General features: G+C 32.4%; 29 protein-coding genes and 1 long non-coding RNA gene across 71 annotated transcripts; 18 read left to right on the top strand and 12 right to left on the bottom strand.

Annotated features, from left to right (window-relative positions):
• Positions 1-573: 573 nt before the first annotated feature.
• On the top strand, positions 574-47,019 carry cic (Putative transcription factor capicua). Of its 4 annotated transcripts, none has more exons than XM_069115302.1 (23): positions 574-852; positions 919-2,278; positions 23,887-24,173; positions 26,392-26,784; positions 26,896-27,460; positions 27,566-27,829; positions 28,082-28,193; positions 28,291-28,497; positions 28,576-28,691; positions 28,777-29,642; positions 29,724-29,940; positions 30,274-30,354; positions 32,721-33,004; positions 33,149-33,559; positions 33,640-33,949; positions 34,055-34,350; positions 34,948-35,176; positions 35,383-35,586; positions 35,736-36,002; positions 36,150-36,348; positions 36,444-36,661; positions 36,765-37,244; positions 37,331-47,019. In XM_069115302.1, the coding sequence occupies exons 3-23, from the start codon at positions 24,093-24,095 to the stop codon at positions 37,399-37,401; spliced, it is 5,871 nt and encodes a 1,956-aa protein (XP_068971403.1). In that variant the 5' UTR covers positions 574-852; positions 919-2,278; positions 23,887-24,092; the 3' UTR covers positions 37,402-47,019. The 4 variants fall into 4 exon arrangements, with proteins under 4 accessions (XP_068971403.1, XP_068971404.1, XP_068971402.1 ...); XM_069115303.1 differs by having other exon boundaries at positions 575-852; positions 26,392-26,778; positions 34,037-34,350; positions 34,987-35,176; XM_069115301.1 differs by having other exon boundaries at positions 575-852; positions 26,392-26,778; positions 34,037-34,350.
• Positions 47,020-49,095: 2,076 nt separating this feature from the next.
• Positions 49,096-50,290, bottom strand: LOC138180940 (GRIP and coiled-coil domain-containing protein 1-like). The gene is made up of 2 exons (XM_069115309.1): positions 49,796-50,290; positions 49,096-49,716 (listed from the first exon to the last, which is right to left on the bottom strand). Exons 1-2 carry the CDS (start codon positions 50,137-50,139, stop codon positions 49,551-49,553), a joined length of 510 nt encoding a protein of 169 aa, XP_068971410.1. The 5' UTR covers positions 50,140-50,290; the 3' UTR covers positions 49,096-49,550.
• Positions 50,291-50,292: 2 nt separating this feature from the next.
• On the bottom strand, positions 50,293-54,735 carry Dtd (D-aminoacyl-tRNA deacylase). 3 transcript variants are annotated; one of them, XM_069115307.1, is made up of 9 exons: positions 54,514-54,707; positions 52,786-52,928; positions 52,124-52,326; positions 51,928-52,040; positions 51,676-51,840; positions 51,434-51,579; positions 51,118-51,352; positions 50,725-51,034; positions 50,293-50,651 (listed from the first exon to the last, which is right to left on the bottom strand). In XM_069115307.1, the coding sequence occupies exons 3-9, from the start codon at positions 52,176-52,178 to the stop codon at positions 50,308-50,310; spliced, it is 1,368 nt and encodes a 455-aa protein (XP_068971408.1). In that variant the 5' UTR covers positions 52,179-52,326; positions 52,786-52,928; positions 54,514-54,707; the 3' UTR covers positions 50,293-50,307. The 3 variants fall into 3 exon arrangements, with proteins under 3 accessions (XP_068971408.1, XP_068971407.1, XP_068971409.1); XM_069115306.1 differs by lacking the exon at positions 52,786-52,928; XM_069115308.1 differs by lacking the exons at positions 50,293-50,651; positions 50,725-51,034; positions 51,118-51,352; ... (3 more) ...; positions 52,124-52,326; positions 52,786-52,928 and adding exons at positions 53,378-53,566; positions 53,722-53,957; positions 54,045-54,135 and having other exon boundaries at positions 54,514-54,735.
• A 37-nt stretch (positions 54,736-54,772) lies between these two features.
• Positions 54,773-61,950, top strand: LOC138180938 (putative leucine-rich repeat-containing protein DDB_G0290503). Of its 2 annotated transcripts, XM_069115304.1 has the most exons (12): positions 54,773-55,157; positions 55,301-56,171; positions 56,244-56,332; positions 56,427-56,627; positions 56,905-56,944; positions 57,153-57,388; positions 57,514-57,686; positions 57,778-58,239; positions 58,335-58,657; positions 58,759-58,862; positions 58,931-60,244; positions 60,338-61,950. In XM_069115304.1, the coding sequence occupies exons 1-12, from the start codon at positions 55,041-55,043 to the stop codon at positions 60,539-60,541; spliced, it is 4,134 nt and encodes a 1,377-aa protein (XP_068971405.1). In that variant the 5' UTR covers positions 54,773-55,040; the 3' UTR covers positions 60,542-61,950. The 2 variants fall into 2 exon arrangements, with proteins under 2 accessions (XP_068971405.1, XP_068971406.1); XM_069115305.1 differs by lacking the exon at positions 56,905-56,944 and having other exon boundaries at positions 54,774-55,157; positions 57,149-57,388.
• A 4,364-nt stretch (positions 61,951-66,314) lies between these two features.
• On the top strand, positions 66,315-68,885 carry LOC138180669 (lysosomal Pro-X carboxypeptidase). Its single transcript, XM_069114732.1, has 7 exons — positions 66,315-66,735; positions 67,006-67,146; positions 67,231-67,511; positions 67,589-67,746; positions 67,817-67,989; positions 68,095-68,444; positions 68,612-68,885. The coding sequence occupies exons 1-7, from the start codon at positions 66,568-66,570 to the stop codon at positions 68,823-68,825; spliced, it is 1,485 nt and encodes a 494-aa protein (XP_068970833.1). The 5' UTR covers positions 66,315-66,567; the 3' UTR covers positions 68,826-68,885.
• Positions 68,883-73,186, bottom strand: Klp64D (kinesin-like protein 64D). Its single transcript, XM_069114731.1, has 9 exons — positions 73,050-73,186; positions 72,381-72,799; positions 72,076-72,266; positions 71,781-71,920; positions 71,504-71,701; positions 71,039-71,430; positions 70,556-70,973; positions 70,352-70,477; positions 68,883-70,270 (listed from the first exon to the last, which is right to left on the bottom strand). The coding sequence occupies exons 1-9, from the start codon at positions 73,062-73,064 to the stop codon at positions 70,133-70,135; spliced, it is 2,037 nt and encodes a 678-aa protein (XP_068970832.1). The 5' UTR covers positions 73,065-73,186; the 3' UTR covers positions 68,883-70,132.
• Positions 73,187-76,562: 3,376 nt separating this feature from the next.
• LOC138181134 (uncharacterized) lies at positions 76,563-106,511 on the top strand. Of its 4 annotated transcripts, XM_069115739.1 has the most exons (20): positions 76,563-76,774; positions 76,865-76,966; positions 87,355-87,524; positions 94,140-94,390; positions 96,598-96,683; positions 97,458-97,647; positions 98,062-98,429; positions 98,812-99,040; positions 99,158-99,306; positions 99,648-99,742; positions 99,835-100,008; positions 100,398-100,595; positions 100,696-100,965; positions 103,156-103,329; positions 103,404-103,602; positions 103,701-103,924; positions 104,136-104,355; positions 104,523-104,643; positions 104,734-104,948; positions 106,029-106,511. In XM_069115739.1, the coding sequence occupies exons 3-20, from the start codon at positions 87,462-87,464 to the stop codon at positions 106,181-106,183; spliced, it is 3,381 nt and encodes a 1,126-aa protein (XP_068971840.1). In that variant the 5' UTR covers positions 76,563-76,774; positions 76,865-76,966; positions 87,355-87,461; the 3' UTR covers positions 106,184-106,511. The 4 variants fall into 4 exon arrangements, with proteins under 4 accessions (XP_068971840.1, XP_068971839.1, XP_068971838.1 ...); XM_069115738.1 differs by lacking the exon at positions 76,865-76,966; XM_069115737.1 differs by lacking the exons at positions 76,563-76,774; positions 76,865-76,966 and adding an exon at positions 82,482-82,657 and having other exon boundaries at positions 100,717-100,965.
• Positions 106,512-106,673: 162 nt separating this feature from the next.
• Positions 106,674-108,902, bottom strand: Svip (small VCP interacting protein). Its single transcript, XM_069115758.1, has 3 exons — positions 108,688-108,902; positions 107,935-108,102; positions 106,674-107,674 (listed from the first exon to the last, which is right to left on the bottom strand). Exons 1-3 carry the CDS (start codon positions 108,751-108,753, stop codon positions 107,660-107,662), a joined length of 249 nt encoding a protein of 82 aa, XP_068971859.1. The 5' UTR covers positions 108,754-108,902; the 3' UTR covers positions 106,674-107,659.
• Positions 108,903-111,901: 2,999 nt separating this feature from the next.
• LOC138181139 (retinol dehydrogenase 11) lies at positions 111,902-113,357 on the top strand. The gene is made up of 4 exons (XM_069115757.1): positions 111,902-112,276; positions 112,369-112,604; positions 112,681-112,978; positions 113,083-113,357. Exons 1-4 carry the CDS (start codon positions 112,004-112,006, stop codon positions 113,254-113,256), a joined length of 981 nt encoding a protein of 326 aa, XP_068971858.1. The 5' UTR covers positions 111,902-112,003; the 3' UTR covers positions 113,257-113,357.
• Positions 113,358-114,864: 1,507 nt separating this feature from the next.
• On the top strand, positions 114,865-116,792 carry LOC138181141 (uncharacterized). The gene is made up of 2 exons (XR_011173446.1): positions 114,865-116,067; positions 116,160-116,792. It is a non-coding gene; the product is annotated as an uncharacterized LOC138181141 (long non-coding RNA).
• Uvrag (UV-resistance associated gene) lies at positions 115,662-121,781 on the bottom strand. 4 transcript variants are annotated; one of them, XR_011173445.1, is made up of 10 exons: positions 120,871-121,781; positions 120,367-120,571; positions 119,625-120,212; positions 118,717-118,889; positions 118,400-118,626; positions 118,169-118,339; positions 117,145-118,092; positions 116,981-117,047; positions 116,380-116,904; positions 115,662-116,226 (listed from the first exon to the last, which is right to left on the bottom strand). XR_011173445.1 is itself a non-coding variant. In XM_069115742.1 (10 exons), exons 1-10 carry the CDS (start codon positions 120,973-120,975, stop codon positions 116,713-116,715), a joined length of 2,607 nt encoding a protein of 868 aa, XP_068971843.1. In that variant the 5' UTR covers positions 120,976-121,781; the 3' UTR covers positions 115,662-116,712. The 4 variants fall into 4 exon arrangements, 3 of the variants coding, with proteins under 3 accessions (XP_068971843.1, XP_068971842.1, XP_068971841.1); XM_069115742.1 differs by having other exon boundaries at positions 115,662-116,904; positions 117,145-117,880; positions 117,950-118,092; XM_069115741.1 differs by having other exon boundaries at positions 115,662-116,904; positions 120,871-120,992; positions 121,072-121,781.
• A 98-nt stretch (positions 121,782-121,879) lies between these two features.
• LOC138181136 (FYVE, RhoGEF and PH domain-containing protein 4) lies at positions 121,880-127,469 on the bottom strand. 4 transcript variants are annotated; one of them, XM_069115745.1, is made up of 8 exons: positions 127,406-127,469; positions 125,548-125,696; positions 124,997-125,437; positions 124,192-124,907; positions 123,803-124,008; positions 123,285-123,650; positions 122,648-123,099; positions 121,880-122,278 (listed from the first exon to the last, which is right to left on the bottom strand). In XM_069115745.1, exons 3-8 carry the CDS (start codon positions 125,428-125,430, stop codon positions 122,173-122,175), a joined length of 2,280 nt encoding a protein of 759 aa, XP_068971846.1. In that variant the 5' UTR covers positions 125,431-125,437; positions 125,548-125,696; positions 127,406-127,469; the 3' UTR covers positions 121,880-122,172. The 4 variants fall into 4 exon arrangements, with proteins under 4 accessions (XP_068971846.1, XP_068971844.1, XP_068971845.1 ...); XM_069115743.1 differs by lacking the exon at positions 127,406-127,469 and adding an exon at positions 127,250-127,383; XM_069115744.1 differs by lacking the exon at positions 127,406-127,469 and adding an exon at positions 126,087-126,951.
• LOC138181138 (zinc finger protein 76) lies at positions 127,396-132,651 on the top strand. 9 transcript variants are annotated; one of them, XM_069115748.1, is made up of 10 exons: positions 127,396-127,528; positions 127,781-127,979; positions 128,687-128,865; positions 128,950-129,130; positions 129,352-129,719; positions 131,153-131,422; positions 131,496-131,687; positions 131,756-131,974; positions 132,061-132,171; positions 132,284-132,651. In XM_069115748.1, exons 3-10 carry the CDS (start codon positions 128,791-128,793, stop codon positions 132,383-132,385), a joined length of 1,518 nt encoding a protein of 505 aa, XP_068971849.1. In that variant the 5' UTR covers positions 127,396-127,528; positions 127,781-127,979; positions 128,687-128,790; the 3' UTR covers positions 132,386-132,651. The 9 variants fall into 9 exon arrangements, with proteins under 9 accessions (XP_068971849.1, XP_068971852.1, XP_068971857.1 ...); XM_069115751.1 differs by having other exon boundaries at positions 127,455-127,576; positions 128,771-128,865; XM_069115756.1 differs by having other exon boundaries at positions 127,455-127,576; positions 132,287-132,651.
• Positions 132,652-133,139: 488 nt separating this feature from the next.
• On the top strand, positions 133,140-143,121 carry Ork1 (open rectifier K[+] channel 1). Of its 5 annotated transcripts, none has more exons than XM_069114441.1 (13): positions 133,140-134,626; positions 135,027-135,442; positions 135,558-135,702; positions 135,799-135,947; positions 136,038-136,149; positions 136,278-136,434; positions 137,757-137,933; positions 138,227-138,604; positions 138,939-139,201; positions 139,337-139,495; positions 140,227-141,417; positions 141,573-142,280; positions 142,359-143,121. In XM_069114441.1, exons 6-13 carry the CDS (start codon positions 136,293-136,295, stop codon positions 142,518-142,520), a joined length of 3,180 nt encoding a protein of 1,059 aa, XP_068970542.1. In that variant the 5' UTR covers positions 133,140-134,626; positions 135,027-135,442; positions 135,558-135,702; positions 135,799-135,947; positions 136,038-136,149; positions 136,278-136,292; the 3' UTR covers positions 142,521-143,121. The 5 variants fall into 5 exon arrangements, with proteins under 5 accessions (XP_068970542.1, XP_068970544.1, XP_068970543.1 ...); XM_069114443.1 differs by having other exon boundaries at positions 135,799-135,960; positions 136,043-136,149; XM_069114442.1 differs by having other exon boundaries at positions 135,799-135,960.
• HisRS (histidine--tRNA ligase) lies at positions 143,053-146,567 on the bottom strand. 4 transcript variants are annotated; one of them, XM_069114445.1, is made up of 6 exons: positions 146,117-146,567; positions 145,471-145,779; positions 144,751-144,966; positions 144,449-144,670; positions 143,870-144,371; positions 143,053-143,759 (listed from the first exon to the last, which is right to left on the bottom strand). In XM_069114445.1, the coding sequence occupies exons 1-6, from the start codon at positions 146,210-146,212 to the stop codon at positions 143,296-143,298; spliced, it is 1,809 nt and encodes a 602-aa protein (XP_068970546.1). In that variant the 5' UTR covers positions 146,213-146,567; the 3' UTR covers positions 143,053-143,295. The 4 variants fall into 4 exon arrangements, with proteins under 4 accessions (XP_068970546.1, XP_068970547.1, XP_068970549.1 ...); XM_069114446.1 differs by lacking the exon at positions 145,471-145,779 and adding an exon at positions 145,103-145,250 and having other exon boundaries at positions 146,117-146,563; XM_069114448.1 differs by lacking the exon at positions 146,117-146,567 and adding an exon at positions 145,103-145,250 and having other exon boundaries at positions 145,471-145,610.
• Positions 146,568-151,757: 5,190 nt separating this feature from the next.
• Positions 151,758-153,112, top strand: LOC138181132 (uncharacterized). Its single transcript, XM_069115733.1, has 4 exons — positions 151,758-151,971; positions 152,471-152,659; positions 152,741-152,902; positions 152,973-153,112. Exons 1-4 carry the CDS (start codon positions 151,912-151,914, stop codon positions 153,072-153,074), a joined length of 513 nt encoding a protein of 170 aa, XP_068971834.1. The 5' UTR covers positions 151,758-151,911; the 3' UTR covers positions 153,075-153,112.
• Pfdn2 (prefoldin 2) lies at positions 152,973-156,424 on the bottom strand. Its single transcript, XM_069115734.1, has 3 exons — positions 156,204-156,424; positions 155,852-155,975; positions 152,973-155,746 (listed from the first exon to the last, which is right to left on the bottom strand). Exons 1-3 carry the CDS (start codon positions 156,347-156,349, stop codon positions 155,552-155,554), a joined length of 465 nt encoding a protein of 154 aa, XP_068971835.1. The 5' UTR covers positions 156,350-156,424; the 3' UTR covers positions 152,973-155,551.
• Positions 153,113-154,396, top strand: LOC138181128 (polycomb protein EED). The gene has a single exon (XM_069115726.1). The coding sequence runs from the start codon at positions 153,113-153,115 to the stop codon at positions 154,394-154,396; it is 1,284 nt and encodes a 427-aa protein (XP_068971827.1).
• Positions 156,425-156,787: 363 nt separating the features above from the next.
• On the bottom strand, positions 156,788-161,842 carry Vang (Strabismus domain-containing protein Vang). The gene is made up of 5 exons (XM_069115725.1): positions 161,752-161,842; positions 161,089-161,615; positions 160,412-161,003; positions 160,186-160,344; positions 156,788-160,103 (listed from the first exon to the last, which is right to left on the bottom strand). Exons 2-5 carry the CDS (start codon positions 161,217-161,219, stop codon positions 159,267-159,269), a joined length of 1,719 nt encoding a protein of 572 aa, XP_068971826.1. The 5' UTR covers positions 161,220-161,615; positions 161,752-161,842; the 3' UTR covers positions 156,788-159,266.
• Positions 161,767-164,289, top strand: Snr1 (SWI/SNF related, matrix associated, actin dependent regulator of chromatin, subfamily b, member 1). Of its 2 annotated transcripts, none has more exons than XM_069115729.1 (6): positions 161,767-161,895; positions 162,362-162,825; positions 162,988-163,115; positions 163,189-163,501; positions 163,861-164,037; positions 164,126-164,289. In XM_069115729.1, exons 2-6 carry the CDS (start codon positions 162,374-162,376, stop codon positions 164,163-164,165), a joined length of 1,110 nt encoding a protein of 369 aa, XP_068971830.1. In that variant the 5' UTR covers positions 161,767-161,895; positions 162,362-162,373; the 3' UTR covers positions 164,166-164,289. The 2 variants fall into 2 exon arrangements, with proteins under 2 accessions (XP_068971830.1, XP_068971829.1); XM_069115728.1 differs by lacking the exon at positions 161,767-161,895 and adding an exon at positions 161,946-162,072.
• Positions 164,290-165,094: 805 nt separating this feature from the next.
• On the top strand, positions 165,095-168,162 carry sea (mitochondrial citrate transporter scheggia). The gene is made up of 4 exons (XM_069115730.1): positions 165,095-165,392; positions 165,785-166,219; positions 166,633-166,853; positions 166,971-168,162. Exons 1-4 carry the CDS (start codon positions 165,242-165,244, stop codon positions 167,151-167,153), a joined length of 990 nt encoding a protein of 329 aa, XP_068971831.1. The 5' UTR covers positions 165,095-165,241; the 3' UTR covers positions 167,154-168,162.
• Positions 168,163-168,655: 493 nt separating this feature from the next.
• On the top strand, positions 168,656-176,946 carry LOC138181126 (tetratricopeptide repeat protein 28). Of its 2 annotated transcripts, XM_069115723.1 has the most exons (16): positions 168,656-168,815; positions 168,955-169,020; positions 169,736-169,993; positions 170,054-170,456; positions 170,536-171,093; positions 171,181-171,476; positions 171,563-172,028; positions 172,113-172,520; positions 172,593-172,970; positions 173,063-173,843; positions 173,924-174,594; positions 174,685-175,187; positions 175,260-175,622; positions 175,705-175,942; positions 176,019-176,237; positions 176,309-176,946. In XM_069115723.1, the coding sequence occupies exons 2-16, from the start codon at positions 168,997-168,999 to the stop codon at positions 176,944-176,946; spliced, it is 6,204 nt and encodes a 2,067-aa protein (XP_068971824.1). In that variant the 5' UTR covers positions 168,656-168,815; positions 168,955-168,996. The 2 variants fall into 2 exon arrangements, with proteins under 2 accessions (XP_068971824.1, XP_068971825.1); XM_069115724.1 differs by lacking the exons at positions 168,656-168,815; positions 168,955-169,020; positions 169,736-169,993; positions 170,054-170,456 and having other exon boundaries at positions 170,468-170,644; positions 170,728-171,093.
• A 144-nt stretch (positions 176,947-177,090) lies between these two features.
• LOC138181131 (peptidyl-tRNA hydrolase 2, mitochondrial) lies at positions 177,091-178,525 on the bottom strand. Of its 2 annotated transcripts, XM_069115732.1 has the most exons (5): positions 178,493-178,525; positions 178,205-178,388; positions 177,934-178,113; positions 177,650-177,849; positions 177,091-177,563 (listed from the first exon to the last, which is right to left on the bottom strand). In XM_069115732.1, the coding sequence occupies exons 2-4, from the start codon at positions 178,364-178,366 to the stop codon at positions 177,667-177,669; spliced, it is 525 nt and encodes a 174-aa protein (XP_068971833.1). In that variant the 5' UTR covers positions 178,367-178,388; positions 178,493-178,525; the 3' UTR covers positions 177,091-177,563; positions 177,650-177,666. The 2 variants fall into 2 exon arrangements, with proteins under 2 accessions (XP_068971833.1, XP_068971832.1); XM_069115731.1 differs by lacking the exon at positions 177,091-177,563 and having other exon boundaries at positions 177,629-177,849.
• Positions 178,526-179,016: 491 nt separating this feature from the next.
• Sbf (SET domain binding factor) lies at positions 179,017-187,916 on the top strand. Of its 3 annotated transcripts, XM_069115592.1 has the most exons (22): positions 179,017-179,336; positions 179,569-179,709; positions 180,077-180,162; positions 180,232-180,519; positions 180,599-180,818; positions 180,894-181,135; positions 181,215-181,520; positions 181,605-181,782; positions 181,857-182,061; positions 182,149-183,750; positions 183,819-184,012; positions 184,089-184,487; positions 184,561-184,777; positions 184,863-185,064; positions 185,141-185,286; positions 185,361-186,206; positions 186,277-186,424; positions 186,517-186,662; positions 186,741-186,967; positions 187,077-187,283; positions 187,351-187,433; positions 187,508-187,916. In XM_069115592.1, the coding sequence occupies exons 2-22, from the start codon at positions 179,610-179,612 to the stop codon at positions 187,598-187,600; spliced, it is 6,135 nt and encodes a 2,044-aa protein (XP_068971693.1). In that variant the 5' UTR covers positions 179,017-179,336; positions 179,569-179,609; the 3' UTR covers positions 187,601-187,916. The 3 variants fall into 3 exon arrangements, with proteins under 3 accessions (XP_068971693.1, XP_068971694.1, XP_068971692.1); XM_069115593.1 differs by having other exon boundaries at positions 179,017-179,709; positions 184,092-184,487; XM_069115591.1 differs by having other exon boundaries at positions 179,017-179,709.
• Positions 187,917-188,608: 692 nt separating this feature from the next.
• On the top strand, positions 188,609-194,811 carry AP-1-2beta (adaptor protein complex 1/2, beta subunit). 3 transcript variants are annotated; one of them, XM_069115595.1, is made up of 12 exons: positions 188,609-188,784; positions 189,160-189,323; positions 189,930-190,100; positions 191,368-191,394; positions 191,495-191,740; positions 191,820-192,080; positions 192,168-192,590; positions 192,661-193,345; positions 193,430-193,688; positions 193,812-194,163; positions 194,241-194,432; positions 194,511-194,811. In XM_069115595.1, the coding sequence occupies exons 2-12, from the start codon at positions 189,216-189,218 to the stop codon at positions 194,583-194,585; spliced, it is 2,799 nt and encodes a 932-aa protein (XP_068971696.1). In that variant the 5' UTR covers positions 188,609-188,784; positions 189,160-189,215; the 3' UTR covers positions 194,586-194,811. The 3 variants fall into 3 exon arrangements, with proteins under 3 accessions (XP_068971696.1, XP_068971698.1, XP_068971699.1); XM_069115597.1 differs by having other exon boundaries at positions 188,609-188,806; XM_069115598.1 differs by lacking the exon at positions 191,368-191,394 and having other exon boundaries at positions 188,610-188,784.
• Positions 194,812-194,983: 172 nt separating this feature from the next.
• On the bottom strand, positions 194,984-196,033 carry RpS27 (ribosomal protein S27). Its single transcript, XM_069115602.1, has 2 exons — positions 195,885-196,033; positions 194,984-195,333 (listed from the first exon to the last, which is right to left on the bottom strand). Exon 2 carries the CDS (start codon positions 195,330-195,332, stop codon positions 195,075-195,077), a length of 258 nt encoding a protein of 85 aa, XP_068971703.1. The 5' UTR covers position 195,333; positions 195,885-196,033; the 3' UTR covers positions 194,984-195,074.
• A 360-nt stretch (positions 196,034-196,393) lies between these two features.
• Ubr1 (Ubr1 ubiquitin ligase) lies at positions 196,394-205,686 on the top strand. 3 transcript variants are annotated; one of them, XR_011173433.1, is made up of 4 exons: positions 196,394-196,714; positions 197,017-197,234; positions 197,442-205,010; positions 205,273-205,686. XR_011173433.1 is itself a non-coding variant. In XM_069115594.1 (3 exons), exon 3 carries the CDS (start codon positions 197,474-197,476, stop codon positions 202,784-202,786), a length of 5,313 nt encoding a protein of 1,770 aa, XP_068971695.1. In that variant the 5' UTR covers positions 196,394-196,714; positions 197,017-197,234; positions 197,442-197,473; the 3' UTR covers positions 202,787-205,686. The 3 variants fall into 3 exon arrangements, 1 of the variants encoding a protein (XP_068971695.1); XR_011173432.1 differs by having other exon boundaries at positions 205,113-205,686; XM_069115594.1 differs by having other exon boundaries at positions 197,442-205,686.
• LOC138181060 (CDK5 and ABL1 enzyme substrate 2) lies at positions 205,664-214,522 on the top strand. 3 transcript variants are annotated; one of them, XM_069115599.1, is made up of 10 exons: positions 205,664-206,085; positions 207,126-207,503; positions 207,599-207,722; positions 207,949-208,067; positions 208,325-208,363; positions 208,934-209,019; positions 209,095-209,201; positions 209,287-209,393; positions 209,484-209,688; positions 209,794-214,522. In XM_069115599.1, the coding sequence occupies exons 1-10, from the start codon at positions 205,664-205,666 to the stop codon at positions 209,932-209,934; spliced, it is 1,728 nt and encodes a 575-aa protein (XP_068971700.1). In that variant the 3' UTR covers positions 209,935-214,522. The 3 variants fall into 3 exon arrangements, with proteins under 3 accessions (XP_068971700.1, XP_068971702.1, XP_068971701.1); XM_069115601.1 differs by having other exon boundaries at positions 209,777-214,522; XM_069115600.1 differs by lacking the exon at positions 208,325-208,363.
• Positions 214,523-218,978: 4,456 nt separating this feature from the next.
• Positions 218,979-229,616, top strand: LOC138180673 (T-box protein 2). Its single transcript, XM_069114736.1, has 5 exons — positions 218,979-219,326; positions 220,971-221,121; positions 225,707-226,016; positions 228,134-228,280; positions 228,425-229,616. The coding sequence occupies exons 1-5, from the start codon at positions 219,221-219,223 to the stop codon at positions 228,959-228,961; spliced, it is 1,251 nt and encodes a 416-aa protein (XP_068970837.1). The 5' UTR covers positions 218,979-219,220; the 3' UTR covers positions 228,962-229,616.
• A 514-nt stretch (positions 229,617-230,130) lies between these two features.
• Positions 230,131-234,038, bottom strand: LOC138180934 (phospholipase A1). The gene is made up of 2 exons (XM_069115296.1): positions 233,582-234,038; positions 230,131-233,041 (listed from the first exon to the last, which is right to left on the bottom strand). The coding sequence occupies exons 1-2, from the start codon at positions 233,895-233,897 to the stop codon at positions 232,290-232,292; spliced, it is 1,068 nt and encodes a 355-aa protein (XP_068971397.1). The 5' UTR covers positions 233,898-234,038; the 3' UTR covers positions 230,131-232,289.
• Positions 234,039-243,793: the final 9,755 nt, after the last annotated feature.

The raw sequence follows: 243,793 nt of genomic DNA, 5'->3' as shown, positions 1-243,793 counted from the left end.
TAAGGCGATGACCAGAAAGCGAAACGAAACGAAATCTTACCGACGTTGCATTAAAGTAAATTCGAAAACATAATGCACCGTTCTTTAAAACAAACGAACAGACACATGGAGAAATTCCTTGAAACGAAGGAAGAGGTAATAGGAACGTGAACCTACGGGTCCGCGGGGAGCGTGACGACGGTCCTGAGGCTACAGACCGTCGCGTCGGCGGTGTAGCGCGCTCGCTGGTGTGCGTAGGTGTGTGCTCCGGGTTAGAGGCTCCTACACGTACACGAGGCTGGTGTGTGCCTCTGTGAGAGACCGTTTCGTACAGCAGGCTCGCGTTGGTGTGCGAGCAAGCCAGTCAGAATCCGTGAAGTAGCGGATTCCGAGTGTGTGAGTGAAGTAGCGGCTGTCAGTGAATGTGCGCGCGCGCCGTTCTGGCTCGTTCGAACGGTTCGGTGGTGTGTACGCGACCATGCGCGTGTATACGTCTATACGCGGTCGACAAGATATGAAGTAAAGGCGGTGTGGTGGAGAACGAGGAGAAGAAGGTAGTAGTAGCAGTGGTAGCGGTAACGGTGGCGGTGGTGGTAATAGTAGTAATGGTAGTAGTATAGTAATTGAGTGTGTGCGTGATGCCCGGTTGGTTATATGGCTCGACAAGTCGCAGGCAGTTCAGTTGAGCAACCGAGCCTGAGCCCATACGTGTGCATGTGATGAAAAAGAGCGAGGCAAAAAGAAAGAGAGAGGGATCGCGTGTATGTAATTCGAGTGAAAAAGAAAGAGAAAATCGAGGACGAAACACGTATACTTGACGGGGAAGATGTCAATAATTCGGTGGTACTGTGATTCGCGTTTCTTCAAACTATGGTAAATAAGAATATATCATAGAGCATGCATCGATGACGACGTCATGACCGTGTCGTGGTTTTGTAGTCACCATCTCCTCTCGGTTGGTCGTTCGGTCTACTGTGACGGATTTCCGTGATGCGAGTGCACGCGTATTCACTCGAAAGAGCCAACGACGAAAATTACAGCAACGGCAAGGGCGGTAGAAGCCCGGCACGTAGCGACGCGGCGCGCCGATGCTTCCCGGGAATTCGAGTCGATCCTTACGTTGATCGTCGATACTCACGGCACATACCTAGGTGACACGGTGGAGTGGCAGTCTCGAGACCACGACGATGACGACGACGGCGACGCACGGCGACGGCGACGATGGCATTCATAGCCCTGGTGTATATACGTGTGTTGCTACGCGCGCGTGTGTAAAGTCGCTCCGCGAGAATATCTTTTTGTGTGCGTGCTATTCGTTTGCTCGCTCGCGCCCGCTTGTGAGCTTCCTTCTGGGAACATAGTTGCGTACGGAATATATATGTGTGTGTGTGTATGAGTGCGCGCGCGCGCGCTCGCTCCACTGTATATACATACACGTGCGCGGACCTCTTGCATTGTGTGTCAGTGACTCTCCATGCTCTTGGTGGAAGTAAGTGAGGTAGTTCCATCGCTGTCACGAGCATCCACTACCTGCCCTAGGAGTCTTACTATACGATGCCTATATCGTCTCTCGTCTATTTATACGACGACCATACACGACTCGTAGTTGCCTCTTCTCCCTCACCTTTCCTCAATCACTCCTTTAATCCTCTCTCTCTCTCTCTCTCTCTCTCTCTTTCTAATAAACACATACACACACTCTCTTTCTCTCTCTTTAACTCTCTTCCCCTTTCTTCCGTTTCTCTCTTGCTCTCTATTTCTCTCTCTCTTCCTTTTTTCTGCTTTTTCTCATAGTTTCTCTGTCTCTTGCTTGCATTCACTCTGCTGCCCCACCAGGTTTCCTCTTTCGTATCGGCTCCCTTTCTCCCACCTCTCTCCCCACGTCTTTCTCTTCTTCTGCCTCTCCTCTCCCCTCGGTTCGTGACGACATCCGCGAACGAGCAAGCGACTCGGCTCGAGTCGCCTCGAGTCGAGCCGAGAGAGCCGCGCGCCGAAGTCCGCCGTACACCCTCGTACTTACGTACACGCGGAATGTGCCGCCAGGAATTCTCTCTCACAATGGATTTATTGTGTTAGTGAGTAATAGCGGCGTGTGCGCGATAGTGTATCGTGTGAGACGACCAGAAGACGCTGACCAGGACGACAACGACGAAGACGACGATTACGAATTACGATTCCGACTACTACGACTACTACGACGCCTACGACGACTTCAACGACGACGACCAAGAGGACGACGAACAGAAAGAACGTGCGCGTCCGGCTTAACTCACGAGTCAAGATGGAGCTAGTAGACGTGGTACGTGAATTTCGCGAATTCAGTGCGATTTTTACTAAGAATCGTGCGCCTAGTGTACACCATATAAAACCCGATCTCACGATCTCTCCTCATGTTTCTTACGTATTATTTGTGCTTTGCTCTTCTCTTACCAGTTTGCCTGTTAGTTTTGTGTCTCTAGTTCGACACGCGACTTTTATATTTTCGTGTATCACAACAGATTTTGCGGACCTCTTATTTTCGCTGGGCCTCGATTCGTGTCCTAGGCTCTGTGCTTCCATAACCTTTCGCGATCCGTTACGCGTACAAGGTTTTCCATAAATTTGATCAGTCGCTTTGTATATATATAAATATACATATATACGTCACATACATATGTACATGCACACGACTTTCTGTTACTTTATTATGTTCACTCGCTTTTCCCTCAAAGTGTTTGTGCTATTGTTGAATGCATTTCCAGAAACCAGACAATAGTTACGAATAGTGTTCGAACGTAATATGTATATCGGATTTGCGCGGTATGGTTGATCATGCTGCGGCGGAATTAGCTGAATGGAAAGTAATTTTCTCGATTTGGAATAATAATTAAGGAAAAGTGCACTAAATGAAACCAGCAGCAAAGGATTATCAATTCGCTGTAATTCTTAATGGTGTCTAGTAAGTGTCATGCAATTTTATCCATTTCCAATTTATATCTACGAGACAAGATGTAACTGTTGGTATCGTGTGACATGCTATATATATATATATATATATATATATATATATATATATATATATATGTATTTTTCAACGGTGAAATGTTATGCCAGTTCACCATAGAGATTCACTGTAGTACGTCGACTTTTGTACAGTGCATCTTTTCCGTGTAACCTCTATCCCACTTTACACATTATCGAAGTCTTTTGTCTGTCAATTTCTATATTAGTGTCTTCTTTAATGTTCGCCAAAAATAACGTTTATCGATACTCTATGACCGAAATGAAGAACCATTGCCATAGAATGGTTCATACAATGGTATACATATTGGAAAAATGCACTGATGCTTTTTCTTCTTCTTACGACGAATCGAGAAGGTCAATTCCTATCTTTTTCACTAGCACGTAATTTCTCTATTTAATTTATTCTTATGAACTTTTCTGTTTACAACGTTATCTGTAAATATTATTTATCGTTCGTTACTACAACGAACCGAAGATCGAGTTAACTGATATCTTTGGCAAATACCGCGTCGAGGTTGTTACAAAAGCACTTTTTCCACTTAATGTAAATAATTTTGACCGGTTAACTTAGCTAGCTTCGCGCTTTCGAGAAATATCAGTCCCGTGGTCGATTTCGTTTTTCAATGTTGTAATTACTCGTGTTTCGTTTAAGTGAAATAACATGTCAGAGGCGTTAGCTAGAGTTACGCTGTTCGGTTATGCATTTATATCTTGAATAGAGTTGTTGGAATTAGACGTTAATTGGCTGGCTCCGCGTATCGTAAGCGTTAAAAGGAAAGTGTATTACGATAGACTGGCCGCGTTCGTTAACGATACTGTCCCGATATTTGCTCGAGCTACTACATACGCTAGCGACAAACATACATACGTTTCCGAGCACTAGGATTATCTCTTTATATATATATTTTTTAATAACCAATGAATTAAGATAATAGTATACTACCATTTTTAAGTATTATATCATTGTATCTAACCACTTTATTGTAAACGCCTATAACGGACAAATTTGAAAAAAAACTGGCTTAAATGTAATTTTTAAAACGATTGCCCAAAACCATCGATGGCAAATATCCCGATAGAATGTCTCAACGACAATACAAGAAAAATGACAACTACCGGCAATCTTTGTCAAATACATCTTGGAATGTATCGCTGTACCAGTTTCGAAAGGATTATTTAACGCTAACAGCTCGAGAATTTGGATTACCTAAAACATGACTAATCATCATTTTCATTGCATATGAATTATAGAATTATAAAGAAACGACGATTTTTAGGTAGTTTCTAAGGACAATTTAGCTGGAACAGATACATAAATAATGTATTCTTTTTTTATATATGTTCTAGCGCATTTTGTACAAATGAAAATTCATATAAATTTATATAATAATGTTTTAAGGAGTACACGTATAGCTACGAATATCAAAGTCCCTAAAAAAGGAAGATCATCTATTTAGAAAGTATCAGGAATTAGCAATATCATTGAATCAGCCTAACAATGCAACTTTTATGGTAAAACATTATTCTATTGTCATTTTACATTTATTTTACTCCTATGTTATTTATATCGTAACGAAAAAAAAATTCTTTACTCTTCGCTTAAAAAGTAAAAAGATACTAGAGAATGCTGGCATACGCAAATCTTTCGTCGATAATGTTTGTTTTATCGAATAACGAGGCGACGATCAATTTTTAAAGAAATCCGTTAGAGATGATGTTACTCTATCGCTAGATCGTTGATGCTATTCTATCCGTACTAATTCGAAGGATACTTGTATTTGTCGTTCGAAAGTTCAAAGTTGATTTGTATAATCGCTGATAAGATTACAACAATACACACGTGTACCGGGTTTATTCTTCCGTAACATTCTTCAGAAATTCAACGCGGTTTTTGCGAATGTTCGGAAACTCTTAGTCGTTTCGATTCTCCTCTTTTCTTTTCTTTCTTTTTCTTTTTTTATACAGTTACGTGCGACTTTCCACGATATATGCATTATTTGTGAAAGTTCGTGGCACAGTTATTTTTTACTTTGTAATAACAGATTGTAATCGCGTTGCGACATTTTTACAAATCAATTGACTTACGACAGTGAACGATTGATTTTGATTGGATTTTAATATGATCACACTGTTTTTCTTGTTTCTACATAAGTATTTACGCGTGTCGGGTTTATCATTTGTTTGAGTTCGATAGTCACGGATTGGAACGAGACTATTAAACGTGCGTATTGCATACTTTTGTTATATCTCTTTGCAAATGTTAAAATAGAAGCAAGCGAAGCATAGTTTTGTCCTTCATACGAGTACAACAATTGCAAAACATTGCAATTAGGGAACTTATCCTACTTGGTTTTTTTTTTTTTTGAATATTTAGAGACTGACAGATTGTATAAATCAAATAAGGAAAGTAAAGCAGGAGGATCCTAGAAAATATAAATGTAATTAAAAAGGATCTATGTAAATAGAAATTCATGATACGGTTAAATGCAAATTTACAAACCTTTATAATTATAATCATAATACCGTTACTACATTATTTTTAACGTAATAACGTTGACAAAAAATTGAATTGATTATTTGTAACGTACCTGTTAGGAATATATACTCTAATCGCGGTTAGCAATAAAGAGGCATTTTTGGATTTTACTGGATTTTACGCGGAATAAGATATAAATGTGAAACAAAAGTAAATTTCGAATACTGGACATGAAAAAGGGAAACTCTTTTACTATTCGATAATCGTATTTGTTTACGCAGATAAAGAAGCATTTCAATAGATATTAACATTAACTTTACTAGGTCCGGTCAAATGACCAGTTTCAAAATTTAATATAAAATTGTACATTCGTTGTTATTTCTCTTGTTCATCTATTTGTAAATTCTTATATTAAAAAAATTGAGAAACTGATTAGGTCAGATAATATAAGAATTCGCATAAAGTTAGATGAAGAAGAGAAATAACAATGAACGTACAATTTTAAATTAATTTTTGAAACCGGTCAATTGACCGGACCTAGTAAGATTAGTGTTAAAATCAATAAATTCATCTATTTCACGCTTAGCTTACTTCATCGCAATTCGTCGACATTCGATATTCGATTATCGTAAACAATAGCAACAGGCGCGAAAATGTTGGACGAAAGGATTCACAAGAAACTTGTACACTTCGTATTATTCCGAAAGAAAAAGATATGTAAAAAATATGCCTCGCGATGTATGTTGCGGGAAAAATCGGTATCTCTGTTGCGTAGGTCACGATAACACTGTGGCTAATGTGTTAATGATTTTTCAAGCCAACTGTCGATATACACATTTATATTTCTTACGTTATCTAAATTTTTTCTTGCGACGGCATCTATGTAAAACATCTGTTTCTCGAACTTCGTATTTTGATAGATCATTTACATGGTTGCGTCGTGTTGTATCGCGTCAAACTGCCGCATTCTTCTAGCTATAGTCGGAATGCAAAAGTTCGTGATTATTTTTGCAAATAATATCAGTCGAAAGGAGAGGACGTTCTACGTTCGTGGTATAGGAGAAGGAGAGTCCTTATCGGTTTCAGAGTTATCGGTCGATGATAAATGCACGAAATATCTGTTATTCCTTCCGGGTTGTAAATCCTAAATATCTGTAATCAATTATTCAATTAGTCTGAATAATCATGGTACTTATATAATGGGAGAGATTAATAATTAATAAGATCAAAGATCGTTATAACTTGCGTTTCACCAGTGCGTTCTGTTAATACGACGCTCATCGTTCGTCATTACACTAGCCGCTAAACAAAAATGCCAGCTATTCGTGAAATTAATCCGGGAACACGAAATTTCTTGATTTTTAATAAAATGCAAAATTCTCTCTCTTTCTCTCTCTTTCAACGTATTATTTCCTGTGATTGATTAATTCTTCCCATTCAATTCCGAAAAATTATTATCGTTATTTTTCTTCTATAAACGAAACTTAGCTTATGTTCGAACAATTTTTTAGCCAAGATTTTGCTTTAACCTATGAAATTAATCCAAGTATCAGCAAATATATAATACCAACATCGATACAAATACAGGATGACATCTCGCCAAATATGTATCTACGAAACAGGAATAATTTTTCAGACTTTTAATGCAGATAACATATATCGTATGTAATATGTGTGTGTATGTGTATGTGTTTGTATATATCTTTAATATCCTTACTATTTAGATTACTGGAAAAAATCAACATTAGATATTTGGTGTGACGAACAAAGCATTTCAATAGAATTCGACTCTTCCCGAACTTCTTACCCATAAATATAGCAGACATCGATTTCTTTTTAATAAAATTACGTATACGCTTGTTTCGAATTCATTTCTTTATTATTTTCAATTTCACAACGAATTTTTGCATATAAGATGTGCTTTCGATCACACCGTTTTTAGAGAGACGTTATTCGTTAATAACAGAAACAAAGGAAACATGTTACTCTAATTTAACTTTTTATTTAATGTGTCCGACGATCCTTTAATAATCTTTCCTAGAATATCTATCTCTTGAGAACAATCTTCATGATCGTATTTCTAATCCCTTTTGTAGCGTACTAAGCGGCATACGTAGTAAGGTATCGTATAAAGATAATAAAGATGTCTTTAACATTTATTAAACTACCTTAGACAATAATAATATCACGATCTTTGCTATTGGAGTTTAAGGAACTGTAGTTTATCAAACGAACTTTCAAATCTACAATTTATTTAGATAGCTAAAGTTACTTGGAAAGGACGTATGATAAAACAGAGGTAAACTATTTCAATTAGTTAGCAAACTTTATTATTGACATTTCTAAATCATAATCATTATTATTCCGGATTCTATGAATCTGTTCCAGCATCAACAATCTAAACCACAATCAGATTCATCGATATAAGAGTGTATACATTTTCTTTTAAACGAATAGAATAATTTCTTTCGACGAAACTCCCGTTTCCGAGGTTACTCATTGATATATTCAAATATCGCGGTAGTATACATGTAGCACGATACAGTAACAATGAACGCGATGGCATACAAAAAGCTTTTAACATATTGTATTAATAGCGTGGTTATCGCGTATAATACGCTACATACACTTCTAAACTTGCCCACTTGCTACGCGCGTACGTATTTGTTTTCCCCCGCTCTCTATTCACACCTATATGTTAGTTAATTCGATGCAGCAGCATGCATGCGCGTGCGCGCGCTCGCTATTGCTAGGATTTCTTAGCCGGTTGCCCCGTTGATGAAACCTCGCGATACCTTATCATTGCGTTTCTTGCGCCGGAGCGTCGTGTTAATGACTTTTCTTCTCGCGCAGCGTCGTTTTATATTTTCAAGCAATATCGATAAGGCTAACCTCGACTTGTGTCGAATTCCTTTTATCACGGCTCGTCGTGTCGCCTCGCGTTGTTTCCTTTTGGCTACGGCGACCCGATGCTGACCCTGTTGCCTTTGTAGTTTAACTTTGCGACCTCTAGCGACTTCCTAATAAATATTGAACTGCACTCGAGAAAGAACCTGCCCTCTAACAATAAGCTTTAAACAATCGTGGTCGGCTCGCACGCGCTTTTATTTCACTACGTACTATGCACGCGTCCTCTTGGTTGCATGCATCGCATTCGACACGTAACAGAGCCGCCGCCACCGCCGCCGACGACCACCACACATCGCGACATAGCATTTCTACTTCTGTTTGTCTTTGGGACATTGTTCGCGATAGACGGTTAGATTATATTTCAATAGTCGGAAAGAACAAGTTGCATCTTTGTTCTTCCTATCAAGTGTAGTATACTATGTTTCAGTGTTTTGAATTGATTCGATAGGCGAAATTGCTTGGAGTAATTGGAGTAGTTTAACCCTTTGCGGCGCTAATTGGATTTGTATGGATTTTAATTCGCTTGTGTTCAAATGGCACCTACCTTGCAATTTGGTTGCGTCGATATATATATAATATATATATGTATTTATATAACACACACATATATATATGTATTTGTGGCGACTAATCGTTTACCGTATAAGAATCTCTGCGGCTAAGTGGTTAGAGGAGATACCTCTTGATATTTAACGTGAAAGTAGGCCATATTTTTCCTAAAGTAGTAAACAATGCTTATATTTGTCCGCTACTTATCATTTTTTCCACTTTATATATGTAATAAACGATACAACTGCTTCTTAAAATATTCGTTGCTATAATTTAAAATAGATTGCGAATATTTTACCCTAAAGTGTTTTTACATGCAATATCGATTTTCCAGGCAGTTTATTTAGCTTTGAAACTTAATTTATCACACAAATTATGACACCCTAAGAACAACCCAATTTTACTCTGATATATCTTACAAGAAAAAATATAGAGTAGTTAATGCAAGCATCTAACAGCTCTGGTTTCTTCACCGATTCGATAAAATAATTCTATCGATATAGAAATATAACGGAAAGTACAATTCGAACATATAATTTCAAAGTTGAATCGGACCATGTTTTTCATGTTGCCTTCATCGAGTCCGAAATATTCGATGTTATTGAATTGCAACGAGAGCACTAGCGCAAGGAAAGAAAAAGTTTCGGACCGAAATATGGCTAACTAGAGCGTTCTTTAATCGATTCGAGTATACAACGGAACTAAGCAGCGTGTTAGCGGACAAGCGGAACAAAAGCGATTGCAACAATAATATTCGAGATTATTTGAATTTCAATGACACGTATCTTTCCGATCGACGGTTTCGACTTACGCCACTGGTCTGTCCGGGTATACAAAGCATCGCTGGTTGTGTTCACATACGATGCAATTTAATGTTCCATACATAGCATTCCATGTGTACTGGCTCTCGCAGAAAATGTGACGTCATATCAGAGTGGTTCGTACCGACTTTATATGCTGTATGTGTTAGTCAATCTCTTTATGGAAGGAAGAGGATGCTTTCTCGCGTGTAACTCTATTGTGGTGCGCTGGTGAACCCCCCAGTCGCCATTCTGGCTTCACTGTACCATACAGTCTCTACCTTTTCTTTCTCACAAAGAAAAACAGTTGATTCCTTCTTGGCTCGTTGTTGTTAGCTTTAAAAAGTTTTCCGTTTTCCAAAAAGGAACAAACCTACAGATAGATAGGAAGATACATATTCGAGAACTCTTATGTGAGATGTTCGTTAATATTAGTACGTTATATACCTGTCTTGCTTTATACATGTGTTAGAAGAAACACGCGAAAGTTACAAACGCACGAAATCGTGTTTTACACGATATCCAAATCGCGTTAGTATTTTCTCGACTTCGATTTACATTTGAACAAAGCGTCCTGTCAAAACAATATAATAGGTAAAAAGCGTATCACGTAATCGAGTATAAACATGCGAATATCGAAAGAATTCGCAGAATATTCGAAAAAATCATAGAAAATCTGAATGATGTATGTGGCACACGAATCTGTGAATTAAAATTAAAGAGTAACTTCCCTATTCGTGTTATTTCCTTTTTAAATCGTATTTGAGCGATCTGCGTCTAATACGTTTTTGGTGTTCCACGAGGAAACGTACTGCACTCAAGTTTAAAGTTTAAACGGCACGGTAATATCGCAACGATTGAACGAAAAGTACAGAATCTGTGCTGGCTCATCGGCGAAAAATCACAACTTAATACTACGAACAAATTATTATTACGCAAAAAGATTTTGATAATAATGACACGTGGTTGCATCCTATGTGTGTGTGTGTGTGTATGTAAATTTAAAGATTATTGGAATACGGCAGAAGAAAATACTACGACAAATCCTAAACATGGATTGATATATACCAATAAGGCATAAATCGACAAAGAAATTGGAATATTACCAGGTTGAGGAAAAACAGCACGCGTTAGAAAATTCTATCACAAAAGGCTTGATGCCTAAAGTACAAACTGTCCAACAACGAACCTGATATATCTTCCTAATGAAGAATACACACTACGTAAACATCGCTTCTTACATGTAGCAACTAGGTTGAGTTAAAACAACAAATTAATATATAAATTTGCATCGCTTTGTCACACGCCATTGGACCTTGTACATGTTTAGCGCCACATACCGTATGTCAAAGTTGGTCCCTAATATCTTCACTCGATAGATTGCACAGCAAGAAAGGGAACGAAAAAAAAAGTAATTATCCATTAACCCTTTGAACTCCTTTGTCGAGTGACTCAGCATTGATTTTATTCACAGGTACTCTCTTATGTCGAGACACACTCGACATTTTGAAAGTGCCAGTTTAAATATGTATTATACTTCACAAGATTTTTTTTTTATTTACAACAGCAATATCACATATTCGGTATAATTAATAAGAAGGATTGTTTAAATTAGCTCCTGTCACCTAACTGCCTTCTAAAGTATATTTCAAATAAGACGCTTGGAATAGTAGGAAACGATTGAAAGGAAAATTGGAAAAGAATCAGGAGTGGGAAGAATTCGAATTTCATTTGCTGCGTTTACAGTTTCTTTCACAAATGTATATTTCGCTTTGTACAAATCGTGTAGATAAAACACGATGTCAAGAGCAACATCTTATTACGTGCTGTGTCCATCGCTATTACACAGTTTGCATCTTTTTCAGCTAAATTTTGCTGAACTAAGTTTGTCTTAATTTCTACGATATTACCATAAGTACTGTTACTCGTACGAGTAATTTCACATATCTCGTACATACCTTTGCATTTGCACATTTGTTGCATCGGTTCGAATCAATCTACGATAAACTATCCGATTTACTCGATAGGTAAATTTTAATGGAACTTTTCCTTGGTTCCCGGTAACCGATAACCGGTAACTGGTAAACTGGTGGTAATCCGTGGGTGCGAGTCCTGATGATGAGGCACTATCACCATTGGGCGAGATGGAAACGTCGATGGTATTAAAATTCATTCCTCGCGTGCTCGACGCAATATACTATGGTGGCAATGGTACGACCAACGAAATGGTAAATGCCTGCATATACATATATAGATATATTTAGAGACACGAATAGCGCGGGACATTCGTAATTAGATTAATGCAGGTGACTGAACACTCGGGCACGAAGTAATCGTTATCGGCTTAGCGTATTTTTACTCACCTAAGCCGTGGATATTGATTTTAGTTAAATGAGTACCACTTGAATTTTTGAAGTACTAACCGGAGGGGAGACGAAACTACAAATCGATTTATAGTTCAGATATCTTTATCGTTCTGTGTTAATGAAAAGAACATACACAGCGAGTGTCCACTAACCAACGAGTAAAACACAATCGATTTCATTTAGCTGAAAATCGCATTATGTTTCGTCGTCACTGTGACCCACTTTTATCTTTGCCGCGGCCTAGCAATTTTTTAACAATAATTTTCAATAGAAATTTGTACGTTGAATTAAAGACGGACGTATTTGTCTTGCATATATGAATCTGTTCCGGGATATTTCGATCGAAGAGATGAAATCGAAGAGAATCTTACTCGCAATGAAGAATTGCCTATAGCAGTTTTTGCTTGGAACAGTTTCCTCTATTTATCCTTATCGCTTTTTACCAATCTGCAATATCTATACACGTATAAAGATGTTGTCGTAATTACGTTTGATCTGCGCGACCCGCGATTACAAGTACAATCTGCCTTCCTTTATTACAATTATTTGATCCGAATTTCCAAAACGAAGTGAGAAATTGCAATCGATTTGATTTATATTATTACGAGCAAATAAAACGTCGGATATAGAGATTGCGATTGATCGTATACAACAGTATCTGAATAGAACCGTGCCCCACTACTGCTCCGTGTCGGAACGGATAATATAAACCAATCTTTACGTTCCAATCATAGAATTTACGATCGAATTATGTAAGCGTCTATAATATCTTGGTAGAGGGGAGAGAGAGAGAGAGAAAGAGAGAGAGAGAGAAGGAAACTCTATCTCCCTGATACTTACAATTAGATTCCGTGTTCTTGTACTGGGTCGAGGCAGGATCTGGTATGACATAATGTGATGTGGAATAGTTTATGTTTACACGTGTATAATACATGGGCTTCTTACCTGACAAAGACACAAATTTGTTTTCGTGAGTGGGCACACGTACACCGATGAAACATTAAGGGGTAATGTCGTGCTGTTACGAGTCCGGAAATTTATCGATACCTTGTTAAAAAGCTTTTACATGTCACTTAATGCACGTTTTACGTCTCTTCCTTTATTTATTTATTTATTTATTTATTTTTCTTCTCGCTGCGATATTTTTGTGCGCGGTATTAACATGAGATTTTATAAAATGCACATACAAAGGCACGTGGATGACGCATCCGATGTGCTAGTTCGATATTTTTTTTCCTATTATTTACTCCTCATCGCGTAATTTTCAATGCCCTTGTATATAGATAGTCCAGTCAAACTAGTCTTTTACGCAACATTAAATGGTATGTGAAATTTTCTTGCGTGAACTCACAGAAATCATGTTCAGGAACAAAAATCCTATTACGTTTGCCACTCGAGATTTCTTGCACGGACTTGGTAAACGATCTTCAAAGTTGTTGAGAACAGGTTTTCTGTATATAAAAACGAACCTAATAGTCGGATCACAGAAGGTTTCGAATAAAAATTGTACATGTTCAGAATATCTATCAAATGAGACGTCACACGTTAAGATTGGTTAATCCGTTGTGCCGTAAATAAATAAACACCGGCCAAAATCGCGCTGTTTCTAATTGTCCAATTATTCGAGCAAAAGTCTAGTTTTCGTCATTTTCGAAAAGTTTGCAAGATTTCATCCCCAAATGTTTACTAGTGTAAGCTATTTAACAATTGAAATACTTTTCGCAATTGGCGCGGGCTTTCTCCATTCTCCAAGAGTTAGTCTTTCACGTACAACTGGAAGCTAATCAATTTTTTAATTGTAAGCTATTAAAAAATGGCACCAAAAACTGCACATCGTTTTACTTTTTATAAGTCTATTAATCCTGACACGTTTACAATATGAAGAATATAACGTTTATGGTTAATATCTATGCTAAAAATGTAAAAATTGTTAGAATTCAATAATATAGATAAAAATTAATGCATAATTATAACGACCATTATTAAAAGTTTTTAATTATTTAATAATAAACCAACAATTCCATTTTTCTTAATGTTCGTTATAAAAATATACAAAGGCAATGCTAATGATTATGATTAACAATAAATCAACGACAAAAGTAAAAAATTAAATGTAAACAGATAAAAATATTGATTTGGAAATCAATTTTGAAATTATGTTTGTGAATTTTTTAATATTCCAATGCTCCATATCCCAAACTTAAAAGAACCTCTCATTTCGACCATTAGTTGCTGAGATGATCAACGTCGATTCATTTTCACTGCGCGGATTCAATTCCTTGCGCTGTTCGCGTCTGTCTCCAGTTGAGCCGCCACGCTCAGCGGGTCATATTTTTGATCGATTTTATTAATATTTTACTGACTCGGTTTGTGTTCGATATAGTTGAACCAAATTTTTAATAGTTATTCCCAATAATTCTTATATTTTTAACGTACATATTAACCATAAATATTATATCCTTTATATTAGAAAAATACGTTATCAGTGTTAATACAAATATAACGAAGTAATCGGTTAACTAATTCAGTAAAATTTTCCGTACATCATTTGTATGAATTTTTCTGTTTCCTGCGAATTCTTATGATGTTGGTACCTACTTGAAGAAAGAAGTAGAAATTACACTGAAAGTACAAGTGTAGATGCTGTTTGATCGAAAAGTTATTTTATCGAGAATACGTGAAAATTGAAAAAAATGATATTTGTTACTGAACAATTTCACACTGGGAACTATCTCTTGCAATAATTTAATAACTACATAATAATATTAGCGAATCGGCAAGCTACACGATATAACTACGATACAGATTTCTATTGCATAGATAGCTTCTACAATTTCACGCTATTATAGTATCTCATAATCGTAGTTACTCGTAATCGTTACTAGATTGTTACTACGTCGAAACATCAGAATCCTCAAATGCAATCGACTCGGTTGCAGAAGTGGTGTTTGCATTTTCCAAGTAGCTGTACATTCCACCGATACTATTATCTTTAAAGCAGAACGGAAGTCGCGGCATACTCGTGTGTAGGCTCAGGCTGCCCGAAAGTACGTTCGTTGTCGTCTCTTTCGCTGTACCAAATATGGCGTATTCCTCTGTAAATATAGAAGATGATACGTTACGTCTCGCTATTTATCATATGTGGAGAAACAAGCGCGAAGTAAAAGAAATAATTAAGTTGATCGATATTTAACAGTTACTTTACTTAAGACGATTAATCACCACGATTTATTCCGATACGATCTACCGTACGATCGATGTATCGTTATTTTTGATGTCACGAGATTCTGCTATCTTCTTCCTTTTACCTTGATAGAACGGTTTTGCGTCTTTATCAGAAGAGAAAGAGGAATTTTTTGCGCTTCTAACTTATCGTACATTGCGCATAATACATATATCGCATCACCTATAATGGTTACGATGTTGGCGGGTGTAACACAGGAAACGACGTGATTCGAATGGATTACTTCCCGTTAAATCTTCATTTTGCAAACAATAATCAAGTAAAAATATTATTGTCTGCCGCTGTTCATTAGCCGTGATTAACCTTCGGTCTTTTAGATTATTCTGCTGCGACTATGCTGCTGATGATCACGCATCGTATTAACTTGTTAACCGGTTTGTTCTTTCACAAAAAGCTTGTACAATTACAGGAGTCAAGCTGATTAATAAAAACGAATCAATTTTAAAGTTTAATCGAACGAATATAAAGAGGACATTACGTCTGATTGAAATAAATTCGTATTTATATATTGTATAGAAGTAAATAAATGAATTTAGATATACAGGGTAGATATTCTAGGTAGATAATACTCGCCAAACGATGGAAAAAGTCCGAAAAAGCACGAGGTTGAAAAATTAATATTCTCAAAGTTAGAAACAATTTCTCGTTTCGGTTAAGGCGACTGACTTGTTTTCTATAACGTACTCTTGAACGATCAACAAACATAGACGAAATACGTCGTATATATATACGATATACGTGAACAGTTGAAACACGTGTAGGATTTTTTGAAAGAATACATAATTTTCTAATAGAAGAGTGTGATGAAGCGGTTGTGGAAATGGAAGGAGGGAATGTTAGAGAAGTTGCTGTAACCAGGAAAAGAAGGATCGATAAGGTAATGCGTTATTTCCATATGGCATGCTTGTTCCCGAAGCGAGAAAGTCGATCGTTTTAACCGCTTAATGATATAAACGAATAATCGTTTATAACATTGAAAATATTAATTTTTCGACCACATGTTTATTCGGATTTTTTTTCATCATTTCACGGCTACTATCTGTTCTAGAGGTTATAAACCCTTTTTTCTTATCAGTCTGTAGATACAATTTTATAAAACAATGTACATAATGTATAGGTACATTCGACACATGTGAAGTCACATTCTTTATTTTTTCATGTTAGACATTAATATAATGCAATCGATGACGTACTTACATTACATATCACTTACATTATAATCATATGACAAATCACTGGACGTAGTAGCTCACTTTTATGTCATACGTGATCAAGGTTTCGTAAAACTTTTATGATGCTCGAACGTAAGCTTCTCGATAAAGGCTTAAATTTAGTAATTGATGTCATCTGTACGATATCGTTCAGTGACAGTACGATACCGATTTCGATCAATACACACATGAATAGTTGTTCTCCTAACGACATTAAGATTACGTTGTAATATCAACGACGATGAAAGTTCTCTTTACGGTAAAATTTAGTTTATTGCAACCGAATTTTAGATTCTAGAGAAGGAGCTACGAATATTAAGGTAATTTAAAGGAAGAAAGAGAGAGAGAAAGAGAGAGATGCACGACACTTTTAAAAGCAAACTTCGATTAGAACTAAAATACTTAAAGAGTATTTAATCTACTTATCGACTAATATGGTGCACTATCTTGTCTAAAACATTGCGTGTAATAATAATAATCGTGTATAAAGGAGAAAATAAATAATAAAATAAATCTTTCTTACTATTGTTTTCTTACTATTCTCTATTAAGAGATACGCCGTTTCTTTAAACGAATAAAAATTAATTTTGCTATTACTGTCATTATTAAACTAATTACTATATACCCTAGTTGATCAATTACTATCGTGTAGCTATAGCAAGTTGCATTATGCCAAATCGCATGATATAACAAATTATTACTCAATTGCAATCTGCCACAATATCTAACAAAAAGAAGATACTTAAAGTAACGTGCGATATATAATCCGACAAAATTTCGTTGTAATTCGATGATGCTTCGTTCTATTGACTCGTACGTTAAGAATCGTCTTATCGATCGCATTTTTATCGCATACTTCCAAGGTCAGTTGTCGGACCAACTTAAAAAGTTCTACTCACGCATTATCTCGAGCATATGTGCAGTCTATGTTACTACTTGCAATTAGTAAGACAATCGTAACGAAACCACTCCGTGGATGTACGAGAGCGATGATGTTAGCTGGAAAAGCAGGTGTTTCAAAAGACTGAGAGGCGGGGATGCGCGTAACAATAGCGTAGAAAACGAATAGACGGACAATTGTCAGGGAAGATCGCCTTTCTACCTGTCACGGCGTTGGTAGTACCGCCGCATATCTGATTTATGCCTGAACTAACCGAGGTCGAAGCACCACAACCCCCCTGGTCTTACGTTCCATTGTGGCGAGGTGCCTCGTAGATTGGTCGAGAGGCTACGTATACAATATTCGCGCGACGATTTGTCTCCTTTCATTCAGGCCATTCACCATAGAGGGAAGTAAAGAAACGATACGGGGAAAAAAGAAAAGAAAAAGAAGAAGGAGACAGAGGAAGGGGCACAGGTATCGGTTACAAGTTGTTAAGGCCCGTTAAAAGGAAAACTCCTCGAGGTCCTTGCGAGTGAACGGCAGATCGGCGGGTGGTATACTTCTGACGACGATGGTCGAGGTATCATCCACTGTTTTCTTTTCCATGCGTAATTCGTATGGCCGATTCTCTCTTCCTCTCCCTCTCTCTCCCCGGAGACTTCGTTTTAAAGTCAGGAAACTAATACCGAGGCCATAATACGCCCGGGGTAGTCCCCTTTAGTATACTTTGCTTGAACTTGAATGGCACCTGAACACCAGTAGGTATACCGTTTCGGGAATAGATATCGGGGAAAAAAGGTATTGGTTGCAGGTTTGACATTTTTCGTGGATGATATACTTTAACGCTGGGACGTTGTTCCTTGTAGTCGTATTATGGAGTAACGTAAATGAAAAATTAGATAAATCTACTTTCATTTCTTGGGGGTTTTCTCTAATTTAATCATCGTTCCAAAATAGAGAAACATCGTTTGATTGTGTATGGTATGTATCGCTTGTTTCTTAGAGTTTGAATTTTTATTTTGTTACTTACTGGGTACGCTATCTAAAATCTCGCGAATCTCAGAAGTCGCGGCATTGAAAACAAGATTACGATAACACTATACTGTGTAATTGTTCGTTTTTGTAAATTTTCTGGCGTAAAATAGGTCATCGTTTATTCAGCGTCGAAGATAAAATAGTAAGGTTAGCATATTCAAAGAATAATAATAATTGCGTTGTGTTTCGAATGTACCAGCATAAATATAAATATCAATGCGCGTGACAGGTTGTAACGATTCACTATATACTCGAGTTTCAATCCCCCTTTCCTTCGCGTAAAAGTACTCTCATAATCTCATTAAATAACCTTATCTATAAAATACAATAAGTATATCTAATCTTCGGTGCCTATTACGCCTATAAATATTATAACAACCAGCGCTGTCTGAATGTAAAAACTTATATTTCTTCCGTTTGCAGCGTATGCAATTGTTGGAAGTATATCGAGCAACAGGCTCGGCGTATGGAACACCGAGTAGAAAGCTGCTCGTGGACGAGCGACCGTGTAGTAGAAATTGATTAATTCTCGCTGGATGGTATAATATTATGATCGCGATAAGTTCAAATGGAAACGATTTTTTTCTTTTTTTTTTCTAACAATAAGCTACGACTATTGCACAGTGGGAAAGCGGACCGCTAATAAAGACGTTACGCAAAGTACTTTTTGCATAATACACAAGCGTATCGCGTAGGTATTCCTATACAACTTGCATTCGGATTTCCACGTGTAGCAGAGTACGCGCGGCATGTTGTAATCTAGTCTGTTCGTGCACACTCTAGTTTTCGAATTTCCACAGTCTTACGGAACATCTACCTGACATTTCAGAAATGTGTATACTGATTTCATGCATTGTATCACGGGATTTCACGTCGCACGCCAATTGTTTTAACCTACCCCATTTTCTCTCTCTCTCTCTCTCTCTCTCTCTCCTTTTTTATTGTGAAATTTGTTACAACTCAAAGGGATATCAATCGGTACGCTTACTTACAATTAATGCAACGAATTGCTTGTAAAGTGATGTACTGTTATTAACCGTACTAAAATTACGTTTGCATTGCGAACATTTTTCTGAGCAAGTTCAATACATTTTTACAGACTTCTTTCTTTAGCTACTTTTCATCGATGAGAACGATACAATTACAAATAATTTTTACGTCATGAAATGTTTCAATAATGCTAGTAGAATTAGTAGAAAGAGTTTAAGTATCATAATATCACAGCTTTCGTTGTTAATTTAATCGCCTTCAGAAATATAATTCTCTGAGTACGTGGTATTTTGGTTCGTACATCGAGTCCACCCTACTCTAATTCAATTAGAACGGTATTTTCGGTAGGCTTTTTCGATCGCTATTGGGGTGACTTCATCCCTCGGTTGTCTTTGCTAAAGAAGTCTCCTGTTTTGAGAATATCGAATGACTAGTAACGCGACACGCTGCTGATGTCGACGTAAACAAGTATACCAAGCAGATACCTGAAAGTTCTTTAGACTTTACTTTCTACGTGTCGCTATTTGTTTTTCTTTTTCTTCCTCTTCCTTTTGTATTGCTTTCATTTGATCGAAAGAAGTGGACAATTATATACAAGTATTAAACACATTCGTCAATGTTCACATTATCCGTTGCTCATTCATGATGATTATGTAAATTTTTTGTATTTATGAATTATTTATTAATTTATTTAACTTGGTCAGAACGTCGACGACGCATCAAGATACGCAACTAGTTGAATTATTTCCCTTTGTTTGTACATACCGCGTGTGTGCGTATACTATTTTACAGTAGTAGTATGACTATATAACAATTAGAAACCTACTTTTATCATATTACTCACACTCGATGACTCATTTTTGCCTTGATGGTAGCAAGTTAATCTCGACGATACACTCGTATATCAGTGCCACACATTCACCGATTTACGTGTAACGCTATTATACAAATCGTTACTAACCGTAAGTGTTCTGTTTGCATAACCTGAACATCTTTTTCAAGCTTTCATTATTTCGGATATTATACTACGTGCACTAATACTCGAGATACCTATTTGTCTCGAAGATAATTTCAGATAATAACGTAATATTCCTCTTTAAGAGATTCTCGTCTTTAACTACAGTTGGGATACGGTATTTTATTTCTCCAAAATATAGAATGCATATCTCAGTGAAACAGACAGCCGATATTTCACGATATTTGCATCCTTAAAATGGTATAACGTATCGATGCGAAGTAAGATACGTTTGAACGTCGAACGGAGTCGATTTTTCATGGTAAAGTTGAGACGGTGAGAGATCCGTTTTTGCGCGACATTCGAATGATCGAAAATAACGGCGAAAAACAGATCGAGAATGATTTTCTTCTCGTGGTAGAATGCGATTCAAGCGGAAATAGATGATGAGAATTTCGAATCTTCGAACGAACAAGTTCGGCTTGGCCACGTTATTATCTTCTGAGCGGCGTCACGTAACAGGTTTTGAATTTCGTCCCGGTACACATGTAGACATTTGACCACCCTCGCGTACCTGTAAACGCGTCTCCACAGCGTTACGATAACGTTGTGAGAGAAAAAGACGGAAGCAAGGAGGGGAAGAAGAGGCAAGAGGAGTAGAGTAAAGGAAAGGGAACATCGGTAAGAAAAAGAGAAAGAGCGTGAGTGAAGGAAGGGAGAAAGGGGGAGAGAAAGAGTCGACCAAACGACCAACCGATACGACACAATGGCGAAGAGTTTCGGAGCAGGCAAGACAGGCACATCGTGAGTCAGCCTCGTGGTAGGGAGCGTAGCGAGGTTAGTACTTACATTCCCCTTAACCACACACAGACACACACGCAACACACACAGAGGCACACGTACTTGCATACACACAAGGCGTCGATCACGAGAACGCGTGTTTTCCTCCCGAGAAGCCAGGCCACGGGGCGAACTCGGCTCTCTCTCGTCAGTGTCGAAGGTGGTAGGACGCGAAGAACCCCGTGGTAACATCTCTCTTTCCTATCTCTTTCCTTCCAGTTTCCCCTGTGTTTACCGTCTCACTCGTTTAAACGTGAGATAAGAACGTCACGCATACGCGTCTCATCCTCGTCCCACCAAACCAGACTAGCAACGTCACACCCTTTTCATCTTTCTTCCCCGTGTTTCTTCTCCGTTCTTTTTTTATATGCAGAGAGCCGAGACGTGATTGGGATAGACGTACTACCGTGCTCGGTGCGTTGCGCGTTGCGCGTGATTTCCAATCGATCCGCAAGATCGATTTTGTCTCTCATCTCGTATCGAAACTTTTCTATCGAGCTCTCGTCTCACGTCCGTTTCTTCGCTTTCGTAAGTGCGCGTCTCTATTTTGTGTGTGCTTTCTTCTTACTGTAATAGTTTGTATATGCTCGTTTCTACTTCTCCCGTAATCCGTAATTCGTAATACGTAATTTGTAATTTGTGATTTGTAATTTGTAATTCGTAATTTATAATCTGTAATTCGTAATTTGTAATTTGTATTTCGTAATCGGTAGCGGCTACGATCAAGTAGATCTGTTGACTACTAGGTACTTGTTAGTCACCCCTGGAATCTTCGTGTTGGGTACTGTTGCGGAAGTGAGAGTCGGCTTGAAGTGCGATCGTTTTTCTCCGATTTGAGAAAGAAACGCGATCATTTCTTGAATAGGTTATGTCGCGCGTGCCAATCTCCGCTTCTCGCTACGGCTCGCACACATGAATCGTGGCTTGTGTATACCTACATTTCTGTCGCTCTGTGTTTTTTAGCACGATCCCTGTCAGCCTGAAGGTCGAGGTGATATTCCAAGCTTGGACATTTTTCGTCTTTGTGATTTTATTCCGACCCTGACTGACTGAATACATTCTAGTACGTACTTGCTCAAAATGCGTGTACCATGGTGTCCTGCGCGAACTAACGTATCGATAAAGTTTGCACAAATATCCGCCGGTTTTCCAAACGGTTAAACGTCCGAGAATCAATACCTTCTTCGTTTCTTCGTTATAAGTATTATTTCAAAACATTTTTTTACATATTGCCGTGTTAATGAGTCTATCGCATATACGGTCGATAATAGAAACAAAAAAATTACTCTACTTCTCTACATTTATCGATTTATTATTAAACATTGCCAATTATTATATTATTTCATACCGTGTGACCGATTACAATAAAATATTGTGCAAAATAGTTAGTCGAACAGCAACAGAACAATTTCGCTCCTTTTCAATACCGGTTCGATAATAACTTTATTACTGAATATTGATTATTTATGCGAAAAAAAGTTAATTCAAAAACACACGTTTTCTCTTTTAAATCTTTAAATAGCGTTTATCACCGATTATGAAAAACTCCACTTCATTTTTTTACACTCGCGTATACAAGTCAAACACATTTCGCATCAAACGTAATTTCATATTTTATTTGTATACAAAAGCTTTTTTCACGACAGCGATAAAAATACCAAACATTTAAAATCGATATTTAACATTTTCTCTTTCTTTCTTTCTTTCCTTTTTTTATGTTCACCCAGGATATTTGATATCTGAATTTTTTTCATCAATCTATTTACGCTTAATGTTTCTTTTACACCATCATCGGCTCGAATACTCGTAATAACTTTTTTAACGTTAATTTTCCATACGCACACGTATGAGTCAAGTTTTGAAAGAAATGTTTGGAAGAACGCAATCAACAGTTGTTTCATAAGCTTGGCGATCGTTTTGTAACAGCGTGCGTAAAATCTGATTATACAAATTGTATACTTTCCGTCACGTGTCCTTGTTCGATGCGTCGAGCCACGCTACCGAACGCTCGCTACTGGAATGTTATTTGGTTCCGTAGCAAGTGGACCGATTATGTTCGATACGATTTGTCGATTTCGACGCTATCTTTTCCCTCACGATGATGACGAGGATGATACACCGCGTGGCCGAGTGCCCGCGGTAACTCAAGAGAAAATTGCTCCCCGCCGTGAACGATAATCCAAATGCGTATGTAATTCGAGAATGATTTCTATTATAATCTGTTCAGAAACCGTTAAGTGGTCTATCGTTTGAATGTTAATCTTTCTTGTTATCGTTACGCGACATGCTACTCGACAGAACAGCTATTTGCCACGCTGTGCATTGTCATTAGGACGAGATTCAAAAGATTTCGCAGATAAGTGTAGCTGTTTAACGTGGATTAAGATTCAAATTAAGGAAATAAGAGGTATCAGATGGTGCGTCGAAGGTGCGTCGTCGATGTAGGATAATGTGGAAATAAAATAACGGAGGAAGCCATTGTAGAGCAGAAATGTTTCGGTTTGGAGGCTGCCGTGGTTTTCTCGATTTTAAGAAAACCAGGTTAACATAATAGTCGCAGAAACTCCAAACCAAACGATGTGAGAACCGAACATTCGCGGAATCCTATAGTAACCACTTTGAAACACGTTCTTTGTTGTTCTCAGGACATTGACTAGAGTTACAAGAGAATTAAGAAAGAAGAGAAAAGTGTTCGCCTAAGAAGAGAATTTTCGGAGGAGGATGCTCGGCAGTTGGGGCTGGGAAGAAGAATTGGAGTTGGGAGAGGGAACAGCAACCCTGTCGCAAGATAGACAAAGACGAGAAAGCCCAGACTCGACGCATCCTGTCCCCGACAGCCGGGTGCTGAGGTATGCACCCAGCCGGTGTCACCACCCTCCCAGCTTCAACTCGCCACATTTCAGCACACAGCCTCCTCTCGACTGTACGGACTGTGAGTATAGATACATACTTACATGTATACGCGTATATACACTGAAAAGTTTCCGATCGCTTTTAATATTCGCCTAATCTAATTATTCTGACCAATTCTTTTTTAGCTTTCACTCCATTGCATACCCGTCTCTTAGCCTTCAAAGTAGTAACGTTTCGTTATTTCCTTTTTTTCATTCATCTAAATCGATTGCCGAATAACTGTGATGATTTTGCGATGGTCAAATCAAATATATGGATAGTAGAAAGAGTAAAAGATAATTCTTGCAATATATAGATAGATGGATATGTAATGTTTGAAATTACACGACGTTATAGAGGATTAATTTATACACTTCGCTTTCCCATTGGATAAATAACTTTCTATGGTATTTACAATTTTCAAGGTTTGATACGATATATCAGCTAACTAGCAAGACTATACTAGACTAAATATAAATTAACAAGTAGAATCCAACTCGTTTCTATTGCAGCTTTTTTTATATATACCAACCTAAGAGAAATCATTTCGTGAAGCCTCCATTGGAGATATTAATATTTACCCTTGTGCATGATTCGATGTGCGTAAAAAACTCGAACACAAGTATACGAGAGATCGTAAATTGAGTCTCAAACGGGAAGTGAAATTTATACGTGCGAGGCATCCTTTTTGAGAATACTGACTTTGCGCTTGTATCCACGCTCTAATTGCATATGCCTTCGTGCATACGAATTAGGATAAGTTGGAAATCATATTATGTAGTAAATGGTGTCTATCGAAGAAGGTATCATTTCTGCCATAAAAACGAACTAAAAATGTATAGCATGAAAGTTAGAGATAAGAAACTCGATCTTCGAAAAAGTAGAATTTGAATTAATTAGCCATATTCTGATCGGACATTTTCACATTTTCCGATAATAAAATATGCCGAAATTTTACTTATTCATCTTCTTTTGTTTAAAAAATAAAACGTGGATATTACGAATCATTCATGTGCTCGTAATATGAACGTCCGTGGGTAAGAATCAATGAGTACCTGTTCTTTCTCATCCTCCTCCTCCTCCTCCTCCTCTTCTTCTTCTTCTTCTTCTTCATCTTCTTTCTTCTTTGCCTTTTTTCCGTTCATTTCGAAGTGTAATGACTCATGGATTTGTTTGAATAACACAAACATGTTCAATCGTTTGGATTATGCATTTCTTCATTTTGCATCTATGTATATAGTTTCTTTTATTAAAATCGACGAAAGTTAATGATGATTGCAAAAATGTATTACAAATCTATTTCTCCCGTTCGACGAATATAGAGATAACGCAATTATTATTCTGTCGTACGTTGTATGTGAACGAATCTATGACTCATAAATTTATACAGCCGTGTATAGCGAAATACAATATATTTGATTCGTGTCCGATGAGAAAAAAATGTGTGGCAATTTTTGTCCTCTCTTCGTATCAAATACTTCACATATTTACATAGTAGTGTGCAAGTAATTGCTGACTAGTGTGATATTTAAAATACAAATCTGTTATTGCTTAGATGCGCTTTTTCTTATTAATATGCATCTCCGGAAGTTATGAAATGGGGATTTAACGCGGCAATAGTTACATATCGATTAACAGTAAGTAACTGCTACTCAGGTATTATGAAATCGAAGATGGAAATGCTTGCTGCTCGTTAAGATTCAACGTTCCAAATGTTTCAAATATCGAGCACTAATGTGTAAAAGGTGTGTAGAAGAACAAGAGAGAGAGAGAGAGAGAGAGAGAGAAATGAAACTTGTATTTTAATACGGGCAAGTTTAGATAATTAAAGTTTAAACAATTAATCCGCCAAACAATAAAATCATCACAATATGAAACTAGATATTACCGTACTATGGAAAGAAAAAGAAAAAAAGGATTTGTAGAATGTAGATATATGCAGTTAAGGAGAGTATAACAAAGATAATAATTATATATGATATTTTACTAAATGACACTTTTTTAAAACTAAAAGCTGTAAATCTAACTTAAACATTGAAATGACGGGAAATTTCCTGAAACTCTGCACTTGCTTTCTTGTATACGATATTTTCTATGATAGAAATTAACTTTTTCTGGTGCTTCTCTATATTTTATTCCTTTTTGCCAATTTTACCGATTATATGTTAGAAAAATAGTTGTTAGACGTTCACGAATGACTATATGAAGTCCTTATGAAAGTCAATTGTGTAACGTCGTATTGTTAATTCGTAGAGCAGCGTGAGGTGGTCAAAATGCTGACTGCTCATTCTGAGATGCACGAAAAACGGGATCCCCTTGGAAGCGGACAATATGGAGCAGGCGGGGGTGGTGGAGGCAGTTTGATCGAAGAAAAATCTACTCCGGAACAGCCACCCCCGCCGCCGGCGCCTCCTCAGCGGGATCCATCGGATCCAACGATCAGTGCTAAGAAACTTCCAAAGAAACGAAAGTTTGATCCATCGGAGCTCGAGGAGATGGATAAAACCAGCAATGTAACGAGAACCATAAATAATATAGTGAACATACGGGCACCGAATATGCCACTCGGTCAATCAGGTTTAGTTCAGCAGGCAACCTTAGCAACTCGGCAATCGCCGCAGCAGCAAGAATCCGATTGCTATCAGGTACAGGTATATAACACGACATTATTAGATAATTAGTTCTTACTAAAGTTTGATACTTGCTCAAATAATAATAGTACAAGCTTCAGAAATGAATTAACGCAAGGAATACTTTAATAGGTATCCTCGGCACATTCGGTGGTAGTTTTACCGCCTCAAAGTACAGCAGTGGATTATTCTGTTCGAGAGGAATCTTTACGTTCTCGTCCTCGGCCTGCTACTGTTGCTATTGATCTCAGTGAGTGGCGCGACCACAGAGTGTTAGCTTTAAGGGATTCATATTATTATCCAGGTGTTATTCGTAATGTTGTTCAAGGAGAAATTTACATAGAGTTTGACGGGGAAAGAAAACTAATGCGTTACACTGACATTTTGGGCGCGGGGAGGTACGATGTGATAGGTGATGCGAGCCCTTCGGTTGGCCAAGTGACTTTAGATGCGAAAGTTTGTATTAGGTGTCCAACGTCAAACAATCATATCGATGCTGCTAAAGTGTTTGTAAAAGGGACAGTGTGCAAAATTTTAACCAAACCTAAGCGTTTTGTTGTTAAAATACCAAGGGAAGATGATCAGAGTGATAGTTATGTTGTGAAACGTGCGGATCTACGGTTAGTGCAACCCCCATGGTGGGACGAACTAGAAGAAGGATTGGAAGACTGTGATTCTTCGAGGGTCGAAGGAATTGGTATGGAATACTTCTGCGCAATACATGCATCTGTAAATGAATATCTTTTAACCGAGAAACTTTACTTTCATTTATTTAAATGCTTTGCGTCCTTTATTTGCGCAGAACATGGCTATCGAAATTCTTCAGAACCTTCAACAGCAGTGCCAATTTTGCAACTTCATCACACTTCTCATCATACATCTCATATATCAACTCATAGCGACACAGGTGGTTATTACAGAACTACTGGTACTAGCCCTCTCATGACTCTAGCCACCTCTGCACATCCTGCCACTACAGCATTAAGTAATGGAAGTCGACCGTATGATGATTTAGAAAGCGAAGATGACTTGGATAGGGAAGATATTACATTCCCTTCGGATGCAGGTTAGATAAAATTCTATCTCTTGTATGATTTAGATATAGCACATTTTGTTAATGAAGATACACAATCATTAAAGAGATGAGCATTTAAATTTCAAAAGCTACATATTATAGTTATGGTTGTAATAAATGTTAACATAATTTCATTTCACGATAATATTGTATTCGTCATATTTTCTCATTTTTACCATAATCGTGAATTATCGAGTATAAAACTAGGAAAACACAATAGTAACGTAATTATTCAATTGACAGATGCAAAATTGTCAGGCAGCAGTAAAAGAAGCAGCATGCAAAGTCGGGGAAGTACCAGTAGTTTAGTCGAGCAACGCAGCATAACTCCTCGTTCTCAAGCAGCCACGCCCAGGTAATAACGATAATTAAATGATTTTCCTTACTTGCAAATAAAGTATATAGGGAACAAGCATAACAATCTATCGTTGAATTGTTAAATTGTTCGATAGATCTCAGGCGGCAACGCCACATAGATATAAAAAAGGTGATGTAGTGGCTACACCAAGTGGAGTTAGAAAAAAGTTCAACGGTAAACAATGGCGCAGACTCTGTAGTAAAGAGGGATGTTCTAAAGAAAGTCAACGAAGGGGATACTGTTCTCGTCATCTTAGTTTGAAAGGTTCTTGTCTTAGAGGTCCAACCAATACCTTTCCTGGGTAAGAAGACATGGAATAATCCGCAATTAAATATCATCGCATTTAATAATATTACATATTAATTAAGAATACTTCTAGTGGTAAAATGGATGGTGAGGAAACATCTAGAGATTCTGACACTTCTCCAAATTATGGAGATAGAAGAATTGCTGGTCGATTTGATCAAGACGAAACTGAAGCTGCTAATATGCTAGGTAACTTTCCCAAATTTTTATATTTTACAAGATATTTGAATTGTTAACTTATCGACTTAATTCACGTAATATTTTATTATTATAGTTTCCTTGGGAAGCTCTAGATCAGCAACACCAGCCTTTTCCTCGCCAACTGGACAGTCTTCTATATCTCCTTGTATCAATCAGTCTCCAGTACCACCTTTGGGACTGAATCAAAACAATGTGTTTATGCCTATTTCAAGCCCTGCTCATCATGCAACTCCATTAATTTCGCCTGGTGCAAAATGGAAACATTCACCTACTCAATCTACTTTCCTTACTCAGTATCAGCAGCAGGTGATAAAACCTGAACCCAATCGGGTGGTTAGATCAAATCGACCAGCTCCGACTGCCCCAGTCCCTGCTAGTATAGGAACAAGCGTGATAAGAATCTCTCCTGTGAGTCGTGGAATACCTGGATCTAATTTAACTTTGTCATGGTCGGAACAAAGCCCACCGCCGCGGCATCCATCAGTTGTGACGACTATAGCTCAACAACAGCAAGGCATAATTCTTCAGCATGCACTCACAACAAACAATGGCTTTTCCAGTCACTCTGAAATATCTGAACAAAACCCGCAAATATTGAAACCATCTCATTCACCTCATATGCCACTGTCTGCACCAACACCACAAAACTTGACTCTTTTGCATAAGCCTTTAGAACAACCAGTTGATTATGCTCAACCACAAACGCAAAATCAACCAATATATGTAATGCAACATCAACACGAAAAAAAGTATCTTGTGATCAAAAATAGTATGGATGTATCTGCAGCAGGCCATATAAACAATCAAGATGATAAATATAGACCAGCATTAATGAATCACTTAGGTCAGCTTCCAGCAACGTTACATCAAACGCAATGCCAACCTCCACAGTCACCTGCTGTTTCGTCCGTCCATGTTGATAAATTATCCGTTTTGCAAGTAAGTAGCTTTAGTATTGCTTTAGTAATTTTACTAGTAATTCTTTTTTTTTTATCACGAATTCTAAATAACGATCATTAGGCGAGTAAAGTAGCTACACATGCATCCTCTCATATGGATATGCAGAGAGCGCAACCACCACCTACGAGCGTTGTGATGACAACCACTACTGAAGCTTCAAACCCGCCTACCCCAACAAGTGTCTTCCAGCATGTAATTGTACAACCCGCGCACTTGGTACAAATTTCTAAAACACAGTCGTCTAGGGAAGAAAATTCTAAAAATAATGGAGTTCTGTGTAAGTATATCAACATTAGAAAATCTATTATCATCTTATTAAACGTTTATGTTTAGCTTTCAATATGACTTATAGTTTGCGTGAAATCTTACTCAGTAACAACTGCGTTAAAAAATTATTTTTCATTTGTATATTTTGGTCGAGCATAATTTCATTATGTAACTTGCTGATAAAAGCCTGATATCAATTATCAATAGAAAAAATTGACACCTTATACATATGAATTAATCTTATGAGATGCTGAAACTCAAATTTACGTTCACATTATTTTATTTTATCATTTTGCATCAATATCATAACAGTGAATTTGACTAAACGGTAAGACTTTCACAGATGGCAACCATGATGTACCTCCTGCATACCAGCCCCATCCCCCATCATTACTGAACAATGCAGTGCGCAACTGGAAAAAAGGTTTGAATTTTAATTGCCAAACAAAACGTGTGACTATCCTTACATTTATTGCAAAGTACATACGTTATCAATGGTGCATAAGATTACACATGCCCTCTAACATTCATTAAATAGTAAAAAATGTAAGCTTTGCTTAGTAAATCTTAGCAAATCTTATACTATAAGGATATTGTTATATAGTTATAAAGTTACTGGAAGCAGATATTGATATTTGTTATTTTAGTTTGCATACTAGCAATTAAAATTATAGCATAATAAAATATATAAAATACTATATTTCTAGCGTAAAAACGTAGAGATATAATAATAATAATTTTATATATATACTTATTTATGTTTAACGAAATATACTAGAATTGAATCATGATATTATAAAGAGAGTAAATTCATGTATATGTATATTTTGATAATTTTATAGTTTCTGCAATTTATTTTAACACGTTGATTGCCACGACACCCGTATTCGGGTGTCAGCAAAGTTTCTGGTCAGGCCGCGTAACCCATATTCGGGTGTCGCTTATTTGACTACTTGCGAAGGATCCTCGTAGGTATTTGAAAAGATATCCCATAATAATAAAACTGTTGAATTGTTATAAAATAAAAATACGAAAATGGTTTATTAAAAAAATTATTTAGAATGTAAAACTTTAAAACATTCTATACATAGCTGAGGTTGGTCGGGACATTTTGGACAATAAGTTGTTTTCTTCAAATTCATTTGTGCCTTTGTTTAGTCCATTCGACGTCTTTTATTTGCATAACATAGTTTGCATGCGCGTCTAATGCTTCTTCCGGAATCGTTTTTCCGAACGGCGATATTATGCTGACTCCGTCGAAGACAAGGATTTTTTGTATTTTCAGACAACCCTAATAATTTTGCAACTAATAATTGTCTAAACATTCTAGTATTTATATTTTTTCTTGTTGCAATTTTGTAAACCGTCAAAGCGTTTACAACAGAAATTCCCAGAAGGAATTGAATGCCAAGTTTCCTGTACCATTTGATTCCTTTTCTAATTGTGGTGGCATAAGAAACCATTTAGTCGGAATAATCTATACCACACTTTCCTTCATTATATTCAACAACAGCTAGTGGTTTTAATGTTGCGAACAAATAAAACGAAAGATCATTCTTGAGACCACCACGTGACCGACTCGCATTACTAAAATATCATAGCATAAATAAATAAAGTAAATAGCAGAGAACGCTTGGTGCTGCTGTACGCGTGGCCTGACGGAAATTTCTTTGAAAACACGCGTGGCAGTCAACGTGTTAAAGGAATGCTTGTGAAACATACAAAATGTATTGTTGTATATTTTACAATAAGTACTATCTATTAATCTTTTGCTCATGTTTTAACTGTGTATTTTGCCTCATTTTTTAAAATCAGAATACAAATTATTATCATATTTTATGTTCAATGTTACTTTAACATTGTCGAAGCGTGACTAATAACGTTCGCTTATTGGATCTTTATTAATGCAAAAGAAAATTATGTTAAATCCTAAAATGTCAAAAGATTCAGAGTATGATACTCTTTTGCTATTTGATATCTTTTTGTTACATTTGAAATCTATATTATACTTAAGGATAATATTAACTACTTTGCTAATTTCATTAATACAATTGTTTTCATGATACACCAACACATATTTCCATTGCCCTTCTCACATCATTATTAACTCTTTGCGGACGGGGCCGCTCGACGAGCGAACGTCGCTGTGGACGAGAGGTATTAGCGTGCGCAATTGAGAAAATATACACGTTAAACGTTTGCGTTATTCATTGTCGAGGCTTGTATTATTTTCATCAATATTTAGTTCATCATCATTGTCACTATTACTAGAAATATCCAAACGTCTGAGACAATTCCTTGTTGGACGGAGTTTGTTCTCACTGTCTGAAGCACTGTCGTTGTCTTCTATTTTGTCAGGTTCAAAATAATGTTCGTTATCACTACTATCACTATCGAACATGTTCTTTCTGGATCTTTTAGGCATCGTGTATAAGGTATTATAAAAAATATATAAAATATATAAAAAGCTTGCTGATTCGTCTGGTAATGTCATTGAAAGATTGAAATTCGTTCTGACTTGACCATCATCTTGCATCGCGAGTTTACGTTAAACGGAAGATAAGATTTCTAAAGATCTATAATTTTCTTTCACCAAAAACATAATACTGTTTAGTTTACTATACCCATGCGTAAATACGCATAAGACTATCGCTCAGAAAAATAGACGTATGCCAGCCACTTCAAAATAACTGTCCGGAATTGTGAACAGATTCGGGCGGCTATTTGCCGACTCTCGTCCGCAAAGAGTTAACCAAAGTGATTGTGATTAACATGAAAATATCATTGCAGCTTTCCCTTGGCAGACAACGGTACTGGATCAGTCAGAAGTAAGTCCTCCACCATCTGCATTAAGTCCACCTTTGAGCGCGCCTCCAATTCCAATTGGCATGAGTACGCCTGGTGAAGATGGATCTGGACCAGGTCCGGATCCTATAACTCCCGCTGAAGAAGAAGATGACGATGTTTTTGAAACAGAACCGACAACTCCCGTAGAAGTTGAGGCTAATGCTAATAAGAGACGCAGTCAATCTCTTAGTGCATTGCATTCTAAAGAGCCTCAGAGTCCACTTAAAGTAAGTACTATACTTCAAATAAGTAGATGGTGAATATATTATTATTTTTATCTCAAAGTAATATCATGTCCTAAATTTATTCCGATATAATGTAATGGTTAGCCAAACACATAAGCATATCTCATTCATAATATAATTTTACAGACTAAAGACAGAATACGCCGACCGATGAACGCATTTATGATTTTTTCTAAACGACATCGTGCAGTGGTGCATCAAAGACATCCAAACCAAGATAATCGTACTGTGTCTAAGATATTGGGAGAGTGGTGGTATGCCTTAGGTCCAGAAGAAAAACAAAAATATCATGATCTTGCATCGGAGGTGAAAGAAGCACATTTTAAAGCGCATCCAGATTGGAAATGGTGTAGCAAAGATAGACGGAAATCTTCAACGACAAGTTTCAAAGGTAGCGAATCCCGAGGGAAATTGAACAGTACTGGGGAAGAAACAGACACGGGACCACCGGTAGACGATGTACCATTAACGCCAAGAGCTACAGACGAAATTACTGTTCCCGTTACTACTGTATACAATGAAGCTCCCACGATCGATGTAAATTTTATTTAAATCACTTACAATTTTAACATTTTATTTTTCATTTTATAGAATTAAACAATTTTATTCATATTTAGGTTATCAATCAGTCGCATACTCATAGGATAATGGAAATGCCTCTGCCACTTGAAAATACAGAACCTGATTTAAAACAGGAGGAAGATGGTAATGCATCAGACGAAGATCAAATGGTAATCTGTGAAGATCCACAACCTGAAATAGATTTAAAGTGCAAAGATAAACTAACAGATAGCGATAATGACGTACAAGATGACGATGCTGAAAAAAAATGTTACACACAATCACGGTTTTCACCTGTAAGCGGTCAGAAGAGGGAAGCAATGAATGTTAAACAAGAAGTAACCTGTAGACCTAAACCGATAAAAGGTTCGCTTTCATATCTAATAAAATAAAAACTATAATGCATTAGTTATGTAGTATAGTATAGTAAAACCAATTTCTCCGTTTGTCTAGCACGAATACCTTCAACAGGTATTGAGACAACAACAAAGTATCATCATACTTCTATGGATAAAGGAGGAAGCGTTTCGGTTCTATCCAGCACATATCCTTATCATAGCCCCGTCAATCCGACTGGAGTATCAGGTTTTCAACCTACTGGTGGTGCTTTTATTACCATGCCAATATCTCCAAAAGTTGTTAAACCAGAACCAGTGAAAAATGAACAACAGTATAGTACCCAATATAGTATGAGCAATTTGGTGGCAAGCATTCATGAGAATGGAAGAAATATGCCTAAATTTACGGCTGCTCCGGTATTACATTCCGTAAGTATTGCAGATAAATTATTGAAAGTTTATGATAGTAACATACATACCTAAAATAGTCCAGACGAAGTGAACCTGTATATGAACGTAACTGAATTTAAAGACATGTAAAATGTTTTGTTTCCTTGAAATCCTCTGTAAAATGCTCCTTTTTGTCCAGGCATGTGTGAATACTTAAAACATTTCATGCTCATCGCTTGAATGAAGGATGAGTGGTAACTAAATAGCTTGTTTTAATGGTTAACACTAATAATTACAAATAATACTTTTAATACAAGCATAATTATGTTTTCTACATTCAAACGATTACTTATTTATTATCTTGAAAATGTTTACTTTATGAACTGTCTGAATACAAGGTATGAATAGTTACTATAATGTTTAAGTATAATTCGAGTGCTATTCGCACGTGCCTACTTACCTTGCTGCCTTATTATTTTTCTTTTTCTTTCTTTCTATTTTCTATTTTTTTTTTCTCTCCAATGTTATAACCTGAATTGAGGGAGCAGCGAACTCTTGGATTTCTCAAAGAGTTCTATGTAAACACATGCGAATAAACTCAAAGATTGAACTACAAAAGTTTAACAATACTGACAGATTGGATCGAAACCTATGATGGCTCTGTTTAAACAACAGCAGCCGTTGCAGTCTTTAGGCACTATTCTTCGCCCCCTTACTTCAGCTGTCCCTTATCAACCATCGTTCACTCTAACATTGCTCGATAACGATTTGGTGGCTGTTTCCAAACCGCAGCAGGGATCGCAGTATCTTGGTCCAACATCACCTCATCCCCGGATGTACTGTGGATTCAATATACCAATCTCTGGTAAGTTTCTATAGAATGTAACCACTTCAAAATTGATCTAATATTCGTATAGTCTATATATATATAAATCATACAGCAAAACTATGTTTATAACATTTCCATATTATCTTTTTACCAGTTTTTCTTGGAAATATCTTTAATTTGAAATCACACTGATTCTAAAATTACAAAAAGGATATAAAGTAAATGCATGTTGTTAATTATAGACGCTGGCAATCGCAACATATCTTCACAAGGTTTAGTTACTGGTAATAAGATGGAAACCCAAAGTGTCATAGTGAGCAAGCCATACTCGGTTTCAACAACTTCTACTACGTCGACTTATCGAGGAATTGGTCATTCAATAACACGTCTTGCAGAATCAGAAAAAGGCGAAAATCAAGTAGGGAATAATCATGCTCAGTTTTATGGTATGTTATCATTGATTTCTTTAATAATTTCCGAAAAACTTTTTTTAATATACATAGATTATTTTCAATATGGGATTTATAATATATAACAATAACAACATGTGTATTTCGAATGGGAACTATTAAAGGTTTCTTCTATCCCTTTTCAGTAACCAATGTAAAGTCTGATCAGGAAAGAAAAGATACCGTGAATATTCTTCTGCCTACTACGAATGATAAACATAAACAGCCATCTACTCCACATACTCCCCATACACCACTCAGTAACCATGGTAGTACTGAAATTTCCACAAATAAATCATATTCCATGGATGAAACACAGCTTAATGATATAGGCCCAAGTAAGGGTCCTTTTATGCTTGCTCCAACTCCAGCACAACTTGGCCGAGCACCGTTACAAAGGAGACAATCAATGGGTACAATTTTATCGATCCCATAATATTTCTACCGTAACAATAATCTATTTAAATGATGGTATAAATATCAATTCTTTTTAATAATGAAATTGAATTTGTAAGTTTTAAAGATAGAGTTTTTGTATATTTTTTTCTGTTCTTTCATAGCAATGCCTCCCACATCAACTGCAGGAGACCATGGGCCTCTGGTGTCTCAACATTGCGACAATCGTCCACAAACGAACACATCTCAAGCGACAGAGCAAATACAGCAACAACAAAATTTTTCAGAATCTCATGCTTCCCCGTCACCATCTACTAAAAAGGGTTCTTTCTTCAAGAAAAATGTAGAAGATGGAATGGACCGGTATGTCAAATTAACAGTTGCTTGAATTTTTTTATAATTATGTCACTTGTTTACATCTATGACAAGTAAATATGAGAAAATATAATTGATTACAGAGTTCTCGAGCAAGTGAATTTCCAAGAAAAATTTTCGTCCTTACCAGAATTTAAACCAGAAGATATACAAAGTCCAAGTGCAATCAGTATCAATACAGCGGGTTCCTGTGGTCATGGTTCAGTAGTAACGTCTGGCTTACATGCTTCAAATTTACAGTCGTCAATGCAAATACAAAGTTATCGAAAAAAATCTGCACAAGCACCTCATAGGCCCACAAGTAATTATTTTATTAATATGATATCATAATGTGACACCATAAAAGAACATTTTTATCTTTCAAATTTTTATTGTTAATTTAATAAAAGTATCTTTTGAAATAGTGAATGAGGACGACATCGAATCAGATACGTCAATATCTGCTACTCCGAAATCAACTTCCAGTGTCAAATTGACAGGAAACACGTTCTTTGGTCCAGATTTCAATGTTGATGCATATAGAACTAACACCGATCTAGTGGGAGATGTTGATGCTAGCTCTCCTAGGACACCAAAAACGCCTGGAGGAGGTGCTGGAAACTCTGTAGGAATTGGCAGGAGCGAAAATGACCGAGGTCATAGGAAAGTACTAGAGCAACGTCGACACCTTGTAATGCAATTATTTCAAGAACACGGTTACTTTCCTTCAACGCAAGCTACTACAACTTTTCAAGCAAAACATTCAGATATATTTCCTAATAAGACAAGTTTGCAATTAAAGATTAGAGAGGTCAGGCAAAAATTAAAAGCTAACTCAACACCTATGAGTGCTAACAGTCTAGTGAGTCCACTACCTGTCTCTGAACCTTCACCTAACATAACTGGTAATTATTTCATATTTTTTTTTATTCCTAAATATAATAATTGTAAGAGATGATGTATGTTATAAAATTTACGACCATTTCCATAGGACCATTGACTGCTCCCCCTACGTCGATGGGAGCTCCACATATACTGCCTGTAAGCAGTAGTGGTAGCTAGCGCCCACGTGCCAACTGTGATACTATGCATCCACTTACTCCACAGCATGAGTACATCATTATTCATTGAAAGAAGGAAAGTTTTTATCGAAAAAATTGTTGATGTACAAGTTTTAGCGAGTTGTAAAGTGCTGCAAGGCTTTAGTGCAATTCGAACTTTGATGTAACCTGGTGCAGGTAACTTAGACAGGCATATCAAGGTGAGTTTGATGTACACATATCAGTAAAATCTTCTTATTGTATATAAAACTGAAGAAATATTGAGTCGAATGTTTCTCAAGATTACTAATGTTGACTTAAATGCGTGTTCGAGTATCTGTGTTCCATTGGAATAATAACATGTAAAATTGTAAAATGTTAGTGTGATAAAGAATCTACTGTATTTTAGCAACGATATAACGTTCATTAGAAAGTTAAAAGCTCAACTTACAGGCTTAATCATATTATCCTGTTTAATAATGAAACGAGGAAGGAATAATAGAATCACATAAAATAACTGTTTCGAAATATGTAATTCGAAAAAAAAGAGCTTTCTTCTACCAGAAGAAAAGACAATACTCTTCTGTATTCTAAATCTAAAGATGAAATGGTAATATAGAAGTGAAGAAATTATTTTACTACATTATAAAATCACAACTCATAGTTGTACAGTACCAAACGTACATAACCGATATTTGTACATCGAAACACCTTGCAAGGATTATGGAAGGCCTAAGCCATTGTTAAACATTGTTAAAAATACTATGAGATCCAAGTAGAAAGAAAGAAGGAGTATGCATGATATAGAAAATGAAGTTTCGCGTGAGTGTAGGATGTGTGTGGGTGTTTTTGTGAGAAAGAGGAAGAGAAAAACGTAATCAGAGAGTATTAGAATTAATGAAGCATTATAAGATGAAATCAGAGTTTATATACTTTAGTTATACTTTATATATGATATAGATGAAAAAGAAAACTATAGAAAAAAGAAAGAACTGCGATAAACATTGCACAAAATTTATGTAATGCAGTCTGCAGATATGTTTATTTTACTTGTAAATACTATGGCATGACTTGGAGTGGAAGATATCTGGAGAGTTTAAAGTATCTATGATGCTGTGTCTGACAATTTTAAGACGGAAGCATTCTTTTGGTGATTCATAGATTATTATAATGGAGATAAAAATCGTGCCATTGTGCGGCGACAAACAAGGGAATGCATGCGTAATAAAAAGTCCCTTAATAATAAAGAATTAATTGTTAGACCCCATTTGATAGGTAATATGTAATATGTTTACAATATTCTCGAAAGTACTTATCTACTGTTTTTAGAACTCTGCTTAAATTCAACGCGTTTGATTTACGTTTTATAAGCATTTTAAAGTCAATCTGCTTTTTTCTTTACTTCTTTTCTCTTTTTTCCGTTTGGCCAATTTAGATGTAAGCGGTTTTATGAAGGCCGTATTTTTTTTCTGTTTTTTTTTTCTTTTTTTTTTTCTCTTTTTTTTTGGCCATGACAAGTTATTTGCTTTTATCTTTAGCATGCCCTAATTAAATGCGTATATGATCTAATGGAAAATATAATTGCAAATAGATCAAATTTAATACTAATATCAAGCACCAAGCTAAGAACAAAGGTGCAGAGGAGGTTTATTGAATATGTTGTTGCAATTCAAATTTTGTTACTACGCTTTTAACAGAAATCGTTGTTCATTATGAAAATTATATATATATACATATTTCGTTTATTTTAGCGCATTTTATCGGTCAAATGTATTTTTACGTTATAGAGAAATGTTCATACCTTTAGAGGAAACGCGTTGAATTTCAACAGAAATTGTTGAATTTGGCTGTAAAATAGATTATGTAATTAGTGATATGTTTATAAAAAAAAAAGCGCACCTTGAAAGGTTTAAAAGTCTCGCGCCACGGCACGCATATTGTAGTTAGGATAGGAACAATGTCTATTCTACATATTTTGTAAATAGGAAAAATATACAATATACTGAATATATATATATTATATAAAAATTAGGATACATCCGAAACGGTAGAGTAGAGCATTGTAATTTGTAGAATAATAATTATAATGAAAACGCAGGCAGGATTAGGATAAAACAAAAAAAGAAAAGATTTATAGATTGTGGGCCTTCAGATATGAACTGTTGCGCACGGAATGGTCCCCCAACCCTTCTCCAAAGTTAACCCTTTCCTAAAGTGTTAGGATATTATTATTTGTGTACACACACGCGCCCGTGCGCGCGCACGAAATTACATTACTCTCTTACCATTTCTTGATTATTGTTTTTTTATAGAGCGTTAAACACACTGGTGGCAAGCGATTACCGAAGAGAAGAGACACTTGAAATCTGCATTGGTCACTCCTGTGAACAATACTTTGAAAAAGTTTTGATTTCTTTTTAATATGAAGTTTCTTCTCTCTGTCTGTCTGTCTCTGTCTGTCTGTCTTTCTCTCTCTCTCTCTCTATCTCTATCTCCTTAAAAGTATATTTATTGTGTAAAAAATGTAATTTAGCGATGTTATTTACACATTTATTAGACGGCTTTATTAGAAATCATATATTCCGTGTTCATATCACATCTTTTAAACAATGTTACTCTTCTTATTTACCGCGTCACTTTTATCAGAATTAGTACTCAGAGAAAAATTTTAAAGTCGTTTATAATAGCACAAATTATCTCAAATTCAATATCTTTTAACGTTCGTTTTATAAATACTACATTATTTAATCAATAGGAATATTTTAGGTATAATAGCTTTACCTTTTTTTAAAAATATCTTTGTTTTAAAAGTTGTGGTTTTCACGATATTTTATATGAATCATGTAATCTAATTTATAATTTACACAAATGAAAGTGATAAAATATTTCTCACGTTACGGATATTTAAAAAAAGAAGGAACATTTTAATATATCTGGCTTTTTCTGGAATGATCACATTGTTTTTTGAATAACTTCTTCTTGTATACAGGAATGGACGTTAACAGAGATTGAGTGTCTCTAAGTACTTGCCCCTTTCAAAGAATTTAAATGAAATATTATATTTTGTACTTGTGTAAACTAGTGAACTATCTTTCCAGTATTGATAAGATTTTGAAGTTACTTTTCATATTTTCTTCCCCTTTCCTTCTTTTCTCTCTTTTTTTGTTAAAAAATATTGGTGATGAAATATGTTCCGTGATTTAGCAGCCATACATGTGACTGTGATTTAGGAAAACAGAAGTAAAGTAAAGTGGCGGCTACTCTACTGGCATTTTCTTCACCACATTATATCTATCTTCCCAATTCCTCCCTCTAAATACTTTCTCTAACATTGTGTAAAATGAACGCACTTGAACAAATCCTATGTACCTACTTCCTCATTTTGTTTTCCTCTCTTTTTTTATTACGCTCATTACTTGTAATAATGTATTTTTATTATGTTCTAAGTTGCTATTCATCTATTATAGTCATTCTATTATTTCTTGTTTAATTCTGAAATATTTTTAAATCTGTTATATGGTATATAATATCAGTCACGGAATAACGTTATGAAACATAATACCGAACATAGGAAAAATAATAAATGATACACATAGAAGCAATTAAAATGGCTCTGTGTAGAAAGCATACCATGAATCTTTGTTATGTACAGCATCGATGCACTGTACCGAGGAAAATACATACCATGTACGTGCGTAGGTAATAAAATGTAATCATATGGAAAAAAAAGGAGAAAATATTAAAGACATAGTGAAATATTTGACAATTTGCAAGTGCAAACATATACACGATACATATGCATATATATATATGCATATATACATATATATAAAACACATTATAGGAACAATTGGCTGAGGCATTAAAATCTGTCCGAATCTGCGTATTGCCGTTTGCAAATAGCAGACATATAAAATTCTAAAAATATTCTTCTTAGTACTTTCGATACGACCGTACGTTTGAAAATTAATTTTCAACTCTAATCGGCGAAATACAGGAACTAAGCTATCTTCTTAAAAGTATCTTAACGAAAAAATAACGTTATCAGCACCATATTATAAATTATACGTTATGATACTCGAGATATAAATATTGCATTTTCAAAATCATAAAATCGCACGAATGAAATTCTGTAACATATTTAATACATGTATAATTATATGTGTAATTGATTTTCTCTCTGAATTGATCTCTCTCTCTCTCTCTCTCTCTCTCTCTCTCTCTCTCTCTTTTCGTTTCTTAGTTTTAAATTAAAAATATTCCCACATTTTTCGAATATGCAGAAAATATTGGTAAATAGATATTTTTCTGCTACAATAGATCAAATTATATCTTTTATCAATTTTTAAGTAATTATCAATTTATATCTTTTATCACCTAATTATTCTTGAAAATTGTATAAAAGAGGAAAATGAAAATACATAAATGAACGTTGAAAATGAAAATAGCAATTTTATAAGTTTCAAGAGAATGCATTCAAATTGATTTATGATTGAAATTATGAAAGAAATGTTAAATAATTCTAAGTAACAAACAAATAACAAATTTTAAATAAGTTATATTACATCAACTATAGGGAACAGTTGCATTATGCATATTTATGCATATTTATACATATGGTGTTTTACATATTAATTATACTTAAATTTGATCAATTCCTATATTTAACAATACTAAGTAGTATTTGAAAATTGCAAGAATCGACAACGAATGCCATTATCAATTTACCGTTTGTATCTATTTCATTAATTTACAGAAGAATAAAGAAAGTAAAATGCGCTTGTTATGTAAAGAGTGTGTAAAAAGTAAGTGTAAAATCCATCATAGTGTTATAGCACGCGTTTGGATCGGCGGAGATTTCTAAAAAAAAGTTCGTGCAAAATTCACCTTGAGCTTGAAATTCAAAGTGAAATTTCGTTATTGCATCATATTCTACTCATCACGAGGATCAAACGTCTTAACAGTCAACGAGCATCAATATGTATATATGTATATATATAAAACTGATCTTATTTATTATATATTTACGTTTCATAGTCAAATACAGGATAAATGGCATCTACCGTCGTACGCAGATATCTTTCTTTCTTTCTTCCTTTTCGAATCTGCATAATAGCCGTGCTAACTTTCTTATGGCCATCACTTTAACACGTTGTTTAAACAGCGCCGGACTCGCATTTCTACATTTCGGCCAAGTTTCTTCCTAAGATTACGCGTTGATTCTAGACGATATTCGATTTGATATTTTAACTCATCGTTCAATGGATATAATCCGTTCACCTGAACTGATCCACTGAATTGATGCAATCGTAAGAAATCACGACGAACTGGAATTTCCGAACCGCAGTGATCTTTCATTATTCTTTGCCGATTGTCGATCTGTTGTTTCACGTGCTAAAGAATAATTGACAGCGGCTTCGCCAATAGCGCGCTATGTAAACTCTGCCTGATCGCAAAATGCAAATATATTATGAGTAATATCAGTTTTATATAGGATGTACCGAAGATCGTGGTACAGAGTATCACGCGTAAAGTTACAATTTTTGATACAAGGCTTCGCTTTCGAGAAAATCAGCTATGAAGCTGCATATACTTCATTCTCGTTGCTTTTCAAGTGCACACGATGAAATTTCATAGTTGGTTTTTCTCGAAAACGTAGCCTTGTATCAACAATCACCATTCTACATTTTCGACTTACCTTTGCATGGTGAAACTCCGCCTCTCGGCTTCTATCACGATTTTCGGTACACGATGTATATACATATGTATATACATACACGCGTACATATATGGAATTAATAATAAAACTTTAATAATCTTCTCCAAGAGAACAACCGAGTGCGACTCGTGGTTCCCTTGAGCCGTTTGATCCTCGTGACGAGTAGAATACGATGGAATAGAAAAAAAATAATCTTCGACTTCAACGTTAGGGTTCAATTCTGTAGGAATGATTTTTTTCGAATCTCCACCGTTCCAAAAGTGTGGAATGCCGCTATGGTATTTTCCAAACTTACCTTTTGTACATCCTATACAAATTGTTCCAAGACGTAAATTTAGATCGAACAAAATTCCACAATATTTTATGTTTCATATTTCTAATTAATTTTTATACAAGAAATTTTTTCTTTCAATTTTCAATAGGATCGTGTATACTAAAAGATATACATAAGATTCGTGAATTGTAAATATATGAACAAAGAGTATGCAAACGATCTGGACGCGATTGGCAGATTTTAACTCCGATGCCCTTATACGAGAACCACGTACGTGTTGGACCAAATTTGCCAGTATGGCCACATTTTGTGTTACAAATATGTTACATTTCCTGAAGAACGATATGGACGATATGAGACGTTAATATAAGAAGAAAGTAAGACAGAATTTGCAGTGTAACATTTGCGACGGACATGTATTTACGTGGCGGCGAGCTTTTGAAAAGATATACACACGTCTTTGACGAGAATATCCTTTAAAAAGATACGTATGTATATTGTATATACGCGTATTTAACACTAAAGGAATAACGAATCAGCGCGAACAACAGTTGTTTGCCATTCCTTTTTCTTCTTTTGATCATTTAACGAATTATGGTATCCATAATAGTTTCGAAAGAATTACGTGAATAAACGATATCATTTTTCTAGAAATATGAATAGCTCATTGACAACAGCGTTGAATATTTAACAAACGAAATTTCCTATTTTCACTTCACTACAAAATTTTCCAACTTGTCTATAATCTGTATAATGTCCTGTTTACAAGAATAAAGGAAATTGAAATCGGGCATAGTACGCAAGAACTAATAGCTACCGTGAAACTTCAGAAAGCACAGTCGGTTGTATCGTCTCGTTAACGAATCGGTTAATGTTATTATTTTCATAAACGAGTATAATTATTTGCAAATTATTCGCTTTTTAAAGAGGAACGCTTCCCCATGTTTCGTTTAAAACGATAATGTGTTGTTAAAAAGAATAGTAAATCACGGACAAATTTTCTTTTTTTTTTTTCTTTCTTTCTTTTTTAACACGGTCGTTTCGTGGAAACTGTTTATTCATTTTTTTCCAAGATAATCTAATATGAATATCACTTATGAAAAGGTAGTAAAGGGATCCATGACTTTCAACACGATTCATTTTTAGCGCAAGAGAAGATATAAAGATGTCTTTAAATCTAGGAATATTTATTACTTATGCGTAACATATTGTGCAATGTTACATCGTTCTAAGGTGTACAAAAAATGTCATTTATATATTTATGGCATTCATGCTTCTTCGAAGAATTCGTAAGTTCATTTTGGCGATGATATTTCCAAATATATATTGCTGTATTTAAAGCAAACCGAGACTGAATCTCATTTTGTTCAGCGATACAAACCGAATTACGAATCGACGATATAACGTTCACTGTCTGCGGCATCCTCTATTAACCGTACAAGAACAACACGAATAAACATAAACACTGGCTTTTTATACACGTAAAGTGTTTTGTATTGCTTTCCGTACGTACATCTCAGGAAACTTGAAGAAAAGTCGACTAGCATCGCAAACAATTATATTAACACACCCCGTAAATAATGTAATTTTCTGCCAATATATTTGGTCAATCAGTAATATACTCTCTCTTATTTCTATTATATAATTGTTGGCGTAGTAGATATCTTTCTACTTGAACTTTTCTATCCTCTTTTCGTAAAATTCTTAATGTAACGATAACTTCCTTCGCTTTAAACTTAACTGTCAGAAAAATCGCATTATTTATGGGATGACTGACCTACAATGTCAAAGTGTAAAATATTTTTATCAGACATGAAAATTTGCTGTATTTGTTTCGAAAACGAAAAGTGAACGCAAATGGCAAAAAAGAAGAAAAAGAGCAACGTCGATGTGCAGTCTGACATTGTATTGCCGAAAAATTATATATCGTGCTTAAATGAAAAAAATTTGTTTCTTTGCACGCAGCAGCATTGATAGACTGTATTCTACTCTCTTGCTTTTAAAGGCTTTGCATAAAAACGCGTTAACAACTAAGATTATAGTAGGGTTAAACATCGATAGAGAACATTTGATTTCTTACAGGATAGTACCGTCAAAAAGAGAGAAAAAAGAAAAAGAAAAAAGGAAGAGGAAAGGAAGAAAAAAGGGAGAAGAAAAAGTAACTCATGCGTCAGATTTAGATTTAGATTTATTATAACTTTAATACAAGTTGTAAGATAATGTATACCAATGCTATAATATTTATATTGTCACTATAAATATTATATAATAGGTATGATATTATTGTTGTATAAAAGAAAAAGAGATTAAAAAAGATGAAGGAAGAAAGAACGAAAGGACACTTGCAGCTAATACAGGAAATAATCTGTCTAATCCAATAGGATGAAATCCTTCGTTAACACGAAAGAACTTAAGAATTGGCTTTTTCCTTCTTCGAGTAAATTTGAACATTATAACGCAAAAGATATTTTTCGATCAAAGAAGACAGATACTGTTCCAACGTTTACACGGAAATATACACTTTTCTCGGGGAAATGTTATTTAAGGGCCTCTGTACATTACTATTGCTAACATCATCATATATGTAAAGAAAGAGCAAGCATATAAGAAAAAAAAAAAAAAAAGAAAGAAGAATCTTAGCAGGTTACCGATTACAAATTTTCAGAAAGCAGATAAATAAGATAAATAATTATTCGCAAGAAATATTCTTCACGAAATATATATATTAAAGAATCATATATATTATATACCGATGTCTAATTAATAATTAAAACTATCGAACAAGTGTTATTAAATAAAATGTTGTAATCTGTGTTGACAATCGCCGACATTCTGAGCCTGAAATACAACCATTGAACAGGTGTACATCGTCATGCCTTGAAGATACTTAAATAAAATGTTTTAGTCATGCATCACGAGATGATAAAGATAAAGAAAAGGAGGAAAGTGGTAAAAGTTGTGTATAAAAATTGTCAGACTGAAATCATGTGCAAAAATCGCTCATTCTCGGCAAGTAGACAGCCCGTGATTTGCAAAAGTTTATGTGATCACAATGTCGAACAATGTCATGAGAACGACGTTTAGCGAGAATTATTGTAAAATTGCAAACCGAATAATGGATATGATGCGGTGATCGTTTGATAATCGTTTGCCTGTATTTTATTAGTAACTCGAGATTGAAAGTTCGACAATGTTTAAACGATTGTAAACGAAGCGTGGATTTTTAATCTGTATATAGACGATATGATTTTTGCTCCGAGGACGTGTTATTACCGGTGAGAAGAAATGGATATATAAACTGAATTATACGTTGTTAGAGAATTATGTGGGAGAAATATTTAGCAGCTTTCAGATGTACAGATCTTCGATAAAAATGCGTACAATCACAAGTATATTAAAACTTATCAAAGACACTATCGATAAGTTGTGTTTAGTTCTTTTTTCAACGACAGATTAAACGCTAAATATATAAATATATGCCAAACGTGTCGTCACGATTTAGTCATTCGTTTTGTATATAATGCACGTAACATAAACCTGGAGTATAAATAAATACGACGGAATATATACGTGATGCGTATTGAATTTTCTGTTACTAATTTCACAGGATAATTACACATCTAAAAGTAACAATAAGAGAATGTAAACGTCGCATTTAAAATTATTTCTTCGACAACGTAAGTTTGAGCATATAATGGCAATGTTATTAATCAATATACTGAAATGTACATCATACCTTGTACACATAAGTAAGTACTTGCATATGTCGACAAAATGTTCCGTTTTTCCCCCTAAGTTGTTCACATTTGCTACATAATATATATATATATATATATATATTACGTAGCAAATATATATTATATATATATTAAATATATATTATATAATATATATATGTAAGATTTTAAGTAATATAAATGGATCGTAAATTTTATATTTTATTTCTTCCTCCATATACTTACAAAAAGTATGCATGAAGATGCATACAATTGTATGACAATTTTACTTCAAATCGATTTCCGTTTCAATATTAATGTTTTTTTACCGTCACCCTTACTATTACATAAACAATAGTGTCCTTTTGAAATAATAATATACGTTTGCTTAAAGTACAAGTTATAATTTATTTACATATCTCGATTAAAAATCTAAACATCTTCAAACTATAAGAGTCCTACAACCCTTCTTCTAGTTGTATCATTTTATATATTTTTCAAATATCTTAAACTCATAGAACTAACGCGAGGAATGTCTTGCAATGATTTCACATCGTTTCTTATAATGCATAGATGGTTTAACATGAATCTCAGAAGATAATTATATATGTACATATACATACATATACAATATATAAATATATATATATATATATATATATATATATATATTTATATATTTATATATATATATATATATAACTGATAATCATTGGATAGGGTAATTATTTACAAAGGGGTATTACTGCCCACCGATTTCGATGACCTTGAAATATGTTGTCAAAATCATTATTCTGAGCAACTTTACCTTACACATATTACCGTCGCTCAACCTTAGTTTCCGATATATTAAAAAAAAAAGCTTAAACTAATTTTAATTTTTGCTTCACTCTGATGTAAGCGACCGCATTTTTATATTACTCTCCCAAACTTAATTTTTATTTCGTTTAATTTTGTAAGTATATCGTAAATTCAACTATTGTTTATGTATATGTACTACCAAACGTGCTTTTGTGTATATAACTAGAACTAAGAGCATGCGTGATTATCACTAGGTTGCATGTAAAGCATATATATAGGTACATACATATATTATATATATATTATTATTTATTACATGTATATATATATATATATATATATATATGTAATATCGTAAATATAATATTATAATGATGATTTATTTACGATGAATGGATTGTACAGATGTTGATTAATCACAATAACGTATTATGGTCTAGACAACGCAATAGTTAATTTGTAACTCTCGTCACAACGGATCTCTCTCTCTTTCACGCGGACTACACTCTCACGACAACGCTGGCAACACTCTCACTTCTTGATTTGCACTTTCCGACTCCTCAAAATGGTACTGCCCGCCCTTCGATCTTTTTTGTCTTCTCTCGGAGATGACTCCCCACTACGCTTGGGTCACGTCACCGTTCGCGCCTATGATCGCGTATGCACCTTCCTTGTGTATGTGAAAAAAAATGGGCCGAAGGCGACGTTTCTGGAACTATGGTCGCTACATTGTATGCATTTTGCCGGTCCTATACGAGGGTCTGTCTGCGGCACTGCATTATACTATCCCGAGAAACTCGAACTTAAATATATGATGGACCAAGCGTATGCCCCCCCTTTTTTTGATATTACATATATATATTATATTATATTATTATATTATATATATATATGTAAAACAAAAGTAAGAAAATTCTTCAATCAATCAAGAAAATTCTTAACCAATAGGTTTATTGTTATTGTTCATATCAAAATAAATAATTTACTTTATTTTAACATTGAATTTATCATGCTTGTTTTATTTAACAATCATCGAAAAAAGAATGAAACCTCGAAATTTGCAACTTAAGCATTCATCATTTTGCCAATCTTCGACATAAATTATTTATTTCAATACGTACGTTAAAGATAGGCCTATTGATTAAGAATCTTCTTGATTTTTTTGTTTTAGTATATCTAAAGTTCCAATCACCTACGTCAGTGAGTAAGATAAAACCAAGAGGCAATTAATTAAAACTGTATACAAAATGATTATGTACGAGGAAGAAGTAACAAAGTAAACTACGAAAAAAAGTTGCAGCGTTGGACTAAATCTTCAACTTAAAGAATTCATAGGATAATACCCCCTTAAAAGCACATAGTGATAAAAATACTTGTGCGTATATCACCGAAACTAAGGCCGAGCGACGGTAACATGTATAGGGAAAAGCTATTCAGGATTATGTCCCCGACAATATATTTCAAGGTCACCGAAATCGGTCGGAAGTGCCCTTTCTTAAATAATTACCGATAATAGATTTAACTTTTATTTATGAACACATTATTAGTATAATGTACTCAAATATCATTTGCGATAGTACCGAAAATATAACAAAATAAATAAATTTTATGATATATATTAGATCAGCTACTAATCTTTTTATACATTTCCATAATATGAATTAGTGCTTTACCTTACTTAATTCTTCTACAGTAAAACGCAATACTGTAGAAATAGCGTTTAGCATATGACGTTTACTAGAAACATCGCTTGTAGTTAAATAATTTATAAAAACATTTTTCAAATATTCAAGATTTGCACCTTCCCTAGACTTGCAAGCTTCGAGCCTAAAAATCGAATAATATAATCAAATATAAACGTATCTTTCTTCCAATTTTTTAATACATGCATCACTTTGAAATTTACCTCGCAATCTGAGCTTGCAAAGCTTTTATATTTTCTTTCTGTTTCTCCTTTATATATATGACTTCTCTTTGTTTTTCCCGTAATGTTGCTTCTAACTCTAAAACTTTTTTTCTAGATGCTGATACTTGCACCTCTTTTCTTGCCAGCTCTTGACTGTAATGCAATATTGGAGGACTGTCATTTGTTAATAATCCAGTTACTAAATTGGTAATAGGCTCCGTTCCATTTTCACATTTTGATGCATTTAGCTTCCTTTCTGCAGTATTTTCCTTTTTGGGTAATAATGCGTGAAAAGATGTTTTTAAAGTTAAAATTTCTTTATCCTTTTCTTCGATGAGAGCCATCGATCGTTCTCGTTGACGTAATAATTGTTGTTCTAACGTAGATATTTTATTACGAAATTCATTGTCCTTTTGTAATAACAAATGTCTCAATTTTCCATGTTCTTCTTGAGATGACTGTAAAAATAACCAATTGTTGTTTATACCACAATTATTTTAAATATAGTTGATTTAATTTGTCACCGAGTGATCAAAGAAAAGAAAAAAATTTGCCTTTTCCTGATGCTCCAATTTTAACTTCAATTCCCTTTCCTTATTCACAATTTCGTTATTTAAAACACGTATTCGTTCTTCTAGATTATTATTATGTGCTTTTAAAATATGTAATTGCGTTTTGCTATTTTTATCATAAGATGATGCAATATTTTGACTCTGAATATTATACGATATGTTTCCAACATTACTATACTTCATTTGCTGTTTATAATCTTCGAATTCTTGTAACAAAGTTTCATACTTTTCTTTATAATCAATAACTTGTTGTTTATCATATAAATCTAAGCAATGTAGTAATGCTGAAAACCAAATTTGCTAATAATTATACAATGTATTATTCATATAAGAGAAAAGTATTTTTAATTAACTAACATTTAACATGTGCTGATTCGCTTTTTTTATTATCTAAATCTAACAATTTGGTATACAGGTTTTTTATTCTAGAAATGATCTCTTCAGGTTCATTATTTAATGTAATATACTCATGTTCAGAGTCTTGTAAATTAATTAGTTGGTCTTTCAGTTTCTGTATGGCTTGTTGATCTTGCTGTCTGAGTCTATCATATCCTCCAACAATTTCTGAAAGTTCAGCTAGTCTTGCTTCTAGACCAGCTACTCTTGCCTCATGAGTCATTGCTAATGCTCTAGCTTGCTGTTCTGCAGCAGCAGCTCTTTTTTGTTCCTGCAAAGTTAATTAGCCATTCTCATGCCTACAGTAGACAAAACAATCTCATACAAATACATATATATTTTTTTTTAAATTACTTCATGTATCGCATTTAAATGTTGTTTCTTCATTAGAGCCATTTCAGATTGGAGTGATAGTAGAATCGGGGGTGTTTCTTTAGCTGCTTCTTCTGCCTGTTTAAGCTTATTTCTAGCTATTTCTAATTCAGCTTCAAGTATTTTACATTGTGTCTTATGTGCAAACTGACTTTTTACTTGTGCTTCAAGTTGTTCTTTGTTTCGTCGTTCATCATGTAATAATTTTTGTAGTTCTCTAAAAAATAAAGAGAAATTTTAACAAAATTTCTCTTAAAACTACAAATTCTAAGTATATTTTTCATATCTTACTACGTACTTTATCATTTTTGCATGATCAGCTTGCTCTCTTTCCCTTTCGTGACGTTCCATAATTAACTTACATTTCACATGCTCGATTTCAGAGTAATTCGTAGTTTGCACTTTGTTTAATTTTTCTTTCAAATCCTTGATTATTTTTTCACACTGTAAATATTTTGTATTTAACATAAAGAATATAAATGAATATATATTGATATGAATATAAATATGTATACATATACACATATAGTGTAAACTCACTTCGTCTCGTTCGTTTCTCAACTGCTTCTTATCCTGTTGAAAACTTGCTTCCATTTTAGATTTTTCTGCCGAAAGAGTAGCTAAAGAATTCATCAACGTATCTAGCCGATTTTTTAATTTTCCTACTGTTTCTGTATACGCAATATCCGTTTGAACTTCGCGCGACTGAAAAATGAATACATACATTTATTTAAAAATAGTCGCTATACTACTATTGGTAGCAATCATATTAGAACTTTTATATTATTATACTTGTCGCGAATGAATTAATTCATCATTTCCAGTGTTTGTAGTATCAGATTTTTGAGGCTGCACATTCTTTGTATTTCCCATCTTTTTTGTTTGTGAAGGAGCGTCAGATTTTTCTAAAATATAATTATCTATTATTATTGAATCGCTAGTAATATTTTAAAAAATTCATAAGTTAACAATGATATTAGATATGTACCTTTTTCATTTTCTACAATTATTGACTTTTTATCCTTTTTTTCCTCGTTCTCCATTGTGTCTCAATAAGAAATTAATAAATTAATAATTAAATATTTCAGTTCAAACAAGTAGAGTAAACAAAGTTAATATTCCGAATCTTTTAAACGATCTTTTATTCTGGATGACACATACGTTTACACCTTTATACGATAACATTTATCGCTGAAATAAAAACGGTTGTTATAGGTTTATTATAAAATAAAAACCTGTAATAATTTTGATATATGTAGATATAAAAATATAAGTAATTTTTATGCATGAGTTATTGTATTATCTGCAATAATAAGTATTTTCAATATAATAAAAACTTTCGAAAAAAAATTGTAATTACATAGCATATTTGATGCTGTTGATGATGTTCAAAACATTTAAATGTGACATAAAAATTAAAAATGTTAATGTAATGCAAAATGATACCCGTATAATAATTCCGTATATAATAATACACATGTATTTGCATTTATTTTCAATTTCTCTTATTTGTACACGCTGACTGAATTACATACTATATAAAACTATTATCTTAATTACATAGAAATGTGCGTAAGTTTATTATTATAATACAATATTTGAAAATCACTTTCTTTATTTTAACATAAGGTACCTCGCTTTGTCACTTACCCTGATGATATCAAAATCTTTTCTAGACATACTATTTGTTTTTTTACAACGATGTATCCGACTATTTTTAACGTCAAGTATTTTATAACGAAGTTATAGTTTGATCAAATCGAAGAAACGATCTTCTAACAATATATGGAATCCTATATGACGAATAACATTTATGAAACGTATTATAAACAATATTTGTAACAGTATTTCGCTTAAAGACAAATTATCTGCACATCTCTTCAGCTGATTCTATCTATATTATATTTGTTAATATGACGACAATGTGCATTATATAAATTTGTAAAGATTTTACCTATCAAAATTATATAAAAAACTCAAATAATTAAAATAAACAAATATATATATATATTTGCAATGTGTACATCAGACAACATTCTTAAAAGAAGTATTGTATTTATATCACCACATTAAAAATTACATTTATAAAATTATATAGAAATTAATTGGGTTCAAATTATATCACTCAAGAACAATGTTTATTAAGTATAGAAAGGGAATGAATTTATCATAGAAACTGTTAAACGATAGAGAAACATATCTATATATAAATAGAGGGAAAAAATTAGAAAAATATATAAAATTATGTATTTAATAACATTTATTGTATGTTTAATTAATATTCATATATTTTCATTTTGATTTTCCATCAATATTCATTGTGTATCATTACATTGGTTTGATTTGTTAAGTTTAAGTGGAGATTCTATTTCTAATGTTACAGGTCCACTGTTTTTTATATTAACTTCCATCATTGCTCCAAATTTACCATCTGTAGAAAGTATTTGATAGAATGAATGTATTACTTGTCTGAACAAACATCTAATAACGATTTGATAGAAGTTAATTTTATTTTCATTCTATTCAAATGCAATAAATAACATATTTTCATATGAAGTTAATAGCTTATAGTTATTGATTATTTACCTTTAATTAATTCTGGTTTATAATTTTTACCAAGTTCAATAAGAAAATTATTATAAAATGATTCAGCTGCTTGGGCAGGCATGGCTTTATGAAAATCTAATCTATTTCCTTTCAGGGTATGGTACAATGTAAACTGACTAATACATAATATTTCATATTCTTTATCCATAACATTTTTACTCCATTTTTTATTATTATCATCATCAAACATTTTAATATTCAGTATTCTTTTTACTCTAAGAAAAATAAGATTTTATTTTATATTTTACACTGAGCTAGATTATTTTGTTCAAAATATGTATTATAATAATATTATATATTACATATATTTCATGTCTTCTATTGTGTCATCTCTTTTTATACCAATTAAAATGCAGAGACCATTTCCAATACTATTAATAATTTCACCATTAACTGAAAAATTATTTCATAGTAGTATCAATAGAGAATAAATTGAGTATATATAATGATAATAGCAAAAAACGTTTTATATGTTCTAATGAAATTAAATTGAAATAAATGCTAATGCATCACTTTATAACTTTATATTCTATAGAGAATTATACTGTTCAATACATCTTACATGTATTATTATGTACATATGCATCTCATGAATTAGAAAGGAGAAACTGTGTTCTGACCATGTTTTATTCAATTTAATACAATATATAATACATATATAATTTTTATTTTATAGACATATGGTAACATTTAACATTTCTTTTTGATTCTGGTTTCTTAAAAGACGACAAGTTAGTTATTACAACAAAACATATATAACCTAATCATTACCTGAAACACTAGCTTTTGTCACACGTTGTATTACTGCTTTCATGTTGAAAGTTGAGGCTAACGTTATTTTTTACACCGTTGAAATTATTGTTATTAGTACTAATATACATATATCCACGTAAATCCTTTACAGTTAAATATTTCTTGAAGGAAATACGCTACTATCATCGCTAGTAATGCTCTATGAATGAACCAATAGAAAAGCAGAGATAATCAGAAAGCTTACTTCCGCATATAGACTTCCTGTAATGCATTTTGACTTTTCAAAGATTGTTTACAAGCAAATTGTAGAGCGTATAATCATTCCAAAAATTTAATAATCTCGGAGTTGTTTGTCGTGGACTTATTGAGATTAGTAAAAATGAGCTTATTAAGACTTTGTAATGTATTGTTAAACCTGGGATTATAGTTCAAACTAATTTTCTGTGACCCACTTGTTGCGTTTAGGTTATGGTGTTATAAACAAAAATATGTTGGCTATAAATGTTTGGTTTTTATGATAAATTCGTGTATGCCAGACGATAGGAATGGAGGGTCCAGGTCTGAGCTTATTTTTAGGTTCAGAAAATATCCAACTAAATACAAATATACAAGACTTAGAAGAAGATGAAGAACAAGAAGATGCTAAGCAACGTAATAAAGAGGTGCATCTTCCTTTACTTTATTCCTTCCTTTATTTTAACTTTCCAATTTTATTGCTTGATTTGCGGTTTAATTAAAAAGTTCCATCCAAAAGAGTTTATTCTTCAATGATTGTAATTTTAATAGATAACGTTTAATGTTTTAGATCAAGGATCTCTTGGACAATGCATTTGATGATTTAGATGATGAATCTGACACTAGTTCTATTAATGACAGCCATTATCAAAATAGTACTAAAGGATCAGAAGTTACTAATACTATGTTAAATTCTCCTCAGAGAATTATATCATCCAAAGATCAAACTGTATCTCAATTACAGAAAGAATTTGGTATTTATGATCATGTCGAAAATTCAAATAACTATGATAGCACTATAATAAATCATAGGTCGGAGATGGAAATTGCTCCTTCAATCTCCAATATACAAAGAGATTTTGATGTATATGATCAAACTAAGACTCCATATTCTAAAAATAATAAGGATAATGATATGCATAATATTATTGCTGAAACACCTTATGAACTAACAAGATTACCAAACTCTACATTTCCTAAAGATTTAAGAACCCAAGTTGAGGAAGATTATACATTTAATGAAAATTATTCGTATAATTATCACACACCAGCTAATCATTACGATGCTCAAGGTAAAAATTATTCAAATAATGGTTATATCGATGGATATGACAATAATGTACAATGTAAGCAAATTCATGAGTTTGGAGGTGGTGACAATGTTACATCTGATCATATAAATCATTGTTACAAAACAAGTCCAAATGGCAGATCAACAGATGATGGTGTAGCTTATAAAATGGCCGAGTATGATAGTAAGGAACAATTAGAAGTTTTATATACAGTGCGAATGAAAGAAGTTAAGCGATTAACAGAAGAATTGCAACAAGTTCGGTTGGAAAAAGAAGAAGAGAAGAATCAGCTTAGTAGGAAAATAACACTTTTACAGGCTGATATTGAAAGATCAAACATATCTAGAAATCAAACGCAACATGCTTTGGGTAAGATTTAATGAAACATGTTCATAAAATGTTATCTAGATAAAGGATTATAAAATTAAGTGTTTCTTGTAGTTGATGCAAAAGCTGAGATTGCTGATCTTCATAATCAAATAACATCATTGAAGGAGAAAAATGCAGTTTTAGAGAAAACTAATCAAAATGTAAGACTTTCCTATACTATTTTGAACAATCGTTTTATCGTTACAATAGCATTAGATGCATTAATTACCTAATTATAAAAATTACAAAATTTAGATGACGGAAGAATTAAATGTCGCAAGAGATTCTGTAATAGAATTACAACAAAAAATAGCTGTATTAGAAAGAGTACAAGCATTACAAGCAAATGATAAAACACATGAAAAATTTTTGAAACAAGCGCAAGAGAAACATGCTGTTGAAATGAAGAATATGCAAATTCAAATAGATGTTCTTACTGACAAACTTAATGCAAAGGTATTTCTAGTATTACATTATGTATTACATTTTGCTCATATTTATTTATAACTTAATGTATATTGATAGATAATTAGATTTTAGTGTATATCTTTTTATTATAAATTATTATAATAAAGACACGCTAAAATATTGTTATTTGTTAATATTCATTAAGTTACAAATATAATAATAATAATGATTATGGTGGTGGTGGTGGTGATAGTGATGATGGTGATGGTGATAATGATGATGATGATGATGATGATAATAATAATAATAAATATTTGTGTCATAGCTGTTCAATATGGATTCCAACAATCATTGTATTTGGGCAAGTTGTTGATATTGTATTTTTTGAGAATTATAATGCTCTTGTAAAGAACATATTGTATAATTATATAAGTTTTTTGGTTTTCATATATGTACTTATTTTCTTTGCATGAGAGTACTATTAAAAAGTTATATTTATACCAGAAAAATTATATTTTAACTCATTAAATTATTGTAATTTCATGTTTGATTTTCTTGAATTTTAATAGGAAGCATCTTATGTCGCTTTGGAAAATAAATTAGCTGATGTAAGAAGGGCGAATGAAACATTGATGGTAGAGAAAGGAGATACAATGAATCGTTTAGCACAAGCATTAGAAGAAAGTCAGGCGCAGTGTCGAAATCTTATGGCTACGAATAATGCTCAGCAAGTAATGCAGCTTCAAGCACAAATTAAAGTTTTAACACAAGAAAGAGAAGAAATGAAAAAAATGATTCAAGAATTACAGGTACTTAAAGTATTAATTTACATTTAAGGAACAGCCTCAATCCACTATATATCCTAAAATATGTTTAAAAAATGTGCAAGATTTATATTAAAAATAATAATGTATTTATATATATATATATATAGAATAAATTAGAGATAGCAAAAAATGATGCTGCACAGTATGATTCATTGTTAACTACAACATTAGAAGAAGAATCTGATTCTATTAGACAAATGAAATTAGGCGATTTTCATAATAAAACAAAATCAAAGCCCTATGATGATATCACAAATAAATTAAGGGGAGAATTACAAAGGTAATTCATTTTAATTAAAAGTAATTTTATATTGCATGAAATTATTATGTGGTAGAATATTAATTTTATTGTTATCTTGTTATCTTTGTAGATGTTTAGCTGGACAAGCTGTTAAAAGGAAAGAAATAACTCGATTAGAAAATACTTTATCACAAAAAGAAAAAGAAGTTGATAAAGCTTTAATTGTAGCAGATACATGTCGACAAGAAGCAGCTCGATACGCTAAACGTGTTAATGAACTAGAACAAGAATTGAAATCTGTACTTACAAATGAAGCTTTGAAAGCAAATGCTCAAATACAGAAGTTGTCCAATCATCTCAGTGATGTAAAAAAACAATGCGAATCATTGAGAGAAGAAAAAACAAAATTAGAACAGAAATTAAAAGAAACATTAGCAATTAATGAAGAAACACTTATAAAATTACATCAAGAAAACATAAATCAGCAAGAAAAAGACACTATTGATGAATACAATAAAGAATATTTAGAAATACATGCTAAAGCTGTAGAAAGAGTTAGACAAGAAACACGAGTTGAAGTAGTGCAATTATCGTAAGTATCAACATATTTCTGTTATTGTAAATATATCTTTTGCTTGCTAATATCATAACGTTTAAAATGGATGAGATAAATGTTTTAACTTACAGTGTGCAATTGGAACAAACGCAAAAAGAGTTGGATCGTGTTAAAGAATTGTATATAGATATCTGTAGTACAAAAGAACAATTAATAAGTGAACACAAATCTGAAATCAAAATGTTAAGAGAAAAATATACTAGCTTAGAAGAACGTGAAATAGATATAGAAAGATACCAACATGATTTAAGGGCACAAGTAAAGATAGCAGAAAAATTAACGGAAGAGTGCGACATGTACAGAAATAAAGTAATTGAATTAGAAAAAGATCTAAATTGTGAAAGGAAAAAGAAAGATGAATACACAAACAAAATTCACCAAGAAATTGAAAAAGGTAAAATTGATATCGCTTAAAACAATAAAATTTGGATGTCTTTTATTCTTTCATATGTTTAAAAATTTTACTAAGACCTATCATAAATTTAATATTTACAGCTAAAGAAGAAGCTTTAAATGAATTACGCAATGCCCACCCTAACCAAGAGATAAGTGTTCACTTGCCAGATCATTGTTCTGAACATTTAGAAAAAATAAATCAGGTATATATATCTTGTTTATTATTGCTTGTCTGCTATATATAAATTCATCAAACTTAATACATTTATAGTTAGAAGAAGATTGTAAACGTTTAGAAGATAAACTACATGCTGCAGTTAAAGAACATAAAAAAGTATTGGAATATCAATCTGCCTTAGATGATGCTAAATTAAAGACAGCACAGATGGAAATATCTCAAGAATCTTGGAAAAAGAAATATGAAAATGCAATTAGTGAAAGGAATAATCTTATTACTAAAATTTCTAAACTTGATTCTGAATTATCAAGTATCAAGCGAAATTCAAAGATTGAAGACTCTGATGATGTAAAATTAAAAGTATCTCGGTATCAAATAGAAAATGAAGATTTAAAAAATAAATGTGACAGTTTAATTAGTGAAACAAGCACTTATAAAGATAAAATCGCGCAGTTAGAAGTAGAATTATCAGAAACGAAAAATATAATTGAAAATTTCGAGGGTAGGTTAAAAAAAAATAGTGAAATATCATTAAATTCAAAATGTGTATTGGAAAAAGAACTTTCTCACTACAAAGATTTAGCGACACAATTAAGTATTAAGATAAATCATCTGAAAGCTGGAAGAAAGAGTAATCATGTTATGGAGCAAAGAATCAAACAATTAGAAACAGATTTACAAGGAAAGGAGGAGGAACTAGAAAGATTAAAAGACTTCGACAAAATAAAAATGGAAAGAGATCAATTTGTTTTAAAGTTAAAAAATCAAGCTAAACAATTTGAACAATACGTTAAGCATCAAAAGCAAGTATTTCCTGAATTAAATTTATCACCAGGTAGTTCAAGTGATGGCACAGATTTTCTAAAAATAAGGGAAGTTATGGTAAAAGAGTTACGCGAAGAGATGGAACAGAAGGTACATGAAGAACTTAAACGTATAGAGGAACATGATCGAGAAAAAAGGAATGAGTTGGAAGAAACATATAAAGCAGTTTTAATACAGTTTTCAAAATTAAAAAACATATGTCACGAAAAGACGCAGGAAGTAGAAAATTTAAAAGTGGCGAAGGAACGATTTAGTCAAATGCTTGAAACTTGTTATAAAGAATTGGTAGCAAAACAGTTGGAAATCGAAAAGTTGCAAGAAGAATTAAAACAAAAAGAAAGTGATGTGGATGAAGAGAGAAATCTAATGGCTAAAGTTATGACTAAATGGGTTAGAGAAATTTGGGAAGTAAAAGATAAAGAAGTTGAAATGAATGAAAAATTACAGCAGTTACAGGAAAGTGAAGAAAATTTGAAAACAGAGATAAAAACGTTAAAAGAAAGAGAAAAAGAAATGAAAAGTAATATCGATACGTTAAAAACTAAATATCAGTCGGCAAAAAAGACTGCGAACAACTACAAGGTAATTTTGTAATAGAAAAGTAAATCATATGTATTATACCCATTTTATTAATTTTCCTCTATCTTACAAATTTAATATTTAAAAATTTTTTAGGAGTATGCAGTGAATCAAGAGAAATTTTCATTAAGTGAAGGTAAACGTATAGAGGAAGGATACAAAAAAGCCATGAATCAACTACAACAAAAGCTTGATGCAATAGTTAGTACTCAAGAAGAAAAACTTAAAGAAATTGAATGTCAGTATACTGAAAGAATAGAACAAATGCGACTTACACAGAAGTACAAAAGTAAATGTTGAAGTATATATTAATATTTAGTTTAAAAAAAAATATATATATATATATATTATATATATTATATTTAATATATATATATATATATTAATATTTTAGTATGCAATATAGTTTAAAGGAAAAAAGTAGTTAGAAGAGGCTAGATATTTTTTAATTTAAAGCACTTTATTGTACAACACTCTATTAGGAGATTTTTGTGTTAGGGACCAATCACTTAGAAGTGGCAGATGTATATTGATAGAATTAGCAATACTTATTTACTGTACCTTATTTTAAGGAATAGTAACATAATTACAAACAGTAATGTCATCTAAACGATAATACTAAAGTACAATTTCCAGTTAATTAATAGAGAATACTAATTATAATTACTGAAATTTACTACTAAAATTTACATATTAATCGTGGGTGAATTTGTAAAAAGTGAAGAGAATCATTTTTACATTCATTAATATTATTTCGTAATTTTATAAATTGTCTATATTTAAACCATAAACAAGTAAGTCCTCCTATCTGTATAAATGAGACGCTCAGTCACATGTTCTTACTAAACATATGACATAATATCATAATGCAAGACTGGAATATATAGATCTTTTTCCTTAGTAAAATAAACATAAATTCATTGTAATTGAAAATATCAAAGTATACCTTTGAGTATTAAACAATTGTTTACGATTTATATGTATATCCTAAAAGGAATTAAAGATATTAATATTAAGATTGTACAAAATAGACAATGAATGACATTATTCACGTTAAATTCTGAATTAAAGATTCACGTTATAAATAAAAATTTTACGTTTATGTTTGATGTGCAAAGTCGAATTATTAAATGTAACCAATATGTTGTACATTGAAATTGAATATTCATCTGACATTTAGGACAAAGTTGTCTCAAAGTTGATGTTGTTTAATTTTTGAGCACATACGTATAAAATGTTTTGTACAAACTAATACGTGTAAACATTTCTGTAAATGAATCACGAAGCCATAATTCTTTTCTAATCTTATAATTTATAAAATAAGATCAATTTAATGCGTGTAACATACTCTTAATTATCAAACCACAGACTGTTGCGATTAGTTTTCTTTATAAAATTTTTATACAGATTTTAAAAGTAATTATTAATAAGCGTTTTTTAATTCTTAAAAAAGAAAAATATATATTTCAGAAATTTTTATCACCTCTTAAGTATGGTTTATGATATTTGTGCATTATATGCCATACATCATAAACTATTAATTTTACCGGTGTCATTACTGTCATGCTTTGATAATGATGATTCTTGATAATAATATAATTATTAAATCATCACTAAATAGAGAGTATTATTAATATTAGTTGTATTTTTGTATGTAGAATGAATTAATTTATTTTTTGTAATAAAGATTTTATGTCGGTGTCTATTAATTAGTCAATTTAAATTAACTGAAATCCTAAATATAATTATATTAACATAATTTATTACTAATAAGAATAGAGACCAGAATAATAAGAGCCATGAAGTTTGAAAACAAAACAGGGAGAGGTAACAGTTTAATGGAACAATGTTTGAAGGGGAAAAGGATAAAATCGGATGTTACATTAAATAGTAAGGAAGGAAGAGAATTATGTGGAAGATTGGATGGAGTCAGAAAGAAATAGAGCAGATGAGGAACATAGAAAGGAAAATGGAGAAAAAGATTATAAGGGAAAGAGATAAGGAAGTGCACAGTTAAAAAGAGTACAACAGAATAAATAGAACAAGATATAACAGATGGTATAAGTTTACCACTTGTTTCTGTCTACTTAAGTTAAGTGCTTAGAAAAAAAAGGATAAAGGGTGAGCTAATTGTTGGTTGAACTGTTGGTTGAGGTGTGGGAATGTTGAAGTGAACAACAGATTTTGGGAAAATAAAGAAAGAAGGAGGTACATTTTATGTGAGAGAGACTTGGAGATTCTAAAGCACTGGAAGACTACACAGGGATGCAAGGATTGGGGAGGGGGACAGAACATGCAATATAGAAAAATTATTAAATGAAGAAGGAAAAAGTACCTCTGTTAACTGATTAAGAAAACTGGATAGGACAATAAAGAGGAAGGGAAGGACAAAAGAAGTGCTTAATCTGTAGGTTATAGATCATAGTAATATATTTTAGGATAGTTTAGATTAGCAAAATCAAATAAATAGGCTTAGGCAAAAGTTTAGATATAAGTAAAAAGATGTTTGATGCTCTCTCTAACATTAGCAACAAGAATAGACATTAAGTTCCAAAATGATATCTAAAAGATAGGGGTATGTGCGGATACAAACTAGGAGTGTAAGGCCAAGAAAGTATGATATGGGATGGAAGGCTGTGTGATTTTATATGTTTTGTAAATCAAATCCCATTCTATGTCCCCTAGGAGTGAGAATTATATAATAAATAAAAAAATATAATTTATTACTGTACTATAAATTTATACATATAGTGACTATAAATTTTTCTCAGTAAATATTTACAAACATAACTTAACTATTATTTTTTCATTATGATTAACAAATACAAAAATATGAAAATTAATTATATATACTTTTATATATATTTGTTACATGTTTATGTATACAAACATGTTTATGATACAAATGAAGCAATATAAAATGAAATCTATATTATAGTCTTTTACATTAGCTACCAAAATTTCCAAATAAATTACAATCCTCAGTTTAACAATACTCGACGAGGAAATGTTACTTAATGTTATTGTAAAAAGTATATCAAGCGTCGTACTTGAAATTTTTTCTTGAAATATAAAGAATAAAATAGAAAGTCTCTCTCTCTCTCTCCCACTCTCTCTCTCTCTCTCTCTCTCTGTCTCTTCCTATAGAAAGATTGTTTTAGAAGAAATTATTCAAATCATAAATTGTCTTTCGTTGATTTAGAGAAGTTTAATATACTACAGCAGTAATTACCAGAGATTTATTCCTACTATTATTTATTATGCCTAGTCCTCCCTTTTCCGGTTTGGACGGGCTTCCGAATATTTACAACATCCTATACAGGATGTTCGGCTATAGGTGTAAAAAAATTTAAGAGATGATTCTTCATGCTAAAATTCTTGAAGACAATTCAAAATCGGCCGAAATATCCCTATGCGCGACCAAACCTAACAAACCTCTTTACTAAATTCACCCCACAGATCAAATAATGATCAGCTACCGTAAACAGTTGTGTGTCATTGTTCCTTTCGCTCGTTTACCGGGTAGATATATCACAACCAATATTTGTGACCGTGATATATTATATTATAGGCTTCATCTATGACCAAGATATAGATACAGATTGAGCGCTATCGTATGAAATATCTGAATTGCGAATTTTGCGAAGCTTAATTTCAATTCCATGAGAGCGTCTATATATATACCGATACTTTTTTCTGTACCCATAAAAAGATTATTTAGCAATGTGTCGATGATAAATTTTATTAAAGAACGAATATCCCTAATTTTATGCATTAAATAGTATGACATGAAATTATAACGGTAGACAAAAATATAAACGCATTTTAAAAACTTTGTAATAACTTAAACCAGTTTAACGAAACATTTAATGAAAGCCTTTAAAAATCATTTCAAATGCAATTACAAAAAGTTTCAAAGAGTGTAAACTCATAATGTAAAAGATATTCAGAGTATTTAGACAGATAATTAAGCATTCAAATCAAGCCATGTAGGCATCTTCGACAGAAAGCAGCACAACAGACTCTTTGTACCTACCTGGAGTTATAAGTTTTATGGTACTTTTTGGTAATTTTAATATGGTTATTTTTAAAGACTTTTGTAGGGCTTCTATGCTTATTTGATGATTTCTATTTAGAATAATACTGCAAATCAGCCTGTAAACTTTTATTTGCCTGTTGGAAAACACCGTGCATGAACAAATTTCAGTAATAATTATGTTTGTTAATTTGTGAAAAATTAATGATCTATTTTATCCATATTTACAGTTTAGATGTATAATCTACAATCTACACAAACACTTTACGTAAAAATCGATAAATATTTACATAAAACATTAATGAAGAAGTATTAGGTTGTTGCGTCCGGTGACTCTCTACATAAACCAGAATCCATCCCGTGGTCAAAGCGGCTACTAGATGTGCAAATATAATTAATCGGACCGCAATAATCCTAAGGAACTGTCATAAAACTAACCAATTTTACTTTACCGCCAAGGCCCTTAATTGCTACAAAACATCCTTCAAGTCGAGACATTCCTTAGGGTTATTGTTCAATCAGATAAAAAATGGGAAGGTCGGGTCTTTTCCATGTTCAACGGTTATTTCCACCCACAAGTGACTTTTGGTGGGGCGACCAACACCCAGCAAAATTCTTTCTCTGCGACAGCATCGTCACCGAACTTTACTGGTTTTGTATTTGTTGACCAGACAATATCTTGACTGGTTTTTCATCCGTTGACCAGTCAATATCTTGACTGGCTTTTCATACCTACGTCAGTCACCATCTTTTGACTGGTTTTTCGATCGTTAATCAGTCATCAGTTTAACTTACTATTTACACTTCGCTGAAAATACATATGCACGCACCACGCGTAACTATTTATATCTACAAAGTTGTTGGAATAAAGTGCATATTTTAATTTGTTAACAAAGTGTTATCATCAGTTCAACCACCTCTATTATCCTAACCGAAATAGGGGATCGACCAATTCGTGGCGTCGATTATCAAATCGTAACGAGAATTTATGACCCTCATTGACGCGCTTCTTCGCGATCGCGTCTCTCCGCGAGCGGTCGAACACAGATTGTAATATATTCTTTGAACAAATGGACTTTTAAAAAATCTGTTATATCCCCAGCGGAAAAAAATTCGTCTGGATTAACACCATTCCTCTACTTCGACTAGTTTCCGAAATATTCCAGAAAATGTTTTAAAATATAGCTATACTAATAAGTTTTAAATGAATTGTATAAAGCGTCTTAGCTGTATCTCACATTCTTCCTTGTTTTTTATTTTTACACTCAACGTATTTATAGCAAAACGATCAAAATCAGATAATAGCGGTCAGTTTGTAGAAAGTGATCATTAATATATTTGGATAAAGTATAGTATCTGGATTGCAAAATTTGTTATCTGAATATGTCTTTTCAGGGATATTTTAGATTGTTAAAGCCGTTATTTTTAACAGTAATAAACAGTTTTGAAAATTCAGCCTTATGAATATTTGACCGACAAAAATCTTAACTCTACAAATCCGTGTAAGGCCGTGATTATACAAAGCAGTAAAACAAGCAATGGCACAACTAATGCCAATGCATCAAATGTTAATTTTACCGTTTACCGCTGTTTGTATAATCACAGTCTAACCGGCCACCTCACGGCATGATGGCCGGAAAATAAAAAATAATCCAAACCTAATCTAATATTCACAATTCAGATGCATACAGAGTAAGCCATACAGTAGATTAAGAGTACCAAATTTTTAAAAAGATCTCAAAAATTTCTAAAGATTGTCATTCTAGTCCAATATTTTGCAGTCCGGATACTATACAAAACTCACAAATTTTAAATTATAACATAGAAAAAATGTTCAAATCGTTAAAAATGAAAAATGCCGATCGACGTAAAAAAGAGTTGTATTATTTGTAAAAATGCGAATATACATGAATATTTTTCAAATAAACACCATGCGTGTAGTAGCCGCTGATACCAGACTCCCTCTGTGTTCTCGTTTATAATTAGCTCTAGTTATAGTGGTAACTTATAGGTGGTGTATGGCATGTTTTGACTGTAGTGTTAAACGTACGTGTGGTCATGTGATCATTTTCCAAGTTTTTGCATGCACGGGTTCAAAGTTAATACACTGTAATACATATACGACTGTGGATAACCCTGTATATATGTATACAGATATGTGTGTGTATATATCAGTGCCTGATACGGAAATGCTCTGAAGACAGTTGTTGCCGATGTCGGTTTATCATAAATTAATTTAATTAATGTCAATTAAAAGTTGGAATCTGGAATTCATTGATAGTGTATTGAGATGGGACTGTACAATATTTTACTATTCATTTTTATTGCATTATGGCAACCTACCATGCAATATATCCTTTTAAATAAATTTTACGGAAACTATCAAAATCAATTACGCACTCAAAATGAGTTATACAGCGGGAAATACAAATATGAGATTAAAACAATTGATATGCCAGTATGTGATATTAAATTCCTGATGTAGAACTTTTATCGGTGACATTCGTTACGAATTATTTTTATATGTTTACTTTTCTTGCCTATTTAATGTACATATATTCTTACATTTATAAATTATCGATTATTGCATATGCCTTACGAGAAAATCTCTCAATATGCAGAGATCTAAACTTATTAAATTACTAAAGTTCTATACATTACATACGTGTATGAATCTTATTTATATTTTCTTTTGTTTAAAAAATAAATTATTTTAAATATATCACAGGTGGATCACTTTAGCTTTTCAGTGCCAGATACATTTAAATTACGATATCTTGTAAATAATACTTGGCAAATCAGAAAAGATGCACCTATTTTCTTTTATACTGGAAATGAAGGTAACATTGAAAATTTTGCTCAAAATACTGTAAGTATACAACCAATAGGATAATTAACTAACATTACATTTAAACATAATTTAAAATTCCGACTTAATTCTTATATTTTACAGGGTTTTATGTGGGACATAGCTCCAGAATTTGGAGCTTTATTAATTTTTGCTGAACATCGTTACTATGGAGAATCTATGCCTTATGGCAATAAATCCTACATGGATTTGAATCACTTAGGATATCTAACATCTCGACAAGCCCTTGCAGATTATGTCGATTTGATTCATTATGTGAAATCTAAACCAGAATATAAGTATAGTCCTGTTATAGTTTTTGGTGGTTCATATGGTGGTATGCTTAGTGCATGGATACGTATGAAATATCCTCATGTTGTACAAGGGTTAGTGAAACAGTACCAACTAGAAATACAATAAGAATGATATATATAATATAAACAAAAATTGTATAATATTACAGAGCAATTGCATCTTCAGCTCCAATATTACAGTTTAGTGGAGTTACAGAATGTGAAGCTTTTGTACGCATAGTTACCTCAGATTTTAAAACAGCTCATACAAACTGTCCAAAACTTATTCGTAGATCATGGAATACTATCATCAATATAACATCAAGCGGTAATAGAGTAACCTATTATTTATATTGTCTTTTTATATTTTTAAAATTATTCTCTATTTTTTCTAATAGACAAAGGGAGAGAGTGGTTAGCAGATAGTTGGAAATTATGTCAACCATTAAAAAATTCAAGTGATGTCGAACAATTAATGTCTTATTTGGAAGATATTTATATAAACCTTGCTGTAGTAAATTATCCATATGAAGCTAACTTTTTGACCCCATTACCTGCTTACCCTGTTAAAGTAAGTATCTCAATTTACAATTAGTTTATTGTTCAATTAATTTCTAAATAAAATTATTTCATTTATGTACATTTCATAATTTACAAGATATTGTTGTTATTACAGGCTGTATGCAAACATCTAACAAATCAATCACTCGTAGGAACAGAGTTGTTAATAGCAATACACAAAGCAATTAATATATTCACTAATTATTCTAGTGAAACAAAGTGTTTAAATTTAAATGATTCTGTGCCTCAATTAGGTGCTGTTGGATGGCCTTTCCAAGCTTGTACAGAAATGGTAATGCCAATATGTTCAGATGGAATAAATGATATGTTTAAACCTCGTTCATGGAATTTGGATAGATATACCAATGACTGTATGAAACAATATTCAGTAAAACCACAGCCAAACTTAGTATGCGAACAATATGGATGTAAAGATCTGTCTACTGCAACAAATATTGTTTTCAGGTATATATATCGTCAAGTAATATCAATTTGTTTTACTTGAAACAATTGAAACAAATTTGAGATTAATATATGCATAATACAAGTCTACATATATATACTAATATTTCACATGAAATACAATTATCATTTATAATGTAATCTTTTATTCATTATTTTGTTTCATTTAGTAATGGTTTAATGGATCCATGGTCTAGTGGTGGAGTATTACAAAACTTATCTTCTTCAGCAGTAGCAGTAATAATACCAGAAAGTGCACATCATCTTGACTTAAGAAGCAGTAATGCCAATGATCCATATAGTGTTGTTTTAGCACGGAAATACCATCGCTTCTTTATTAAAAAATGGATTCAAGAATATAGAGATAAAAACAAAATTTATTAGCTAAATTTTTATACTGATGTTGTGATGGGAAACTTTAATAAAAAACGAATATGCGGAAAACTATATAAGTACATAATTATTTATTTTTATTTCGTAAATTATATATAAAAAAAAGCATAATATACACACAATAATAATTACAAACATCTAGTATCCTTAACTGCTTTAAGTAATTGGTAAGGAATTGAGAATAATAAGAATTTTTATTATCACAGTACTTAATGTCGTAATAAAAAGTTAAAACTCAGACAAAATTTTTAAATATTTTCGATAATAGAGAGCAAAAAATAATTTAAATGCAGTTAAAATCCTATTCTGTCATAGAGATGTGCTTTGTTTTCTCTATAAGTTTATTGACATAAATGATTAAGCAAGCATTAGTACACGTTAAATTTTAAACAAAATTCAAGTTACTTTTGCGTTTTTTAAATTATCATAAATGTTTTAGTGACAAAATTTAACGTTATATAGAAATACTTATTGTAATACTATTATTAAGCTAAAGAAAATCTGGTCTTTATCAAATTATAATACATAAACGACAATGAAAAAAGACATAAGATTGCTAAGTTTTTGATAAAGATTGCGTTCCTATTGTTTTCAGTTACATTTAACTCTAATTTCCTATATCGAGCTAAACGGTCTTATTTCTTATTACACAGGTACAGCACATACTTTTTCCTCCCTAAAATCTTTATATCAATTCTCCATTTAATAGTAACTTGTATAGCATGCTATTAAATATGAAAATGTAATTTCTGTGGAAGTTGATATTCATTGATTTAGATTTCATCATCTAATATTTCATAAACATCGCACAAAAATGTATCTAAATACATAAAACATAAAATCTTACTGTTATAATTCTTCTTTAAGTATTAATGGTGTGTACAATATAAGAAAATCATCCGAGTTGAAATAATAATAACTCTATCGAACTTAATTCTAACTTCTGCAATTTATGTAAATTAGCAGAAATTAAGTACTTTGTATAGCATGTAATTTTAAATTGTATGATCATACAACACAGAAATTGTAGTTCTTAATAAACCGGCTTTGTTAATTAGATATTGTTCTATTATACTGTATATACCCTTTGCTTCTATGCAGTACTTAAGATCAGTGTGAACGTACCTAATTCAGAATAGAAATAAATGTATAATTGCAGAAAATACTCATTTTCTCGTATATATTACATAAACAAAAATAAATTAGAATAATGCTTTAAAAAAAATTCTAAAAAATTATAGAATTGAATACTTTGTGAAATATAAATATTTTTATCATTTTATAGATTAAACATAGCTTTAGTGTGGTGTACGTCTATGTGCTGTAGTTGGCCTTGGAACTCCAGATCGGCTTCGTATTTTTTTTGGTTGCACGAAAGTATTGTCAATTCCGTTATTGTAAGAGAGATATATGTTTGACATATCAGGCTGAATTTGCTAGGAATAGACATTATTATAAGTATGATGATTTATTACATAAATATGATTTATTGTTAATTTTGAAAAATTAATACGTACATCCTTGTTAGTTCCTAATGGTGGCGTGATTTGTGCTTTGCGCATATTGTTACCTGTATATGCTACACACTTTAATTGCCATTCCCCAATATCTTCATTCCAATGAACATATCTTTCAATCGTTGTCTAAAATAGGATTGGTACATAGATCTTTTGGCGAAAATATTTATTTTTTTAAATAAAATATTACACTGTCATAGATACCTGATATTCAACAGGAATGTAACTATTTACTATTAGCTCTTGAAGTTGTAATTCCCGCCCAATACCTCTAACTCCTTCCAAAAGCCCTTCCATCTCTCTTTGATGTTCTTGCTGTAAATCAGATAACTCTGCTTTAACAGACATTAACATTGTATGTACGCGGCTTAATTTCTTAGTTTTCCCTGCAGCTTCTTCTTGCAAGGAAGAATATTTCTCTTCTATATCAATACGTTCAGCTTCCTTTGCTTCAATAGCTTTTTTCAACTGTTCTTCTCTGCTTTTACGTTGCTCAAGTTCAATTGCAGCTGCAGCCAATAACTGTTCTTGAGCTTCTGCTTTTTCCAACAAATTTTCACCTCCGACTAAAATCTTATTTTGTAGATTCTGCATTTTCTCTCGTAATGCTTCTTTCTCGCTCCTAGAATAATTAATATCTTATATACTCTTCAGCGATATTCTTTAACCAATTCTCTAAAAACTTACTGAGTTCTTTTTAATTCGATAACATCTTTGTCATCGGGACTTTTATCTTCTCTTTCAGCTTTGTCAATTTTTTCATTGGAATCTATATCCCTATCTTCTAATTCTTCCATTGTTAATATTTGACTTCTTCTACGTCGAGCTTTCTTCTCATGTCTAGTCTCCCCTGTTTCTTCAGAATCTTCAGATTCGTCTTCAGATTCAGACATTTCAGCACCATTTTCTTCCAATTGTTTACGTAATTGTTCGATTTCAACTTGAAACTGCCGAAGTAAAGCATCTTTTGGATCTTCATTAATTCTCGCTCTATTTTTAATATTCTTAGCACGGTTCGCATAACGAAGTGTACTGATAGTTTCGTCATAGTTTATATCTGCTGGACTTATATTTGCACACTAAATTGAAATAATTATTTCATGAATAATGGAGAAAGAAAACGTAGAAAGGAAAGAAAATGAATAATGTTACCATTAAGGTTTTTGAGTTACCACCCAAAGAATCTTGCAACAATCTCGTGAGTTTGGAATTTCTGTAAGGCACATGTGAACTCTGACCATCAACTAATGCAGATATTACGTTACCTAGTGTCGAAAGTGATAAATTAATTTTTGTTGCTTCTCTTAAACGAACTCCAGAAGCTTTTGTCTTGCTTTGTCTTTCCGAACCCTAGAGAATATCAATGGCATGAATTAGAAAATATGTTAAACTAGAGTACAGTAGGATAATGAGAATAAGAATTTCATACAGCTAAATCAACTAAATGAAGCTTCCCCATTTTTACATGTTGTTCGCCATCCTCTCCAAGTTGACTAGATTCAACTGTGATTGTAAATATTACATGAGACCTTGAACTCAATACGTTCATTGCTGTAGCTCCAACAACACCTATGTATTATATAAGAATTATATATCATATGGTTGTTTATAACAATTTATTATAACATTAGAAGCATGGCTGTTTCCATTATCACAGATATTAATATTTAAAATTATATATGTAAAATTATATATTCTACAAAGGTACCTGACAAGATACTTACGATTCTTATTACCAAGAGACATTATTCGATCTAAATCATCAGCATTATTGACAACATAGCCACTGAGATCTTTTACAAATACTCCAATATCAGGTCTTTCCTTTACTTCTAGTCTAGTATTTTGATCTTTACCAAGTAAGTCTCTAACTTCTTCATTATAAATCTCTAAATATGTTGCACGTACAAGGAATCTATCAATCAAACATTATTTCTTTATATGTTTAATTCACACAAAATACTTAAATATAAAATTGACTATACTAATGAAATTTTGATTTATTTCCTTTTCCATAAAAAATACTTACTTTTGGTTGTCATGAGCCTTAGCTATGTATCCAAAAATATGTGCAAAGGTATTAGGAATGATTCCCCTAAGTTGTGGAGATGTCTTTGCACCTGACATAGTATATGTTTTACCAGTGCCTGTTTGTCCATATGCAAATATAGTTCCATTGTATCCTTGAAGAACTTTATCCACAATAGGTCTCGCAGTTTCATTGTAAATATCAACTTGAGTTGAATCAGTATCAAAGACAGCGTCAAAGGAAAATACTTTTGGTGGTTCTCCTTGTGCAGCATTAGGATTTTCAACTGTTATTTCACTATTTATTGTATCCACGCGTACTATATTCTTACAGTGCCCGTCCAACTCCTTCCCATTTAAAGGTCGAACACGGACCACAACCCTAACATTTTCTATTTCTCCGAGTTCTGCTGTATTGTCCTAGATAAAGGATTATTATATTATTAAAAGTAAGAATATTAAATGATGAAAAAGTTATACGATACGAGAAATAAAAGAGTAAAATATCGACAAAATTTAATTTATATTCATTATTATATTTCTTTTCCCAAATTTCTAATGAATAATACGATTACGATAATAATACGATTTGACAGCTAGAACTGTCAAAAAAATAATTCAGTATCTTTCATTTAAATCGCATGTTTTTGTGATACATAAAAATACTAACTTCAGTCCCCGGCATTGCAGCTTTATTTCCTTCTAAAGTCACATAAACACAGGATTTAAAGCATAATACTATTTAATCTAAAAATACTGGTAAAACGCAATGGACTAGCAAACGACCTCCGTAAACAAATGGATCGATTTGTATAATTATATAGCATGAAGATAGATGCAAGCAGGTCACGTCATCTATAGTCCATCAAATTAAGAACTCAATGAGTAATTTACCGATATTTTATTAGACATTTTAGTCAATGTTACGAAGTCCTGTAGTTGTATAAATAAAATATTTCTTTTTTATTTTATCTCCATTTGTACTTACGTTTTATCTTTCAGATATTAGACTATTAGACAATAATATAAATAAAATGAAAATTCATAAACAAAGGACAATGTACATATAGATCTTGATTTTTTGACGATAAACAACTTTTATATTTACCTTGTTGTATTATTTAGTTATACTATATCATATTATAGTATGAATAGGTAAGATGATTGATTTTTCATTTATCTTACTTATGAAATATTCTTGTATATGTACAAATATAATATATATTATGAAACAAAACAGTTTGATAAAAAATAAGAGAATAAATGAAATTAAAAAATATAAGGTTACAAAATGTGTGTCTAAATGTAAAGATTTATTGAATTAAGATTGAATTCTGAGAGTGTCACCTAAGGTCAGATTAAATGTTCAAATCAGAGTATATTTTAGATAAAGATATGTACATATATCTCTTGTTGTATAAAATAAGTTAATAACTATATAATTATTGAGCTAATATTTTTTTTCGTGCAATTATGTCATTGTCGGTGATTCCACTTTAACACTTTAACTTGTCATTTATACATATGTGTTATTTATATATATCAAGATACATGCCATTATATGTATATCATCATATATACAGGGTGGTTGGTAACTGGTGGTACAAGCGGAAAGGGGGTGATTCTACGCGAAAAAAGAAGTCGAAAATATAGAATAAAAATTTTTCGTTTGAGGCTTTGTTTTCGAGAAAATCGACTTTGAATTTTCGCTCGGTACGCGTGCGGTAAGTTATAATGGATCTCACTGTAGATCGTTGTCTCGATGGAAAAATTAAAAAAAAAAAAAAAATAAAAACAAAATTTTTATTCTATATTTTCACTTGTACACCCCCTTTCCGCTTGTACCACCAGTTACCAATCACCCTGTATATATGATGTTATATTATATTATATATTGTATATACATAATACCGAATGTCAAAAAATATATTTTAATTTGTGTTATTAATAATAAACAATTTGGCTTCCACGAAGCTAAATTTCACCTCCGCGGGGCTACATTTCACATTAATGACTCATATAATTCTTTTATACAACTATCAATAATAATATTCGTGTATCTGTATCTCTCTTGTAACAGGAGACAGAAGCGAATCATGATTACATTTACAAGTAATAAGAATAAAATTTACCAGTTTAAAAATTTTATATAATATCATTATAACATTATTATAACAAAATGAATGATATTGAAATAAAATGATAATAATTAACTAGTAGGAGAAAAGGTATGAACGAGGAAACGTACGAAGTACGCTCAAAACAAGTACTTATATACAGGATAAGAGTCACTGAGATTTATAAAAAAAAAAAAAAACGGAAAAGAAGGAAACGTTAACCTTAGAAAAGTTCCATAGGCGACAAATATCCAATTTACAGTGACAATCGTTGAGCAAAGATTGCATGCATATGCAGTGCGAACAATAGGAAACAAATCCCTCTCCCTGCGTTCTAGTCATTCCCCTCTGTATGTCGTACCCTGGGACCCTGATGCATATCCCCACCTAGAGAAAGAGTGTACTCGTTTGAAGCGAAAGAGCAGCTGACGACCGTAACAATACATTTTCTGCACGCGAGAGCAATACACCCTACGCAGGGTTACGTTATAAGAAAAGACGGTGAACTTGGTGATACGCACGCCACTGTCTGCTAGCTGCTAGATATACCGGTGTTACAGTGATGTAAAGTTACCAGGACGCGTAGGCTGCAGGTAAGGACCTATTCGCTTCGACGAAATATCGATCTTCCTATTCCAATACATATATGAACAATCAGACACATTAATATATGCCTACAAAAAATACGATATAAATACATAGTGGAAAAATAAGGACTTACAATATGTATGTTATGTATTTCTGAAGATGATTAATCTCATTTGTTTTGGATTAGTGAAATGGAACTAATAAAGAACAAATTATATATAATTTGTTTAAAATTGATATTTATATTGGAAAATGTAATTCCGACGCTGCAGGGTGGCTTTACGTTAGCGGTAATTATGGAGATAAAAAAACACAATTTAAAAATTATAAAATGAGATCATATTTTAATGATTTTCCTCGAAAATATTTTTTATATGGTTATTCAGTATGTATTTAAATAGTAGTTTAAACGATTGTATCTGGTGTTTGTTGATCTTTTTTTCTATTCATATGTAAAGAGGGCGTTTTATCAAAAAACCAGTTATTTCGAATTAGGCTTAGCTTTAGGTGTGTATGTTTGTATATATTTGTGTACGACAACATTTTCAGTTTTATTCTAAAACATGAGCTTTTCAATTTCTTCCATACAAGGAATGCAAAAATTGACCAAAAGATTTATTACATTGTTATATCGCAAAGTATTATATCGATCTTTTATTATATCGATCGAATATATCTACTCGCGGAGATCTTAATCGAAGTGGATGTTACTCATTTCTCATTCAGACATATGTACATATTATTTCATTCATCTTTCTAAAGCGTGCGTATAAAGAATGTTCGCAAAACGTAAACTATGTATACTTTAGTCTTACCTATACATAATTAAAATATCGTTTAAATATAGCAAAAATATAATTATATAAATAAAATATAATTACAATATACAGCAGAATGGAGCATGTCTGTATACTACAACATTTATAAATTACAATAATATTTTATTTTAATTTAGAAACCTAGAAACTATTAATTGCTATAAATCGATTAGTCAGTGTCAGAGAATGGTACACCAAAAAAAAAAAAAAAAAAGAAAAAATAAAATGGAATAGTGATTAGTGCATAGATAGAATGAGATTTAATATATTCTATTTTCGCAATACACCTGATTTCTTGCAAAAAAGAGATAAAGAAGGGAAAAAAGAAGAAAGGAAAGGAGGGAACGAAGCGATAGAAAAGATCTATCAAAGCTGTGGAAATAGGAGAAAGATAGACCCAACAATTTTGTGAAGAAAGAAAGACAGGAGATGCAGAAGAGAGACAGGGAAAGTCAGAGGAAGTATGAAATACAGGTGTAAGAAAGAAAAATAAGATAGGAAAGGCGACGAGAAAGGATAGAGGAGATTAAGGAGGGAAGAAAGGAAAAAGGTGGAAAAGGAGGACGGAGAGCGAGTGAAGCAGAAAGAGAGGACAGGATGGGAATAGTAGGGAGAGGTTCTGTTACCTCTTACCTGGTTTGCTCTCCTCTCGTGACGGCAGGTCAGTGTTTCTATACGCGTGAACGAGGACGGATGCGTCGACCGGTTATGCGTGGTCATTTTCACGCAAGAAAGTCTGTCTTCCAGCTCCTTGCTTGTTGTCGTCGAATTGTGTATGATCAGTGAGATCGGTTTGAGGATAGAAATGTGGAAACGTACGCAAACGGAGCAACAATTTCTCTACGCGATAAGATAGATAATTTTGACATAGGGTATGTATGTTATCGTTTCATTCTAATTACAACTCACGAAACTCTAATTACACCGCATGGAAGTTATGGAAAACACGCTTTCGCTCGCAGGACCAGGAAAACGATATACATGCATATGTAGTTATGTATGTCATTCGTGAAAGTGTGAAAGGATTCTTATATTATGCATATGTACATATATCAGCTATCAAGGTCAATATATTATCCACGAAAAAGTAAGACGTTCGTTAATGGGTAAAATGCTATCACATGCGTTGAATCGTCGAAATTGCTGGTCTCATACGTATGTATATTTGTATGTAAATAACGTATGTAAGTACATACAATTGACATACCATCAAACGACACGCGGCTAGAATTGTACATATTACTTTCCAGCGCACGTGTTATTACTACGTGAATTGGCTCATAATGAATTGTCGCATTTCCCTGTGCTGGAAAAGCTTGATGTGGTCGCTTGACTCGTATAAACATAATCCGTTAAACTAGTTTAACGGAAATAATTCACTTCGATGATAGCTACAATATTTTTCACGCTGTCCCGCGTAAAGAAAGTTGGTGCAGTTATTAGTTTTATGAAAAGAGAAAGAAATGAGAGACACTGAACTTGGTATACACATGTTGCCAATAGAAAATTCTTATGTCGATTAACTTACGATTAATTCTATTGGTATTCTATTTATAGGTTATATTTTTCGTTTCTTTATTGCCTTGAACAGCTTAAAAGTTATTCACCTTTAAAAAAAAAACAAATATCTTTCTTAACCAATTAATTAACGCAAGTTTCGTTAATTAATTTAACAGTATGCTATTTTGTTCGGTCCAGTAGTTTAGAAATAAGAGAGCAAACAGATAGTTGGCAGATAATTGTAGAAACGAAGTCTGTTAATATTAATTGTGGAAAGTAAACTAGTGCACATCTCTCGCAACTCACATGTATACGCTGGTATGTCAGTATAAATATGTAAATGAGTTCAGAATAGGAAGCTAGTCAGAGTGTCAATTCCTTCGACAAAACAAGAACAGGTTTCAGAAAGAACTTCACCAACTCTGTGAAAGATGTTGTCTCTTAAGGTATACGTAGAAATATGCCAGAGGAGAAAAATACATTTACTTTAGAAGTAAATTTAATAAAATCCATCACGAGAAAATTCAATGATTTCACATTATTAAATGTCGATCATTTGTATTTAATATTTATTATGTTATTTCGTGTAAACGTCCAATTACAGCAGATATATACAGATATATACACATATTTTATTATTTCTTTATATCTGATATAAATCAAAGTTGTTCAACACTTTTGCTGTTAATAAAATATCTTTTGTCAGAAATCACAGTAATGTTACTCTTTAATATGATAATGTTTAACTTAACATTACTGGTCGTTGCTTCATCTTTCTGCCTGATGTTTCCCGTCTAAATGTACAATATATGGTGCGACAGCAGTACTGTCAAATGCACGATACATACGCATGTATATATGTACCTTTTTCACGCAGTGTTGGCGACGCATGCGTTTCAACTACTTAATAGTACCTAATATATGCACAACTAGTTCATGAAGGCAATTAAATGTTTAGTTGATTTTATTGTGATTTTTTATGTATGCATATATGTGTATATATGTATATATAAAATTATATATATATATATAATTTTTATCATTTTTATAATTTTATATATGTTATATATTGAATATATATAATTATTATATGTATATATTAATGAAAAGAAAGCTACGAAATATTAAGCAATGCAAATTATGTTTCATAATATGTTAATAGCAAATACATAAATTTTGAAATCATCGCATATCGAAATGAAATTTTTCGAAACAATTTCCAAAACAGAAGTTTGCTTGACAATTTTTTTATTGGTATAATATTGTCTCTTCGTTTGTTATCTAACGAATAATATCTACATTGTTTCGTCTCCCTTTAGGGATGGATTTCCAGTTGGAAAATGTTATGAATTGTTGCCCTTTTGTTAGAAATAATTCATTAGGTTGCACATTGGAATTTTCGGCTGTTAACCATCAACTCATATGACACATATATCAAGAAAATTACTATCGATTAAGAATTTGCTTTATTTTGTAAATTGAATTCTTCATTGAAAATTGAATCCCCATTACCATCCCAATATATCGGAATATCAGATAAAGTTGGTATTGGAACAATTGATGTTGAGAATAATGATATATATATATATATATATATATATCATCAATTATCATATCTTCAACTGTACATACATCGGTGCTATCTGACAACGAACTGTCAGAATCGCTACGTATAAGTGGCGTATCTTCTGAATTATCGTCCAAAGCATCATTTCTAACTCCTCTTAGAAATGTATAAGAGACTCCTTAAATTCTTTTGGATACCTAATTTCTTTATCAGCTATTCTATTGGCGAATCAATAGTAAATCGACGAGAAATACCATTCTGCTTGTAAGCGTGGCGACGCAATAATAATAAATATTTGATGAAAATAAAGACGCAATAGGTGCAACGCATTATTGAAACAAATAACGAAATTAAACAAATGCATCGATAGCATTATTAGAACAAATGATATAACATAACATATATGTCAGTTGTAACGAAACTGTTAATCGATTATATCATTTCTCTCACGTCTATTTACTTTTACTTCTTGTATGGTACGTATGTAGATATCTTTATTTATCATGAATTTAACAAGATGCAGTGAGCTAACGAGATGATATACATGTCTTTTTACTACATATTTTCTTCATTCATAAAGAAATCAATTATCCACTTCCCAAACGCAAAACAATATTCATTGCATATTATATTTCGAATTTAATTACAAATAAATAGGAAATAAAAACATTACATATACACGGTTATTATAACTTTTATATTATCGAAAAAATGTGTGTTTTGAAGATTTCGATATTTTTCAAGCCATCGGCTCATATGTTATTTCAAATAAATTCCATAATGAAAAGCTATCAATTTGCGCACATAATCGACACAGGGCGACGCGTGACCTGAGATGCGTCCCTGAGATGCTTTTTTTTTCAAGAAATTCTCTGAAATTCTCGAGGTAGACGGTGAGCACATTGCACCATAAACGCGGAGTCGTTGGATCGGTACGTTATGTACGGGTTGTGGCAATGTAATGCGGTATAGTAAGGTATGGCGCGTAAGACAGATGTTGGTCAGGAAACAAATAAAAGAGGAAGAAACGGAAAGAGAGGTCGACGACGAGAGCTGGTAGTTTGAAAGCAATCTCACAATCTGACGAGTACTACATTACTATCATTAGTCATTTCAGGATATCTTTTACAAAAGATCTTAATGATTTATAACGTTAAGCTTAATGTTAAGCCGTAATACATATTCTCACGAACGAATAGCCTTTAATTTTGGAAAAATTAATATACCATCGGATCATTCTTCCTTCGATTTATCGAACTTTATTTGCAAACATTCATCTGGATACGTACCATTATGTTGTCGATATAATTACTATTTTATCTTAGTCGCTTCACAATATAACAATTGGACAACATGTAGGTACATATTTAGCGAAGTGTTCGCTCCAATTCCTAGATGACTTAAGATCTAGATGATTCCTAGATGAAAATGTTTTCTGGAGTGGAAATTTTACTTGTCGACATGTTGCACGCACAATGCCGTTAAGCAACGATCCCTATTTACGAACGCCATTAGCATCATAGATTTCATTGATCTAACATCGTCATTCTTCGTAGTAAATATGATAGTTGTGAATATGTTTTAAATTTAGATAATTTGTTATTAGTTTGCAAGATAAAATACTATACAGGGTGGTTGGTAACTGGTGGTACAAGCGGAAAGGGGGTGATTCTACGCGAAAAAAAGAAGTCGAAAATACAGAATAAAAATTTTTTTTTTTAATTTTTCCATCGAGACAACGATCTACAGTGAGATCCGTTATAACGTACCGCACGCGTACCGAGCGAAAATTCAAAGTCGATTTTCTCGAAAACAAAGCCTCAAACGAAAAATTTTTATTCTATATTTTCGACTTCTTTTTTCGCGTAGAATCACCCCCTTTCCACTTGTACCACCATTTACCAACCACCCTGTATATTACATAAAATACTAAAATATAATTCGTATCGGAAAAAGTTAAACAAACTAGGAGTATACAGAGATGTAATAAATTTAATAAATAGTTCACTTCTATTACCTACATTTCATGGAAATTGCTATATATTTATTAAAACAAATTTAATCATTGTAAATGGATAAATTTTTATTGCCTTAAAATTTAATGAAAGGAAAAGAAAATGAATTATGGATTATCATATAAATATGAAATAAAGAAGAAGGGAAATCTTTCTAACGAAAAATAATAAATTTTCTTTAACAAATAACAAGATTTCGTACACATAAATACATGTAGCATAAAAAGATACTATATGTATATAATGTACACCGATCCTTGATTAATCAATTCTCCAGTTTTTAGAGCAATACAGTTCTAATCAATCGCAGAAACATATTTGTGTTCGTGACTCGTGATAAGGGTGGCGCAAGCGCGAATATTACCAGTTCTTTTCGAGAAAACAGATGGCCGGTGGCGTCCTTGGCGTACTAACAATTTGTTCGTATCCAGTACGAGTCCGTGTGCCGGTAGGAAAGGATCCGCGTTCTTCCACTAACAATGGAAAATACGAATATGAATTTCCGTCATCCATCGATTTCAATTATTATGGTGCCGTGAGAAATGGAAAACGGATTTTCCATTAAGATTATTTACTGATTTAACAGAAATATTGTTTACCTCCAAATACCTAGTTCTATTTGAAGTAGCAAAGAGAAGAATCGAGTTTTATATATAATGAATCGGTGCGTTTACACAAAAGTAAATTTTTCTTTGAATTTCGATTAAAAATGTTAAAGTTTGAGGAATTTAATAAAATATATTTTATTAATACATTTTAGCTTATGAAATCATTCAAGATAATCCAAATCAGAATCGAAAATTGTTGTGCAATTATTCGTTTCTCTAGTCTAGACTCTAGACTCTAGAAGAAGAAATCTTACTTGAAAAAATTTGTAAACTTTTCGTGAAGAAATTTCTTTCATTCTCTCTAATGCAATTGCAGAATTTTTAAATTATTCAGATAACGTTCAGAAACAATTCAAACGACGATAAAGACTTGGAGACGAAAATACAGTGAGAAACACTATGTGAAAATTGAATAAATTTTTCAAAATATAATCTTCAACTTAATATTAGGAAAGAAAGCGTCACAGAACGATATTGAAAAATTTCAGTAACGTACTTACCTCGTGTCGAAAGAAAATTTTGTATAGCTTATCAAAGAGCAGTTATATTATATCACGAACTCCATCAATCGTAAGTGTTTTATTTTCTTCTTTCGAATTACTTCGAGGCACGACTTCTTTCTTGCTTATAGCATCGTGTTTTTACGTTCAATGTCGAATCCAACGTTGAAATCGTTCGTATCATACGAAAATTCCCGAGTGAACACGTACATAGGTTCAAATTAACAGCACCGTAAGAACACAGCTATCAAATATTTATCCTTAGAACGATGATTCATTAAAAAGAGCCGAGCAAGGCGAGGTTTCCAATGCCCGTATTTCTATTTAAAGATTGTTAAATCTATAGTCGTTTTGTGTATGATTTGTCAAAACATTCCTGGGTGGCTAATGTTTCTGTTCGAGGTCTTTAATCGATGATTTTATTAGAATAAAAGTGACGGACGGAATAGGACGCCACGGTGAGAGTATCACGGTGAAAATCAAGAAGTCGTTCGAAAAACAAGTATGCAGCTACTTTCCAGCTTTATGACGAGGCACCTGACACGAGGAACATCCTTGAAAAAAGGTATGGTACTTCGGTCCGAGCATCAGGTGAACACTCATTTAGAACAATAGCACCGTAATTACTACAACAAAAATACTAGCTTCTCGGACTACGTTTTTCTTTACTAGACTTCTCTTAGTCGTCGATTGTTTCCTTTCCTTTCCTTTCTTTCTCTTGATACATAGATACTCAATAACGATTCTCTCACGATCAAAGGATGTATCGAAACTAAATTGTAACAATTTTTAGTGTATATTTTTCTATGGTATGGGCATGATTGTAACATATTCATTCATTTCGATTTCCAATTTTTCGTTTATAATTGGTACAAATTATAACCACCCACACAGTATGAAATATCAAACAAGTTAAAGTTTGGTGTATATACATACATACTCAAAGAGGAAATATGCTATTTAATATTCATGTAACGCATCGTTGGCTTGCATTACACGTTGAAGGAATTTATCTTGAACAAAAATAAGAAAGAATAAATAAATACAAGCTTAGTATGATACCATTCTATCAAAGGTAGAAAGCGCATGATCTACATTATTTGATCAATATGAACCGAAATATCCAAGTGCAAGTAAAGTTTGAAAGGAGGTCTTATAATCACGCGATATTAGTATTCTACGATCAGTGCGGATAGTGCGGTGATTCTTAATTAAAGCATTACCTTTTGTATTCAAGACATACACTTTCTGTAAGTGTGGCCCAACGAATGTTAATTGCAGTTCGAGTAGGTTTGAATATTTTGACGTACATACATAAATATATTTCAAATACACCGAAAACTGTCTACATTTGGTCTTACGATATAATCAGTACATGGTACTTTAATCGCTTCGCAAGCGTATACGAGATATATCGCGATACAATATTATTCGTACGATGGTCACGGACGAGTTATCCTGCAACGCAATACCGTTCGTATAACGGCATTACGAGATTACGAGATATGCCGCGAGTCTGCTTTTCTGTAATTACAGATTCTAATAAACAAACACCCGGGATAACTCGTCTGTGGTCACTGTACGAACAATATTGTATCGTGGGGTATCTTGTTTGTGGTAGCGAAGCGGTTAACAGAGTAAGATATCTTAACGCCTCTTAGCGTTACATACCTATCATTTAAAAAATGTTGTGCCCTTTATTATTGTATTTTCGAAATAATGTACAGCTCAGAAAATGATCATGCAAAGGACTAAATATAGCGGTTGAAAACATGCATTTTCAACACAGCACTTCTTTCGCGTTTTAACATAACAGACAAAAGTTGTTTCCGGTGAACTCTGTAAACTCACATTGTGAATGTATCGTATGTAGAAAATAATATTAGGGGACACTGCAAAGAAGATTTTTCTTTCAAAAATTGGCCATGTGCCTAAAAATTGCTACGTTTTTAAGAATTCGAAATCTAGCAATAATTACTGGATATCAATATGGTTGAAAAATAAAGAAGAAACATCAGGTTGATATCAATGAAGGATATCCGAAAGATTGAAATTGTTTGTAGGATATGGAGATACGTTATAAAAACAATATATTCTTTTCTATACCTGATATTTAAATAATTGTAATAAATGATTGAATTTTATATTAATTTCTATTAGTTTTATTTTTTTTATCTGTTCGCACTTGAAAAGAATTGGCTTTTTGACTTTAACAAATACGGATTCACAGTTTTGTAACCCGAGTACTAGAAAGTATGTTAACGCTTGGAAAGGTTGTGGTATCAATTTCTATGCAAGGGGCATTTGTAATGCCAAGGTCTTGTCCTCGATTGTTCCTGCTTGTAGCCTTAAGTATATCAGAGAGTGTATACGTACTGACATTACACTTTTCAGTTGTAAAATCATATCGTTCAGAAATCTGTAAACGAATCTAAGATCTCCAGACACATACGTAATATGTACGTAATATGTGAAGGGTAATACATATTGCCGTCCAACAAAAAAACAAAAACTGTATATGTACATATCTAGTAGTAAAAAAATTATACTGTTCTTTCAATTAAAAATTATCACACTTGTGTCAACTCGTAGACTCCAATAACATTGAAAAATATGAAAAATATTCTATGAATATTACATATAATCACTTTTATCTTTTTAATATCGAATGTTAAAAAGCACATACATGCGACAATCATTTTTATCATAACCATTTTAATCGTAATTACTAAATATATAATTTTCCAAATGCTCGTAATAATTATAGATTCATACATGTATGTATACAAGAAGGATTTATTTGTATTTAAAATTAACGAAAATTTTCTTTCTTTTATTCTTATAATTTTCTTGCTTTTATAAGCAAAGTGTATAAACGAATGCCGTTTATGAATGTTTTATACAATTCAAACGAAATATAATGCCTTGGAAATTTAATAATTAACGAATTAGACAAATTTATTTCGTAACTGGTCAAAAATAATAAAATATCACCATATTTAGATGTATAGATTTAGTTTATCAATGTGCAAGTAGAAAACGAATAAATGTTAATGAATTCAATCAGTAAATTGTACCACGCACTAACATAATTAATCTTTTCTATTCAAAAAGAAAAATATGATATTTTTTTCATTGAAATACAAACAATAAAAAAGGGATGTAAGATCGCAGATATTGTTTATCGGTTTCAATCTCGAAATCGCTTTCAGGATTCACGCGACGTTTACAGGGGACGAACATAAATCGAGGTAGACAACTTAACAAATGAATCAAGTAAACGCGACATTTCTCGAAAGCGTCCTCAATTCATCGTACATGTAGATTGCGGTATCATTAATTGCGTTCAAACGACGTCCATCCTTGTACTTTCAGTTGGATTGTAACTGATATGCATAATAGTTGGGAAAACATTAGGCACGAAAGAATCCCAACATCGTATGAAAACATAGTCATTAACCGTGCGGTCAAAAAGAACCGAGTCGACTAAGGCATTTTATGTGAAAATGTGTTGTATGGATCGTACTTTAAAAAATTAACTTCCATGCATATCCATAATATTATAGTATAATATGTTGCATCTTTTTGGATTCAATCGCATCAACTTATCTACATATATTGGGTTGCTCGGAAAGTTCGTTCCGATTTTTAAAGAAAATTCAAACGCACCACATTTATATTTCGATATACATTTATTGAATTATATAGGTGCCATTTTGTTCCACAACCTCTCTCCATCTTTCACGTAGTTTGAATATTCCATTCCTTCTAGAGCCTTTCAGGTTTTTCGGCGAAAAACTTTTCAATATGATTTTTTATGTCGACCAAAGAGTTAAAGTTTCTGCCATTAAGGGAATTTTGTAATGATCTAAATAGGTAAAAATCTGAGGGCGCAATGTCTGATGAATACAGTGGGTGGGATAGCTCATCTCAACCAAGCCTCAACAGTTTTTGTATAGTAGTCAAAGATACATGAAGCTGCGCATTGTCCTGAAGAAACACGGCGCCCTTCTGATTCGCTAGTTCTGGACATTTTTGTTCAATTGCCGTCTTTAATTCGTCTAATTGCGAGCAATATTTTTCCGAATTTATCGTTTGGTTGTTTGGCAGAAGCACATAATACAAGATTCCTTTCCAATCTCATCAGACACAGAGCATGACTTTCTTCGGATAAAGACTGGTTTTTGAGGTGGCCAAAGGGGATTCATTCAGCTCTCCCCAAGTTCTTTTCCGCTTAATATTATTACAAATAATCCATGTTTTATCATCCATCACTATTTAATTAAAAAATGAGGTCTCCTTGTTGCGTTTATAGAGTGAGTCGCAAATGGAAATGCATCAGATGTTTTTTCGTAATCGTTGGGAACCCATACATCAAGCTTCACAAAATGCTCGTAGGTGGTGGATTTTGATATTTTTAACATTTCCGCTAATTCATGTATCGTATAGCGTGGGTTATTCTCGATCAGTGTTTCGATGTGATCTTCATCAATGGTGGAGGGGGTCCTTGATCTTGAGCTTTAAACTTACCAAACCACTTCCGCACAGTTCTTTCAGTTATAGCACCGTTATCATAAACAACGCATCTTGTTTGCTGCTTGTGTGACATTTTTGCCTTTCCGGTAGAAGAAAAGTATCAAATGCCTATGACGCACTTTGTTTCCTCCCATATTTAAGAGCGCATAAAATTAACAAAAATTAATGTATCCTAATCAAACTTTTTTCTAAACTTGCCTAAAATATCACCTTTTGAAATATGTATACATGTAATTTGTTTTCAATCATTCTGATATGTTCAGACCTGTCCTAATGTCACTTACCAAAAATCGGCACGAACTTTCCGAGCAACCCAATAATCTTGTTAACTTCAGTAATTAAAAAAAATACCTTTTGATATGTAATTCAATATCTAGTATTTAATAACTTATAGAAAGTACTACTTCTTTCTTATACTTATTGCATTTATTACATTATTAATTATACTTATATGTAACTGTAAATAATTACTTATAAATTGATGTATTTCATTTATTTTCTTCAACAACGAATAGCTCATTGTTAGATAAGAATATTAATTTTTAATCTTAATCATCTCTTTTCGCTTTATTTTATAAATACATCTTACATATATTGAACATACATATATGACTTAAGTTAATCGATTAGCGTTAAGCAGTTATAATTATAACAGAATATCATAAGATTTTTCTAGAATAAGATTAATACTTAACTTCTTTGTTTGCCTTTCTTTCTTTTTTTCAGGGAAACGTGAAATTACTAGAGGCGGTAATTGTTCAGGTTCCATAGGAGGTCCACCCAAAGCGATTAACGATACCATTCGATACGGTACTGTACCTGGGGATGCCAATATGATCCCTGAGGATACTGCACCCGACGAAGATTTCGCTTTAGCTATTACTCAAAAATCTCAGGTGCGACAAATTCTTTTGTTTAACCGCACATATTTATAATGCATGTCGTACTTATCTACTATACACATCAAAGTTTGTGACACAAAATAAATAACAGACAAATTTTTCCATGTAAATGACATTAACAAGTGTCATTTAGTAGGAAATTGAATATTTTCCAGGTTGTAACATGTATAAATTTAATATTCTAATAGCAATAATAATAATAATAATAATAATAATAGTAGTAGTAGTAGTAGTAGTAGTAGTAGTAGTAGTATTGAAATGTCCTTTCGCTAGTTCTACAAAATAAACACTTCTTTTCTTCGTCACTCACCCAAATATATATACGTTCTCCAAGTTATTACACGTTGCTCTTGTTAATAGCTTTTGCATTCCTTCCTTCCTTCTTTTCTTTAAATATTTTGGTAAACCTCCTGTGGTTATTTTCCTATACTTCATATTGTATCTAGATCTTTGTATTTCACTCCATTGTTTGTCTTTCATCTTTTTTCCTCTTTGGTAGAATCTCTCTTGCATCCACCTTTCTCTCCCATAACTACTTTATTCCTTCTTGGCTATATCTACATTCTTTAAAGTATTCCAGCATTTCTTTCAGTCTTTTACTATCTCCTTTTCCGGCTTCTCTTTCCTTTAGGCAGTGTTTGAAGAGGTTTTCTCCTCTATCTTTCTTTCGTATTTCATCGATCATTTTGGAGATATAATCTGGCGTCTGTTGGTCCATAGTATCATCCTAACATCCATCTAATATATCTTTCCAATTCCTTTCAACTTCCGTCTTCTCTAATATTCTAATATAAATGTTAATTGATATTTCTTATACTAGATCACATGAATACTTATTATATGTACAGAGCAGCGTTCACAATTGATCCAAAAATAAGATCCTTTTTTATCATCATTTACCTGAAAAGATATTCAATTATAGTTAATCAGAATTATATCCATAATGTTTAAAGGATGAAGCGATATGGTAGAAAAAAAGTTGAATGATTTCAAATGAAACTACACATGTGTATTTATATAATTTAACAAATTTATATTGATACTTTTTAATATCGTTCTCCGTTTATGGTCTTTAAATTGTTACCAACAACTTATTATTTATAATTAGCTGTAAATCAATCTATCTTGTACATTAAATGTTTAAGCTAATAATATAAATACCATTTTATCTCTTACATTATTTTGTAGCCAAAAGTCTTGATTATTTGAAAAGTATTTCAAAAATATGTGTACTACTGCGTTATTACTCTCTTAATCTTTCATATACATGTATGCATTTGAAACGGTTAGCTATATTTAAACTAGATTACCGTGTATACACATATCGTTATTATTTGATGAGAAGATCATTAGAATCAATATCGCCTAAATTTTATTCATTGGACAGGATTATGAATATGTGTACATTATACATACATATGTTTTCTTACGATCACATAGTTAATGAACATATTGAGATTAATAGTGTGCTTCTAATATTAATCCAGGTTTTGCCAACATATTAAATTATTCATTCGATAATACCGCAAAAAAGCTGTCACAATATGATATTTATTACAATTTTTTAACCATTTAATATGTATGACTAAAAAATGGTGGATGCCACACCGTAATTAACAACCAATACTTGAAAGTTTCTATCTGTGGTACTTGATAAATTAATGCCTACCTATCTATTAAAGTAAAAAATACGTATAAATATCTCCGTATGATAATGATCAAAATTGTTACGATACGAAATTACTATTGTTCATGAAAATGTCTCTTATTAACATTGTTTCATTTCATGCAAAATGCATTACACGCAGCTACATATATACATAATTCTAATGGTCCGTGTTCTTGCAACAGCGGTAGGAATTTTTTGACGGAATTTACGTGATTCGAATTGTCAACCTTACCAAAGGAACAGGCACACAAGAGATTTTCCGGGAAATATTCCTTTAGGGTTCTCGAGTAGATGCGACTGAACGTCGCGTCGCGTCGAGTCGGTTGAATCGTTGACTTGAAAATACGTTGTGTATTATTTCTTATACTATATATACTTTCACGAAATTAAATTATTCCTTTATGAAAGAATTATAATTTATTAAAAAAAGAAACAGTAATATCTAAGGTAAGGGTAAGGGTAATGGGTAACGCTGAATTTAAATATAATTTATGTAATAATAAAGGGAAATGTAATTATACGACTGATTATACGATTTCAATCCTAGTAAGAATGAAATGTTTGCCGCTGGTAGAAAATTTGTAATTTTGCCTTTACATTACTTTACTAAAAGACAAGTTTGTAATGTTACAGAACATACATCCACTTATATAATGGATTCACCATTCCCAGCGTGTAATAGTGGGATATTTCAATCTTGAGTAATTAGATATTCATATTAGATGCAAAAGAAAAATTATTATATACGTGGGAAATACTCCAAGTAACGCTTTCCAGAGCGGAACTCGTGAGACTTGTTGAGTGATTTTTATCGCTGCATTCCTTACCTTGTCGACGCCACAGAGGAAAGAATCGGTCTCCCTATTAAGATGCGAATTCCTCGAAGAAAAAGTATTTATTTCTATCACAAAAGGTCTTTATTCCTTGCACAATGTTAGTTCTACGAAAAAGAAAACAAATTTACCAAAACAAATTAATAATTGCAACACAAGAAGCAAACTAGAATACGTTAAAATATTATATTGAAATTTTAATATTCTATTAACATTTATATTTAACGCAATAACGAATGTTTTTTACGATATTGTTATTTATAATATACACTTGTTTCATTGACGACACTATTTCCATTGCTACACGTCAAGAAATTCCTTCAACTTTCGAAAATAGGTACAGTTAACATTCATAAATAAAACATATTATAGACCCGTTACACCCGATCACGTTCTACAATCTCTCAGGCATCTATCGTTTGCAGGAAAATTGTCTCGAAAATTATTGTTCAGAAGTTATATTCTTTACACAATTTAGATACATCTGCTGCACTTAGAAATAATACCAATGCGACGCGATGCAAGGTACATGCATATACGTATACGCTTAAGTATTCATGAAGGTACAAATTGCGATGTAACATATTCGTCAGGTTTGATACGCTTTCAAAAATTCCAGGATATCCTCATACGTTTGTTTACGCTACGCGGTCTCATTGTCGCGGCGTGCATCAATGTGATTATCGTGATGGTATCATAAAACTGATCAAAACAGGGCAAGTTTATGTTATATTAATGCTTTCGTTATCATCCTTCGTATATAAATGACAACTGATAAAGATGTACATTATCCAAGAATACCTATTTCTTCTTGAAACACCACAGATCGATATAATTATTTACGATCGATGTTGATCATAAATACCTTAGTATTGGGCGACTTTCTAATTAATGAAATGTTACGTTCTTGACAAGACAGATAGTATTACTATCGTGCAAACGTACATAAAAGCTATAAGGCAAGTTTTTCTTCATGATGTGGATATCTAAAGTTTACCAGGTAGAATCGAAGGATACGTGAAAAGAATACGTTTGTACCAAGCAAAACCAAGACACTTCATCCCTAACGTTTTATTAATATATACTTTTAAATCTTCATTCATATTCAAACGTTAGTGCATTGATTTGATTACAACTTTTTTGATTATCTATTAAGACCTATTTGCAAGACTATACGCTCTTACAATTATTTATACATGATACATTAAGACATTATCTTCGTGCAAAAATATCGTGATTACTTTATTATGTGCTAATTAAAGAAAGATGGGAAAAGACGATAACATTGACTTCGCTTCGATAATATTCAATATCAAATTTGGATATACGTACATAATGAATCAATTACTTTCATTCGTACATCTTACAATTAATCTTGTTGAGATATGTGTAATTTTCTATGCTGCACTGGGTCAAATGCGTAGTAGAGATGCTTGTATGTGAGTGTCGGTGTGTGGAGGTATGTGTGTGCACGGCGTCCCGAAAAACAGATGACTGTAAACTAGTCAGTCGGTTAAGAGTCGGGTATGGAAGAAAGTGCTGAGACGCGTGCAAGTATGTATCGATGAATATATAAGGAATCGTCCATGAAATAAATATATTACTATTTTAATATGAATCGTTAGTGTAAATTTAGTGTTCCTATAACATTATCTCGGCTCCAAAGATCCACAATTCTCAACAAATCTAAACATTGTCGGCTTAATGATGTTTTCCATAACGTGACAAAGAATAGTTTCTTCCATACCTATATATACCTAATACTTACCTAATTGTAACAACTACAAATACATAATAATACGTGCGCGCGATGTTGCGTGAGTATGTACATAGATACATGTACATATGTATACACTGCAAACGTTGTGCCTCGCCAGATGAAAGTATACATAACAACTTTTATCGTATACGATTTTCGCTTTACGCCCTTTTTCACTAGGCGTATATTTTCTCAAGAACGCATTTAATAACATTAAACTGCGTGTATGCATATGCATTTTACGTCGTTTACAAAATACTGACATCACAAAATAGATTTTATATTGATATTACAGAAAAACGAAAAATAACATAACCGATATAACGGATTAGATTATTCGGATAGTTATTCGTGTACAGGGTGCAAAAAAGGTAAGTGTGAAAGAGGATCGTAGCATGATTTTACACCTTCTGACCGACGGAGATTTGTAGAAGCCGAAAAGTCTTATGCAAAGACGACCTTGATCTTGAAATTAAAAGTCAAATATTTTTCATCGCAACAGATCCTACTCGTCACGAGGAACAAAAGTCTCAAAGGGACCATGGGTCGCAAATAACCCCTTCTCCCGGAGAGAAAACGTTAAAGTTTTAATAATTCTGAAACTGGCTTTATTCACAATGTGTTAATGTTCTGCAGTCAGCAGTGCAAGAAAAGTAACATCTATTGATACAGGTTAATACCCTAAATATATAATTATATATTGTGTATCTTTCTTTCTTTGTTTCCTTTTTTCGGTATTTAAGCAGTTCCGAACTCACTCCTCATTTTGGTTAACCTTCTCCACCAAATTACGTATAATCCCTCTTTCACTCAGATAATAAAAGCCATGTTCAATTCGATATATTCCACTTTGGCTTTTTTTCCATGGTTGATTTGATAGATACTCTAGATAGTATTCTGATAGGTGTTCGTGATCTTAAGTAAAACACAATAAAATTGATCGTAAGCGACGCAAAATATACTCAATTTGACATTACTCGGATAATTCAACGGATGCAAATTATATTATGCAATATATTAAATCGAACTCTGAACGATATATTTTACTCTGCAAAGAAAGAAGTCCAGTAGTGTCGACTCTGGAAAACGAGGAGATGATCCATAGGGAGCGGCTCTGCATTCTGCCCACGTTCGCGTAATTTGCCAAGGAGTCGTAAACGTAAAAATCGCAAATATACTGCACTTGTTCGATAACAAGTATCTAGGTACATAATTCCTGTCCATTTTTTTTACATCTTTAAAATTATTGCACGTGGTCTTTCGCGAGCACAAATCCTGGCATCAGTTGATTGAGGATGCTACTGTATTCATTACGCGGTCCAAAAAGCGTGGTTGCAACTTAAGTAGTATCCAATGGAAAAAATTTCGTCGAGCAATATAGCTATTTGGAGTGCTTGAACGCGTCGAATTTTATAAAATTCGTATTCGCCGATGATTGATTCAATAACTATTCTATGCAAATGTATGTTCTTCTTTGGAGATGCGGAGCCGATTCGATCTTCGATATGGCTTTAAATGTTGCAATATTAATACTTTGTCATCGAATTGTTACCTTAGTTGCTGAAAATCTCATTGTCGCGGAATCTTTTCTGCGCATAGGGGTCTTCTGTTACTCATATATCTCTAGTTTAAGAATTATTGAAAATTTAACATTTTCTTTTCGGGAGAAGGGATCATTTGCAATCCATGGCTTCCTCGAGACTTTTGTTCTTCGTGATGAATAGAATATGTTGCAATGAAAGCAAAAATTTGACTCCGAATTTCAAGTGTAGAATCACGCTACGAACCTCTTTACACTTACTTTCTTTACACCCTGTACAATGATACTTCTTTCATTTTTATCCACGTAAAAAATATTAAAAAATCATTACAAATGTTACGTATTAAACCTTATCATTACCCAGCAATATCATCAAATTTTTACCACGTTTAACATTTAATAGCATCTTTTTACATTAAAGAGCAATCAAAGAGCAAATTATATCAATACAACTAGAAAATTTTGTATACTATCGAAACAAGTGATTACAAATATAAATGTTACATCTATAAATGCAAGATTAAAAATAATTCATCCTCGAATAATATTCGAAGAAGAAACTATAGCAAATATGTACAATATATCTACTTACTTTTTCTGTAAATATGTATCGATAAAATAAAATAAAATGTCCTTCATTGAACATAGTTTCGCCATGAATAATGGAACAATGCTGTTTTTACTTGTTAGAAAACTGTACATAAAATATAATGTTGCTTCGATCAAGAAATACAATAATCAATATATTTAATACCATCTTTATATTTTAACGTGATATTTTCGTTAAGAACAATCATTTTTTTTACAGAGAGATATAGAAGCCATTCGTGGTGCTTTATACCTTGGTGTGGCTTTTGCGATTGCGTGGGTGATAGGTGCAGCAGATTTATCAATAGCATGGCTAATGTTAGTGCTAGCACTAGCATCGACAATACTTAAAACAAGGATGTCCCGTTTTCTTGAATCGACCGTTCAACACGAATTAGCCAGGCTACGTCGAAAAAGAACTTTATACAAGGATGAAACTGCTGAATGGCTAAGTTTACTTCTGAATAAATGGTAATCATGTACTTTTATAAATATACGTAGTAGGTATATATAATTATCGAATAACTGACCTTCTTTGTTATCATTTCGTAAAGAAAGTTGAAATCGTTTCATGCATAAAATAACTACAGTTCCTTAGAGTAAAAAATATCTCTCTTAAACTTAATTTGTATAACAATAAACTTAAAACTTTGCCATGATGTTAATGGAAAATAATATTAATTATTATATGCCTATATTCATAATTATTAATTACTGTGTTGCTTATTTCTTGAATATCAAATAAGACTAAAAGGTAACAAAAGTAGCGGTATTTATCTACTGCAAAGTATCTCGATGATACTTTTTTTATTTGAAATGTTGTACCTACGCAACATAAATTCCATTCTTTTTTCTGACATTAAATCGTTTCTGTCGATCTTTATCGTAATACCTTACAATATTACATTTACAGTGCCGTACGAACCGAGAACTAATAAAATCAAATTCAATTTATCAACGAACATACATTTATATATGTAAATTATCCATCTTGTATTCGTTCGTGTGCGTGATCGTTAAAGCCTCGAATGTCTCTTGTAGGTGAACGAACGTAGTTCAAGAATCAATGGTATGCGGGTATTTGTAAATATTCCACATTCCATGAGTGCAACCATTGCCTTTCACATTTCACCGCGTATTTCATACGTATGAATACTGTTGCTGCTGATGTGTAGTTGACAAAATTAGATTTCGAATAGCAACCTCTGTTCATATTCCAATATGCTTATTCTGAAGTTATTTCGTTTTTGATACGTATATGTACATATGTACCTCCTATCTCCTCGTAACAAATATCAATATATACGGTGTATTTTGAAGCTAATAACTTTAAAAGGTTTCAACTCAACAACAATAGTAATTACATTGAAATTGAAAGTAGTTTTGAACGATATTGAATCTTTGCCTCACGATATATTGCGCCCACTAATCATATATCGTGCTTAAGTAAAACAGTTCAAGCGAACAGTAATAGCTACAACGCAACATTTTTTCGCTTGTTGAAATTGCTCAAGGATACTAAAATAACACATAAGAGCTCGACTGGGAAAATGTAAAAGCAATACTACTTACTTGGATAGTTGATAGACCCGTTCAAGCGTCTCTAGCCATCGAGCAATTCTTACCAATTTTCTTATTAGTATTAGTCTTATTAGTATTATACGTTTACTATTGTAATCCTTACTATTGCAAACTAAAAAGACAGTGGAAAATAAAGAAATCAACCATTTACGAGGAAAAATGATGTACGAATCGAACGAAATGATCGAATTTTACATTTGAGAAGATATACATAATTTCTTTTAAATAAAATTTAATTCCATTGCAAGAATCTGTAAGCTTCTAAACATTAAAACAACTTACTATCCGTAATTATAAAGATTTAGTAATACAACCTTAAAAATATTTTATGCTTGTGCTAATAAGAATGTATATAATAATAAGGATGCAATATGATTATAATTTATTATGTGTACTATTAGGTGGAACAAGTATTCCAAAATCACGTAAGAATGTTTTCATGTAAAAAATACGTGAAACTAATATTTAATAAATTTAAGCTGGCAAAACATCTATTTATATTAAATACATATAAGTGTATCAAGTAAGTCAAAGAGAATGATAAAATTCGCAAGTTTCTCGCTGAAAGCTAGGAAATTACCAGCATTATCAATACACTGAATTATTAATGTTGATCTATAGCCCATTTTACTTGATTTCGAAATTTTCTTGATTATAATCAAAACATTTAGATAATTAGACAATGCTTTTAATTATGACAAATATAAGTATCCTACATGCAAATTACTAAAATCTGTACCGATAAATACTTCACCTTTGATTAAAATTCATTTCTATGGCATCCTATAGCCATTTTGATGAAATTAACAAATTGAAATATACATATTTCTTTAATCGAGTAAAATTTTATTTTTCAAGATTCAAAATTGATTTGTCTCAATTTTATGAAGATTAGTTTCTAACAACTTATTGTTAATGTTATTAAAATAATATTTAAATATTGAGCTTTCTATTTAGTAATCTTTGAATGTTAATTGTTTATATAATGTTATATTAATGTTGAGTCAAGTACTAATTTCCTCTAAACGTACATACATATGTATCAATATAATATTTTTCTCTCATATCTGCAACTTACTATCTCGTTTATAACGTAGGTGGAGATTTAGCGCCACCAGTATATTTTCTTTAGCAAAAGAAAGACTGGAACCTCTTCTAAATGAAGCCAAGCCTGGAATACTTGGTGAGTTTTCGCAATATGTAATTATAATTAGCTAATAAAATATTGTAGATTATGGTATTTAAAGTTTTTGTAGGATAGAATTGTTTACAATATAAAATAGTCAGTCAAAAAGTAAAATTTATTGTAAATAAGCACGTAATATAAGAGAATATCTATTAGAAAAATAATATTTAACAACAATTTGCAAACTGCTATCCAGTTTTGAAATTCGGAATTAAAGATATAGTGTTAGTATGCTTCGTATATATTAAATTAAAACTAACATAGTAAATACCTACAAGATACCTTTTTTGACTAATTCTAGATCTCAGAGTAATTTATACCAAATTGCGTAATGCTCCTCCTTCTTCCTTTCTTCTTAACATAATAGTTGATATTTTTAACATTTTTGATAAATCGTCACCTTAGTTCTTAACTTTCTTAGTTAATTCCACTTGTCCACATATCCACATATGTCGCATTGGTGTAAAAAATACAGATTTATAATAATATGACGAAGATTATACCGGAAATGCAATAAATATTCAGGTCATTTAAATCCGAATTTCATACAATTATATTAAACTTATTAACAATAAACTTTAAATTCAGTTTTATCAGTTTATAAACGAGTGGAGGTAGACAACAATTAAGGACTAGAGTAACAAAGTACTATCTCTAATTTCTGCAAGAACATAAACTTAATGAGATTGATCATTTATAGGAAACTTTACCATTGATTTAAATATTTATGAATTTATAAAAGAATAATTTCAATGGAAAATATCATTCTAGGACCATTGGAATTAAGAGAGCTCACATTTGGCGAGCAAACCCCATGTATCACACGCATAAGAACGGTAGATTATGCGAACAACGATGACGATTGTCAAACAAGACAAATGAAATTGTCAATCGAAGCTGACTTACGCCTCGATTGCGAGCAATTTCGTATGCTCATCACAACAAGACTATTTGGAAAAGGGTTAGTATATAGTATACCATCTACATGTATAACAAAAGTATAACAAACATGTATAACACAACTAGTATAGAAAAGAAAGTAAGATTCGATTACATTCGTAATAATTTCAAAAGCCTTCAATTTTTTCGTTTTAACAAAAAGAGAATATAGTTTTCGGAAAATGAAATCCGCTGCTACTTTTCTTTACTACTATTACTACTTACTAATTATACTTTGCACGAGAGAGAAAAAGATATTACAAATATTTTCGAAAATCATAAAATAATATAATATAATTAAAATATTATTTTTATTTTTATTACTATTATCATATAATTGAAAAATATAATTTTTTACTTACTGTATGTATTACTTACTGTAATAGCTGATTCTCTGATCTTATTACGTTTCAAAAAGTTTAATCTGGAATTAAAGGGTTGGCATGGACATCGATCTGGCCGTGGAGAAACTGTCTCTCTCGGGTACCATTCTTGCCACCCTAACTCTTGATTCCATGGCACCGTTTCCTCACGCAACATCTTTAAGCGTGAGTTTCTTAGAGAAACCGGATGTTTGGTTCAGCGTGAGAATCTTGCGAGCAGTACAAATGATGGAATTACCTTTAATTAAGACGTGGATTCATGCGGTGGTCACGGACGCTTTGGCTAATTGGATTGTCGATCCGGGTCACTTAGAGATGAATCTGAGAGCTCAAGAACGACCTGGACCCAGATTCGATTCACTAACTAATTCTATACCACAAGGAGTGCTTACCATCGTTTTGTCTCAAAATGGATGTTCAGGTACTGCAAATTATCGAAACGATTTAATAAATGACATACAAAAATCTACAGAATCTACATATTAGTAGTACGAAAAGAGGATATATCAAATATGCAAAAGAAAAAAGGAAAATTGATAGAGAAGAAATTAAAATCTTGAGTAGTGAATAGAAAATATTACAGTTTAATAGCAAGTACAGTTTAAAAGCAAATACAAATAAGTTTATGGTTCAAATGAAATCCTAAGCGCAATCATGAGACTGCAACATACAGAAAAGTTGCGTATATTATCTCGTGAAATAATATTATATTGCAATTCTGGAAATATAATTTGCTCTTTCTTAAAATGCTATTTCACAAAAAGAAAAAAAGAAAAATAGGATTTGCGTTTTTTAATTCATAGCTCCCATCATCGCGGACGAAGTGAGATGGCTCGTGGTAACATTAGGAGATCAAAGGCGAATCGCAACTCTTTTGAATTCCACGTGGAACGAGAACATATCTTTCTTAATGAGTGTCTTGGATAACGAGAAAGTCTCTATCAAATTAAAAGCAAAACGACTTGTCAGCACCGTCACACTGGCTCAGTTCGAACTCGCGCTCGGAGCATATAATTGGGATAACTCACAAGTGTAAGTTAATACACAGCTTACAAATCAGTTACATCAGCTTAAGACTACAGAAAAAGTAACAATATGAACTGAAGAATACACATTTATATACACAATTTTAACATTTTCATCCGAAAGTATCGAAACCGTATTACAACCAAAGAAACCGTCCCGGACCAGTGCTAACATTCCAAACATCAACGCCCGATTAGAATATACTGCGCTACCAAAACTGGATCCAGACTTGCCACAACCGGAATTGATAGAAGATAATTCATACTTGTCAGGTAACTGAAATTTTTTATATTTTTGAGATGTTATTTTATCTGATATTTTGAGTGCCACGAAAGTATACCAATTGAACGCAAAAGTCAGGTAAAATAAAACAAACATCGTAACATTGATATTTCAAATTCGTAGCTTTCAGACATGATCTTTTACTATCCCATACTTCATTTACCTTTATTAAAATACGACACACAATCATTAATCTATATATTTTTTGTCAATTGTGTTTCAATATTCCGATACTTTGCATTACCATTGAATGATGATACATATTTGATAAATTTGATGTGACTCGTTATGTATATCCGTATGTAAATTCGTGTATAAATATCATTTTCAGGAGTACTTGTCGTTTATATTCATTCAGCGGAAAATCTAAATAGTGGCAATTCCCACTGTAATCCTTATTGTATATTATTCAACAATCGTAAGAAGGTACGCTTTTACATATCCCTTATTATAAAAGAGAGACTTGTTAATTCGATTTCCTATTCTACCCATCTAAATACTGTTTATTTAACATTCAGGTAAAAACAACACATTACATTCGAAGCACTACATCGCCGTGTTGGGAATCGAGAGCACAATTTCTTGTTCAAGATTATACTCAAGTGTCTCTAAGTTTTGTCGTATACTCTTGGAATATATCCAAATCGATTGATGGCGATATGCTTGGGCTCGCTATATTATCTTTATCTCAAGTAAGATTGCATAATTAATATGCAGAAATAACATTTTGGTATATAAATTTTTTTACAAGTATTTCAAGTATTTATCAGATATTTGTTACATAGAATACTTGAAATTACACTTCAAAACATATCATAAGGTATGAATGCCCTTTAATATAGTTCATCAAAAACACGAATAATATACATCATTCATCTGCAATTCGCGTCGAGATAGAGCAAATATTCTAAGAAATTTGTTCGGTAGAGAAGTGCAATTTCTTCTACTCTTTGCATATAGTACTTATCACTTTATTTTCGCTGTATCAGTGTATTAATTCTTTACACATTTGTATAATTGGTTTTAATTGGTTTTATTGTACTACACGAATCTAATTAATTAACAATATGTTTTTGTTTAGGAAAATATATGGACAGTTAGAAAAGAATTGATCCTCAGTGGATCGAACATTACGTCAACAATGACCGTTTCTGTATTATTCTACCCTGTTAAAAGTATACAGCAAATAATCACTAGCCGAAGAAGTAGTTCGATCTTTCCAATATCAGACGAGGAGCCAAAATCTAAAAGAAACAGTCTACCGTGGATGCAACAGGCAGTTAGTACAATCGATGAAAACAATTACATACGCGTATTTATTAACACCGGTATAAATGATACTTCATCTTTACTTTCTTACGTATTATCTGTTTCTTCAGAAATTATTATTAACTCACAAGGATATAGATCCCGCTTCATCGGATGTATCCAGTTTACTTTCCACTGGGAGTGGACTAATGGAAGTGACACTAATACGCGCGAAAGATCTTGTTGCGAAAGATCTAAATGGTTTCAGCGATCCTTTCTGTGAACTGAAACTAAATAATGAAACAAAGTATAAAAGCAGCATAAAGAAGAAAACGCTGAATCCTTGCTGGGATGAAAGTTCCATCATGGGTTTGCCCAGAATCGGCGAAACTTTGGATGTCGTAAGATTTCTATTTATACAACGTATTTAAAAAAGGTCCGACGCTTAAGTTGGACTTATAATATTCATCAAGAGAAATATAAAACGTTTGATCGATACAGGTCCTAAAAACAATATTTTCGATGCAAAATCAACTTTCATTATTAGCGTTCGATATCATGAGCAAGCTTTCGCAATACATTGGATATACAAACTTAGAAGACGCAAATATAGGATAATATGGCATAAATCTTCATATTTCTAAATATTCGATATACTATCCTCCTATTTCTATATAAAACTGATATCTGTGGATCACACGTTCTTTCCATACCATGTATTTTCTTTTCGTTATCGTAAATACGGCACATTATTTATCGGCGATGAGTAGACCAAAGCTTTTAAATGAGTATACGGCTATGGAAGTTTTTTTTGACTGTATACACGCTCCCATTGCAAATACCATACACAAAATGCATTTTCATGTTAACACATTTCATTTTCGACTATACCTGCACTGTAGAACCTCGGATCGGCTTAACTGGAGGACGCGACCAAAATAAATTGATGCTCAACGGATAATAATCGAACCCCGAAGGGAAATAAGTGAAAACATGTTTTCTATACTAAAACAAGCTCTTTATTTTTTAGAAGATCTATTTCCTTTTACAATATAATCATTTTTTTATTTATAATATAATTATTTATTATATTGTATAATCAATTTATTTTTTCAATTTCGCACATACATGTGCTTTATTACGGCAACTTTTCAATCATAAAATATACATATACAAGCGTTTGTTATTAGTAAACAGAAGATTTCGAATAATCGCAAATAGATTAATCGAAGTCCTATAGCGCATTAAATGTGTTGCGAAGAAATTCATTCATGATACCGAACATTAAATAATGAATAAGGTAAGTGTACAGATTAAACTCAACATCTTCGACATAGATGATTTTTTAATATGTGGTGGGGGATAGGAGCATGATTTTGAATAAGTTTTTCCTATACATATCACTAACGGTCAGCCTTAGTTTCCAAGAAATTCGCAAAAAACAGTCCGGTACCACTACACGTAATTCTGCCTATAGCTGTGTCTGCTGTAGCAGCTGCGTTAGTATGTATTAGTTGCCGGCGGCAGACCGCTTATCTTCTGTTTATAAATGAGGATCAGGCGTGCTTAAGCGACCAGCCACCAATATTGACGTGCTGCCATAGATGCACAACTATAGGCGGAATTCGTTGTAGTGGCACCGATTTTTTGCGAATATCTCGAAAACCGTATGCAATGCCACCAGCTATATATATAGGAAAAGATTGTTCAGAGTGATGCCCCACCATTAAAAATCCACATATCAAAATACCGAAATAGGAGAAATTGAGTTCGATCTGTACATTTACCATAAATACTGAAAACCAATTTTACATCAAAAGAATTGCTTTTAGAACCTATGTTAATTGAATTCTTTTTACTCCTCTCGGTAAGTACTACTAACTCTTCAAGTATCGGCCTACTTTTTAACATACTGCACTTTCTCATAGTATAGATATATATTCAGTGAATGATAATATTATTAAAATGGCAATATAAGACAACGTCATAAACGTAAGAAACCGTAATAGGCTACACGGACAGGCTACACATCAGATATAACGCCGCGGCAAGAACCGTACATCAAGAACTCGTAATAAAATATCAATTAATACAAACACGCACGCCAAATTACAAATATACATCCGAAACATACTTGAAAACCGATAACTATAGGACAAAACAATACACACCGATAAACAATTACATGTAGTGGACTCCATATCATATTTATAAACAAAAGAAGAAAGAAAATCTATGGAAAAAAGAGAAAGTGACAATAGTATATCTGCTACAATAGTCATATCCGTTACAGGTATCAGAAGAAAAAAATTTTTCCAACCACCTTAAAACAATAGGTATAAACACACACATTCATCCAAACATATAAAAAGTTACAATACTCTAAACATCAACAATAATCAAACAAACACTACAGTAGTAACAGAAGAACATATGAATTGGTGAACAAGAATCCGTCATACAACCTTTAAAATCACAAAAGCGTGAATGAAGATAGTAATAATTTAATTAATTATTAAATGATATTAATAATAATAAGTAAAAGGGAAAGAATAATAAATACGATACTTTTATGCTATTTTTTCACGTAGGTATTATGGGATCATGATACTTTTGGTATGAGGGATTATCTTGGAAAAGTATCATTGACTCTCGATGACATTAGAAAATTATCAAGCAGCGATCAGTCCCATTGGTTGGTGTTACGGGAAACCAAAACGGGATCTGTAGAGTTGAAAATTAAAGTTTTATCCGAAGAGTGCGAGGTACATATTACCACATTTTTGTTTCAAAAAAAAAGCAACATTTCAAACTACCTATTTGATATTTTTTCATCTAGTCTCAAAGCACATATGCAGCCAGCAATATCAGCGAAAGTTCAACCCAATTAAATATTGAAAGTTCTGAAACGGTGTCAAACATTATAAGAAGACCTTCGATGGAAAAGTCAAAAATGAGATTGCATTTAGACGTTGTACCACCACCGCCGCCCCCGCGTACAATTACCTTGTTAAAACCAATTATTTCTAGTCAATCCGGTGAATTATTTTCCAAGAGTTTAACATAATATAAAATTTGTATAAAGGTTTTTTTATCTCGTTGATTACTTATTTCCAATCTAAATTATTTAAAATAGACAAAGCTAGTATTGGAAGTAAAGACTCCAACGAAATGAATGGAACCGAGAATTCGTGGGTACCTAGTGTTGTCACAGAATCCATAACAGGTGTAATTGATGAAACTGACACGTCAAAGTTAAGAGAGCGACCATCTCCTCACAACAGTTTAACCCCAAGTCCAGAACAGAATTTCGGCAAAAAATTACCACAGTATAACAGTTTTCGCGTTATGAAACAAAAGGTGATCATAATAATCAATAAAATAAATATTGTCCAATCTGCATACATATATGTAATTAATATATTTATTTTTAAAATTGAAATACATGTGTACAATAACATTGACTTGACAAACGATAATCTAAAATATTACTATAGCCGTTAGCTTAAATGATAAAATTGAAGGTTATTTAAATTATTTATTTATCATTAATTATTATGAATGATTTTAGGTGAAAAGAGGATTAAAACTTCGTAGATTTCGTTCTGAAGTAAACATAGAGGACAAAAATGAGTCAAAAGGCGTAACATTGAGTTTGGAACCTAGAGGTGGAGGAGAAGCTGATGCTACAGAACTTTTACAAGGATCTGGTTTAGCGCATGCTATATCGCAACCTGATATGCTTGGCAGAATAAGACAACCTAGTCCGCGTTTAAGATTAAGACCAAATGGTACGTAAGTTTTACAATTAACATAGTTATGTTAACAATTAACATAGTACATACAATAATGTGCTTTGCTTTGTAAGATTTCACGCAATTAGACATCATATATTGTATCAATGACTGAACCTCTAACATGTCATGTTTATATTACTTATATGTATAACCAACATCAGAATTAAAAGTTGTCAATGGCACTAAAGAAAAATACTCGGGAATAGAAGGAAAAGTTTTACAAGCTCAAGGTCTTCATGTCGCACATATCGCTCAACTATATTGTCGGATAAAGCTTCAAATGTAGGTACTTATATATATATATGTGCCTGCAGGCGCAAAAATATGAATATTAATACAAAACATAATATAAAAATCCTTTATATTTATTAGATGTACCAGTCCTGATAAAATTACATCTTCGACAAATAGTGGTAAAACATTAGCGAAATCTCGACTTTTACCTGCAATGCCTAACCCGCAGTTCAGTATAGACTTTCACATAGAAGGTGATAATGTTCCCAGGCAGTCTTTGTTAATATTTGAGATCAGAAGTGCTAGTAAAGAATTATTAGCTAGCCGGCGTATCACTCTTCATGAATTATTAGGTAGGTTTAAATATAATTTACTTTGCACTTTAATATAAAAACTAGTTTGAAATGAGTAAATAAATAACAATCCTTACAAGAAGGACCAAATACTTTACATAATTATCATTTTAACTGTCTACTAAACTATCATCACAAAAATAAATTTACTATGCGCGTGCATTATGATAAATTTATTTATTATGTCTTACTGTGTCTTTAAATATTTAAAAGTTTCAAAGTATTAGATCAAATATGGTACAATACATTTATTGATAGAATATACTTTTCAATATTGTTTAAATAAATTGACACATCCATTTTCTACTCGGAATATCTATAAAAGCACTTTTATCTTGTACCATATTGAAGTAAGTATTTTAAAGTGAAAGTGACCTTAAATCCATAAATCTTTTCGCTCTCATGTATGTAATACGAAAATACAAAATTGATATACAGGGTATTTTAGATCGGATAGAACAATTGGACAGGGGCTGATTCTATCACGAAAAATAAATGAAAAAAAGAATACATTCTTTTTATTTGAAATTTCATTTTCAAGAAAATTGAGTTAAAAAATTCGTCGAATATATGTGTGCGTGCAGTCGCCAGACTGAATGCGTTCAGCATGGACGTTTGTTGACGGGCCAATATCGGCATTGTACTGTTTCGGTACAGCTGCATCAACGATCGAAACCGCGATGATGATATGATCGGCGATTCGTTGTTTAATTATTTCCCTGTGATATTAATTATGTTAGAGTTTTTATTATTTTAACATAAATTCAACACAAATTAAATTTAAAATAAATTAAATGCTAAATATATTAATACAATCTTGTTACCCGTTCACAAACAGACGCTAACGCTTTGTTTGTGGTCCGTGCTGAACACGTTCAGTCTGATGGATGCACATGTACTCAACGAATTTTCAAACTCAATTTTCTCGAAAACAAGATGTTCAACTAAAAGATTTAATTTTTTTTCTTACTTTTGCTTAAAGAATCAATGCCTGCCTTATTTTACTACTCACTTTGAGATACCCTGCATGTACGTATAAAATTTGAATATGTAAATTTTCTTCTATATTTACATATGTAGGCGTTTCCGCGGCAACTGATGAAATTCATACATGGTTAGCATTAAACAATGGAGCATCATTGGAAGTACAAATGGTTCATGGAAGAGAACTAAAAAGTAAATCCACAAAGAAACTTTTTCGATCCTGGTCAGTACATCGGATAGGAAAAATATAAAACAATTTTAGTCAGTGCTATAAATATTTGTGAAAATTATAATTTGCCAAACATACATATGTAAATTGAAAAGTCCCCCTTGAAACAATATGACATGATAGTAAGCGTATTTACGAATACGTTTTACATTTTACATATTTTATTACGTGTACATATACATGTACATAAATAAACTTACTAATATTATCTCAGAATGAAAATTGTAACATTTGTCTTTTGTACCATAACGTGTATACATATATTTCATTTTTCATTATAAAACAATTTATAAAAAAAACTATGAAGATAAATAATTATCTGTTTCATCATTCCTTTAACTATAAATTAAGTAACAACAATTCCTCCTTAGTACTTATAGTATTTCACAAACTAATATGTATTTCTTAAATAAATCCTATATTTGATCTAGAAAAGATTACAAACATCTATTTTATTATACATGTATTTGTTGTTAGTGCATAGTAATATGTACTCTAAATAACTCATTGAATATATATAAACATTTATTTATTTTCATTAATTGTACAATTCATTAGGCTTTTAATTATAACAAATAATTATACCCATAATAGCGCCATACAAATATTCTTCATTTAAACATGTATTTTTTCACTTTTGCTGTTAACAAACTTATTTATACATAAACGTACATTTACATTTAATGACAGGTATTATCATGATTACTAACACTACAGCCAGCCTACACTGTACATCATTTTCAATGTATCTATCACATTATAGAAAATAAATATAAATTAGTTTTATATGTATCATTAGCCTTGTATTTTTTACACAACTACATATATGTATTATTATTATTAAATGAAATTTTACAAGAAAGTTCATTTTTAATTTTCTTATTAAATATGCCACATGAATAAATAATATATTCTACTGTGTGCTGAATATTATACAATCTTAATAAAAGTATATCCAACAATAATAACAAAATATAAAGAATTTGGTCATGATGATCTTACATACATATAGTTAAGATATATTGTTTTGTCAAACACTAATTAGATTATTAAAACATCAGACGTTTGTGATATTGAAATATAAATATATATTAGGATGAAAAATATAAGTAATATCAACACAAAAATCATTACATTAGATGTAATAATAATTATTCATAATATAGCATATATTTTTGTGACACACTTAGTCACATATTACAATTACATTTTTAATTATATATCATAGAAAATATTGGTATAATTAATATAAATATTTAAGGCACTATAAAAAACATAATCTATGAAAACAGATATACATCTATATATGCAAATGTATATATCTTTAAATATTTATATTTTGCAAAATGCAGACCTGCAATATTACTTTCTTTGATTTCTATCAATAAACAGTACCATATAAAATACACCTTTTGTACACTGTATATATTCTTAATAATTCCAACTTGTATATTTTTGAAAATTTGAATATTGAAGCAAATTCCATCCAGGATTATGATTAACTAATTTGCCACTAGAATAATAAAAAAAAATAATTATTTATAATATATTTTTTTTACTTAAATTTAATTTAAAAAAATTGCAAAATCATCAAATGAAGTAACTATTAGTATTTTAGTTTTAAATATAATGTAACAATATATAGACCATTAAAACAAAATTTCTTTCTTTAATACAATTCAATTCTGTTTCAATTTGGCAATTTTTACTCAGTTCTCTTAGTTAAAACTTTAGAGATTCAAATTCTTTTCTTTAAAAAATTAAACATCTTACCTTTAAATTATTTTGCATATTCCTATTCCCAACTTTTTCTTGGCGCTTCTCACGTAATTGATCTAGCCTTTCTTGCCTTCTAACAGCATCAGTATTTTTAATACCTCGATTTTGTTGTTCAGCAATTCTTCTTTCTGCAGCTTCCATTTGCTTCCTTCTCCTAGTTTCCTAAACATAAATGTATCTTTTTGTGTATTAAATTTTTTGTAATCATCACTAAAAGTAATCTTTAAAAGTATGTTTAAAAAGATCAACATTATTCATGTCTTGAATTTCTTTACTACTAGTTACTGTTAATTATTATTCTTATTGTAACTAAAATTAATGCCCTAAAATAATTCTTTAATGTTTGAAATGAAAGGATATTTCACTATTATAAATATTTATTTAATTATTATAAAGAATTGCAACCTAAATAAAAACATAATATATTTTTTAATATGACAAAAATTCGTTTAAGATAAATTTTTAATACCGCGTACAACAAATATATATGTATGTACAAAAAATGTAGTATTGTGCAAAAATTGAACATGCAATGACAATTTAAAATATTAATATATAAGAGAAAAGATATTTATAAAAACAAAGATGTTAAAGTAACAGTTACATTAATAAACTTAATGTTGGTTATTGGTATTAATATGGTATTAATAATATTAATATATATATTAATGAAAAAGATGTTAATAAAAACATTGTATACGTACTTAAGTACATATTACTAAATAACCTCTAATTTTTTAATCTTACCAAATCTGGTGTTAAATCTTCGCACGAAGATGATTCTTTGCAACAAGATAAGCACAGATTTCCCATGATAAATGCAATTAGTTTTTACTACAGTTAAAAATTAAATTATTTATACTATAATTTTTGCACTACTTTCAATAAACATACAGCTTTTGACGTGTACGAATGATAAGAGTTGTCATTTACTATACTCTATTCAACGAGAAGTTAGCAAAAGTAAACAGAACGACCATGTACTAATCAACTGTCAGATGTAAGGGGCATCAGCTACTGGGTGGCAGATATTGAGTTCAGGAGCGGATTTAGTTATTGGGTTACTGCTAGGGCCATCTTCAACTTCTGGGATTTATGACATGGGCATTTATGACAGACAGCAGTGTCAAGAGCACGTTACGAAGTATAAGGATAAATTTATATTTGTTTTATCATTTAAAAGATTTGTTGGTTGAACAAGGTATTTTTACTGATTTATCAAATATAATTTCGCAATCGATATGTTGAGTAGTCCCTGCGTAAACGCTTTGTTGTGTTTATATAAGAACCAATTTCATCGGAGCATCGATTATCTATTGTAATATTATATTGCATTATTTGTGCATATTATTTATTGCGCAGTAGTATTGTACAGTAGTATATTATATATTGCATTATTAGTTTTATATACATATATAAGCAATTAAGGCAAAACTTTTGCGTCAATTATGTATACTCATTTTAAGAATTCCGTCCGGAAAGCAATGCCTGAAAGTTGTGAATATGCTCCTGACCAGTCATGTACGTTTGTTACCTCTGCTGACTCTTCATGTTGAACAGGATATGATATTTATATATGTATCTTTTTCAATCAATAAACAAATAAACCTATTGTAGAATTATCATTAAATCATGTGCAATGACATATATAAGATTTCCTTTCTGATATATGATATCAGCAATTCCACGTTGAGTCTAAGAATTTTACTTCAGATAAACTAAAATTTTTTATCAGAGAGGAAATGAGAGTGCTCGCGACCGTAGTTCTAATTGTTTCACAGTACAGGTTTTACTTCAAATAAACTAAAATTTTTTATCAGAGAGGAAATGAGAGTGCTCGCGACCGTAGTTCTAGTTGTTTCACAGTACAGGTGCTGCACCATGCGACAAAGTCTTGAAGTTAACTAATGTTAGCGTATATAACAACCTATAAAATTAGGGATCTGCCCTGTTTGGTTGCATACTAGCACAGACAAGAACCTGTTGACTTCCACGCTACAATTGTACGGTTCTACGGAAAAATTCATATCCACTTTTCTCTTCGAGATAGACAAGTATGAGAATGACAAAGTCGCGGAATAATGAAACTAATTGTGACTTAAAGAAAAGAGTATGAATCCCGACATCGTCCGAGAACAGGACGTTTCGACGCAGAAGGCGAGGGTGCAGTTTCCTGCTGACCGCGGAAACTCTCTTATTCGTAAGATAAAACAAAACGATCACTATGAAGTCAGCATACAAAACAATCATGTTCCGAATTCCACAGTTTCTGAAGAATCAATTTCTTCAGTGATTCTAGGAGCATCCGAAGGAAAGTTTCCGTTAAAACTGAGGAAGATCTGTGCCCGAGAAGATTAAAAAAGAAGAGCGCAGGTCTCAAGAGTTAAGAGGAAGGGTGAGGAGCAGTTGGGATTTCCTCGAAGGCACAAATTTACACTTGAATAATATGAGTCTGACTCAAACGTTTTGAATGGTTTTTCTTTATAGGATACTCTATTGGTATAGAAATATGGGACACATATATTAGGGGAACATACATATTAGGTATATCTAATATTTTTAAATGTATTGTTTATTTTCTTTGTTTTTTGTTAATAAATTATTATATTTTGACATTTTGTACTATTTCTCACCCTTTTATATGTGTTATCGTTCAAAAATATAGTGTTATTAATAATTAATGAAGTAAACAATTAATTTCTCTTTCTTTGGCAACTTACAACAATTAGTTTCATTATTGCATTATTTGTCATTTTCATATTTGTTTATCTCGAATAGAAAAGTAAATACGAACTTTTCCGTTGAACCGTACAATTGTAGCGTGGGACTCAACAGGTTCTTGTCTGTGCTAGTGTGCAACCAAACAGGGCAGATCCCTAATTTTATAGCATGTTATATACGCTAACTTCAGTTAACTTCAGGACTTGGCCGCATGGTACAGCACCTGTACTGTGAAACATCTAGAACTACAGACGTGAACACTCTCATTTCCTCTCTGCTCAAAGACACTACATTTTTGAATAAGGTAAGCGGAAGTCGAGAGTATCTAATTATTCTTCTTTGCGGACCAATCAGATGCCATCTGTACGGTCCACTCATTGAATGAAGCATGAATAGAAGCCGATATGGCGTCATGCTAACCTGTAAAATACGCTAAGAATGCTGCGTTTTACATACACGTAGCTTTCGTGTTCCTAACGTTAATACTTGCATTTTTAGATAATATGCGTCGAAAATTATTAGGTGACAGATAAAAAAGGAAATAATTTTATGTCCAGTAAATCAAAGTTAAACCATTAGAAATGAATATAATACAAAAGTAATGTTCTTATAAATATGTCAATATTGTTATAACTGCCAATAATAACAATTTTAGAAAATATTTTTAAATGAGTAATCGTTCCATAGTACTCGTCTGTAGTACTTAGGTATACTTAATTTACTGCCTTTACAATTCCATTCAAACATATATCGAATGGGATAGTATCAAAAGGCACAAAGTTAAAGTTTTAAGTTTAATATTTTAATCATTTATTTATGAATAAAAACTTTAATCAAATAACCATCGAATTATCTAATGAATACAAATCACATACGTACCCGCACGTATGCACGTCTGCACGCAGTAACGCATACATATGACAGATCTGTTTAATGATAGAAATAGAGTTATCGTTATTGTACACATTCCTAGTATAAATACAACATACAAGTATAAATTTTGCATTAATGGCTCTATAACAAACAACGAATATCATATAGTTTAATTGAAACAATTATTATATAAAAATATGAAAAAAGTTTGTTATGTGTAACGAAGATTATGATTATTGCTCAAATATCTATTTACAATAGTTACTTTTGCATTAAGACAAGGTGTAATTTGTGAAGTATATGTGTATAAATTTAATATCGAAGTATGTGATAAATAAGGTTATTTTGTAAAATAAAATTCTGTTATTTCTTAATTCATAATACGGCATTGGGCATAAATTTTGACAAGTCATTGTATACAAATAAATATTCCTTAATTCATACACATGGTGTAGTTCGTAAAGCAAATATGGTATCTTCATGGTATTATTTCATTTTACCGGTAGTATTACTTATTGGATTACTTCGAAAATGTCGTGAACGTACATGGGGAAAATGTAAAAATACAGACAGTTTACTAGGTCGAGTATTCATTGTGACAGGTGCAAACTCCGGAATTGGTAAAGAAACAGTAAAGGAATTGGCTAAAAGAAAAGCTACAGTTATTTTAGCCTGTAGATATTTACAAACCGCTCAGAATGCTATATCTGACATACGTACTCAAATATCTACTGGAAAACTGGTAATATTAGTTCCTAATTATATATTTCTACCCCATAATTAATATAACAAATACGATCTATGTATCTGTAAAAAATATTATTAACTTTTCAGGTACCAATGAAATTAAATTTGGCATCGTTTTCATCCATCAGAGAATTTGTTGCAGAAGTAATAGAAAATTTTGTGGAGGTTCATGTGTTAATTAATAATGCTGGAGTATATGTTCCTTTTAAAGAACATGCTTTAACTGATGATGGATTTGAAATTCATTTTGGAGTAAATCATTTAGGGCACTTCCTGCTTACAAATTTACTTTTGGAACATTTAAAACGAAATGGACCAAGCAGGTCTGGCATAAAGTAAAACATTTACTTTGAAATACAAATTTCTTATTTACTTATTTTACTTCTTCTTTGATAATAGAATTGTTATTGTGACATCTAAACTTTTTGAGTCTGGAACAATTGATTTTTCGAATCTAAATGGCGAAAAAGGTTTGGTAGTCAAAGGACGTATGAATCCTGCCTATTGTAATTCAAAATTAGCAAATACGTATTTTGGTATTGAACTTGCAAAACAAACAAAGAACAGTGGCATTAATGTATATATGGTTTGTCCTGGATTCACTTACACAGGATTATTTAGAAATGTTAAAAGGAGTTGGTTTCACTATATTATTTTTTCGCCTGTTGCTCTGTTATTTTTACGTACTGCAAATCAGGTAACTGTCTTTATATGTTACATATCATTATTTGTGGGATTATTTCTTATTTGATTTATTATAATAGATATTCTATTACATTCATATTTATATTTTTGTTACAGGGTGCACAAACTGTATTACATTGTGCAATAGAACCTTCCTTATCCAATGAAAGTGGTAATATTTACCGTGATTGTAAACTTTATGTTTCAAAAAAGAAACTAGACCCTGATGTAGCACTGCGTTTGTGGGATGTGAGTGCAAAACTGACTAAAATTAATGAATCTTTAAATTAAATATTTTAATGTATATTATATATATTATTTTACTTTTAATATAATTAATCACCATTTTATATATTTATTTTTATATGTAAATATAATAACGCAAAGATAAAGACATCGCCATAAATCCTATAAGATACAGTAAAATATTTTTGTTTTCATTGTTACAAATAAAATATCTTATTGTATAATTTTTTAAAATACTAGAATGTTGAAAATGTCATAAATTTTATTAAATCCTCTTAAAATTGTAGTAAAAGTAAAAAAGATCTTCAAAAATGCCAATAATAAAAATTCTTATATTTTAGTCTTGTAGTATAATATGTATTCAATATGAATTGTTCCACATATGAATCAAATTACAAGAAAAGGTTTTTTATATATAATATTGTTCTTACATTCATTATTATACGTTGAGTAAGTTAATATGTGTATCTACATGTTTTGACATGTAATTCATTGTGTACCATGTTAAATAGAATACTGTGAATAGTAAACAAGTATACTAAGTAGAATAATTTGAAGATACCATGTCAAACTAATCAAGCGTGTTTACTAATTTTATATTTCATAATTCAAGCATGCTTGATTTTTTTATTTATATCTTTTCTATTGAAATAAGTTACATATCAGAAAATTTCAATTTTGTCTTCCTTTTTTATTAAGTATCAGTATTTTTCATTGTAAATTATTAGTTATCACATACTTAATGTTATTACATACGTATAGTAAGTAATGCTTTAGTTGGTCCTCTTATAGATAGTTTATATAGATATTAAAATTTCATGACAAAAATGACAGATGTAAAGTTTGGACACTATAGTTACCAATCGATACTATTGGATTCAGATGTTCAGGTGTTTTAAATATTATATAATTATTTTGAAACATTATTTTACATTACAAGAAGAAACTGTTATTAAGACAACTTAATAATATTAGCTTCACACGGGAATGTATAACAATATCAGCTTTAGATAGTAACATCACAATTAAAAAAATATAAACATACACTGATCCCTATATTATGATATTGATTCTATGTCCATGTAAGGATCATTATTATGAAAATTTTTTCTTATTTAGCTATTTGATATTATATAATTAATAAAAAGTACAATTATTAATTGTACGACCCATACAATACACACGCGCCCTTGACGCACGTATGCACAAAAAGATTTAAATTTACATATTATACTAAAATTTACTATATGTAAATAATAGTACCTAAAATGCACATATATACAGGGTGTCTCATCTCATATTAATATCTTGATTTCCATCTCTATTACTATCTGTAGCGAAAAATGTTTTAGATAAAAGTTGTGGCTTCGAGGGAGGCATATCTAATAGTATGTCTTTTTGTAGATGGGCGCGAAAAGGTTATATGAAGGTCAACTTTATCTTTTTAAATGAAATAATATGTACTTTTTAATACATTGGTAGATGCAACTAAACATTCTCTATAAAAGAGTATTAACCCATATATGTATATTGGAAAGTTATTAGTTTACTGAATGTTATTAGTTCATGTATTTTTTTAACTTCTATTTTGTAAAAGCTACCGTAAGAAAGATAATGAAAACAAATACAAAAGTACACATATTATTACTTATTAGTGCCTTACATCTTTCCTTGTTTTTTATACGATAGGTTTTATAAAAGAAAAGTTAAAATGCTTACTAAACTAATAGTTTTTAAACATAAATAATTTTTCACAGAGAATGTCGACCTGCATCAATTAATGTATTAAAAAATATATGATTCCATTAAAAAAAACAAAGTTTTTGATCTTCATGCGCTCACCTACACAAAACCTACTAACATTAAATATACATATCAAAATATACCTGTCTTCTTTGAAACAATTCAACTTTTATTTGAAACATTTTTCGCTATAGGTAGTAACGTATGATATAAATCAAAATGTTAATGTCAATGTCAAGTGAGCGTGAAGTATCTTATATATATATGTATGTATAAACAAGAATCATCTTGAGATGTAAAAGACGCGTTCACCTAAAAACAAGATTTGTGACCATCACGAAATGTCCCCTTCGAAAACAAATAAATTCTTCTTGAAACACCTTTTTGAACAACGAATACCTAGTTGAGGAGATAAAATTTCAAATGGGACAACCTGTATATGTATGTATATAGATTTATTTTAACTGAAATCGATGGAATATCTCGAGATATAGAAATTACCAAAAAAATGTTTTTACAAAAATTTTTTGGTATAAACAAAGGGGACATTATATCACATAAATAATCTTTTTGTTGGTGCAATAATAGGGGAAATTTTTAAGTCAAATTAATCTTTTCGTTCGATAGAATACGATGGCATTTATTGATGCGAATTCAATGATCTGCCGTTAAAGTCATTTTATACATATGGTACAAGTATTTGTGAATTCTTAAGGAGTCAATTGACATCTACTAAGCTGCTCGAACCGGTTGGCTGCAACGTCCCAACACGATGATGGGTCTTCAAATTATACAGCACTAGCCTGAAAGTGGTTGGAACATAATTTCAACAACAAATAGATCGATTATGATGGATCAGATCTCATTTCGTAATCTCCATGCGAACTTTTCTCGTGGGATCACTTGAAGAAGATAGTTTACAAAATAATCTGGAAATGTCTATAAATTACAGAAAAAGATTACAATCGCTTGCAGGAAGATGACAGAATAAATATTGAAATATTTTTAAAAGGAATCTTTAAAAAAAGAGTGGATAGAAATGATTTTGAACATTGGTGAATACATATAAAGCAAATTTTTAATGATTATTGTTGCTGCTTTAATTAGATATTGGTAAGTACAAATTAACTTCTTTCATTTATGCCATCTTGAATGATCCTTCATTTTTCGTACTTGTTATAATAGTGATATCCTTTTAATTGTAGAATGCATATATCTTCTAAGAAACATAAGATCAAGGAAGACAAAGGAGCATCACAGTAAAAATATTGCCTGTCAATTCGAGAAGAGAAAATTAATAAGAAGAAATTTATGACATTATGCTAAATAATATTGGGTGTAATAGTGGGTCATTGATATGATCTCAATAAATGCCATTGTATTATGATTAAAAAAGTATAGACTCTTCTCCGTTACTTTACTTACCTCAATTGTTAATTATACCTAACAATCGAGGAAACGCGATATAAATATATGATAAATATTTTTAACACAATCAACAAATATAATTCATTCATTTTCTATTTAACAAAATAAGTAATTAGAATAAATATAAATTTGCTTGCTTTCTTTTTTTCTTTCATAATGAAAAGAATTTATGAAACCGCTACATTCTCGATTTTCACATAGTAATAATAATGTCCATATTAATCTAATCTTTTCTATACAACATGCAGTGAATTTTTGTTGAGTCTGGTGCGTTTGGAAACCAACTATTACAACAACAACAGCGCTTTGTTCGATTCTAGAATGCAAATACTACAGTCGTGGTTTCATAACTTTAAAACTGGTTTTCTTATTAGCTAAAGCTTCAGTGCGTGCATATACACTTTCTGAACTACGTCTAATAATATCTATGTATTCGTCTGATGCTTGAAAGTCACATTTGTTTGTTTCATCATACGAATAACAATCTGATTTCTGTGCTGTTTGCATCAATTCTGTTTCCACCTGAAATATATAAAAAGATAATTACATCACTTCACCCATAACACTTTGATAGAGATTTTTAAATAAATCTACATACCACTGATTCTCTACTTGTGTTCTTGTGGCACAAATTTTTAGAATGTACAGAATCTATTCGATCTTTTCTATATATATATATAGAAGGAAATAATTTAGTTATTGATATTTTTCATATTTATATTTTGTTATCTTTGTTACATACGTATGGTAACATGTACTTACTTCGATTCAGAATTATATCGTTTTCGAGATGCAAGATATTTTGATGAAAGGTACTCTTCTGGATAGCTACAAATAGAACTTGTTCTTTCTTTCTTTTCAGTTTCTTCATAAGCACAAGATATTATATCATCTAAAGATAAGCACGATTTAGTAAAATGTTCTTTTCTATACGTTGAAGTTTCTGTTGTAACTGGCATATGTTCATAATTACTACAACTTTTATCACTAGCTGCCATTTTAAGAATATCACAATCTTGTGGAGCTTCATTTTCTAAATTATAATCTTCGCTGTGCTTTCCATTTTTTAAAGTATTATCTACAACATCATTGATATTTATTAAGATTTCATTAATAATTGAAATAGATTCTCTAGCTTCATCTTTCTTAATTATGTTGTTATCGTTCGAACTATCGTCCCCATTTTGACTACTAGTAAGTGCCATTTCGCAACTACTTATAGAATTTGAGCTTCTATCTCTTATATTTACAGGACTGTCAAAATTATCTGTAATGTTAGTTGACTTTGACACTGAAGTTGGTATCATAATTTCAATGTTATTTTCTATTGCAGTTTCATTATTTCCTTCAGAACTGTTTTCAACATTTGTTATATTATTTAGAATAGCATTATTTAAAGTTTCATTACTACTATTACTTGACCTATCTTTTACTAGTACCAATGTTTTATTGTCTATGGCACTTTCTTCCGATTTACAAATTCGTTTTGATTGACTGCCTAAAACAAGGGATTGCACGGGTTTATCTAAACCTTGATCCAAAGAAGAACCGAGAGAAGATTTTATACTTTTTAATTGGCTCATAGATCGTGAAGATCGATGGCATTTTTCAAAAATTATTTTTTGCATTGGTGGTGTTATACTTTGTTTACTATTTCCAACTTCGATATCCAAAGATGAAGTAGAGTATGTTCGTTTCGAATTATCCAAACTATAAAAGGAAAGATAAATTTTGTGAAATTAAAAAATATTTTATATCATTTAATTAAAATAGAAATATAACATACTGTGATTGATTTGGTTTAATATTTATCAGAGTAGCAAGATTTGGAAGTGTTGCCCTTAAGTCCGTTGTTGGAAGGCCGCAGTACCATCTTAATTGAGCTATATTTTTATTTAGTAAGTAAACAGCATAACGAAATTGTAGCTTATCTTTACTTCGAGCAAATAAAGGAAACCTAAAACGATAATTATATATTACAAAAATTAGAAAGATGAATAGAGAGTAGAATACTCACTGTCTTTCATTGTCAGGTAAATTTTCTGTAATATGATCTATAACTTTACTACGTGATCCATAGTGTATAATAGGATATCTAGTAGGTATGTTAAGAAAATTGGCGATCATTTGTGTAGTATGTGCAACAAATCCCAATGCTACAGCAACTACAGTATCATTTGATAATTCTAAATCTTCGCTATCTGGTAAATGAACATCATGTATTCTAAATTTTCCGTTTCCTCCCTGTATAGCATGTAAATACATTAATTTATTTTGATTCACTTCATATTATTCTTTTTTAAAATTTCACATTCTATCAAATATCTTACACACCTGAGAAATAGGATATATTAAGCTTAATTCTGAAATTAATTGTCTTCTCCTATGTGCAAGTTGACTACTCAATTGAATATATGTTTCTCTTGTATCTATTTGATTTTGTCGCCATTCATGTAATCTTTCAATATCTTTATTCAATTCTCTATACCTTTCCATTAAATCGGAACCTGATTACAATAAATGTGTTAAAATTATTTTACTGAAATTATAATACACATATATATAGTCTCAGCTATATGGGATCACCTAAATAACTACCTTATTTATGGAAAAACTTCTAGGACAAACTATTTCAAGGAACACATATAATGGTGGAAAGAACTTTCTTTCAAGATTATTTTTTATAAGATTTCAAGGTCATTTGTATACTTTTAAATGGAACCCTATACTTTTTTATCCATCGATTGGTGCGTTTGTTTATTCTCTATACAAAAGTATTAAGGTACTTGGGTCTGAAAATGTCTAGTTTAAAAGATATTTTAACCTTAACTTTGTAAAACTTGACATATGAAAGACAAGAAGAGACACAAAGTGATACTCTTGTGTCAATATTTTTCTTGTCTTTCATACATTACATTTGATGACATTACATTTGAAACTAAGAGATCTTTTAAGTTATGCATTTTCTGACATAAGTATCTTAATACTTTTGTATAGAGAATGAAGAATCACATCCACTGGTGAAAAAAAATTTAGAGTTCTATTTAATAAAATACTAATTAAATGATCTTAAAATCTCATAAAAAGAAGCTAAATTTGAGGAATTACATATGCACCTTTAAATAATATCACTTTGTCTTCAGAAATTTGTTCATGCAATGATAAATAAGACAGATATTTTGGCAATACCATTTAGCTGAGAGATTCTATATATTATAAGAATATCACTTAAAAGCTGATACCATAGTCTTGATTTTCTTCCATAATATTAGAATGCATCTGATTTAACACTCTTAGTTCTCCCATTTTTCTTGCTCTTTCTTGTTCTAACAATTTTGTTCTAAATTTTGCTACCTCTAATTCCTTACGTATTTTTAATATCTCTGCCTTCTTCTCCCTGCTCACTTTACGAGGTTGAAACAATCTGTTTAATGAAGATTGTGGATACTTTGATGGATGAAAGTTATCTCCAGAAGCAATTTGTATCCGAAGTGTTTGTACCGATTCCGTTTGCTGTTTTAATGCTTGCATTTTATTTCTTAAGCTGGTAAGCTTACTCACTGTATAACTATCTCTTATTTCAGATGCATTGACCTTTATATGTAGATACCTTTTTAATTCAGGAGTTTCAATGAAACAATATACTGGAGTGAAAAAGCCACCATGAAATTGAAAAATTAGAGAATTTTCTTTCAATATGGTTTCTAAATTATTTGATAGTTTTGGGCCGATATATGCCAAACCAGTAAAAGATATGCCCCATGTAAATATGGTTAAATCAGTAGTTGCATTATTGATGATTATCCTTTTCCACAATCTTACAATGATTTCTATTACAAAAAATAAAGAAGAAGAGAAAATATATTACAAATTTAATTAGAATTGCATATTGTAGTTATAAATATATTAGATCCCAAAGCATCAATTTTAGTCACCTATGAGTGCATGATTACTTTTGAGGTACTAACAGATTATAAAGCTCACCACTGGCAGTAGAATAGCTGGTGGCATATATAGTTGGTACTTCTAAACTTGACCATCTTGGATTTGTATTATCAATTGCCTCGCTTGTATATATAGGAGAGGACATACTTGTTCTATGTAAGGTATAGTAAAACCAGCAAATTTCATTATTTATATCTGTTTTCAGATTGCATCCTATTATTTGTATAAGATTCCTAAGTCTTAACTGAAAATTATATGTTCCGTGAAATAAATTGGCATACGTTAATCTTATTGTATAAGCAGATATAATGTTAAGACATAAATAACTATTATCATAATTAAAAATCTTATTTCAAAATAATTAAATTGAATAAATGATTACATACAAAATTAAACATATCATCATTGTAATTGATAACTTTTTTGTATTAAAAATAAGATATATGATCATACCGCATACTTTCATAAATACAGTCATAAATTTATAATGTATGAAATTTTATAAAACTGAAAATGGAATAATCATTTTATGTGAATAATTACCTGCTGTGTAGCAAGAGGAAGCCAAGATTTATATCGTGGAAAAATGCGAGGTTGTAGAGTTAAGTCCAAATCTCTAACAAGGTTTTTCGTCTCTGAAACCTCCATTGTATATCTTCATAATACTGCACAAATAATATCATGAAAAAATAAAATGACCTAATGATAGAATATATTACGTGACAAGATTTAATTAACATTCACACTTGTAATGTGCTTTGAGGTTATATTCTTATGTCTACATATATTTAATGCTAAAGTAGATAATAATAAATAATATGGAATATAATATCTTTGCATAAAATTTTAATCTTCTTAATTCTATCTTTGACAATAATTATTCTTTTTAACTAGACGTACGTCCGTTATAAAAAACTGTCATTTCTTAAATTTTGACAGCTCTTTGCATTGGCATTTCACATATATCTCTATGTTCATTAAGTTCTTTGATCAGTCATCTCTCAGTACCGCCAAGCATCTAAATTTGAAGCTACTTTATAACTTCTACGATTTTTAACATAAAGTCCACTAACACAATACAAGTAATACATTAAATTTAAATTTAAGATCATTGTCACAGCCACAGCCTACTTTAGATACAAGCCGTGGTGACAGACAGTAAATCCGACAACAGTGCCCTACCAGGCCTCTCATCTCGATATAATGGAGAAATAATCTAGTAACTATGGCCTCCCGCGATTTTATGAAATGTTTATTTGTAATTTGTAGCACTTTCGTAGTAACATGTGGTGCCATGATAAATGATATTAAACAAATATCAAAATACAGCAAAACAATTACAGTTCAATGGAATAGAATGTACAATAATATCTATCTGATTTAGTATCGGCTTTCCACCGCAATACAATTATAATACTTCAAACATTAAGTAACTTCATATTATGGCCTGGAAATATACAAAATACACTAGAAGACAATTCTTTTGCTGCAGAATTTAATGAAGACACCATTGGTGTTTTCCATCATTGGGATAAAAATTATGTATCATACATACAATATTTTAAACAATTATGTAAATATATACTTATATATTTTTAAATATGTAACAAAATGGTACAAAATATTGTACAACAAGCGTTTTGGCAATGTGGTCGCCGTTAAGTCGACACACAGTACACCAATAACAATCTGTTTATGCATGTATCTGTATATTATATAACATAAGTTAACGCCACTTTCATGTGTTAATTATCTACTAACGATTACTTTATCACTCTGCGATCTTATACGTTAATGGCAGTAAAAGATTAACTTGGATATCATAGATAAGATCGAAAAAATTATTTATCGCGTATGGACAATTAATTGATCTTTTTGTGCGTCTTCATTTTCCGTTGTTGCTAATGAAGGTAATTCTGCTTTAGTAGCTAATTGTAAAGCATGGAACCATCTGAAATGAAATTTGACGAATCTTAGATCGATTATAGACGGATCGAATGTTGGTAAATTGGCGAGAAATTTTAGTCTGTCGCTTTCTCTGAATGCAAAAATTTGGACGACTATAAACAGCTAGTAACCGTAGCCGCAGTAATCACATTCTGTTTGCGTTTATTGCCCCGTCTTGTTGAACAGACTATAGCCTTAGTTGATTATTCGACTCGACCAGCTCTACCGTAGTCGACCGATTTAGTTGGCCTGTTTATAGCCGCTCTTATAGATGATCGAATTCGCTGGTGTTATATGTAATTACATATGTATACATACATGTATGTATATGTACATATTATACGAATATCAAAATATACATGATAAAACTTACTTCTGTTTATCTTCATTTGATAACGCTTGTAAATAGTAACTTTTCCTAGAATGATGCATTTTAAGAGCTTTGGGTCTGTCCTTATGACTTAAAGGATCCTCATCAGACAATTTAATACCTTCCGTAACAATGAAACCAGGCATAGGAGTTGCTGTCAGAGCCATATTTTCAGATTCAGACTTAAAAGTGTACAAAACAAAATCTGCATGTAATGCAAACCATCGCCGTGTCCAAGATTTACTTGGTTGTGTTTTTAACATAAGATATCCAGATATAACGGACGATGCGCTTGCTGAAACTTGTAATAAACTGGGTACTGGGCCGGATGTAGATGTCGAGGAAGGTGATTTAACAAGCGGTTGCGTTAAAGCGGTATAACAGAGGCGGCAAACTCTCATGTTCTTGTTATCCTCGAATAATAACTTTTGATTTGAACATTTACCGCAAACAACCTACAAATAACAAGTAAAATATTGTAAAATATTATAGGAAAGGATATTATAGGAAAGGAATATTATAGGAAAAATATTATGGAAAATGTGAATGGATGTTAACTAATAATTGATAATATGTTTTCCATTTCGATTGTTCACAGGCCGATGGTTGCGAAATACCATCGGCGAAAGGTGGTACTCACTATTCCGCAAGCTCTGCAATTATGTTTTCGTTTCATCACGGAAAATATGACTTCACATATCATACATCTAGATACATCATCAGTCTTCACGACAAGAGTCTTCACATCGCCAGTTTTTAGACTCGCTTTTCTTTTCATCATTTCTTGCATAGTGTCAAACAACGCTTCGAGCCAAGCTGCCTTTTCTTCAGCCACATGCGTATATAATTCAACGCTTTTGTCTTCATCTCTTATGTAAAATGTGTTTGCTGTTTCTAGGTTATCTCCTTCGATCACTTGCAAATTTTCGATCAGGAATTTAGCTCTTAATCGATACAATGGCCCGGGTATTAATCTTATCGAACAAAGTAATAATAAATCAGTAAACTGAAAGGCAGAACAAACAAAGAACATTTCCATCACTAAAGTCTAATATACGGTATCGATTGAATAAGTATTTATTATATGCATCAGTCAACAAATTTATGCACCAGCGACCATACATCCAGATTGTATATTTAAGGTATGCATGTACATACCAGAAACAAATGTCTTTCTTGATGATCACCGCTTCTTGCTGAAATTTTAACAATACGACCCTCTTTTACAAGCTCCCGCGTAGCACTAACTAGATCTGTCGTATCGTATATACTCTCTTGTATTTCAAGAAGCTTTTTAAACTTGTCAATCTTCTTCATTGCATCATTCGTGTGATTAGCAGCAGTAGATACTAATTCCAACGCCTCTACGAGAAAGAAAGCCATGTCTGTTCGTTTGATTCTACGATTATTATCGTCGCCATCTACAGACGTCTATTTAAACGTGCCCCGTTCAATAGACGTTTAAATAGAAGCCAGTCCTTGCTAGATGCGCATTACTTTATGCGGAAGTAACTCATCGAATCGAATGGAACTCGAAAGATCCTTACTTTTAGTATCCTTGTAATCAGCATTTTCTTCTGTGAGGTTTCTCAAATAATCTTTCAGAAGAAGCTCGTATCTTGGTAATCTTTGTATAGGGCTTAACATATGATGTGGCAACGATAACTTGGCACACTCGTCCAATTTTTGAATCTCGTCGATAATCGCAGCAAATCTAGCGACTTTAATTTGAAGAGTCTGTATCAAGTTCATGGCATAATCAAAGTTTTTTACATATTCTGTGTACATCTTAAGAAAAGGTGCAAAATTCTTCATTATATCTCCGATTCTACGATCCGATTCCCAATTTTGCATCCTCTCTTGAAGTTGGGGTAACAGAAAATCATTGTGAAACTTATAAATCGATTTGATATTAGAGAACATATGCTGAACAGTCTCTGGAGGAAACATAGGATGTGCTCTATTCTCTTGATCGATTTTGAACTGGAATACTTGATCGATCAACCGTAAAATGTTAACATAATTCTTTTCAGTAGCTAACAATTCTTCTGCAACTCGACGTGCATTTTTCCTTTTAGAATCTATACAAGCTGTGTTATCAACCGACTTTAATTTGGGAACCGAGTCATCAGTATGATCCACGATTATCGCGGAATTTGTGTCCAATGATTTTGTTCTTTCGGATTCTTCTTCGCTCTCAGATTCGCTTATCGTATACGATTCCACTGCATATCGACGGGAATTTCTATCTGTGGTTATATATCTGCACATTAAATGTCTTATAAGATACTTTTCCTCAATTTTTCGCAATGAATTATAGTTGGCCCTAGTTAACTAACTCTATTAACTTACCTACTATTCCTGTATTCTAACATACTGTGCGATACTCGTACAAATGGTACCTGCATTGAATTCTCTTCGCTCTCTTCATTGTCAATATGTTCCATTGAACTTCCAGCTGACATTACAAATGAACGAAAACGTGGGAAACCTCTGAAGGAAGCAATTTTATGGAATGAATGTCCATCGTAATCTTCCTGTTTCTTATCTTGTGCTATCATGTTGGAATGACTGGAATCTTCATCCTGGCATTTCTTCGATTCATTTAGATCACTTTTTGTATCCATTACTTCATCAGGCTCCAACTCCGCGTAAAAGGTGCTGTTTGACATTTGTTTTTTTGATGCAAACATTTTAAGTGTTCCGCCAAAATCGCTTTTATCTTTAGATTTTAAAAATGGTCTTGTTGTCCAAAGTGAAAAGTCTATTGACTGGTCCTGTTGCATTCTAAGCCTGTATTCATTAATCAATTAAACATTACAATAATTAATCCTTATATCAAACAGTGTACAAAAAATATATAATTCTATAAAAAGAAAGAAGAAAAAATATTTGTTAGTTACCTTTTTGCAATATAATTATTTCACTCAATAGATACATTGGATGCTGAATTAATTCAAACCAGCATCGATTACCAACAACTAAGCCCCCACGAGCCTCGTTGATTATACGTTTGGCGAACATGAGTATACATCTAAGTATATCGTTGTACCTTGATACAAATCAACGAATTACTGCTCTATCGACTCTGTCAACGTGTTGTAGTTTTGCATTAAAACAAATATAATTAGATTTTCCAGCGAGAAAATTAAGATCATATGAACTAAATCCGTATCAAGCAACTATTATTTCACTGTTTGACATAAATACTTCTTAATAAAATTTCCTTTTATTCCTAAGCTTGGATCAAAACGGATCACAAAAAATTTTTAATATTTTATTAATTATTAACAATAACTGATAAGCAAAGATAAACAAAATCTTTCAGTTACAACCTTCAATTTTGATCTATTTTGATCCGTTTGCTATTAGTATTAGTAATATGGGTTAATATTGACGATATATGAAAATCAGTATAGACAGATACATATACACCATACACCTTGGAATAACGCATACGTGCCACCTATACTTATGTAAGTATATGCATACTCATGATGCGTGACGTACTTGCATGCATTTACGCGTGTCTATAATATATTTGATTCTCATAGATACTGCATATTCATATATTTAACGAATGCACAGAATAAATTCGTAAAATTGTTAAAATATTTTTGTAAACAGTAAAAAGTAGGCTACGTTTATTTATTCGTTTTCCCAACATTCATATAGTTACGACAGAATTGACCAATAGAGAGCAAGATTAGATCAGCAACATGTATAAAGAGGGGGAGAGAGTGGGAGAGGGAGAAAGAGAGAGAATTCGTGGTTCAAAAACTACTATGAGTGTCAAAAGCACGGTCATATACACGATCATATAATCGGGTTTCAACACTCGCTAGGAAAACCATCCGAAAATTGAATCATAGTCTAGTCGTGAAAAATCAACATGGGAGATTAACAAAGTCCATGTTCTTGCGAGAGAGACAGAGATAAGAAAAGTGTCTGTATTTGTCTGAACGGTAACCTTCTTGCTTTCCATGTTGATTTTTCACTAGTCACGCTTCAGTTTTCGGACGGTTTTCCCTAGGCCTCAACAGAGAGGATTTCCTCTATGGCTTCAGTATATGAGTGTCAAGACCTGTTTATATGATCGTTTTTCAGACAGAGATAGAGACATTTTACTCATCCCTATCTGTTTTGCAGAACAAAAACTTTGTTGTTTTCCATGTAGATTTTTCACGACTCAATTTTCGAATGACTGTACTGAGATCTGTTTATATGGCCGTGCTTTACCCCACTTATAAGTATACTATAGTCGGTCTAACACATCGAGATATAAAGATAGAGTGCGTGAGTGAGCTGAAAAAGCGATATAGGAATAAAAGCCACGCTGCACAGAAACTTCATATGTCTTGTCTAATAACGCATATACATACATACAATAGATATCTGTAGTCCGATCAACGAGATGAGGCATAAATGTAAATAAAATTTGACTGTTGCGACTGCAACGATTGTCAACTAGTAACAATCGAGTGTGTCGATTATAAGTGTAGCAACCGACCAACGAGTAGCGTAAGCATGCATGCCTGATTAGACAAGAACAGAAGGAGTCTCTATGCAGTATTCTCTTCTTATTTCCATATCGCGTCCACTTACGATTAAGCGGTAACACATGATTCGTTTGACTACTCCATTTTTATACATATCTCTGTGGTCTAACGTGACGAGTCCATAGATGTAAACAAATGCACGTGTTCGACAGGACAGAACAGGGCCTGCTCACAGTTTGTTCCTGAAAAAATGTTAATTCACCTGGATAAGGATCCTCGGCAAAAATCTACTACAAATTTATCCCCGGGCATCGACACTAGGCAGCCAATAGCTGGCAGCCGCAGCATCGATCACGTGAATATTAAATGACCATTTTGTTTATAGGTACTATCTGATTAGCCTCGTTCAACCACTCAAATCTAAACTACGTAGGTAGGTAGTTCAGTAATTTAGTTTGTAGTTTAAAGTTTAGTGCCTTGAATCGACTATAGTATAAAGTATAGAGTATAGTATGAGTATACATATCAGTATCAATGGTCTACTCCCCACCACGAGTCCTGTATATACGGTTTTGTTCAAAAATGAGTTGTGCGTTTAAAGAGATACATTCACCATCTATATAGTATTATTTTTCAGAATAATATGTTGATGAAAGATACCAAGATTGTGATGAACAAACCAAATATAAGAACTGAAAGTCAAGCGGGAAGTACGTAACTATACTAAAACTATAGGAACATACAAGACTACAATTTGGAGAAGGTTATCGATTATGTCTTTTCGCTTCACGATGTAGCTTCGAATAAAAATCATCATTGAAACTGCTTATCTAGTGGTGCGTAAAATTTTTAAGCATTTTTACAGCATTAAAATTTATTGAATTGATTATTTTCATCTTATTTAATATATGTGTATTCTGCGTCATGAGGTTTCGCGGGTGTACGAGTTTATGGGTAATATTTCCCAAGATTCTTTGGTACTAAATTACGAGGCTGCGCGAAACATCGAAAGTTGAATTCGCTATATGATGAAAAAAGACAAAGAAAATCGGAGAGAGAAACAAAAGACATTCGAATTTTATTCGACTTAAATACTTTCAATTTTGATTTATAGTTGAGGCATATTTCAATCAACAAATGGCGAATTGTTCGTGTATACGTCTTTCACTTCGCGATAATTATAACTATTGCGACCCATCGGTTCAATTTTTTCGTAATTACCAATGCAATAATCAGTATTACTTCTAGATACCGTCGTTCCTAATGCATAATTATAGGTACATATAGGAAATATTACTTGCGAGATGTAATGGTACGCCGCGAGTCTTATGTTATCGTTATAATCGTTATGCGAATACATGTTGTATTTAATAGTTAATCAATTAGTGTATCCTCTTGATTGCATGAGTACTGTTCTAAATATTCATATCCCAAAATATTCAGTGTTTGTGGGTAAAAAAATAATTTGGTACAATAGACACTATAATAGAATTTTCAATGCATCGCAAACGAGTTGATGCTGATGATCCCTGTTTTAAGACAGATGCTTACCTGCGGACATGAAACTAAGACACAAAATAATGATGTGGATCATCGACGATCATCGCGAAACGTTCTTTGTTCGCAGCTCTGGATTTGTAGAGAAATATGTCAACAGAAGGCGCAGAACTTTCAAATCGTTTCATGACTCGAGATGTCGAAACTATGTCGGACGAGACACAGGTAGAAGCACCTTATTCAGTATTCATTCACTGAAGCATTCATGTTATATCAAAAATACCTCTTACTAATCATTTTATTCTGCAGAACAATCGTATGGATATACTGGAGTGTCTTTCAGTTTTAATTAATGAAAATAATTCTGGGAATGATCAAACAGAAGAATTAACACTAGATGAACATCTATTGAGTGGTGGTACAACCTTGACAGCAGTAACGTTGCCTGATGGAACGCAAGCATTTGTTACCAATAATTTCAGCGATGATGGTTAGAAACTAATCAACACACAAGAGGAATACACATAAAATGTTGCTTCTATTAATAGCAAAATAGATGCCACCATTTTACTTATCTGTTCATGATTTCAAGATTTAATGCGTGTACAAAGAATAATATTTAAATATTGATAGAGTTAATCGATCATTGTAATTTGTATTCCATTATATTTCTAGATCTGTTATAACATCACAGATTCGTGTGTTTTATAGATATGAATTTAAAAAGGCAAACAACATTAGAATTGGAGAGTGGAGATACCATATTGCTTCGAGATATAACAGAATTTGCAGAAGGTAAACCACTTCAACTGGAATTAGAGCCAGCAACATTAGTTCAAGCTCGTGACTCTACCATAGAAAATGTTGAAAACTATCCTCATGTAGAGTTTATCGATGGTAATGCTTATATGGTTGCTGGCCATCTTGATATTAGCAAAGATTTATGGGAAATTGAAGATGGGAAATTGAAGAAAAAGGATTCCAAGATTTTATTAAATAAGCTATCTACATCAAGAATAAGACATCCTTGTCCAAGGGAGGGCTGTTCAAAGGTTTACAGTACACCTCATCATCTTAAGGTAAAGATTCTTCCCAACATTATTGCAAATTACAAGTTGATTCAGATTTCTTCACAAAGACAATGTGAATTAATTGCAATATCAATTCTGTCAGAATCATGTTCTTGATTCAATCATTATTGTATGCCATATATGAAAGCCATTATCAGAAAAGTTTACTAACAAAGGAAGATAGCTTTGGCGATATTTAGAGGATATATGTTAGGTATGTATTACGCAATATTTTTTTACTGCCCAAATTCATTTTTAGGGGGTGAAATTGGCTCTTGAAAATCCGGCTCTTTCGTAATTGTGTTATAATTCAATATATACATTTTTTACGTAATGATAGTCCTAAATAAAGAAGTAACTTCTGCCTGAAAACATTTTTTCTATTTCTCACATTTTGCTAGTTAAAATGCAAAGTCGGGAAATAACCGAATTTTCAAGGGTCAATTTTATCTCCTTAGAATGAATTTAGGTAACAAAGAAAAATTGCGTAATATGTACTTATACAAGGTGAGTCAACAAAAGTGAACCACCTAAATAACTTTTTCAATTTTTGAGATATAGAAAAATGTGCGAAACAAAAGCCGTTTCGAGTAAATATGTTTACAAACTTTGAAAGTCACCTTCATTCTTTTAAATGGAATCATGTATTTTTGAACACAAGAAAGATCTTTCGAAACATCGAGATTTTGTAAAATTCTTAACAATCGACGATTGTTCAATAGCTGGAGCTCCTTGCCTCTATCATATATTTAGTACGCGAGTGTTTTGTTTATGTCTACTGACTTTTGTCGTTGAACGGACTACATACATTGTACACCGTGGATGTCTGGAAAGATCTTGTTTTTGTTAATAAAACCAAGAATACACTTTTTCAGAAGAACTTATTATGAATTTTTCTCCTTCATTCATTACGTCCGTTATCTCGATTGACTTTAAATGATTGTGATATTTGAATTCATCTTGAGGACTACAATCGTAGGTGATTAAAAATACGTGGTTCTATTTAAAAAAAATGGAGGTGACCTTCAAAACTCGTAAATACGTCCATCTGGGAAAAAATTTTTTCTATCACGTAACTCCCTCGGATCTAAATCTCTTGTTTCAAATTTCTTGTATCATTTCATTGTATCTTGTTTCATTTCTTTGTATCAAAAAAAAAATGAAAGAGCTATTTAGGTGGCTCGTTTTTGGTGACTCACCCCGTATATCCTCTACATATCTTCAAAGTTTCATAATTTTTTAAATTTGCGAGTTAGGAATCTTCCTTTGTAAGTTTGGAGCGCGTTTCATTAATGTATCATATGCTCTACCATATTCGTAAATTTAAATAATACCAACGTCCGAGTGAATGAATTTGTTTGATTCTCGAAGATTTAATTACAGTTAGTTAAAAACGACGAAGCATTATTATCATATTATATAAAACAGTATCGTTAAACCAGGTTCACGAACGATCTCACACTGGTCAAAGACCATACAGATGCACACATCCAAAATGTAAGAAGAGCTTCTCGACAGGATACAGTTTAAAAGCACATTTGCGTACGCACACAGGAGAGAAACCTTACAAATGTCCAAACGAAACGTGCGATAAAAGTTTTAAAACATCCGGAGATTTGCTAAAACACGTACGGACCCATACTGGAGAACGGCCCTTCTTATGTCCGTTCAATGGATGCGGTCGTTCTTTTACTACGAGTAATATTAGGAAGGTAAAAATTTGGCAATACAGCGTTTCAGGTTTGCGATTAATGGAACAAATTCTGTGTACTGCATGTGTACTAGGTTCATGTCAGAACGCACACTGGGGAACGTCCATACAAATGTACACAACCTAAATGTGGCAAGGCGTTTGCTAGTGCAACAAATTATAAAAATCATATACGAATTCATTCGGGTGAAAAACCTTACGTATGCTCTATAGAAAACTGTGGAAGGAGATTCACAGAGTATTCTAGTCTTTACAAGCATCATCTCGTTAGTAATTTCTTCACTCTTTGTATAACGTGATTACCTCACATTCAACATATTTCTCTATTTTTTAGGTTCATACGCAACAACGTCCGTTCGAATGTAAAATTTGCTTGAGGAGGTACAGACAAAGTAGTACTCTCGTGATGCACAAAAGAACTGCTCATTCATTAGTCGATAATGATGATAATGTCGATGTTCTTTGCCAAGAATCTGTACAAGAGTCTTTTAGTCGAAGCAAAGATAGACGAAAAGGAAGCATTATGCGAGATAACGGTAATTCGTCGTTAAAGGTAATTTAGAAGATATATTGTATTTTGAATACGTTTGGAGAAAAATTTTCAAATTTTTCTTTTTACATTTTCGGGTATAACCGAAGATCACAGAAAAAGATGGACAAATACAGATTTCCAAAGCGACCGATGATTTAAATGATAACGAAACGCAGATTTTATTGGTCGGTGATCCTTCACAAATTGCAGCATTACAGGTTCGTTGTTTTTTATTTTCCTCCTTTATTTCTTTTCAACTTGATTTATTCCTAGAATTTAATAATAGGGCGCTTGGTTATATTTGTTATATTTTATGTCTTATTTTTTTAGCAGAAAATTGAGCTAAACGGTGGTTTCGACGAGCCTGGTATTGATACTTCGTTCGAAGAACTAAATATAAAGATTGAAGATATAGAACTTGGATGGCACTGATACGTCTTCAAAATCATTCAATGAATATTAAATAGAAACAAAAGTTCTCTATTCTTTCCTTTGTCTATTTCTTCAATTATCTATTGTTTACTGAGTCTTTTATATATGTGCGTATAATTTGTAGTTCTATCGATCTTAGCATTGGGAATTATGGACAACTTTGGCCTATCATGTCATCGGAGATAGTTTAAAAAGGAGCATTTTGTTTATTAATTTGAAGATACATTTCATCATTATCAACAAATAAATTGGGTTGGAATTTTGAATCGTTTTCCTCGAACATATAATAATACAAAAGTTACTTAGTTGAAAATTTCCTTCTTCTTTTCTTTTATTCGTATTATGAGATTTTTTAATTCGTTTTGATGTTATACATTTACATCGAGTGAAACCCGTAAGCAGGTGCACATTTATTTCTTGTTTCGCATTTTTAAGGCGCGTAATATATATATATATATATATATATATATATATATATATATATATTGTGAAAAACAAGCATATAGAATTATAGATATATTATGAGTTTATAATGACACATACATATATCTAATTTCGAGATACAAAATACGATTAAAACAAGAACTTTTGATGGTACACATTCTTTTGAACGACATACTTTTGATAAAATATTATCCCTTATACCTTATCCTTCCACTATATAATACTTAGTGAATCATAAAAAAACAGAAAATTTGTGGTAAAAGTGAATGAGAACTCGATCGAATATTTCATTGAATAGGAGAGAACATGATGTGTAAATTATCTGTAAACGGTTATACTCGTTGACCGTGTACAGATAACATCAATTGTTATTAGCACGAGTTTACTAACCAAATAACTATATTAACGTGTCTAAGTACGAAGTTTGAATTATTCAAAGAGAGATCATTTTTGTATCAGTTACGTGTGAGCGTTGAGTCGGATATAATTTTTGCAACGCGATATTACGAATGGTAATAGTTAAATCTGCTTTTTCTTCCAGTTCTCTCTCTCTCTTTCTCTCTCTCTATCTATCTATCTATGTATCTGTCTATCTACCTATCTCTCTTCTTTCTGTCCATATCTTTATTCTCGCCGCATTTGCTCCATTTTTTATCTCGCTCATTTATTTAATCATTTTATTCCTTTCTTAAAATTCTTTCAATGCACGTACTTCGAGTAGTTTCGCTGTAGGTTTTCTTAAATAAATTTAGTTTTAAATCGATAATCGATCGAAATTTTGCGATAAGATAAAAAGGTGTTTTTTACTGATACAGTGTGTTTTACTGATTTTTCAAATTTAATTCTTTTCTCTTTCTACATAAAGTTGTTGACCTCAACGCTTAGCATTATTATGACATACTTTTGAGCAAGGGTCGCGTAGAGTTACTTCCTAAAGTAGTTTGAGCACGTGACTGGTCATCAAAGTGACCAGTTTTTGTCTTTTATGCTTTCATGAAAAAAGATTTTATGATCGTGTTACGCGTAGTTCTTGTGCGACTAAGATGCGTTATAACGGGTAAAACTTACGAATATCGGTGACTTATTAAAAACGTGATTTTACCATTCTATAAGTCATTCAGTACGTGTTAATCGCAAGCAACGGTAATAACTTATTTCTCTTATATAAATGTAAAGTGTTCCGATCGACAAATAGTATTTAGATAAAGCAAAATCTAATTTCTATTAATTTCTATCTTGTCTGTCGACAATATGAGACAAAATAATAGATAGTAACTCGCAAAAATTGTAAAGTTGGAAAAAAAAAATATGTATCATGAGAAAGGCAGAATTGTGATAGGTATGTATATAATCTTTAAGCCGTGATAAAATTTAAATGATATAGACGAAATAAGAGAGGGAGAAAAGCTGATAACACTAATGTTATTACAAATTTCTTAATTTCTTGCTATTTTTCAAAATTGCAAACTTTCGGTAAACTTTTTGTGACAAATAACGAACAATGGTTCGCAATCGAGGATATTCGTGATAATACGAAAATTAAGGTGTCTCATACCATCGGTTTTTATGTCATTTTAAAAAAATTCGTGGCTTGAAGCGGGAAAGATATAGTAATAGCATCAGTGGAAATTTCAAAAACAAAGAGTTAATTGGAAATGTAAACCACGAGGAAAAGGCAAGGGATGAACGAGGATATATCGGGAGACGTTTTAACGTGGCAGTTATCAGTATTGAAACGTGTTTGTACTCTCCAGATCGCAACTGTTGTACAGCATATTCTATTTCACAATCATCAAGGTACGTACTTTCATTTTATTCGGAATTGAAATAGATTATCACGTTTCGATTGATATGAATCGCGATCGAAACGTTATCGCACTTAACTATATTATTTAACTTTCGATAGCTTATTATCAATAATGTTTTGTTCTTGTTGCTAATACTGATGTTTAATCCACCTTTATTCGGTATCTGCCTTAGTGTCGTCTCAATCTCTATGTGTAATAAAGATAAGCTACTGCATTCCTGTATACCTATACAGTCTCGGTGAAATTTACATGTATAAAAAAAATTGAATATGTAACGTTTGACATCGATTTCTCAAATTTTGTAATAATTGGATAATTTGACAACGTTCTTTTAATATCCGTTCCTTTGATTTCATTTCCGTTCGTTTTTCTTTTTACAACTGAAGAAGGTGTTATACCGTGGTTGGTTGCCAGTGAATAATCATAAGCATAGATACGGAAAAAAAAGTAAATAACTGACTGAGACGTATTCTCTAAGCGATAAATCATGCATTCGATCGATCTTTTCCTTCGATCTTTCAACTAGCAGGAAATATTGCGTTTTACAAAGTACATACATCGTGCAAGTTACGTAAAAAGTATCAAGGGAACATTTTTGTCGTCAACTGCGCGACAACTGCGAAAATTGTAGTCACGCGGCAAACGTCCCTAAGTTCAACTGCAGCCATCGAAACGATCAGTGTTCTCCAATAATGTGTTACCTATATTCAAGAAAATATTCGATTTAATAATTATCACTTCCAACACAATTAAGTTACTTTGTTTCAGATCTTTTGTCTTATTAGAATCGTCGTTCTTGCAACCGGTAAGAATTGAAAATCGTTCATATTCTTCTTTCATTGTCGTTCAAATCTTTGTTATGTATTAGAAGAAATCTCTTATACTACAACAAGAGTCTTTCTTACGTTCATTCGTTGCAGTTAGTACATTCGTCTGTCGTCATTTAGTTGATCGGTTTCGTGTCTTTGTACTAATTGTAAGAAGAATCGTCATACAAAAAGCGTCGTCAAATTTAAGTGAACCGTAAATATATTTCAATGTTTTGTATTAAGGAAAATCTCTAAGGTAAGTCTCTTATGATTTCTTATATTATTACAATGCTTTTTGACAATATCTAATCACGAAAGTTGTACATTCTTAAGTTTAACATTCTTTTTCTAGGATATTCGATAGAGTTTATATTATGTGAAAAAAAGAGCAGAAGCTTAAAACGGAAATGAAAAACAATCGTATTATTGATAAAACGTTTAGTTGATGGTACTTAGAATCGTATCGGATATCTAATGGAGTTGACATCGAGGGAAAAGAAGGTGACTTTCGAAGGTCGCAAAGTCAGAGTCTAAAGAGTTATCACGCGATAATGTCGTAATCTGCCCGACTGTCCAATAATCTGTTTTTAGTGCAGTGGTAGTAAGAATCGCGACAATTCGCGAATCGGCCGTTTCATCGTGGATTATTGGATGTACTGTCATCAAGAATTGCTTTTCATAGACTAGCGTCGTAGTTTTGCAGGTATCAAACAACAGAGAAAAAGTTTAAAAAGCAAAGGACGAATCAATGAAACTCAATGAAATTTGACATTGTTATTTTATTATAGATTTGGCAGTAGTTACTGACACTTTATTGTCATCTCATTTCAGACGTTCAATTAAAGAATGTCGAAGAAACAATGGTTGGTCCTGTTGATGCTGTTTTTGACTTACTTGTTGCTAGGTGCTTCCATTTTCTACCATATCGAGAGTCGCCTAGAAATCGAACGCGTCGAAGAAGCCAAACGTGAACGCATCGAAATTAACGGTGAGCACAGTCGGTCGTGTAATTAAAGAACAAACTAGTATATAGATGATTCGAAATCTTAACAATACAACCTATAAAATTGTTCCTTGCCATTTAATGTTCATATATAATAATTTATACGAATTCGCTATTCGGCAGTTAAAAAATCAATGCAAGTTATCGTCGGCCAATAATATGAGCACATAAAAATCTATTGTACTTTTTTCATTACCGATCAACATTTATTAAAGTTTTAAAAAAGATTCGTCGTAATCTCTCTCTCTCTCTCTCTCTCTCTCTCTCTCTTTACTTCTCTCTTTCTGCTTCAGTTGAACAACAATGAGCAATTGTGATAAAAGATAAATTCGTTGGATCAGTTACTTCAATACTGAGTTACGAAATCGATAGCATGCGAAATCATTCGGATCAGCCACTCCTCAGAAAATTGTTCAGCAAATTCATCGGTTTCCTTTACAAACCGACCGTAAATGTTCATGAATAAAAACGTTTCAACTACTATCCTATCATAGAGATTAAAAGTACAACGTATGTACAATTGTGCGCAACATACACTTTTTTCTGGAATTTTCATTAACTTTGTAACTAGCATTATCGTGACATTAACCATTAAAATTAATAGTTTTGGTCGATTAGAAGATAATTACAGTATATACGATGAGCGAGCAGCTTTTACTTTCACATAATTTGTCATACGTTGCAGAGACAATAATAACAATCAGTTAGCATTTTTAATCAAAACTAATTTTATGATATTATCAAAAATGCATCTTATCGAATTGAGATCAAAAAATTGTAAAGAAATCTGATAATACATTTGAATTGACTCTGATGAATTGAAGATCTTTACCTTTACGGTATGAAATTTGTTATCCGATGTGTTCTTTGTCGAATTGTATTGATGTGACTTCTTTTCCCGGTACACGCACGCATATAAAGTTTCTTAACTAGTTCGAAACAAGTAGAGAACATAAATGATAAACGAATAAAGTGAAACGATAAGATAACGTTCGTCCGAGAACAGGTAGTTTAAATGGGGTATCATGCGAATTTTAAAGAGTGTAGGAGAGCGGGTGAAGTTTAAATTTTGGTTGATTATATCACAATCACGACGCGTGTTTCATTAAATTCGGATTGTGATTCCTCTCTCTCTCTCTCTCTCTCTCTCTCTCTCTCTCTCTCTCTCTTTCTTTCTCTCTCGCTCTCTCTCTCCTATGATAAATTCATTTTATTTTTTCCAATTTTTAAGCACATTACAGATATTTAGATTATGTACGAGTATATTAGATATTAGTATTCAGACTCTGATGCTCATTGTTTTTCAGCTTTACTTCACGCACATTATATGCCTAATCTTAATCACGATCACGATGAAATTCTTGGAAAATTGACACGGTACTGTGGAAAGTCGGTTTATAATTATACCGACAACGAGACGGATCCCCTTAAATGGGATTTTTATAACAGTTTCTATTTTGCTTACACCGTCGTCAGCACGATAGGTACGTACTCGTGTAGTGTACACGATAATATATACATTTTTACACGTTTATGCACAATAAAGATCAGGGAAAAAGCGAGTGAAGATACATGTACTTACATACGAAGTATATTTACGCGATCGTGAATCGTATCGATTTGTAAAAGATTTGGAATGAAATACGAATTTTTCAAAATTACATATCGTATAGTTCGCGAACGTCTGAGTTTCATTTGAAAACTTGAATATTATCGACATCATACTAAAATTCTAAATATTTTTTGGCTAATCATCTATTAAATATACGCAATATAGGTTACGGGAATTTGGCTCCGACGAACATGCTTGGCCGCATTCTGATGATATTTTACGGTCTAATAGGAATACCTATGAATGGAATTTTGTTGACACAACTAGGAGAATTTTTTGGGCACGTATTCGTCAAAGCTCATCAGAAGTACAAATCGTACAAGCGTGACCATAATGACTATTATACCAGAAAATTAACAAAGTTCGAAACGGGAAAAGTTGGGTTGGCTGCACAGATATTCGCTCATTTGATGCCAGGCTTCGTCATGTTCATCTTTTTCCCGGCATTTGTCTTCTCCCATTACGAGGGTTGGAGTTACGACGAAGCTGTTTACTACGCTTTTGTCACATTGACAACCATTGGTTTCGGAGATTACGTGGCAGGTTAGAAAACATTTTGTCACGTTTTTTCGCCGATTCTATTTTTAGCATGAACAGTAACTTGTACAATAAGTTGAGTGAACTGAAATACGCTTGTACTAAAACTGAGACATCGATTAGAATATATCTATGCACAACGTTCTCATTCACTTGACGAAATCTTTTTCACGTGTGCTTGCACGTATTCTACGCCCCTATAACAAAATAAATAGATGGAAACTAATTTTTTTGTACAAATATTCATGTCAGGTTACATTGAAAAAATGCGTATGTAATAAAAAAATTGTCGATGATCTTGCATCGTATTCGTATTCGTATTCATATTCATATTCGATAGGACAGGACAATAGCAAGGGTAGCGGATTTTTCTTTATGTTATACAAGACCTTCCTGATCTGTTGGATTTCGTTTGGATTGGGATACACTGTCATGATTATGACGTTTATCGCACGAGGTATGCGCAGTAAGAAGATTACTAGAATCGAGCATAAACTAGCGATCAATTTGAAGCATACACAAAGTAAAATCTGGAACGAATTCAACAAGGAGATAAACTACCTGCGTCGTGCTTTCAATGAGTTACAGCTATCTAAAGTCAAGGTAAACGAAATCGCATCTCTGATTCTGTACTTTGATCTTTCCCGCTTATATGCTTATTTATATAATGAATCGATATTTCTCTAATATGTTATTATACATTCAAAAACTTTATTCATATATTTTAATACATTTCAGAGAGTATATATCGATGAATGTTATTATGAGATTCCACCTTCGAAATTTCCACGTAGCAATAGCTTTCCTGATCTTCGAGATTTGCTCTATGGTTCAAAAGAGAAAGATAAGTTGTGTAACAGACCTCGACGTCGCGCCAACAGCGAAGTGGTACCGACGGTAAGCGATTTTCTCGAATACGAGCATGATCACCTCCAAAAGCTATGGTCTTGTAATTTGATCGAGATTAACATATTGTTGATCGAAGAATTTATGCAAAAAATGCCTTTTGACCGGCGTTTGCTATTTTTCATGAAATGTTGCCTTCAATCCATTCTTCTGTGGAAGCAAAGGTGCATTTTTTAACACCGTGCGTATCATTTTCACTTTCAGTGTCACAACCGATCACTAATTCTAAGGTTTTTTGTTGATCTAATATTCACGTTTGAATTAGAATTATTATTTTAATATAGTTATAATATTTAATATAGAATATGTTATTTTAATACATAGAATTATTGTAATATATAGAGAACAATCATTTTCCGAATCACTAGTATTGTTACTCGAACAATCAAACAAAGCATTTGCATAAAATTTATCAAAAATTCCTTCTTCGCTAAAAAATTCGCGATGCGCCATTTTTGAAAATATAACGCCAAAAAAGTTGTCTTTATAATATGCAAAAGGTTATAAGAAAACCTAACGTGACAAAAGGTGAATGATAAACACGATCACAAACTCTATAATAAGCACTTTATAAATTTTGAGCTCTAATAACTTTATACGATGGTTCTATCTGGACCTCTCTCTATTATCTAAATGTTATCTCTTTCTTTGAATACGTCCCCGGTCAACAATATTTGCGTAATACAACAATCTGTTAACACATGTTTTTCATTGCTCCATAGGAAGATCAAATAACTCGCGTCGTTTCTGAGACTGATCTTCAAAGAATCGACAAAACGGCAACATTCGCAACTCATGCGATGGTTCAGCCAGCAGAATTGTTGGCAAGATTGGTTAATATTCTTGGTTACATACCACCAGCTACAGAGGATACTGGAGCTGATGATTCGAATCAGACAACTTTCATTAGCCAAGATACCGGATATCGTGGTAACAGACTCGAAGAAAATAACAGTAAAGTATATTCGGAGGAAGAGCCAACTTACACGTCCAGTACTGGACCTGGACTCTGGACCATCGGCCATGAAAAAATACCAGCATATCGCTTTGCTAATCCTCGTTCAAGAGCGGCTAGTGAGATCAGACTACACGAGACGAGGAAAGAAGATCGAAACACGGAACGAACCTGGTCCGGTCCAACGGCAGCTAGAAAAATTCATGAATTGATGAAATCGCGAATAAGCGAATCATCTGGCAAAGAACATGGCATTAAAGAAAGAAAATTTTCTAAACTTCGTAACTTTGCATTAACAAGATCTGTTTCCAAAGCACTGGTTTCATCTGCTCCTTGGAAAGGTCGTTTCTCAATGAGTTCAGAAAAAAAGAACTCGGAGTTAGATCACGAGATTAACAGGGAAACCGGACAATCATTCCCATTGGGATCGGTAGCGATCGATGATAGACGAGACTCGACCACTTCAAATCTACGGAGACATTATTACACTCATACTGGTGCAGGTAGCAATCTTAATACAGAAACTACTAATAATTTGCTCGAGGAAACCAGTTTAGCCGATTTTTTGAGAGCCCTCACTGCTCTTCATGCGAGCGTCGTTACGAATGGCAGTTGGACCTCAGCTACGAACACCGATCAGATTCAACGTAATCAACCTCGAAGAAAAATGGGCACTGCTTCCTTGACACCGCCGAAACTTCCCAGTTTGTTCACGTTATTTTCGCCTTCTCCGCCTACATCGACAACTCAAAGTAATCAAAATACGATTACGCAAGAGTTTAATGCAAACTCGAACGAAAACAAGCTCCCTTGGCCTCAAAACCGACGAGAGTCGAGAAGAGGTAGTTTGGTATTCGTTGCACCTACTACTACAAAATCGAGAAGATTTTCTTTAAGACCAGTAGCGACACCCATTAGTCCTCCAACGCCTCCGAAGAACGATACACCATTCTTATCGGTGAGTTCGGTGATCCATCAAGAATCGATTAAAACATTTTTTGCCTTCAAAAACGAAAGGAATCCTCAATTTCGTCGCCTTTTATCCTGTTCCGTCCTTTCACGTGACATCGCGTTTCATGCTATTTACACTTACCTACTTTTACTTTTTTTTAGGATTCACAACAAATGCCATACGAAAGTAGATCAACGTCCTTGTTTGAATCACTCAAAGAACCTCTTATTTCAACAGAGAGAGCACCGGGACTTTCAACGCCAATAAAATCATTTTTAAACGATCGGCGTTTCTCGCTACGACCTACTCAAAATCCGAACGGATGTTCAATAGATAATAATCCCGCCGCTCTCGTTCCTACGCTCAAAGCTGTACCTCGTTGGAAGGCTGGGATGTTACAACGACAAATCAGTCAAATGAATCTTCGACGTCGAGCCAGAGCCTTCAGTTTGAGCGACGTTCACGCTGAAGATCTCAAAGAAAGAGCCGAGCCTTTTGATCTATCGTCCAGTAATTGCAAGAAACATAATTATGATGCAAAAGAATATCATAAAGATATATCTCCGAATAAATCCGAGAGAGAAGATTTGAAAAATGACAGATTCGCAAAATCCATTGAAAATTCGGATCAGTTTGCGTCTTCGGTTTGTACTTCAGCTGAACGATATTCGTCGTTTTCGCAAGAAAGTGCTTTAACGAATTCTGTTCGACTCGAAGAAAAGAACGTGCGAATTTTTGAACCACACAATCAATCCACTTCAAGTATAGCCTCGACCGAGAATATCAATCATTTGAACGAACATACTTCTTGTCCCCCGTTAGATATATACAACGAAGAAAAATTCGCTTCATCCAGCACAGAGAAACAGGTATCCTCGAACGATTCTTCTACTACTAATGACTCTACTCTCAATTATAATTCATTCACCGATATTGATACATTACAGGAATTACAAGAATCATTAGTGGAAGTGAAAATAGAGAACCCCATTACGAATATCGTTCGTAATCCTTTTACAGCTGATGTTTCTCTAAATAATTCGCTTGATTCACTTTCAGAGCTGAAAGTCGAAAAGCATGGATCGCACTTGCCTATTAATAAATCGTGACATGAGGTATTTGCTGAACGTCAAACTTACATATATCTGCACTCATTTTACAGTCGGACTGTCCTTCGGACTGTATCGAAGTACAGCAAATCTCAGACGATAAATGAAAGACCAAACGACGATATGACGATAAACAAGGAACGAAGAATTTATATGTATATACATTGTACAGAAACTTTTAGTCTTCAGTCATTGTACAGAAACTTTATAATTGTTTCCCAAAAGCTGTCGCTTTCTGTTATGATCAATTTCAAGGAAACAAAAGATTGAAATTTAAATTGGAGAAGAGAGATTATTGCAAAGAAAAAGAGATCGAACGTTCTTTTCTCGTTATATCATCGATATCAATATATTAAGTTTCTTTAAGTATCCCTACTTTTACTGTTATACTTATTTACTAGTTTTATTTCCTACTCTTTTCTTTTGCTTTCTTTCACTGCTACAAATGACCGTTACGAAAACGAAACTGGACGTCAAGTTATCACGATTTCTAAAAGAGATAATTATTTCGCGAAAAATTATTTCGAAGATCTAGTATTTTTGATACCCATGTATTTTTATTCAATCATTCGATACAATAAATTATGTATAATTTAGTTTACACAGGAACGCAGTTTTCTTCTTTCTTCAAGTGCCGAGTTTCAAGCAAGTTACCGTGCAATGTATCGGCAAAAAGTGACACTTGACAAAGGATTGAACAATCACTGTTTGGTATGATACTATTAGACTGTATAAATTAACGATGCTCGATGTTCGAATAATGTATTGTATATTTCTACAACCTTTTTCTTATCTCTTCAATTAAATTTGCTCGGGGGATCGAAATTTCTGTACGCGACATAACGTCTCTCAATGTAAGTTCTCCCCTAGCCAATTCTCCTTCACCGATTATTATAGCCAACGGTATTCCACTTTCTTCGCAATACTGTAATTGCGCAAGCAATTTTACGTTTCTTTTGTAAGACTGTTCGGCTTTCACCCCAGCATCCCAAAGAATTGACAAAAGTTTCATTCGTTCTTCATGCAAATTCTTTTGTGCAGTCGCTACAAACACCTCAACTTCGGTGGTTCGCGTTTTCACACCTTCCTTATTCAACTTTGTCTCTAGGACGTTGAAAATTCGTTCGACGCCCAACGACAAGCCAACACAGGGAATCGATTTGTGTTTGCTATCAAACATTCCAACCAAATTGTCATAACGACCACCACCTGCGACGCTACCAACGCCAACGTCGTCACCTGCAAAAGAAAATAAAATAACTCGTTTGCAGATGAAAGAACTTTTCAAGTTTTTGAATCCTATTAATACAAATTGTTTTAAAATGTTGTGAAACTCTTTAAGAATTTACCAGTCAATATCGCTTCGAAGATTACACCTGTATAATAATCAAGTCCTCTAGCAAGGCTAAGATCAAAAGTTACTTTGTCTGTCACTTGCAATATATTGCAGTACTTGTATAATAATTCCATAGATTCAAGGCCTTTCGTCGCCGATTCGTATTTCATTAATTCGCTGTCTTCTCTTAGCTCAGAAATTAATTCTATTCCACCGAATCGCGACACGTAAATGCCAATTTTGTCAGTACTGGATTCATCCAGACCTTTCTCTTCAATTATTTCTTTTTTGACTTCTGACCACGAATTTTTATCCAGTTTATCAATAGCAGAACACACAGCACGAAATTTATTACTTGGAACACCACAGGCAGCAAATATACCATCCAATAGCAATCTGTGGTTCAATCTAATTGTATAAGGTCCTACATCCAGAGATTGTAATGCCTCGGAAATAATGCGTATGCATTCTGCATCTGGTATCATAGGATCGTACTGCCCGGCTATGTCGAAATCCTTTGATATGGAGAAGATCAAATATCAATGATAGGTTCGTCAACAGCATTATTCTTAATATATGTTATTGGACTTACGCATTGGTAGAACTCTCTGTATCTACCCCTTGTCGTAGATGGATTGTCCCTTCGATAAACTTTTGCTATATGATACCTTTTTATGGAAGAGATTTTTCCCATGGCCAGATATCTAGCAAAGGGTACAGTTAAGTCATATCTAAGGGACAAAATTTCTCCACCTTGATCCTTCAAGTCATAGATCAACTTTGAATCTTCTCCATATTTTCCTGTCAAAACTTCCTAAATTGGAAATAATTTTTACTTAAAATATGGAACAGAAAATCTGGTTACTCAAATCATAATGGACAATTTTTGCATACTTTCCGTTCAAATATAGGAGTATCTATTGTTTCTGCACCATGCTTTTTAAACACTGCAACTATTTTATCCAATACTGTAAGTCGTAGTGCCATTTGTTCAGGACCATAATCCCTTGTACCTTTAGGTGTTTTCAGAAGAAGTTTGGAAGATGCCTCGCCATTTTTTTCTCCTAGTTGAGCTTTCAATTCCAATAATTTAGTAACTTCCTCTGCAATCTACACAAAATTAAAAATTAATTGATGCTTGCTTAACACACAGATCTCAAATTAACTTTAAAGATGGGATATATTTAATACAATCTTTCTTTTTATCGTTGTTCATCACAGAAAACTGCCTATATAATTTGCGTACCTTTAGCCTCGAAAGCATCGATGCATGGTAATATTTTCGTGCAGGTAGTAAGGCATTGGTCCACATCAAACATAACATCACAAACGATCCAGTCATTTAAAAGAACCAGAATCAAAGAGAAAAGTCTGCCTCAATGTTGATTATTAAACTAGCCGAAAGAACAAATAGTACCATATAAGTAGACTAGCAAGCAAATGCTATAAATTATATGGTTTATGTAATATAGCTGATATAAACATGTACAATTAATACAGTTTCCCAAGAAGAGAAATTTCATAGGGAGACGTTAACCGATGCGTGCAAATTTTTATAAACATGCCTATATATAATTTATAGCGATTTTGTTTGCCAGAGAACAACCACCTCACCTTTCGATCAATTATGTTTCGGTCGGAAAGGCGAAGGTTGCTTATGTGATCGACCTTTCTCATTAGAGGAGTAATTGATCCTTCCGGATCGGGAAACGTGTTACGTTCAATTCGATCGAAATTTTGAATGTTTGCGAACCATCTTTTCAAATGTGGCCATTTGAAGAGCCGATCATTAACGAAGGTTACGCAGAAATCAAAGAATATTGTATCTTTCGTAGTAGGAACCCATCCACACACATAACTGACATCCCCGAAATCGTGGTTAATATTTTCTAAATGCGCTTCTAAGTTCGAAGTCGTTGAATCCTGAAGAATGGAAAATAATATACTACGGTCTCTGTCAGAGGTTAGATCCAGATGAAAGATCGAAGATGTTTTGTCATAAGATGCTGGTAAATTTATTCATGAGAACAAGTCAAAAAACGAAAAATTCGTGGACAAGACATTTGTAAAAAGACCCTAATCACAAACAATTATTACAATTACAATTATAATTGTAACTCAAATATAAACTCAAATACAATTCAAGCACATGGAGACGAAATTTACTGTTACCAGAAGGTATCGCCTGTTCAGTTATATTAAAAAATTCGTGACAAAAAGGATATACAAGTCTGTAATACGTAAAAGTAATTGCTCCTACCTGGACACTGTTGGCTTTAGCAGCTTTCAGTTTCCGTACAATTTCTCCTTGTTGTTTCACCTGCTCCAGCAACTTTTCATCGATTTCGTCAGCCATAATGCGTGATTCGGTCTTTCTCCGTCTAACTCCAATTCCAAACGCTTCATGCAACACGGCATCACTGCGCCTTCCAGCAGGTTACATCCAACGATTGTACTCAGATTTACTACGGTCTGCTCATTTGACCGACTTTACAATTCCATTCGATTCGCGTGTTTGACGCGTGTGTTCGTGAAAGGATGAACAGATTTTCTTCATCACATTCATATCCAATCTGTTTTTCGAATAGATACGAAATGGTGGACAATATTGATTCATTTGTCATTAATGCTAGAAAGACTATCCGATATATTGATAACTGATATTTTTCTTTTCTGTGATTTATCAGAATCAAAAAATTGTCAGTACAAAATTGATATGGAATAGCTTTCGGAATGCGATGACAAACTTTCAACATCTTGATGAATTTTGAAACCGATAAATTTTTAAGATTATACAATATATTTTTAATAATATTGTAAATATATACGATATATTTGTTAATAAGGGAGAAATTCTTCAATAACAAAGGAACAACATGTAAGAAACGTATGAATTAATAATTTAAACACTATAGTTTGGCTTACAGCGCAGGATTAGTATTTGACGTGAAATCTCACATAGAGGTTATGTGTATAACCCATTTATACATACATATAGAGCTTATACTAACGAAGGGGCACTAATAGTGCGTGTCGATAGGATTGACAGAGAGAGAGAGAGATATTTTTCTGTTTCAAATCTCAATTGTACCCGCTGGCCACGTGACCACATACCCGTAATTATGTCATCTGACAACCCTGTTTCATTGCATTGCTTAAACTCGAATCACTAAAAGTGATTAAGTATTTCTTTGATCATTTATTAAAATTTTTGTACAATTAAAAAATATACAATAATAATGTTAAAATCAATAAATAGGATAAATAGGATCCGGAACGATATGGTGTAGAACATAATTTAGTTTCTAAAATAATAAAAAAAATATAAACATAAAAGCAAGTAAATAAAACAAATACATATGAATATACATAATATTCATATACATATAATACATATAAAACAAAATAATCATCTATGATCTTGAGAAAGAGCACAATATTTAAGAAATATTAAAATTGCTGGGAATATTGAATTAAATACAATACGTTTGATCAAGTTTTAATAATCTATTTTACATTTATTCATTACGAAATAATATTAGTTGTGTCAACTTCTCGCTCTTTACAAGAAGATAACGATTACGAACACTACGAAATCTCAAATGAGTTGACTGTCTTAAAGAAAAAATCTTCTCTCTAATTATATGTGCATTCGATTACAGCTGAGTATACAGCTTAGACTTTGCATCTTATGGGATTTTGAATCACCCTCTGCGATTTACAGCGATGAGTATAGAAATTATATTCAATCCGACTAATAAAGTTGGTGAAGTCACAGACGAGCTTGATGAGATTAACAGGAGTAAAAATCTGTTGTAAAGATACCGCTCTGGTCACAAGAACTATACAATGAAATAAGTTCTTGTAGCGTAAAACCACAGCGAATATAACTCGTTTGTGGTAGAACTAAATACAATAGGTTCTCGTATATTCTAGCGTCAGAAAGGAAATGAAAGTGCTCACGCCCGTAGTTCTAGTTGTTTCACAGTATAGGCGCTGCATCATGCGGTCAAGTGCTGAAGTAAACTAAAGTTAGCATATACAAAAACCTATAAAGTTAAGGATCTGCCCCGTTTGGTTGCAATTTATCATATACAAGAATCTATGTATTTAAGCTTAAAGTTAGGGATGTGACCTGTTTGGTTGCACACTAGCATAGACAAGAATCTATTAAGCTCCACGCTACAAGAACCTATTTAATTCCACGGTTGTACGGAAAAGTTCATATCTACTTTTCTATCCGAGATAGACAAGTATGAGAATGATAAAATCACGCAATAATGAAAGTAATTGTAAGTTGCCTAAGAAAAAGAAATTAATTGTTTACTATATTTTTTTAGAGAAGAAAAGAGAATATTCTGTCCCAAACGATAATCAATCAGTGGAATGATACGATAATTTTAATATATCTTTTATACATAATATTGTTTTAGATTTAACATTATATTTATTTCCGTCACGATAATGTTTTTGTTATAGTAAAATGAAAATATCAATTTTTTAGCAATAAATTGGTGAGCAATAAATAATATTTCTGACAAAATGTATGTATCTCAGGTATATTTATAAAAAGGATAAAAATAAAAAAACCAGTTGACTATAGGCCAAGATGTAGGGACATGAAGACGTAACAACTAATTTGTGCAACCATGTAACTAACCACGCTTTCTATTCATCTTACTTTCATTACTGACTCCACTTTATTAATTCTAGGAATATTATTTTTGTTAAAATTAGAAGGATTATATTAAGATGAACATTTCACACTATATTGAAAACAGACGACACTTCTCATATGGTATCTAGCGAAAGAATGACAAAAAAGTAGAAGAGGGATTGTGAAAGATGAAATAAAAATACGAAATCTTTTAACGAAAATTTAAAATAAAAAAAATGTCTTAAAAAATATGGGAAATTATGTCAACATTGATAGCGAAAATTTCACTTCAGGAGAAAATCGAAAATTTTTATGAAAATTTAATATATCTATGAATTTTTTACACAAAGATGCGGCAGTCTGGGAAAACGATGACACATATAAAATGGGGATAGAAATAGTACAAAATATCAGAATATAATAATTTATTAACAAAAAACAATGAAAATAATAAATATATTTACAAATATTAGATATACCTAATATGTATGTATGTCTCTATGTCAATACACCGTTCTATAAAGGAAAACTATCCAATATGTTTAAGTCAAATTTTACACTTGTATTATTCAAGTATAAATTTGTGCCTTCGAGGAAATCCCAACTGCTCTTCGCCCTTTCTTTTAGCTCTTGAGACTTGCACCCTTCTTTCTTTATGTCTTCTCGGGCACGGATCTTCTTCACTTTTAACAGAAGGTTCTCCTTCGAATGCTCCTAGAATCATCGAAGAAATTAATTCTTCAGAAACTGTAGAATTCGGAACACGATTGTTTTGTAGGATGACTTCATAGTGATCGTTTTGTTTTACTTTACGAATAAGAGAGTTTCGGCGGTCAGCAGGAAATCACATTCTCGCCTTTTGCGACGAAGAGTCCTCTTCTCGGACGAAGATGTCGGGATTCATCCTCTTTTTTCTAATTCATTTTCCTCTTCCCGTACGAATATATGTATACTACTATGCATCTAATAGAAATAAAACCAGGAAAGTAAGACGTATTTTTCCCAAAAATATTCAATAATATTTATTTCTAAAATAACAGAGTACGATTATATACGAAGTTGGCGTAAAATAATTAAAATTTACTTTTTACAAGGATAAAATGACAGTGAAGCTGAGATAAATTTAGAAGTCAGTATATCGGCATAACATACAGGGTTATCCACTTAATTCGGAACCCGCGTTTACAAGACATTGAGAATGACAGTAGTGTAACATGTACGTTTACTACTAAAATCAAATATTGCAAGCCATCTATGTGCTGTCGATCGATCTGATCGATGCCTGTGTGAGGTGTCCTGTTATATCTCAACTGTTTAACTTGTTCCTTATTGTTACACTCGACATATTCACAGCAAAACGGTCCAAAATCAGGTAATAATAGTCAATTTATAGAAAGAAATCGTTAACAAATTTTAAAGTACGACGTAGTAGAAAATATTTAATATGGTAAGGATGAAAATTTCTGAACTAAATAAAAAAAGGACCACAATGTTTGTAAGAATGTAAACAATTTCATCGTAATTTGCAGTAACTGTGACACTTGTAAGAAAATCTGAAGTTCGAACACCTGGGTCGGCTGCCTGACTTTCGTCACCCTTGAACGTCGGAAGAGAAAGAGTGAACACTTGAGAGCGTTATAAATTAAGCCCTCTCCCCCCCCCCCATATGATGTCATAGACCAACGGTCCCGACGTTTTGCAACTGCGACGCCTGATTTTTCCGAGTATTCTTGATACAATCATCGAATCAAAGTAAAACCACGTGAGTTCAGCATTTCCGAATCTAGAGAACGTGCTGTGAACATGACTACCTTGAATTCGCTTCTAAATAAATAAAAATAAAGTTACGTTGCAATTACATTTCAGATAAGATATCAGAAAAAAATTGAGCTATATGTGGGAATAAAGGAATTCGCTAGCTCGCTTTGAAATTTGGGGGCGCGCAGGAACATGAAAACCTGCGAGGTTTGCTTTTTCAGTGATCGTTCTCTGCTTATTGTAACGTCTTTCGTTTACGAAGAAACTTTTTCTTTCTTATTTTTTTTTACGAATTATATCGTGCTTTATGTTATTTTAATTACAAAAATATCACGGATATGTTGATGAAAGTTTCATTAAAAAATGGATCAATAATATAAAAGTTTTAATATAAAAATTTACTCGCCACTATCTCTGTAATCAGTAGTAGATATTCAATAAAGAAACGCTATGTAATTGTTTTATTGTAAATCCTAAGATATCAAAATGGTCTAAAATGCCCGTACTGTGAGTATGTCTTAATTCACCTTCGTCTGCAGACACAATTCTTTCTCAACTATTGTTGCGTTTTTTGATAATACAGGGAACATTCGATAATCGTACAAAAATCGGGACCTAAGTGTTGCAATAATGGAAATGTAGAAACCATTCTGTTTCTCGAAACTGAGGTCTTAGACGTATTAGACGTAGAAAATGACAATGAAAGTGAAAAAGAAGGAGAGACTGACAATCAAAGCGATCCACAAATATTAAAGGCCCGCCATAAGGTGAGATCTTTAACACAAAATTCAAACTTTTTTATTTTTTCGAGATAGTTGAATTCGTCTCAACAAACATCGGCGTACATACTAAGGAAAAAGAATACGTGGTTCCATGCAACAGTGAAAAAATATTCATGCCAGTACAGTGTATGAAAAAATATACACGCCAAGTGCCAAAGATTAATGTTAAATTTAAATGGTGTATGGAAAAATATTAAAATTAACATCATTTTACTGATTCATTATCGTTTGGGACAGAATATTCTCTTTTCTTCTCTAAAAAAATATAGTAAACAATTAATTTCTCTTTCTTAGAAAATTTATAATTAGTTTCATTATTGCGTGATTTTATCATTCTCGTACTTGTCTATCTGGGATAGAAAATTAGATATGAACTTTTCTGTACAACCGTACAATTAAATAGGTTCTTGCAGCGTGGAACTCAAAAGATTCTTGTCTATGCTAGTGTGCAACTAAACAGGTGAAATCACTAACTTTAAGCTTAAATACATAGATTCTTGTATATGATAAATTGCAACCAAACGGGGCAGATCGCTAACTTTATAGGTTTTTGTATATGCTAACTTTAGTTAACCTCAGCTCTTCGCCGTATGGTGCAGCACTAATCCGGGAACAACCAGATTTATTAGTGTGAGCACTTTTATTTCCTCTCTGGCAGTAATAAAGTTAGTGGACTATAGTGTACAAATGGGAGTGGAGGAACAAATTCATGTCACGTGACACAAGCGACATTTAAGTTGTTGAATGGTAATATGACGTCATGTATTTCTCGAGAGTCGAAAGGGAAAGGAATTTGAGGAGAGAATTCTCCTGGCAACAGTGGCGGCAAGCGGTAAGACAGTTGGCAAAGATGGAAACATGGCGGGGGTACTCACTAATTGTGGTGTATCCCGAAATGATTGTCTAGTTTCTCTTTTGGTGCGTTTGTAATTTTTAAATGTAATTATTACATGTTTATTTTATTTTATAGAATTTTCCTAGAAGTTTTTTCAAATAATACATAACTATTATAATAGCTAAAAAAATAAAATATAAATGTTATTTTATTGTAATTTCTTATTATTTTAAGATATTATTTTTTTATTTATTAAAGGAGTTTTTACTTTATATTTGTACATTTAGGCAGGAAAGAATATTTGAAAGAATTCGATTAATTTGCGTTTGTTTTCTACAAATATTTCATGCTGTTGTATTTATTTATGATATTTATGTAGTATTATTAATAAGATATATCAACAAATACAATATCTTGGTAAATTTCTATTAAGTAATGTAGTAATTTCTTACTACTTTTTATACACATTTCTGTCATCTTTTTGAAAAATAGTAAATATTCAGTTTAGTGAGGTTATGTTGAGTTCCAAAAAATGTTTGTTGATATGAAATAATATTTATAATGTAAAAAGAATAATTATAGGTTGTAGGGCCAGCAGAATTATGTCACAAAGTTTCTGAAGGATTACATGAAAGTGCAAAAGAAAGAAAGTGGCGTATTGTCGTACATCAGTGTGAACTTGTTGCTAAAATCATAGAATCGAGCTTAAGTCTTGGTATAGATTTCATTATTTTTGTTTTTGATTGGAGAACTACTCAATCTTTATCCGAAGTAAGTAGATATAAGTATATATGTCTAACAATTATAGTCTTTATGAAATAATATTGATATTGAAGAAAATTATTTCTCAAGGTAGAAACAAATATAAGTCTCATAGATGAACATTATATAATTTCTGGAGCTGTATGCCTTGTAAATTGTAGAGGAATTTCAAATATTATGGGATTGACTTCCCACAAATCAGCAAAAATACGAGAGAAATACAATATTCGATTTTTATCTGCTAATGTTTTTGTAAGTTGTATATGTATATATTTCCTTTTGTAATTTATAATTATTCTATTAATTTTTATATTCCTCTTAGAAACCACAAATTTGTGTTCAATTAAGTAATAGAATACTGAATTTAGTGGAAGCTATATTGGGCATAACAAGTGGAATTCCTACTATTGGTCTACTGATATAAAATTTTGTAAAACTTGTTCTTATATTATTAATATTAAAATGAAGAAAACAAATAGTAAAAATCAAGCATATGCTTCTAGTCAAGAAGACAGTGAAAATGATAGTGATGAAACTGAATGTAGTATTGGCAGCAATTCAACTGCTGGTACCCATCGCAGTGATACACCTACCCGCAGTGCTCGTTATAGAAGAAAAGGTCGGCGTAGAAGTAAAACAGCAAAATATAAACCATGTACAGACAAGCCCCTTTACAAATATTGCTGCAGTGTTAAAGAAGATCATGGACAGCCATTGTTTGGAGTACAATTTAATCATCATTTAAAAGAAGGTGAACCATTAATATTTGCTTCAGTAGGAAGCAATCGAGTAAGCATTTATGAATGTCCAGAAGGAGGAAATATCAGATTACGTCAGTGTTATGCAGATCCTGATCCAGAAGAAAATTTTTACACTTGTACTTGGACTTATGATGATTCTGGGAAACCTTTATTAGCAGTTGCTGGATCACGTGGTGTTGTAAGAGTTATTAGTCCTGTAACTATGACTTGCATCAAACATTATATTGGACATGGTCATGCAATAAATGAATTAAAAATTCATCCTAGAGATCCAAACATATTACTTTCAGCATCAAAAGATCATGCTCTTAGATTATGGAATATAAAAACTGATGTATGCATAGCAATATTTGGTGGTGTTGAAGGTCATAGAGATGAAGTCTTAAGTGCTGACTTTGATATGAAAGGAGAACGTATTATTTCATGTGGCATGGATCATGCTCTGAAACTATGGTCATTGGATAAGGCAGATATGCAAGAAGCAATAAAGCAGTCTTACTATTGTAACCCTAGTCGTAATGGAAGACCTTTTGATTCGATACTTCAACACTTTCCAGATTTTACTACACGGGATGTTCATCGTAACTATGTTGATTGCGTTAAATGGTATGGTGACTTCATTTTAAGTAAATCTTGTGAAAATTGTATTGTTTGTTGGAAACCAGGACGCCTCGAAGATTTTCAGTTACGCAGTGGAGAAACAAGCGCTACAGTTTTACATAGGTTTGAGTTTAAGGAATGTGATATATGGTTTATACGATTTTCAATGGATTTTTGTCAGCGTACAATAGCTTTAGGAAATCAAGTGGGTAGAACATATGTGTGGGACTTAGAAGTTGATGAACCTGGTCAAGCACGCTGTTATTCACTGCAGCATCCACGATGTACTGCACCTATACGTCAAACAAGTTTAAGTAGAGATGGTTCAGTTTTGTTATGTGTTTGTGATGATGCTACTGTATGGAGATGGAATCGTGAACATTAATATCTCCATAATACATACAATGGTGCCTTTTTATATTTACATAACATACTGCATTAGATGCTTATTACTGCCTTTATAATTACTATAAATAGTAAATTGTAAATTTATAACGGCATATATTTATAAAGTAATTATAATAATTTCTCTATTCATAAGTAATTTATGAAAAATTAAAATTTAGATATTTATATATTTTATTACTAATTATAATATCCTCTTTATAAAAAAATGTGGAGCTAGTTTTTTATACGTGGAACTATATCAGAAGGAATTTGAAGAATTACATTATGTTGTATTCATAGCAATTTTAGAAAGCTTTATATACCTCTATATGGCTCTAATTCTTCATACATAATATTTTGCGCACTAGTATAATTATTTCACAAAATAAAGTTATTTTGTACAAATATTTAACTATTCCATTTTATAATTAAACTTTAATCTAAACCTACTTGTAACAATATTTCACTTGTGATAAAAAATTAATGCATTTTCTTATAAAATAGTAAACAACAAAACATTTGATTAATAACAAATGACAATAATACAAAATCAAATATTTTAAAAACTCTCAAAATTAAGATAACTTCTAATTCTTTTTTATGATTAAAATAATTTCGTTTATAAACATAGAAATGGAGAATCTGACAAGACCTCAATTCTCTCATATTTTTCGATATCCCACGACTAAATTTGGAATATAAGCACAAACAGATGATCCCAAAAGTTTCGAGAATCCGAACAATACAAAAGTATTAAGATCTCATTCAATTTCGTCCAAATTTTTCCTACCCTCGAAACTCAGGTTTCTCGTATAACTGCACCCCGTGATACAATCGTTATATTTTAAAATTTTTACTATAAATTTTAAATTTGCTTTAATTTACTATTCTTCAGTGACTGATTTATACATTGATTTGATAATAATCCTGTAATTGAATTGTAATAAAAACTGATGGCTATGGAAGACCAAAGCAATTATTTGAAGTTATATACTTTTTATCGATAAAGAAAAATCAAAAAATACATAATCATTAAAAAATTGAATATTTATATACTTCAAATACAATATTATCTTTGAAGATGTAATAAATAAGTGCCAAAATGTGATTTATATGTAAGCAGGAAATGTATTGTAAATAGAAAATTTTGATTTTATGAATAATTGCTTAATAGTGAATTAACAACTACAGCACTTCTTTTTGCTTCTTTGGAATCTTTGTCTTCACCTTGTCGTTGTTGCATATCCTGTTGTCCTCTAATTCTAATGTTGTGCTTCTCTTTGAATTCATTTATTTCGAGTCCTTTTTTTGTTAACTGATCATTTAGGGCATCTATGACTTTAATTAACTACAAATTTTCAAAGTTGTATTGTATTTTTAATTGTATAAAAATAAAAAATTATACATGCAAATTATTTTAACTAACAATGAAAAAAAATAGAACAATTCTAACCTGTTCTTTATTTGTTACCAATGCAGGCATTACATCCTCTACAGTACGTTCACATAAAACTCCTCCAGTCATTCGATAACATTTTCTTTTCGGGTCTATATTTTTCAATGTATCAATTACGATCCTAAAATATGATAAGAGTATATCATTTAAGCAATAAAATAATAATGTATGCTATCTGAAAGAAGATATATTATAAATAAATTTATAACATTGCTTCATTATAGAACTTTCATTAAAATTTTGTGGCATGAAAGTTTATGTCAAGTTATTTTTGCTACCTGTTCAAAATATTTAAAATATATTTATAGTAAGCAATAAAAATAAAGAATATAGGTTAGGAAACACATACTTGTGTTCATTTAGTTCCATCTCCATTTCTGACAATTTATTGGCCATTGCCCTTTGTTCATTGCGAAGCATTTGAAATTCAGATAATATTTCTGTGGTAGACTTCGTACCTTTTGAAGACTTTCCTGATTTTTTATCACTAGCCATATTAGGAGCTCTATATTACTTCTTCATCCGTGAGATTCAACACTTCAGCATGGATTCAGCGATGCTTTTGGCGCGTGACGTTTCTTAGTTAAGATCGATTTATACATAAATATATCGATTAAATTTTTAAATTCGATACATTTATAACAAAGTAATGTCAGAGGAAATGTTTATTACATTACTTTAAGTATATTCAAATTTTATATTGTACAAAAATAAATAAGTAATTAAAAATTCAATCTTGCTATAATAAAGAAAATTGGGTTTTAATAAAAATGTTAACTTTTATCATATACATTATTTTATTCGAAACTATAAGAAATATTATACATAAAGTATAGGAAATGAAGATTTTATTTATATTACGTATATATTTCATGTATTAGTTTAAACATATATTTTGCACATGAATTTTTTTGGATTAAATAGTTTAAAATTTATAAACAAAAATTAAGGTAATAATCAAATCTCTTTATTATCTTTTTTTACATTCTATGAGATGAAATTTCATTTTGTGCGTTGTTTTTTTTGCTACAAAATGTAGCAAAACTCTATAAAAGTAAATTATCCACATATTGCATTCTATACAAAAAGGGAGAAGAGCAATATATCCTATCTAAAATGAATAATATTTATACATAGAAAGTATATTTTGCTCACCAATTAATACATTCAAGCTCACAACATAAATAAAAAATCTCAGATAAAGCTACTCACATCATCATATATTTGTCAAAATGTTGCATTAGAAGAATTGTTATGTCTCTAGACATAAATATCCTTAACTTACTTAAATAATACGATTAATCTTAAATAATACAATTTATGAGCAGTGGCAAGTGACATACATTTCTTTTTGTTATTAAATGATATGTTATAAATAATTTTTTAGGCATATATAAATTTACTCATCGTATCCCATACATTCATCATATCAAATTATTTTATTCTTTACTATCTAAATTTAGATATTAAACAGGAATGCAAAGAAAATGAGTATTATAACATTAAACCTTCTTTTGTATAACAAGTTTCATTATTATATTAATCACTTCATTATACATTCATGAGATGTATATACTTTATATACATATGTTAACGTGAATGTAAAGTATTACACATATTATTTACTGTACATGTATTCTAGTAGCAAGCATAGTCTCAAACACAATATAATATTATCAGCCTTCCAAAATGAAATATAGAATAATAACAGTTTAATGTAGAAGTTATGTAAAAGATATACAAAAAATGTTAAAATTAATACATTCAATATTATTATATATAAACGATGTAAATAATGTAGGAATATAGTATTCAACAACAGTTATATGAGGAAGTTAATATTTGATCCTAGCAATCAAATATTAAAGTTATGTATTAAAATAATGAAATAAGTTTAAGCAGACATTTTGCAACATATTTTCAGTATTTAATGAAAAATTATACGATATTTAAATTATATAAATATCTTATAATTCATAATAGTTTCATTTGATTGCATGTCTTTCACAAAATATAAAATTATAAATTTCTAAAAATTTGTTTTGAAGTCTTATTTGATTATCACAACTGCAATCTTTTTTATATTTGAGAATTTAAAATAATACTCTTTAAATTGATAATAATAAATTCAAATAAACTAAAAATGATCACATTCTTAAATTTATAAAATTTTACTGTAATATATTCTATATTGTAAATGTATATATATAGAACATATCATAAGAAAAACTTAATTTACTTTAAGTCATGGAAGATATTATACCTTTGAAGTAATAGATACATATGTCACCTTACATATTATAAATGTATTTGTATGAATTGAACAGCACATTATACAAATATATTGCGTGCAGGAATGTATTTCTTTTTCCCCAGAGTGCCTCATTTTCAACACTTCTCTTATCTATTGCAAAAGTTGTTGTAATAAATTTCAATAAATAAAAATTTTCGTATAACGAAAATTTATGAATGTTAAATATGCAATAAATAATGTATTAAGTATAATACATTTTATAATACTTTTACATTAAAGTAATTCTGTAAAGTTCCTTAAGAAAGAAAATTTACTCGGGGGATATATATTCAAGATTTAGTTTTCCAATTACATGTATACTTACTGAAAAATAATTAAGAGGTTTTAATTGCTGATATAAAACTACCCAAAAATATAGTAAGTTTATTTTACTAATATATAAGTAATAATATGTAAAATAATGAAATAAATAAATATAGATGTGTTCACATCATAAAAATATGAATTTCTCTTATCTACAATTATAAATGGGAAAGTTATATTGTCCTTTTATTTTGCTATTATCTGCACTAAAGAAGATATGTAAACGTTATTAAGATGAACACTTTCTGTGATTCTGCATAAAAAACTATTTTATCATTTCCAAAACTTCATTCCCTTAAAAAAGCTATCTTTAAGTGTACTATCTTCTTGCATGATTCAATATCAATTTTTTCTATAATTGTATTTAATTTCCAGTACTTAAATATGTATTATTGTAATTTTCTTCACTTATATACAGTAAAAAATTTCGCAATTTTAATTGTTTGAGTCTCAGAGGTCTCTGAAAAAACAGGGTCGAAAAATCCCGAACAGTGCGATAGCGCCCGTTATATTTGTTATTTTTATGAAATACATTTATATTATATATGCGTATTATTAGTTTATAAATATTTCAAGTTTTGTTCAATAAAAATTACTGAGAAGATAACAATGTAATACAAAATACCGTCAGTCGTCTGTAGCATTCAAATGTACTGGGACTTTTCAACACAAAATCTAAACAGCGTGATCGCGCTGCTTGGGACTCAAACGGTTAATAAGTTTTGTTTCCATTAAAAATATCAGCATTTCAATGTAAATTATCTTAAAACGAAAAAAGCTATTGGTTTTATGTTACTAAACCGACGTTTCGGAATTTAATCTTAGTAAGAATTTATTAGATTTAGGATGTGCGAGCTGTTCTGTAAGATGAAAATGAGGTAAATGATATACTGTACATAACAGAGCTACTTCACCTTGTCGTAACTGAAATTCGCAACCATTTGCGAGAGGTCGTGAAGGTAATTCTCCTTCACAGACTAAAGCCCAATGATGCGATCTTTTCTGTCGTTCTTTTTCGTTTGAAAGAACAGGGCTGGTTACGAAAAAGGGTTCTAAAAATGCGCGCGGTGCTGCATCTTGAGCCAAACATCGTGCAAGTCGATTTAAAATAGACTCAACAGAATGACGCGGTTGTTGCCGCGTAACTCTTAAATATTTCTGTAAAGCTCTTGCCATAGATGGAAATACTGCTTGTGCAGCTTCCATGGGATCCATAGGACCAGGATTTGGAGTAGACTCAACTTCTGAATGCAAACGTTTTATATGTGCAAATGCTTCTTCAGCGGCAGTGATTAATCTTGCTCTACGTTTTCGTACTCTACGTTCATAATCATGTTCCTCATAAAAACGTTCATTGTGACTGGAATCTCTACGACGAGTTTGAGTTGTTATGACTGCTCTATCACCACTACCTCCTCGTGACTGAACACTACCAGTTACTCCACCATCAACCTCATAAAACTTGAAGCTTGACTGTTTTCTACCAGATTTTGATACTGGGAGTCTTTCTAGATATGGATTATAAATAGGAAATTCTGTATAATATCTTTCTAATACCCATACTGCTGCTCGCTGTATTGACAATTGTCCTATTGCATAAGATCGGGATTCACCATCTGGTGATCTTACAATCTTAAATATCAACATTATTATAAATACAATGTACTAAGAATAAATATAAAGAAGTAATTACACAAGAATGAAATGCACTTACTTTAAGACAAAAGATAGGCTGTTGATGGCGAATTTCAATTAGCAATATAGCAATATAATGTATGAATAGTAGAGTATCTGCAAGAGTACCTGCATAATTTACTAAATTTTTATATTCTGTTATTTCACCATTAGCAGCAGTCTTAGCACTCTCAGTAACCTATAATTTATAATGATATAAAAATACTGTAGTTGAGGAGATCTTGAAAGTTAATAAAATTATGTACCTGAACAACATAAAATAACCAGTAAGTACAAATGCATAATGTAGTAAGAAGCAACACTCCCGCTCGGAATAAGAATATGCGTGGCATAGTAGCATTTTTTGAGCGTAAAAACACAGCCCAACTCCCAATACCTAATAGCACCAATTTAAAGGCTAAACCTAGTAATTGGCCTTTACATTCAGCATTACAAGATAATAACTGAAGCTTTTGTTGCATAGTTAAAACAGTTGTAGAATCAGGAAAAAATCCTAACTTAGGCAATATGACCATTGTTATAGGACTAAGAAAAGCACTTAATCCAAGCATCATTGCTATAACCGGCCCCATAAATCGATTACAGGAACTAAATGATCCATCATTCTCATTTGGCCAATGGCTCACATCTTCAGTTGATTCTGATCTATCAGAAGTATTTCCAGTGACAGCTGTAGTATTTTCACCCCAGTTTTCATCTTGAGGTAAAATTTGTACTTCTATTACTTCTTGACCTAAATTATCAACACTATCTCCTCTTACATTAACAGTTGTTTGAAAAGGTGCCATTTCTGTGGAATCTAAATTGTGTCTTTCTTTCTTTTGACTACGACTTGTCCTTTAAAAAGATGTTTATGTTAACAAAAAGGTCATAAAAAGAAGCCTTTGGCTAAGTTATATTTTCTTTTGATTAACTAAAGTACCTGGTACTTCTATGTGAATGTTGCCTGTGATGAGATTTAGAACTATGAGTACGATGATGTTTTTGAGAAGTTCTGCTATGATGGCTATGGCTATGCTCGCTAGCCCCCGATTTTACGCTCTCCGTCTCCATTCCCCGGCAAAGGCTACCGCCCTGCTGTTACCCCATAAGAGCATACCCTCTTCCACTCGTGACCGAACACCAAGCACATGTACTTACGTAAATGTATCAAACGTAAAACTGAAATTTTATCGAATTATAAAATGGTATGATATGAACAACGAAGCATTTTGCAAGCTTGAAATTTTTTGTTGCTTTGACATTTTAAAACAAAGAATACATTTCTTTTACATATGATATTAGTTCCATTAAAAATTATTATAATAAAGCTACTTATTTAGTGCAGGATTCTGTTAAAGTACTAAAAAACAGACGCCGACACGCCTAACGTTTATTATTCTGACCCCCTCTAACTTGTCTTGTTACCACATTCCGGAATAATTGTTAGGGAAAAAACAGCATGAGTTCCTAGGGATGTTATATAAAGAAATAAACAGTATTAAATTTTTATGAAAGTAATATATATAATGTAAAAATCTTAAATTTAGTCGCTTTTTCACTAATTATAAGTTGCTTTGTAATCATATTGATAATATTGATATACCATTGAGAACAGATCAAAAATATTGGTGCCAATGCTGCTTCAATAAAACGTAGCTTTAGGCTTCTGATCTTATTATCATACCTAATGAACACAAAATACGCAACAATTGACGAAATTATTTGAACAGTTGATTCTTTTTTCAAGGTAGGCTTTTTTGTACATATGATCTTACATATATAAGTTTTAGTAAAATACTGTTCACTGAAAAAAAAACTAGTATATTATGGATCACCAATCATAAAGAAAACTCTTTATACTAAATTTGCGATAATGCTAACAAAACCGTGACAGATGAAAAGTATTAAATAACCAGCTAAACAGGTAGGTACACGAAATAAACAATAATATAAAACAATATTATTTTATATATTGTTGAAACTATTCTATTATGAATTATACTTATGCATTAATAGCTTTAAAAAATCTTGAAGAATATTGGTATTTTATGTAAATATTTGATAAACTTTTTTTTTTAATTACTGGTATATTTTACATTATAAAAATAATTGCATGCAATCCATTGAAATGATTAAGGATAATTATTACATTACATTAATATAACTAGTTGCTGATTTTCGGTTTTTATGTATATATATATGTATGATTATAGAAAAATATAGACATGGCATTACGTACATATGGTGATAAACCAATAAGTTTCCAAGTAGAGGAAAATGGAGAATATTATTGTATTGGTTCAGAAGTGGGCAATTATCTGCGCCTATTTCGAGGATCATTATACAAACGTTACCCTGGAATGTTCAGGAGATCCATTACAAATGATGAACGTAAAAAATTAGTAGAGCTTGGCTTAAGTCAACATGTACTTGCATCTAGTGTATCTCTCTTAAGAGCTAGTGAAGTAGAAGATATTATCGAGGGTAATGATGATAAGTATAAAGCTGTATCAGTACATTCAACAGAACCTCCAGCTCCTAGGGAAGGAAAATCAAAAAAATCGATGCCTTGGGTGCCTAGTTTACCAAATAGTTCACACTTGGATGCTGTACCTCAAGCTACACCAATTAATCGTAACAGAGTACATAATAAAAAAGTCAGAACATTTCCTTTATGGTAAATACTTAATCTCTTCCATATTTATATGAAAACAGATACTTAACAGATGATTTTTATTCTTTAAAAGGTGATTTATACATGGTATTATTCAACATAGAACATTGTTAATACTATAATAAATTTTGAATAACATTTATTATGTTTGTTGTATTTTTCTAGTTTTGATGACACAGATCCATCAGCAAACTTAGAAAATGCAGCACAGCAAGAAATGTTAGTTCCAATTCGATTAGATATGGAAATTGAAGGACAAAAATTGAGAGATACTTTCACGTGGAATAAAAATGGTATGGTTTCTTGTGTACCAATAATATATTATATAATCATATGTTATCACAATAAAACACTAATTTTTTTTAGAAAGTCTCATAACTCCTGAACAATTTGCTGAGGTATTATGTGATGATTTAGATTTAAATCCATTAACCTTTGTACCAGCCATTGCACAAGCTATAAGACAACAAATAGAGGCTTTTCCACAAGAAACAATTTTAGAAGATCAATGTGATCAACGAGTTATAATTAAGTTAAACATACATGTAGGAAATACATCTTTAGTAGATCAAGTAGAATGGGATATGTCTGAAAAAGAAAATAATCCTGAGAAGTTTGCAATGAAACTGTGTGCTGAATTAGGGCTTGGTGGAGAATTTGTTACTGCTATTGCTTACAGGTAAGTACAGTTTTGCCTTAAAATGAACAACTCGTTATTCCCTCTTCTTTATTTGAACTCAGCAGGATGAGAATATGCACAATGCTTTCTCACTCTGGTATTAGCGATTCTGGCGTATTATATCCTACTTGGTCAATCACTTTTTGATTTGTTGCAATCTCGAGCTTCTCGCTCGTTCTATGTCTTTTTTGTCCCATTTGAAAACAAAGTCAAACTGAATAGTATACCCGGTTCGTAATAAGCATCTGACTGGCCTCAAGCACTTTGCTTATTTCTAGGAAAGCTATATAAGTAATCTGAATATTTTATAAAATATTTTAATAAAATTTATTAGTATATCTTAATCAAATTTACTTTAGTGTACGAGGACAATTATCATGGCACCAAAGGACCTATGCATTTTCTGAAGCACCTCTACCTACTGTAGAAGTACCTTTTAGACCACCTTCAGAAGCTGATCAATGGGCTCCATTTTTGGAAACATTAACAGATGCAGAAATGGAAAAGAAAATACGCGATCAAGATAGAAATACGCGGTAAAAACTATTATGTTATATAATTCAACAACTATAATATGCATAAAATAAATATGTAATTACAATATTTTTATACTTTTTGTTCCAGGCGTATGAGACGTTTAGCAAACACTACACCTGGATGGTAATGCATGTAAATTATAACGATAAAAAATTACAGCGTTATACTTGTAGATTTATTCTGAAAATATTCATTTTTAGAGATTTTTAAACTTTAAATATAATAAATAAACCCTTATATCAAAATTTAAATAGAGAATAAAATACATTTTAATAAAAATTTACACATTTACCAATATCACAATATAGCTAATTAATATAAAACTTTATTATCAAAAAGTATTTCTATCTTCTTATAATCACTCCCTCTTTGCATGTTCTTACTTACATGTCGTGATTGATGTTACATAACCAAAGAAATAGAAAAAAGGTCTTGATAATCAACTTAATTTTAACTGTTTATGAAATATATGTCATGTGATCATGTAATGAGACACTCATAATATTGATAAGTAATTTTTAATCTCTTCTATTTACTATAATCCAGACTTTCATGTTTTAAAAATGTTTTACAATAATGAAACAATCAAAAGTATATGGCTAAATAACATTCGTCTTATCTACTTAATTAGTCATTCGTTTTATTCTGAATACTCAATTTTGGTTATCTTTATAATTATTTATTTTAATATCAACATGATAGAAGAATATTAAGTAAAATTTCTAACTTGTTGAAAAAATATGCTATTTAAATCATACAGTTTTACTTATAATTTTGTTATACTTATAAATTACGTACAATTAAATAAAATATTTATAAAAATTAAATAAAAATACAATATTTATAGATAAAAATTAATGCAATAGAATTTGGATTAAAGTAGCTTATAATCTTTAATCTATAAATTGGAATTGTAGTTTATAAAAAAAGCTAAACTTAACTGATTAATAGACAGACATGTATTGGAAAAATGTATTACTGATATAAAAAATTTCGGTCACTCCACCCATAATCGCCTGTTCAATTATCATTACGTATCCAGATCCAGTATCGAGTATAGGACTGTCAATCTATAAAGTGTGAGTAAGAGAAGTTGATTGAGGAAGGGGAATACGCACTGAAATGTACGGATATTAATCGACTCAGTTCACATTTGATGCTTAACGGGGCAAGAGTATTGGCAGGCGAAAACAAATTCCAAACATGGATATCAGTTCATTGATATACAAATCATCGCAACAAACTAGTACAATTTCAACATTCCATAACAATCCTTTTCCTCGTAGACCTTGGATTACTGATACTGGAGCTGCAGCGGCTGTCAGTCATAGCGGTGTTAAAGGAATTGTGGCTGGTAAAATACATTTTTTTTATTATATCATTTCTTGTATTAATGATTTCATTTTTAATATGTGTTCAGTGCTTTTTATTATTTATCGGAATAGTCCAATAGAAAACAAACACATTAGTTGAAAGTGAGAGAGAAGTGTAAGTAAAACTAGAAGAGCGACAAAGATAGATAAACTGAGTCAGCGCATTCGACACACGATAGATTCAAAGATCGAGAAATATTTAACCTTCGAAATATGCGCTAGTACACAAATTTTTGTTTTAAAGATTATAAATGAAATTGTTTATACATTTTTCTTTTAAATATATATCAATGGATTCATTAAGTACTTCTTTACCAATTTTTATCAATCTTTTAAATAATAAAATATTAATGAAATTATGGATATATTTTAGGAGGTATTACCGGCGGTATAGAAATATGTATCACTTACCCGACTGAATATGTAAAAACACAGCTACAACTTGATGGGAAAGCTGGATCTGGTAAACAATATTCAGGAATATTGGATTGTGTGAAAAAAACCATAAAAAATCGTGGATTCTTTGGTCTATACAGGGGTCTTTCAGTATTACTTTATGGTTCAATACCAAAGTCAGCTGTACGCTTTGGTTCCTTTGAAAAAATGAAAGAATTGTTAGTAGATTCAAATGGAAAACTTACTACACAGAATAGTCTTATAGCAGGACTATGTGCAGGTGCATCTGAAGCTATTTTTGCAGTTACTCCTATGGAGACAATTAAAGTAAAATTCATAAATGATCAAAGATCTGCTAATCCAAAATACAAAGGATTCTTTCATGGAGTAGGGATGATTACCAAGGAATATGGTAAATAGAATATTAATATATATTATTTTATAAAGAATTTAAGTCAATAAATATAATTTTTTGATCCATAACATTTACAATCTAATTTAAGTATGATTTTAAAAAGAACTAAAAGCTTAGTTATCGCTTAATTAAATTGCTTAGTAATGCTCTGAAAACAAGTAAATTCCCCTTGAACCGTATGTGCAACAAGTCCAATCAAGAGCTATGTAAAGAGGTCAAGTTATATTAGTTATGTGCTTCTCAATTTACATATATGACAGTAAAGTAATGTCATATATGTCACAATAAGTTTATTGTGACATTCAGTCATATGCTACTAAACATTTGTTATTACATTATACAATGTGTATAAGTTATAAGTGTCATATTAATATTAGTACAAATAAAAAATATAACTTTTTACTTGCTAGGATTCAGGGGCATATATCAAGGACTAACACCTACAATTTTAAAGCAAGGATCAAACCAAGCAATTAGATTTTGTACCATGGAAACATTAAAAGATTGGTATAAAGGTGGAAATAAAGATGTAGTTATACCAAAAGTAGTTACTGGATTTTTTGGTGCATGTGCTGGGGCATTATCTGTTTTTGGAAATACTCCAATTGATGTTGTAAAAACTAGAATGCAGGTAAATATGTTTTTCTTTTATAATCATTAAGTTATATATATATTATACATTATTTATATATAATTATATATATATATATTTTTAATATACTTCACTAAATGTGTATCATACTTTCAGGGTCTAGAAGCCTCAAAATATAAGAATAGTATAGATTGTGTGAAACAAATATGGATCAATGAAGGTCCAATGGCATTTTATAAAGGAACTATCCCAAGATTAAGTAGAGTATGTTTAGATGTTGGCATAACATTTATGATTTATGATTCCTTCAAAGAATTTTTTGATCGGCTTTGGCCTTGAAAGTTATTAATTTTGCAACTGTATATTCTAAAATGTCAGTGCAAATGTAGCTTTCATAATTTCATCATTACTTATGTAATATATCTATAATCGTACATGTTAAGAAATGCCTTTATTTCAAATATGATACATACCAAAGTATTCTGTTATAATCGGCATTTTAATGAATGAAAATGAAAGGAAACAAAGTCATATCGAAAAGTTTCAATTTTTATATTAATCAGTGTCGGTATTGAAAGCTGCATTTGTGTAGAGCACAAATTCCACTATATATATTTTTTTATATAAATTTTTATTTAACATAAAATTATATGTATGGAAGGCAAATGGTAATGTAAATTTATTCATATAATTATTTCAATTTTGTTTATCAGTTTATAAATTTTATTTAAAATATTGTTAAATATTTAACATTCCTATAGATTTGAGTCATCGAATGAATGTTTATATTGTGAAAGTGATTTGTACATGGTATGCATAAGTTATGTAGACATATATATATATATATATATATATATATATATATATATACATATATATTTCTAAGATATATTGTACAGTTTAAGTACAAAAATATACAGAATGTTAATTAAAATAATGAGAATAATAAAAAATGTTTATTACTTGAGCGAAGGGAAATAGATTGACTTTTTAATTAAGTTTTTTTAATGTAGTAACATCCAAATAAGATTAGAGTAGGTAGGAGGTATAAAATGGTATTAATCAGAAATATTTTTATTTATGTGCACATTACATTCCATTAAATATAATTATCTTCGCTCAGATATTGTAATATATTTTAACATTAATTGAACGAAATTTAACTATAATGGCTGTGACATTCAAACGGAGATAAACATGTAGAAGTTCCTTCAAAATAGAGACCTTGTAATCTCATAACAACTGCAAACTATCTATTTTATTACTTTAACAATAAGACATGATGGTTCATAATGTTTTGTATTTATATTTGTACTTGTACATTGAAATATATATCTTTGCAGTACTATTTATAAATGTTTTATAAAAAAACCTGCTAATATCTTTAAAGTATAGAAAACCTTCATTATTAAAATTATAAGATATTTTTGTATCTAAAAACCTTTTTCATATATATGCTTATAAATGATTATTGTCTTACAAATAATTATGATGTATTTTTAATTGAAAGAAAAGATATTTGTAGTATTTGCAAATAATATATTGGAATAACAATTAATTTAACGCAATTACTGATTGTTTACTGCTACTCTTTATACAGAACACTATTTACATTACACAATATTTCTATTCATATAAAACATAATTTTGTAACATAACATAAATTTGTAAAACTAATTTATAAAGTCATATACGTCATATATTATTTCAATAAGTGAATTCTACATTTCTATGCATGTATATACACAGCAGCGTAAATTTATGAGCTATACATGTGAGGTCCAATACACAAAGGTACTTACAAAAGCAGACAGTGCCGGCCCCACTCTGGGCCCAAGGGGGAGCCCGGGGTCACATTCCAAGATGGCTGTGCCTGAGGAATGCAGTGGGTGCCCTCCTAAGACGCCTTCCTCCCTCCTTTTTTATTAATCGAATCAATTCACCTATCCTAGCGAATATTCTGATTACTAAGACGAAATAGTTTATTTCAGCGTGTATCCGGTGAGTGCTGCCTAGATTTGAAAGTAGCATCTTGTAGAAAATAAATCTGAATGAGGGAAAGAAAGGTGGTACAGGAAGACCTAGAAAGGTCTTTACTCTAAAATGTGTGGTCTTATCTAATGAAGCTCCTTTGCTGCAGATAATGCTCATGCAGGAGGATGCTACTTGCTCGTCTTAAACAATGTCTCATAGGGATATCTCTGAGGTAACAAGATCCTACAGTACAAATATGATGACGAATATTATTATCATATTTTAGAATTAAAATCATTTAATTTTATAAATTTGTGTGTTTTTTATTTTTGTATTCATTATAAAATTTGGTCTGCTGTTTGCAATTTTGATAATAAATTATGTTTTTAAGATCATATTGTATATATTTATGGATATATACATAAAAATAAAAAACAACAAAGATTTGTATTAAAAGTGATAAAACAAGAATTATGTTGAATTGTATATTTTTTATACAATAATTTTTTGATGTTTTAATAATTGATATAAAAAAAAATAATGAAATTTAAGAATTAAATATTAGATTTTAAAATATGAATGAAAATATTTATTAAAATTTTTTATTTAATAATTATTTTATTAAATCACTTATTTCTATTTATAAAATGAAAATTGATATAAATTAATATTTATGATAATTATATATGTAATAATTAATGTTACCTTATATCAGCTTAATATTACTCAAATAAGTTCAATATTACCTTATTTTTTATAATAAATTTTGTATACAATGTTTATAAATAATATTTAATTAATACAATGATAGTAACAATATAATTCTGAAATAAATACGTACACATGTATGTGCATAATATATATAAATTATATATATTATATATATATATATATATATATATATATATATATATATATATATATATATATATAAAAATATTTATAAGGTGGAGCCCGAAGGTACGTCGGCCTTGGCTGCTGGATCAAGATCTCTATTTTTAGAGACTGTACGTCGTAGCAATGCAGCATGTCAAAATGGTGATTATGCTCTTGCTGCAAGTTTGTACACAGAAGCTCTTGCTTTGGATCCACTCAGCCATGTGCTATATTCAAACAGGTCAGCTGCCCGGCTCAAAATGGGTTTATTTGCACTTGCTCTTCAGGATGCTGTTAGAGCTACCGAACTTAGCCCTCAATGGCCAAAGGTAATAGCTGCTTTTGTTTGTTACTTTCCAAATAATTAGTAAAACCAATATCTCTATTAGGCATACTACCGTCAAGGAGTAGCCTTACAATGTCTAGGGAGACATGGAGAGGCTCTTGTAGCCTTCAGTACAGGTTTGGCACATGATCCTACCAATTGTCAACTCTTATCTGGTCTTGTGGAAGCATCCTTAAAATCACCATTGCGTGCAACACTAGAACCAACATTTCAACAATTACGTGCAATGAAACTTGATGAATCTTCTTTTGTTGTCATTTCTGTTGTTGGCCAAGAACTTCTTGGAGCAGGACAGTATAAGGCAGCAGCTGGTGTATTAGAAGCTGCTCTTACTATTGGTTCTTGTAGCTTAAAATTAAGGGGTTCTGTATTTTCTGCTCTATCTAGTGCATATTGGGCATTAAATTCTTTAGATAAAGCTATCAATTATATGCAACAAGATTTAGGTAAATATTGAAGATAGATAAAATAATAAGTATGTATCAATAGAATATTTCTTTGTATTCTGAGTAAAAATATTTTTAGGTGTCGCACGATCTTTAGGAGATACCCAGGGTGAATGTCGAGCTCATGGAAATCTGGGCTCAGCATATTTTAGCAAAGGCAGTTTTAAGGAAGCTTTAACAGCACACAGGTATCAATTGGTTTTAGCTATGAAGTGCAAAGATACTCAGGCTGCAGCATCTGCTTTAACTAGCCTGGGTCACGTTTATACAGCTATTGGTGATTTACCAAATGCACTTGCATCTCATAAACAATGTGTACAATTAGTAAAACAAATGGGAGACCGACTTCAGGAAGCCCGAGAAATAGGAAACGTGGGAGCAGTTTATTTAGCAATGGGAGAATTTGAAAGTGCTGTTGATTGTCATACACAACATTTGAGAATAGCAAGACGTTTAGGAGATCGTGTAGAAGAAGCAAGAGCTTTCAGTAACTTAGGTTCATCTCATCATTATCGAAGAAATTTTGGTCAAGCAATGGCTTATCATGAAAATGTGCTAAGAATAGCTCAAGAACTTGGTGATAGAGCAATAGAAATGAGAGCTTATGCTGGATTAGGTCATGCTGCAAGATGTGCAGGTGAACTTTTTAGAACAACAAATAATGAGAAACTTAATGAGGAATTAACTTTATTGTAAAATCTCTTTCAAATATATCATTATTTAGGTGATCTGGCACAAGCCAAGCTGTGGCACCAAAGGCAACTTGATGTTGCTTTAGCTACAAAAGATAAAGTTGCTGAAGGACGAGCATGTAGTAATTTAGGAATAGTTTATCAATTACTTGGTGAACATGAAGCAGCACTTAAACTACATCAAGCTCACTTAGGAATTGCTAGATCATTAGGAGATAAAGCTGGTATGGGTAGAGCATATGGAAATATTGGAAATGCTTATAACGCATTAGGTTATTATGAACAGGCTATTAAATATCATAAACAAGAATTAACAATAAGTAAAGAGGTAAATTGTTTAAGATATGCAACGAAAAATAAATTTAATAGCAAATTTATACTATAAAACAATATAAAAATTGTTGTTTAATATAGGTCAATGATCGTAGTTCAGAAGCTAGCACACATGGAAATTTAGCAGTAGCATATCAAGCTGTACAGGGTCATGAAGCAGCATTAAGACATTACAGAGCTCATTTAGCTATAGCGCGCGAGTTGAAAGATACAGCTGGTGAAGCTTGTGCATTACTCAATCTTGCTAATTGCTTGTCATCTCGTGGCAGATTTGAAGAAGCTGTTCCATATTATGAAAATTATCTTATGTTATCTCAGGAACTACACGATGTTGAAGGAGAAGCTAAAGCATGTCACTTCTTAGGTTATGCTCATTATTGTTTAGGCAATCATCGTGAAGCTGTTAGATATTATGATCAAGACTTAGCATTAGCTAAGGATTTACAGGATAAATCTGGGATGGGAAGAGCTTATTGTAATTTGGGGTTAGCACATTTAGCTCTTGAAAATTTAGATACTGCACTAGAATGCCAAAAATACTATTTGGGTAAGAAAATCGTGCATCTGCATATTTATATTTTAAAAATAGCAAAATATATACTTAATATTAATAATTTATCTTTCTATATAGCTATTGCACATATGACTAAACATTTAGCTGGAAAATTTCGTGCTTTGGGAAATATTGGTGATTGCCTTTTACGCCTTGGAGAAGCTGAAGAAGCAATAAAAATGCATCAAAGACAATTAAATTTAGCACGACAAGCAAGTGATCGCAGTTTAGAAGCTGCTGCTTATGGAGCTTTAGGTATTGCACATCGGACAATGAAAAATCTTGATAAGGCATTAGGATTTCATACTCAAGAACTAACTTTAAGACAAGAAGCTGGTGATTTACGTGGTGAATGTAGAGCTCATGGAAACTTAGGAGCGGTACACATGGCACTAGGTCAATATACTCACGCAGTAAAGTGTTATCAGGAACAACTTGAAAGGGCAAAAGAATTAGCAGATTCAGGAGTTGAGGCTCAAGCTTTAGGTGAACTTTATTTATAATGTTTAAACTACTTAAATTTACAGCAGTAATGCTCACTATTTTTCTTTTAAACAGGAAATTTAGGAATAGCTAGACTTAATATGGCACATTATGAAGACGCAATTGGATATTTTGAACAACAATTAGCAACTTTAGAACCATTAACTACGGGCACAGCCTTACTAAATAAAGCTAGAGCACTTGGCAATCTAGGCGATTGTTATGAAGCCTTGGGAGATCCAGAAGAAGCTATAAAATGTCATGAGCAGCAATTAACAGCTGCTACAAAATTGAAAAGTATAAGAGAACAAGAAAGAGCATATCGGGGTTTAGGTCGAGCTCGGGAAGCAACTGGAAATTTACAAGAAGCTTTAGTTTGTTTTGAGAAAAGACTAGTAGCTGCACATGAAGTTGATAGCCCAGAATCAAGAGGCGCAGCTTACGGAGATTTAGGTAATTAATATGTAAAATATTATTCTATAGAACCTATAAATATATTAACTTTTCTTGATGAGTGTTATAAGTTGTTAATATCAATTGTGTAGGTCGAGTACATGCTGCATTAGGTAACCACGAACAAGCTGTTAGTTGTTTGTCACATCAACTGGCACTTGCCAGAGGACTTGGAGATAAAGCTGCTGAAGCAGAGGCTGCTAGTGGGTTAGGAGCTGTTCATCTATTAATGGACGATCCAAATTCTGCATTACGACATCATCAATTGGAACTTTCAATTGCTGAAGCTTTAGATGCAGCTGGGTTACAAGCTAGAGCTTGTGCAAACTTAGGTGTAACTCAAGAAGCTTTAGGACAATTTGAAGAAGCAATAAGATTACAAGAACAATCATTAAGTCTTGCAGCAGCAGCTGGTGATCAACCAGCAAGAGCAGCTGCATTTTCCAGTTTAGGTCGACTTCATCATTTATGTGGTGATTTATCACGAGCTTTGAGTTACTTACAATCGGGATTGTCTTTATCTGAAGGATTAGGAAGAAGAGAAGAAGCAGCTAGATTAAGACACAGACTTGGTCTTGTTCATTGGGAAGCTGGAGAAGCAATTATAGCTGTAGAACATTTAGAGAAAGCAGCAAATTTATTAGAATCATTAGATGGAATTTCTTCAACCCTTACCTGTGGACAACCAAACAAATCTGAGTTATTATCAGAAACGTACAGAATGTTACAAAAAGTACTAATCAGTTTAAATAGAGCTGAAGAAGCTCTGAATTGGGCAGAAAGATCGAGACGAAGTAAAAGTAATTGTTTAGATGATGCTGCGCATTATTCCGAAATTATTGATAGACAACGTGGAGTCATTTTATATTATAGGTAATTTAAATTTATTAATAAATAGTGTGAACGAATTGTAATTCCATAAAACGACTAGTAAATGTCAAATAACGTTTCAGTGAAGTAGGGTGTGAATTACATGCTTGGTGCTTAGCTCCTGGTCGGGGACTATTACGATTTCATTCTACTAGTTTAGATGATGGTATAGGACTAGAGAAGCGAGTTCTGCAGGCACGAGAAGCTCTTTTAGACGAAACAAGTGAACTTGTTGAAGAAACAAAAATACCATCGAGAGGACATCATCTCAATGCTAGTTCATACAGTTTGAGCAGTCTGTTTAGTGTGGGTTCAATTAGTTCACGAGCAGGAAGTGCTCGATGGGGACGAGGAACCAAAGGACCAACATGGCAATCACCATTACCAATTCAAGTACTTTATGATTTACTTTTAGCACCTTTTGAAGATCTTTTACCACCAGCAAGGAAGGAACTAATTATGGTAGTGGAGAAGTCTTTATATTTGGCACCACTTCCAGCTTTACAATCAAACCCTGGAGAAGATTATTTGTGTGAAAGATTTTCTTTATTAGTAGTACCATCGCTTGCAGCTTTAAAAAAGCGATCAAAGACTCCTATGCCAGAAGGAGGTGCAACGGTAGCTGCATTAGTTGCAGGAAATCCTGTGCTTCCTGAAGAAATCAGAGAAGAATATAGATGGTCAGAAAGTGTTGCTTCTACTGAAACAGAATCTGAGATTGTTGCTGAATTATTAGAAGCCCGTGCTTTAACTGGTAGGTATCATTAAAATTAAATAAATTTTAATAATTTAAATAAATTAAAGAAAATTATAAATAAATAATCTTTTTAATCTTTACTAATAGGGATAGAAGCAACGAGGTCGACTGTTTTAAGATCTTTACCTGATGCAGAATGTGTACATTTAACAGTACCAGTTTTCTGGAATTCTGCCAGTTTAGCATTAACTGCAGATCCTTGTGAAGATCCATCTGTAAAACCAGAATACTTGCTAAGCTATTCAGATATTACAAAACTAAGAATAGCTGCCCGTTTAGTTGTAATATCTAGTGGCCATGGTTGGAATAGTACAGAAAATACAACTGCTACATCAGATGGCGTACAAAATTTAGCCAAAGCTTTATTAAATGCAGGAGCACAATGTGTACTTATAGGAATGTGGGCAGTTCCACCTACAGCTGGTAGTATATTATTACGAGCATTCTATAGTGCTATGTTACAAGGTGCTAGAGCATCAAGAGCATTGGCAGAAGCTATGCAAACAGTTCAACATACAAGACATTTCGCACATCCTGCAAATTGGGCTGGTTGGTTACTTATTGGAGGAGATGCAAGATTGTCAAACAAGGTATAAATCTTAAAAAATTTATTAAATTTAATAATTCATATGTAAATGATAGTTCATGAAATATACATTTAGGTTGCCTTAATGGGACAAGCACTGGCTGAATTATTACGCGGTGGTCCTGAACAAAGTCGTGATGCATTACGTGTAACACTTCATTTAGTAGAAAAATCATTACAACGAATACATCGTGGACAAAAAAATGCTATGTACACAACTCAGCGTAGTATTGAAAATAAAGTGGGTGCAGCCACTGGTTGGCGAGAACTTTTAATGTCAGTAGGTTTTAGATTTGAACCTGCTGGAAATGGAATACCATCCTCTGTATTTTTCCCACAAAGTGATCCAGAAGAAAGATTAACAAGATGTAGTGCAAGTTTGCAGGCATTATTGGGTTTGGGACCATCATCATTACATGCTCTTGCTAGGTTGTTGCAGGTAGTAAATAAATCTGTATATTCTGACATTGCTACTTGTAAAAGTTAATAATCTATTATATTAAAGGAAATTTTTATTGTAGGCACCAGAAGCAGCAGAGGATGTTATTGCTGCAATGAGAAGAGCTACATGTGCGACGGAAGGTCAAGAAGTCACATTACCAGTACAAGTATGGAGAGCATCAGGATCTCATGAATTATTTGCAAGTCTAGGTTTTGATCTCATGGAAGTTGGTCAATCAGAAGTTACATTAAGAACAGGAAAACAAGCTTCACGGAGAGCTGTTCAATTTGCTCTTCAAGCTCTTCTAGCTTTATTTGGTAAGTCTAAACTGGTCATGTGTGTATAGTAAATAAAAATGAAAATATCTCATCTAAATTATAATTATGTTCTTAGATACACAAGAAGCACCTAAAAGTTTGACTTTAGATTCTAGTAGTTCAATGGAAAGTCTAGCTTCTGTTGCTCATATTGAAAAAAATGTCATAGAACGACCTAGATTAGGAGGTGCATTTGCAAATTACGTTCGACATCGAGGTGAACCTGATGGTAAAACTATGGAACCACCAAATGTTCCAATTCCTACATCACGACAACCATGTCAAAATAGTGGAGGTATAAATAACTTAGACTAAAATTTAGATAAGTATTGAATATAAAATTATAATCATATGTATGTTTTATAGGTGAATCGGATGTTGCTTTCACTCCTAGTCCTCCTGTAGCACTCAATTTAAATCATCAAACACGTATCAGAAATCTTTATCCCGATCAAAGCTTAAGACCAGGGTCTAGTTCAAGTAGTTCAGTAACAGATTGGGATAACGGTCATGCAACAGTTCTAAGGCGACAACCATTACCACCCTTACCAGCAACAGTACTAGAAAGATTAAGTGTTCGAACAGAAATTGGATCTAATTCTCCAAGAAAGCCTCGTCATCCTACAACAACTGAAGATATTTGTTCTCAGACTGACTCTGCACAACCTGCAGAAACACATAATCAAAATTTAAGAAACGTAGCCACGTCCCTCACAAGTTTAACACGTGAATTAACGCCTACGATTTCAGATGTATATCACGAGCGAAATTTAGGATTAGGATTGGCACCATCTTTATCAAAATTATTAGAAGAAGTAGGTTCTGTGACTGGAAATGAAGAAAATCAATCAACACGAACGAATCATAATCAGGCTCAAAATTGGATGCAAAATGAAGAATTATGTCGAAGAGATGAAGCTGATGGCAGATCCATTGCTGAGTCACAATGTAGTGCTACCAGCTCTAACAAAATACATCGAAAAGCACCTCCTCCTCCAGTGTAGATTATTTATATACTATTTATAAGCATTAAATGATATTTTAAATGAAAATAATAGCACGAGGTACCAAAGAATGGAAGATATTTTATTGGAAACAAATTTCTTAATATTTTGTGATTTGAGCTGGGAATAATTTACGGTGATTGCTTATTTTGTTGCAATATGACTCTAATTATGCACTTTTTACATAATATATTTTCCAATACAAATATCAGTAAATGCCATTTGCTTACACTGATAATAAAATTCGATATTAACAAGATACTGTATACAACGGCACCTAATGCTATACTCGTGTTTCTTAATGCGAAAGTGTATTATATTAGCATAAAAATGAACATTGTTCATGTATGTTATATTTAAATTTATTAAATGAAATTTATTATTATATATAAAGTGCGACCAGTGACTGAAGTAATGTTTCAATTTAATAACATATTTAAATTTGTATAAAGTATTGAACTAAAAGTTTGTACTTTTTCATTTTTGATAAATATATTGATGCATTTTTTAATGGGATGCATCATTTTATAAAAATTATGTGCATGTATTTATACTTATATCATCAACAAAATATGAAATTGCTGTATTTAATTATCTTTTAGCATATGAATAAAAATCTAATAATGAAATTAGTAAATCATGAAGAACTGAATTTAAAAAAAGATAAAAATACACTTAAAAATTAGATAAAAAATTAAGATACCTTTATTTTGTTCATTATTAAAACAATTTTAAATGACCAGTTACATTATCTATCAATTGAGCTGGACCTGGACCAATAGCACATACTGTTTTACTTCCTGGCTTTACTTGTGTCTGTCCAGCATCCTGTATTATATTTGCCAAAAGTCCTACAGTTCTAGCTTGTTTTGCTATTTCTTTCAAAGCATTCTCGCTATCCACCTAAGCATTTTTTTATTTACTAATAAGGATTTGACTTAAAGCAAATAATATTACATGTAATATATATATAAGAAGTATATATACCTTAACGGTAATTTTAGCTTGGCCACACTTTTCCCAAGCATATAAAAATTCAGGATACTTTGTGGCTGCCTTATAAGCTGCAACAGCAGCATGAGCACATTGTGCTGCAATTTTTCCTTTTCCCATTTTTAAATCAGTTCTAATAACTAAAACAAGCTTGTAATTATCTGCATACATTTGCTGAAAATAAAAACTATTATTTTTGTTTGTGTATTTATTAGATTAATTATAAAAAAATATAAATATATATACAAATTTTAATTTTACTTACCTTATAATTTAAAGTTTCATTGCAATTATCATTAGAAGATTGCAATTTTTTTCTATTTATTACTGCTATTATTTTATATAAAGAATAACCTATTATTGCTGAAATTATAAATCCTACCTTTGCATCTGTAGCGGTTTGCAAAAGTATTTGAGTAATATTCATCTTACTAAAATTTACTAAAATTCTGTAACATTAAAAAATATTCAATCACACTATTAAAATTTATTTAATTCGTTACAAAGAATTTAATTTTTAAAAATAAATTAGATATAAAAGATAGATATTTACATCAAAGTAATTTTACAAAACGTATATATCCTTAGATTATTAGATATTAGATATTAGATTAGAAGATCCTTTTTCTTTTGATATAAGTAAAACTTATATTGTTCCATGTGACAGCTTCTATAAGGTTAGGTATCATTTAAACATATACAATATAAATGTACATAGTACATCATACACATATAACTCTGATAGAAATTAATAATCTTTAAGCATAATTCGAGACATAAAGTATTATATTAAATTTAATTTTAACTCGTTTTTAAAGATATATAAAGTAACATATTTTTTAAATATCTATAATAAATTTTAAAAGAAAGTAATACAATATATGCATACACATATGCATGTGTAGAGATTTATATAACAATTTTTAATTGAATTAAAGAACATTCAGATTCATTTTTCTATTCAAAATATAAAATTGTTTGATAAATTTAAAGAAGACATTATATATATACATATAGGGGTGTTATACATGTAACTGTTATGCAATAATTTCACTATGAACGCGCTATAAAGTAGTATGAAAGTAACGCCTCTAATAATGCGAATGTTTTCAGATTTAAAGTATTCTCAGTGACCCAAGCAGAAGACAAAAAAAGTAAAATTAAATGGGAATTATAGCGCATTCGTCTCTTCGTTTGTATATCTGTGGCGCGTTTTGGTTCATACGCGGTTCAACAAACACCCAATGTGGCGCTTGAGTTTGGAAGGTTATGGATTAAAGCTTCGGGGTGTGGCATCATATTGTGTTTTATAAAATAAATAGAATATTGTATGCTCTTGTGATGACGGGTGAATTCATTTTCTAAACGTAACGAATGTGAAGTACCTCCTTTCAACGGTGCGTGTGATGCCTACAACATTTCAACCACCGCTTGAAATTTGTTTTTCGAGAAAATTTTTTAAATGTATTTACGACGATATCACGTTTTTGGTGCTTTACTCTGAAATTTGTGTTGTTTGAATGAAAAAATATAAATTCAAAAATGTTTATTATATTTTTCAATTAATTTGCATATTGATGCATATTTATGTGTAACGTTGACACAAGGTAGTTGATTGTTGCTTGATAGGATACGGTCCATGAAATCACGTGTATTAAAATCTACGTGGGATGTTGGGCGCTATCACCCCCACGAACCCCCACGAGTATACCGAAATGTCTCGGTTAGCCGACTACTTTGTTGTGGTCGGCTACGACCACGAAAAAGAGAGTAAGTTTTTATTTTTAACGAAAGTAAAAATATATCGATATTTTTAATATACATGATTGTCAAACATTTAAGGTGTGTAACAATAAGTAATCTTGGCAAGTAAGTTTTTATAATAAAGTACACACACACACACGCGCGCGCGCGCGCGCACACACACACACACACACACACTGTATATTTTCAATAGCGTAAATATTTAAAGATATTTACAGTAAATATTTTTTATTTGTGTGTTACGAATTATCGAAGTATTATTAATATTTTATATTGTTTAAGAAATTTAAATATTTGTACTACAAAGATATAGTTTATCAAAGTACAATAACAAAAAAGTTGATATAATATGTAATTTTATTTATGTTTATAGGAGGGGGTATAAGTAATGGAATCATTTTACAAAGGTTTCCAGAAAAGGATTGGCCAGATACACCATTTATAGAAGGAATAGAATGGGTAAGATTTTTCTTTATTACATTTTTATTTCTTATAACTAATCTTTTCTCAATTAATTTTATTTTATAGTTCTGTCAACCACAGGGATGGGCCTTATCTACAGAAAGACAAGAACCACGATTTTTTGTATCTATTTTAACTGATATTGATGCAAATCGTCATTATTGTGCTTGTATGTGTTTCAATGAAACAGTGTCTATATTGCCAAGTAAGCCTGTAGATGAAGAAGAAGATCCTGTAGATGGTGATAGTCGTTCCTTGGTTAGAACAATATCCACAATAGCACATCACAGCATTATGTATGCACCTAAGTGTCTGGTGCTGGTTTCCAGACTTGATTACATTGAAACTTTCAGAGTATGTGACATTTTGCTTAGTTTGAGACTATGATTATATTTCTATATGTAACAATAATATTTTTATATTGTTGCTGCAGAATTGCCTTGGTATTATATACACAGTATATGTAGAAAATCTTGGAATACCATTAGAAACTTTGGTAGGAAACATATTAGGTTGTATACAAGTACCACCTGCTGGTGGACCACAAGTAAGATTTAGCATTGGTGCAGGTGATCGTCAAGCACTTCAGCCTCCAATTAGTCCTTCCCTTCCAATAACACACAGTAGTGTAAATCTTTTATTTCAACAACTAGGTAAGTGTAAAACAGCTATTATTACAAATATGTTCTTGTTTATACTTTTCATTAAAATATATTTATATTTTATAGGAATTCGTAATGTACTAGTATTGTTCTGTGCTGTTATGACAGAACATAAAATACTTTTTCATTCTGCAAGTTATTCACGATTAACTGAAGGATGTCGTGCGCTTACTGCACTAATGTATCCATTTAGATACACGCATGTTTACATTCCTCTTCTACCAGCAGCTTTAGTTGAAGTACTCAGTACACCTACTCCATTTATCATGGGTGTACATAGTTCATTGAAACATGAAGTTGCAGAACTTGTAAGATGTTCAATAGAATTATATAATATGTTTTATTTTATTATAACGATTTTTTATTAAATGTTAAATTCTTTTGCAGATGGATGTAATAGTTGCTGATTTGGATGGAGGTTCTATTATGGTTCCAGATGGAGTAGCACTTCCATTACTTCCAGAACCACTTCTATCACAAACACAAGATGCATTATCTCTAGTATTACAACCAGAATTAGCTTGTGCAGATTATGCTTTTCCACCACTTGCAACAAGAGCTCCTCACTCTCCTATGTTAGATAAAGAATTACGAGCAGTTTTTATGAGAACTTTTGCTCAATTATTGCAAGGATATAGGAGCTGCCTGACATTAATAAGAATTCATCCAAAGCCTGTCATAACATTTCATAAGGTCTTTATATTATTATTGGTTCTATTCACTTTATAGTGTTTAAAGATAAGAGGGAAACATATAAATTGTATTTCTTATTTCTAGGCAGCTTTTCTTGGAGAACGTGGCTTAACGGATTGTGACTTTACAACCAGAGTTCTGGATTGCATGTTTTTTACTTCCTTTATTGCAGAAAGGGGACCACCATGGAGGCCTTGTGATGTGTGGGACGAATTGTATAATAATTTAAGTGATCAGTTAAAACAGGAAGCACAAGATCATAGTAAGTAACAATAACAAAACATATAATTAATAATGATAAAATATTATATACAATAAATATCATTTCGATACTAGGGCTTATTTTAACACATATTCAAGAATTAGCACAACAATTGTACACAAATGAAAATCCAAATCCTCAACCATACGTACAAAAAATTTTAAAACCACCTGAAGGAGCATTTGCTAGAATACATCAGCCGCTTTTACCGCGCATTAATCCAGAACAAGTTCAAGCAATTATAGATGAGGGTCTTGCCAAAAATAATCTTAAAGTTAGGTTAGTATTAGAAATAAATTTGATATATTTTTGTATATGTATCATGACTATGATATTTTATACTTATATTGAACATTTTGTGTATAGATTATCGTCATTAAGGCCATCACAGCCTCGTATTGTACCTATGGGTCCACATATTTCATTTGTTCATGATACTAGACATTTGGTTAGCAATTCTGCACGTAGACTGGAAGTTCTGCGTAACTGTATAAATTGTATATTTGAGAATAAAATATCTGATGCCCGTAAAACGTTCCCAGCTGTTTTAAGAGCTTTGAAAAGCAAAGCTGCTCGTTTAGCGCTTTGCATGGAATTATCACAGCATGTTGTTGGAAATAAAGCCATGCTAGAACATCAACAATTTGATCTTGTAGTTCGGTTAATGAATTGTGCATTGCAAGATGATTCATCCATGGATGAGCATGGAGTTGCTGCTGCACTTCTTCCCCTTGCTACAGCATTTTGTAGAAAACTTTGCACAGGAGTAATTCAATTTGCTTACACCTGTATTCAAGAACATCCTGTATGGCAAAATCAACAATTTTGGGAAGATGCTTTTTATTTGGACGTTCAGAAAGATATTAAACGTTTATATCTCCCTGGTGAAAATTCTCCACCACGGCTTATAAATGATGGTATCTTAAGTCCTATTAGTCCACGTGATGGCAAGGAATTTCCATTTCGTGATCGGTATTCAATTTATCAAATTCAAGAACCATCGGCTCTTGAAATAGCTGCTGAACAAATGAGGATTTGGCCAACAATAGATCCAGAGAAACAAAAGGAACTTACTGCAAGTGAAGAAAGTACCATGTATAGTCAAGCAATTCATTATGCAAATAGGATGGTTTATTTATTGGTTCCGTTAGATATAGGGGCAAAGACTCATCGTCAAGATAATATTTATGATGATGAAAGAGCAAGTAATAGTATTACAAATAGTGTAGCAAGCGATAGTGGTGATGCAGAGTCTGGTTTTGAAGAAACTGATCCCGGAGAAACTGGTAGTGCTGTTATTCGAATGGTGTCACGATTTGTAGATCGTGTTTGTACTGAAGGAGGTGTAAGTGCTGAACATGTTAGATGCCTACATCAAATGGTTCCTGGTGTTGTTCATATGCATATTGAAACTCTTGAAGCTATACATAGAGAAAGCAAAAGATTACCTCCTATTCAGAAACCTAAAATTTTGACACCTAATATGTTACCTGGTGAAGAAGTTATTATGGATGGTTTGCGTGTTTATCTTTTACCAGATGGGAGGGAAGAGAGTTCTGCAGGGTTACCAAAGATACCACCACTCTTACCAGCAGAAGGCGCAATTTTCCTTACTAATTATAGAATCGTATTTAAAGGAATACCTTGTGATCCATTTGCTTGTGAACAATTAGTAGTTCGTGCTTTTCCTGTAACATCTTTAACTAAAGAGAAACGAGTTGCGGTGCAACATTTAGCACATTTAGATCAATGTTTACAAGAAGGTCTTCAATTGCGATCATGTACTTTTCAATTGATAAAGTTAGCCTTCGATGAAGAAGTTACACCTGAGAATATTGAGACTTTAAGAAAATTAGTTCATAAAGCTCGGTATCCACCACACATTTTTCATCATTTTGCTTTCAATGGACAAGTATTAGTTACTCAGACTGCACATCACAAAGGAAAAGAGAAGAATGCTACTCTTAAGTAAGTAATTTCTTATTTAACTTTTTTTATGTTTATCATTTATCACAATAAAATGATTTTTCTTTTAGAGGGTTTGCTAAGAAAACACTTTTAAAAACTGCACGTAAAGCTGGTTTTAAACCAAAGCAGTCATCTAAAAGACAAAAATACGTCTTGCCAAATATGAACATGATTACTAATAATAAGTACATGACATCACCTGGTCGAATGAGTTTACCTGTTACAGATAATAATGATCTAAGTCATGATGATGATCTTAGTGGTAAGTTAAACGTTTAATATTTCTGATATTCAAATAATTCTCAGTCTATTTACCATTTTATATACCATCCTTACAGTAGATGATTTTGAAATTCCTGGTATTGTAACTCAACCACCAACTGATGCTAAAACCTTAGAACGATTATCGGAACGTAGTTATGTCAGAGATTGGTATCGATTAGGATTGTATTCAAATGGGCCACACAATAATCGTAGAAATGAACCATTTCGATTATCTTCTGTGAATTGTGCCTATATGATTTGCAGAAGTTATCCTGCACTTCTTATAGTTCCCTCATCAGTATCAGATGAAAGTATTCGTAGATTTTGTCGACTTTATAGACATAATAGAATACCTGCTGTCACATGGAGGCACCCAAGAACAAAAGCACTTTTAATTAGAGGTGCTGGTTATCATGGGAAAGGTGTCATGGGCATGCTGAAAGCTCATCCAGCATCTGCTGGTAACTTAAAAGGTATCTGTTAAGAAAGTGTTTTGAAATGTGTAATCTTTTATAATATTCTTAAATATTTGTTTTATATTCTTAGCAACATCATCAGAAACCACATCATCTTTAGAGCAAGAAAAATATATTATGGCTCTTGTAGCTGCTACTCCGTTATCTGCGCTAAGACAAGGTTCTGCATGGGGAATGTCTGATAGTTCTCTTAGTATTGATTCTTTATTGTTAGCTGCTGAAGATCGCAATGCTACACCCGAACAATCACGACGAAATCCATTTAATAAAGCTATTGGAACATTAAGGTATATACATATATATACCTTTTAATTAAAATTTTATGAAATCAATAAAAGATTGGTTAATTAATATATGTGTTATTCTTTACAGTTCATCAGGAGGTAAAGGACCTAAGAATTTTGGTCGTTGGGGTTCATTAAAAGATAAGAGACATAATTCCCAAGTCTCTTTAACTTCAGTTCATCAACGTGGAACTGTTAGACATTCTGCAGATTCAGACAGTGGTACTGAATGCGTTCATACTTTCCAACGTGCTGCATTATATATTCTTGGTGAAAAAGCTCATATGAAAGTAAGATAATTTTAAATTAAATTTTTTTAGTTGTATATGATGTAATTTCACAAAATTAATCGTTTGAATGCAATAGGGTGTTAAAGCAGAATCAGCACCAAAAACAGACTTTATTCCAGTGGAATATTACGATGTAAGACATACCAAAGCTGCATTTAAGAAACTTATGCGAGCATGTGTTCCTAGCTCTCCAAATGTAGAACCTGACCAAAGTTTTTATAAGTATGTATAATCTATTTAGAGAAAATATGATTTCATTGGATATAATTTCTGATAAATAATATTCGAAATTTCAGATTAATTGAAAGTTCAGAATGGTTACAACAACTTCAAAATTTAATGCAATTAGCTGGTGCTGTAATTGATTTAATGGATGTTCAAGGTTCATCAGTAGCTGTTTGTTTAGAGGAAGGTTGGGATACCACAGCAACAGTGTGTTCTGTTGCTCAAGTATGTCTTGACCCACATTATAGAACTATCGAGGGTTTTCGAACTTTAATCGAGAAGGAATGGCTCGGATTCGGACATAGATTTGGGCACAGAAGTAATCTTGCAGCAAATTCTCAAACAACAAATTTTACGCCCACTTTTCTTCAATTTCTTGATATAGTGCATCAAATTCAAAAGCAGTTTCCATTAGCATTTGAATTCAACGAATATTACCTAAAATTCTTAGCATATCATTCGGTTTCTTGCCGTTTTCGTACATTTTTATTGGACTGCGAATTCGATAGAGTGGAATGTGGCATTACTGCTGTTGAAGACAAAAGGGGATCATTGACAAGTCATCATAAAGGTGTAGATACAGGTAGTGATGATGAAACAATTTATCCAGGAGGTAGATTAGCAGGGACAAATACAGGATGCAATCTCGGTCAAAGCATATTTGATTACATCGAAAAACAACACGCACGGTGTCCCTTGTTTTATAATTTCATGTATACTCCCAATACTGAAAACATGGTATTAAGACCCGTATCGCATTTGCCAAATCTTGATATTTGGCAATATTATTTAGAAGAAGAACTGGCTCATGGACCTGCATATGACTTAGAAGTATTACAACAAGATTCCCAACAAGAAGAAGAAGCAGAAGCTGCTGATGGTGTAGTTAAAAGTAATCGCAAAGTAGTTACACAAGGGTAAGATTAAATTTATGTTATATTTTCCTCCGTTTTCGAATTATACTATTTATATTATGATGTATTATAGGTATGATGGTGTAAGTTCAATGGTACCCGATCAATTTTCTCATCTTTTAGAAGAGATACATAGATTAGAAACTGAATTGGGTCATTTACCTCAAAAATGGAAAGTTCTTTGGGACAAACTTGAACTGCCAAATACAGATTCACTTGCTGTTAGTAACAAACACTGTAACTATTTAAAAATGATGTACTCATCTATGGATATATGATGTAAAAATGATAACATCTTTTATTCTATAAATAGAGACACGCATCATTTAGCACTGCATTAGTCAGATATCACGGTCGGTTGATTCATAAACGTTCTACATTAGAACTACTTTTAAGAGGCAAACTTGCTAGTGGAAGTACTTCTGGAAATGATGGTTCCGTTTATGCACATCCCCATAGGTAATTTTTATAATCATAAAGCTTTCTTTAAAATGAAATAACTGAATGCTGAATAACTTTACATTCTCGTTTTTAAAGGTTTGAACGATTAGATTCAGCTACACCAACTCACTGTGATGCTTGTTCTGGCGTATTGTGGGGGCCAGTAAAAGCTGGTTTACGATGTGTAGACTGTGGCCATGTATGTCATGACAAGTGTGCTGATGCAGTACCAAAAAATTGTACAAAATATAAGGCAGTAACTGATAATTTACAAACACATACACTTACGCGAAGCGGTGGTGATAATGGAAGCGTAAATTCAAGTACGAATATTACATTATGGCTTTATAAACTTTTCTTGTAAACTATGATTATATGATTGAGCAATGTTATGTATTATTTTATTTAATGATATTAACAATTCACATCTAGGTGTTACTACAATACAAACCTCTTCACAACAATATTACGAACAATTCTCTAGTAATGTTGCTGAAAATAGAACTCATGAAGGTTACCTTTATAAACGAGGTGCTTTGCTTAAAGGCTGGAAACAGAGGTGGTTTGTATTAGATTCTATAAAACATCAACTAAGGTATTATGATGCCATGGAAGATTCTCATTGTAAAGGATATATAGGTATGTAGAAAATAATTCAAAATTGGAATACTATAGTATAAATTTATAAATATTTATAATTTTACAGATCTAGCTGAAGTAGTTTCTGTAACTCCAGCTCAACCAATGCCAGGGCCACCAAAGAAAACAGATGATAAATCATTCTTTGATGTAAATGTCTCATTTTGTATCATTTATTATATTTTCAAAAATGAAATTTCTATTATATGTCTTTATATTTGCAGCTTCGTACAAATAGACGAACATATAACTTTTGTGCTGGCGACGCAGCAACTGCGCAAGAATGGATCGAGAAAGTCCAAGCGTGCTTACAATAGCTTGATTATAACTCTAATTTAAATTGTGCAAGTGACTGATAGATTAAAACAGATTTTAATTTTGTTACATACAATTGTATAGTCTAATAGTACGTATTATAGACTGCAGTAATTTGCTTTAAATATTTTGAATCCAACAATCGTTGGAATGAACAGTATCATAAATTGAATGTGATGTACTCATATCCTTGACATAGCATTATTATATAAATGTATATTGTAACTATATATAATTACGTTAAGTTTTAATTATTTCAGCTGGAAGATAAAAGATCATAACATACTCAATTAAACGTTACATTTTTTATTTTGTTTATTATGTTTTTAATTTTAGATGGATATATATAGAACAGAAAATATGTTAAAATATTAGATGAAATACCTATTCTGCGAATTATTGTTAGTATAATTACAGTTATAACTGGAAAAGTTACGACCTTGCTTGTTAAAGAATAGAACGCGAATTAAAATAAGGGCATGTTTTTTTTTAAATCTCATGTAGTATTTGTTTAGTAATTCTGTTATGTTTATTAGTAAAATTAAAAGAAGTCTCCTATATCTTTAATTTTTAGTTGAAATTATTCTCGCATTTATAGCACTTTTTATATGAAATATATAATCTTTTTTATGCTCGCGTTGCACATACCACGAATAGATTTTCAGATAAACGGAATGTTTAAATTTAATAAAGTAAACAAATTACGTACTTGCAATTCATTTGATACTTTGTTCATATTGTTATGAATTTTAAACATAATATTCAAAAGTAGTGTTTCAAATTTTGTAATAATGGGGATTAAAATAAAAATTGCTTCATATTTATTAAAGCGTCTTTGTTCGAAGAAGAACTTACTTTTATTTCAAATTTATACATTTTCCAAATAAAAAATCAATTTATAATCTATTAGTTCTCGTTACATACAGAAAAAATAAAGTCGTTACTTATATACAAGGTAGTCTATGGTTTAAGACTGTAGGATGGAACCACGCCGCGTACATATACGACCGTGTCTCCCACCACAAAAGATCTGACAAATCATCGGATCTGTGTCTACGTATTACATATACGAACGTGATCGTGAGAGTTTTTACTCCATGATTGGAGGGCGTTTTACTCGTAGAATTGTCAATGTTCTGTCAGTGGATAATTTCTCATATATTTTCGATTGCTTAAAATAGTTAAGGTATTTTAAAAGGAAATATTCTGTTAGTAACATTTCTTAGTAATCGTACCAATTGTCGTAAATGTTAATGATTAGAATTTCATAAACCTCGTAAAACGAAAGCATATAGAAAATAAGGGTGTACAAGATTTTTAATTATGGATCGTTATTATATGGTAGTTTATATATTTTTTATAAAAATATAAAGAATACTTTGATTTTTTATTGAAGGTGACAAAATTCTAAATATCTCATATTGTAGTTAGTATTAGTAGAATGTTACTATATATACATATATCTTGAACATTGATCCAAGCTATGGTTTGCTATATTGAATCCTTATTTAATTTTCACACGATATTATTGCATTCGCAGTACATCGCTATTTTTTTTCAGAGTGTTGATTTAATTATCAACAATATTATTGTGGAAAGCTCTTTCAAAAATCTAAAATGACAGATTCAAAGTATTTCACCACTACTAAGAAGGGGGAGATATTTGAACTTAAATCAGAGTTGAACAATGACAAAAAGGAAAAAAAGAAAGAAGCTGTGAAAAAGGTGAGTTAATTTATTGTTAAAATGTCCTAATTATTCATAATTTTGTATAAAATGGAAATAAGTTACAAGCAATAACAAAACATATGACAATTTGATATTCTTTCAATTAAACATTTATATTTCATGAATAGTTGAGTAGTTTTATGCAGCATTGGTATGCTTTTAAAAGGCAATATATTTTTATAAAAGGTAAGTCATAAAAATCATTGTTAATATCAAAATATTTTGCTTTAGACATTTATAAGTTATAAACATACAATTTTTTTTGGTAAATCTGTTTCATGCTGACCAAAGAAAAGGATGAAGTAAAAGCATACAATAATTTCTCAAATTTGAGAAATTTTAATAATACTATAGTATATGCATTACATTAGACAGTATATTTTAGGCATCTTCTTTCTACAAAAACACAAATCTACAATGAATTGTTTGAAATATTCATTTTTATCAAACTAAGCATAAATTATAGTGGAATCTTTACTTAATTAATAGCAATATTATTTTAACAATTAATCACAATCAGTACAGTTATTTTCAACTTTATTATGAATATTTTTTTTATTACTTATTTATTACTTATTCAAATATAATATTAATTATGTTTAGGTAATTGCATCCATGACAGTGGGTAAAGATGTATCAGCACTTTTCCCTGACGTGGTCAACTGTATGCAGACAGATAACTTAGAACTCAAAAAGCTGGTGTATTTGTACCTGATGAATTATGCCAAAAGTCAACCAGATATGGCCATTATGGCTGTCAACACATTTGTTAAGGTAATGTAGCTTAAAAACTTAATAAATACTTACTATGTTTTATTAATGCACTTTTACCCTCTATATATTTTAATGACACTTGGATGATGTTGAGAGTCTCTGTCTGCAAAGAGGCAAGCTGGAAAAACTTTGTGTAGTAATTCTTTTTAAGTTCTAAAAATTTTTCAAGTAAATTTGACATTAATTTTGCAGCCTGCCTCACATCATGTACAGACCGTGCTTTGCAAATTACATCAGTTTGCACAGAGCTGTCTGCGTTATGGGACGGAATGTATTATTTCTTTTTCTTAATGAATTGCTTATTTTTCAAAGGGCACGAGACTGGAATTTGGCTGAATGAAATATGGCACTCATCTTAAATATCTTAAATTACATAAGAATATATTAATAATCTTTTTATTAGTTTGTGAGTTGTTACCACCAAATTCCAGTATTTTTCTTCAGTTAAGCATTGAAAATAGGAATGGAATTATAACAGTTGTAATATTTAGCAAAATTATTAAAAAATTCACTGAAGGAGCTCACAATATATGTGTTAGTTTTTTTTAATATTAATGCACTAATATATTTTATGCTGATTTTCAAAATTGAGCATGGAACTTTTTCTACAAGCCATAAAAATGTTATTTATATTTAAACAGCTTATAGAAAAGTTGTATAATAACACAGCTATATATAATTATATTTAGGACTTAATTGGTCTTACAAGAAGATTAGATGTAAAATAATCTCAATAGTAGAATCAAAAATTTATTTTTTAGATATAATGTTTACCGTGTAAACAGCATGAATAAACCAGTTCCTTAAATGTCCATTTTATATGTATGACTGCATTATAAATTGCTGCTTGTATGCAGTGCATATATTTACACTATCTGCACGCAAAGTGTTTTGTTCTTTATACAAAATTTTAATCTTCATTGATAAATGTAATCAGTGTTAAAATTAATATTTCATAATGCAATTACTATGAACACTTTGATGTATACATTTTTAAATGTTTGAATAAATATCATGTAACATATTCTTATGTGCATGACACTGAATTCTCTTAATGTGAAATTTATAATTTAATCTTAATTTATAAATCGCTATAAAAAGTAAAGAACTATAAACAGAAAAATCTTAAGATGAATATCTCGTGCTCTTTAAAAAATGATCAGTTCTGCATCATATTACATTAAATGGTTGATAAGTATAATATTTAACAATTAATCAAAATGGTGACGGTGACCAATTTGACCTTTTTCGTTCTGACACGCAAAAGGAGCTAGCGACATCTCCGATGACAAAGGTACCATACCACTTTCTACTTCGTTAAAATTCATGGGTTGAGATAGATAGCCACTGCTGTGACTAGACTTGAATCCCTGGCTTGCCCGATTTTTGCGCAGGATTGCGAGGACCCAAATCCGCTGATCCGAGCATTAGCAGTTCGCACAATGGGTTGTATACGCGTGGACAAGATTACTGAGTACCTCTGTGAACCACTGCGAAAATGCCTGAAGGATGAGGATCCATATGTTCGTAAAACTGCAGCTGTTTGTGTGGCCAAGCTTTACGATATTAACGCAGCATTAGTTGAAGATCAAGGATTTCTGGATCAATTGAAAGATCTTCTGTCTGATAGTAATCCCATGGTAAATAACTTAAATTTATTTCTCACTTACTATCAGCATAAAAATCATTATTTATTATTCCATTCAATTTTTATATTAGGTTGTTGCAAATGCAGTAGCTGCTTTATCTGAAATTAACGAAGCAAGTCCTAGTGGACAACCTCTAGTTGAAATGAATGCACAAACTATTAATAAATTATTAACAGCACTCAATGAATGTACAGAATGGGGTCAAGTTTTTATTTTAGACTCCCTTGCAAATTACTCACCAAAAGATGATCGTGAAGCACAAAGCATTTGTGAACGTATTACTCCTCGTTTAGCTCATGCTAATGCAGCAGTTGTTCTATCTGCTGTTAAGGTGTATATTTAGTGAAAAATTAATATTTATAGTTAACATTAGAAATGATTATTTCATTCTTTAAAAATAGGTTCTTTTCTTATATAGGTACTAATGAAATTAATAGAAATGTTACAATCAGAATCTGATTTTGTTGGCACATTAACAAAAAAATTAGCTCCACCCCTGGTAACTTTACTTAGCTCTGAACCCGAGGTGCAATATGTAGCATTGCGAAATATAAACCTTATTGTACAAAAACGTCCAGATATTTTAAAACATGAAATGAAAGTTTTCTTTGTTAAATATAACGATCCTATTTATGTTAAACTTGAAAAGTTAGACATTATGATTCGTTTAGCTTCCCAAGCTAATATAGCTCAGGTTTTATCCGAACTGAAAGAATATGCTACAGAAGTTGATGTGGATTTCGTACGAAAAGCTGTGAGAGCTATTGGTCGTTGTGCCATTAAAGTTGAACCATCCGCTGAACGATGTGTTTCAACTCTTTTAGATCTCATACAAACAAAGGTATTTCAAAATATACTTAAAACAATAATTATTAATTTGGATGTCCTTATACATATTTTTGTTGTATTAGGTAAATTATGTTGTTCAAGAAGCAATTGTTGTTATAAAAGACATTTTCCGGAAATATCCAAACAAGTACGAAAGTATTATTTCAACTCTTTGTGAAAATTTGGATACACTTGATGAACCTGAGGCGCGCGCATCTATGATATGGATTATTGGAGAATATGCAGAACGTATTGATAATGCAGATGAATTACTTGAAAGTTTCTTAGAAGGATTCCATGATGAAAATACACAAGTTCAATTGCAACTACTCACAGCAATTGTTAAATTGTTCCTTAAAAGACCTACGGATACTCAAGAACTAGTTCAACAAGTTCTTAGTTTAGCGACTCAAGATTCTGATAATCCTGATTTACGAGATCGAGGATTTATTTATTGGCGATTACTTAGTACAGATCCAGCAGCTGCCAAAGAAGTTGTACTTGCTGAGAAACCTCTTATTTCAGAAGAAACTGACTTGTTAGAACCAACACTACTAGATGAATTAATATGCCATATTTCAAGTTTAGCTTCTGTATATCATAAACCACCTACTGCTTTCGTTGAAGGTAGAGCAGCAGGTACTAGGAGATCATTGCCTGCTAGAAGTAATTCAAGTGAAGATTCAACTCAACATAGTGCACAACCTCATGCTCAAGTTATTCCTGCTCAAGATTCTTTAATAGGCGATCTTCTTAGTATGGATATTGGTACACAAAACTTTTATTGCTAGTATTTTATTACTAGTATTTTCATTGACCTTATAAATCGTGTTACATTAAATTGTGTTGTAGGTGGTTCAACTATGGTCACTCCAACACCAGCTCCTCAATCAGGATTGGGTTTAGACTTATTAGGAAGTGGGTTAGATGGAATTTTGGGTGGGACTGATGCTGGAAGTAATGCACCTGTTGTGTCTCAAACTACTACTGGACTTCTTGGTGACATATTTGGTTTTAATCAAGGTCCTACTTCTTATACAGCACCTAAAGTTAATTGGTTACCTGCTGAAAAAGGCAAAGGATTTGACATATGGGGAACATTCTCAAGGAAGTAAGTACAAAAGACATAAATATTTATTTATTATATATATTTTTATTTATTTTATAATGAGAGTAAGACTTTAATTGACTAATATGTTATAATAAAAATTTATTTTTATTTATTCTACAATAGAAATGGACAAATTAGTATGGATATGACATTTACAAATAAAGCAATGCAACCTATGGGTTGTTTTGCAATACAATTAAACAAAAACAGTTTTGGTTTAATACCAGCTGCATCATTGCAAGTACCAAGTCCTTTAAATCCTGGTGCTAGCATAGATACTAGTGTAATATTATCTACTGCTGGTGCAGTGCAACGAATGGATCCCTTGAATAATCTTCAAGTTGCAATAAAAAATAATATTGATGTGTTTTATTTTGCTTGTATTGTTCCCATGAATGTATATTTTGCAGAAGATGGACAATTAGATAAAAGAGTATTTCTTAGTACATGGAAAGATATACCAGCACAGAATGAGGTATTAGTTTCCTTATCTATATTGTCATTAAATTCTCCAGCACTTTTTAAATAAGTGGAAACATTTAAATATTTCAGGTACAATACACATTAAAAGGAGTAATGCTGACGGCAGATCAAGTTGTACAAAAAATGCAACAGAATAATGTATTTACAATTGCTAAAAGAAATGTTGAAGGACAAGATATGTTATATCAATCTCTTAAATTAACAAATACTGTTTGGGTATTAAATGAATTGAAAATTCAACCAGGAAATCCTGATGTTACTGTAAGTTAAAATCTAGATCTAAATTTTTGTAGTTTTTATCTTTTAAAATGTTTAATAATCAACTTATTTCAATTACAGTTATCTTTGAAGTCTCGTTCGGTAGAAGTGGCACCAGGCATATTTCAAGCGTATAATGCAATCCTGCATTCTTAAATAGCAAATTAAACCATTTGACATTAAGTTATATCATATTTCACGCCTTAATCCAATAATTTGTTTATATAAATCATTTTTATGTATTATTGCATATAACTTATCCAGCTGGAAGTTATTAAAAATATTTGTTCGTATTTTATCATAAATAACAAATTTAATATACTGTTAAACTTATCATAAATGGGTGTAACTCAAAATAAAAAGAAATTGTGTTAATTACCTATATTTATAGCATTTTCTATATAAAGAAGGGGACAGGCGAAATGTATTTTATATATAAATAAGCTCACTCTTTTTCTTTTAAACTATATGCTTCAGCTTCAAAATTATTGAAGAATAAGATTGTTTTACAGTTCTTATTACAAACAAAGCTGGGGTATAATAAATAAAATTAATTTTGTTAATTTTTACAATAATTCTGTTTATTTATTGAATATAAAGAGAAATGTCTGTGTATATCATTATGTTGCCTTAATCGTGGTTACATTAACATTGGACCTTTCTTCTAAATGAGCAACCTTCTGTTAAACGTGCTTTGCCACCTGTAGATGTGCATAATATTGTACGACATCCATCACATTCTACCGATCTCTGTGCATGTGAAAAGATGGTTTTGATGGCATAACATCCAGGACATTTCACATCCATAAAATAGCTATTTGGTTTTTGTACAAGTCTTTTTAACTTGTGCTTCCTTTTCTCTTCAGCTGGACTTGGGTGAAGAAAATCTTTAGCAAGAGGCATTCTGCAAAAGAATTAAGTTATTATAAAATATAAATTTTAGATTATTTTTTAGATTTATATTATCATATAAAATGTTCTATGGTACTTTCACGATATGGTGCAATACAATAAATAATTATATTTTGGTTTGAAATTTATATGTCCTCAATTTTTAAATAAAAACTAGATTTAACTTGAAAATATAAATATCATGTACTTTATGAAACTTTACTTGTTGGTATTTAGATGCTATATGACAAGTTATATGATATAATATACACATTCTAGTACTGTTTACCAACGTTTATCTGACATATAATTTCAGTTTAATTTTTACAATCTTTAATTTAATCTATAGACAGCAAGAAAAAAAGTTTAAACAATTAATATTAAATTATACTATATTCGTTACTTCATGTATATTTAAATAATTACAATGAATATTATCAGTATGCGAATTGATGCTACATAAGTGTACATACTAATATAATAAAATAAAGTAAAAGTAAATGATTCCTTTTGTTATACCCATATAGGATATAATTTAATATTTAGTCTGACACCCTTACTTACGTAATTACTTTCGTACTTCGCTTTAAATTCAATAATCACACTCTTCACCACGTGTTTCTGCAACAACGTTATGAACTGAAAAGAACACGGACCGACTGATTTTACACAAGCAAATTCCCTATTAATGATTTGCTGTTGCCAACTAATTAAATTTATATTACTCAGTCGTAAAAGAAACTAAAAGGTAATATAGTCTGTCGAACGAGATAAGGTAGTAAATATAAATAAGATTTGATTGCAATTATTGGCTGCCGACTAGTGACATTCGAGTGTTACGCAAAATAAAAATGACGAAATTTTCTGGGGCTTTTGCTAGATTAAAGTTAGATATAAGTTTAGTTCTAAAATAGAGTAAAATTAAAAATACTTATTAATATTGTTTGCAACACTTTTTTTGTGATATTTTGTTCATTTAAATAACCCTTTCAACATATTAAAGTTTGAAAAAAATCGGAGATACTAATCAAATTGCTAACTATTACCAAATATTTAATATATTTCTAGCCAATTTTTTGAGCGCTGCAGTCAAGAACAAATATTAAAACGAAAGCATATCTAACATATATATGATTTCAGTCTCTAAACTTCATAGGCCATCTTGTGCATTGTTCAATTTAACTGTGTAAAAGTATTGCTTATCATTTCGTTTTGAAATGTCAAAACTTGGTTGATTGATATCATCGAATATCCACGTCTTTAACGCGAACGATTATCATAAAGCGACTGCTGTCAAGCACTGTTACGCACATAGTTGAAGGATCACATACAGATTTTGTGTAACAAAGAACTTTTCAATATCTTTTATTAACCTTGGCCTGGTCATCATAATAGTAAGTATCGTCTTCAAAGAAAGTTAAAAATAGTTCGATTTAACGAAAGGTTTAACTACACCTATAAAATAGTTTTTTAGATTAAAATGTTGTTCGCTCTGCGTAGTATATAAAATTTCGTAACATAGTGTTTAATTTTTGTCTATTACGAAACTAAAATGTTTTCGATTTCTCGAATTATTTAGACATTTGATTTGATGAATAGGCAGTTAAGATTAAGTACAAGTTTGTAATTGAAGAATACTGTTATACCGTATGGAAATTTCATGGACTATAAATCGTTGGTAACCTATCACTTTCAGATAATGATTGAATAGAAATGAGAACATTATGTGAAGTAGTGAAATTGTATCAAATCACATAATTTATATGGACTAAGATACATTGAGTAATAAAATTCTGTTAACGACTTTGACCTATTCAATGTTGACATGTTGGATCAAATAAGAATGTAAAGAACAATGTACAATGCATCTACTTTATGTTGATACATTATATCAAGAACTGTGTTGATTCTGTGGTTAGTATAACTTTTATCAAATTTATGTTTTTAAAATAAAATTTAAAAATTCATTATGTTTTGCATATATGTACATAAATTACAATATAATATAAATATTTAATTATAAAATTATATTAAATGTAAAAGTATATTAAATTTAATATTAGAACTTTTAATATTAAAAAATATGCATGAAACTTTAATCCACAATATTTATCATTTCAGTACACATTGTTTTGGCAATTTAAATTACAATAATGAGTAGTGAGAATTTACAAGAACATCTATATCAAAATACTGAAGATATGGAGCCACCACCATCTTTGCCTACTTTCCAAAATTTTAGTCATTCATGCGTAAATGTATGGATGGAAAAAATGAATAAAGGAATACTGTCATGTACCCATTTTAATGAGCATTGGAGAGTCTGGGTTCCACGGATATATAGTCCACAACGAAATACCAATTGTCTAGATTGGGTTTTTGATGAAGAAGCAGCAAAAAAAGTACTTTTTAATACTTTAAAAGAATTTATTTGTAATGGAGATCCAAATATTGTACTAAAAGAACTAAGTCAAATGGATAATGTGATATGCGGTAAAGTGTTCAAAATGGGTGAGGCTACATATAGTTGTAGAGAGTGTGGTGTGGATTCAACATGTGTCTTGTGCGCAGATTGTTTTAAGCAATCAGCTCATCGTAATCATAAGTATAGAATGGGTACTTCTAGTGGTGGAGGATTTTGCGATTGTGGAGATATAGAAGCTTGGAAAAAAGAACCATTTTGTAACACACATCTAGCTGGAATACAAGCTAAAGAATCTCGTGGAAATAAATTGCCTGGAGATATAGCAGAAAGAGCAGTAATAACTTTTGAGGCAATATTAAGATATTGCCATACAATGTTATCTTTGGAACATACAATTGGATTACCTTCTGATTTGTGTTCTAATAATACAGCGGATGATGATTATTGTATAGGAGATTATTGTACAGTTCTTTTCAATGATGAGACTCATACATTTGATCAAGTAATTAGTACTCTTATACGTGTTATGCATTGCTCACAAAGAGACGCATTAGAGTTTGTAACAAGTGTTGATAGGGATGGCAGAGCTGTTGTAAAATGTGCAGAATTCCATGAGTGTAAAGAATTACAGAATGATATTGAAAAATTCACATCGCGACATAGCAATCGAGCATTAAAAGTACTTGTAGTTCATGCTCATGTAATTGCTCACCAAATATTTGCTATGTTACTTTTACATTGGTTACAGCAATTTATAAATCCCTGTGAAAGTTTTAGAGTGCTTTTCAGTAATGTTGCGCTCAATACAAAATTACCAGTTATTTCCATTGTTGAAGGTATACTTATGAAAGATTCACAGTTATGGAAGTCTGCAAGAACAGCATGGCACAGATTACTAATGTCTGGAATGCTTATGGAATATGAAAGCAAAAGAGCTCTAGCAATTGTTTTTACATATAATTACGGTTCTATTATGAAAGATTACATAAGAGATGATCATGATCATTCTTTTTCTATTGTCTCATTCTCTGTACAATTATTTACAGTTCCAACATTAGCGCACCATCTTATTGCACATCATGATGTACTGTTTATCTTATTAAACACGTTTATTTCGGAAAGTTCACGAAGATGTAATGCAGCAGGAAAGTTGGAATTTGAAAGAGATACTCCTAATACTTCATTTAAAAGAGCTCTATATATGCTCCAAGATTTACGATATTTACTAAGCTCCAAACCAGATGTTTGGACTGATGAATTAAGAAAAAGCTTTTTACAAGGACTTTCACTTTTGCTCACATTACTTAGCAGTATGCAATGCATGGATTCTGTAGTGAGACAAGTTGGTCAGCATATGGAATATGAACCTGAGTGGGAATCTGCATTTAATTTACATATTAGACTATCTACAGTTATTAGTCTTGCATTACAATGGTGTGGTTCAGATCAAATTGTCCTAATAAAAGCTTTTCGGTTAGTTTTAAGAAAGCTATATGAACAGCCAGGACATGAGATTGGTCCACCTCAAGTGAGAGAATTAGCAGATCATAGTGCAACGTGTCTCCAATATGATGTATCATCTGAACCAGTATCTATACATCTCCCACTTTCCAGATTTTTAGCAGGTCTTTTTCCATATCTTGAAATGCATGACTTACATTTTCAGTGTGCAGAGTTTATCAATCATACAAAGCCAACATTAGAACAGATCATAGAACCGGTATTAGCAACTCAAGTAATGATTGCGCAAGTACATAGTGGTATGTGGAAAAGGAATGGATATTCATTGTTGAATCAGTTATATTTTTATCACAATGTTAAATGCCGTTCAGAAATGTTAGACAGAGATATTATCTTGCTTCAAGCTGGAGCATCTTTAATAGAAAGTAATGAATTTTTGATCCATGTTTTAAATAAATTTAATCTTTTACAATGGGCAAGTTCAGACTTTGATGTAAATGCTGTCAAATATCTTGAAGATGAAAGTATCAGACAAACTTTAGTTGAAGAATTTCTAGGATTACTTATAACAATAATAGGAGAAAGATATGTACTTGGAGTTGGACAAGTTACTGCTGATGATATTTTGAAAAAAGAAATCATTCAACAATTATGTATTAAACCTCTTTCTCATTCAGAGCTTAGTAAAACATTATCAGATGATACATATTTGGAAACTGAAATGGAAAAGGTAATACAAGATATTGCAGATTTTAAAAAACCTTCACAAGTATCAGGAGGGAAAGGTGTATATGAACTAAAACCTCACTTATATTCGGAATATAATGTATTCTTTTATCATTATACAAAAGAGGAAGTAAGTAACTCTGAAGAAACACAACGAAAACGAAGAAAAGCTTTAGGAGAATTACAATGTTGTCCACCTCCTAAACTTCCTAAATTAACAGAAGTATTTAGTTTAGTAACTAATTTATTACAATGTGACGTTATGTTACATATTATGCAAATTGTATTAGAAAGAGCACTTAATTGTAAACCTCGTAGATTTTCAGAATCACAAGTACATAAAATTTTACATCTTATTGGGTATGCTCTTCAAGAACAAGAATCTGGTTATTATCCTTTTTTTGCTTTTACAACAAGGGCTGCAAAGTGGAAAATCTATAAATTGTTAGAAGGTTTATCTAGTACTCCACGTATAGAAGCTCATAAAGATTTATTAACATGGATTTTAACAAAATACAGAGAAGTTGCTGGTAATACTCCAATGGATGTTAGTACAACACCTACTGCATCACGTACAGAAAATGTTGAAACTGATAAAGAATGGAGAACAAAAATGGCAGCAGAAAAACGAGCAAGAATAATGGCACAAATGGCTGCTATGCAGAAACATTTTATGAAAAAGAATGCTGAATTATTTGAAGAGGCAGCTTTAGATGTGAATAAATCTAATGACCAAGATTCTAGTATGAATTCAAAAAAATGCCCTCAAAAAATACCTGTTGCTGTTGGTATTGGACAAACATCCAGAATATCTGGTGAAGAAACTTATAAAACTTGTATTTTGTGTCAGGAAGATCAAATTGTAACAGCAGCTGGTCAAGCAATGGTGTTAGCTGCATTTATTCAACAATCTACAGTTCTCTGTCAACACAGGGCTAATACTAATGAACCTGATCCATTATATCTTTCTGCAAAGCTTGGTGCATCACCACATATTGGTACTTGTGGTCATGTAATGCATGTTAATTGTTGGCAAGAATATTTTAACAATGTTCTTGCAAAAGAAAATAGAAGACCATTCCGTTTGCGACAACCGGCAAGTTTTGATGTGGAGAAACATGAATATCTTTGTCCACTTTGCGAATGTCTCAGTAACACTATCTTACCTCTTTTACCAGCTTTAAGAACATTACAACCAACTCCTCAAAATCAACCTGAACTTGATTTTCGTACATGGTTGGAGGCTTTAAGTATTACAATGCAAGTTAGATGTGGATTAAGTGAAAATTTACATAAACCAAAATGTATTCAAGACGAACACGATCCGACATGTCGGTATTGCATAATGCCAGTTCCATGTCATATACAAGCTATTCGTAATCAACTTGGAAATGTAGAAAATATGTTTGAGTTAAATTATAATCAAACTGGTCCATCCATTTCAGAAAATTTAATATCTACAATTCAACATTTTGCACAAGCAATATACACAAAAGAATTTGGCACCGAACCAGATGAAGATGATGAAAGAGTACCATTATTAGCATGGAAATCAACAGCATACAGTATTCACGCTATAGAATTTCTTCTCCGTGACATGAACAAACCTTTATTAGGTGCTTTGTCATCTAGACAAAGAGACAGTCTAGAAGGACTTGCAAGAATTTCTGCTGTATTGGGATCTAAATGTCAATTACGTACTAGTACAAAAGTGACATGGACAGATAGGGATATTATCCAAAATAATGCAATTTCTCTTTTAACTCTATTGTTAAAAACTTCACCTGAAGGCCCAAGTATTTTCGATTGGGATCCATTTGGAGTGCTTATTCCTTTAATTAATTCATTTCCTAGTCTTTTTTGTACAAGCTTTAAGGCTATACCATCAATTATTACTGGTGGAATATTTGAATTTTATGCCTTGCAGCTTATATTTATATCCCTAATAGTAAAAATATTATTAACATCAGATTTTAATGAAGAGATGGATGTAGATAACCCAGAGACAACTGAAAATACATTCTCCGAATCTATCTTAACATTGGCTCAAGTTTTAAACATTAATGTTGGCAGTCAGGTAGTTGCTAATATATGGAGACGAGTCACAAATGCTTCTTTGCCTTTTCTTAGATGTTGTGCTCTCTATTTTCATTACATATGTGATGTTCCAGCACCAGAAGAACTAACTAAAGTAGATGGAGCTACATATGAAAATATCTGTGCATATTTGGGATTACCGACAACATGTGATGAATTAGTAAAGCCAAATTTAGATATAATTATAAAATTAATAAATATTTGGAAAAGTCATCCCACTGTTCAAATGCATCTATCTGGTGCTAGTACAGTCACAATAATAAAAGAACCTTTGAAAGTTAACAGATTAGTGGAGCTTCCAGAAGATTATAGTGAGTTGATAAACATGATATCGTCGTTTACGTGCCCAAATAGCGTTCGTGAAGATTCTAAAACACCGACGCTGTGCCTAGTATGTGGCGAAATGTTATGTTCTCAAAGTTATTGTTGTCAATTTGAATTGAACGATGCACTGGTCGGTGCGTGCACATATCACGCAAGTAAATGTGGAGCTGGAGTAGGATTATTCTTACGAATACGAGAGTGTGAAATTCTTTTCCTAAGAATCTCGAATCGAGGATCGTTTGCTTGTCCGCCTTACTTGGACGAATATGGGGAAACAGATCAAGGTTTACGAAGAGGGAATCCACTTCGACTGTGTCATGATAAATACAGGCAACTGAATCAAATGTGGTTAGGGCATGGGCTATATGAATCCATATCAAGGGCTATTGAATCTTCAAGTAGTCCTATGTCAACCCGGTGGCAGCATCTATAACCATTCTAGGATTTTTATGCTCTAGCCTGGACATTTAGTTATGGATACTAAATCTATATTTAGCAGAAGCAATCATAGCAATAAATACTATGATTGTTAATTATCTGTTTGATCATCGAAAGAAACTGATGAAATTATTTATTTTGATGATACAGTGTGGATGGCTTTGTATATTTAAAATGATTGGATGTTATTCTCGTTGCAATGTCCTTTTAGATTATTTCAGAGTTTACGGAATTTTCTATTATTGTGTAAATTAAATATAAATTTCTTTATAATTATTGATAAATGTATGAATATTGTTGCTTGTAGAAATTAGTTTGTAATATTATTTGAATAATTGTCACATTGTTTACAAAATTCTAGGATCATATGAACAATCGAAGTTGTATAAATGGAAAAAGTTTCTGTATTAGCTATTTTAAAATACTACTAATGATAAACATCACTTTTTGTGTCATTTCACATAAATTTCATAAAATACATTGAAATCATTTTATGTTATAAATTGTTAAATGCTTAAAAGAATCAAGTATATACAAATTTGAAAGTTATTGCAGTAATTAAATATTTATTTCAGTTTTAGAATTTCTTAATCAGTAATGCAACACATACACACACACATAGATAAATGTTGAAAAATCATAAAATATTAAAATTATTTCCGTAAATTCAAATAAATACTGTAACATAATATTTGTTTTCTCATTGCTAGTCTTTTAGTTTATTTAATATGATAAAATATATAACTTGATGACACCTACATCTTGTATAAGATTAACTTTTTTATATTAATTAAATTAGTTTCTTTTGCATCTAATATTGCAATGAGTTAACTTGTATATTGTACAGTTACTTAATATAAATTTATTTATGCATAGGTTTATAATATATTTACATACGATATATATAAATATTACTTATATTCTGGATCAGTTCAGTAAGTTTAGAATCCTTAATTAATAATACCGCCAGAAATTGCAATTATAATTATTTTCAATTTTGCTTATATGCAATAAGTTTTAACAAATAGCATTAGTATTTGTAATGACATTTAAGACGTTTTAATAACGATTTTATTATTAATAACAGAGTCGTTATCATTTATCATTTTTTTTTTTTGACGTGCAATATGTACTTGTTGTTTTATCTAATTAAAAGTATGCAGTAAACGTTAATAATAGCAAAAAGATATTTTACATCTGCGAATATTAAAAAATTTTGTCTTAACAAATTATTTATATATTTATAATAGATTATTTTATGTTACATTACAAACATTTTCAATTTAATTAGTGAGAAGAAATGTTCAGTTTTGTCAATTATGTATAATATCTGATAATACATATACGTATTGACATTGACTAAGTATAGTATAGATCCATCACTCAATATACCTTTGTGTCATGCTTCCAGGGCTGCAGAGTTCTCTTACCATTTTATTATCGTTCCCAGTGTTTTCGATTCAGTGTAGAATATTATTAAAACGTTTGTAGTGGTTGGAATTAAAACAAAATTTTATTATGAAATCATTGATTAACTATTTACTATGTATGACATAATATGATTAAGTATTTACTATAATCGAATGTCGCATGTGACTCGAAAATGGCACAGCGGTCAATCAGGTCAGGTGACCCGTGACTCGTGAACTCGTGAACCATCTTCGTGACAGTCTTGATTCCCAAAATGTAGGACACGAGACACGACATGACACGAAAAAAAATTGCATCTGTATGCCAGGTGTATCCTATATTGATTCTGTACTTCCTCCGTAACTTTCATTGATTTCAGTCATTTTTAGTCGAAGGTTTCATAAATATTGAACATGTATGAGGACATCTGTCTTTCAAGTCAATTGTAATTGACTGATTAAAATGTGCACTGTACCTTGATTATGGGATTAATATAAATAAATGATAAGTAGGCTTCGGTTTCAAGCTAGAAATAGCTTTATACGTAGCTTTTTTTCGTCATGTTTCTTAATTTAAAAATATGTAGTCGAAATTAATCAGCTTTGTCAGTTACTATATAGGAAAGGCATGATTTTTACCACAGAGGACTGTGGTTTCTACAAAGATACAAGCATTCAACCAGTTTCATCTTTTTTCTAATGCGTTAGACATTTCATTTTTCTGAATGACAATATCAATATCCAATACCACTGAAACAGCTGCATAACACAATGAACTAAATTTTCTGTATAAAAGCAATGAAATAAGAGGTAATTATATTTACAAAATCAGCATCTTCATCTGTTAGTTTTAATATTCAATACAGTAGTGGAAACATAGAAATAAAATTCCATAAACATTGGAATAAATAGAGATTACAGAGGCAGCCTAGTGATTAACCTCCTAAAATAATGTGCATGATGAAGTTTTATAAAATTCATAAAATGTATGACAACAATAATTTTTTGTTTCTCTTTAAAGAAGAAGAGAAAAAAAGAAAAATCTTGTTAAAGAAAAGTATAACGTTTCTAGAAAATTCGTCAATATATTTCGATATTAACACATGTGAGAAAACGCGCAGTCGCAGAAGAAAGTAGAGGGTACTATACTCAGCCGACAAGGGAATGGGTTGCAGTGTTGCGTAGTAGGAAGGAAGATTGTTTTATTGGTAGCAGGATTTGTTTTTTAATCTTATGAGAGGAATCAGTACGATGATGAGTGACACCGGTTCACGTATCTACGTGCGCTGTGTGAGCACATTAATGGAAAATGTCAGGACTAAGTGTACGAGCGGTGATAATGAATTGTGATCCTAGTAGTTGTCCTCGTTTGACAAAAGAATCCTTGTCGAGTGTCCGTCTCTTTCCTGGTCGTTTACGTTGGTACTCGGTAATACCGGTCTATCGATACGGTCAACCGTGGAATGGCAGCAGCCTTAAAAAAGAATCATTCACGCAGAAGGTTGGCCGCCCTAACATTTCTTTCGAATATTTCTCTCGATGGCAGCCACCGCGATACCAAATTAGCTGTTCTATCGCGGAATAGTGTTGCTCATGCACGTACCCTGAGTGATAGTCAGGCTCATCAGGTTGAAGTTCGTCAGGCTGATTTGACTGTTTCTACTGAAGAAGTTGTCGATGACTCTACAGAAGAGCATTTAATATCCTCATCTGCAAAGCAAACAAGCTCTCCGCAATTAGTGCCAAAAAGTGGTGAACACAATTCATTTAGTTCAAATTCTGACGGGATACTGACTCCTGCAAAAGCAGCAGTAGCTGTATTCTTAGAACAAGAAAGAAATTATCCACAGCTCTCTACTGGATTTCATAGTTCATTCAGAGAACGGTAAACAATTGCTTGAATTTCTTTAAATGTAACCTATACTCTGTTTCACCTTACCAAAGATATTAGCTTTAGGCTTGATTTTTTGTAATTTCGCAGTTTGTTATGTGAGGTGTGTGTATTTACAGAAACTAAATCATCGATTGTTTATATTATAAAGATTTCCTTCAGTTGTTTTGATGTTCTTTATGAGATAATAAGTAAGATAAATACTACTTAGAGTTGTTCATAAATATTACATAAACCTTCTTACATATAAATAATTAAATTGTTGATTTTATTATATACCCTTATTGAATTAAATAAATCGTTTTATATAACTAGAATAATATCAATTGATATAATTATTCATTTCTAATAAAATTTATAATTATTATAATTTTCATTTTTTATGATTATTATCTATATCTATGCAATTAAAGAATAAATTTTAAATAACAAATTAGAATTCTATTAAAAGTTATGTAATATACAATGCTTTTATCAAAATAATCTTCTTTTTTATTACATAGCTATTTCTTACAATTATTACAGTTAATATTCTATATTCAATATGTTATATATTTTGTAATATACTTAATAACATGTCTTTCATTTTTATCATTTTTAATGTTTTGTACATTGGTAGTAATCTATATCAGTATTGATTTTATTGATTTTATAAAACAAGTAGGAAATATATTCATTAAAGATAAGAAAAAGATAAGAAGAATGTAAAAGATACAACATAAGGATATATAGAGAGAGCAGCACATTTAACTAGTATTTGCCTTATTTTCCAAAATAATATTAAATAAGTTATATACTGGAATGATATGATCCAATAGTATAAAGCCAAAGTACCAAATGTTCAATGTTGTAGTTCATTTAAAATTATTATAACTTTCTCTACATATAAAATTAACATTTATGTACATCAGATGATAGATTTAGAACTAATAAAATCTATATTCCATGTAATATTCATTCAGTAATAACATTTTGTGCAATATTCATATATTATTAGGAATAGAAAATATAAGGTATTTATTTCTGTTTCTTAGTACTGGCACAACTGGCAGTGAATATTCTTTACCTGAAAGGCGAGTTGGTTCTTTACAATATAAAAAGCGTATAACTCATCAAACATCAACTCTTTCGGAAGATATAAAGCATCAATATAACAGTTCCAATGAAAGTATTGGTTCTTTACGTTCAAAACCACAATCCTCAAAATCAAAATCAAAGACATCAAATAATATACAATCTGGTTCTGCAAATAGTGGCATAATACCAGAAGTTACAAGAGAATTGCGTTTAATGCAACGACCTGTAAATGGTTATAAGTTTGGAGATGATAGATTGGTTTTGGTTTCTAATAAACGTGTGCCATTTCTAGTATTTTCTGCTCTTCCATATAATAAAGGACAAAGATCTAGTTGGTAAGATAATTATAATAAAAATTGAATAATGCTATATTTAAAATACATAATATTTCTTGTAGTATAGTATAACTATAGATCTTTTCTTCTTGTAGGTCTGAATTACGTAAAGATACAGGACGAAGAAAAAATATATCTTCACAGAGACCATTATCAGCAATTAATGATAATATTGACCCTTTTGGTTTATTGGGAATAGAGCGTGCTAAAGACGGCCAGGTATTTAATTAAATAATACAGGGTGACTCTTTTACTAGTTAATTCAAAAGCATTGTTATTATAGTGATAATATTATATTGTTTTATATGATCTGTTATAAGAAGCTGATATTGGAGAATGTCATTCACAGTCTGATTTGCAACACTGCCTTTGTTAACTAACAAGATCACCTTCTATATGCAATGAACTTATAACTTCAAATTCCTTAAATTTTGAATATTTTTAGGAAATATCTTATGGGCAGTTGCTTGTCCCATCTAGACAGTTTCAAAAGGACAAGAAGTTACATTTTAGTGATAATGAGGCAATAGAACTTATACCTAATAAACATCCTGTAGTTTCAAGGTATTTATTTTGTGTAATTACTTAATATATTTTCACTTTTGTCTAGTATTTTATCCCCATTTCGTAAGTACAAATATTTTGTAATATTATATTACATAATTTTGAAAAAATTTTCCATATAATATAGTATTTTTATATATTTCCTGTTTCACATATTTTCATTCATCTTCCATATTTCACTTATATATTCTCACAGAATATGCATTGCACCATTTTTTTTTTGTCTTGTAATGAAACTTTTCAACCATATTTTGCAGGACAAAAACTATTACATGGAATGTGGATCACTCTAAATGGTAAAACATATAAGCATATTGTACTAAAAAAAGATTTATATTACAATTGTATACAGTAGAAAATATGAATTATAATTTATATTGTTAATTAATTTGGCATAGACAATTCTTATTAATATATAACTATGTATATTTTTTTCAACACTAAATACATAGCACATATATTATAATACAGGATTTGTATGATTAGTTTCAAATAAAAAAATATGTTTATTATACATATAGAAAAAAAATTTTTATTTGAGTGATAATTGAATTTGTATTGCTATTGTTAATGAAAAGTAATTACTTTTGTGTGAATATTATATCTTTAATAAAAATAGAAACTTTCATTTTAGAATTGGTGAATAGATAAAATATTTGCGTATCATCATTAATATACATATCATGTACATTTTCATTTATATGTATACATATAATCATTTTTAACGCATATATGTTAATTAATTTTTATTAGTTATTCTTAGATTTATTATGCCGTATTATGTATAAAATATTTGGAGGTTATAACAAATTATACGTGTTTGTTATTTTTCCATGCTGTGCTTTGTACATTGAAACCTTTTCCAGGTGTCTATCATATGATACAGCTACATATCGTACTCAGCATTTAACGCCCGAATCTCCACCACTATCTTTTAATACTGATTCTAAAGGTATAATGTATAAATCATTTGAAGTAGTAAACAAAATAATATATGATTATGAAATATTTCTTTTTGTAATTATAGCTTATGATTGGGATGAGCAATCATTACAATACAATCCTAATTTGTTGGATGATCCGGAACTCATAGCTGGAAAGCATAGAACACTGCTTACATTTACATCATACATGGTATATATACATATTTTATAAGCTTGTTATATAATGTACAATAATATATTTTTTTGTAATTACTTATCTTTCATTTTTTATATAGGCATCAGTTATCGATTATGTAAGACCATCTGACTTAAAAAAAGAATTGAATGACAAATTTAAAGAAAAATTTCCGCATATACAACTTACTTTGAGTAAATTAAGAAGGTTAGTATTAAAAAATATGACGTTATCTATAAGTATGTAGTACTTTTTATGTTATATTTATTTATATATTACAATGATATATACCTATAGTTTAAAACGAGAAATGAGGAAAATAGCAAAAATGGAATATGGTATTGATCTCCTAACAGTAGCAATGGCTTATGTATACTTTGAAAAACTTATTCTTCGAAATGTTGTTACGAAACAAACGCGGAAATTATGTGCTGGTGCATGTTTGCTTCTTGCAGCAAAATTGAATGATGTTAAGGGTGATGTCCTCAAATCATTAATAGAGGTATTTATTTCATATTTAAACATTTGATATCAATATATTATATTATTATGTGAATCAATATTATATGGGGAATACTTTTGGATTAAAGTTTTATGCGATTTACAGAGAATTGAAAGTGTATTTCGCCTAAACCGCAAGGATTTAATTACATCAGAATTTGCTGTTTTGGTGGCCTTAGAATTTGGTTTACATCTTCCAACATGGGAGATATTTCCACATTATCAGAGATTAATATACGAATCTTGACCTTCTTTCACGACGTTTTTCTTACGTAGGCCCAGAACATTTTCTTCATAAAGTTAAAATTTCTGAAACAATTATGAAAAGTACAATACATAGAATTTTTTTATATAATAACGTACAAAATTATAAGTAAAAGGGAATAAGAATTTAAAAGCGAATAGATACACTATGATTACTAACTAATTTGTTATTCTGTAATATCGTAAAAAAATAATATGTTGGTTACAGTTATAAACAGCTTGATAGGCATGAATAATTACAGAAGGGATATTACAAAATATTTCATTTTTTCTTAATATGACTATTTACAATAAGTGAGCTTTAATAATACGAAGCTCTTATATGATAAAGTTGTTTAATACTTCGTAAATTTATAAACATGCGTATTTGTAATTAGAGTAATTGTACGGAATGGCGGAAATTGCTGCATTGTGTATTATTATGCGTAACAAGCTGTAAGAATTACAAATAACAGTGTATACTTTTGAAACATTGTAAACACTTAAATATTTTCAAATCTTTTAAGTACTTATATAATTTTTAATTTGTTTTTAATGGTCAAAAAATTACGTTATGTATAGTACTTAGCGTAGTTAATAATTCCTTTCTGAGACACAATAACTTATACACAAAGATGATGTTAATTATACAAAGTGGTAGGTAATCTGACAAACTTATAAAGAGGAAACAACAAATGCTAAGTTTAGAGTCAATAGAGTGCTTTTAAATCTTAGAGATATCAGTTATAGTGATTTAATCATATAAATGTAAATGCTTCTTCCAATTTTTATAATGTATAAATGAAATTATGTTTCCGAAGCTTTTAAAGTTCCAAGGTTTACTATAGATATTAAAAAAAGATTTTCGTGCTTTAAAAAAGTTGCATAAAATTTTATTGTTTCACGAAAAGTTTATTTTAAAATATGTATTTAAACATTTAAAGATTTTATTTAAATATTAGAAAATTTTATTGTTGTTTTAAATTGCTTTTAGTTTTGTAATTCTTTTAACATATGATAAATATCTAATTATAGAGTCATTATTTACTGGGAAAAGATAATTATTAAACATCCAATTATAAAAATTAATATTATTGAAGAATAGAAAAATTATAGATGAAACTACCACTGAAGTACTTTGTTTTAAATGTAATGAAAATATTTATGAAGTTAAGTTATACTTTTTCTTATTATTCATTATTTTAATTGCTTTTGCAGCAAACTTGTGATGTTTTAAAATGATAAATCCCAAACAGTGTCTTATTTTTTTATGTTTGTTGGCTATTAATAGGATGAATAGAAGAAAAATTGGCAAATATATTATATATTATTTATTAATATATTGTATTTTATATATATATTATTAGATATTTGACATAAGTGGAATCTTCTTTGAATGAAAACTCAATCGTTCTTTCTTCTTGTTTTTCCCATTTTTTTTAATCTAGTCAAACCAATTCACAATTCAGTTTAATTACTTCTGTTTATAGCCTTTAGAGTGGTTCATTTTTATGAAATAAAGTTGGCACAGAAAATGATTGTACAATATTAAGTAATAATAAATTATTACTTACTGGATGTGTTTAAAGTGCTAATTTTTGCAATCATGAATAACAGTTTGCCAAAATAAAAAAGTTACAATCATTTTCCTAATTCAATTATATCTTACAACCTCTTCAAAGCATTTGAAATATATGAGATTGTATCTATAATTTAGATTCATGTAAATTATAATATTGAGAAGTATGCACACTAATAATATATATGTTGCTACTTGCTTGATTAAACAAATTACAAAAACCATATTATAAATTATTCAAAACTCGTGTGATGTATATCAATATTATCAAGTATCCCTTAAAATGTAAAGTAAAACATCAGAGAGATGCTATAATAAACTCTTTGCATATTTGTTGTAATCGCACTTTGTAAATTTTCAGAGGAATATTTTGCTATAAAATTAACTTTACTCAGATCTTCTTTTATGTTTCAGCTTTTATGTTTTAGCTTTCATTTGCATACATAAGGAAGCACCAAAGTATTTCAGTTCTTTAAATACTGTTTTCACAACAAAATTTGGTTGTGCATGCTTTATCATAGAATTTTAATTGTAAATTAAAATTTTGAAATATGTGTTAGCATTAAATAATATGAAAAGGGTACTTTTATAAAATATGTAGGAATTGTCGGCAGTATTTATAATGTTTTTTATATCGATGTCATATCTTTATATTGACTTTAATAGAGATTGTGTATAAAATTATTGTGTATAAAAATTTCTATTTATATATATCTTTAGTTTTATTCGTTGATTAATCTGTATTGAATAGTAAATATTTTTTTATTGTTATAAATAGTATAATAATTGTTATAGTATAAAAAATAACGAGCGTGAAGAAAGCCTTAAAAGTTTTTATTTTTTATGTTAATAATATTTAGGACAGGTTTTGACTGTATTATTTCAAGAGATTGTTATTACGCGTAAAAATATACGCTCAAATTAGAAGAAAATTGTTAAAAAAAATTTTTTTACGTGTATTTCTTTCAGTTTACGTATGCAACTGAATGCCAGTAATATATAATTCAAATCAGTATATATCTTAAATTTTCATAATTTTCATAAATCTATAGTGTTCATCCTATATTAATTACATAACTTAATTTTTTTTAGAAATTACAAGAAATTGCAGAAAATTTCATATAAATACTGCTTTTTATCGAAGGAGGTTTATTTGTACAAAAACATAAAGATTAAATGTTAAATTGTCGTATGTATGTATTTTCATTGTACATAAAAAGGTATGCGTACAAACTACATTTTTGTAATGCTATTGCTGTTAAATTTTAATTATCGTAATATCGAATTTCCATATTGTGTTTTAATAGACTTTTTGGATATCGATTCGCAGGATTTCATTATTGTAAGGACACGTTGCTGGCAAGGATTACACAATCTTGATTCTCAGAATTGAGGGTTATTATTTTTTAATGTTAATTCTAAATATTTATAGTATCATTGATTATCGTTTTTTAATGACTATCATGGGAATGGTAAATCATTATCCTTGTCTGTAACAATAAAGCAATGTTGTGATTTTCATTACGAACCAATATATTTAGTGAGATTTAGTAATTAGGTTATAGATGTAGGTATACATATATTATACATATTATATACAATAATTTCACAGTCAAAGTGGACTTGCCCCACAATTCTTTATTTCTAGTTTGAATTAAAGTTATTCGGGTATCGTTGAGCATAGTTTCAAGTTTGTGCCATTATTAATTATTTACTTTACATAACTTTATTTAAATTGGGGAACAATTATAAATATTCGTTTTTGTTCAATTTGCTTTCATCCTCGACTGATTTGAGTAAAAATATTCGAGATGTGTTGTATATAATTCTTAACATTAGATTAAGTGATGTAGTTTTATAATATCATAAAATATCATGTTCAGGGTAATTCGATTGAAATCATTGAAGATCCTTTGACTGTCTGTTATTCGATACTTTCAAGCTGGTTCTCCCAAAGTTAGTTGAAATGAACATAGTCTACTACAATTGTGAACTTCCGCATTAATACAACAAATATTGTACATACTTATTATTGTACGTACTTATGTATCTCATACATGTCCTGTGTGTGCGTGCTCACGTGAATATTTATTTATACTTGTACAGAGTGATAGCATTAAGACTGAAAACTTAACGAAACCAGTTTTCAGTTGCCTCGTTCGATTTTTCTTAATCAGCGTGAAAAACTCCCATCATGTAATAGTTAGCCGGTAGAATTATGAATGGAAATCTAGAAGATGACGGACTTTGATACGACATACATTTATAAATGACGATTTGGTAGACAATGAATTAAGATTTGACCAATGGATCAACGATTTCAAAAGTATCTGTTCATCAGAGATTTCTATATACACACACACACACACACACACACACACACCCCTATGTACCTACTTACGCAAAGTAGTCCTTTACGTTATGTGATATAGTTTTTATTTGCGTAATGCTAAAAAAAGTATTCGTATTAACGTTTAATTTATTACAGTTGCGAATGATGCATTCTCAATATGTTACATCAAAATGCTTTGTGAGATCGCGAATATAATAATGCTGTGACTACTTAAAGAAGAAATCGATCGAATCTCAGTCGCTCACAAATTTAAAATGATCGTTTTATTTCGATTTCATACTATAATCAACATTACTCTTTGCGAACTCTTTCAGTGACAGTTTTTGGTAAGCGCGACATGTGAAACTTCTTTATAAAATCATTTTCTTCCCACGGCAAGCGTAGGTAAGATAAAAATGAATGTATAAAAAATATTTAAATTGTGTAACGCAAATTATGCTTATCACATTTCGATCAGCTGTTTTTACTGATTCACTGAAGAAGTTATTGAAAATAACATCTGAATTGTATGCACTCACGGTACGAGTCAATTGCAAGATACTTTATCACATTACAATATAGTATCATAGGATGTTGTAAACAGCGATTGATAGTTTGTGTACGACTCTTTTAAGATAAATTGGATAACAAATGTATAAATACAAATAAAATTTGAAGAAAGATATTTAAAAGTTGTGTTAAAAATTTTAGATAGCTCCCTAATTTAAATTTTTCCTACTTTAAACTCTTTTTTTCTTGCCTTTTAAAAAAAAACTTTTTACCTTTATATATGTTTATTTAATATTAAACACGATAGTACTGAAGTAATTTCAAATTCAAGACATTTTTGTTTAACGAATTATTTTAACGCGATGACGAAACTTCACGCTAGTCGGACGTGCGAATCGCAGTTGGCTAACGCGAAAAGAACGCGCGAAGATGTAAGGAGGAAGCGCACAGACGCGAGTCTTCAAAGCGTGCCGGTGCCCACGCGCGAAAATCCATCCGGAAACGCTACTTTATGTCCTCTTCGCGATGGTTCAGAAATTAACTTTCCTCGCGTTCATACTGGCGTATTGCCTACGAAAAGTTTTTAATGATTTCGCGGACAATTACAAGTAAAATTATTTTGGAGGATTTTCGTTTGCTACCTTTACAGGGTTCACCTTTCAAATTAGTTTAAAAGAACAAATACCAAGGTTCGCGTTTACATTAAGTAATTGATTACTAAAAATGTTACAAAAGATTAACTTTATATAAGAAAAACTCAGATAAAATTATATCGGTTGTAAGCGAAGAGGCACAGATGTTTCGTCGCGTTCTACGCAACATCTACAATATGTCATGTTATCTTGTTGTATATCGAGGAGCAGAAAATTCTTGTCTCATATGTGTTTATTCTCAACTGTCCTGAAATAACAACAGCTTCTAACTGTTTCTACTAACAGGTATAACTTATCTGAAAGTTTATTTGATATGTGGTGATTTGAAATTTGGTGATTCGGAGATTTTTGCGAAACACATGTTACAAGGTTCGATGTCGTGTGTCCTTCTTTTCTCCTTGAAGATAAGATTTATACAGGGTGGTTGGTAACTGGTGGTACAAGCGGAAAGGAGGTGATTCTACGCGAAAAAAGAAGTCGAAAATACAGAATAAACATTTAAAAAAAATTTTTTTTTTTAATTTTTCCATCGAGACAACGATCTACAGTGAGATCCGTTATAACGAGACGCGATAAAGTGCACGCGTACCGAGCGAAAATTCAAAGTCGATTTTCTCGAAAACAAAACCTCAAACGAAAAATTTTTATTCTATATTTTCGACTTCTTTTTTCGCGTAGAATCGCCCCCTTTCTGCTTGTACCACCACCAGTTACCAACCATCTTGTATATGTTTGAAGAATTGTTTAGTTTGAAACTTTTCCCTAGCGTCGGAACATGTTCTGCGACACTTGTGATTTTGGTCAAGGATTTGGTGGTAACAAATAAATAAGTGAATAGTTTGTCAGATGATCGAACAAGACTTCCGTTCGAGTTCACAAACATTCGCAGCAAAGTGGCCACTCCAGAACGAAGGTTCTCGTTTTCGTCCTTTAACGCCATAAGATAGAGAGTCTACTTACTCTTCTTCCTTCTGTTTATCTCTCCCTTCAAAGGTTTCTGCAGTAGAAAATCTTAGACGAAAAATATTTCAACGCGATGTTAAAAAGCTCTATAAATCTAGTCGTCTGAAAAAAGAAGCTTAATCGTTTCAATGTTAAAATTATTTCTTGCTTGTTAATATAATGATTAAGTAATCCATGTATTTGTGAATCAAAGGAATTTAGATTTAAATTCAATTCAAATCAAATTCAATATAAATTTAAATTTCAAGAAGTAATTTCATATTAATGTCTCTCTAATTGGGTGTATGAACATCGTAAAACACGCTTCATGAGGATATCATTTATATTTTTATATTTTATGTATTTTTTGTACATTATGAAAGAGAAACATGCGGCATCGGCGGGACGTGAATTACGATTTTACTTTTTCGCTTGTAATTGAAGCTGTCTCAGAAAGTAACCACCGTCTTATTATGGGGCGCATAACTGTCGCGTGCGACGGACAGGAAGTGAGCCGTAAAACCTATTTGTCGGCTTCTCCATACACACTTTCCCGTGCTTAGTCGTACCTCTTTCCTCCGTTCCAAGCTTCTAGCACTTCAATCCTCTCCAGATTACAGGTTTCCGTAGATTTACGTGAAATATTTATGAAAATATTTATAAAAAACAACGATGAATTATAAGAAGCTAATTGATCGAAATAGAGACCTATGAGAATTTATTACAATTTGTATACTTGAATTTTATAAAAGAATATAAAAATGCTTTATTATTATTTTAACGTCATATTTATATTTTCAATCTGGATGAACATGTGTTTCTTACTTTTATTTACCAAATTTCTTTTTAGGAATATAAGTTCCTTTTAGGATAGCGACGATTGAGCCTAATTAGGTATTTAGGATTAAAAGGAAAACGATGAATAGAGCGTTAAGTCTACCTAATCGCCGAAGAGAAAACGGTTGAATACCGAAAGGACGTAAAATTCTCAGAGACCGCCTGCTGACGAAACTTGAAACTGATCTGCTAGCAGGCGTGAAACTTTATTACCGAATAGAGATTACAGTATTTCTCGTGGTGATAGTAATACTATCGTTTACTTAATTCCCCAGATGGTGAGCACCAGTAAAGATCGATATACATATAATTAAATTATGAAGTACATCCTAATAGATTAAATATTTTAATATTTTATATTCAAGAATTAATAGCAAGTATCGTATAAATATACGAGCATTGTTTTATGGAAGGAAAATGTTAAATAAATTTCGCGTTTATCTTTTAAAGGAAAGAAATGCACGAAGAAAACTTGTAGCATCTGTTGGTTTGCAAGAAAACATTTCGTTGTTAGATAAACTGTAGTTCCCAGCAGAACGAATTTCTATCCCTTTTCGAAAACAGCTGCAACTCTTTACCGAAGTATTCTCTGGCTTTCTTTATTAAGAATTTTTTCCCTATTTTAAATATTATATACAGTTAAAGTTTGGAGTACCCTGAAACTTCAAAGCACTTATCTTCTTCTTAAATTCAAATAAAAAAAGAAATTAATAAGAGGAGAAATAATAAAATATCGAATGACATCATTCACTGACTTTCCAGTTTAGAGGACCAGAATTTAATCCTGTTACATGCAATCACCAAGTATAATCAATTACATAATATGAGTTAGACTTTCGATTTCATCGAAAAAGGAGCAAGAGAGTAAAGACGAAGAAAATATGTTGATTTATATCCACCGATGGTAAGCGTTCCCAGGAGTCTGACAAGTTGGAGTTCGAACTCGGTGATACTCGAAGCGGTTACGATGACACGATCGAGAGACATTACAATACTGCCATAAAATAGGAGGACTACAGGTAGCTGGAGCTGTCAGGTGAAAGCGTGCGCGCTTTGTTGTGGGTATCGCTTACAGTTAATCCACAATTCGGAACCCACTACAATGGTGCGATGACCGGCGTCGTAGGCGGTGAGGGGACGCTTTCTATGCTGTAAAGAAAAAAAGCAAAGCGACGACAGAGGCAAGAGCGGTGGTGGAGGAGAAAAAGGGCACATAAGGGAGCGAGAAAAGCGTAGATTTGTATCTCGCGGCTCTCCGTTTCGTTCCGTTCCTCTTTGACCGCCGACGCACCGCGGACGGATTCTTGATTTTATCTTCTCACTACGTCTCGTCGCCGAGACTCGAGAACAAACTATTAACGGCCGTCTGCTCGCCCGGATTCCGTAATTTATGGTGACGATTCCTCCGTTCTCTTGTACCTAACGACTCGGGTGTGCATCGTTCCTTAATGCGATCGTGTGCTAACACAGCGATTCACTCGGAAGTTTCAAATGCGCCGATCGACCGCGTAAATCCGACGCGCGATCTCACGCGGACTCGCGCATGCCGTATGATATTTTTCTCTTGGGAATCTTGAATGCTTCCTGAACAGAATTGATTGATTATATTTATTTTTTTATCGTAAAATGTGAAAACCTTTCTTCGATGATGGTGCGACTTGAGTAATAAGGAAATTTTTGTTTGTTTATTACTTATTGTATAGTTAATACGCCGATATATCTATGTAGATTAATCGAGTCACACAACAGAAGCCAAACTGATCTATATTGGATATAAACATTTAGAATGATTGAACACTGATTATATCCTGCTACTAAAATTATGAAATTTTATTGAATATGAAATTGATCATTTTGGCATCCGTATAACTTAATAGATAAAAAAGGATCGAATCTACATTTTAAAAAGGACAATCTATTTCAAGTAGTTCAATCAAACAGTGAAAAAGATTCATATGGAAACATCTACACGAGAGAAATTTTAATTTAAGTGAGTTTAGATACTTTTTTGTTTTATGGTTCTAAACCCTCACTTCGAAAATTAATTTTTGTACAATTCTTTATATTAAATCTCATTTTGTGTACGTTATATTTGACGTTCATTTCGATTCACTAATCTAACACACGATTGTATTGTAGTAGTATATGTATAGATATGTTTCGCAGCCAAGTTGTAGCCAAGTTGGAATTGCATCGACCAATGGGATCAGCGTGGGCGCGGCACTGTTGTGGTGGGAAAAGAGCACCGACCAATGGCAGAGGGAACCGTCGAATGCAGTGATGGATTGCTGCAACGGAGTCGTGTGCAATTCCGAAACGCATCTTCAGTCGTTGCTAAGCTTCAATGCGGAGGACTTGGCTCGAATAGATATTTGTACGAGTTGTTGTGTTTTGGTGACATCGTGCGGTTAAATGATATACTTTCATCGATCGAAAAATGAATTCGATGATAACTATGCCAATGGAATTGCAGCTACAACTGATACAACATCAACAGATGCTCTTCCGTCAACAGCAGCTAGCTCTTCGACGACATAGACCAGGTTAGCGAAAATATTTTTATTTTCATAATTTTACGTTGCGACAAATGCAGATTGATATAGATATTTCTAACTGTATGAATTGTGTCAATTTTGCTTCGATATTAGAAATTTCGTATTAAAATTTGACATTTGATGTTGATCGAATCTTTATTATATAGTAGTTATGTATGTACTTCTTTGAGACTGATTAAACTTTTATCACTGTACTTTTTAAGAATATAATCTTCAGTACCGTTCGATACTGCGAATTGTAAAGAGTATCATCTCACAATCCTATTTGTATTGTAATGTTTGTACATCTTGTTTGATCTTTCTCTAACTTTCACGAGTTGTATGTAAAGCCAACAAATTCTGGTTGTCATTTCTGACCGATTATTTCTGATATTTTCGTTAATCATTCCCCGAAAAGTCTCTCCATTTATGTTATTGCCGAAATCTTATTTTAACGTGGATGTTGTAACCAGAGTAAATAAAAAAGATATTCATTCCACACATTAATGTCTACGGACATTCTCACAACAATACTAACGACCAAAAACGAATTCCGACGTCAAAAGTAATCCTCACCGTAAATTCAAAAAATTCTTTCTCTTGCCCCCATCCAATCTCGAGACCGACCTCCTATGTCAATCTCTCCAATTCATCCAATTAAAGTCGCGCGGAATGCAGTCGCGAACCGCTTAAACATCTCGATCTCCATCGTTCACCTTCGTATATAATCGCGAATTCTTCAATTTCGTCGTTTCTCACGTGTCGAGAAACGGGGACGAATACCTTGTGCGAAGAGGGTGTGTATAATACGCGTCAAGTTATCCGCGGAGGCGACATAGATCCGCGGGAGTTCCTCTAGGGGCCAAGATGAAAGGCGCCGACTTTCGGTCGAGCGGACAATCGTTATCTGTGCTATACAACGGCTCGGTACCGATGTCCTCTCAGTAGGAAGAGAAAGAAGATGAGCCGATGCCCGCAATTATCCTGGCCGGGTCTAATGCCTCGACCGCAGAACCGCGAGACAAGTGCAGGGTGAATCGCTCATGCGGCCAGGCGACGACGCTTCTATAGATCCACTTGGAAAAGGTGTTCTTCCTGGCATTCGAGTTACCTCATCCGCGCAATTTCTTGTCCCTCTCTCGCTGATCCAGTATCTAGGTGGAAAAGATTGCAAGGATAATGATTTTGTTGAAGATTCTACTGTTTTCCTTTTTTTTTTGTTCCTTTCCGCCTCTTCTTTTTGCGTGAACGGTTCGTTTCGCGTTTTTCACTACGAAAATATCGTCCTTTTTGGTCTGTCCGTAATGACGTTGCTTTGGTTATTTGTTTTCTTTTGTCTCTTACGAGAGTCATGGTCCCGTAGATTCATGGGAATTCTGGTTGAGAAAGCCGACGAACCCTGAAGGACCCGATTCTTGCCGATTTACGGTAGAGGTAGTCTGAGTTTGTTGTTAATTTTATTTCTGATCGACGATGTCTGAATTATGAAGATACTCATAGATATACGTTATGAAAAATGTACCACAAGTTTAGTATAATTTATTTAAGAAACGAGGGTTGAGAAAATGGAAAGGAAAATCAAGATCTGAGAAGATTGATAAATCCAGATTGAATTCAATAAATTAATAAAAGCTTTATTTGGATGTCTTTCAGAGGATATACCAAATCCAAACATGTGGACGTTACCGTGTTTAGGTGGAGGACCTCCTCTGCCTTCGGAAGTGAAAATTGAATTGCAAAATCGGCAATTGTGGCAGCAATTCCATGCCGAGACCACAGAGATGGTGATTACGAAGGGGGGTCGGTGAGTGTACAGACTATGATTTTCAATAATTATACGTTTAATAATTTAATATTAGCGTACCGAATATTCGTATAAATATGGTAAAAATTAATAATTATTTGAAAGTGGAAATGAGGATATAACAATATTTTTTTCTTTTCTTGACATATATTACTGAGACTTTTTACCTTGGATTCCATTGGGGTTGAAATGGCCCGTCAGGCGCCATGTGACCACACCCTCCGTCTCTGTCGAAACCTTTACCGTCTCCACCTGAAAAAATGTGACCTATCCTCCGATTGTTTCCATGGTCATCACAGTTTCCATTTACTAACAAACATTTTCTTGTTGGTTTTTACTTCACTTTGTAAGCCGTATGCTGTTTAGGGACTTAAAAATTTGTCGGAAATTAAAAATCTAGACTTCTATACTTTGAGATTTCATCAGATTCAATCTTGATAAGATCTCAAGTTTTCACGATGAGTCAAATTGTTCGAATGCAGTTTTCGTACTATACGCATAGTATCGGTTACAATAGGGAAGTGGACGCTTTTAAGGAGGAACGCTTCTAAGCGACGACAGGCCGATTAGTTCCACGGAAGGTAGTCAGGAAAGGTCGTAAAAGTAAGGTCGTGACGACGTGTCCATGTTTATCAATGACACCGATCTCCGAATAGTTCTACGAAGGTAGATTTTGCGAGAAAAGTCGTATAAACCGGACGGATGTAGGACGAATCACACTTCCGGCCGTTCTATGGCGGAAATGATCGAGCTACCAGTCACTCCTTTTCAGATACTCAGGCGTATCTATGATAAGATTACTGGGAATATTGCGTTGTCTCTCGTGCTAGATATTTCGCTGATGTCAGTCAGATGGCTTCGTTTCGTGAACGCGGAAATGAAAGGGGAGGGAAACGCCAACGTGATGTGAATGCGACAAGATTCTTCAAATATTTCGTAACATCCGGTCATCTGGAATACCTATATGTTACGAAATGTAAATAAGCTTTTCTCGGCTTATGTATGCGTACGAAATTCATTTTAAAGTTTTAGCAAATAACTTTGACGTCGAAGATTATTTGGAGAAATTCTTTTATTAAAATTCCGTAACCAATTTTTCCGTCTATCCTATTGCTACTTTGTATGGACCAACTATTAATCCTTTAGAAATGTAACGGATTCAAATTTCCAATTTTGAAACAACATTTATGAATATGAATTCCTATCCGAATTTTAATGTGAACTATTCGAGTTCTACAATAAGAAGAATTAGTGATCTCTTATACATCAACTTTCGTTCCTTGACAGGCTTAAATAAATGAAGTTTTATTGTACATTCTCCATGACGAATAAAAATATCTTGCCTTAATCGAAGCAGGGATGTTTAAAAATTCGTATCTTTGATTTTGTCTTCTATTGCAAAAAGCAGTACTCCATGGAGAAACAAGATAAAAGAAATGACTGGTCACAAGACGATCCGTGGGCGGTCGGGATTCTACAATAGTTACAAAGGTGTTTGTCCGTCCTCATATCCGTGACTTCCGGTCCCTAGCTACAATTCTTGCTTAGCGAGAACACCACGTGCCAACCACGTGCACTCCGTTACAGGCCTCATATGCACCAATCAGTATTCCGTGACACGATTGACTCGTTTGTTCTCTTCGTTCCCTTCTAGCGGTCTTCGATTCGTTTTGTTTTCCATGATCGGTTATCCTCCTCTTCTTTTGACTACCACCTTGGCCTCTTGCTGTTAGCATCCTTGCGTCAAAACCGATGAATAGGTTTACCGGAGAAAACGTGCGTTCCAAAAGTAATCCCGAAGTTCGGCTCGTTTTCTCTACTTCTTCCTATCCTTCTCTTTTTCCCTTGCAACAAGGGTCTGCTCTTCTAAAGCGGAGATAATTAATTTCACGTTTTGCTGTGATTCGCCTGTTACTGATCCGCTACGAGCATCTTTATGGGCTTACGAGTTTATGGTAGTCGCCGGGGCTAGAAGAAAAGCTGACCGAAATTAATGCTAAAGAAACGTCTTATGTATGATATCGAGGAAAAGTATATTGGATTTTTTGGAAAATTCGTGTCAATTTCTAAGTAGATTACTGAAAATTCTCAATGCGAGAATTGATTGTAAATTTTAATAAATAAAAAAAAAATGTCTAAGTAGGACATCGCGAATGTTTACATTTTTGTGAATTAAAGAATAGGAGTTCAGTAGAGATTTCTTTCTCCCACTGAACGTTGTAGCGAATACTATCCTTCGAGTATTTTATGTATTTAAATCTATGAAATTTAAAAATGTATATAAAATAACCAAAGCATGCTTATAATACAATATTAAGTGAACGAATGAAATCTCTGCTAATATTTTTTAAAGTCCTTCTCATATTTTTATCAAAGTTGCGCGATTTAAAGAAACTGAATCGATAACGTAGGTGAAGGTATATTTATAATTCGAGCTACCGTTCGGCTATAAAGTCTAACGAAGTTCAAATTGTACCACGTGACTTTCGATTCATCTAATCTGCGAGATGAAAGAAAAGCGGGGCGCGTGCTACCGTTCTGCACTCGTTGTTATATCGCGCTATTAACAGCATTATCTGGTTGTTCGATAATGTCGAGAGGCTTTTTAAAAGGACCAGACGTTCGAATCATTGGCGCACGGGTCTTCCAGCAGACGTCGCGACGGTGTAATCCTCCACTTATAAGGGCGCCACTTTTAGTGGATTCAACGACACTGAGCATGGCGTCGATCTTGAGAATATATCATTTCAACTTGAAATCAATCGATGAATAATTGTTTAATAATAATAAATTTGGTGATAGAAAATTGGAAATACCAATGAGATGATTCATTGGGATTTTCTTATTATAACTATGCATTGTCTTTATAGTTTTGTATTACTCGCTATCTTTGTTCTCTGACTTAGACTCATAAGGAGGATACGTTTTTATACGATCTTTCTTTTAAGTCTTCAAATATGTCACAAATGTAAAGGATCAAGTAGTAATTTCGAAAATGGGTACAAGTTGAATTTTCCACTGCTAATTGTGTCCATTAGTTCAGATACGTATCTCCCGTAGCTTTAACTTTGAAGTACTAAACAGTGAAGTACCATTGTAATCGAAGGTTAAAATGAACCTTTCACAAGTTTAACATACTTTTGTTCACCTGCGCAATATTAACTGCTAAAGGTAGTTAAAAAATTGTTAAATTTCTTTGATAATTTCGTAGAGAAAATGGAAGAGAAATAATAAAATCGTATTCATAACATAAAATTATACAATCATAAACTTCGGTAGAAGTGAATAAAAAAATGTGCGAACAAAGGAACGGCTCAAAAACTGCAATTAGGTATGCAAACAGCCCGAATCACCGCAGATTGAGTTTCGGTGGTTTACTCTCGGGATTATCCGCGAGTTTGAAATGTTTACACGAGGGAGAAAACTTGCAGTTAAGATCGAAAGATAGTGGTCGTGATGTTTTAAAAAGTCGCAGGAAGTAAAAGCAGCTCGAGTAGTTGCTTCGGCGACGCCCACTCATCGTCGGCACGTTAATGACCGAGAATATTCTGTCCCTTCGTTCTCCTGTGGTTTACTTATGTTACCTGTGTGCAAAAAGCTTACTTGACTTATCGTGAACAACGTTGAAAAGTTAAACTCCATGCCTCCCAAAGCACTTATGGTGCCGATGAAACAACTTTACAGCTACTATTTAGTTCGAAGTCTTGGTCTATTATTTATTTAGGGGATGTCCGAAATGTGAGTGAATCTTAATGTGTTTTTTGAATGACAATGTCACGACGTGGGTTATTTAGGTTGATAATAAGTTGGATTTATACGCCTATTTACATTTAATTAATAATCCTTCGTCATTCTAATTTTTAACCCTTTGTACTCGAGAGGCGACTTTCAGTCACCATGGCATTCCGTGCTGTAACTCCAGTGGCGAGCGAGAGGCGATAGTCTCTGTTTATGCTAGATTTCGACATCTCCAATCGATGAGAGTGCAATATTGGTTCGTAAATTGGTTCCTTAGCTCTTTGTGTTCTTTGTTAGGAAGTGTAAAGTGTTAGATTTTAAAACGGAAATAAAATATTTAATTCCATATCCCTCGGAAACTATAGTTCAACTTTGGTATTGAAACAACGCCTCCAACGTTAGTTCGGATTCGACGATCATGGCAAAAGTATTATAGTTTAGAAACCTTAAAAAAGTGGTTTTCGAAAGTGAAATTGGCTCAAATGAAGATGAACTTGATTTTGAACTGTTGAAAAATGAGATTAATTATATCAAGAATGCAACTTGGTGAATGATTTATAAGTTATCATACAAAAAATACAGAAATTAATATTACAAAATCATATTTTCAAAGATGTAAATATAGATAAATTATTAGAATATAATGTTTTTGTAAGTTAATTTGTATATGAAATCATTTTACACTAGCTGTAAGACACGCGTCACGTATACGCTAAATCATCCGGAATAACTGCTACGCCCGGCCGAAAAATTCCTCGAGTGCAAAGGGTTAATAGTTTTTTTAATGAACGATAATTTTTTGAGAAATCCAAATTATTAAAGCGAATTCTTTGTGGTTTCGTTACAGGCGAATGTTCCCGTCGATTCAGCTGGCAATTACGGGATTAGAGCCTCGTGCTCGTTATTGCGTTCTTCTCGAAGTGGAGCCGGCGTCCGATCGTCGGCACAAGTACGTCGGCAGCGGTGGCGGATTGGAGAAGACTTGTGGGAATGCAAGAGGATGGACGTCGGCCGGTCCAGCCGAACCTCAACCACGAATCGATCGAAGAATTTACTTGCATCCGGATAGTCCGGCAACCGGTACGCACTGGATGCAGCATTCGCTTAAGTTCGACAAACTAAAGCTGACTAACAACGCTGTTGATCCCAGGAATAATGTGAGTACCATTTTTATCTATTAATTATAACAATTTATTATAATTAAACGAAACTTTAAATAGTATCTACATATTTGTGAGAAATGAATATGAATTCTTTCATTATGTAATTGATTTCAAAAATATTTGTTGACTAGAAGTCAGAGAAATTAATTATTGGATGTGTTGATGTATTCTCCGACTCTTTGCTTTTTGATTAAAAAGAATGTCTTTTGAGAAAAGGCTTGACGGAAGTCCGGGAAAGGAAACCGAATGGTAGCGGTATTCCATTTATCTAGATGTCCCGTGTTTGGACAGGCCAGCGTGTCCTTAAATATTTCTTCTTTTTCTTTCTTTCCGCGTCTCTGGTTTCGACTTTTGCCTACGGCTTGCCTCGTTGCTCGAACCGTATGCGGGAGGTCGCCACACACGGATCCACCCTCTTAGCTACTCGTTTCACTTCCGATTAGGGCCCACTGGAAAAAAAGGCAACCTCCAGTTAAAGAATTCCAAGCGATACTTCGTTTACCGTCAATTAGCTCCTAACTTTTTCTCCACGGATCGTTCTTTCGATATTTATTTCTCTTTAACAACACGCGACAATATTTCTGCTATCCTTTATATGTATTTATAAAGAACAAAAAAAGAAAAATATTAATATTATTCTATCATGTACCTTTCCTCAGTTATCTTTTTCGTTGCGATATTTTATTGCTAATACTTGCACTTCAAATATATTCAAATTTATCGACTTCTCTTTTCATTCTTACTTCGTTTATTTCGTCAAATCTTTCTATCGATACAAAATATTAATATTCCACAGATCTACATCCAGTTAAATGTACATCGTCCACCTTTTTCTTCTTCGGCCTGAGTCAAATCATATCCCTTTCCTAATGCATTAGATCAGCTAAATAACAGGGGTCCCTGTTAACCAGGTAAGGTGATCAAACTAGGTTCCTGACTAGGTTCCGCACGGAAGCCAGGATTGGGATTAGAATCTCGAAGGGAAAAAGGAAGACGCTGCGTGCACCTACCTTCTAGAAATTTAAGCTACTCAAAATGGTGCTGGGTACGTTGGTTTCAGTCGTTGTCCGTGAAGAACGAAGATTAACACGCTCCACGACACCCTGTAATCGATATACCTCCCTTTCTCTCGGCGAGTAGGTTTGTTTATGCCTCAACAGAACGAGTCTTGGCAGCTGGCACATCCATGGCGCCCCTTGTCATTTCTTTCAATTTTTCACCAATATCCCGAAAATTATTTCTGCGGATCTGCGTCGCTTTCAGTACCTGAGGAGCGATTATTAAAACGAAGAGGTTTCTCTTGCACGCGGACTTTCTTTGACGAACGGCCAGTTTTTCAAGATTTCGTCATTTCAAGGTTCATGAATTCACTAACATTTTTCTGTCATTTCGCTTTTCGCATTTGATACTCTGATTGTATGCAGCATGGAGGTTTCTTTTTGTAAAAATTTAAAAAATATGTGTTACTTTGTTTAATGTTATAATGTTAACAGATGGAGATATTTTATTTTGTTAAAATTATTTTAAACTTTGCTTCATTGCAAAGAATTTTGTATTGGAAGAAGGTGAATAGGTTAAATCCAGTGATCGGTGTAGCTTGGAAATTAAGAAACGAAGGAGCTATGATAATAGAATTAGGGAGATACAATGAAGTAACGCTAGAGTAATCGAAGTGCTATTATGCAGCTTTGTGGTTCATGGATAGGTCGAGTGCGTGTGATTCCGAGAAGGTTGAAGGGCCAGTCTGGTTTTCAAGAATCGCGTCTGTCCCCACCGTCGTCGGCATCCTTAGCAAGGCGCCAACTTATCTCGACGAAGCGGCGCCCTTTTAGCGGATTCTTCAAACTAATTACGAATTTAATAAAATTCTCTCCGCTGTAAACTGGTCGAATGAAGGGAATCCCTTCTTCTTTACGACAAAAAAAAGCGGGAATCTCCACTAGCGTTTGCGTTGTTCTTGCTATACAATAATCGCAGAATGTATCGAGTGTATCGAATAAACGATGTGTCATTTATTTTGAATTAATAAACAATACAATATCATTTCTATGTTGCTAGATTTTTAAACAATTGAAACACAATTTGTTGAGTAAGTATATTCTTGTTTTCAGGTTGTTCTGACATCCATGCACAAGTATATTCCGCGGATATGGATAATTCGTTCCGATGACGCAACTAGATTGAGCGATCTGTACTCTCATCCAGCATCAGCGTTCAAGTTCAATGAAACACAGTTCATCGCTGTAACCGCCTATCAAGTAAAATATTCATATAAACTTATTTATAATTCCAATGCACAGTAGTTTCAATAATTTTACATAAAATCGTATGTATATACATACCTGCGTATATCGAACTCATGTAATTTTTCTAGAAACCTTTTTGTACCTTTCTGTTTTTAGAACGAGAACATCACAAAACTAAAGATCAACAACAATCCCTTCGCGAAGGGATTTCGAGACTGTGGTCAATCACGTTGCAAGAGGAAATTCCAGTCGGAGGCAGAAAGATTGAATCGCCTGGATGACGACGATGAGAATATGTCTTTAGAATCAGAGTCAAATAAACCATTGAATCATCCGGATATCGCCAATCAGAGACCAAAAACAGCCTCCAGTGAGACAGGAAGTTTAGATGACAGCGGTGTTAGTAGCTGCGGAGGAATAAGTCCACCTCTTCCCCCAACTATTCATCGAAATTCACCACTTAGAAATGTCGATCGCGATACACAGCCAAGATTGCACAGACCATGGGTCGATTCTTCCCCGCAATACTCGTCTTCTATGGTAACCACGTCGTCCTCGTGTTCGTCGCCTAGACTCAACGATTTAAATTTTCCCGCGTATTATCTTCGACTGTTTTACCCATCTTTGGCGGTGCATTCAGATTTTGCGAAATTGCCCTATCAATCGGTGGAGCAATTTTCGAAATATCATTAGGAAAGAAATTACTGATTTGTTCGGTGTGTACAATAATTTTTCGGTTGTGTGAAACAAGATGATAGAGGATTATCCATTCGAAACATTGACGATGAACCAAAGATTTTGTTAAATGTAGAAAGAAAACTCCAATATGGAGAGGAAAATTCCAAGTTGTGTAATTTCATTAGGTATAACATCTAATCGGAATTTGGAATTCCATGAAGATATAAAAAAGATCTACGTTTCTGATAGATATATAGATTGCTAAAAAAATTATAATGTCTTTCCGAGATGTAAATAGCAAGGTATACTTAAATTTCCATTTATTTGTATATTCTCGTTAAATTGTTGATAAAGGACCAAAGATATTTTAAATAAATTTTTGACGCTAAAGATTTCCTTGTGCTTGCGATACATCGATTAAATGAATTTTTTTTTATAAAGAATAAACAAACAAGGAAGTCTTTACGATACAAAATTAGATGAATTTTTTCGAACATCAATATAATTCAAGATCTACGCTCTTCGAATAAGGTTAAGTGCTAGAAGTAGGTGCCTAACATCGTGAACATCACGCTATTGTAAATAAGTACAATCTAGTGCCTTATAAAATACAATTACTATAAGATATAAAAGATATACATGGTTCCTTAATATGCTCCAAATGCGAGGAGCAAATGAAGTTTGCTAGAATTACAAATGCTATATTTATATATGTAATTAAATCCGTGTATATTATGTAATTTTATCTATAAATTTTGTACACTGCGAACGTTGAAATACCAAAATATTTTTGTCAATAATGTCGTTACTTAAGATACGTAGTTTAAGGTTGATCAATGATTTTTTTTACTTGCATTCAACTTATAGTTGTAATAAATTGCCATTTACACAAGACATTTACATTCCGTTATTATTCATTCTTTATCCTACTTTTATTTTCCTAACTTTTAAAAAATATTACGATCTCAAACAGAATACTTTGACCAACAATAATATAATAACCAACTACGGCCAACTATTTTCTAAGTGAAAATCACTTTAATAAATATTCTATCGTATTTTATTAAATTTCTATTTCAAATATATTATAGCTCTTTCGTGCACTTCCGCAGAAGAAAAGAAGAAAACACTTATTTACAATTCATAGAATTAAATTGAACATTTCGTGTAAAACAAGATGGCCTTGTAAAAGACAATATTCTTTGATGTGACCAGACGCGGAAGTTTCTGGATAGAAAGACATCTTGATAGTCGATTAGGCAAATCTCGGAGAAACCGCTATTCTCAAGAGGAAGTATCTGTAGAGACACGAGTTCTTATTGTCGAGAATCGTGTCGCGCCTACATGTCGCCTTTCCAAGGATTCCTGCATCTTCTGGTATCGATGTCTCCCGAAACACTTTTGTACCAGCAAGTCGCCGGTTCGTCGGCTACTCGACGATGTCTGGATTTGTCGAGCTTCCGTGCCACGATACATCTCCTCTCAATGCGCCCTTTTTTTTTCTTTCTTTCGAGTTTCCCAGCGAAATTGCTTGTGCATCGTATAAAGACTCCAACAGGCTCTTGTGCATTGGTCGAATCGTGAGAATGTCGAGCATTTAACCACTGCGATGACGGAATGAAGACCAAAAGTCAGAGTTTAGAAGCACAAAAACAGCAGATTTCTTAAGTTTTCTAGCGATATAGTATGTTACAATACATAGTTTCAAGTATGTATGTTTTCTTATGGCAACTGATTTGTGGGAGAATAGAGAAATGTTTGGTCCTGTTTTTTTATTTACTTCTTATATACGTATGTTATATTACATATTATACAATATCGTTCAGTGTAAATTATTCTAACATTGATTTCCTATGAAAAAACATTATATACGTGTGCTGATTTAGTTGTACTTTGTTATAATATCGCTATATTATTGCTTTTCTTATATTATATCCATTTGATTTAAACATCATACTTTTTCTCTTCTTCCATTTGATCTGATCAATGAAATCTTCAATTTCACACTTCAGTTTTTCAATTGAAGATCTCAGGCGAAATATGTAAATGACAAAATCTTGAATAAATATTCTTTCCACCTGGCCCCTTAGTTTAACTAAATCTATATTCGAAATTCCAACACAAATATCCGAATTTTTAAAATAATGATTTAAAGCCAAGTAGTAAGAAAATGAAGATATCTTAATCTTCGAATAACGAAATATTTGTTTTCTAATTAGATTTACAAATATCTTTAAGAAACTACTATATCTCTTCCACTATTGTACTTAAAGTATTAAGTAAAATGGAACGTAACTTTTCGCTGTGAAACGACTGATCGTTGCTCGAACGTGCAAATCATCGGAACAAGCGATTGCACACCGGCGCTCCGCGAGGACAGATCGAAAAAAAGACGGTTGTCCGTTCGCTGGACATTGTCATGAATACATTTATAGAGGTTCAGTGGAGCGGTTAACGGGATTGATAGGTCGGTAGATCACGGACGCAAGATTTTTCCGGACAGTACGTACCGCGTTTGAATACGCAATCACATTCCGGAATCAGACTACACGCGTCGCGATACCGTACGAAGAGCTACTTGCCCTCAAACACCTGTATGCTTCATCGATTAAATAACGTGGTATCTGTACGATTTAGACACCATTTACACTTGTCCTGCGATATGAATTAATTTAAGGCAATCCACATGTTTTTACACCATATACTTGCATATGTGGTTCAACCACTCTCCATTTCTTTAAAAATACTACATACAAGGTTTGCCGTGTGGAATGTTGTTTCCTGTAACCGAACTCGATGTTTATAATGCAGTTCCCTATCTTTTCGTTTAGTTTGTTGAATAAAAACAGATTAAAAAATTTTATGCGAAGCTTTTTTTTAACCTACTGATCGGATTATTTCTTAATCTGAATTTTCTATAATCATGGAATTCAAAGTTAATAAAGACGGATCAATCCTAAGTAGAGCGGTTCTAGTTTTTGCAATATAATAATTAGTTTTGATATAATCTATTTTTAGAGGAGGTAAAATGACATGTAAAAAGATAATAGATTTCTAAGTAAAGAAATTACTGTGTCTACAAGATTGAGGATTCGAGTGATGAATTATATCGTCTAACAGGTTAACAGCTTCGTACTATCTAAAAAATACTGGTATGCTTGTCAACTTCTGTACAAATAAGAAAATATTAGACAATAATTCTACTTCTTTAACGATCATCAATACTACCATTAATGCTTTGCTTAATATAAAATTCCGTTTCATTTTACGTTACTTATTTCGCGTTTTACGTACAGTCTTGTATGTTCTATCCTTCCTATGTATTCCAACGATTTTCTTGTCACTAAAACGTGACAGGTTTGTCCTCGGGTATGCAGCATCTCTCGTCGCCACGTCCGTTGCTATATTTAGGACAATAGGGTGGATATTTGTTGGTGAAGCAAAAGGAGCCCCTAGTGCCGACCGGTGTATGCTGGCCCATGGCCACATACTCACCGGCTCTAAGAGCGATTCTTGGTCCGGAAGGGCATCGTCTTGAGCACGGCTCAGCCATCGACTCCTGGCCGACGTTGTCGATACTCTGCGCCATGTAACAGACGACCCAGACGTGGCTGCATAGTTGATAATTTGGCTTGTTCTCGCAGTACGGTTGCACTTTGCCACCGTTTACGCAGAAATCCACGTGTCCCATGCGACCACCCTCTCCATAATATCCCGCATTTGTGTGAATCACTTGGACAAAATCTGCGTCCCCACTATCCAGACGATTTACATATCCAGGACGCAGAAGAGGTCTCGCTGGGTCCAGACCGATTATTCGGTGCATTCTGAACAACAGAAAGTTCGCCATGATCCCACAGATGTGCGCGCCCAACGAGTGTCCCACGCAGGTTGTTCTCGAGATAGGTAAACCTAGGTTTCGTAATGTGGTCAAAGTGCCGGCGAGGCAACGTGCTACTGGACGAAGGTTCGATACAGCCGCTGGGTAACAGGGTGGCGCACACAAAGCACCCCAGTCAACCAGGAACACGTTGTAGCTTCCGTTTCGAAGGTAGGCGTCGCGAAGGACGGATATAGGAAGGGTGTCGTCACCGCCTGAAAAGAGAAACAAAGAATTTAAAAAATTTTATTTTTTCTTATAGGTTTTGAATGGTTTTTCTAAATAACCGATATCAGGTTACAGATAAGATAACGAGTAGAATTTAATTAAGGTATTTTTCTATTGTAGAAGTTAAGAGATGATTTCAGTAGCACCGATGTATTACTTTATTCTTGTATCAAATCATAATAAGAAGCAAATTCTAATCAGGACGAGAAAATATTCTTCTATGTAAAATTTAAGAAAAGCTATCAAATACGTCCATGATAACTTTATTCTAATACCAAAATACATGAAGCGATCCAATCAGAAATATTCTTTTATCCTTTTCAAGCTGTAAAAGAAGCTTCTTCGAGTTTCCATGATAAACTCATTTTGATATCTAATTACTAATATTTAGATACATGTAAGGTTGCACCAAACAACAGATAGATTCCAATTCATTCACTCCAACGAATGTCACTACAACTTTTCTCGTTCCATAGTTCAACACGTCAAATGAAATGAATTTGAGCAAACATAAAATATTCATGCACCTGCGTATCCGTGTATCAAAAGAACGTTCTCTTTGGTCGGATCATAATCCTGTCGCAGCCAGTCGGATTCTCTAGAGTCGAGTTCTCGTCGTGGTCGATGGAACGTATAAAGGAAAACACGAACATCAGGATCGGGACAGGAATCTCTATCGTTTCCCCGTCTCCAGACGCAATTTTCTCGATTGTACTGTGCCGCGAGACCATTTTGCAGCGCTTCTTGGATGGGACCGCGTGGTTCTTTCCTCATAATTGAAAGAGCTTCGACCGAGAGCACGGCGAATAGGATGAACGACGATTTTAACGTTAGCACGAGCATCTCGCGATAGTAGTGTCTGCCGTGACCGCGGCGATAGGAGAACTGATCGTATGTACGGCAATTCTTCGAGTGCCGCCTTGTCCTTCGTCGAACTCCCACCTTTTTCACCTATCGATTCTCGTTAGACAATTAGGGGACTCAAGAATAGATGGGAGGGGAGGACGAATGAGTTTCACGTCTACGTCATCGATTCTGTAATCGATGATACCTGTAGTATGAGAAACGATAAATAGTTAACGATGTCGCTGTTTCTTATGTGTTTTGGTAGCATCACTTTCGATACAAAGCTATGTCGTAAAGTTGTGACGAGTATGATAATTTTTGGTGAACCGGATAGAAATTGAGTGAAACACGAAACGATAAACGAATGAAGGAACCTGTTTTTCGCGCGTGGCTTACAAGGAAACATGTGTTTGCAGATTATTATGATCAGGATCTTAGTTAAACGAATTGAAGCTATTTATGATCTTTGAATTCCCTTTCATTTGTCTCTATTTTCATTTTTCGAATAATTGACTACTTTTAAATTATTTAAATATTACTTAAATAGGGATGCTCATATTTTTCTTGCAATTCGATTTTTTAGCAATTTTATAATAACAAAAAGAAAATGGCGAAACTTAAATATCATAAGAGATTAAGAAACAGCGTGATTCAATTTCAAACATCTTTCGTTCTTTGAAATGGTAAAGTTATCGAAAATCAGGGAAGATGCCTACGTATGTATCTATTTCATGGAAAGTTACGAAGTTCAGCAGGATGCCATTAGGAACGTTATATTGTTATATTGTATTATGTTATATTATATTGCGTTATATTAAATGTTGAGATCGACTGATAGAGGAACGAGTGGATGAATTTGTAATAGAAACATATATTGAAATAAGTATAGGTATAAGTACAGGTATAGCATATGCTGATTCATATTCTCACTCTTTCACTGTTACAATACAATAGAATATGATAACGAGTACGTTCATAGATTTATAGCAAATGCATTACCAAAAAAGTTAACCTTGGTGTGTAACTCTAGCTGAAGGCTACAAGAAACAGCAATAACAATCCACTTGTAGCCTTTTTGTTTCTAGACATCGTAATCCAAAATAACATTTATATTCAAAGGCACAATAATACGAACCTGTTTGTTTTTAGCCTTTTGCTTCACTAAATTCTATATTCTCCGTAACAGCGGTGTCCAGGTCAAGGGTATACAAAAGAAAAGGTGTAAAGTATATTTTGAAGTAATCAACCTCAACAATAAACAACGGTATATTATATTTATATAACGGTATATAATATTGTATTACGTTAAGTTCTCTTAAGTTACATTATAATACGAATATTATATTACACTATATACTCTATTACATAATAGTATATTATATAATATAACGTCATCTGATATCATGTTATATTCTATTACTTTATGCTATATTGCGTTATACTACATCACGTAACATTGTATTACGATGTATTGTATTATATTATATTGTACTATGTTATATTGTATCACGTTATGTTATACTACAATATACCATATACAGGGTGGTTGGTAACTGGTGGTACAAGCGCAAAGCGGGTGATTCTACGCGAAAAAGGAAGTCGAAAATATAGAATAAAAATTTTTCGTTTGAGGCTTTGTTTTCGAGAAAATCGACTTTGAATTTTCGTTCGGTATGCGTGCACTTTATCACGTCTCGTTATAACGGATTTCACTGTAGATCATTGTCTCGATGGAAAAATTAAAAAAAAATTAAAAAGAGATTAAAAAAAAATAAAAAAAATTTTATTCTATATTTTCGACTTTTTTCTTCGCGTAGAATCACCCCTTTCCGCATGTATCACCAGTTACCGACCACCCTGTATAACGTTATATTATATTACGTTACATACTATAACGTTATATTGTATTGTGTTATATTACATTACATCATATAGTATTACGTTATATAGTGTTACGTTATATTATATCATAACACGTTATAATATATGACGTTATATTGAATCACGTTATATTATATTACATTATATAGTATTACGTTTTAACGTTTTAACGTATTACGGTATATAGTATTGTCACGTCCCGCGACCTGCACGATCCATAGTGCGAAAGTTAAATTGATAATTTCTTTCAAATTAAGGTGATTTAAAACATTTATTTGAAACCGTGTTTACAGTATTTGAAGTGAAAGGCAGTTAAAGCCGCTAAAAGCTATATTTCGCGAAAACTTATCTAACTATGTCTTTATATTTACCTAATTATGTTTTTATAACGATATTAAGACATTTTAAATTGTAAACAAAGTCGGCAGTTGAACAAACGTTGGAGATCTTCCCAAGCGTTTTCAAAAGAAAGACCCCGGCGTTTTTTCATCTCCGACAGATATAAATGTAGAGACTCAGAGAAGTCAGTGAGAATATTTATCGTTCGTCTATCGAGTAATAATAATTATTATGGTTCGTCTATCGAGTATATTAATTAATTGTCTATCGGAGAGTTACGAGGCAGTCCGCCTCTTTTACGAGCAAGTTATACTCGTAAAGGAGCGGGTAGAGAGAGAAAGAATGAACTCTCACCCTTGTAGGGTAACGCGACGGAGAGGGATGGCGGTCAGGCGGCCCAGAGCCGCTTCACCGCCGTCCCAACGGGCCGCGACTAGAGGGGCGGATGGCGCTAGGAGCAGTGGCCCCCTCTAGCGCTAAACTTAAGAGTTAGGAACTTTTAGGACTGGCTCGAACATGAGGACGCGGGAGGGGGGTGCAACGGAAAGATAATTCGATCGAGGTCCCCGGAGCACTCCTGTACACGCGTAGAGTGTAGAGTTTTAGTCGGTAAGAGTCCGACACTACTCTGCTGTCGCCGATTATAAGTAGCAGCAGCAGAGTGTCCATGAGGATTTCTCCACGTATAAAAAAAAAATGTCTATCGAAGAGTAAGTTATCATTTTGTCTATCGAAGAATCATCATCTTGTCAACCGAAGAATCATCATTTTGTCAACCGAAGAATTACCATTTTGTCAACCGAAGAATTTTATATCCGTCAGTCTGTCAGTCAACTGTCAATATCGAAATCGAGTAAGATTTGAATAAATCATTGCATATTGTAAATTTACTTTCGAAAAACTTTTATCCTCTCCCGTGCCAGTATTCCCGCACGTAGCAGGTTAGCCGAAAGTGAGGCTTATTGGCAGTTGCATTAAACGTCAGTTAACGCTACCTTCTCGTCGGCAATTAAATAGAACGTAACAATATATACAGATTAAATTTTTTGGTGGCAGCGGTGGGATACGCTCCACGGAAGATTAAAGTTCTTACGAGTATTGACAAAATATAAACAGAAAACATGTCGATCGCATGGGACTCACTGAATGAGGACACTCTCTTGACATTGTCAGAAAAGGTGAAAGCATGGGATGAACATTTTCGCGTATTAACCGACATGAGCCTAAGAATTGTTAAATTAGAGGAAAACGCGTATATAAGTAAGGTAACAAACGAAACTGAGATACCTACATTATCGTCGATAACAACGCGAGAGACCAGAGCGATCGAAGGTAACTCCCAGCCGATTAAGTTAAAAGATGCGATCGAATCGGTACCAGCGGTCGCGAAATATGGTTCCAAGGCATCAAGAGCCTCAATTGGTAAAATTATTAATGAATAAGCTTCGCGGACACGCGTTTCTTGCCGTAGAAGACTGTCACATAATAAGTTTGAACGATTTTGGGAACAAATTGAAAGACATGTTCGGCCCAGGAAAAACTGTTAACGAATATAGGAGAGAATTGGGAACAGTATTCGAACAACCAGGAGAAGATATATTAGATTATATGGACCGCGTCAGAAATCTCAGGCTGGCAATAATGGATGGGGAAAGATGCGAATATGGCACCATATCCCAAGATGTTCAAGATACGATAGATTGGGATACAAGAGAGACTTTCGTTAAGGGACTCCCAAACGAGGTGTATTTGCAAGTAAAGGTAGCAGGATACCAATCCTTGGACAACGCGTACCTCCAAGCCGTGAGAGCAACACGGGAATTGAAACAGGCAAATGACAGAACACGATACCAACGTCCGACACCTCCGAACAATTACAACCGAAACAACGCTCGTCCCCCGAACAATAACAACAACATCGGGAATAACCGCCAAGATCGGAGATTTGTACCGCCGTCGCAGAATCGTTCAAACGACCCGGGACAAAACTCTATAACGTGTAATTATCGTTAAAAAACTATGCATTTGGTAAAAGATTGCTACAGATTTAAAGTTAGAGTAGACGTTGGGGTAATTGTACCTTACGCGTCGGGGCAGCCGGGAAACCAGCCAACTCTTTCGAGAGCAAGGGGCGAACCTCAAAGGAGCGACGCTGTGAATCGCCCAAGAGTACAAACGGCAACGAGAAGACTGACGCCGCAACCTTCACACATTGCAATAAAATCCTCGTACAGTCGTGCACGGGAACGAATGGAATATCTGGAGAATCGACAATTAAAAGAAAAGGAAGTCCACGGAAAAACAACCAAGAATGCGCAAGAATCGGATTCAGATTTGGAGGGAGACCTTTCCGAATTGTTTCGATAAAGATAAACGAAACCCCGAGCACTCCAACCGCCAGAATAGTCTCCCCAAACTTGAAAACTAAAACTAATTTGCTGTTAGATTTCGGATCAGAGATAAATATCATTAAAAAACCTGATTTACCCGATTCAGCGATCATCAACGAGCGAGAATCAATCAAAGTTCGAGGAATTACGGCAATGAGTCTGGTCACCTTAGGGCAGACAGTAATACAGGTTGCGGGCCATCCAGTTATTTTTCATGTTGTTGATGACTCATTGCTGATCGATCAAGACGGAATCTTAGGATCCGAATTTTTCGCAGGATGCAAGGCTCGTTTGGATTACGAGCGAAAGCATATCAAGTGGCGAAATATTTATATTCCCTTCGATACAAAAGAAAAGATAATCGTGCCAAAACGAAGTTCGGTACCGTGTACTATCAATATTGCAAATCCGCAGATAAACGAGGGATTTATTCCAAAAATCGAGATAATTAACGGAGTCTAATTTGGTAAAGCAGTTGTGAGGAACCATAAGGGACGAGGTTATATGAGAATAACAAATACCACATCGAGAGACTACAAATTTACCACACCTACAATGGTAATTAAAGAATTTCAAAATCTCACCTCGCTCCCTAGCATGACGTGCAATGCAATTTCAAAATCAAAAGAAAGAAGAGTTGACAAAATAATTGAATTATCATGACTCGAACACTTGAACAAAGAGGAGACAAAAAAGGTCGAAGAATTAATTCGGAAGAAACAAGATAGATTTCATATTCTAGGAGACACATAGGAGCAGGATATATAGTAAAACGTTATAACGTATTACGTTATATAGTATTACGATATAGCGTATTAACGTAATACGTTATACAGTATGACGTTATAATATATTACGATATGTAGTATAACGCTATATAGTATAGGGATATAACGTATTACGTTAAGTAGTATTACGTTACATATTATATCGTTATAACGTATGACGTTATATAGTATTGTGGTACGGAGTATTACGTTATATTGTACTGCGTTATATAGCATTACATTATATAGTATAACGATATAACGTACTACGTTATGTAGTATAACGTTTAATAGCATAACATTATAACATATTACGTTATGTAGTATTACTTTACATACTATATCGTTATAACGTATTACGTTATATAATATAAGGTTATAACATATAATATTACGTTATGTAGTATTACGTTATATGGTATTATGTTATAACGTATTAACGTATTACGTTATACAGTATGACACTATAATGTATTACGATATGTAGTATAACGCTATACAGTATAGGGGTATAACGAACTACGCTATATAGTATAACGTTATAACATACTGCGTTATGTAGTATTACGTTACATAGTATATCGATATACCGTATGACGTTATATAGTATTACGTTATAACGTATTACGATATGTAGTAGAACGCTATATAGTATATGGATATTACGTATTACGCTATGTAGTAAAACGATATATAGTATAAAGATATAATATATTACTTTATGTACGATTACGTTACGTAGTAAGTCGTTGTAAAGTATGACGTTTTATAGTATTACGCTATAGTGTATTGCGTTATGTTGTAAACCGTTATATAGTATAATATTATATAGTATAACGTGATAACATATTTCTTTTTTTATTTAGTTGTTTACATTCACAATTTGCCCGATTTGGACATTTGGTAGAATTTTTTGGCTGTTTGATTATCATGTGGGTGGCTACCTCCAGCGGGGTACCATCTTCGTGTTTGTTAGGTTATATCCTTTGTGAGATCTGTTGGGTGTTTCCTTTCTAGTCTTCTTTCTATGCTTGATGTGTTGATCGTTTCCGCTGGCAGCCGGTTCAGGTGCGTTGTTATTCTTTCTCTGTACCTTCTTGCACATCTGCTAATCTCCTCCTTGACCGTTGATATTCTCAGGTCTTTCCGAATGTCCTCGTTTCTAACGTACCATGGGGTGTTTACTATTGTTCTAAGAATTTTTGCTTGCATTGTCTCTGTTTTGGTTATATGGCTCATTGCTGCTGTTCCCCATAGTGATATTCCGTACGTCCAGATTGGTTTTATGATCATTTTGTATATTTTTAATTTATTTTCTATACTTAGTTTGGATTTTCGACTTGTTAGCCAATGCATTTGTCTCCTTGCCATCTGTATTTTGTTTGTTATTGATTTGATATGCTGTTTCTGTGACTTGCCCTGTTTGTAATATGTGCGTGCCGTTAAGAAAGATGTTTGGTGGTATCTGTTTTCGCAGTGTGAATGTAATATGGTTGCATTTACTGGGGTTTGCTTTAATTTGTTTAACTTGTAGCCACTTTCCTATTTTTGTGATATGTTCTTGTAGTAATGTGACAGCTGTTACAGGGTTAGTGTGCGTGACTAGTACCGCTGTATCGTCCGCGAATGTCAGTATTTTGCTATTGGTAGTTGTTGGTATGTTGGCCGTGTATAGTGTGTGTAATATTGGTCCTAAGACGCTTCCTTGCGGGACCCCTACCTTGATGTCTTTGACTTCGGAGTATGTGTCCTTGATTTTGTTACGAAGGTTCTGCTGCTTAAGTAGGATTTTATTAATTCGTATATTTGCTCCGGGAATTGTTTCCTGATTGTTTGTAGAAGGCTTTCGTGGTTTATTTTGTCGAATGCTTTCTTTATGTCCATAAAGAGGGCTGTACAGTATTGCTTGTTTTCTAGAGCTAGTATTATTTTGTTGACCAGTCTGTGCATTTGCTCTATAGTGGAGTGTTTGTTTCTGAATCCGAATTGGTGATCCGGTATTAATTTTTCCTTCTTTATTATTGGTTTTATGTGGTCGTAAATTACTTTCTCTAGTATCTTAAAGAACACAGGAAGTAATGATATTGGTCTGTATGATGTAGTTTGATGTGGGTCTTTGCCTGGTTTAGGTAACATTATGATCTGTGCCAGTTTCCAAATTTTAGGAAAGTATTGAATTCTTAGTATTGCGTAAAATATTATTGTGATTTGTCTTATCGCTTTTGGCGGAAGGTTTTTTAAGATTTTGCCATTGATTAGGTCGATTCCTGGTGCTTTATTATTTTTTGTTTTCTCGATTATGTTTCTAATTTCTTGTGCTGTTGTTTTAGGTATGGTGTAGTGTTTGTCAGTTGATATACTAGTGGTTAGCGCATCCCTATGACTATTGTGGTTGCTGTTGTTGATATTATGTGGTGTAAATGTGTTGCATAGGTGGTTGGAAAATTCTTCAGCTTGCTCTTCGTTGCTTTTTGCCCGTGTGTTATCTGCTCTTCTGATTGCTGGGACCATTTTTATTGTCTTCTTTATTTTTTTTGTGGCTTTCCATAGGGAGTAGTTGTAGTTTTCGTGTACAGATAGTGACTCAATGAACTTTGTGAACTCGTTGTTGTTGTGTTCTTTTATTTTGTTTTTTATTTCCTTCGCAAGTTTGTTTAGGTGTTTTTTGTTTTCTTTTGTTCTATGTTTTTGCCGTTTTCTTTTTTCTCTAATTTTTTCGAGGATGTCTAATGGAATTATTTTTGTTTGTCTGTTGGTTGATTCAGGTATAGTGGTTGCCCATGCTGCTTCTTGAATAGTTTCTGTAAATGTCGTTACTGCTTGATCGATGTGTTCAGGTGTTTTCAATGGGATGTTGCAGTTGATTTTGCTCTCAATTATTTCTTTAAATGTTTGCCATTTGGTGGTTTTATTGCATAGTGTCTCTGAATTGCTGTAAAGTATTGGTTTGTTTCTGTATGTAATTATTATGGGTGTATGATCAGAGGTAAGTTCAAGGCTGGGTGCTATGTTTAGTTTATTTGCGTTTAGTCCCTTTGTAACTGCAAAATCAAGTAGATCAGGTATTTTGCTCTGGTCTGTCGGCCAGTATGTCGGTCTTCCCGTGGATAATATATTGAGGTTATTGTTTCTAATGTAGTTTTCCAAGGTTCTACCTCGTGGTGTAGTGATTCTTGATCCCCATAGTGTGTGCTTTGAGTTGTAGTCTCCAGCTGCGATATACTTGTCACCTAAGTGTTGAAAGTACTTTTCCCACATTTGTGATGTAATTTTGTGTCGCGGCGGTACATAAATGGTTGATGCTAGTTTGTACAGTAACGGTGGTTGCTTATATATGTTCCTTACTAATTTGGCTGTGTAAGTGATGTTTAATGTCGTTTTTTTATTACTACTGCGGTCCCTCCGTGTGCTTTTCCTGAGGGATGCTTCGTATCATATATGGTGTAGTATGGTATTTTTATGTAACTTTTTGTAGTGAAGTGTGTTTCTGATACGAGTAGTATGTCGATATTATTGTTGTACAGAAATGTTAGTTCCTAGGGCCCTTTGTTGTAGGCCGTTAGGGTTCCAGGCTGCTATTTTAAGCATGTCAATTTTTATTTCTTATTTTTTGCTCAGCATGTTTGTAAGTAGTTGTAGCATGACTGTGATTTGTTCCGTTTGCTGTCTGAGGACTGCGCTTTGTTCGCTTATCATTTTTGTAAGTATTTCGGTGTTTTTGATGGATTGTTTTAGTAGTTCTTTGAATTTTGTAGCGTCTTCGGTGTTGTTGCTTTGATTCTGATTATTTATGGGCCTTGCTTGTCTAATGTTTTGGGTTACTTGCGCGTAGCTTCGGTTTCCTTGGGGATCTGTGTTTCTGTTTATAGCTTTTATTTCATTTTGTGCTTTCAATGTTGCTTCGTTATCCATTGTACTTTGTTGTGGTTGGTAGTTATCGACTGATCTATTGCGAAGTGGTGGAAACAGTTTACGTTGTAGTTGTTTCCTGATTTCACATCCTTTATAGCTGGCTAGGTGGTTTCCATTACAGTTGTAACATTTAACTTCGTTTATTTTCCCTATGTAAGGACAGTGTGTTGTTAGATGGTTTTTAGCACATTTAACACATGCCGGGCTTCTGTTACAATAATTTTTAGTATGTCCGTATTGTTGACACCGCATGCATTGTGGTATATCTTTTTTGTGGCGTGGTGGTTCCACTGTTACTATCGTATTTAGAATTCGTTTAATTTCGTAGATTTCCGTCTTGTTGGTGCTAGGTTTCAGCTCTATTATGAATAAAGGTAGTGGTTGCTTCGTATCGTATCTTGTCATGTTGTTCATTGCTCTTGTTTGATGCCCAATTTTTGCTAATTCGTTACTTAGTTTTTTTGTGTTAGTTTTTGGATGTAGTCTTCTTATAACTACTTTGTAGCTCCTTTCCGTGTTGAGCTGGTACGTGTGGTATATAGCATTTTTTTCTTTTAATTCTTTTATCACTTTCTTATAACTTTCTGGGGTGTTTGTTTGTATT

Source organism: Bombus flavifrons, chromosome 6 (genome assembly GCF_040668555.2).
Source record: "Bombus flavifrons isolate JBK064 chromosome 6, iyBomFlav1_principal, whole genome shotgun sequence".
Lineage (NCBI taxonomy): Eukaryota > Metazoa > Arthropoda > Insecta > Hymenoptera > Apidae > Bombus > Bombus flavifrons.
This window is presented reverse-complemented; position numbering and strand designations above follow the sequence as displayed.

Bases quoted from the DNA above. Each gene is read 5' to 3' on its own strand.
- cic (XM_069115300.1), top strand. From the start codon at position 24,093: ATGCACCCAGCCGGTGTCACCACCCTCCCAGCTTCAACTCGCCACATT. The intron at 29,941-30,273 runs GTAAGTATATCA...AGACTTTCACAG, and splicing joins TAAAAATAATGGAGTTCTGT to ATGGCAACCATGATGTACCT. The intron at 37,245-37,330 runs GTAATTATTTCA...CCATTTCCATAG, and splicing joins ACCTTCACCTAACATAACTG to GACCATTGACTGCTCCCCCT.
- LOC138180940 (XM_069115309.1), bottom strand. From the start codon at position 50,139: ATGGCTCTCATCGAAGAAAAGGATAAAGAAATTTTAACTTTAAAAACA. The intron at 49,717-49,795 runs GTAAATTTCAAA...TTCGATTTTTAG, and splicing joins TTGCAAGCTCAGATTGCGAG to GCTCGAAGCTTGCAAGTCTA.
- Dtd (XM_069115307.1), bottom strand. From the start codon at position 52,178: ATGGAGAACGAGGAAAAAAAGGATAAAAAGTCAATAATTGTAGAAAAT. The intron at 51,580-51,675 runs GTGAGTTTACAC...AAATATTTACAG, and splicing joins TGAGAAACGAACGAGACGAA to TGTGAAAAAATAATCAAGGA. The intron at 51,035-51,117 runs GTAATTTAAAAA...TTAACTTTGCAG, and splicing joins ATTTAAATGCGATACATGAA to GAACAAAAAAGAGCTGCTGC.
- LOC138180938 (XM_069115304.1), top strand. From the start codon at position 55,041: ATGGAGGGTCCAGGTCTGAGCTTATTTTTAGGTTCAGAAAATATCCAA. The intron at 56,628-56,904 runs GTATTTCTAGTA...TTTGTGTCATAG, and splicing joins CTGACAAACTTAATGCAAAG to CTGTTCAATATGGATTCCAA. The intron at 58,240-58,334 runs GTAAGTATCAAC...TTTAACTTACAG, and splicing joins GTTGAAGTAGTGCAATTATC to TGTGCAATTGGAACAAACGC.
- LOC138180669 (XM_069114732.1), top strand. From the start codon at position 66,568: ATGGGACTGTACAATATTTTACTATTCATTTTTATTGCATTATGGCAA. The intron at 66,736-67,005 runs GTATGTGATATT...AATATATCACAG, and splicing joins TTAAAACAATTGATATGCCA to GTGGATCACTTTAGCTTTTC. The intron at 67,990-68,094 runs GTAAGTATCTCA...TTGTTATTACAG, and splicing joins TACCTGCTTACCCTGTTAAA to GCTGTATGCAAACATCTAAC.
- Klp64D (XM_069114731.1), bottom strand. The intron at 71,921-72,075 runs GTAAGTATCTTG...TATAATACATAG, and splicing joins GTCTCTTGGTAATAAGAATC to GTGTTGTTGGAGCTACAGCA. The intron at 70,974-71,038 runs GTAAGTTTTTAG...TAATTATTCTAG, and splicing joins ATCGAATTAAAAAGAACTCA to GAGCGAGAAAGAAGCATTAC.
- LOC138181134 (XM_069115736.1), top strand. From the start codon at position 82,597: ATGCAGCTACTTTCCAGCTTTATGACGAGGCACCTGACACGAGGAACA. The intron at 96,684-97,457 runs GTGAGTTTTCGC...ATATCATTCTAG, and splicing joins AGCCAAGCCTGGAATACTTG to GACCATTGGAATTAAGAGAG. The intron at 99,743-99,834 runs GTACGCTTTTAC...TTTAACATTCAG, and splicing joins TATTCAACAATCGTAAGAAG to GTAAAAACAACACATTACAT.
- Svip (XM_069115758.1), bottom strand. From the start codon at position 108,753: ATGGGAAATCTGTGCTTATCTTGTTGCAAAGAATCATCTTCGTGCGAA. The intron at 108,103-108,687 runs GTAAGATTAAAA...ATTTATGTTTAG, and splicing joins AAGATTTAACACCAGATTTG to GAAACTAGGAGAAGGAAGCA.
- LOC138181139 (XM_069115757.1), top strand. From the start codon at position 112,004: ATGGTATCTTCATGGTATTATTTCATTTTACCGGTAGTATTACTTATT. The intron at 112,277-112,368 runs GTAATATTAGTT...TTAACTTTTCAG, and splicing joins AAATATCTACTGGAAAACTG to GTACCAATGAAATTAAATTT. The intron at 112,979-113,082 runs GTAACTGTCTTT...TTTTTGTTACAG, and splicing joins TTTTACGTACTGCAAATCAG to GGTGCACAAACTGTATTACA.
- Uvrag (XM_069115741.1), bottom strand. From the start codon at position 120,975: ATGGAGGTTTCAGAGACGAAAAACCTTGTTAGAGATTTGGACTTAACT. The intron at 118,890-119,624 runs GTATCAGCTTTT...TATTGTAATCAG, and splicing joins GGAAGAAAATCAAGACTATG to GTTCCGATTTAATGGAAAGG. The intron at 118,340-118,399 runs GTGAGTATTCTA...TTATCGTTTTAG, and splicing joins TTACCTGACAATGAAAGACA to GTTTCCTTTATTTGCTCGAA.
- LOC138181136 (XM_069115745.1), bottom strand. From the start codon at position 125,430: ATGCAACAGGACCAGTCAATAGACTTTTCACTTTGGACAACAAGACCA. The intron at 123,651-123,802 runs GTATGTACATGC...TCTGCCTTTCAG, and splicing joins AAGAAAGACATTTGTTTCTG to TTTACTGATTTATTATTACT. The intron at 123,100-123,284 runs GTGAGTACCACC...TGTTATTTGTAG, and splicing joins ATTGCAGAGCTTGCGGAATA to GTTGTTTGCGGTAAATGTTC.
- LOC138181138 (XM_069115748.1), top strand. From the start codon at position 128,791: ATGTCAACAGAAGGCGCAGAACTTTCAAATCGTTTCATGACTCGAGAT. The intron at 129,720-131,152 runs GTAAAGATTCTT...TCGTTAAACCAG, and splicing joins GTACACCTCATCATCTTAAG to GTTCACGAACGATCTCACAC. The intron at 131,975-132,060 runs GTAATTTAGAAG...GTATAACCGAAG, and splicing joins ACGGTAATTCGTCGTTAAAG to ATCACAGAAAAAGATGGACA.
- Ork1 (XM_069114440.1), top strand. From the start codon at position 136,293: ATGTCGAAGAAACAATGGTTGGTCCTGTTGATGCTGTTTTTGACTTAC. The intron at 138,605-138,938 runs GTTAGAAAACAT...CATATTCGATAG, and splicing joins TTTCGGAGATTACGTGGCAG to GACAGGACAATAGCAAGGGT. The intron at 142,281-142,358 runs GTATCCTCGAAC...GATACATTACAG, and splicing joins CATCCAGCACAGAGAAACAG to GAATTACAAGAATCATTAGT.
- HisRS (XM_069114445.1), bottom strand. From the start codon at position 146,212: ATGGCTGACGAAATCGATGAAAAGTTGCTGGAGCAGGTGAAACAACAA. The intron at 145,780-146,116 runs GTAGGAGCAATT...TCCATTCTTCAG, and splicing joins CTAAAGCCAACAGTGTCCAG to GATTCAACGACTTCGAACTT. The intron at 144,967-145,470 runs GTGAGGTGGTTG...AATTTTGTGTAG, and splicing joins GAAACATAATTGATCGAAAG to ATTGCAGAGGAAGTTACTAA.
- LOC138181132 (XM_069115733.1), top strand. From the start codon at position 151,912: ATGGCGGGGGTACTCACTAATTGTGGTGTATCCCGAAATGATTGTCTA. The intron at 152,660-152,740 runs GTAAGTAGATAT...TTATTTCTCAAG, and splicing joins CTACTCAATCTTTATCCGAA to GTAGAAACAAATATAAGTCT. The intron at 152,903-152,972 runs GTAAGTTGTATA...TATTCCTCTTAG, and splicing joins TTTTATCTGCTAATGTTTTT to AAACCACAAATTTGTGTTCA.
- LOC138181128 (XM_069115726.1), top strand. From the start codon at position 153,113: ATGAAGAAAACAAATAGTAAAAATCAAGCATATGCTTCTAGTCAAGAA.
- Pfdn2 (XM_069115734.1), bottom strand. From the start codon at position 156,349: ATGGCTAGTGATAAAAAATCAGGAAAGTCTTCAAAAGGTACGAAGTCT. The intron at 155,976-156,203 runs GTATGTGTTTCC...ATCATATTTTAG, and splicing joins ATGGAACTAAATGAACACAA to GATCGTAATTGATACATTGA. The intron at 155,747-155,851 runs GTTAGAATTGTT...GAAAATTTGTAG, and splicing joins TGGTAACAAATAAAGAACAG to TTAATTAAAGTCATAGATGC.
- Vang (XM_069115725.1), bottom strand. From the start codon at position 161,219: ATGGAGACGGAGAGCGTAAAATCGGGGGCTAGCGAGCATAGCCATAGC. The intron at 161,004-161,088 runs GTACTTTAGTTA...ATCTTTTTAAAG, and splicing joins CATTCACATAGAAGTACCAG to GACAAGTCGTAGTCAAAAGA. The intron at 160,345-160,411 runs GTACATAATTTT...TATAAATTATAG, and splicing joins GGTTATTTTATGTTGTTCAG to GTTACTGAGAGTGCTAAGAC.
- Snr1 (XM_069115729.1), top strand. From the start codon at position 162,374: ATGGCATTACGTACATATGGTGATAAACCAATAAGTTTCCAAGTAGAG. The intron at 163,116-163,188 runs GTATGGTTTCTT...AATTTTTTTTAG, and splicing joins TTTCACGTGGAATAAAAATG to AAAGTCTCATAACTCCTGAA. The intron at 164,038-164,125 runs GTAAAAACTATT...TTTTTGTTCCAG, and splicing joins GATCAAGATAGAAATACGCG to GCGTATGAGACGTTTAGCAA.
- sea (XM_069115730.1), top strand. From the start codon at position 165,242: ATGGATATCAGTTCATTGATATACAAATCATCGCAACAAACTAGTACA. The intron at 165,393-165,784 runs GTAAAATACATT...GATATATTTTAG, and splicing joins TGTTAAAGGAATTGTGGCTG to GAGGTATTACCGGCGGTATA. The intron at 166,854-166,970 runs GTAAATATGTTT...TCATACTTTCAG, and splicing joins TTGTAAAAACTAGAATGCAG to GGTCTAGAAGCCTCAAAATA.
- LOC138181126 (XM_069115723.1), top strand. From the start codon at position 168,997: ATGTCTCATAGGGATATCTCTGAG. The intron at 171,477-171,562 runs GTAAATTGTTTA...TGTTTAATATAG, and splicing joins AATTAACAATAAGTAAAGAG to GTCAATGATCGTAGTTCAGA. The intron at 173,844-173,923 runs GTAATTTAAATT...ATAACGTTTCAG, and splicing joins GGAGTCATTTTATATTATAG to TGAAGTAGGGTGTGAATTAC.
- LOC138181131 (XM_069115732.1), bottom strand. From the start codon at position 178,366: ATGAATATTACTCAAATACTTTTGCAAACCGCTACAGATGCAAAGGTA. The intron at 178,114-178,204 runs GTAAGTAAAATT...TTTTATTTTCAG, and splicing joins ATGAAACTTTAAATTATAAG to CAAATGTATGCAGATAATTA. The intron at 177,850-177,933 runs GTATATATACTT...AAAAATGCTTAG, and splicing joins AAGCTAAAATTACCGTTAAG to GTGGATAGCGAGAATGCTTT.
- Sbf (XM_069115592.1), top strand. From the start codon at position 179,610: ATGTTGGGCGCTATCACCCCCACGAACCCCCACGAGTATACCGAAATG. The intron at 181,783-181,856 runs GTAAGTAACAAT...TTTCGATACTAG, and splicing joins ACAGGAAGCACAAGATCATA to GGCTTATTTTAACACATATT. The intron at 184,013-184,088 runs GTAAGTTAAACG...CCATCCTTACAG, and splicing joins TCATGATGATGATCTTAGTG to TAGATGATTTTGAAATTCCT.
- AP-1-2beta (XM_069115595.1), top strand. From the start codon at position 189,216: ATGACAGATTCAAAGTATTTCACCACTACTAAGAAGGGGGAGATATTT. The intron at 193,346-193,429 runs GTACACAAAACT...ATTGTGTTGTAG, and splicing joins TCTTCTTAGTATGGATATTG to GTGGTTCAACTATGGTCACT. The intron at 193,689-193,811 runs GTAAGTACAAAA...ATTCTACAATAG, and splicing joins TGGGGAACATTCTCAAGGAA to AAATGGACAAATTAGTATGG.
- RpS27 (XM_069115602.1), bottom strand. From the start codon at position 195,332: ATGCCTCTTGCTAAAGATTTTCTTCACCCAAGTCCAGCTGAAGAGAAA.
- Ubr1 (XM_069115594.1), top strand. From the start codon at position 197,474: ATGAGTAGTGAGAATTTACAAGAACATCTATATCAAAATACTGAAGAT.
- LOC138181060 (XM_069115599.1), top strand. From the start codon at position 205,664: ATGGCAGCAGCCTTAAAAAAGAATCATTCACGCAGAAGGTTGGCCGCC. The intron at 209,202-209,286 runs GTATATATACAT...TTTTTTATATAG, and splicing joins TTACATTTACATCATACATG to GCATCAGTTATCGATTATGT. The intron at 209,394-209,483 runs GTTAGTATTAAA...ATATACCTATAG, and splicing joins ACTTTGAGTAAATTAAGAAG to TTTAAAACGAGAAATGAGGA.
- LOC138180673 (XM_069114736.1), top strand. From the start codon at position 219,221: ATGAATTCGATGATAACTATGCCAATGGAATTGCAGCTACAACTGATA. The intron at 226,017-228,133 runs GTGAGTACCATT...TCTTGTTTTCAG, and splicing joins CTGTTGATCCCAGGAATAAT to GTTGTTCTGACATCCATGCA. The intron at 228,281-228,424 runs GTAAAATATTCA...TTCTGTTTTTAG, and splicing joins TCGCTGTAACCGCCTATCAA to AACGAGAACATCACAAAACT.
- LOC138180934 (XM_069115296.1), bottom strand. From the start codon at position 233,897: ATGCTCGTGCTAACGTTAAAATCGTCGTTCATCCTATTCGCCGTGCTC. The intron at 233,042-233,581 runs GTGCATGAATAT...TTCTCTTTTCAG, and splicing joins TTTGATACACGGATACGCAG to GCGGTGACGACACCCTTCCT.